This window comes from Aotus nancymaae, unplaced genomic scaffold (assembly GCF_030222135.1).
Source record: "Aotus nancymaae isolate 86718 unplaced genomic scaffold, 86718_ANA_hifiasm-v0.15.2.pri h1tg000020l, whole genome shotgun sequence".
Classification (NCBI taxonomy): domain Eukaryota; kingdom Metazoa; phylum Chordata; class Mammalia; order Primates; family Aotidae; genus Aotus; species Aotus nancymaae.
Genome location: NW_026988432.1, coordinates 65,430,750 through 65,719,107, shown reverse-complemented (window position 1 = coordinate 65,719,107; position 288,358 = coordinate 65,430,750). Strand labels below are relative to the sequence as shown.

General features: G+C 38.5%; 2 protein-coding genes, 1 long non-coding RNA gene and 1 other non-coding gene across 8 annotated transcripts; 1 reads left to right on the top strand and 3 right to left on the bottom strand.

Annotated features, from left to right (window-relative positions):
- Positions 1 to 58,338: 58,338 nt before the first annotated feature.
- Positions 58,339 to 212,878, bottom strand: ANKRD12 (ankyrin repeat domain 12). Of its 5 annotated transcripts, none has more exons than XM_012446798.2 (13): positions 212,737 to 212,878; positions 173,371 to 173,508; positions 159,996 to 160,143; positions 150,955 to 151,023; positions 146,134 to 146,280; positions 143,165 to 143,365; positions 138,068 to 138,210; positions 132,361 to 132,508; positions 80,459 to 85,164; positions 72,689 to 72,787; positions 66,244 to 66,387; positions 62,304 to 62,399; positions 58,339 to 61,124 (listed from the first exon to the last, which is right to left on the bottom strand). In XM_012446798.2, exons 2-13 carry the CDS (start codon positions 173,455 to 173,457, stop codon positions 60,939 to 60,941), a joined length of 6,174 nt encoding a protein of 2,057 aa, XP_012302221.2. In that variant the 5' UTR covers positions 173,458 to 173,508; positions 212,737 to 212,878; the 3' UTR covers positions 58,339 to 60,938. The 5 variants fall into 5 exon arrangements, with proteins under 5 accessions (XP_012302221.2, XP_012302220.2, XP_012302227.2 ...); XM_012446797.2 differs by lacking the exon at positions 212,737 to 212,878 and adding an exon at positions 212,606 to 212,711; XM_012446804.2 differs by lacking the exon at positions 212,737 to 212,878 and adding an exon at positions 212,606 to 212,711 and having other exon boundaries at positions 146,140 to 146,280.
- LOC135276161 (small nucleolar RNA U13) lies at positions 63,867 to 63,967 on the bottom strand. Its single transcript, XR_010343724.1, has one exon. It is a non-coding gene; the product is annotated as a small nucleolar RNA U13 (small nucleolar RNA).
- A 689-nt stretch (positions 212,879 to 213,567) lies between the features above and the next one.
- LOC135276079 (uncharacterized) lies at positions 213,568 to 227,856 on the top strand. The gene is made up of 2 exons (XR_010343648.1): positions 213,568 to 214,042; positions 216,170 to 227,856. It is a non-coding gene; the product is annotated as an uncharacterized LOC135276079 (long non-coding RNA).
- Positions 215,333 to 247,590, bottom strand: NDUFV2 (NADH:ubiquinone oxidoreductase core subunit V2). Its single transcript, XM_012446795.2, has 8 exons — positions 247,483 to 247,590; positions 233,084 to 233,149; positions 231,625 to 231,687; positions 231,425 to 231,541; positions 227,730 to 227,898; positions 225,378 to 225,487; positions 223,434 to 223,510; positions 215,333 to 215,488 (listed from the first exon to the last, which is right to left on the bottom strand). The coding sequence occupies exons 1-8, from the start codon at positions 247,534 to 247,536 to the stop codon at positions 215,395 to 215,397; spliced, it is 750 nt and encodes a 249-aa protein (XP_012302218.1). The 5' UTR covers positions 247,537 to 247,590; the 3' UTR covers positions 215,333 to 215,394.
- Positions 247,591 to 288,358: the final 40,768 nt, after the last annotated feature.

The window sequence follows — 288,358 nt, the reverse complement described above, 5'->3', positions numbered from 1 at the left end:
GGACTGCTGGAGGTCCACTCCAGACCTTGCTTGCCTAGGAATCACCCATGGGGCAGCAGAACAGCAAGAATTGCTGCCTGTTCCTTCCTCTGGTAGCTTCATCCCAGAAGGGTACCTGCCAGATGTCAGCCAGAACTCTCCTGTATGAGGTGTCTCTTAGGATATACGGGGGTCAGGGAGCCACTTGCAGAGGCAGTCTTTTCCTTAACAGAGCTCAAGTGCTGTGCTGGGAGCTCCATTGCTCCCTTCAGAGCTGCAGGGCAGGGACATTTAAGTCTGCTGAAGTGGAACTCACCACTGCCCCTTTTCCCAGGTGCTCTGTCCTGGGAAGGTGGGGCTTTTTTTTATAAGTTCCTGATGGGCTGATGCCTTTTTTCAGAGATGCCCTGCCTAGTAAGAAAGGAGTCTAGTCATAGTCTGCCTGTGGAGGCCTTGCTGAGCTGCCACGGGCTCCACCCAGGCTTTGTGTAAACTTCCCTGTGAATTTGTTTACACAGGCAAGGTTAGAACTGCCTCAGTAGTGGCAGATGCCCCTACCCCCACCGAGCTTGACCATCCCAGGTTGAGCTCAAACTGCTATGCTGGCTGCAAAAATCTTAAGCCAGTGAGTCTCAACTTGCTGGTCTTTGTGGGAGTGGGACCCACCGAGCCAGATCACTTGGCTCCCTGCCTTCAGCCCCCTTTTTTTCCAGAGGAATGAGTGGTTCTGTCTTGCTGGCATTCCAGGTGCTGGCCAAAAGGCTGCCCAGTTTTGTGCTGGAAACCTGGAGTGCTGGTGATGTAGACACTGGTGGGAATCTCCTGGTCTATGGCCTATAAAGGTCCTAGGAAAAGTGCAACATCTGAGCTGGAGTACAGAGTTTCCAGAAAAGTCCCCAATGGCCTCCCTTGGGTAAGAGGGGGAGTTCTCTGGCTCCTTGCACTACCTGGGTGAGGCAACATCCCACTGTGCCTCAGTTTGCCCTCGTTGGGCTACATCCACTGTCTGACCAGTCCCATTGAGATGAACCTGGTACCTCAGTTGGAAATGCAGAGATCACTCACTTTCTGTGTCGCTCTTGCTGGGAACTGCACTCCAGAGCTGTTCCTATTCAGCCATCATGGCAGAAGTTCTCTGTTTTTGTTTTCATTAACTCAGCTAGGAGATAACTTAAAACTTGCCTTTGCAGTTGCCTTTTCTTGATTTGCCAGATAGGATGGCATTAATGAATCAGTGTGTCTCAAAAACTATTCTGTATAACACAGTTTCAAGAGACCTGATTAGATGTTGCTTGAAAAAAGTTAGGAAAAAGAGGGATTGAATAGGTTTCTTTTTAATAGAACTTTTAAGAACCTGTAATTTACTAATTAACCTTTTATTGTAGATCATCTGTGGAGCATTTGCAGGACTAGAGTTCCAGCAACACTGGCCACAAATTATTTTTGGAGGCTTTGCTGGATTCAACTGTAATCTAACAACAAGTATCTTTATGTGTCAGGGTGGAATGTTTGTGTGTCAGATATGTGTATTTATAATTAAAACCAAATATTATCACATAGGCTTTGCATCTGGTGAGGTAACATTGAGACTAGTTAATCTCTGCACTGTACTCCATCTGGAGGACCATTCAAGAAGTCATCATTAGCTGCACATGGTGGTGCAAGCCTGGAGTCCCAGTTACCCAGAGGCTGAGGTGGGAATATCTCTTGAGACCAGGAGTTTAAGGCTGCAGTGAGCTGTGATTGCACCACTGTACTTCAGCTTGGGTGACAGTGCAAGATCTCATCTCTTAAAAAAAACAGACAACTCAAAAAAACTCATTATTGAGCACATATGATGTGCCAGCAACTATACTCAGTAGTGGAGACTCTAGGACAAACCAACCAGGGACAGGACCCCTGAGCAGTCACCATCTGATAAGTAATTGGGAAAGATGAATAATGCCCTTCACCAAGATTCTTCTCTGATCCACAAATTCAGTAATCAATTTATTTGTTCACTGCTCTTAAACTTAAATATTTCTTAGTAGGTAATAAAGATATACCAATTTAAAAACTCTTGACTTTTAACCATTCCTTCGAAAGTACTATAATATTCTTCTTTTCCTTTAAAAAGAAAAATTACAAAAAGAAGAAAAAGGGAAATCTATTCAAAATAAAGTATTCCAGGTATCTGACATTGCTGCATTGCTGTATCATTCATTAATATTAATGAAAAATAAAATGAGTACCTTCCGTGTGTGTACAGGCATTGTTCTAGGGACTGAGGATTTATCATTCAACCAAAATTTCTGTTATGGAACCTACCTTCTAGCAGATCCAAGCCATGATAGATTGTTTAAGAACCTTAGCTCTTTTCTGCTGTGTTGTCAATGGCTTCTAAAATGGAGTCCCTTCCTAATTTGTTCTTCCTGATCCCTGACAGCGATCTTATGCTTCAGTGAGGCTCTAATACCAACCACCACCAACAACAAAATCACACCAAGACACCTAGGTTATTATTCCTAACCTGTTTGCCAGTTTTGATTTGTTAACCCCCTTTGGATTAGGCATTGTTGTCTTTGGTCTTGAGTTTTGTCTGCCTCAGTGTGGAAAGTGTATTTTTGCTCACCAAATTTTTACTCATTAAACTTTACTGGTGCTATGCTTGCTAACTTATTTCAGATAATTAGAGCTTTTGGATGCTCTCTCTGGGACAAACTGTTCCTTTCCCCATCCTTAGGCTTCCATGTTTTAATTTACAAAATTAGATGATTTAAACATAAATCATCTTGAACTCTAGAGCTGGTCCCCTTAGGGAAAAACTGTGACATTCAACACTACTCCCTAGTTATGATGGTAAGGTTATATTGGCAGTTGTTTAACCATTATCCCCTGGTGCCCTCATCCACATCCAGCCAGCCCAAAGGACTATTTCTCATTCCAATAATAATGACAGAGCTAGGAGGGAGGCCATGACTAATAAAGACATATAAGATGTTGTTACTACAGATTCTCTTTTTGATCCATATGAATTATAAATAAATTAACTAAAAGCTATTGAGAAATATTAGCAATTACATTGAAAGAAGAAGGTGGTTTTCAAAAATAAAAAGCATCATTATGTTTTATAAATGTTACTGAAGTATACAGGAAGTAAACAGGTTAGGAATAATTTGATGGGTGTTCCTCCTCCCAATCTCTACTACCTGTCAACTAATTATCTGCTTTCTATCATTGTAATGTTACCTTTTCTAGGATTTCAAGCAATCCACCCACCTTGGTCTCCCAAAGTCCTGGCATGAGTCACCATACCCGGCTGTTTCCTGTTTTCTTTTAGAAGCGTTATTCTTTCAACTCTTACATTATGTCTTGATCCATTTAGGTTATGTCTTGTATGTAGTGTAAGGTAAGGGTAAAGGTTTATATTTTTGTATATGGCTGTTCACTTGTTCCAGGACCACTTACAAAGGCACTATACTTCCCCCCATTAAATTTCCTTGGCACTTGTGTTGAAAATCAATTGCCTTTACATATGTGGATCCATTTCTGCATTTTCTAGTCAGTTCCCCTAATATATATGTCCATATTTATGCCACCACCATGCTCTTGATTACGGTAGCTTTTATAGGAAATTTCAAAATTAGGTAGTATAAATACTCTAACTTATGCTTTTTCAAAAATTTTAGGGTATTCTAGATTATTTGCATTTTCATATAAATTTGAGAATCACCTTGTCAATTTCTACCAAAAAAAAAAAAAAAACCCTGCTGGGATATTGATTTGATTTGTTTACAGACAACTTTCTATATTGATTGGAATTGTACAGACAACTTATGATTAACATATTAACAATATTGAGTCTTTCAATCCATGAGTATAGTATATCTTTCCATTTATTTCAAAATTTCTCTCAGCACTATTTTTCAGGTTTCAGGATATAGAACTTGCACAATTTTCTTGAGTTTTTCTTTCTTTCATATTCCTTTTTATTATTTTAACTTCCAGGGTACGTGTGCAGGATATGCAGGTTTATTACATAGGCAAACATGTGCCATGATGGTTTTCTGCACTGATCAACCCATCACCTAGGTATTTTGCCCAATATGCATTAGCTATTTTTCCTGATGCTCTCCACACCTCTACCCTCTCCCAACAGGCCCCAGTGTGTGTTGTTCCCCTCTCTGTGTCCATGTTCTCATTGTTCAGCTCTCACTTATAAGTGAGAACATGTGGTGTTTGGTTTTCTGTTCCTGTGTTAGTTTGCTGAGGATAATGGCTTCCAGCTTCATCCATGTCCCTACAAAGGACATGATTTTATTCCATTTTATAGTAGAATAGTATTCCATGGTGTATATGTACCACATTTTCTTTATCCAGTCTATCATTGATCAGCATTTGGGTTGATTCCATGTCTTTGCTATTGTGAATAGTGCTGCAGTGAACATACATGTAGATGTTTCTTTATAATAGAATAATTTATATTCCTTTGGTTATATACCCAGTAATGGTATTGCTGGGCCAAATGGTATTTCCAGTTATAAATCTTTGAGGAATCACCACACTGTATCCCACAATGATTGAACTAATTTACATTCCCACCAACAGTGTAAAAGTATTCCTATTCTCTGCAAACTAACCAGCATCAGGTTTTTTTTCACTTTTTAATAATTGCCATTCTGACTGGCATAAGATAGTATCTCATTGTGGTTTTGATTTGCATTTCTCTGATTATAAGTGATGTTGAGCTTTTCTTCATGTTTGTTGGCTGATGGAACAGAATAGAGAACTCAGAAATAAAACCGCATATCTACAACTATTTGAGCTTTGGCAAACCTGACAAAAACAATCAATGGGGAAAGAATTCCCTGTGTAATAAATGGTGCTAGGAGAACTGGCAAGCCATATGAAAAAAACTGAAATTGGACCCCTTCCTTATACCTTATACAAAAATTAACTCAAGATGGATTAAAAACTTAAATATAAAACCCCAAACTATAAAAACCCTGGAAGCAAATTTAGACAACACCATTCAGGACATAGGTATGGGAAAAGATTTTTAGATGAAATTGCAAAAAGCAATTGTAACAAAAGCAAAAATTGACAAATGGGGTTTAATGAAACTAAAGAGCTTCTGAACAGCAAAAGAAACTATGATCTGAGTGAACAGACAACATACAGAATGGGAGAAAATTTTTGCAGTCTATCCATTTGACAAAGGTCTAATATTCAGCATCTACAAAGAACTTAAGCAAACTTGCAAGAAAAAAAAAACATTAAAAAGTGGGCAAAGAACATTAACAGACACTTCTATTTCATTTTCTCGATGCCATTTTCATTTGTAATTTCCAACAGTTCCTTAGTATTATATAGAAATGCAATTGATTTTTGTATATTGACATTTTTGTATGTTGGTTTTTGTATTCTGTGACTCTGCTAAACTCGGTTATTAGTTCTGATAGCTTTTTTGGTGGATTTCTTAGAAATTTTTTTTTAGGTGGAGTCTCATCTGTCACCCAGGCTTAAGTACAGTGGTATGATCTTGGCTCACTGCACCTTCCACCTCCCGGTTCAAGCAATTCTCCTGTGTCAGCCTCCCGAGTAGCTGGGACTACAGGTGTGTGCCACAACACCCAACTAATTTTTGTATTTTTTAAAGTAGAGATGGGGTTCACCACACTGGCCATCGTGGTCTTGAACTCTAGACCTCAGCTGAGCCACTCGCCTCAGCTTCCCAATGTGCTGGGATTACAGGTGTGAGCCACTGTGCCCAGCCAATTTCTTTTTTTTTTTTTTTCTGCCTGATGCCTGCTTTTTCTTCTTATTGACTTATGGAACAAATTAGGACCTCCAGTTCAATGCTGAATATAACTTGTGAGAGCAGACAATCTTGCCTTGTTTCTGATATTACAGAGAAAGCATATAGTGTTTCATTAATAAGTTTGATGTGAGCTGTAGGTTATTTTTGGATGCCTTTCAGCAAGTTGAGGAAGTTCCCTTGTATTTCTAGTTTGCTAAGTGATTTTATCCTGAGTGATTTTTAAATTCTGTCAGGCACTTTCCTTCACTTCTTGTGGCATTTATATTGTTTTGCTTTTTGAGTCTCTTAATATGGTGAATTTACATTGATTTTCAAATGTTAAATAAATATTGCATTACTGGGACAAACTCTTTGTCATGATGTATTATAATTCTAATATATTGCTGGATTTGGTTTGCAAATTTTTGTTAAGAATTTTTGTGACTATGTTCATAAGAAATGTTTTCTCTTTCTTTCTTTCTTTTTCTTTCTTTCTTTCTTTCTTTCTTTCTTTCTTTCTTTCTTTCTTTCTTTCTTTCTTTCTTTCTTTCTTTTTTGAGAGGAAGCTTCAGTCTGTTGCCGAGGCTGGAGTGCAGTGGCGCAATCTCAATTCACTGCAACCTCTGCCTCTTGGGTTCAAGTGATTCTCCTGCCTCAGCCTCCCTAAGAGTAGCTGGGACTACAGGTGCATGCCACCACGCCCAGCTAATTTTTGTATTTTTGGTAGAGACAGGGTTCTCCATGTTGGCCAGGATGGTCTCGATCTCCTGACCTCGTGATCTGCCTGTCTCAGCCTCCCAAAGTGTTGGGATTATAGGCATGAGCCACAGTGCCCAGTCAATAAATGTTTTCTAGTGTTTTGTTGTTGTTGTTTTCCTGGTTTTCAGTATTGAGTTTCTAGCCTCTTAACATGAACTGGAAAGCATTTTTTTAATCTGTATTTTTCTTCTATTTTCTAATTAGTATAGAATTGGTATTGTTTATTCCAAATGTGTTTGTTAGAATTCACTACTTGGGACTGGAGATTTCTTTGTGCAAAGGATTTTAAATGCAAATTCACTTTTTAAAATAGATTCCTGGCTGTTCAGGTTATCCATTTCTTCTTGAGTAATATTTGGTAGATTGTGTCTTTCAAAGAATTTCTCCATTTCACTCAAATTACAGAATTTAGTATAGAATTTATAAAATTCTTCATAATATTATGAGACTTTCAATGACTGTAGGATCTGTAGTGATGTCTACTCTTCTGCTTATGATATTGATCATTTGTATCTTCTCTCCTTTTTTTTTCCCCCGATCACTGGCTGAAGGCACATTAATTTTATTTAACATTTTGAAAGACCCAGGTTTGCTTTCATGGATTTTAGTGACTGGCAATATTTCCTGCTCTGAAATCTAGATTTGTGATATTAATAAAGCTACTGCATCTTTCAGTTCCATTAGCATGTTATATGTTTTTCCATCCTTTTACTTTTTAAAATATAGATTTTTTGGAATAGTTCTATGTTACAGCAAAATTGCATAGAAAGTACAGAGAATTACTATACATGCTTCCCAACACTCGCCCACCACCTTCCCAAATATCAGCATTCTGAACCAGTACATTTATTACTGTCAATGAACCAACATCCACACATTGCTATCACACAAAGTCCATAGTTTACATTAGGGTTTAGTCTTTATATTGTACATTCTATGGGTTTTGACAAATAAATAATGACATATGTCCATTATTATAGTATCAGACACAAGAATTTTACTACCATAAAAATCCCTTGTGCTCTGCCTATGCCTACTCATCCCTCCCTTCCTCTAACCATTGGCAACCACTGATTCTTTTACTTTAGTAGTTTTGCCTTTTTCAGAATATCAGAGATGAAATCACAGAGTATGAAGTGTTTTCAGTTTGACTTCTTTTGTGTTCTAATAGGCATTTAAGGTTCTGCCATGTTTTTTCATGACTCGGTAACTAATTTCTTTTATTTATTTCTTTTTGTTTCTTTGTCTGTTTTTGAGACAGAGTCTTGCTCTATCACCCAGGCTGGAGTGCAGTGGTGCAATCTTGGTTCACTGCAACCTCTGCCTCTCGGGTTCGAGCAATTCTGCTGCCTTAGCCTCCTGAGTAGCTGGAACTACAGGCATGCACCACCACTCCCTGCTATTTTTTTTTGTATTTTTGGTAGAATTGGGATTTCACCATGTTGGCAAGGCTGGTCTCATACTCCTGACCTTGTGAGCCACCACACCTGGTCAATAACGAATTTCTTTTTAGTGTTGAATAACATTCCATAGTCTAGATATACCACAGTTTATTTATCCATTTACTTACTGAAAAGCATATTGGTTGCCTCCAAGTTTTTCTAACCATGAATAAAGCTGTTATAAATATCTATGTCCAGCTTTTTGTGTAGACATAAGTTTTAATTCATTTGGGTAAATACCAAGGAGTATGGTTGCTGGATCATATTATAAGAGGACGTTTAGTTTTGTAAGAAACTGCCCAAGTGTCTTTCAAAGTGGCTGTGCCATATTGCATTCACATCAGCAATGAATGAGAGTTTCTGTTGCTCCACATCATCACCAGCATTTGATGCTGTCAGCATTTTGGATTTTGGCTATTCTAATAGGCATGCAAAGTATCTCCTTATTTTTATCCTTTTAACTTTTCTTTGCATTTTCATTTAAAGTAGGTTTCTTATAGATACCTTATAGTTGGGTCTTGCTTTTTAATCCACTCAATATTTGCCTTTAAATAAAAATGTACATTTAATATGATCATCTATAGGGTTAAGTTTAAATTCAGTCTTCATCCATCTTTCTTTCTTTCGTTCTTTCTTTCCTTCCTCCCTTCCCTCCCTCCCTCCCTCCTTCCCTCCCTCCCTCCCTCCCTCCTTCCTTCCTTCCTTAAAAGCTTTCTTTCTTTATTTCTTTCTTTATTTCTTTCATTCTTTCTTTTTTTTGGAGTCTTGCTCTTTCACCAGGCTGAAGTGAAGTAGCACAATCTTGGCTCACTACAACCTCCGCCTCCTGGGCTCAAGCGATTCTCCAGCCTCAGCCTCCTGAGTAGCTGGGACTACAGGTATGCACCCCCACGCCCAGCTAATTGTTGTATTTTTAGTAGAGATGGGGTTCACCATGTTGGCCAGGATGATATCGATCTCTTGACTTTGTGATCTGCCCACCTTGGCCTCCCAAAGGCTGGGATTACAGTCTTGAGCCACCATGCCTGGCCTGGTGTTTCTTTTCTGTGTGTTCTCTCTGTTCATTCCTTGTCCTCATTTACTGCTTTATTTTAAATAGTTCCATTTATTTTCATTATTGTGTTACTAGCCATACATTTTTTATTTTTCTATAGGTTATAGGGGTACATGTTGTGTTTGGTTACATAAGTAAGTTCTTTAGTGCTGACTTGTGAGATTTTGGTGCACCCATTACCCAAGCAGTATACATTGCACCCTATTTGTAGTCTTTTATCCCTTGCCCCCTTCCTACCCTTTCTCCCATGTCCCCAAAATTCATTGTATCATTCGTACATTTTTGTGTCCTCACAGCTTAGCCCCCACGTATCAGTGAGAACACACTATGTTTTGTTTTCTGTTCCTGAGTTACTTCACTTAGAATAATAGTCTCCAATCTGGATGGGTGTGGTGGCTCATGCCTGTAATTTCAGCACTTAGGGAGGCTGAGGCAAGTGGATCACCTGAAGTCAGGAGTTCTACTCCTGACCAGACTGGCCAACATGGTGAAACCCCATCTCATTAAAAATACAAAAAGTAGCTGGGCATGGTGGCGTATGCCTGTAGTTCCAGCTCCTTGGGAAGATGAGGCAGGAGAACCACTTGAATCAGGAGGCAGAGGTTGCAGTGAGCCAAGTTTGCACCATTGTGCTCTGGCCTGGGCGACAGAGCGAGACTGTCTCACAAAAATAAAAAAAAAAGTCTTCCATACTGCCCAAAGTAATTTACAGATTCAACGCTATCCCCATCAAGCTACCAATGACCTTCCTCACAGAACTGGAAAAAACCATCTTAAACTTCATATGGAACCAAAAGAGAGCCCGCATAGCCAAATCAATTCTAAGCAAAAAGAACAAAGCGGGAGGCATCACACTACTGGACATCAAACTCTACTACAAGGCTACAGTAATCAAAACAGCATGGTACTGGTACCAAAACAGAGATATAGACCAATGGAACAGAACAGAGGCGTCGGAGGTGACACAAGATATCTACAACCACCCGATCTTTGACAAACCTGAAAAAAACAAGCAATGGGGAAAGGATTCCCTGTTCAATAAGTGGTGTTGGGAAAACTGACTAGCCATATGCAGAAAGCAGAGACTCGACCCCTTCCTGACACCTTACACTAAAATTAACTCCAGATGGATTAAAGACTTAAACATAAGACCTAACACCATAAAAACACTAGAAGGAAACCTAGGCAAAACCATTCAGGACATAGGCGTAGGCAAGGACTTTATGACCAAAACACCAAAAGCATTGGCAACAAAAGCCAAAATAGACAAATGGGACCTAATCAAACTCCACAGCTCTGCACGGCAAAAGAAACAGTCAATAGAGTGAATCGGCAACCAACAGAATGGGAAAAAATTTTTGCAGCCTACCCATCTAACAAAGGGCTGATATCCAGAATTTACAACGAGCTAAAAAAGGTTTACAAGAAAAAAACAAACAAGCCCATTCAAAAATGGGTGAAAGATATGAACAGATACTTTACAAAAGAAGACATACATGAGGCCAACAAACATATGAAAAAATGCTCATCATCACTGGTCATTAGAGAAATGCAAATCAAAACTACATTGAGATACCATCTCACGCCAGTTAGAATGGCGATCATTGGCCGGGCGCGGTGGCTCAAGCCTGTAATCCCAGCACTTTGGGAGGCCGAGGCGGGTGGATCACGAGGTCAAGAGATCGAGACCATCCTGGTCAACATAGTGAAACCTCGTCTCTACTAATACAAAAAATTAGCTGGGCATGGTGGCACGTGCCTGTAATCCCAGCTACTCAGGAGGCTGAGGCAGGAGAATTGCCTGAACCCAGGAGGCGGAGGTTGCGGTGAGCCGAGATCGTGCCATTGCACTCCAGCCTGGGTAACGAGCGAAACTCCGTCTCAAAAAAAAAAAAAAAAAAAAAAGAATGGCGATCATTAAAAAATCTGGAGAAAACAAATGCTGGAGAGGATGTGGAGAAATAGGAACACTCTTACACTGTTGGTGGGAGTGTAAATTAGTTCAACCACTGTGGAAAACAGTGTGGCGATTCCTCAAGGACCTAGAAATAGAAATTCCATTCGACCCAGCAATCCCATTACTGGGTATATATCCAAAGGATTGTAAATCGTTCTACTATAAGGACACATGCACACGAATGTTCATTGCAGCACAATTTACAATAGCAAAGACCTGGAACCAACCCAAATGCCCATCGATGATAGACTGGACAGGAAAAATGTGGCACATATACACCATGGAATATTATGCAACCATTAAAAACGAGGAGTTCACGTCCTTTGTAGGGACATGGATGAACCTGGAAACCATCATTCTCAGCAAACTGACACAAGAACACAAAATCAAACACCACATGTTCTCACTCATAGGCGGGTGTTGAACAAGGAGAACACATGGACACAGGGAAGGGAGCACTATACACAGGGGTCTGTTTTGGGGGGACAGCGGGGGGGTGGGGAGTTGGGGAGGGATAGCATGGGGAGAAATGCCAGATATAGGTGAAGGGGAGGGAGGCAGCAAATCACAGTGCCACGTATGCACCTATGTAACAACCTTGCATGTTTTTCACATGTACCCCAAAACCTAAAATGCAATTAAAAAAAAAAAAAAGTCTTCAGTCTCATCCAGGTTACTGAGAATGTGGTTAATTCATTGCTTTTTATGGCTGAGTAGTATTCTATCATATATATATATATATATATACACACACACACATACATACTACATATATATATATGATAGAAAACATCAATCAGCAAGTGGATAAACTGTGGTGTATATATATACACATATATATATGTAGTGTGTATATACGTTGTATATATATAGTGTGTATATATACACAAACTACATATATATATATATATATATGTATATATATACACCACAGTTTCTTTATCCACTTGCTGATTGATGGGGATTTGTGTTGATTCCATGATTTTGCAATTGCAAATTGTGCTGCTATAAACATGTGTGTAAGTATCTTTTTTGTATAATGGCTTCTTTTCCTCTGGGTATATACCAAGTAGTGAGATTGCTGAATCAAATGGTAGTTCTACTTTTAATTCTTTGAGGAATCTCCATACTGTTTTCTATAGTGGTTGTACTAGTTTACAATCTCACTGGCACTGTAGAAGTGTTCCCTGATCACCACATCCATGCCAACATCTACTGTTTTTTGATTTTTTAATTATGGTTATTCTTGCAGGAGTAAGATGGTATCACATTTTGGTTTTGATTTGCATTTCCCAGATGATTAGTAATGTTGAGCATTTTTTTCATATGTTTGTTGGCCATTTGTATATCTTCTGTTCAGAAATGTCTATTCATGTCATTAGTCCACTTTCTGATGGAATTGTTTGGTTTTTTTCTTGTTGATTTGTTTGAATTTGTTGTAGATTCTGGATATTAGCCCTTTGTCAGATGTATAGATTGTGAAAATTTTCTCCCACCCTGGGTTGTCTGCTTACTCTGCTGTCTGTTCCTTTTGCCATGCAAAAACTCTTTAGTTTAATTAAGTCCCAGCTATTTATCTTTGTTTGTAGTGAATTTGCTTTTGAATTCTTTGTCATGAAATCCTTGCCTAAGCCAATGTCTAGAAGGGGTTTTCCAATGTTATCTTCTAGAATTTTAATAGTTTCAGGTCTTAGGTTTAAGTCCTTGATCCATCTTGAGTTGATTTTTGTATAAAGTGAGAGATGAGGATCCAGTTTCGTTCTCCTACATGTGGCTAGCTAATTATCCCAGCATCATTTGTTGAAAAGGGTGTTGTTTCCCCACTTTATGCTTTTGTTTGCTTTGCCAAACGTCAGTTGACTGTGAGTATTTGGATTTATTTATCAGTTCTCTGTTTTTTTTCTATTGGTCTTTGTGCCTATTTTTATACCAGTACCATGCAGTTTTGGTGACTATGGCCTTATAGTATAGTTTGAAATCAGGTAGTATGACGCCTCTAGATTTATTATTTTTGATTAGTCTTGCTTTGGCTATGTGGGCTCTTTTTTGGTTCCGTATGAATTTTAGAATTCTTTTTTTCTAATTTTGTGAAGAATGATGGTGGCATTTTGATGGGAATTGCACTGAATTTATAGATTGCTTTTGGCAGTATGGTCATTTTTACAATATTGATTTTACCTATCCATGAGCATTGGATGTGTTTCCATTTGTTTGTGTCATCTATGATTTCTTTCAGCAGTGTTTTGTAGTTTTCCTTGTGGAGGTCTTTCACCTCCTTGGTTATGTATATTCCTAAGTATTCTGGTATTTTTGAAGCTACTGTAAAAGGGGTTGAGTTCTTGATTTGATTACCCACTTGTTTTCTGTTGGTGTATAGAGGAGCTACCAATTTGTGTACATTAATCTTGTATCCAGAAACTTTACTGAATTCTTTTATCAGTTATAGGAACTTTCTGGAGGAGTATTTAGGGTTTTCAAGGTAAACAATCATATCATCAGCAAACAGTGACAGTTTGACTTCCTCTTTACAGATTTGGATGCCTTTTATTTCTTTCTCTTGCTGACTGCTCTGGCTAGGACTTCCAGTACTATGTTGAAGAGGAGTGGTAAGAGTGGACATCCTTGTCTTGTTCCAGTTCTCAGAGGGAATGCTTTCAACTTTTCCTCATTCAGTACTATGTTGGCTGTCAGTTTGTCATAGATGGCTTAAATTACATTGAGGTATGTCCCTTGTAGGCCTATTTTGCTGAGAGTTTTAATCATAAAGGAATGCTGAATTTTGTTGAATGATTTTCTGCATCTATTGAGATGATTGTGATTTTTGTTTTTAATTCTGTTTATGTGGTGTATCACATTTATTGACTTGCATATGTTAAACCATCCCTACATCCCTCGTATGAAACCCACTTCATCATGGTGGATTATCTTTTTGATATGTTGTTGGATTCAGTTAGCTAGTATTTTCTTACAGATTTTAGCACCTATGTTCATCAGGGATATCAGTTTGTAGTTTTCTTTTTTAGTTATGTCCTTTCCTGGTTTTGGTATTAGGGTGAGGCTGTCTTCATAGAATGAATTAAGGAAGGTTCCCTCTTTCTCTATCTTGTGGAATAGTGTCAAAAGGATCAGTATCAATTTTTCTTTGAATGTCTGGTAGAATTATGTTGTGAGTCTGTCTGGTCCTGGGCTTTTCTTTTGTTGATAATTTTTAAATTACCATTTCAATCTTGCTGCTTATTATTGGTCTGTTGAGGGTATCTAATTTTTCCTCATTTAAGCTAGGAGGGTTGTATTTGTCCAGAAATGTCTCCATCTCTTCTAGGTCTTCTAGTTTATGTTCTTAAAGACGTTCATAGTAGCCTTGAATGATCTTTTGTATTTCTGTGGTGTCAGTTGTAATATCTCTCATTTCATTTATCATTGAGGTTATTTTGATTTTCTCTCTCTTTTCTTGGTTAATCTTGCTAATGGTGTATCAATTTATTTATCTTTTCAAAGAACCAACTTTTTGTTTCATTTATCTTTTGTAATTTGTTTTGTTTTGTTTTGTTTCTATTTCACTTAGTTTTGTTCTGATCTTGGTTACTTCCTTTCTTCTGCTGGGTTTGGGTTTGGTTTGTTCTCTAGTTTGGGTCTGGTTTGTTTCTCTAGTTCCTTGAGGTGTGACTTTAGAATGTCAATTTGTGCTTTTTCAGTCTTTTTGATGCAGGCATTTAGGGCTATGAACTTTCCTCTTAGCACTGCCTTTGCTATATCTGAGAGGTTTTCATAGGTTGTATCACTATTGTCTTTCAGTTTGAAGAATTTTTAAATTTCCATCTTCATTTTGTTTTTGACCCAATGATCATTCAGGAACAGGTTATTTAATTTCCATGTTTTTGCATGTTCTTGAAGGTTCCTTTTGGAGTTGATTTTCAGTTTTATTCTACTGTGGTCTGAGAGAGTGCTTGATAAAATTTCTATTTTCTTAAATTTATTGAGGCTCATTTTGTGGCCTATTACATAGTCTATCTTGGAGAAAGTTCCATGCACTATTGAATAGAATGTGTATTCTGTGGTTGTTGGATGGAATGTTCTATATATATCTGTTAAGTCCATTTGTTCCAAGGTATAGTTTAAGTCCACCGTATCTTTGTTGACTTTCTGTCTTGATGACCTGTCTAGTCGGTGGAATATTGAAGTCTCCCACTATTATTGTGTTGCTATCTCATTTCTTAGGTCTATTAGTAATTGTTTTATAAATTTTGAAGCTCCTGTGTTAGGTGCATATATGTTTAGGATTGTGATATTTTCCTCTTGGACAAGGCCTTTTACCATTATATAATGTCCCTCTTTGTCTTCTTTAACTGCTGTTGCTTTAGAGTTTGTTTTGTCTGATATAATAATAGCTACCTCTGCTCACTTTTGGTGTGCCTTATGTGTTAGGTGAATCTCCTGAAGGCAGTGGATAGTTGGTTGGTAAATTCTTATCCATTCTGCAGTTCTGCATTTTTAAAGTGGGGCATTTAGGCCATTTACATCCAATGTTAGCATTGAGATGTGAGGTACCCCTCCATCTGTCATGCTCTTTGTTGCCTGTATATCTTGTATTTTTTGTGTGTGTGTGTGTGTGTGTGTGTTTTTTTTTTTTTTGCCTTTTAACTTGTATTTTTGTTTTATAGGTCCTGCGAGATTTATCCTTTAAAGAGGTTCTGTTTTGATGTATTTCCAGAATTTGTTTCAAGATTTAGAGCTCCTTTTAGCTATTCTTGTAGGGGTGGCTTGGTGGTGACAAATTCTCTCAGCATTTGTCTGAAAAAGACTGTATCTTTCTGTCATATATGATGCTTAGTTTCACTGGATAAAAAATTATTGGCTGATAATTGTTTTGTTTGAAGAGCTGAAGATAGGGCCCCAATCCCTTCTAGCTTCCAGGGTTTCTGCCGAGAAATCTGCCATTAATCTGATAGGTTTTCCTTTTTAGGTTACCTGGTGCTTTTGTCTCATAGTGCTTAAGATTATTTCCTTTGTCTTTAGATAACCTGATGACAATGTGCCTAGGTGATGATATTCTTTTTTTTTTTTTAATGAAATTTCCAGGTGTTCTTCGTTCTTCTTGTATTTGGATGTCTAGGTCTCTAGCAAGGCCAGGGAAATTTTCTTCGATTATTCCCCCAAATGTGTTTTCCAAACTTTCAGATTTCTTTTCTTCCTCAGGAACTCCAATTATTCTTAGGTTTGGTCATTTAACATAATCCCAGACTTCTTGGAAGCTTTGTTCATATTATTGTATTCTTTTTTTCTTTGTCTTTGTTGGATTGTATTGATTCGAAGACCTTGTCTTTGAGCTCTAAATTTCTTTTTCCTACTTGTTCAAATCTATTGCTGAGATTTTCCAGAGCATTTTGCATTTCTATAAGTGTGTCCAGTGTTTCTGGAAATTTTGATTGCTTTTTCTTTATGCTATCTATTTCCTTGACTGATTCTCCCTTTACTTCTTATGTCATTTTTTGGATTCCCTTGCATTGGGCTTCACCTTTCTCTAGTGTCTCCCTGATTAGCTTAATAACTAACCTAAATTCTTTTTCAGGTAAATCAGGGATTTCTTCTTGGTTTGGACCCATTGCTGGTGAACTAGTGTGATTTTTTGGAGGTGTTAAAGAGCCTTGTTTTACCATACCACCAGAGTTAGTTTTTTGGTTCCTTCTCATTTTAGTAGGCTCTGTCAGAGGGAAGGTCTAGGGCTGAAGTCTGTTGTTCAGATTATTTGTCCCACGGGGTGTTCCCTTGATGTAGTACTCCACCCTCTTTTTTATGGATATGGCTTCCTGAGAGCCAAACTGTAGTGATTGTTATGTCTCTTTGGACCTAGCCACCTGGCAAGTCTACCAGGCTCCAGGCTGGTACTGGGGGTTGTCTGCATAGAGTCCTGGGATGTTAACACAAAGAACGCAAAGACATAAGAATGATACAATGGACTTTGGGGACTTGGGGGTAAGGGTGAGAGGGGAGTGAGGGATAAAAGGCTACAAATAGGATATAGTGTATACTACTTGGGTGTTGGGTGCACCAAAATCTCACAAATCGCCAGTGAAGAACTTACTCATGTAACCAAATACCACATGTACTCCAATAACCTATGGAAAAATAATAATAAAAAAAGTATGGCTAATAACACATAATGAAGATTAATGGAATTATCAAAAATAAGGCAGGAAATAAGAAAAAAAGAATGAAGAACAGAGGGAACACATGGAAAAGAAATACCAAGATAGTGAATTTAAACTTAACCTTATAGATGATCACATGAAATGTAAACTTATCTTTAAAGGCTAAGATTGAGTGGATTAAAAAGCAAGCCCCAACCATATGGTGTCTCTCAGCCATGGATAACAGCACAGTATTTGGGGTGTCTCCCAGGTCCTGCAGGAGCAGTCCACTTCCTTCACAGAGTCTGTGGGTCCTCTTGGGATTCCTGATTTACTGTGGCAGTCATTCTGGAGCTAAAATTTATGATGCAATCTTCCATACGCTGCTTTGCCTGTCTGAGTTGGAGCTGCAATCTAATCCTGCTTCCCATCTACCATGATCCCCAAGGCACTTTTTTCAGAATTCATAATATTTGGCCTCATTCACCTTAACATGCCCAAGTCAATTGGAGGAGTCAGTGGGAGAAGAGACTAGGCCTTTCCAAGTGGCTGATCTCTGTTGCTATCCAGCCACTTTCCCCTGCTCTTCTGGTGAATGAAATTTATTACATCTGACAACTGGCTCTGTAGCTGTGGCGCAAGCAAGCTGTCTCTTTTTTCATCACAACAATACATTTATTTCTTGAGCGACAGCTCTAACATTTATGGTATATATCTTACAACTTACCACAATGTACCTTCAACTAATATCATACTACTTCCTGCATTTTAAAAGGACATATAACAGTACACTTCCTTTTCCCTCTCCTAGACTTTGTACCATTGTTGTCATACATTCTATTTATATACAAATTATAATCCTTACAGTATTTTTTTTGTTGTTGCTGTTTTGGGTATTTCTCATTCCTTTGTGTAGATGCAAATTTTTATCTTTCCTCTTTGGTAAAAATTACCTATTTTGCTTTTTGTTTTGAAAGATATTTTTTGGTAGATACAAATTCTAAATTGATAGTTTTTTCCCCAGACATTATTTCTTGAAATCTTTTTTTGTTACCTCTTCTTTTCCCCTCTTTCTGGGATTCTAATTACATGTATGAGGCCACTTGATATTGTCTTATAGCTTACTGATGCTCTGTTCATTTTCTTCAGTCCTTTATTTGTTTTGCATTTTGGATAATTTTTTATTGCTATGTTTTAAAATCCACTGGTCTTTACTTTTGCAGTTTCTAATCTGTTTATCTCATCCAGTGTATTTTTCATTTCAGATACTGTATTTTTTATTTCTTCAGAAGTTTGATTTGGATTTTATTTTATTATTTTTTTTGGGGGGGAAGACAGAGTCTTGCTCTGTCACCCAGGCTGGAGTGCATGCAGTGTTATCTCAGCTCATTGCAACCTCCACCTCCCGGGTTCAAGCAATTTTCCTGCCTCAGCCTCCTGAGTAGCTGGGATTACAGGCATGTGCCACCACACCCGGCTATTTTTTTGTGTATTTTTAGTAGAGATGGGGTTTCACCATTTTGGTCAGGCTAGTCTCAAACTCCTGACCTCATGATCCACCTGTCTCAGCCTCCCAAAATGCTGGGGTTACAGGCATGAGCCCCCACTCCTGGCTGATTTGGGATTTTAAAAATTTGTCTCTTATTCTTTCCTCATTATGTTCATGCTTTACTTTCTGTACATACACAGAATATTTATAATAGCTCTACTAACAAATTTGTTTGCTTGTCTCTTTTATTTCTAGTTCTGTTTCTATTAATTTTCCTTTGGTCATGGGTCATAATTTCCTGCTTTGCATACCTGATTTTTCCTTTCTTTCTTTCTTTCTTTTTTCTTTTTTTTTTTTTTTTTTGAGGCAGGGTTTCTGTCACCTAGGCTGGGGTGCAGTGATGTAATCATGGCTCACTGTAACCTCAAACTCCTGGACTCATGCAGTCCTCCTTCAGCCTCCTGAGTATCTAGGACTGCACACACTGCTATGCCTGGCTATTTTTTTTATTTATTTTGTAAAGATGAGGTCCTACTTTGTTGTCTAGGCTGTTCTTGAGCTCCCATCCTCAAGAAATTCTCTTGCATCAGCCTCCCAAAGTGTTGGGATTACAGGTGTGAACCACCATGCCTGGCCCCTGATTACTTTTGATTAGAATGCATACTTTGCGAATTTCCCATTATTAGTTGTCAGATTATGTTGTATTTCTTTAACTAGTGGTGAATTTGCTGTTGCCATGCAGTTAAGTTAGTTGGAATCACTTTGATCCTTTGAAACTTACTTTCACTTTTTAGGGTAGATTCAGGGTTGATTTGACCCCACTGCTAATGCAGTACCCTTCTGAGTACTCTATTCAATGCCCTGTATAGTAGGAATCTTTCCTTCCTGCCTGATGGGAACATGGACTGGATTGTTGTGCTACTTCTTCCTGGATGTAAATGGAAGTTTGTGAGCATTACATTTAGTATGTAAACAGAATAAGTCAAATATGCCTCTGTCAAAAGTGAATTATGGCATTAAGTAATTACTGTTGTATAGAGATGACTAATAGGGAAGGGGCTGTGGGCTATAATGCAAAGAAACTCTTGAAGTAAGGGCATTAACAAGTTTCCAATAAAAACTGAAGCCTGGGGTTTTTTGTATGTTTGTTTTGTGTTTTTGAGACAGAGTCTCACTCTATCACCCAGGCTGGGGTGCAATGGCACAATCTCAGCTTACTGCAACCTCCACCTTTCAAGTTCAAGTGATTCTCCTGCCTCAGCCTCCTGAGTAGCTGGGATTACAAATGTGTGCTACCATGCCCATCTGATTTTTATATTTTTAGTAGAGATGGGGTTTCACCATGTTGGCCAAGCTGGTCTTGAACTCCTGACCTCAGATGGCCCACCCACCTTGGCTCTCCCATAGTGCTGGGATTACAGGCATGAGTCTCCACACCCAGATCTGTTTTTTAGAAATTGTTGATTAGGGAAAAATATTGGTACCATCATGTAATGTAGTTCAAAATGGATGGACAGAGGGGACAGTTTGCTTCAGTAATTATTTTTATTCATGATTAGGAGCTTCAAGATTGGAAAGTTAAACTTATCATAATCTACTGGGAATATGTTGTACAGTAAAAGATTGCATAGATAGCGTAAATAATCAACAAACAATACTAAACCCCAGGAATTAGAACACTCATATCCTTAAAAGCATGTCTTTTCTAATTTAAGGCCATCAAAATGATTCCTAGGCAATAATTTTATTCCAGAGTCCAGAGTTTTAGATGTGAACTCTGGCTGATCTTCACTATGTATTACTCCCACAGTGGAGGATTTGGGAAAATCTGTGACTGTGGATCATTCCTTTTGGCTAGGGCAGTTCTGTGAATAATACAGGAATATCAAGTTTCCCATGCAGAACAATCTAATGGCTGTGGGGTTCTGGATAAAATTAGACGCAAAAGCCTATTCTAAAGTGGTCAGTTCAGGCTAGAGTTGTGAAATTTTTGTCACTATTTACTCCTAGGGCTGGATTGAAACTATGTTATCCTCTTCATGAAGCTAGCTGAGGAGACTATTTGAGAAGACTTGCACTATGGTATAAAAGCTTTTCAATACCAGATGTTCATTTTCCTTTTAGGGAAAGGCAGCAAAAGAACGACTGCTGAGACGATAAAACAGTTTTAGCATCAAGAAGTTTATCTCAGTCCTGAATAATGTTCACTAATCTTCTTTTTCTTCTTCTTTTTTTTTTTTTTTTTGTTTTTTGAGACAGGGTCTGGCTCTATCACCCGGGCTAGAGTACAGTAGTATGATATTGGCTTACTGCAGCCTCTGCCTTCTAGGCTCAAGCCATCCTCCCGCCTCAGTTTCCCGAGTAGCTGGGACCACAGGCAGGTGCCACCATGCTTGGCTAATTTTTGTAGAGATGGGGGTCTCAGTTTTTTGCCTAGGCTGGTCTCAAACTCCTGAGCTCAAGTGATCTGCTCACCTCGACCTCCCAAAGTACTGTGATTACAGACATGAGCCACCATGACTGGCCACTAAGCATCTTTTCTTTTTCTATTGAGACAGAGTTTCACTCTGTTGCCCAGGCTGGAGTGGAGTTATGCGATTACGGCTCACAGCAGCCTCAACCTCCTGGACACAAGCAATCCTCCTGCCTCAACCTCCGAAGTAGCTGGAACTACAGGTGCATGCCAGCATGGCTGCTAATTTTTTTTGTAGAGATGAGGTTTCACCATGTTGCCTAGGCTCAAACTCCTGAGCTCAAGTGATCCATCCATGTTGACCTCCTAAAGTGCTGGGATTACAGGTGTAAGCCACCATGCCTGATCACATCTTTTCTTTAGTAATGACATTTTAGGCTGGGCACAGTGGCTCATGCCTGTAATCCCAGTACTTTGGGAAGCCAGGGCAGGAGGATAAATTGAGGCCGGGAGTTCAAGACAAGCCTGGGCAACATATTTGAGACTCCATCTTTACACAAAATTTAAAAATTACCTGGGCATGGTGGCACATACCTATAGTTTTTGCTATTCAGGAGGCTGAGGTGGGAAAATCCCCTGAGCCCAGAAGTTTGAGGTTATACTGAGCTGTGGTCACACCACTGTGATCACTCAACTCTAGGCAACAGAATAAAACCTTGTCTAAAAAAAATTTTTTTAATAAAATATCTAAATGTCCAAGAGAGGACAGATTGAATAAATTATGGTAAATTCATATGATGAATGTTTAAGGAAATCAGTAAGTTATTTTGCCACTGAGGCAAGTGAAAAAAAATCATAGCAATTTTACTTTGTAAAATTTTTTATAAGTATACCTCTGTGTGTGTGTGTGTGTGTGTGTGTGTGTGTGTGTCTGTGTGCGTTTCAGATACTACTAGCTGCCTACCTGACATATATTTCCCACTAGTCCTATACTAACAGAGCCTATTTTTGTGTGAGGTGCCTAGGCTATACATATTCACTTGCCCAGACTGTCTTGCAGCTAAATGCCAAGGAATCCATTTTGTGACCAATGAAACAAAGACAAAGTTGCTGTGTTCGGCTTTTGGGAAAGTTTTAAAAAACAAAATGAATGCAGTGTCAGAGAGTGTAGCAATTATTTTGGGTCCTTGAAGATAGCCAAATACCAATGATGATTACTAGAAAGAAATAGCCTGGGTTTTATGGTTTGTTTGTGTTTGTTTTAGTTTTAAGAACATCTCTGAAGAGATCCATCTCAAAACAAAACAAAACAAACAAGCAAACAAAAAACAAAACTGCCTACAGAAATGAACAAAGAATAAAACGATCTGTAATGTTTACCTTCATAAATATCTGCTGATGACTTTTTTTGTTGTTATCATTTTTTTTTTTTTGAGACAGGGTCTTGCTCTGTCACCCAGGCTGAAGTAAAGTGGCACAATCTTGGCTTACTGCAACCTCCACCTCCTGGGCTCAAGTGATCCTCTCACCTCAGGCCTTCTGAGTAGCTGGGACTATAGGCATATGCCACCACATCTGGATAATTGTTGTTTTTTTATAGACATGGGGTTTCACCATGTTGCCCAGGCTGGTCTCAAACCCCTGAGCTCAAACTATCTGCCTGCCTCAGCCTCCCAAAGTGCTGCAATTATAGGCATGAGCCACTGCACCTAGCCATGCTGATGACTTTTTTAAAAAAACAATTTATTTAATTTTTTCTGTATTTAATAGAAGGAAAAGAATTTAATGTTAAGCTGAAGGAATTACAAAGATTTTGGTAAGTATCCATTGAACATAGGAATTGTAAAAAAAAAAAAGTTTGTTCCTAAAATTTTACTCTAAATTTGAAATGGTAGGAAAATCACATGGCTAGAATTACATATTTTTAAATGACTGTTTTAAAATGAGCATAGATGTAGGCTTCCAGTTAGTAAAAATTGCTCAATGATCTCATAATAATCAGAAAATACCATTGATGTGAGAACAACCTGGTTTTGTAAATTAAGAATATGGAATAAAGGTTAAAAATTACTAGTCTAGGCCAGACACAGTGGTTTACTCTTATATTCCCAGCACTTTGGGAGACTGAGGCAGGCAATTGCTTGAGCTCAGAAGTTTGAAACCAGCCTGGGCAACATGGCAGAACCCCATCTCTACCAAATATACAAAATTAAAAAAAAAAAAAAAGCTACCCTAATTTAAAAATGGTTCTCTAAGATAAATTTAAAGAAATTGTCAATCTTTAAGCATCATATTTCTTAGAAATGTCAACTCTTTTTGGGGGGACAAAAGAAAGTATGCACACTAGAGAAAAGAATTTTTAGTAGTACTATTATACATTAAAAAATAAAAGTATACATGTGTGAATTCAAAGTATCACATTTGTCTTCTCATCTGAATTAATTACTAAAGCAGTAGAGTTTGGCTTTAGTTTGAAAGTCATCATTTCTTACATCCCATCTATTACTTGAAATTGCACCTGCTTTCTCTATATTTGCAACACAACTTTTTTCTGACAGGACATTTTACTTTGCCAGACATGTGCCTAGAGCACAGCCATTGTCTCTTCCAGTTCCTTCCTGGGCTGTGAGTACAATACATACCTGCTATCTTTTGGAAGACATTCTTTTTAAAATTTATTAAAACTTTAAGTTCTGGGGTACATGTGCTGATCATGCAGGTTTGTTACATAGGTATACATGTGCCATGGTGGTGGTTTGCTGCATCCATTACCCCATCATCTATATTAGGTATTTCTCCTAATGCTATCTCTCCCAATCTCCCCACCCACTGCTATTCCTCCCCTAGCACCCCAACCCCTAGGCCTGGTGTGTGATGTTTCCCTCCCTGTGTCTGTGAGTTCTCATTGTTCAACACCCACTTATGAGTGACAAAATGTAGTGTTTCGTTTTCTGTTCTTGTGTCAGTTTGCTGAGAATGATGGTTTCCACCTTCATCCATGTCCCTGCAAAGGACATGAACTCATCCTTTTTTATGGCTGTGTAGTATTCCATGGTATATATGTGCCACATTTTCTTTATCCAGTTTATCATCGATGGGCATTTGGGTTGGTTCCAAGTCTTTACTATTGTGAACAGTGTCACAGTAAACATATGTGTGCATGTGTCTTTGTAATAGAATGATTTGTAATCCTTTGGGTAATATATACCCAGTAATGGGATTGCTGTGTCAAATGGCATTTCTATTTCTAGATCCTTGAGGAATCGCCACACTGTCTTCCACAATGGTTGAATTAATTTATACTCCCACCACCAGTGTAAAAGTGTTCCTATTTCTCCACATCCTCTACCAGCATCTGTTGCCTCCTGATTCTTTTTTTAAATTGTATTTTAGGTTTTGGGGTACATGTGAAGAACATGCAAAATTGTGGCATAGGTACACACGTGGCAGTGTGATTTGCTGCCTTCCTCCCCTTCACATATATCTGGCGTTTCTCCCCATGCTATATCTCCCCACTTCCCCAACCCCTGCTGTCCCTCCCCTATTTTCCCCCAACAGACCCCAGTGTATAGTGCTCCCCTCCCCGTGTCCATGTGTTCTCATTGTTCAACACCCACCTATGATTGAGAACATGCAGTGTTTGATTTTCTGTTCTTGTGTCAGTTTGCTGAGAATGATGGTTTCCAGGTTCATCCATGCCCCTACAAAGGAGGCGAACTCATCGTTTTTGATGGTTGTATAATATTCGATGGAGTATATGTGCCACATTTTTCCTGTCCAGTCTATCATCGATGGGCATTTGGGTTGGTTCCAGGTCTTTGCTATGGTAAACTGTGCTGCAATGAACATTCGTGTGCATGTATCCTTATAGTAGAATGATTTATAATCCTTTGGATATATGCCCAGTAATGGGATTGCTGGGTCAAATGGAATTTCTATTTCTAGGTCCTTGAGGAATCACCACACTGTCTTCCACAATGGTTGAACTAATTTACACTCCCACCAACAGTGTAAAAGTGTTCCTATTTCTCCACATCCTCTCCAGCATCTGTTTTCTCCAGATTTTTTAATGATTGCCATTCTAACTGGTGTGAGATGGTATCTCAATGTAGTTTTGATTTGCATTTCTCTAATGACCAGTGATGATGAGCATTTTTTCATATGTTTGTTGGCCTCGTGTATGTCTTCTTTTGTAAAGTGTCTGTTCATATCCTTTGCCCACTTTTGAATGGGCTTGTTTGTTTTTTTCTTGTAAATCTGTTTTCGTTCTTTGTAAATTCTGGATATTAGACCTTTGTCAGATGGGTAAACTGCAAAAATTTTTTCCCATTCTGTTGGTTGCCGATTCACTCTAATGACCGTTTCTTTTGCTGTGCAGAAGCTGTGGAGTTTGATTAGGTCCCATTTGTCTATTTTGGCTTTTGTTGCCAATGCTTTTGGTGTTTTGGTCATGAAGTCCTTGCCTACGCCTATGTCCTGAATGGTTTTGTCTAGATTTTCTTCTAGGGTTTTTATGGTGTTAGATCTTATGTTTAAATCTTTAATCCATCTGGAGTTAATTTTAGTGTAAGGTGTCAGGAAGGGGTCCAGTTTCTGCTTTCTGCATATGGCTAGTCAGTTTTCCCAACACCACTTATTAAACAGGAAATCCTTTCCCCTTTGCTTGTTTTTGTCAGGTTTGTCAAAGATCGGATGGTTGTAGATATGCTATGCTGCCTCCAAGGCCTCTGTTCTGTTCCATTGGTCTATATCTCTGTTTTGGTACCAGTACCATGCTGTTTTCATTACTGTAGCCTTGTAGTATTGTTTGAAGTCCGGTAGTGTGATGCCTCCCACTTCATTCTTTTTGCTTAGAATTGACTTGGCTATGCGAGCTCTCTTTTGGTTCCATATGAAGTTTAAGATGGTTTTTTCCAGTTCTGTGAAGATGGTCATTGGTGGCTTGATGGGGATAGCGTTGAATCTGTAAATTACTTTGGGCAGTATGGCCGTTTTCACGATATTGATTCTCCCTAACCATGAACATGGAATGTTTCTCCATCTGTTTGTGTCTTCTCTTATTTCATTGAGCAGTGATTTGTAGTTCTCCGTCAAGAGGTCCTTTACGTTCCTTGTTAGTTGTATTCCTAGGTATTTTATTCTCTTTGTAGCAATTGTGAATGGCAGTTCATTTTTGATTTGGCTCTTTTTAAGTCTGTTATTGGTGTATAGGAATGCTTGTGATTTCTGCACATTGATTTTGTATCCTGAGACTTTGCTGAAGTTGCTTATCAGTTTCAGGAGATTTTGGGCTGAGATGATGGAGTCTTGTAGATATACAATCATGTCATCTGCAAATAGAGACATTTTGACTTCCTCCTTTCCTATTTGAATACCCTTTATTTATTTTTCTTGCCTGATTGCTCTGGCTAGAACTTCCAATACTATATTGAATAGGAGTGGTGAGAGAGGGCATCCTTGTCTAGTGCCAGATTTCAAAGGGAATGCTTCCAGTTTTTGCCCATTCAGCATGATATTGGCTGTTGGTTTGTCATAAATCGGTTTTATTATTTTGAGATACGTTCCATCAATACCTAGTTTAATGAGGGTTTTTACCATAAAAGACTGTTGAATTTTGTCAAAGGCCTTCTCTGCATCAATTGAGATAATCATGTGGTTTTTGTCTTTGGTTCTATTTACGTGGTGAATTACGTTTATAGACTTGCGTATGTTGAACCAGCCTTGCATCCCCGGGATGAATCCTACTTGATCATGGTGCATAAGCTTTTTGATGTGCTGTTGCAATCAGCTTGCCAGTATTTTATTGAAGATTTTTGCATCTATGTTCATCATGGATATTGGCCTGTAGTTTTCTTTTCTTGTTGAGTCTCTCCTGGGTTTTGGTATCAGGATGATGTTGGTCTCATAAAATGATTTGGGAAGGATTCCCTCTTTTTGGATTATTTGGAATAGTTTCAGAAGGAATGGTACCAGTTCCTCTTTGTATGTCTGGTAGAATTTGGTTGTGAACCCGTCTGGACCTGGGCTTTTTTTAGGTGGTTGGCTCTTAATTGCTGCCTCGACTTCAGCCCTTGTTATTAGTCTATTCAGGGTTTCAATTTCTTCCTAGTTTAGGCTTGGAAGGAGGCAAGTGTCCAGGAATTTATCCATTTCTTCCAAGTTTCCTAGTTTATGTGCATAGAGTGGTTTGTACTAATCTCTGATGATGGTTTGAATTTCTGTGGAATCTGTGGTGATATCCCCTTTGTCTTTTTTACTGCATTTATTTGGTTATTCTCTCTTTTCTTTTTTATTAATCTGGCTAGTGGTCTGTCTATTTTGTTGATCTTTTCAAAAAACCAGCTCTTGGATTTATTGTTTTTTTGAAGGATTTTTTCTGAATCTATCTCTTTCAGTTCTGCTCTGATCTTAGTTATTTCTTGTCTTCTGCTAGGTTTTGAGTTTTTTTGATCTTGCTCCTCTAGCTCTTTCAATTTTGATGATAGGGTGTCAATTTTAGATCTCTCCTTTCTTTTCATATGGGCACTTATTGCTACATATTTTCATCTAGAAACTGCTTTAAATGTGTCCCAGAGATTCTGGTATTTGTGTCTTCATTCTCATTGGTTTTGAAGAACATCTTTATTTCTGCCATCATTTCATCATTTATCCAGTCAACATTCAAGAACCAATTGTTCAGTTTCCATGAAGCTGTGCGATTCTGAGTTAGTTTGTGAATTCTGAGTTCTAACTTGATTGCACTGTGGTCTGAGAGACTGTTTGTTATGATTTCTGTTCTTTTGCATTTGCTGAGGAGTGATTTACTTCCAATTATGTGGTCAATTTTAGAGTAGGTGTGATGTGGTGCTGAGAAAAATGTATATTCTGTGGATTTAGGGTGGAGAGTTCTGTAAACGTCTATTAGGTTTGTTTGTTCCAGGTCTGAGTTCAAGTCCTAGATATCCTTATTAATTTTCTGTCTTGTTGATCTGTCTAATCTTGACAATGGGGTGTTAAAGTCTCCCACTAGTATTGTGTGGGAGTCTAAGTCTCTTTGTAAGTCATTAAGAACTTGCCTTATGTATCTGGGTTCTCCTGTATTGGGTGCATATATACTTAGGATCGTTAGCTCTTCTTGTTGCATTGATCCTTTTACAATTATGTAATGTCCTTCTTTGTCTCTTTTGATCTTTGTTGCTTTAAAGTCTATTTTGTCAGAGATGAGAATTGCAACTTCTGCTTTTTTTTTTTTTTTGCTCTCCATTTGCTTGGTAAATCTTCCTCCATCCCTTTATTTTGAGCCTTTTTGTATCCTTGCATGTGAGATGGGTTTCCTGGATACAGCACACCAATTAGTTTTGGCTTTTTATCCAATTTGCCAGTCTGTGTCTTTTGATTGGGGTATTTAGTCCATTTACATTTAGTGTTAATATTCTTATGTGTGAATTTGATACTGCCATTTTGATGCTAGCCGGCTGTTTTGCCCATTAGTTGTTGCAGACTCTTCATTGTATTCATGCTCTTTACCATTTGGTATGTTTTTGGAATGGCTGGTACTGGTTGTTTCTTTCTATGTGTAGTGCCTCTTTCAGGAGCTCTTGTAAAGCGGGCCTGGTGGTGATGAAATCTCTGAGTACTTGTTTGTTCTCAAAGGATTTTATTTTTCCTTCACTTATGAAGCATACTTTCGCTGGATATGAAATTCTGGGTTGAAAGTTCTTTTCTTTAAGGATGTTGAATATTGGCCCCCACTCTCTTCTGGCTTGTAGGGTTTCTGCTGAGACATCTGCTGTGAGTCTGATGGGCTTCCCTTTGTGGGTAACCTGACCTTTCTCTCTGGCTGCCCTTAGCATTTTCTCCTTCATTTCAACTCTGGTGAATCTGACGATTATGCGCCTTGGGGTTGTTCTTCTTGAAGAATATGTTTGTGGTGTTCTGTCTATTTCCTGGACTTGAATATTGGCCTGTCTTGATAGGTTGGGGAAGTTTTCCTGGATAATATCCTGAAGAGTATTTTCCAGCTTGGATTCGTTCTCTTCGTCACATTCAGGTACACCTATCAAACGTAGATTAGGTCTTTTCACATAGTCCCATATTTCTTGGAGACTTTGTTTGTTCCTTTTTACCCTTTTTTCTCTAATCTTGCCTTCTTGTTTTATTTCATTGAGTTGATCTTCGACCTCTGATATCTTTTCTTCTGCTTGGTCAATTCGGCTGTTGAAACTCGTGCACGCTTCGCGAAGTTCTCGTATTGTGTTTTTCAGCTCCATCAATTCACTTATATTCCTCTCTTAAGTTGTTTATCCTCATTAGCATTTCATCAAATCTTTTTTTCAAGGTTCTTAGTTTCTTTGCATTGGGTTAGAACATGTTCTTTTAGGTCACGGAAGTTTTTTATTACCCACCTTCTGAAGCCTGATTCTATCATTTCATCACATTCATTCTCCATTCAGCCTTGTTCCCTTGCTGGCGAGGAGTTGTGATCCCTTGTAGGAGGGAGGCATTCTGGTTTTGAGTGTTTTCATCCTTTTTGAACTGATTTCTTCCCATCTTTGTGGATTTATCCACCTGTAGTCTTTGTAGTTGCTGACTTTCAGATTGGGTCTCTGAGTGGATATCCAGTTTGTTGATAATGAAGTTATTTCTGTTTCTTAGTTTTCCTTCTACCAGTCTGGCCCCTCTGCTGAAGGACTGCTGAGGTCCACTCCAGGCCCTGCTTGCCTGGGGATCACCTGCAGCAGTTGCAGAACAGTAAGGGTTGCTACCAGTTTCTTCTTCTGCTATCTGTGTCCCAGAAGGATACCCGCCAGATGTTAGTCTGATCTCTCCTTTATGAGGTGACTCTTTGGATATACGAGAGTCAGGGAGCTGCTTGAGGAGACAGTCTGTCCTTTATAGGACCTCGAGTGCTGAGCTGTGAGCTCTGTTTTTCATTCAGAGCTGCTGGGCAGGTATGTTTAAGTCTGCTACAGCAGAACTCATAAACCCCCTTTTTTTTTCCCCAGGTGTACTATCCCAGGGAGTTAGGGCTTTATTTATTAGTTTCTGTTGTGCTGCTGCCTTTTTTTCAGGGCTGCACTGCTCAGCAAGGAGGCAGCCTAGTCCCTGTTCGCCTGCAGAGGCTTTCTGAGCTGCTGTGGACTCCGCCCAGCTGCCGTGTGAACTTCCCTGCAGTCCTGTTTATATGGGTGTAGTTAGAACTGCCTCAGCAATGGTGGCCCACCTCTGTAATGGCGGACTGTCTCTGTAATGGCAGGTTGCCTTGGCAACGGCAGGCTGCCTCAGCAATGGCAGACTACCTCCATAGTGGTGGAGTGCCTCGGTAATGGCAGACACCCATCCCCCACAGAACTGGACCATCCCGGGTTCAGCTGTGCTTGCTGTAAAACTCAACCCAGAGCGCTTCCAATTGCTGTTTTTGTGTGTGTGTGTGTGTGGGGGGGGGGGGCTGGGACCAGCCAAGCCTGATCACCTGGCTCCCTGCCTCAGAGCCTTTTTTTTTTTTTTTAGTTGAATGGTTGACTCTCTCCCAGGTGTTCCAGTCTCCTGTTGAAAAGGTGCCAGGATCTGTGTGATTTCCTGTGCAGTGACCCACTGCGCCAGCTGAAACCGTGACGCTGAGATTTGTGGCACTTTTTTTGCCCGGAATCTCCTGGCGTGGCTCCCTGTTTCAGTCCCCTTTTTTAATCAGCTGAATGGGCTACTGTGCCTTCCCAGAGCTCCTCTGGCCAGCTAAAATGGCACCCAGACCAGATTATTTTGTACGGAGATCCACCACACTGGGGTGCCAGCAAAACAGCCGTGCTGGTGACCCATGAGACTCCTCTGCCTGGGAATCTCCTGGTCTGTGGGCAATAAAAATCCATCTGGAAATGTGGCATCCACTCACCCTCTGCACTTTCACTGGGAGCTGCAGTCCTGAGCTGCTCCTAATCAGCCATCTTGGATCTTCGCCTCCTGATTTTTTAATGATCGCCATTCTAACTAGCGTGAGATGGTATCTCAACGTGGTTTTGATTTGCATTTCTCTAATGACCAGTGATGATGAGCTTTTTTTCATATGTTTGTTGGCTGCATAAATGTCTTCTTTTGAAAAATGTCTGTTCATAGCCTTTGCCCACTTTTTGATGGAGTTGTTTGTTTTTCTCTTGTAGATTTAAGTTCTCCATAGATTCTCGATATTAGCCCTTTGTCCGATGGGTAGACTGCAAAATTCTTTCCCATTATTTGGTTGCCAGTTCACTCTAATGATAGTTTCTTTTGCTGTGCAGAAGCTCTTAAGTTTAATTAGATCCCATTTGTCTATTCTGGCTTTTGTTGCCATTGCTTTTGGTGTTTGAATCATGAAGTCCTTGCCTATACCTTTGTCCTGAATGGTATTGCCTATGTTTTCTTCTAGGGTTTTTATGGTGTTGGGTCTTATGTTTAAATCTTTAATCCAGATGGAGTTAATTTTTGTATAAGGTGTGAGGAAGGGGTCCAGTTTCAGCTTTCTGTATATGGCTATCGAGTTTTCCCAACACCACTTATTAAACAGGGAATCCTTTCCCCATTTCTTGTTTTTGTCAGATTTGCCAAAGATCAGATGGTTGTAGATGTGTGGCATTACTTCTGAGGCCTCTTGTTCTGTTCCATTGGTCTATAGCTCTGTTTTTGTACCAGTATCATGCTGTTTTGATTAATGTAGCTTTGTAGTATAATTTGATGTCAGGTAGCATGATGCCTCCAGCTTTTTTTTTTTTTTTCTTAGGATTGTCTTGGCTATGCAGGCTCTTTTTTGGTTCCATATGAAGTTTAAGGTGGTTTTTTTCCAATTATGTGAAGAAGGTCAATGGTAGTTTGATGGGGATAGCATTGAATGTATAAATTACTTTGGGCCGTATGGCCATTTTTACAGTATTGATTCTTCCTAACTATGAGCATGGAATGTTTTTCCATCTGTTTGTGTCCTCTCTTATTTCCTTGAGCAGTGGTTTGTAGTTTTCCTTGAAGAGGTCCTTCACATCCCTTGTTAGTTTTATTCCTAGGTATTTTATTCTCTTTGTATCAATTGTGAATGGGAGTTCACTCATGATTTGGCTGTCTGCTTGTCTATTATGGGTGTATAGGAATGCTTGTGATTTTTGCACATTGATGTTGTATCCTGAGACTTTGCTGAAGTTGCTTATCATCTTAAGGAGATTTTGGGCTGAGATGATGGGGTTTTATAAATATACAATCATGTTATCTGCAAACAGGGAAAATTTGATGTCCTCTCTTCCTATTTGAATACCCTTTATTTCTTTCTCTTACCTGATGGTCCTAGCCAGAACTTCCAATACTATGTTGAATAGGAGTGGTAGGAGAAGCTATCCTTGTCTTGTGCCAGTTTTCAAAGGGAATGCTTCCAGTTTTTGCTCATTCAGTATGATATTGGCTGTGAGTTTGTAATAAATAGCTCTTATTATTTTGAGATACGTTCCATCTATACCTAGTTTATTCAGAGTTTTTAGCATGAAGGGCTGTTGAATTTTTTCGAAGGCCTTCTCTGCATCTATTGAGATAGTCATGTGGTTTTTGTTTTGGTTCTGTTTATGTGATGGATTATGTTTATAGATTTGCAGATGTTGAACCAGCCTTGCATCCCTGGGATGAAGCCAACTTGATCCTGATGGATAAGCTTTTTGATGTGCTGCTGGATTCAGTTTGCCAATATTTTATTGAAGCTTTTTGCATCAATATTCATCATAGATATTGGCCTGAAATTTTCTTTTTCAGTTGTGTCTCTTCCAGGTTTTGGCATCAGGATGATATTGGTCTCATAAAATGAGTTAGGGAGGATTCCCTGTTTTTGTATTGTTTGGAATAGTTTTAGAAGGAATGGTACCAGCTCCTCTTTGTACCTCTGGTAGAATCCAGCTGTTAGCCCATCTAGTCCTGTACTTTTTTTGTTGGTAGGCTATTAATTGCTGCTGCAACTTCAGACCTTGTTATTGGTGTATTCAGGGATTCAACTTTTTTCTGGTTTAGTCTTAGGAGGGTGTAAGTGTCCAGGAATTTATCCATTTCTTCTAGATTTACTGGTTTATGTGCATAGAGGTATTTGTAGTAATCTCTGATGATAGTTTGTATTTCTGTGGGATCGGTGGTGATATCCCCTCTATCATTCTTTATTGCATCTATTTGAATCTTCTCTCTTTTTTAAATTAGTCTGGCTAGTGGTCTATCTATTTTGTTGATCTTTTCAAAGAACTAACTCCTGGATTTATTGACTTTTTGAAGGATTTTTTTGTGTCTTTATCTCCTTCAGTTCTGCTTTGATTTTAGTTATTTCTTGCCTAGTGCTAGGTTTTGAATTTGTTTGATCTTGCTCCTCTAGTTCTTTTAATCATGATGTTAGGGTGTCAATTTTATATCTTTCCTCGCTTCTCTCATGTAGGCATTTAGGGCTATAAATTTCCCTCTAGACACTACTTTAAATGTGTCCCCGAGATTCTGGTATGATATGTCTTCATTCTCATTGAAGCACATCTTTATTACTGCCGTCATTTCATTATTTATCTGGTAGTCATTCAGGAGCAGATTGTTTAGTTTCCATGTAGTTGTGTTTTTCTGAGTGAGTTTCTTAATCCTGAGTTCTAATTAGATTGCACTGTGGTCTGAGAGGCTGTTTATTATGATTTCCACTCTTTTGCACTTGCTGAGGAGTGTTTTACTTCCAATTATGTGGTCAATTTTAGAATAAGTGTGATGTGGTGCTGAGAAGTATGTATATTCTGTGGCTTTGGAGTGGAGAGTTCCATAGATGTCTATTAGGTCTGCTTGGTCCAGATCTGAGTTCACATCCTGGATATCCTTGTTAATTTTCTGTCTTGTTGATCTGTCTAGTATTGACAGAGGGGTGTTAAAGTCTCCCACTATTATTGTGTGTGAATCTGAGTCTCTTTGTAGGTCTCTAAGAACTTACTTTATGTATCTGAGTGCTCCTGTATTGGGTGCATATATCTTTAGGATAGTTAGCTCTTCTTGTTACATTAATCCTTTTACCATTATGTAATGCCCTTCTTTGTCTCTTTTGATCTTTGTTGGTTTAAAGTCTGTTTTATCAGAGACTAGAATTGAAACCCCTGCTTTCTTTTGCTCTCCATTTGCTTGGCAAATCTTGCTCCAGCCCTTTATTTTGAGCCTATGTGTGTCTTTGTACATGAGATGGGTTTCACCAGTGGGTCTTGACTTTTTATCCAATTTGCTGGTCTGTGTCTTTTGATTGAGGGCACTTAGCCCATTTACATTTAAGGTTAATATTGTTATTATAAGGTTTAAATGAGAGGCAATGGAGGCCAGTTATTGAAATGAAGAAATTTAATCGGCTCCTGGGTGAGGTTCTGCAGTCTGACAGGGGGGGCCGGAGAAGTCACGCAGACTCCTCTAAGACATGGGGTTTTATAGGGAGTGGAGGCGTTCCAATTGGTTGTGGGAGAGCAGAACGTGGATGTGGCAAGCTGCCATTGGCAGATAGGTGGGATTTCTGGTGAGTGGGCCACCCAGGGGGAGTGGGACCTGGACGGGACAAAATGCTATTGGGCAGGTTCTGGCGGGGCTTCTTTTGAATTTTGGCAGAGTTCTTTGATGGCGAGCTAGGTGCTGAGTGCAGAGCTTGGTGCCAGGCATGGAGTGGTGATGTAGTTTCTAGGCATGGAGCGGGGTGGGTGTGTCTGAGCTCCCAGAGAGGGAGGGGGTGTGTGTCTGAGCTCTTGGCGGGGGGGGGGTGTCCAAGCTCCCGGTGAGGTGACCAGCCTTACATTCCGACCTTTTTGATGTTACAGGATGCCACTCTTTCTGGCTACTTCCTGCTGAATAGGGGCAGAGTGAGGGGGAAGGATCAGTTGGCTGGTGCCTCGGTTGGGAGCTGGACATAGGGGCAAAGCAGCATTTGGTTAACAGCCAATCATCCAATTTCTCACATACAAGCTTGCAGGAACCTGAGAAGAAAAGAGGCTATTAGTAGTAGTAAGCAGATTATGATGATGGGAGTGATGATAGGGATCAACCAGGCAAACATGGGAGATTGCCACCAGCTGAGAGGTGAGACTGATGTATTCTGCTTTTTACAGAGGTCTTCTTGGAGGCAGTGGAGAGTGTTGACGTTCTCTTCTACCAGGCCTGATCCATTGATATAGTAGCAGCACTGTTCCTGGGCTAGTGACATGATTTGTCACTGGAGGAAGGCCAGGGAGGCGGCTGATGCTCCAACGTCCACAAGGAGCTTGTCTTCCAGTTGAGCGACTGAAGTGACACTATACCCTAGGGTGCCACTCCTCAGCCTGGCTGCTGCTAGAGAGGATGCTAGAGAGAGACCAATGACCATTGTGAGGAAGACTGCTCATTTGTTTCGGTGAGCAGAGGGAGGTGTAAGGAGAAATAGGAGCTCAGCTTGCCTGTATACCTCTAACTGCGGTACTAGAATAACAGGTACACAAGGGGAGGGGGGGGAGGCATTTATAACGTTGGTTAGGGTCCCATTACAGTAAAAGTATTCTCTCAGAGGCTCATAAAGGGTAGATCTTACTTTTGCAGTTGTGTTGCAGCTGGAGCTGTTGGTTGTTCCATAGCAGAGAAAGAGCTTTTGGGAGTGTACCTTGAACAGTGGGATACCCATTAGGGTGATGTCAGGCCCCGTGGATGATCATGACAGGTTGAACCCGGTCCGGAGGGGAACCGCGGCTAAGGGGGGTTTGTTAAGGGAGGCACATAAAAAGAAATTAGTGAAGTTTATGGCATCACTACAACCTTTATCATTACCATCTTCAGCATTATCACCTTTACCATCATCATCATTACCATAACCTTCATTATGACCATCACCACTTTCACCATCATCACCATCGCCTCCATTATCACCTAAAACATACTACCATCACCTTCATTATCAACTTCATCATCACCCTCACCATCATTACCATTACCATCACTTTCACCATTATCAGTTTCATTACCTTTTTCACCACCTTCATCATCACCTTCATCACCTTCATCATCACCTTCATCATTACCTTCATCATTATCAACAGTCACCTTTATCTCGAGGAATAGGGGGTTGAGGTGAGGGGTTGAGACCGGGCGTAGGGTTGGTTAGGAGGGGCAGTAGGAGGTGAGTGGGTGATGGGTTTGATTATGGGGGGTCAGTAATTTGGAGAGTGGCCCCCACAGTCTGGAAGATATCTCATCTTAACAGGGGAGCTGGGCATGAGGGTATGATTAGAAAAGAGTGAGAAAAGGGGTGTCCTTCAAAGACACAGGCTAAAGGATGAATTTGATTATGGCAGGAAGTCTTTCCATTAATTCCCATAACTGAAACCTGGGAAGGTATGCTAGGCCTTGAGTAAGAAGGCAATACAGAATAGGTAGCTCCCATATCCACTAAGAAGGAAGTGGACTTACCCACTATCTGTAGCATTACCCTGGGCTTGGAAAGGGTGATGGGGGTCTTTTTTATGGAGAGGCCCAGTTTGGGTAGATTTTGGACTAGGCATCCTAATGGCGACTTGGGGTCTAGGCGGAATTCCTGATTACCCATAGTTTACTAACAAAACTGGTGAATTTACAATAGAGACAGAACCACATATAGGATTGACGGATGAGGGATGGGTGCCTCCCAGATGGGAGACCAGTGTGATGCCTTCCCAGCCACATCCCCAAAGGGATGTTTCAGGGCATCTTGGCTAAAGTGTACCCATACAACCCCTGGGCCTGGTCACTTCAGAACTTTCAGTCCAGAGGTGAATCACCGTTATACCTTACAATGTCCCCGTGGAACCACAGGTTGAGGCCCACACAAGCCCTGTAGCCATCAGGCCATGGGACTACACATAAACTCACTCACTCACTCACGTCGGGGTTAGGAAGAGAAACTGAAGGCACAGCTACTCCATAAAGCAGGAAATGGCCGTTATCTAGAGAGAGAGAGAGAGAGAGAGAGAGAGAGAGATAGAGAGTCAGAAGCGGGAAATGGCCACCATCTTGAAAGAGAGAGAGAGAGAGTTAAGAGATAGGAGCAGAAACAGGAGCCGAGAATACAGCTGAATATGAATTTACTGCTTACTTGTGCCAAGGTTAGGAAGAGAAACTGAAAGTGCAGTTACCCAATTTAACGTGAGTTTATATGCCAAAGGGCGAGTTTGAGATAGACGTTTTGGTGGTGTAAGCCGGGGGTTTGGTTACGCTGTGGGGTAGGGCTTGGGTTTACAACCGGGGCTTCTAATTACCCACACCTCGGTCACTGCTGCGGAGATGGTCGGAAGAGCAGCTCAGCGTCCCAGGCCGTGCTACCAAACACCGGAGGATACGAGAGGGTTCAGGAAGGCGGGGACGTCTCCCTCAGAATCCTGACCCTGACGAGGCTGAGGTCCTGGACCCATGGTGAGAAACGAGATGAGGCCATAATTCCAGACCCACGGTGAAAAACGAGACGAGGCTGGGGTCCCAGACCCATGGTGAGTGAGAGGGTTCAGGAAAGTGGGGATGTCTCCCTCAAAATCCTGACCCTGAGAAACTCCTCACAGGGAGAAGACGAGAGTGTAGGGATGTCTCCTCTAGCTCAGGTCCTTGAGACAAGGCCAGGACCCTGGGCCCACAGCAAGAAACAAGAAGGAATCCCTGACGCTGCAGTGGTTATGAGCAGGGACCCTGAGGCAGGCAGCGGGTGGGGTAGTGGGCAACAGAGCCTTACCTTATGGTGGAACAGCTCTACCTTGTGATGGAACGGCTCCCCGGTCTGGCTTTGAGTGGAGGAGTCAGTTTCCCCCAGGTAGGGTCTTACAACTCCTCCTGGGTTTCAGGACCACTTGTAAGGTTTAAATGAGAGGCAACGGAGGCCAGTTATTGAAATGAAGAAATTTAATCGGCTCCAGGGTGAGGTTCTGTGGTCTGACAGGAGGGGCTGGAGAAGTCGCACGGACTCCTCTCAGACGTGGGGTTTTATAGGGAGTGGAGGCATTCTGATTGGTTGTGGGAGAGCAGGATGTGGACGTGGCAAGCTGCTATTGGCAGGTAGGCAGGATTTCTGGTGAGCAGGCCACCCAGGGGGAGTGGGACCTGGATGGGACAAAATGCTATCAGGCAGGTTCTGGCAGGGCTTCTTTTGAATTTTGGCGGGGTTCTTTCACAGCAAGCTAGGTGCTGAGTGCAGAGCTTGGTGCCAGGCATGGAGTGGTGATGTAGTTTCTAGGCATGGAGCGGGGTGGGTGTGTCTGAGCTCCCAGAGAGGGAGGGGGTGTGTGTCCGAACTCCCAGTGAGGGGGGAGTGTCTGAGCTCCTGGCGAGGGTGGGGGGGTTGTGTCTGAGCTCCCAGTGAAGGAGGGGGTGTGTCTGAGCTCCCGGCGAGGGAGGAGGGCATTGTGTCTGAGCTCCCGGTGAGGCGATCAGCCTTACAGTTATGTATAAATTTGATCCTGCCATTTTGATGCTAGCTGGTGTGTTTTGCCTGTTAGTTGATGCAGTTTCTTCATTATGTCAATGGTCAATATAGTTTGGTATGTTTTTGCAGTGGCTGCTACTGGTTGTTCCTTTCCATGTTTAATGCTTCCTTCAGGAGCTCTTGTAGGGCAGGCCTGGTGGTGACAAAATTTCTCAGCAATTGTTTGCCCATAAAGGATTTTATTTCTCCTTCACTTATGAAGCTTAGTTTGGCTGGATATGAAATTCTGGGTTGAATATTCTTTTCTTTTAGGATGTTGAATATTGTTCCCCACTGTCTTCTGGTTTGTAGGGTTTCTGCCGAGAGACCAGCTGTGAGTCTGATGGGCTTCCCTTTGTTGGTAAGTTGACCTTTCTCTCTGGCTGCCCTTAGCATTTTTTCCTTCATTTCAACCCTGGTAAGTCTGACAGTTATGTGCCTTGGGGTTGCTCTTTTTGAGGAATATCTTTGTGGTGTTCTCTGTATTTCCTGTATTTGAATGTTGACCTGCCTTGTTAGGTTGGGGAAGTTCTCCTGGATAATATCCTGAAGAGTGTTTTCCAAGTTGGTTTCATTCTTCCTGTCACTTTCAGGTGCACCGACTAAATATAAATTTGGTCTTTTCATATAACACCATATTTCTTGGAGGCTTTTCATTTCTTTTCACTCTTTTTTCTCTAATTTTGCCTTCTCATTTTATTTCATTGAGTTGATCTTCAATCTCTGATATCCTTTCTTCCACTTGATCAGTTTGGCTATTGAAACTTGTCTATGCTTCACAAAGTTCTCGTGCTGTGTTTTTCAGCTCCATCATGTTGTTTCTGTTCTTTTCCATGTTCTTCTCATTAGCATTTCATCTAGCCTTTTCCCAAGGTTTTTAGTTTCTTTGCATTGGGTTAGAACATACTCCTTTAGCTTGAAGAAGTTTATTACCCACCTTCTGAAGCCTACTTCTGTCAATTTTCCAGTTTTGTCCCTTGCTGGTGAGGAATTGTGATCCCTTGGAGGAGAAGAGGCATTCTGGTTTTTGGTGATTTCAGCCTTTTTGCGCTGGTTCCTTCCCATCTTTGTGGATTGATCTACCTTTGGTCTTTGAATTTGGTGGTTTTTGGATGGGGTTTCTGAGTGGATGTCCTTTCTGTTGATGTTGAAGCTATTTCTTTCTGTTTGTTAGTTTTTCTTCTAACAGTCCTCTCTGCTGCAGGTCTGCTGGAGTTTGCTGGAGGTCCACCCCGACCCTGCTTGGATGGAATGACCCATGGGGGCTGCAGAACAACTAAGATTGCTTCCTGTTCCTTCCTTTGGTAGCTTTGTCCCAAAAGAGTACCTGCCAGATGTCAGCCGGAGCTCTACTCTATGTGTCTCCCAGTTAGGATACATGGGGGTCAGGGAGCCTTTTGAGGAAGCAGTCTATCCCTTAACGGAGCTCAAGCACTGTGCTGGGGGATCTGTTGCTCCCCTCAAAGTCGCTGGGCAGGGATGTTTAAGCCTGCTGCAGCAGAACCCACAACTGCCCCTTTTCCCAGGTGTTGTCCCAGAAAAGTGGGGGCTTTGTAAGTCCCTGACAGGCTGCTGTCTTTTTTTTCTGAGATTCCCTGCCCAGCAAGAAGTGAATCTGCTTGACAATCTGCCTGCAGAGGCCTTGCTGAGCTGCCATGTGCCCAGCCGCTGTGTAAACTTCCCAGGGGCTTTGTTTAAACAGACAATGTTGAAACCACCTAGGCGAGCCTCAGGAATGGTGGGCCCCCCTACCCTCAACAAGCTCGAACATCCCAGGTCAAGCTTAGACTGCTATGCTGGCTGAAAGAATTTCTGGCCAGTGGATCTTAGCTTGCCAGTCTTTGTCGGGTTGGGACCCACCAAGCCAGCTCACTTGGCCCCCTGGCTTCAGCCCCCTTTTTCAGGGGAAATGAGTGGTTTTGTTTCACTGGTGTTCCAGGTGCCACTCAATTAAAATGGCCACCCAGTTTTGTGCTGGAAACCTGGGGCGCTGGTGTTATAGACATCGGAGGGAATCTCCTGGCCTGCTGGTTGTGTAGACCATGGGAAAAGTGCAATATCTGAGCTAGAGTGTTGGAGTGTCCAGAAAAGTTCCTAACAGCTTCCCTTGGCTGGGAGAGAGAGTTCTCCAGCCCCTTGCACCTCGTGGGTGAAGCTATGCCCCACCCTGCTTTGGCTTGCCCACCTTTGGCTATTCCCACTGTCTAACCAGTCCCAGTTAGATGAATCTGGTAACTCAGTTGGAAGTGCAGAGATCACTCATCTTCTGGTGCACTCTTTCTGGGAACTGCAGACCAGAGCTGTTCCAATTTGGCCACATTGGCGGAAGTTTGGAAGACATCATTCATAGAGTCCCTCCACATTTTTTTTCATTTTTTGCTAGAACACATTCTTAAATTTTGTTTTCTAGGAAGGCTGCATGGATTTATATGCTACCAAGAAATGAGGGGAAGATCTGAAATTTTTTTTATTGCATTTTAGGTTTTGGGGTACATGTGAAAAACATGCAAGATTGTTGCATAGGTGCATACGTGGCAGTGTGATTTGCTGCCTTCCTCCCCTTCACCTATATGTGGCATTTCTCCCCATGCTATCTCTCCCCAACTCCCCACCCCCTGCTGTCCGCCACCACTCACCCCCAACAGATCCCAGTGTATAGTGCTCCCCTCCCTGTGTCCATGTGTTCCCATTGTTCAACACCCGTCTATGAGTGAGAACATGTGATGTTTGATTTTGTGTTCTTGTGTCAGTTTGCTGAGAATGATGGTTTCCAGGTTCATCCATGTCCCTACAAAGGACGTGAACTCATCGTTTTTGATGGCTGCATAATATTCGATGGTGTATATATGCCACATTTTTCCTGTCCAGTCTATCATCGATGGGCATTTGGGTTGGTTCCAGGTCTTTGCTATTGTAAACTGTGCTGCAATGACCATTCGTGTGCATGTGTCCTTATAGTAGAATGATTTATAATCCTTTGGATATATACCCAGTAATGGGATTGCTGGGTCAAATGGAATTTCTATTTCTAGGTCCTTGAGGAATCACCACACTGTCTTCCACAATGGTTGAACTAATTTACACTCCCACTAACAGTGTAAAAGTGTACCTATTTCTCCACATCCTCTCCAGCATCTGTTGTCTCCAAATGATTTGGGAAGGATTCCCTCTTTTTGGATTATTTGGAATAGTTTCAGAAGGAATGGTACCAGTTCCTCTTTGTATGTCTGGTAGAATTCGGCTGTGAACCAATCTGGACCTGGGCTTTTTTTGGGTGGTTGGCTCTTAATTGCTGCCTCAACTTCAGACCTTGTTATTGGTCTATTCAGGGTTTTGACTTCTTCCTGATTTAGGCTTGGGAGGAGGCAACTGTCCAGGAATTTATCCATTTCTTCCAGGTTTTCTAGTTTATGTGCATAGAGTTGTTTGTAATAATCTCTGATGATAGTTTGAATTTCTGTGGAATCTGTGGTGATATTCCCTTTATCATTATTTATTGCATCTATTTTGTTACTCTCTCTTTTCTTTTTTATTAATCTGGCTAGTAGTCTGTCTATTTTGTTGATCTTTTCAAAAAACCAGCTCTTGGATTTATTGATTTTTTGAAGGGTTTTTCGTGTCTCTATCTCCTTAAATTCTGCTTTGATCTTAGTTATTTCTTGTCTTCTGCTAGGTTTTGAGTTTTTTTGATCTTGCTCCTCTAGCTCTTTCAACTTTGACGATAGGGTGTCAATTTTAGATCTCTCCTTTCTTCTCATGTGGGCACTTATTCCTATATATTTTCCTCTAGAGACTGCTTTAAATGTGTCCCAGAGATTCTGGTATGTTGTGTCTTCGTTCTGGTTGGTTTCAAAGAACATCTTTATTTCTGCCTTCATTTCATTGTTTATCCAGTCAACATTCAGGAGAAAGTTGTTCAGTTTCCATGAAGCTATGCGGTTCTGGGTTGGTTTCTGAATTCTGAGTTCTAACTTGATTGCACTGTGGTCTGAGAGACTGTTTGTTATGGTTTCCGTTCTTTTGCATTTGCTGAGGAGTGATTTACTTCCAATTATATGGTCAGTTTTAGAGTAGGTGTGATGTGGTGCTGAGAAGAATGTATATTCTGTGGATTTAGGGTGGAGAGTTCTGTAAATGTCTATTAGGTTTGCTTGGTCCAGGTCTGAGTTCAAGTCCTGGATATCCTTGTTAATTTTCTGTCTCGTTTGTCTGTCTAATATTGACAATGGTGTGTTGAAGTCTCCCACTGTTATTGTGTGGGAGTCTAAGTCTGTTTGTGAGTCTTTAAGAACTTGCCTTATGTATCTGGGTGCTCCTGTATTAGGTGCATATATATTTAGAATCATTAACTCTTCTTGTTGCATTGATCCTTTTACCATTATGTAATGTCCTTCTTTGTCTCTTTTGATCTTTGTTACTTTAAAGTCTATTTTATCAGAGATGAGAATTGCAACTCCTGCTTTTTTTTGTTCTCCATTTGCTTGGTAAATCTTCCTCCATCCCTTTATTTTGAGCCTTTGTGTATCCTTGCATGTGAGATGGGTTTCCTGGATACAGCACACTGATGATGGGTTTTGGCTTTTTATCCAATTTGCCAGTCTGTGTCTTTTGATTGGGGCATTTAGTCCATTTATGTTTAGGGTTAATATTGTTATGTGTGAATTTGATCCTGCCATTTTGATGCTAGCCGGCTGTTTTGCCCATTGGTTGATGCAGATTCTTCATTGTGTTGATGCTCTTTACCATTCGGTGTGTTTTTGGAGTGGCTGGTACTGGTTATTCTTTTCTATGTGTAGTGCCTCTTTCAGGAGCTCTTGTAAAGCAGGTCTGGTGGTGATGAAATCTCTGAGTACTTGCTTGTTCACAAAGGAGTTTATTTTTCCTTCACTTATGAAGCTTAGTTTGGCCGGATATGAAATTCTGGGTTGAAAGTTCTTTTCTTTAAGAATGCTGAATATCGGCACCTACTCTCTTCTGGCTTGTAGGTTTTCTGCTGAGAGATCTGCTGTGAGTCTGATGGGCTTCCCTTTGTGGGTAACCCAAACTTTCTCTCTGGCTGCCCTTAGCATTTTCTCCTTCATTTCAACCCTGGTGAATCTGACGATTATGTGCCTTGGGGTTGCTCTTCTAGAGGAATATCTTTGTGGTGTTCTCTGTATTTCCTGGACTTGAATATTGGCCTGCCTTGCTAGGTTGGGGAAGTTTTCCTGGATAATATCCTGAAGAGTATTTTCCAGCTTGGATGCATTCTCTTCGTCACATTCAGGTATACCTATCAAACGTAGATTAGGTCTTTTCACATAGTCCCATGTTTCTCGTTGACTTTGTTCATTCCTTTTTACCCTGTTTTCTCTAATCTTGCCTTCTCATTTTATTTCATTGAGTTAATCTTCGACCTCTGATACCCTTTCTTCTGCTTGGTCAATTTGGCTGTTGAAACTTGTGCATGCTTCGCGAAGTTCTCGTGTTGTGTTTTTCCGCTCCATCAATTCACTCATATTCCTCTCTAAGTTGTCCATTCTCGTTAGCATTTCGTCAAATCTTTTTGCAAGGTTCTTAGTTTCTTTGCATTGGGTTAGAACATGTTCTTTTAGCTCATGGAAGTTTCCTATTATCCACTTTCTGACGGCTGATTCTGTCATTTCATCACACTCATTCTCCATCCAGTCTTGTTCCTTTGCTGGTGATAAGTTGTGATCCCTTGTAGGAGGAGAGGTGTTCTGGTTTTGGGTGTTTTCATCCTTTTTGCGCTGGTTTCTTCCCATCTTTGTGGATTTATCCACCTGTCGACTTTGTAGTTGTTGACTTTCTGATTTTGGTAAGTTTAAGTCTGCAGCAGCAGAACTCATAAACCCCCCCTTTTTTTCCCCCCAGGTGGTCTGTCCTGGGGAGTTAGGGCTTTATAAGTTTCTGCTGTGCTACTGCCATTTTCCCTGCCCACAAGGAGGCAGCCTAGTCACTCTCAGCCTGCAGAGGCTTCACTGAACTGCTGTGGGCTCTGCCCAGCTGCCATGTGAAGTTCCCTGCAGTCCTGAATATATGGGTGTAGTTAGAACTGCTTCCGCTATATTGGCCCACCTCTGTAGTGATGGACTGTCTCTGTAATGATGGGTTGCCTTGGTGACGGCAGGTTGCCTTGGGAACTGCAGGCTGCCTCCGTAATGGCGGACGCCCCTCCTCCACAGAGCTGGATGATCCTGGGTTCGGTTGTGCTTGCTGTGAAAGTCTCAACCCAGAGCGTTTCCAATTGCTGTTTTTTTGTTTTTGTTTTTGTTTTTGTGGGGGTGGGACCAGCCGGGCCTGGTCACCTGGCTCCCTGCCTCAGAGCCTTTTGTTTTTTAGTTGAACGGTCTGCTCTCTACCAGGTGACCTGGTCGCCTGTTGAATAGGCGCCGGGATCTGTGTGGTTTCCCGTGTGGTGACCCACTGTGCCAGCTGAAACCGCGGCTCTGAGATTCGTGGCGCTTTTTTGCCTGGGAATCTCCTGGCCTAGCTCCCTGCTTCAGCTCCCCTTGCTGGCTAAGAGGGGACACAGTCTTGTTTACTCTGCATCGGGAGCCGCTGCGCCAGCTGAATCTGCATCTCTGAGATTCATAGCGCTTTTTTGCCCAGGAATCTCCTGGCTGGGCTCACTGTTTCAGCTCCCGTTGCTGGCTAAGAGGGGACACAGTTTTGTTTCCTCTGCACTGGGAGCCACTGCGCCGGCTGAAACCGTGGCTCTGAGATTCGTGGGACTTTTTTGCGTGGGAATCTCCTGGCCTGGCTCCCCATTTCAGCTCCCCTTGCTGGCTAAGAGGTGACACAGTCTAGTTTACTCTGCACTGGGAACCCCTGCACCAGGGCGCAGGCCAAACAGCCGCACCAGCCAAAACAGCCACGATGGCGACCCATGGGGCTCCTCCGCCTGTGACTCTCCTGGTCTGTGGGCAGGAAAAATCCGTCTGGAAATGCGGCGTCCACTCACCCTCTGTGCTTTCACTCGGACCTGCAATCCTGAGCTCCTCCTAACCGGCCATCTTGAATCTCTCTCCAGGAATACCTTTCTTGGTGGAGGCTCAGAAGATCTGAATTTTAATGGGAATAAGATTTCAGTTTCACAATGCTGTAAGCAGAATTCTAAAATGGGCTTTTCCTTCGTGTGATCTCATCCTTTTGAACCTGGGCAGGTCCTGTGAAGATGATGAGATATCACTCTGTCATTATAGTAAAGGAAGTTTTGCAGATGTAATTAGTTGATCTTAAGATAGTGAGATTGTCCAGATTGTCTGGTGGGCCTGACCTAATCACAGGAACCTCTCAAATCTGTTTCTAGAAGTCAGAGATTGTGGAAGTCAGAGAATCAATGCATGAGAATGGCCTGAAAATGGAGGAGGCCTTTACGAGCCAAGAGTAATCCTGGCTGACAGCCAGGCAACAGTGCCTTCAGTCCTACAACTGCAAAGGACTGAATTCTGCTAATAAGAACAAGGTTGAAAGTGGAATTTTCCCAGGAGCCTCCAGACCAGGTTCATTCAGCCAGGTGGACTCCTTGATTCCAGTCTCCAGATTCCTGAGAAATTCCAGGGAACAAAGCCATGCTGTACCAGACTTTGGCCTCCAGAACAGGGTTTTTTGTTGTTGTTGTTGTTGTTTGTTTGTTTTTAATTGAAACAGGGTCTCACTCTGTTGCCCAGGCTGGAGTGCAGTGGTGCAATCACAGCTCACTGCAGCCTCAACCTCCTGGGCTCAAGCAATTCTCCTGCCTCAGCCTCCCAAGTAGCTGGGACTATCAGCATACACCACAAAGTCCAGCTAATTTTTGTATTTTTGTAGAGATGGGGTTTTGCCATGTTGCCCAGGCTGTTCTTGAACTTCGGGGCTCAAGCAATCCACCTGCCTTGGCCTCCCAAAATGCTGGGACTATAGGCATGAGCCGCTGCATCAGGCCCAGGGTGTTGTTTTAATCTTCTAAATTTATAGTAATTTGTTATTAATAATTTTTGTTTGTTCATTTTTGTTTAGAGACTTTCTATGCTGCCCAGGCTGGTCTCAAACTTCTGACTTCAAGCAATCCTTCCACCTTGGTCTTCCAAGTAGCTGGAATTACAGGCCCATGCCATTATGCCCAGTTTATTAGTAATTTGATACTGGTGTAGCAGCGATGGAAATCTAATTTTAAAAAAGCCTTTCAGAACTTTGAAGACTTTTTACTGGAGGCCATAGAGCATAGTTATGATAACACACTCTTGGAGCCAGACTGCCTGTGTTTGAATCTAGCTCTGCCACTTTTTAGCTGGGTAATGTGTACTCTTCAGCAAACTATTTAACCCCTCTGTGCCTCTGTTTCTTTGACTGTAAAATGGGTGTGAAAATAATAGTACTCCTATCTCATAGGTTTGTTTTCAGGATAAAATAAATTAATATAATAAAGTGCTTAGAATAGTGCTGATGTATATAACAGCAACCATATACATATAGATATGCTTGCCTTTTTTTTTGAGATGAAGTCTTGCTGTGTCTCCCAGGCTGGAGTGCAGTAGTGCGATCTCGGCTCACTGCAACCTCTGCTTCCCAGGTTCAAGTGATTCTCCTGCCTCAGCCTCCCGAGTAGCTGGGATTACAGACATGCACCACCATGCCCAGTTAATTTTGGTATTTTTAGTAGAGATGGGGTTTCACCATGTTGGCCAGGCTGTCTTGAACTCCCAACCTCAAGTGATCTGACTGCCTCAGCTTTCCAAAGTGCTGAGGTTACAGGTATGAGCCACTGTGGCCTGCTTGCTATCGTTATTCCATTGCCTGTTAGCATCCTGTTTTAGATGAGAAGTCTCTGAGTTGATTTCATTCTCATTCTTTGTAATTTATCTGCTCTTTCTCCCCAGATGCTTTTAGAATTTTCTTTTTAGGGTTTAGAAATGTCTCCAGGATGAGCCTAGCTAGGTATATGTACATTTGCATTATTCCCATTTGCTTTTAAGCCGTGTAGACCTGAACACTCAGATCTTCAGTAAGCTAATAATTATTTTTTCTTTGTCTTTGTTTGTGTGTGTGTGTGTGTGTGTGTGTGTGAGAGAGAGAGAGAGAGAGAGAGAGAGAAAGAGAGAGAGAGAGAAATAGAGAGAGAGAGAGAAAGAGTCTCATTCTGTCACCCAGGCTGTAGTACAATGGTGTGATCACAGCTCACTGTAGCCTCGGCCTCCCAGGCTCAAGTGGTTCTCTTGCCTCAGCCTCCTGAATAGATGGGAATACAGGTGTACACCACCACGCCCAGCAAATTTTTTAAATTGTTTGATAGAGACAGGGTTTTGCCACATTGCTCACTCACTCTGGTCTTGAACTCCTGAGCTCAAGTGATCTACCCACCTCAGCCTCCCAAAGTGCTGAGATTACGGGCATGAGTCACCATGCCTGGCCTTTTGTCTCCTTTAAAAAAAATGATATCCTCCCTTGTTTCTATGCACAGTCTCTGTAATGACTACTCTATTTATAATGGAACTCCTGGTTCACTTATTTATGTTTTCTTAATTTTCCATTTAAAATTTGCATTTCTTTTGGTAGGAGATGGCAAGTGCCTATGAACTCTCGTGGATGTTTTAAACAATACTAATGTAGTTTTTTCTTAAAAAAATAAATCTGAACAAGTTGATTTTAAATTTCAACTGAAGACAATATTTAGGAACAGACATGAGATTTTTAAAAATGGATAGTATTGAGCTGACATAAAAGAATAAAAATGATTTCATGTTAGTACTGAACAAATAGAGTAAATAGAGAGAATCCTAAAACACGTTCATACATATTCAACTTTAATACCATGGTAGAATCAGCATTTCAGATTGGTGAATTTGTGCAAAAAGCAGATGAATTCCCACATATCCTCCTAATCCAGACTGTATAGTGATGGTAGTCTCTTTTCTCTATCCTGACAGAGAGAGCTTTCTAAAAACTCTTGATTTTCAGAGTAAAAATAGAGTAAAATTATAGTATGACCACCCAATGGATTTATTTTGCCCACTGCCCAGATAGAGCCAATTTATCAAGATAGGGGACAGATGGTGCCAATTTATCAAGACAGGGAATTGCAACAGAGAAAGAGTTTAATTCACACAGAGATGGCTGCATGAATTAAATTCTTTAATTTATGGGATACCAGAGTTTTATTATGACTTAAATCAGCCTCTCTGAATTCAGAGGCTAGGGTTTTTCAAGGATAGTTTGGCAGGCAAGGGAATGAGTGCTGCTGACTGGTTGGGGATGCAGTTGCAAGGGTGTGGAAAATGGTTCTCATGTGCTGAGGCTACTTCTGGGTGGGGCCACAGGGCCTGTTGGTAGATCCAGGTGGAGCCATCATTGTCAGGAATGCAAAAACCTGGCCAGGTGTGGTGGCTCACACCTGTAATCACAGTGATTTGGGAGGCTGAGGCAGGTGGATCACCTGAGGTCAGTAGTTTGAGACAAGCCTGGCCAACATGATGAAATCCCATCTCTACTAAAAATACAAAAAATCAGCCTGGCATGGTGGCACATGCCTATAGTCCCAGCTACTCGGGAGGTTGAGGCAGGAGAATCTCCTGATCCTGGGAGGTAGAGGTTGCATGAGCCAAGATCACGCCACTGCACTGCACCACAGCCTGGGCAAGACAGCGAGATTCTGTCTCCAAAAAAAAAAAAAAAAGAAAAAAAAAAGAAAAAAAGAAAAAGAAAAGAAAAGAAAACAAATGCAAAGACCTGAAAAGACATCCCAAAAGGCCAATGTTAAGTTCTAAAATAGTGATGTTATTTGCAGGAGTAATTAGAGAAGTTGTGAATCTTGTGATCTCTATAATAATGGCTGGTCATTTGTGGCTATGCATTAGCAAAATTCAGCCTCCTCTCATTCTCCTAACCTGTGGTCTTCCATTAACTTTACAAAGGCAGTTTAGTTTAGGGGAGGAGCTATTATCATTTAAACTATAAACTAAATGTCTCTCACAGTTAGGCTGGCCCAAGCTCAGGAATGACAAAGGGCAGTTTGGAGGTTAAAAGCAAACTGAGGGTTGATTAGATCAGATCTCTTTCACTGTCTTAATTTTCTTACTGTTACACTTTTTGCAAAGGCAGTTTCAATACAGTAAAAGTCTCTATGATGTTTCCCTTCTCTTCTAAGTGCCAGCTCTGTTCTGCACCTCAAGGATCCTTGCCTGAATGTCACCTTGTTTGAATGTCACCTTGCTTGAATGCCATCTGCAAGAATGACACCCTCCATGAATGCCTTCAGTGAATGACACCTTGTCTGAATGTCACCTTGCATGAACATCCCCTTGCATGAATATTATCTTCCATGAATTACACCTGTGAATGACACTTTGCATCAATGTTGCTTTGCATGAATGACACCTTCCGTGAATGTTGCTTTGCATGGATATCGTCTTGCATGAATGCCCCAATTCTGTCCATACTCTTCAAAACAGCGGCCTCTTGGCCACCACTTGGGTGTTCACAACTGCCGAGAAATCCACCCTCAGAGGACAGATTCAGAGGAAGGAACCATATGGATCCTGAAAGTAGCCTCAGGGTTAATTGGGTAGGGAATTAGAGTCCAGGAAACTTGTAGCATGGTCAAGAAAGAGGCTGGGGGAATGAGTGCAGAGTCAGTGAGCATGTTCTGCCCAATCCTGTGAGGACCTCTAAAGCACGAAGTCTAGGGCAGTGGCCCTTCCTGGTTGGGGCTAAGGCAGTTCTGCCCAATCAGTTCAATTTGCTCCAAACAGACTCTATTTACACCTACTGTCATGATTTTTTTTTTGAGATGGAGTCTTGATCTGTAGCCAGGCTGGAGTGCAGTGGCACGATCTCAGCTCACTGCAACCTTCACCTCCTGGGTTCAAGCAATTCCCCTGCCTCAGCCTCCCAAGTAGCTGGGACTACAGGCTCATGCCACCATGACCAACTAATTTTTTTGTATTTTAGTAGAGATGGGGTTTCACCATGTTGGCCAGGATGGTCTCCATCTCCTGACCTCATGATCCACCTGACTCACCCTCCCAAAGTGCTGGGATTACAGGTGTAAGCCACTGTGCCGGGCCGATGTGCTTTTTAATAGAGCTTCCTTTCACTCATTAAAAATGCCCCAGTTTGAATGTCAAATTCTGTAGTCCCTCTACATGTAGACTTCAGTTCTATAAGGGCAGGGGCCACACCTATTTGGTGCCTATCATAACACCTGGCACATTGTAAGGGCTAAAAAAAACTGCTGAATGAACAGTTTATCTTTCATCCATATTGTTGACAGAGTCAAACTCTGTAAAATATTTGAAGAGATTTATTCTGAGCCAAATATAAGTGATCGATGGCCTGTGACACAAACCTCAAGAGATCCTGAGACATGTGCCCAAGGTGGTTGGCCTACAGTTTGGTTTTAAATATTTTGGGGAGACATCAATCAATACATGGAAGATGTATGGTCTGGAATGAAAGGACAATTCAATGCAAGGGCTTCAAGTCATAGGTTGAAGATTTTCTGACTGGCAATTGGTTGAAAGAGTGAAGTTATTGTCTAAAGACCTAGAATCAATAGAGGGGAATGTCTGGGTTAAGATAAGGGGTTGTGGAAACCAACTTCCCATTATGCAGAGGAAGCCTCCAGTAGCAGGGTGCAGACAGAATAGAGTAAATGTGTCTTTTTTTTTTTTGAGATGGAGTCTCGCTCTGTCACCAGGCTGGAATGCAGTGGCACAATCTGAGCTCACTGCAATCTCCGCCTCCCAGGTTCAAGTCATTCTCCTGCCTCAGCCTCCCAAGTAACTGGTATTACAGGTGTGTGCCCCCACAACCCAGCTGATTTTTGTATTTTTAGTAGAGACAGGGTTTCACCATGTTGGCCAGGATGGTCTCAATCTCCTGACATTGTGATCTGCCAACCTCCCAAAGTGCTGGGATTACAATCGTGAGCCACTGTGCTGGCCTTTTTTTTTTTGAGATGGAGTTTTACTCTTGCTGCCCAGCTGGAGTGCAATGGCGCAATCTCAGCTCATTGCAACCTCCACCTCCTGAGTTCAAGCAATTCTCCTGCCTCAATCTCCTGAGTAGCTGGGATTACAGGCATGTGCTTCCACACCTGGCTAATTTTTTTGTATTTTTAGTAGAGACGGGGTTTCACCATGTTGGCCAGGCTGATCTCAAACTCCTGACCTCAGGTGATCCACTCACCTCGGCCTCCCAAAGTGCTGAGATTATAAGTGTGAGCCACTGCACCCAGCCTATAAATGTGTCTTATCAAGAGCTGATTCTCTTTCAGATCAGGAAAAAGGCCTGGAAAAGGAAGTGGATTCTCTTCAGAACGTAGATTTTCCCCACAAGAGACAGCCTTGCAAGACTACTTCAAGACATGGCAAAGAAACATAATTTGGGGTAAACACTTCAATTTCTTTCAGGGCCCATGATCTGTCATGTAATGCTATACTAAAGTCAGGCTGGAAATTGGTATCTTATTGTTACAAAGAGTCTTCTTTGGCAGTCTTAAGACCTGTTTTAATGTTAACGCTGGCCAGCTGGGCCTGAATTCTAAAAGGGAGGAGGGTGTAGTAATTGGTGTCTGACTCCCTCTTCCCACCATGGCCTAAACTAGTTTTTCAGGTTATCTTTGGAAAGTCCTTGGCCAAGAAGAGGGGTCCATTCAGATGGTTGGGAGGCTTGGATTTTTATTTTTGATTTACAATATGAGGTTGTATTTGAATTTGTCATGAAATAGGGATCTAGGCTGGGCACGGTGGCTCACGCCTGTAATCCCAGCACTCTGGGAGGCTGAGGCGGGTGGATCACCTGAGGTCGGGAGTTCAAGACCAGCCTGAACAACATGGTGAAACCCCATCTTTAAAAAAAAAAAAAAAAAAAAAAAGAAATAGTGATCTATCGTTTTATGTCCTCCAACTGACCCAATGCCATATATAATCATTGTCTGTTACACACCAATCAGAAATACTGCCTATATATCATGGTACAAAAGTTCAATATATATGGATCTGTTTCAGGATTCCCCCAATTTGATCTATTTGTTCTGCTCTAATATCATATTTTTTTGTTTAGCTCATTAGAGAATGTATATTTAAACCATTATTTATATTACCTGTTTATATAACACATCTGTAGAATATTTTTCTTACCAGAAGTGTTGTTCCAGACGGAAGTTTTGTCAACAGGGGTGTGGTGGCACATGACTGTAAACCTAACTACTCAGGAGGCTGAGGCAGGAGAATCTCTTGAATCTGGAAGGCAAAGGGTGCAGTGAGCCAAGATCGCACCACTACACTCCAGCCTGGGCAGCAGAGAGTGACTTGGTCTCAAAGAAAAAACAAAAAACAAAAAACTGTAATCCCAGAATTTTGGGAGGCCGAGGCGGGTGGGTCACTTGAGGCCAGGAGTCTAAGACCATCCTGGCCAACATGGTGAAAACTTGGCTCTACTAAAAAAAAACAAAACAAAAAATTAGCTGGGTGTGGTGGCAGGCGCCTGTAATCCCAGCTACTCAGGAGGCTGAGGCAGGATAATCGTTTGAATCCGGGAGGCAGGGGTTGCAGTGAGCTGAGATCACACCATTCCACTCCAGCCTGGGCCACAGGGCGAGACTCCATCTCAAAAAAAAAAAAGTTGCTTTCCTTTTATCACACCTGGCTTCTAGTGTTTGGCCTCTGCATGGTGTTTAGCCATACTCCAGCAGGTTGCAGTTATGCACACTTGGCTCCTTCACAGACATATACTTGAAGATAAATGAAGCAAGCATGTCACTTTAGGGAAAACAATGGCAAGTATTGCCAATGAGAAAGCCTGCGCTTTCAAGTGAAAACTAGAATTTTGGAAAGCTTGTATATGTCACCTAGAGTTTAACAGCTTCCCACTACTTAAACGATTTTTCTGATGAGATCACTCGTGATACAAATGTGAATTTTTTTTGATATTGTATAATGAAAGGTATCAGGATTTGGAAGATCTGTATACTTCAGTGAAATACTATTTTCCAAATGATGAAGGCATGATGGTACAAAACAATGCATTGGCAAAAGATCCATTCAAAGTACAAGACAGTCCAATGAATTTTAATGTAACAGAATTAGGAAAAGTTCATAAAAGCTCATGGATATGGTTTCACATTCCACAAGTCAACTAACCTTTTAGAAACTGCTTGTCATGTTTTGATGTGGAACTAAAGAATAATGCTCATAATTACCTAAAAATCTATTAAAACATTTCTCTTTTCCTATTACATATTTGTGATGTCATATTTTCTTTAACAACCAAAAAGCAAAAACCAAAACAGATCCTGACACACTGAGTGTGGAAGTAGAAATGAAATTCCAGCAATCTCCTCCCCTTAGGCTAGATATTAAGAACATTTGCCAAAATATAAAATAATGTACTTTCCTGATTTTTAGTTTTGGAAATATATTTATAAAAATAAACACAAAATGGGTTTGCTGATTAATATTCTTTAAAATTGTTTTAATCTTTAACATAGTAACTATCAAGATATCTCACAGAGACAAAAGCTCTCAAAGTACTTTAGGAGTCCAGAGGGTATTATGACCAAAATGTTTGAGAACTGGTGACCTAAGTACATGCTGTGTAAATCCTCCAGTGATATGGACCCTGACACACCCCATGGAGTCCTAAGTGTGTGCTGGTTGATTTCATGTATAGATGTATGTGAAGCAGCAGGAGGGCTGGAAACTTGCCCACATCTGGTTTAGACAATTCATCTCCTTCCTAAAGTTTACTTATGATACTGGGCTTTTTTGTGATAATACTGTGTAAGAATGACTTAAAGACTTGTTCTCCAATCCAGACAATATGGAAAAGGTGCCAAAACATAATAGGTTAATTCAGGAGGGGGTTTTGAAAACTTCTTGTAGTAAAATACAAATGGCTTTAAAATGATTAGAGGTGGTGCTCCTAAGAGACCTACAGGTATTGTGTACCCATGTGGCCTCATGATTGCTAGTTATTAAAGAGAAAAGATTGGTTTTTGGGGTGACTATTAAGACATCCACTAAATACTCTGGGACAATCGTATCCATGTAAAGGCAATGTTAAAAGGTGAGGAAACTAGTCGCTAAGAAGAAATGTAAAGGCAAGCCACACGTGGGATAAAAACATTCATGACAATTGTACCTGACAAAGGACTTTCATGATTTTAAAGGATTCCTACAAATGAATAATTAGACAATCCAATTAAAAATATGCAAAATAGGACATTTCACAAAATAAGATGTATAAATGGCCAATAAGCATATGAAAAGGTATTCTCAATCTCTTTAATTACCAGAGAAATAGAAATTAAAACCACAAGATACCACTACACATCTAGGAGAATGGCTGAAATTGAAGACTGACAGTACCAAATATTGATGGGGATTCAGAGTAACTGGGCCTCATACTGGTTGCTGGTAGGGCTATAAAATGATGATACAACTGCTATTGAAAACTGTCAAGTTTCTTTTTTTCCTTTTTTTTTTTTTCTGAGACGGAGTCTCGCTCTGTTGCCCAGGCTGGAGTGCAGTGCAGTGGCATGATCTTGGTTCACTGCAACCTCTGCCTCCCAGGTTCAAGTGATTCTCGTGCCTAAGCCTCCAAAGTAGCTGGGATTATAGTTGCACACCACTACACCCAGCTAATTTTTGTATTGTAGAGACAGTGTTTCTCCATGTTGATCAGGCTGGTCTTGAACCCCTGACCTCCAGTGATCTGCCTGCCTCAGCCTCCCTAAGTGCTAGGATTATAGGCATAAGCCACTGCTCCTGGTTAAGAACTGTCATTTTCTAATAAAGTGAAACATGCACTTACTCTATAACCTAGTATTTGTACACCATGGTATGTACCAAAGAGAAATGAAAAAATATGTCCACAAAATAAGCTTGCATATTCACAGGTTTATTAACAATAGTCCCAAACTGGAAACAATCCAAATACCAACAAGAGAATAAATAAACAAATTTGTACAATCTACTACTACTCAATAAGTTATGACTCATTACTGATAGGTGCAACATGGATGAATTTCAAAACCTTTTGTTGAGAGGAACAAGGCAGACACAAGAGAGTATGTATGATTCTATTTCTATGAAGTTCAAGGCTAGGTACAACTAATATATGGTGATAGGAAATCAGCACAGTGGCTGCCTCATGGGTAGTGACTAAAGAGATGCATAAGTGAACTTTCTAGGGTAGTGGAAATGTTTTACAATATCTTAATTTAGGTGATGGTAATGTGAGTGTTCACTTTTGTCAGGATTTATCAAACTGCCTAGAATTAAGATCTGGGTAATTTTATTGAATATAGACTATAACAAACAATGGAAAAAGAAACAAAGTTACTGATAAATATTAAGCTGAGTGATGGGTGCATAGGCGGTGCCTTTTAAACTTTTAAACACATGCTACATACGATACACTGTTTTAAAAAGGTGAGAAAAAAACATGGCTACCTAAGAGCTTTATATCTAGTACTAGTCAGATATGTGGATATGGAATGCAATTTTTAAAAAATGCATTTAAAAGCTCATCAACAGAATTAACAAACATACTTTATGTATTTGTTCAGTTCTCTTGAGTAACTAATAGACCTAATAAAACTGAATCCCCATGCAAAGACTGCATTCATCTTTAGGTTAAAAATTTTAGGCTGGGTGCAGTGGCTCATGCCTGTAATCCCAGCACTTTGGGAGGCCAAGGTGGGAGGATCACTTGAGCCCAGGAGTTTGAGATCAGCATGAGCAGTGTGGCAAAACCCCATCTCTACAAAATACAAAAAAATTAGCTGGGTGTGGTGCATGCTTGTAGTCCCAGCTACCTGGGAGGCTAAGATGGGAGGATCAACTGAGCCCAGGAGTCCAGGCCACAGTGAGCTATGATTGCGCCACTGCACTCCACCCTAGACAACAGAGTAAGACCATGTCTGAGAAAAAAAAAAATTATATATTATTATTTTTAGATGGAGTCTCTCTCTGTTGCCCAAGCTGGAGTGCAATGGCATGATCTCGGCTCATTGCAACGTCTGCCTCCCAGGTTTAAGCAATTCTCCTGCCTCAACCTCCCAAATAGCTAGGACTGCAAGTGGGCATCATCATGCCCGGCTAATTTTTGTATTTTTAGTAGAGAAAGGGTTTCACCATATTGGCCTATTTTCTTTTATGAAGATACCGTCCATGTACAAAAAACTGTATTATTTGCAGTCATTATATAGCATTTAACCACTGGAAAAACCCGGTTTTTAAAAATTGTACTTTTTGCTGTTTTTATGTTAACACATTTTTAAAAGCCATTTTGACTAATCGAATTAATTTGCCTCAGTTTCTTCTATGAATTCTGATTTTACTGACTGGAGATACTTTGGGTGACTATTTCTGTGGAAGCTTAAAAGAAAACTTCATTTTAGGTAAAAGATGACCCCCAAGAAGTCACTTAAAGAATGAATTACAGGCCGGGCGCGTTGGCTCACGCTTGTAATCCCAGCACTTTGGGAGGCCGAGGCGGGCTGATCGCGAGGTCAAGAGATGGAGACCATCCTTACCAAACACCATCTCTACTAAAAATACAAAAATTAGCTGGGTGTGGTGGCATGAGCCTGTAGTCCCAGCTACTTGGGAGGCTGAGGCAGAAGAATTGCTTGAACCCAGGAGGCGGAGGTTGTGGTGAGCCAAGATCACGCCACTGCACTCCAGCCTGGCGACAGAGCAAGGCTGACTCCGTCTCAAAAAAAAAAAAAAAAAAAAAAAAAAGAACGAATTACAAGGGCCGGGTGTGGTGGCTCACATCTGTAATCCCAGCACTTTGGAAGGCCAAGGCAGGAGGATCACCAGGTCAGGAGTTTGAGACCAGCCTGGCCAACGTAGTGAAACCCCATCTCTATGAAAAATTAAAAAATTAGCTGGGCATGGTGGTATGTATCTGTAGTCTCAGCTACTTGGGAGGCTGAGGCAGGAGAATGGCTTGAACCTGGGAGGCGGAGGTTGTGGTGAGCCGAGATGGTGCCACTGCATTCCAGCTTGGGCAACAGAGAGAGACTCTGCCTCAAAAAAAAAAAAAAAAAAAAAAAAAAAAGAGCGAGAGAATGAATTACAAGGTATCTTAACCACTAAACTTCATGCAAGCTTTTCCATTGCTATCTCTTGTAAGAATAATTTTGCCCTAAATACTTAAAAATAATTTTTAAAAATGTGAAAATGCTTCCTTTAAACTGAGTTTTACAGTCAATTTCTTCTACATAAAAATTTGGGTTTTTAAGATACCAGAGACAACAAAAAATACTGCTTTTTGGAAAAGTATGTATTTAGCTCTGCATTCAATTTCTAGAATAACTGTCTTATTGTTAAGTCTCATTCAAATTAGCTTCATGGAGTCTTTGAGATGTTTCCAATTATGAAGTTGGCAGCGTGTCTAATACAGGCAATCCTGTTTTATTGTGCTTTGTTTTATTGTGCTTTGTACATATTGCAGTTTTTTACAAATTGAAGGTTTGTGGCAACCCTGCATCAAGCAAGTTTATTGGTGCTCTTTTTCCAATAGCATGTGCTGATTTCATTACCATTTTTTAGCAATGAAATATTTTTAAACTTATGTACATATATTTCGACATAATGCTATTGCATAACAGACTATAGTATAACCCTTTTATATGCACTGTGAAACCAAAAAATTCCTCTTGACTTGTTTTACTGTGGTATTTGCTTTACTGAGATGGTCTAGAACCTAAAATGTCTGAGGTATGCCTAAAAATTCACTTGTGAGACTTCTCATTACTAAATAGATTTGAACTTGAAAGGTTAATTCTTGAAAGGCTGTTTCTTTTCCCAGGATGAATATTTCTGCAATTTTGCTAGCTGCCCAAGTAAAATTAAGTAAAAAACATTTAGCACACGTTTCACTCTTATTTTTTTCTATAAAAATATAACTCTTTATTAAATAACATGCACAAATATCAACTAGTCATTTATTAAACAGATATTTAGAACAAATTTTAAAGAAATACAAATCCTTAGGTACAATTTAGAATCTTGTTCATGATATTTGAATAATTTAAAAAGAATCACTGATTAAACGAATCATCCTTTATTTTTCTTTCTGAATCCAAAACCTTTTCAGGCATATACTCCATTCCAACTTTTTTCCTAGCATTTCAGAGCTTCAGGATATCTTTAATACCAAAAGCCCTTAACTACTTATTTGAGTATATATTTCCAATGAGAAGGCATTAACATTTCTTTTAAGCTATCATTAGCTTTGAGTCTCTTTACAAAGGAAATTTGTAGAAGCATAATCATGGCAGAGAGGCTCCAGCTTTTTGAGGTACTACTGAAGAGCGTGAGAACTGTGGTTAAGACTAAAAAGCTGGATGACTAAAATTCGCCAGATTCCTGCTTGCTGGCTTTTCTCTTCTGAAGCTTGTTCTGTTTGGCCCAACTATTTCCCAGCAACCATCAGAACAAAATGCTCTATAAACTTAACCCTCTCTGATTTTCTATAACTTCAAAGCTCAATTATTTGGTTTTTGATTTTTACAATTTGCCACACTAACCCATCAAATTTCCTTTTTAGGCTAAAGTATAAACAAACTTTGCAGTAAGTTTTCATATTTAAAAAGTATTGCTTTTATAAATTAGCTTTTAATGTTCCCAGGCTTAATAAACTTAACTTCAACAGAACCAGTGCTTCAAAATCTACCCTGCCTTTCTGGCCCCATTTATCCAATAAAAAAGGCCAAAATCTCTCACCTAAATTTCTAAAGAAAACTAAATCCAACCTTTATAATAAAGTCCTTGCACTATGTATTTTTTTTTACATGTGCTGCTTTATTGCGCATGCCAAGTACAGTAAGAATTAAAATATGAATTGACGTAAAAATTCAAAAATCCCTAAGCTTAATATGTACCTTTGCACTCAAAAACATTTACATTCTCTCCTACTAGCTGGAATTTCCAGCTTGTCCTAGATCACTTCATTCCTCACATATTTGCTCACTTTGCTCTATGGGAATAGAAAACATTCAGTATCATAATTCAAGAAAGTATTGTGGAAAGTTTCACAAATTTTACCTCATATACTTATGATAAGTTGTGCACTAACCTAATTTTCTTTTCAAAAATGTCTAACAAGTTCAGCAGCAGATTTCAGACCTGAAATATTCCTGAATATTTAATTTACATCATGTTATAGGAGAAACTGGATTTTTTTCCTAAGTATATTGCTAATTTATTATAAAACAGCATACCAAGTTTTATTTCAATTATAAAATTTTGCAAATTATGTCTTGTATCTTGACATAAGGAAAAAAATACAACATATTAACCTGTTTTTCATAAACATTTCAGAGATTGACTGGAATATTCCTATATTTCTTTTACTTATTTTGACTACCAAATATCTTTTTTTGATTTGCATACTCAGTTTTTATTTTAAAAGTGCAAAGGCTATTAAGCTTAAAACATTAAGCAATGTAAAAAAGTTTTACAATGATTTAACATGACCAATAAAATTTATTAAACATATTTACATATATTCACAGATTCTTTCATAGTTGAATATTAAAATAGACATTTACAATTTCAGAATTTTCATTCAAAGGCATTTTTTTTTTCCTGGGGAAATAGGCTATACTGTGAGATGAAAAAAGAGCTAAGTCTTTTTGTATGACTAAGTCTAAACACAGCAAGTCACAGGTCTACTAGAGGAAACTAGTATGAAGCGCCTTACACTGTTGCAGGCATCAATTATGGAGAGAGTTAAATTATAGGAAGCATGCAATACAACTAAGCCACAATCTTTGCAGTTATGGTGATGAAAACAAGCTAACTGAAACACATGCATGCCGTATTTAAAAGTTTTCTACCTGTACACACTACTACTACACTCCATACAAACCACAACTTTGGTCCAATGAAACAGGAGACAAAACGGTTTTACAGTTATTTCTTTGTACATGTTTTGACTACCAATCCCTTTGTATACAGTTCGACCATTAATTACAAGATTTACATCTGCACAATATGTATAAAATAAGTTATTAAAAAGGAAGACAATATTAAAACTTTTCAAAAAGAAAACTGTACAATAATTTACAGATATAATAAACTGAAGAAATTTTGTGCCAAGTTTTTCTCCCACATTAGAAACTATTTGGTAGGAATTGACCCTTTTAGTTTATTGATGTATTTTTATTAAAACCTGAAAGAGATTTGAATACTAGTGGTTATCTCATTACTCAAGAGTGCTAACAACTTCCAGCGCTGTTAGCAGATTCTCAACTTTTTAAATATCTACCAGTCTGCCAACATGCTGTAATGCAATAGTTACCTTTTCCAATATAAATAATAGTTTTCTATTAGAAACTGTGTTTGGATCTAAGATCCAAAATAATTCTCATTTTTTATAAAATGACAGTGTTTACTACATAACCAACTATAATTGAACTTTACTAACAATTGTAAAGGCATGAGTATTTTTGTCAAAAGGCAGTATTCCACAGTATAACGCTTAAGCATCACCCATTTAGGATAATAACATCAGGAAGTACTGACTGCTATATAGGAGTCAATTCAAAGTCGTCATTAACATCAACAAGGGGAACATAAAACTCCTGGATTTCATAAATGCTGATAGATTTATAGGTGGCAGGATCAAGTTCCTGGAGTTTGAGCTGCCATTCTAATCTCTGGACAGCATTTAAAGCCGCAGCTTCATGTTGCTGCCTCATTAAAAGACACGTCTATTTAAAAGAAGAGAAGAGTTACTTGATTATTCTGTTAACTTTGCTTTGTTTAAAAATTCTCATCCAGTTTCTTTAGGGACTAAGATGGACATATCAGGAGCATAAAAAGCATTTGAATTACAAACCCATTTCTTTTCTTTTCTTTTTTGAGACACAGTCTTGCTGTCTCCCAGGCTGGAGTGCAGTGGCGAGATCTGGGCTCACTGCAATCTCTGCCTCCTGGGTTCAAGCAATTCTCTTGCTTCAGCCTCCCAAGCAGCTAAGACATGTGCTACCACACCTGGCTAAGTTTTTAATTTTTGGTAGAGATGGGGCTTCACCATGTTGGCCAGGCTGGTCTCAAACTCCTAACCTCAGGTGATCTGCCTATCTCGGCCTCCCAAAGTGCTGGGATTACAGTCATGAACCACCACACCAGCCTACGAGTCCACTTCTGTTTTACCCTGTTTGTACACACATACTATTTCTGGGTCTGCAACTTCATTTTCATCTTATACAGCAAGGGTCCCCAACCCCCAGACTGGTACTGCTCCATGACCTGTTAGGAACTGGGCCACACCTCAGGAGCATTACCATCTCACCTCAGCCTCCTGTTAGATCAACTGCGGCATTAGATTCTCCTAAGAGCTCAAACCCTATTGTGAATTGCCCATGCAAGGGATCTAGGTTGCATGCTCCTTATGAGAATCTAATGCCTGATGAAGTGGAGGTTTCATCCCAAAACCATCCTCCCACACTCACCCATGGAAAAACTGTCTTAAACAAAACTGGTCCCTGGTGCCAAAAAGGTTGGGACTGCTGTTACAGATTTTAATTTGAAAATATTATTTCAAAATCTCAAATCAAATGATTTGCTTTATAGATTATTTGAGAATTATATTCCTTTTCTTACCACTCTCCTATTCTTTCATATGTTCAAGCTATAACCTGACAGGTATACTGGATAATAAGCATGAAGACCTATACTGGAAACTGCATTTTCTGTGGCAGTTTCCTCTTTCATACTATATTAGTCCTTAAAATGAACTTGTGGTCTTTATCTTTCCAATTGTGGCCTAGTGTGAGGATTCATGACTAACCATTCTTTCCCCTCCTAATTATTTCTCCCCAATACAGCTGTAAAGATTTTTTTAAAGGAGGAAGCATTCATTTAAACTGACCTCTAAACATACGTACCTTCAATTTGTCAAATTTATCATCCACATCTTGTAACCAAGACATGAATTGTCTTGCATTAAAGCGATCCCTCACAGAAGTTTTACTGTCATCAGACTAAAAGAGAAAAGTTGAATATTATAAAATACAATAAACCACTTTAATATATGTGATTATAATATTTTTATGGTATATGCCCCTTAGTAATGATGAAAATATATTTTGAAAAATATATAAATGGAATACTATTGAAGTTTGGTAAAACTTTTATTTTCATATTGTGCAGGCAGATTGGTTATTAGAATTCTTGGGATGGTAGGTTTAGTTAAATAGATTCCTATTGTTCTATATCAAAGATGTTCCTCAAAAAGGTATGTTATATTGAGTACTGTGCCTGTGACATTATTACTGTATAATCAATGACACACAATTTTAATGTTAAAGTTTACTATCTGTAGGGACAAAAAGTATCCAGGTGGGAGAGAGCTGCTTTTGAGGCCAACATTTCTTCCAGGACCAATCTCTAGGGTGCTCATGAAGAAATTCTTTATCAACACTTAAGAATACCAGTTTTGAGGCCAGGTGTGGTGGCTCATGCCTGTAATCCCAGCACTTTGGGAGGCTGAGGCAGGCAGATCACCTGAGGTCAGGAGTTTGAGACTAGCCTGACCAACATAGAGAAACCCCGTCTCTACTAAAAATACAACAAATTAGCTGGGTGTGGTGGCACATGCCTGCAATTCCAGCTACTCAGGAGGCTGAGGCAGGAGAATTGCTTGAACCCAGGAGGCGGAGGTTGCGGTGAGTCAAGATTGTGCCATTGCACTCCAGCTTGGGCAACAAGAGTGAAACTCCATTTCAAAAAAAAAAAGAACACCAGTTTTGGAATTAACATAGGCTATATTCAAATTTCAGCTCTGTACCTTACTATGTAATCTTGAACTAATTATACAGTCTCAGTCTTATACTCTGTAAAATGTGGTAATAGTGCCTCTTCAGCTTGTTTTGAGAAAGAAAAGTGTCTATAAAGCCCTCACCATAATGCTTAGGCACACAGGAAGCACTCAATGCAGCACTCACTCCCTCTAATTACTACCACTACCAGTGCATCAAAGTGACATCCAGGTAGCAGGTAGCTCTCACACTCACACTACTCACATTTTTAGCAGCTATAATTTCTTCCTTGGGCCCCAAGTTAGATGTTTTGACTATTTAACATTTTATTGTTGACTTTTAAATATTACAAGTTTATTTATTTTTCTTTATCACATTTCAGGTGCTCACATAAGTTTATTTTGAAAAGGAAGAAGTAACAGTAAGAGAGTAGACTAATGGACGATCTAAGCCCTACCCAAAGAAAAGTAAACTTTTTTTTCCCTTTAGTTCTTTCAAAGGCTACTCCCATAGGAAATATGCTTGCTACTTGAGACCTTGTACTCTAAAGCCAGCTGTAAAAGGGTGGATAACAGTTCCATATTTAAGTAAGTCACCAAAAATGCAGAAGTGTTTTTAGGATAAGTTTCTCTATGTCAAGAGAATACGCCTCACATTTTGGTATCTCATCAAGCTGAATTTCTTCCCCCATGTCAGACAGGTAATGTGTGCTCACTGCAACAAGGTTTGAGAGAGGCCTGTCTCAAACAGTGTCAAAACTCAATCATCAGGCTTATGATCCACAAAAGGATCTTATCAAGCTTAATTTAATCTAAAGTCAGGTAGTCTGGATCACTAAGAAAATCTGGGGCAGGGTAAAATGAATTATTCAAGTTATCAAAATCCCTTTACAATTGAAAATTTATACTTTTCTAGGAAAATGCATTTATTTTTGAAATTCTCTTTTTAATCTATATGAGACTGGGCTTTCCTCAACTCTGCTGTATTTGATTACCAATATGTTTTCATCTATTTTAAATGTTATCAGAAATTTCTTAATGTTTTTGTCTAATAGTTTCCCACCTCAATTTCCAGCTCTGCTATGAATTTTTTATTTTTAATTAATTATTTTTAAGAGACAGAATGTTGCTCTGTCATCCAGGCTGGAGTGCAGTAGCACAATCATACCTCACTGCAGGCCGGAACTCCTTGGCTTAATTGATCCTCCCACCTTAGCCTCCTGGAGTAGCTAGGGCTACAGGGATACATCACCATGCCAGGCTTTTTACTTTTGCCATTTCTTTGTTTTTGAGATGGAGTCTTACCCTGTTGCCCAGGCAGAGTACAGTGGCACAATCTGGCTCACTGCAACCTCCACCTCCTGGGTTCAAATGATTCTCCTGCCTCAGCCTCCTGAGAAGCTGGGATTAAAGGTGCCTGCCACCATGCCCTGCTAATTTTGTATTTTTAGTAGAGATGGGGTTTCTCCATGTTGGGCAGGCTGGTCTTGAACTCCTGACCTCAAGATCCACCTGCCTTGGCCTCCCAAAGTGCTGGGATTACAGGTGTGAGCAACCTCACCCGGCCGTCTTTTGTCATTTCAATGAGTTTTGGGAGAAAAAAGAAATCAACAGGTGTGTATGTTTACTCAACCATTCTGAACTAGAAATCTCCAAGAGACTTTTCCTTGTAACTTGATTATAAACCTCAATTTATATTGCTCTAAAACTCATTACTCTCTAACTGTTCAAAACTTAAAAAGACTTCGAGATACCACAGTGTCTAGTCCAGCCTATAACAACATGGTTAAACTGTTAATTGCAGTTATTAAAAATCATCCATTCTTCCCTTTAAACATCTTTAAGTATAAAAGTTCTAGAAAGTCCCTCAGTGGACTCTTTGGTGCCTATTTCCTTAGTCACACAGTTCTTTCTGAAGAGATCCAATGTTAATAGCATCCTCAGATATCTCTGAACACTTTCATTTGAAAAACAGTTATTGCTTTAAGGTTGTTTTTTTTTTTGAGACAGGGTCTCAATCTGTTGACCAGGCTCGAGTGTAGTGGTGCAATCACAGCTCACTACAGCCTTGACCTCCCAGGCTCAAGAGATCCTCCTACCTCAGCCTCCCTCGTGGCTGGGACTACAGGTGTGCCCCACCATACCCAGTTAATTTTTGTATTTTTTTGGTAGAAATAGGGTTTCACCAAGTTTCCTAGGCTGGTCTTGAACTCCTGAGCTCAAGCGATTGCCCACTTTGGCCTCCCAAAGTGCCGCGATTACAGGCATGAGGCACCATGCCCATCTGGTGCCTTAAGTTTGAAACCTAATGATCTAGTTCAATCTTGATTTTTTTATAGATGAAAAAAAAATAAAGCTCAGAAGAGTCTAAAAATATTTTTCTGTGATAGACCCTATTATCCTTTGCATTACTAGCTAATTTCCTTTAAAACAGCATTTCCTAGTCTGTTTTCAGGTGGTAATCCTTCCCTGTTTATTTTTAAATTTTTAATCATTAAATTCTTTCTTTCCTAACCAATGAATTCATTCTGGTTTATGAGCCATTAGAAAAGTCTGAAAACTAATATGGCTGGTCTGAGTTCATGTAATTTATATGTGGCAGTAAATTTTATTGAAGATATTTCTTCAGTCTTTCACAATTCATGTATTCCACCAACATTCATGGTCAAACTAAGAGCCTCGCTCTGTTTTTAGGACTGTCACAACCTAGAGGTACCATCCAGCTGCACTATTTTTCAGTGTACAATAGCTTTCTAGCTGCCTGGAGGTCAGAACTAAAGGTATAAACATTCACTTTAGAAACAAATGACACATACCTGTATGGGCACTATCCTAAACACACAGGTGTTTTGTGATCATCTGCTTTTATAATAAAAACCTAATGTTTAGAGTGCTTTAGAAAATTGAGGACCAGCTGATCTGGAAGTACTCTGGTTTAAGAGTTATTTTTCTTCTTTGACCTTTAATGACTGATGAATTCAAGTTCCTTCTATGGAAACAGATCCTAAAAATAGCCAAGTTGCATTTTTTGAGAGCATTCTTTCTAAATGTATCAACAAACATTTTACCTGAGAGTCCAATGGTACATTGTATACTTCAGCATCCAGCAAAACAGTACAAGCACTAAATGGCAGTGTTTGATTTGCCAGTGTTCTTGCAGCTCTGTAATGAACTCGCAGAACTTCTTGTTCATTGGATACAATGAGTTTTTCCTAGTTGAATAAAGAATTAAAAAAACATAAATTCAACAATTTTTTTTTAAGAACAATCTCACTCTCTCACCTAGGCTGTAGTGCAGTGGTGTGATCACAGCTCACTGCAGCCTTGACCTCCTGGGCTAAAGCGATCTTCCCACCTTAGCCTCCTGAGTCGCTGGACTATAGATGTGTGCCACCAGGCCCTGCTAATTAAAAAAAAAAATATATATATATATATAAAAATTCTCACTATGTTGCCCAGACTGGTTTCAAAATCCTGGGCTCAAGTGATTCTCCCACCTCACCCTCTCAAAATTCTGAGATTATAGGCATGACCACTGTGCCTGGCCTCTTCTCACTCTGTCACCCAGGATGGTTTGCAGACATGATCACTGTAATCTTGAAATCCTGGGCTCAAGCAATCTTTCCACCTCAGCCTCCTGAGTATCTAGTACTATAGGTGCGGACCACCACACTTGGCTAATTATAAAATTTTTGTAGAAACGGGGATCTCACTATGTTGCCCAGGCTGGTCACCATCTCCTGGGCTCAAGGGATCCTCCTTTCTTGGCCTCCCAAAGTGCTGGGATTACAGGTGTGAGCCACACACCTCGCCAGCATATTTTAAGTGATTTTATCTTATTCAAAAACAATTTATTAGGCCAGGTGTAGTGGCAAAACCCCATCTCTACAACAAACAAACAAATTAATTAGTTAAAGAACCCAAATTTCAGAGTAGTCTTTTCTTCACGGTAGGCTTGAGAAATTTGAGAACTCCCAGTATTCCAAAAGTAGAAATACATCCTCTCTCTCGAAAACTGGCAGTTTCTCTATTTTAAAATTATTTTGTAAAGCATGGTGGCATAAAATAGTGACTTTTAGTGTATTTACAAGATGGTCCACCATCACCAGAACATTTCCATCACTCCAAAAACAAACCTGCTGTCCATTAGCAGATTCCTTATTCCCCGCACCCTCTTCCTCTATTCTCCTAGTAACCACTAATCTAACTTTTGTCTCTATGAATTAGCTATCTTGAACATTTAATATAAATGGAATCGTACACTATGCAATATGTGGTCTTTTGTGATTGGCTTCTTTCACTTGGCATAATGATTTCATGGTTCATGTTGTAGCATGCATCAGTACTTATTCCATTTTATGGCTGAATAATATTCCACTGCATGAATATATACCACATTGTATTCATCAGCTGATAGCCATTTGGGCTTGAAGGGTAGCAGAAAATCCTGCCCCAAAATATGCCACTTTGGCATAAGGATTATTCTGAGCTAAAAGCAGTTTGAAGTCTGCAGGCTCAAGAGTCTTCTGACCTCCCCTTTTCTACCTGAAAGCCAGAGATAAAACTCCCATGGGAAAGATGCTCTCCTGAAATCAGGAGGAAAGAAACATTCTTATGACCAGAGACAGGGAGTCAAGGCCAAGAGAATTCTGTACAAACAGACCTTGTTAAAGTAACTTTCACCTTCCTTTAGCCTCCCAGTAGATTTTACTTTTCCAGAGCTGCCTTTCCTTCTTCAACCTAGCATAAAATCACTTAGGTTTTGCCACTTCTTTGGTTCCCATGTGACATAAATCTTACAGTAAATAAATCTGCACATTTTTCTCCTGTTAATCTGTCTATGTCAGATGAAGTAAGATAAAAGTCATTTAAAATATGCTGGCCAGGCATGGTGGCTTTCACCTGTAATCTCAATGCTTTGGGAGGCTGAGGTGACCTTAAGGTCCATCTGGAGACCTTAAGATGGTAGAAGTAACTTTTGCCTCCCCTACAGGCTATTTACATTTTGGGATAATATTTTAAAAATGCTGCTATAAACGTTCACACTCAGGTTTTTGTTTGGATGCATGTTTTCATTTCTCTTCAGTAAATAAGTAGGAGTGGAACTGCTGGGTCATCTGGTGACTCTGTTTAACTTGTTGAGGAACCACCAAACTGTGTTCCACAGTAGCTGTATCATTTCACATTCCTATCAGCAATGGAAGAGTGCTAATTTCTTCAGAACCTTGCCAGTATTTATTATATCTGTCTTTTTGATAATAGCCATTCTACTGGGTCTGAAGTGGTATCCCCTGTGTTGGCAGCTTTTTTATAATGAATTTTTTTTTTTTTAACTTTTTTGAGACAGAGTTTTGCTCTTGTTGCTCAGGCTGGAGTGCAATGGTGCAATCTTGACTCCCAGGTTCAATAGATTCTCCTGCCTCAGCCTCCCGAGTAGCTGGGATTACAGGCATGCGCCACCATACCTGGCTAATTTTGTATTTTTAGCAGAGGCAGGGTTTCTCCATGTTGGTCAGGCTGGTCTCAAACTCCCAACCTCAGGTGATCTGCCCTCCTCAGCCAAAGTGCTGGGATTACAGGTGTGAGTCAACGTACTTGGCCTATAAATGAGTATTTTTATAGAAAAAACATACTGTACACTGACATAAACTACTTGTAAACCTCTGACATCACAATAAAATCCTTCCTTAATGTATTAAGTGGGGCCCAAAACTACTTATGTAATATGCAGTCATTCTACCACAAGGTTAATAAAATGATCTAGGCAATCTGCGTTTAGCAGACTGAGAATTCCTGGGGTCCAGCTGCAGATCCCAACCCATCCTAATCTTGGCTACAGACTTGTGCCATCTGGTCCTAACTATATTCTTTTATCTAAATATCAGTGGGGATAACCCTGGGACCTGTGGCTAGCTAGAACTTCACAGAGAGGTAAAATGACTCCAGGAACTCACAAGTTTCATAACATATATCATTTTATTGGCCCTGCCTAGAAGGCTGGGCTGGGAGAATACAAAGAATGTGCCTAGCCTTCTCCTCCTCACCATGTTTCCCATTCCGTTCTCAACTCCCAGGAACTTTGGTCTTCTCCTCATGGAGAATACAGGCCACATTACATCCAAATATGTATTATTGCAAATTTTAATTAAATTCATGAAAAAAAAACCCACAAAGAAACGTGGTCCCAATTAACTTCTTTTTTTTTTTTTTTGAGACAAGAGTTTCACTCTTGTTGCCCAGATTGGAGTGTAATGGCACAATCTCAGTTCACCGCAACCTCCGCCTCCCGGATTCAAGCGATTCTCTGGCCTCAGCCTCCCAAATAGGTGGGATTATAGGCAAGCACCACCATGCCCAGCCAATTTTGTATTTTCAGTAGAGACGGGTTTTCTCCACATTGGTCAGGCTGGTCTCGAACTCCTGATCTCAGGTGATCCACCCGCCTCGGCCTCCCAAAGTGCTGGGATTACAGGAGTGAGCCACTGTGCTCAGTCCTAACTTCTTAATTCTTATGTGACAAACAATATTCAAAGAGGTAGGCTTGCCGGGCGCGGTGGCTCACGCCTGTAATCCTAGCACTTTGGGAGGCCGAGGCGGGTGGATCACAAAGTCAAGAGATCGAGACCATCCTGGTCAACGTGGTGAAACCCCGTCTCTACTAAAAATACAAAAAATTAGCCGGGCATGGTGGCGCGCGCCTGTAGTCCCAGCTACTCAGGAGGCTGAGGTAGGAGAATTGCCTGAACCCAGGAGGCGGAGGTTGGGGTGAGCCCAGATCGCGCCATTGCACTCCAGCCTGGGTAACAAGAGCGAAACTCCGTCTCAAAAACAAACAAACAAACAAAAAAAACAAAACAAAAAAAAAACAAAGAGGTAGGCCTAACACTTATGATTTATTAAGTACAATTTAAAGTACAACTTGAAGTAATACATATCCAAAAACTTAATGTGAAAGAAAAAATAGCTAGAAGTATCTTTCTAAAACGTTGGTTGTAGTCCTGTAGAGATTAAGAGCAATAACCAAAAATCCCTCAAAAGCAAACACCATGTAAGAAATACATTTTCTTTTTTCTTTTTGAGATGGAGTCTCAACTCTGTTGTTCAGGCTGGAATGCGATGGCGTGATCTCAGCTCACTCCAACCTCCACCTGCCCAGTTCAAGTGATTCTCTTGCCTCAGCCTCTCCAGTAGCTGGGATTACAGATGCCCGCCACCACACCTAACTAAGTTTTGTATTTTTAGAAGAGATGCAGTTTCACCATGTTGGGCAGGCTGGTCTCGAACTCCTGACCTCAGGCAATCCACCTGCCTCGGCCTCCCAAAGTGCTGGAATAACAGGCAAGAGCCACTGCACCCAGCTGAGAAATACATTTTCTAAAGTCTCTCTCCTAAAATAATTGAGATGTCATTTTATTATAAATGTTGCTTAACTGACAATCTAAATAGTACACTTTCTATCAGCATTCTTAATTTTGTGTTTTTAAACCCCCTGAGCAGAGCCTCTCAAACAGTGTCTTCTAAGGATAGGTTATGGGTGTGCCAATGTCTTGCTTCCTCTTAGTTTCTGGGGTGGTAGAGTAGGGCACTGGGAAGTTCTGAGGAAAGGTGCCAGGGACTCTGGCTGTAAACTTTGTTTGTTCATTTAGTATAGTGTTCAAATATTACAATTTTCTGTGGGGAAAATGACCCTTGAACATCGTAGTTCTTAACTTGAGGTCCTTACACCCTCAAGAAGCCTGAGGATAGAATGAGGATACAGTAGTCTGTGAACCTGGATAGGAAAAAACTTATGTCTTTATTTTCACTAACCTCCAACTAGCATTTCTTTCAATCATGAACATGTCCACAAACCACAGTAGAATCAGAAGTATCTGCAGCTTTGTCATTCATAGAAATCACAAATATTTCCAATTTATTATGTATTATAGTTGTAATGATATCCCCTCAAATTTTTATACTAATTTCTTCTTCAAAATTCCAGCAGTGGCTGGCCACGATGGCTCATGCCTATAATCCCAGCACTTTGGGAGGCTAAGGCAGGAGGACCGCTTAAGCGAGGGAGTCCCAGTGTGTTGGGACTCCATCTCTACAAAAAATTTTTTTAAAAATTAGCTGGGTGTGGTGGTACATGCTTGTAGTCCCAGCTGTTTGGGAAGCTGAGGCAAAAGTATGGTTTAAGCTTAGAAGGTTGAGGCTGCGGTGAGCTGTGATGATCACACCACTGCCAGCCTGGGTGACAGAGTGAGACTGTCTCAAAAAAACAGAACAAAACAAAATCCCTGCAGTTATGAGATCTGCTGCTATGTGACAACTAACTGCAGTTCTGAGTAGAGATACTTGTATGACACAGCTGGCCAAGATCAAGCAATTCTGCAGCTAGTAGTTAGTGAGTCACCACGAGGTCAAGTTGTTTGTTCTCATAACAGTTAGACATTTAAAGTTACCCTTGAGTATTCTGCAATTCTAAATTATTTATTGGTTAAATAAATGGAAGATGATATCATTCTATTATCTGTTAAAGTTCTACAAATTACACAATTCAAATAAGAATTCTTAACTGTAAGGTGGCAAGGATTTCTGTAACCTGGACAGGTACACAGATGAATATATATGTTGAAGGTGGCTTCAAATGTCTGATAGTTGAAATAGCTATTGATGTGTATTATATTACCTAACTTCTTCTTGCTAAGAAGTTGCTCATTGTCAATGGGTAATGCAGTGTTTTAAATTCTGTATTGTGCTTCTTTATTTCTTGCTTCTCTTTGTAATCCTATGAATTTTTTTTATTTAAAAACATTCTGAGAAGAGATTTCAAATTTCCTAGACTGTTACAGAAGCCCACAGTAGGAAAAAAGTTAAGAATCTGTGTCAGGAAAATCAATCATGTATGAATCAAAGAAATTACATATAAATTTTGTTTACATATGAGTGTGTATATATTTCTGTGAAGAAGGATCATAGCTTACATCACATTTTCGGAGGCCTTCAACCCTCCCCAAAGATTAAGAACATGTTATATTTTTGTAAATCCAAGCAAAATGACTTATAATTTCTATAAATAGCTAGAATAGGTTTTTCTTCCTGTAATTTCATGCCAAGAATAACTAATGGAAGACAGATACTAAGGCAGACCTATGCAGACAAATAAGCATATCCTTTTTAAGTATTTTGCCCTTTAGCCCTAAAATAGCTGGTACCAAGCAATGATTCCAAAACTTGAAAATCCTAATGTTCCACTAGGTATTTACTGCTATAGCTCTACAAATTCAACAAATAATAAGTTATTAGACACTTATATATTAAAAATATACTCAACATGAATTATAATATGGGAGCAGCTATCCTAAAATAGGCTTAAAATTTTTCCATTTAATTAAGCCCAAGATAAAATCAAATCACTTCCCAAAATGGTTCTAGATTTTTTAAATCCACTAATAAAGAATTACAGACCATTTTAATTTATTGCTAAACCCAGTTATATTTAGCATAAGTGTAAATTTAAACATCTCTTACCCTTTCAATACTGTGTTGCAAACGTAGTTTCATCCTTACAACTTCCTGTTGCCGAAAAAGTTCTTTAAGTGGATCTGACAGTGAAGGTGGTGGTGTAATCTAATTAAAAAAATATATAGTTTAAAATAGTTTTATTTGCAAGAATGGGTTATTCTTTTAAAATGAAACCCCCTCCTAGAACTATGGTAACCAGTTCAGATGTAAAAAGAAAAAAAAAATTAAACCCTTTTAGTGCATAAAAAATCAAATTCTGATGTCTTGTGAATTAAATAATACAGCACCAAATATACAACTGGTTACTCTTGTTTGAAACACTGAACACAGTTAAGATGTTTTGATTCTGAGGCCACAACAAATTTCAGGCAAATTAGGACTATGGAAGATATTCTAGGGAGACATGCTTTAGATCATCAGTAAGTGACAGCTCATAGACAAGGAGGGGAGGAGGGAGGAGCCACTAAACCAGAAAAGCTGGTATAAACATGGAGGAAACATTCCTAAAGATTAAAGCAGTTCAACTGTACCTGTATAGTGAGGTCTGTCTGCAGATGCAATAAATATCAAACACTAAAGTCCTGGGTGTTACATTTCTTTTATAAAAGTAGATGGTCTAATAAATTTGTTTTTCAAACTTCTTTATTACATGTGATATCCCACCTGACGTTGTCTATCCACACTCCAAAAAGCTTCTGGTTCATCTCTAATTTGATACTATAGTGGACTGTGCTTTCTGGTAGATGCTGGAGGTTAAGGAAGCTGATTCAATCTATGCATGTAACTCCACTGTTAAAATAAGAAACACTGGCTGGGTGCAGTGGCTCACGCCTGTAATCCCAGCACTCTGGGAGGTCAGGGTGGGCAGATCACAAGGTCAGGAGTTCCAGACCATCCTGGCCAATATGGTAAAACCCTGCCTCTACTAAAAATATAAAAATTAGCCAGGAATGGTGGCTGGTGCTTGTAGTCAGTCCCAGCTATTCAGGAGGCTGACTCAGTATAATTGCTTGAACCCAGGAGGCAGAAGTTGCAGTGAGCTGAGATGGGGCCAATGCACTCCAGCCTGGGTGACAGAGTGAGACTCCATCTCAAAAAAAAAAAAAAAAAAAAAAAAAGAGACATCTTGGCCAGGCATGGTGGCTCTCGCCTGTAATCCCAGCACTTTGGGAGGCCAAAGCAGGATTGCTTGAGACCAGGAGTTTAAGACTAGCCTGGGCAACAGATTGAGACCCAATCTCTACAAAAAATTTAAAAATGATCTGGATGTGATGGTGTCCACCTGTAGCCTCAGTTACTCAGGAGGCTGAGATAGGATTGCTTGAGTCCAGGAGTTTGAGGCTGCAGATTATGACTGAACCACTGCACTCCAGCCTGGGCAACACAGTGAGGCAGTCTCTTAAGTTAAAAACAAAAATTAAAAAAAAAAAAAAAGACATCCAAGAGATGGCAATAACCATCTGTGACACCTAAATACTTTTTCTACCCCTTGGAGAATTTGTATTTCCCCCCGCAAAGTAAGATATCTTAGTATGTTTTGGCAAGTTGTAACTCTTCTGGTTTAACAGTCAATTCCATATGAAAGTGGGTCAATCAGGTATTTTCCACTTCTTGATGTAGTGCCACAGCAATCATGTAACACCATATATGAAAAGCTCTTGCCAAAATCACACCTGGCTCTACAAAGACTCGATAATCTTTGTATTATCGAGTACAGGTATTATGAGAGACTGAAAACATGTTAACTACCACCACAAGGACTCAATCAGTTGAATCACAATGTTGAAAATTCTACAGGACAAATAACTTATTGGGGCTTATCATTTCTCAGGCCTGTAATTGCAGTAATTCATTTGTTTGATTTCTGTGTCCTGTGAACTGCTTTAAATTTAGCATGAGTTGTAGGTAGATTGGTGGTTTTAGTTTTGGAAAATCATAGCGGCTTCTAGTTATTTCAAGGAATATAGAGAAAGAATATCTACTATCTGACACTGATGTGCCAGAGAAACTTCCTCAAGAGGGTAAATACCTGACCTGCATCTTAAAGGAAGAGGAGCCAGAGTTAAAGAGTTAGTGAAATAAGTCATGTGGGAAGAAAGGCAAAGGAGGGAGATAATTCCCTAGACAGGATAGCATGCAAAAACAAAGAATATCTGCAGACTATAGGTTGGTGCAAAAGTAACTGCGGTTTTGCCATTACTCTGTCATCCTTATTTCACACCATTTTGTCAAATTTGATGTTCTAAAAACTTAAGACCACAGAAGACATGAGCAGGGTCAAAGTAATGCAGGCTGCAGTCTACTCTGTAAACGTGCTTTTCTTAAAGTATGTTCCACAGAAGATTGGGCCCACAATTTCTCTTACAATTCTTTACAATCTTACAATTCTGTAAAGATTTACAGAAATGGTTCCAATAACAAATTTGGAAAACATTGTATACTTGTATAAACGCACCCACTTAGAAAACTCTCAATACATCAAAGCTTCTGATAAGTCCTGCAGTGAACCTATTTATTTTTAGATTAATAGTGTTTCCCAATCTTACTTGACCATGAAAGCCTCCCCACCTCACACAGGAGGTATTTAAATAACATGCTGTGGAAGAGGTATTACATAGGACACATTAGGGTTAAGTAATGGAGAACCATGAAAGGTCTGACAGCTTGCTGCCATGTGTGAACGGATACTATGGGGACAAGATTGTAGGCTAGGAATTGAGGAAGCAGATTACTGTTGTGTTAGTGTGAGATGGAGGAAGGAGTGAAGGAAATGGGTTTGAAAAATACTGGTGACTGGCTCAATAAACGTAAACAAGAGGACACACCTGCGGAGGACTGAGGCTTAGAGTGAGAACTGAAGGGTGGTAAGAGACACCACAGGAGGGGACAGGAGAGGAGAAAGAGAAGCAGGTTACTGGGTAACTTCAGCTCAGTGCTGACTTGAGTTTCTGAAGCTTATGAACATTCAGGTGGAGCTATGCAGTTACATAAAAGAAACCAAGGAGAGAGATCTGCTCAGGATATTTAAATGTGGGAATCATTAGTATATATCACATATAGGAGAGAGAGAAAATCACCAAAGAGATATGGAGGCTTTCTCAGGCAACTTTCCCTCTGGTGTTTTCCTCTCCATCTTTAAGTAAATAATGCTTGGAGATTTTGTCTTTCAGTATCTGGGTCCCAGGAGTCTTGACAATACTCACTCCCTTGATAGCTTCCCATGGATACACTTTTTTTATCACCCACTCTTGGGAGCCTTCCAAGATTTCTGTAGTGTGTAATCAGTGGCCACAGCAGATACTTGGTTGTAACAAATCTTGTTTCCTCCCTGTTCATTTGATTTTTGGGATGTGACCTGCAGCTTTACTCCCCTTGATTTCCTCTGGAAAAATGGCAGCACCATGGTTAAATTATGATTAAAGTACTAGAAGGATAAACCAACTGACTCTGGGAATGTTTTACCACATTTTTTTTTTTGTAGACATCTTGTTGGTCTTGAACCCCGGCCTCAAGTGGTCTTTCCACCTTGGCCTCCTAAAGTGCTGGGATTACAGTTATTAAGTCATCAGGCCTGGCCCCCATTTTACAATTTCTAATGGGTTCTATAACTGGATAACATAAATGTGAGGAAAGATTACTTTCATAAAATGGCAATTAGTTGGCTGGTAGGGAACAAATGGATAAAGCCATATTGGAAAGTAAGAAAAAGAATGTCGTGCCCACAAGATTTTTGTTATGCTGGTCTTTATTATTTTTCAAACTGAATTTTGAACAAATGAGTTTAGGTCCAGTAAACTTACACACACAGTATTTTATGTACAAACTCTGGAGTTCACATATTAGCTTGAGTTAAGTATGAACCTTAAAGTGATTTGCAGCTGTATAAAATATTGGTAACCACCTTAAATCTATATAGTGTTTTAAAGTTTTAATGGGCTTTGGCATATTCTATTTCAACCTACTTTGAGGTAGGGTAGACATTTATTTTTGTTTTACAGATGTGAAAACTAAGGATCAGAGATGGGAAATAAATAATTCAGTATCACACAGTGGGTCGGTAGCAAAATCCAGACTTGCAGTCATATATGCTAATTGGAAACCTACAGTGCTTTCTATTATATTGTGCTGTGTTTCACTACTTCAGTAATTCTCATTAAAAAATAAAAATAACTTCCCAATACATTCAGGAATACTTCTCACCTCTGTTTATAGTCCCTTTTAGAACAGTATTTGATACGATTTCTTTCTTTTTTTTTTTTGAGACAGAGTCTTGCTCTGTCACCCAGGCTGGAGTGCAATGGTGCGATCTCAGCTCACTGCAACCTCTGCCTCCTGGGTTCAAGTGATTCTCCTGTCTCAGCCTCCCGAGTAGCTGGGATTACAGATGCCCGCCACCACACCTAATTTTTGTATTTTTAGTAGAGATGGGGTTTCACCTTGTTGGTCAGGATGGTCTCAAACTCTTGACCTTTGATGATCCACCCACCTCGGCCTCCTAAAGTGCTGGGATTACAGGCATGAGCCACTGTGCCTGGCCACACTAAACTTCTAATATAACCAGACATATTCTGAGAATTGTTTCAAGGAAGTCAAACTTGAATTACATCACCTTTGCAAGAGTAAGAAAAGGTGACATACAAAATATACACATTTATGTATAATACATACACAGATTACATGTGTGTGTGTATATATACACACACAATAAATGTATATAGATGTAGTCAATAGACTAAGGCACCAACCTAGTATGGTTCATCTAAAATGATTTTTACTGAAATAGTTTGTACAAAGTTCTAACTTAAATTTGTTCTTTATAGTTATACCTCTATTTCAAGCCTATGTCACTACATATTATTTCAGGTAAAATTTCTTACTCTTTAAGGGAAAATAAAGTCGGGGAATGAAATAAGAAAGTTACTAGCTTTATATTTTTTTACTCATTAACAGATTATTTTGCTGAAAGAATCAGTAACAAATTTATTTACAACCCCCGACCTTTTTTTTTGAGATGGAGTTTTGCTCTTGTTGCCCAGGTTCAAGAGATTCTACCACCTCAGCCTCCTGAGTAGCTGGGATTACAGGTAATGCACTACCACACTCTGCTAATTTTGTATTTTTAGTAGAGACAGGTTTCTCCACATTGGCCAGGCTGGTCTCGAACTCCCGACCTCAGATGATCCACCTGCCTCGGCCTCCTAATGTGCTGGGATTACAGGAATGAGCACGACGCCCATCCTGCAATCCCTTATTTTTAATTTACTACTACTACCATCTAAATCTCAATCTTTTTAAGATTCAAAAGGCACTAGCATCAGGTGTTCTGTGGATATGGGACTAAAAACCATCCTTCTTCTAACTTTTTGATCTTTTTTGAACTGGGCTTTGAAAGAAGGAATGTCTGTCAAACAGCACAGAATAGTCAGAGAACTCCAAGTATAGCCAATAAGTACACATTAGAGGAGTAACTGGAGCCAAGCTTAGAACAGTATGAGAAGGATCTTGTATACAAGGAATAGGAAGGTTAGCCTAAAGAAAACTGGGAGTCCCTGAAGATGTTTAGCCCAGTGGTCACAAAATCAGATCTGTGCTTTATAATGAACCCAGACAGAAAGAAGGCAAGATTGAGGGGAGAGATCAGATGAGGACTAGAAACTTATGGCAGCAATTCAGAATGTCTATTTTGTTCATCTCTGATATCTAGTTACTAGCACAATGCTTAGCATCTAGTTATGACTTGCACGTACATTAAGATGAGTATTTGAATATGCAATATTTACATATCTGAATGATAGTCTAAGGAACTAACAAAGTCCTTGCATGGAGGGGAAAGGAAGTAAGATGAATGAACATGACTTAGTGACTGGTTTTAAGTGAGGCAGAGAAGAGATCAAGGTTGAATCTTGGGTTCCCAGTTGGGAAAATTAGATAGCAGACAATGACAGTAATCAAAGTAAAAAAGGCAAAAAACACTTTTGAGGTAAGATAATCACTTAGCTTTAGACATGATTTTAAGGATCTTGTTGGACATTAAGGTGTCCAGAAGCAGCTAGGAACGTGGTTATGGAGGTCAGGTCAGTAGTGTATTCAGGGCTAAAGATAAATTTGGGACTCAATCTATACGTGTATTACAGGTCACAGGCAGAGGCAGACATGTACATGATTAACTATACTATATTCTTGATGAAACCCACCAATAAGCCTCTTGCACACAATCTCAGCATCTGTTTCCTGGGGAACCCGATCTATAACAAGGTGTCAGAAGGGTATTTAATTTAGGTAGTGATGCCCGGAAAGCACCGATATTTGGTTTTGGAGGTCAGAAATGATACAACCAGGTAAGAATTTTAGGGAACTACTTGACACTTGGAAGACTACTGAAACCACAGATATATAGATAATTTCCACATTTAAAAAAGACATAAGCAAAAAGTGAACATCATATTAAAAGGGTGAGTAGGCCAGGTGTGGTGGCTCATGCCTGGAATCCCACAGCTTTGGGAGGCCAGGGTGGGAGGATCATTTGAGCCCAGGAGTTTGAGACCAGCCTGGTCAACAGAGTGAGACCTTATCTCTACAAACAAACAAAAAACAAAGCACTAGCAGGGTATGGTGGTGTGTGCCTGTAGTCCCAGCCACTCAGGAGACTGAGATGAGAGGATTGCTTGAGCCCAGGAGTTTGAAGTTATAGTGAGCTATAAAAAAGAAAATAGCAAAATAAAAATAAAGGGTGGGTGTAGAGAAAATGAGTCACTAAAAAATACAGAAAAAGGGCTGAGTGTGGTAGCTCATGCCTGTAATCCCAACACTTTGGGAGGCTGAGGCAGAAGGATCGCTTGGGGCCAGGACTTCAAGACCAGCCTATGCAATATAGTGTGACTTTGTCTCTCCAAAAAAAAAAAAAGAAAAGAAAAAAAGAAAAATAAAATTAAATAAAGATTAGTCAGTGAGGCAAAGGAACCAGAAGAGAGCACCAACATGCAAGAATAGGGAGGGAAGAATTTTATGAAGTGATCACAGTGCCAAATTTGACATATCAAAGAGAAAAATGAGTCCAATGAATCTGGCAATTATGGACTCAATGGTGACCTCTTCCAGTGCAAAATGGTGAAGGAATTAATAGGAAATGAGACAGAGAAATCATGCAGAGATTACACTTGGACAGAGTAAGCTTGATAAACTCACACAGTCACGGGAGAACTTTTTTCTCACCAGGATAGAGGTGACCCAACTACATTCAGAGTGCGTAAAGGTCAATGGAGAGGGAAAAATGAAAAAAATAAAAAATACTAGCAAGAACAGTGTTTGAATAGAGGACGGTTCCAGAGAAGACTGGAAAGAATGGGCTTAAAAGCATATGTGGAGGCATTAACCTTCCAAGAAATAAAAACATGCCTTCTTTGAAGCAAAAAGAAAAGCAGGAAAGAAAAAGAAAATACTGTAGACTTGTGCTGTCCAGTAAGTAGCCACCAGCCACAAAGGGTTACTTAGTACTCACTAAAATGTGGCTTGTCTGAATTGAGATGTGCTGTAAGCATACCAGATTTCACACTTAGTCTAAAAAACCTAAAATATCTCATTAATACTTGTTCTAAATTGATTACATGTTGAAATAGTATTTTGGATATATTAGGTTAAGCATTTATTAAAACAAATTTTACCTGCTTCTACTTTGAAAAGCGTGGCTACTAGAAAACTTCAAATTATGTATGTGGCTAGCATTATACTTCTATTGGACAGCGTTGCAGGTGTATAGTAAGTGATGACATTACTTACTGTGGGAATACAAATCTTGCTTAAGGGGTTTCCATCCAGGAGATATGATCCATTAAATGTTACATATTCATCATAATACTGAGGTGCTTGAGGAATCACACTACACAATAATTTGCGTTTTTCTTCAATTTTTTTCCTTATGTGCAAGTATTCAAAATACGGATTTGCTCTCTCTGAACTGTATGGCTGAATCTCATCTAGTTTCAGAGAATCTACAATGGCTGCCAGAGATTGCTGAGTTTTCTCTTTTGCCTGTAGTAAAGAGGGACTCACTTGCACAGGCTGAGGTACACGTGACACTTTCCTTTTCCGTGGATGGTGAATTTGAGGATCATCATCTTCTGTTAATCTTATTCTTCCTCTAGGAGATGAGGATTCACTGTCTTTTTCTGATAATAGTGTACAGCTAGCAAGAATCGGTTTGTTTTGATTTGCTATTGTATTTGCTTTGTTTCTAGTCATTCTTTGAGGGATTTGGTTTTCAGTTTTATCATCTTCAGAATTTTCTTCTAATTCTACTTTAACTAACTGACCATATTTATGCATTTCTGGTTGAGCTGACTGTTGTGAATGGTTTTCCAGACTTGATAAAATGCTTTGTTGAGATTCTTCATCTTCTATGGAAAGCAAACACTTTTCACTTTCAGGACAATGTTTTGGATTATCTTGTTCATTTAGGTTTCCTTTTGGCATCCCTGCATTCATTTCACATAAATCAGAATCACACCTATTCAAATGAGTTAAAACCAAACTCTCTACTTTGTTTTCCTTTTCATGTGAAATAACCTGAATATCAACTGTGCTGTTCTCAACTTCATGGCCACTGGAAGACTTATAAGTTAGTTTGCTAAATGCATAATGTGTATTTAGCTGGGTAGAGGCATCACTTCCGTTAAAGTCCTTTTCTGATGGTAACACAGGCAAAGTATAAGCCTTCTCAAAGTTTGGTGATGCTTCCCGAATAGTGCTGTCAGAGTATACTGGGACAAAGGCATCTGTTTTTTGAACATCTCCTAGGACGAAAGTATTTTCTGTATCTTTTGTAGATTCATTATCAGTATCTAAAACAGAACTAATAATCTGAACTGCATTTTTTTGTTGTAAAATACCCGGTTCTTGATTGGCAACATATGACAAAGACATATGTTTAGAAATCGATTCAGCATCTGAAAGTGATTGGCTGGGGAAAGAGCAAAGTTGCTGTGAAGGCATAAAGGATGCTGGATCCTGAGCGCAAGAGTTCCCTGGCAGTTCAGTCTGGTGAAGGGATAAAAAATCAGCATTTTCTTTCAATATTTTGTTTTCAGAATTAGAAAAACTCACAAGAGAGGAATCTTGATCAGGTATGTTAGAATGTGGGCAGATAAAGTCTCTGGTGCTTAATGTCTCTAGTCTATCAGGCATCTCCCATGATTTATTTTGGATTACACCAACCTGACTAGACGGCTCTAAATGCACCGGACTGTCCATTACAGTGCCTACTGCAGCAGTATTCTTGATGATATTTCTATCAGTCGAAACACATTTGCTGCTTGAAGCTCCAGTTGGAGAGGCTGCAAGACTGGAATGGATGTTAGACACATCTGAAAGGTCTCTTTCAGGCACATTTGAGAACACCTCAGGTTTGGGAGAAGGACTAGTATCTCTTGGCACAGTTAATAAGCTACCTTGATTGCTTTCTTCTGATATTGTCTGGAATTGTTTTGTATGTTCACAAATGGCAGACGGCATGCTACATCTTCGAACCTCTACAGTAGGTCTCCCCTCACTTACAATTAGTTTAACATCTTCTACAGAAGATGACCTAAGATGGGATGTTGGAAGTCTGTTTGCATATGGTGGCTTAATCCGCTCTGGCAAGTCAGCCAGGCTGTCCAATTCCCTTTCATGAAGGGCAGGCGATTTGGCAATTGACAAAAAAGGTGACTGGGAAAAGGACATTTGGGATTCTGAACTCTCTAACATAAAGTCAGAGTCATACTCAACTGGAGGCCTTGGGGTTGTCACTGTAGTATGGCAGGAATCTTCTGAACTAGCAACAGAAATCATGGATACAGATCTGGAGCTGAGACCTGACTTTTCATTTTCTGATCTAGGAGACCTGTTTAAGCTATTATCAGAAACAAAAGATGACTTCCCTAAAGTCATTACATTTTTGGTGTCAACAGATTGTGATCTGTTACTCACAGCATCTTTAAGTTGTTTCTCCTTGGTATAAGCATCACTCAATTCTGAACTCTTTGACCTAGTAAGTTCTTTAATTTTGGATTCAGTTGGTGTATGCTTTGTTTTTTCTTTATCTTTTATTTTAAGTTCTAAACTGTTACGATTTTTCAACCGTTCCTTTTCTTTTTGCTTAATTTTTTCCTTATGTTTTTTGTGCCACTGTTCTATTTCTAGGTCTTTAAGACTTAGCATTCGTTCAAAACTTGTCTGCATTAAATCATCATTCACTAACCTCTTTTCTTTAGGCCGGGTATCTTTTGATGCTGGTGATGACTTAGGTTTAGGCTTATCTGCTTCAGATTTTAGTTTGAGCAAGCTATTTAGTTGAATTTTATCTTTATGTTTGTCTCGTTCTTTGTATCTATCTATATCTTTATCTTTTTTATCTTTTTCTTTTCCATCTGGAGTTTTCAAAGGTTCATCTTTTGTTTTTTCTTTAAGGGATAAGGGTTTTTCATGTTGTGCTTTATTACCATCTACTATACTTGATTTTTTCTCTTCCTGTACATGTTTGGAGTTAGCTATATTTATACTTTCTTTATCTCTAGATTTTTCCTTTTTATCTAGTTCCCTGTCTTTTTCTTTACTTTTGCCTTTTTCTGATTTAGTATACTCACTATTATCCGATTGTTTATTTTTTTTCTCCAAGTGCTTTTCTTTGCTTTCTGCTAGATGCCTCTCTTTTTCAGGCTTTTCTTTGTCATGTTTCCTATCCATCTTTTCTCTACTTTTCTCTCTGTCATCAGTTTTTTTAACAGCAGCAGTATTTTTGCTCTTCTCACCTTCTTTATGGCATTTTTCTGTGTGATGCAAATATAGCTTGTCCTTTTCTCTTACTTTATCGACACATTCACTAAGATCTAACTTGTCTTTTTCTGACTTATGCTCATGTTTTATCTTCTTTTCAAAGTTTTTTCTTTCCTTCTCAATGTCCTTTTCTTTAGTTTGAAATCGCTTCTCAGATTTTTCTTTACTTTCCTTTATATGCTTTTCTTGTTTTTCAATGTCTATTTCCTTTTCCACTGAATGAAGCCCGATAGATTCCTCAATGGCACTCATACCCAAAGAAATAAATTCTGAGTCTTTATCTGTGGGTATGTTCTCTCTCTCTTCTTTTAAATCTTTTATTTTTTCCTCCCTAAAAGATTTCTCACTTTCCTTTTTAATCTTGTCTCGTTCCTCTTTAAAGTTTCTCTCTTTTGAGACATGCTTTTCCTTGGTTTTCTCATCTTTGATGTTTTTTTCCAATTTTGATTTTTTTTCTAATGTTAGGGATTCATGTTCCATATTTAAAAACAGATCTTCAGTTTCATCACTTTTAAAAAAATTTTCTTTCCAAAATTCTCTATCAAATTCCACACTCCTCTGCAGTTCTTTGGCACTATCCTTATTTTTGTATTTTTCCTTTTCAACTTCTACTTCTTTTTTATGCTTTTCTTTTTCCCTCTCTTTATGTTTCAATTTATGTTTTTTTAATGTTTTACCCTCTTTATCCGTTTTTTTCGGTGTGCAATCTGAATTTTCAAACGTTGGACTATGATCTTCATCCTTTATTTTGGCATTTGATTTTTCACCAAATTCTAAATGGAAATCTTTCTGATGTTTGCTTTTATCCTTATGCTTACAAGATTTTACACTTGAACTTTCTGGCAAGAATTCAGATTCTGTATTATCATACCAAACAAGATCAGGCTGTAACGACATTTCAGAACTTCCTGGTGATAAACATGTTTTAGTATATTCTTGTTTTAGTGGTGTTGACTGTTTTTCACTTAATCCACAACAATGTTTGGGAGATTTACCAGTGGAAATATGAAATAAATGTAATGAAGTATCATCTTTTGGGCTAAAAGATTTCCTAAAGTTCCCCTCCTCTCTGGTCTTTTCTGAGCAATCTAGTCCAGTATTTACTGTCAAGTTTGTTATTCTGGTATTTTCTTTTCCTTCCTTTTCTTGCTTTAGCTCTTGGTTCTCTTTATTTTTATTCTGGTTCTTCAATTTTCTTTTAACTTTGCCTTTCTGTTTGTGTTCACCTGTAACTACATATTCCTTTTTGGTTTGTGTATCAGAATTTGATGTTTCAGGGATGACAGAAACTGTAGTAGAAATCTTTTTATTCTGAAGAGCTTCTTCATCAGAACTTTCAGTACTTGAATATAAAACCCTAGATGGCTTTTGTTTTTTATTTTTAAATGATTTAGGATAGAAGGCTTTCTCCTGTTTTGCAAATAAACTAGTTTTTTCTGCTTCGGGTTCATTTTCTTTTCGTTGTTCTTTCCTAAGAATATGCCTATCATCAATCATCTTATTAATTTCTTCATCATCGTCATCTTTGAACTCATACTCATCAAGGGCAGATGGAAGAGGTGTTTTACTGGGAAGGATTTGTTTACTTTCACAGATGAGAGAGTCTTTCTCTGTTTCAGAGTCAATATTTTCATCAACACTAGAAGGATTTACAGATTGAGCCTCTTCAGAATCTAGAATAAAAAAAGAAAATGTGGTGTTGGTCAAAACACAACTGTCAGAAAAGTAGTTTTTTTTTTTCTGAGAGAAAATTCTAGCTTATACAATAAACATTTCAAACAATTCATAATCACTACATATTTATATGGAAATAATGCAACAGCAATGTGTAAAAACTGCTAGTGTTGTAAAACAGCTTTTCTATAAAATATGCTCTACGGTGAGGCTCCTTTTGACACTTCTAAAAGCACAGAGTATGTTAAAATCACAATATGTAGTATAAAAATATAGTTCTGCAATCAATACAGGAGCACGTATCTCTTTGATATACTGATTTCCTTTCTTTTGGGTGTACACCCAGCAGTGGGGTTGCTGAATCATATGGTAGCTCTATTTGTAGTTTTTTGAGGAAACTCCAAACTGTTTGTTTACAATCCCACCAACGGTGTACAAGGGTTCCTCTTTCTCCACATTTATGCCAGCATTCATTATTGCCTATCTTTTGGATAAAAGTCATTTCAAATGGGATGAGAGGAAATTAGTATATTGAAGAGAGAACTTGCACTCCCATGTTTATTGCAGCACTATTCACAATAGCCAAGATGTGGAATCAACCTAAGTGTCTATCAATAGATAAAAAGATAAAGAAAATCTGGTTCATATACACAGAATATTATTCAGCCATAGAAAAGAATGGAATTCTATCATTTGCCACAACATGGATGGAGGTGGAGAACAGTACTTTAAATGAAAAAAGCCAGGAACACTAAGACAAATACAGCATGTTCTCACCTGCATGGGGAAGCTAAAATTAAACTCATGGAAGCAGAAGAGTGATAGCTATCAAAGACTGGGAAGGATTGTGGAAAGGGGAAGATAAGAGAGAGTTAATGGGTACACAAATACAATTAGATAGGATAAATAAGATGTAGTGTTCAGTAGCACAATAGGGCAACTATAGTTAATTATTTATTTCCTATTTCCCCGTAAGTAAAAAAGAGAGGAATTAGAATGTCCCTAACACAAATAAATGATAAATGCTGGAGGTAAACCAATTACCCTGGTTTGATCTTTTCACACTGTATACTTACAGCAAAGTATCACATGTACCCCACAAATTATGTACAACTATTATGTATCCATAATTGTTAAAAACTTAAAAATAATTGCAGTTACCAAAAATATATATATTTATATATATATATACATTTATATATATAATAACCCAGGGGTCTTAAGGGGAAACATTAGCTGGTAAAATGTTCTGTAAAGGTGATGGGGGGATGGAGGCAGCAAACCACATTGCCATGTATGTACCTATGCAACAATCCTGCATGATCTGCATGTGTACCTCAGAACCTAAAGTACAATAAAAAATATATATACATATTTAAAAAAATAAAAAAAGGTTCTGTACATTCTGTACACACGTACTTTTTTTGGAGAGATAATATTTAACTTGAATAAGATTCTTTAATCGAAAACTGACTTAAAAACACTAACTTAAAGGGTTTAATTATGTAGACATCACAAACTGTTTTATGTATTTCAGAATATTTTTTGTATTTTTAGTAGAAATGGGATTTCACCAAATTGCCTAGGCTGGTCTTGAACACCTGAGCTCAAGTGATCCACCTGCCTTGGCCTTCCAAAGTACTGGGAATACAGGCATGAAGTACTGTGCCCAGCACCCAGCCCCGTAAATTCTATTAAGGGAGTTAAATATAAACTGAGAGCTAAACTGGTTTGTCATTTGTGTTTCTGATTCATCAATTTGAAGCAATGCATTCCAATTCAGATATATCTTTTTTTAAAAGATTTCTATGTTTTACAAAGAAAAGAATGTAAATTCTGAAGTAAATAAGTTACCCTGACACTAATGTCCATGATGAAAGCCTGGAAATTTCTACAGGTGAATGACTCTCACCTGGCTCTGGATCTGGAGTCACACACGCCCATCAGGCTCATCTCTCTGCACACTGGTTTCTCAACGCCATCTGCAAAGATCCTGTGCTGCTCAACCAGAGGCTGGCCAGCCTGTGGGCCTCAGCAAAGACCACTACACCTCCATGATGCCATTTCACTTGCATACCACTTCCCTTTCTTTGCCTGAGCAGTCCCCAATTTTTAAATTTATTTTAATCACTCAAGAACATAGATCAACCTGGTCCTGGACTCTAGTGGGGCAGTAACTCTTCAAAAAATGTTTGTTCTGCCTTTCTTAGTAGATGACTGCTGTGGTGAGAAAAATCATCTGAAATCTGCAAATCCTTAAGTTCCCTTAAGTAAAAAATGGCCATGTTTATTATTATACTAGTTATTTTCCATATTTTAAAGTCTCTGCCATCTATATAACTAAACTTAAGCTTGTATTTAATAAAACTTTTTTTTGAGACAGTCTCGCTTTGTCACCAGGCTAGAGTGCAGTGGTGTAATCTCAGCTTACTGCAGCCTCTACCTCCCAGGTTCAAGCGATTCCGCCTCAGCTTCCCGAAGAGCTGGGACTATAGGCATGTGCCACTACCCCCGAACAATTTTTGTATTTTTAGTAGAGATGGGTTTCACCATGTTGGCCATTATGGTCTTAATCTCTTGACCTCGTGATCCACCTGCCTCAGCCTCCCAAAGTGCTGGGATTACAGGCATAAGCCACTATGCCCAGACTAATAAAACATTTTATACAATTATTTCTGACCAAAAAAGGCTCTTTAAAAATTTCTAATGTTGATCATCTCAATTTATTCTCAACAATTTTATTTGGGAAACTAGGAATGAAAATGAGAAACAGGTTAAGCAACTGTTAAAACATTTTATTACAATCTGTATTAAGGCATTTTTTTCTTTTGAGATGGAGTGCAGTAGTGCAATCTTGGCTCACTGCAACATCTGCCTCCTGGGTTCAAGCAATTCTCCCTTTAGTCTCAGCTGGGATTACAAGCGCCTGCCACCATGCCCAGCTAATTTTTATATTTTTAGTAGAGACGGGGTTTCTCCATGTTGGTCAGGCTGGTCTCCAACTCCCGACCTCAGGTGATCCACCTGCCTCGGCCTCCCAAAATGCTGGGATTACAGGCATGAGCCACCGTGCCTGGCTGGCATTTTTCTTCTCCATAAAAAAAAGTAAGTTCCATTTTGTTATTTAAATGCATCTAAATGCATTAGAAAGTTCTTGTACGTCTCAAGGCTACTTCAGATATTTCCAACTAAGACTGTAACATTTAAAGAATGGAGAAAATGTTATTTGAATTTTCTATTATCCTTAGGCTTAACTGTTCACCTGACCCATCAATTTCTATCTTTTCTTGTAGGTATACTAATGTAACAGCAACCAAATGAAGCAGATGTGGCCAATGCAGGGCGATAACAGTATATACTATAAATCTCTCCCTCAAAATCTCCTAAAAAAATAATAGGCAGAGGGGTGATGACACATGGTATCTATTCTCATGTTGACATTTGACAAAGTAATGACATTTCACATGCCTAATGAGAAAGAGATGGTTTAAAAACATTTGAATTGTATTAATAATTATGCATTTTTATAAAATATAATTATTACTGTCACATATATTTCAGGAGTAGGTGATGATTCAAAACTAAATATACCGTAACTTTAAACTTAAAAAAAACTTATAGTCAAGTCCCAGTCTTTACTTCCAATCTTTCCTCTGAAATTCAACTGACTAACCTGGATATTCCTGGACTCCTTTCAACTACCTCAAAAACAAAACTGAAAACATTCAATTCATTACTTTTCCTTCCACAACTGCTTACTCTTACTGCCTAAAGCCAGTACTCCTCACCTCTGTGGCAGACCAACCAATCAAGCTATTCAAATTTAAAACTCTCAGAGTCATTTCAAATTCTCTCAATTCCTCAACTTCCAAATTCAACTGTTCAGAGTTTTGATTTCTGGACTCTCTTGCTTTTGTTTTTTTTTTTTTTTTTTGAGAGGCAGGGTCTTGCTCTGTTGCCCAGGCTGGAATGCAGTGGTGCAATCATAGCTCACTGCAGCCTCCCACCTGGACTCAAATTATCTTCCCACCTCAGCCTCCCCAGTAGCTAGAACTACAGGTGCCTACCACCATACCTGACTAGTTTTTTTGTAGAGATGGGGACTCACTATGTTGCCCAGGCTGGTCTTGAACTCCTGGCCTCAAGCAATCCTCCCACCTTGGCCTCCCAAAGTGCTGGGATTACAGGTGTGAGCCACTGTGCCCAGCCTGGACTCTCTCTTAAGTCTATTTTCTCTCTATTCCCACTATTACTATCTCAGCTCAGGGTCTCATCATTCATTGGCTAGATCAGTAATCACTTAAACCACAATGTGACCAGTACTACCTATCATTTCTTATTCTCACCTGAGGGCTCCCCACTGTAGGGTAACATAAAAACTCCAATGACGATAAAGAACTCTCAAAATCTGGACCACCATCTTCACTATTACCACCATTTTTTTTAGGCCAGTCAAGTGAAGGAGTGTGAGTGGAGTAGCAACAAAGACATCTGTAACTAGTTGTAATCAATTACTTATAAATATCACTGCACTCAGAACAGCCACTACTACTACTTATTAAGCCCTATTATTTGCTGAGCAAATAATATTTGGTCTTTACAACAGCTATTATTATCCTCATTTAAGAGACAAATAGAGCCACTAAGTAGTTTTTCCAGGGTCACCTACTAAGGGATGCAGCCCAGGGTATTTCTGATTTCAGTGAGTTCTACCATGACTTCCCTTTCACTGCTTCTTGCTAAACATTAGCCATATTAGTGTAGTATGTCCTCTTCCCCAAACTTGCATGCATATTTATGTGGATTCTAATCAGTTTCTCTTTATTATTTCCCAACTGTTTAACTAGATATTTCAGATTAATGGTCAGGGAGAGGAGCAGTCAGGAATTTATACATGTTAGTACAAGTGCAATGATGTTTAGAACTAACTGATCACAACCAGTTACAGATTTATTCTTTTTCTACTCCCACTGCTTATTTGACTAGCCTTGTTAAAAAATGTATACACAGGAAGGGATTAGAGTAGTAATCTGTTGTGGGAAGGAAGATGGGAAGTAGACTTGAGAGTGTATTTGCATTGGAATTTACTTAGATTATAAGTTTATTTGAAGTGGTTTGGAAGGAGGTAAAGTTAACCTACTAATCACTCCTTGGGAACATCACTGGTTTAGAATCATTTCAAAAGGTGTGCACTTTTATCCTTGTCATACTGATCACTGGGACATAAGAAGTCAAATACTGTCTGTTTCCCAGAAATGGCAAGGGAGAAAGAAAAAGCTATCTGCTCCACAATACCCCAATGCATTATATGTATTCTAGGTAAGCGCTTAAACACACACAATTTAGCTTTCTGTAAACTTATAAAAGTAGCACTTTATTAAGAGCACTATCTATAGGAATCAGGGAATGAGAAACTTATATATGTTATATATGTAGGGTGAAGGATGACAGGGGTGAGAGTGTGGTTACTGAGGGGAAAAAAGGCCCATTTATGGAATTGGGAGGTCTTCTGGAGAGAAGGTAACATCACTATGGTAGCTGTAATCTTTTGCTTTTGTTTTCCACATTATTCAAAAAGTTACTTCAAATATAAGCCTGTGATCTATACAGAGGGACTTTCATAAGGCCTAACACATAGTAGGTGCCTAATGTTAAATGTACAATGAGTTTTAGAACTGTACTAAAACATCAAGAAATTAAGTAGGGGTGCTTATGGTGGGATAAGAGAGAAGTATAGAAAGAGATGCAAACAACAAATACAAATTTATTCACTATTTAATTTTGTGTAGTATCCAGGTGGCAACTACTGTCTGGATAATTCACTGCTCATGTTTCCTCTAAACTCAGCAATGGTGCCAAACATCTCATCCATGTGCCATGACTTGCCATAGTAACTACCATGCGGAACACTGATTTGCTTCACATATCATCCTTAGCTCTCATATAAAAGTTTCCACACATGCACTGACTTGTCTGTCTTCCTACACTGAGCTCCTGGCTTTCTCAGCTGTTGAACATTTTTGCCAAACAAAATTTCTTATTTTATATATAGCACCATGTTTATATAGTGGTGTTTGTATAATTATTTGAATATGTATTTTATGAATATTAAAAAAAACTGCAGACACCAGTAATAACACAATTAAGATAAATAAGGAAACAATTGGGTAAAATAAGTCTTTGCCAGGCATGGTGGCTCACGCATGTAATTCCAGCACTTTGGGAGGCAGAGGCAGGAGGATCTCCTGGGATCAGAAGTTCAAGACCAGCCTAACCTGACCATCATGGTGAAACCCCATCTCTACTAAAAATACAAAAATTAGCCAGGCATGGTGGAGGGACCTATAATCCCAGCTACTCGGGAAGCTGAGGCAGGAGAATCACTTGAACCCAGGAGGCAGAGGTTGCAGTGAGCCAAGATGACACCACTGCACTCCAGTTTGGGCAACATAGCAAGACTGTCTCAAAAAAAAAAAAAAAAAAGTAAATCTTTCGCGTTCTTCAGAAGCTCACTGAAAGACTATTGAATTGTGAAGCAAAGGAAAATTAAAGAACTTACATGAAATACTTCACTTAGAGGGAGAGAGATATTGCAACAAAGAAAGTCACTAAGTCTATCAACATTTTGAGGAACAGCAATGAAAAATAAGGTTTTAGGTCAGGGGAGTGATCCAAGATGGCTGATCACTAGCAGCTCGGGATTGTAGCTCCCAGAGAAAGCGCACAGAACGAGAGGACACCACACTTTCAGTCGAATTTTTGTTACCCATGGACTGGAACATTTGCAGTGGAGGAGCCCCACGGATCGTCAGGGCGACCCTTGTGGCCGGCGTCGCAGTTTCGCCGGCGCCCCGACGCGGCGGTTCTTAGTACAGAGTAAATGGGACTGGGTCTCCTTTTAATCGACGTTTGGAGCTCTGGGAAGGCAGAGTCGCCCATTTACCTGATTGAAGAAGGAACTCAAGAGGGAAGCCAGACCGGAGATTCCCAGGCAGAAAAGCACCACGAATCTTAATGCAGCTGTTTTGGCCGAAGCAGTGGGTTGCTCAGATTTTGGCACTGGGAATCAACAAGTTGTATGTCCACTCAGAGACCTAATTTGAAAGCAGGAAACTACAAAGATGACAAGTGGATGAACTTACAATGATGGGAAGAAACCAGCGTAAAAAGGCTGAGAATACCCAAGATCAGAATGCCTCTCCTTCTACAGGTGATCATAGTTCTTCATCAACAAGAGAACAAGGCCTGATGTAGAACCAGTGCATTCCAATAACAGATTTAGGCTTCAGAAAGTGGATAATAAGGAACTTTAGTGAGCTAAAAGAACATGTTCTAGCCCAATATAAAGAAACTAAGAACTTTGAAAAAAGGTTTGACAAAATGCTAATGAGAATTAACAACTTAGAGAGGAATATAAGTGAATTAATGGAACTAAAGAACACAATATGAGAACTTTGCAAAGTATGCACAGGTTTTAACAGTCAAATTGATCAAGCGGAAGAAAGGATATCAGAGGTCGAAGACCAACTTAATGAAATGAAACGAGAAGACAAGATTAGAGAAGAAAGAGTAAAAAGGAATGAGCAAAGTCTCCAAGAAATATGGGGCTATGTGAAAAGACCTAATTTACGATTGATAGGTATACCTGAATGTCATGAAGAGAATGAATCCAAGTTGGAAAACATTCTTCAGGATATTATTCAGGAAAACTTTCCTAATCTAGTAAGGCAGGATAATACTCAACTCCAGCTAATCCAGAGAACACCACAAAGATATTCCTCAAGTAGAGCAACTCCAAGACACATAATCGCTAGATTCACTAGGGTTGAAATAAAGGAGAAAATTCTAAGGGTAGCTAGAGAGAAAGGTCACGTTACCCATAAAGGGAAGCCTATCAGACTCACAGCAGACCTCTCAGCAGAAACCCTACAAATTATAAGAGAGTGGGGGTCAATATTCAATATCCTCAAAGAAAAGAATTTTCAACCCAGAATCTCATATCCCGCCAAACTAAGCTTCATAAGCAAAGGAAAAAAAATTTTTCGTGAACAAGCAAGCACTCAGAGATTTCATCACCACCAGGCCTGCTTTACAAGAGCTTCTGAAAGAAGCACTACAAACAGAAAGGAACAACTTTATAAACAACTGATAAAGTATCAGTCATCCCAAAAACTTACCAAAATGTAAAGAGTATCTCTATAATGAAGAATCTACATCAACTAATGGGCAAAATAGCCAGCTAGCATTAAGTGTCAATATTGAACTCACAAATATTAATATTAATTCTAAATTTAAATGGATTAAATGCCCCAATCAAAGACACAGACAGGTAAATTGAATAAAGAGTCAAAACCCATCGGTAAGCTGTATCCAGATCTATTTCACAAGCAACGACATACAAAGACTCAAAGGGATGGAGGAAGATTCACCAATCAAATGGAGAGCAAAAAAAAAAAAACGGAGTTGTAACTTTTGTCTCTCACAAAATAGACTTTAATAGTAACAAAGACTAAAAGAAACAAAGAAGGACATTACATAATGGTAAAAGGATCAATGCAACAACAGGAGTTAATAATTATAAATATATATGCACCCAATACAGGAGCACCCAGATACATAAGACAAGTTCTTAATGACTTATAAAGAGACCTGGACTCCCACACAATAACAGCGGGAGATTTTGACACCACATTGTTAATATCCGACGGATCAATGACATAGAAAATTAATAGGGACATCTATGGTTTGAACTTAGACCTGGAATAAGTAAATTTAGTGAACAGTTATAGAATTCTCCACCCCAGGTCCACAGAACATACATTTTTCTCAGTATCATATTACACCTATTTTGAAAATGACTACATAATTGGAAGTAAATCACTCTTCAGCATTTGCATAGCATTTCCCAGACTTAAATGAAATATTGGTTGGCTGCTTGTTTGTTATTTTCTTCCCTTATTCCTTCCTGTCTCCATTGTTAAGCACAATTATCGGCATAAATACCTATTTTTAGATTACATTTCAGCCCGGGCAATAGAGCAAGAATCCTGTTCTCTCTCCCCATTTTTCTTTCTCTTTCTCTCATTAAAAAAAAAAAAAAAAAAAAAGGTTTTAGGTCAGGAGCGGTGGCTCATGCCTGTAATTCCAGCATTTTGGGAGGCCGAGGCAGGTGGACCACCTGAGGTCAGGAGTTTGAGACCAGCCTGGCCAACATGATGAAACCCCGTATCTACTAAAAATACAAAATTAGTTGGACATGGTAGCGCGTACCTGTAGTCACAGCTACCCGGGAGGCTGAGGCAGTAGAATCGCTGGAACTCAGGTGGTGGAGGTTGCAGTGAGCCAAGATCGCACCACTGCACTCCAGCCTGGGTGACAGCACAAGACTCTGTCTCAAACAAAATAAAAAGAAAAATAAGGTTTTAAAATTATGGGCAAAATGATTATGTAAATGACTGCAGTAACTGTACAACAAGTTTATGTTAATACTGAGTACTAGAAATGTTTCAAAAAAAAGTCCAATGTTCATCTCAGTCTTGACAAAAATTAAGAAAACTGATCAGAACCATTGAAGTTAACATTATGATCTCCTGTTAAACTCCAGCAAATTCCCCACAAGCAAGCTCTTCTTTCAACATCGTAATCACTATAGGTAAACTGCAAAAATTGGAAACTAAGATAAGAAAACACTTGAAAAAATGTGCTTTAAAAGAAACTATGGGCTGGGTGCAGTGGCTCATGCCTGTAATCCCAGCACTTTGTGAGGCTGAGGCGGTGGATCACCTTAGGTCAGGAGATCGAGACCAGCCTGGCCAATGTGGTAAAACCCTGTCTGTACTAAAAATGCAAAAATTAGACAGGTGAGGTGGCAGGTGCCTGTAATCCCAGATATTCAGGAGGCAGAGGCAGGAGAAATGCTTGAACCCCGGAAGTGGAGGCTGCAGTGAGCTGAGACTCTGCCATTGCACTTGTCTGGGCAACAAGAGCAAAACTCTGCCTCGGGAAAAAAAAAAAAAAAAAAAAAAGAAAGAAAGAAAAAAACAACAAACCATACAGATGCAATACTCAAAATCCAGACCCTGAGAAAATTTATCTGGGAAATTTATCAGGTTATTTCAACAGAAAACTGCAAGAACATAAGAAAGAAAGGAAGGGGAATATCTATAGATTAAAAGATACTCAGACATAACCAATTACAATACATGAACTTTATCTGGATTCTGATTTCAAAAAAGTTTTTTAAAACACATGATTTTATAAGGCAATTAGAACAGTAATTGGGTATTTTAAAATAATAAAATTAGCCAAGATATAATGATATTGTAGTACACCTACTCACAGTAAAAAGCAGCCCTATAATTAAAAAAAATTTTGTTTTAGACAGGGTCTCCCTCTGTTGCCCAGGCTAGAGTGTAGTGGCACGATTACAGCTCACTGTAAGCTTGAGCCCCTGGGCTCATGAGATCCTCCTGCCTCAGCCTCTCAAGTAGCTAGGACTACAGATGGCACACCACACCCAGGCCATTTTTTTTTTTTTTGGTAGAGATGGGGTTTGCTGTTGCCCAGGTTAGTCTCAAACTCGTGGCCTCAAGTGATCCTTCTGCCTCTGCCTCCTAAAGTGTTGGGATTGCAGGCATGAGCCCAAGGATTTAAAATTAGTTAATAGTAGGCTCTATGGCAAAAAACCAACCAAACAAGAATTATTTATTTCATTTTCAGCACCCTTTTTGCCCAATAGAAAGTGTTACATTCAAGCATAATGAAGAATTGTCTTGGTACACTTCAAAATAGGTGTAATTAAATCAAATAAAGTTACATAAAATTCATACTTCAGTTACATGTTAACAGCAGGATCATCTGACTCTGAACTTTGTATACTCAGCAACGATCAGTGCGGTGTAGTGCAAAATCACACGGTTCTGGCATTAGTTTAGGTTTGAATCTCTGCTCTGAGATGTAAAAGGTCAGTAATCTAGTATTAGTAATTAATGCTCACAGGACTGTTGTAAGGATTTAACTAATTTATGTGAAATGTCTGGCATACCTGGTACATATACCATGCATATGATAAATAGTAACTCATCGCTTACAAAAAAAAGAAGAATGTATCATGTAAATTAAAAACTTTTAAGTAAAGTACTTTTGACATCAAATACTGCCAAATTCAGTAAGGCACATAGGTCAATTTTAGAAGGCCAAAGTCTAATCCCTTACTTGATTAACACTGTACTACAAGATTGAAGACAAGATTCAAGCTCACTCCAGGCCCTTATTTCACTTATTAGAGGGCTACAATCGGAAGTATGTGGTCCTTTAGAATAATAGCAATGGAAACCTTCAGTCTTTCAAATAAACAATGGAAATATGTAGATATAAACTTTTCATGGGCGGGGAAGGAGAGGTGCAGGGAGGTGTGAAAGGAAAGAAGAAAGAGTAAATCAAGAAACTTATTTTCTTATATCTAATTTTTAATGTATTAGTGTTTGATGGAATTTTTACTTTTATTATAAAAGTACTAGTCATAATTGACAGTCACTTGTGTAAAACATTTTCTAGTACTTCTTAAAAGGGAAAGGAAATGGAGTGGAGATAGCAAATAGGGGAGGGACACAGTAATAAAAACTTTGTTGCATTTGCTAACTGCAATTTAATGCCAGTATATGATTAATTTTAAAAGTTTCTACAGCTAAGTAGAGACCTTTTCACTGAAAGTAAGCCTTGGTAAAAGGTTAAAATGAATACTTATGCAAGTCTATAAACTGTCTCATTCATCTATGTCCATCTTACATGTCCAGAATACTACTATGTAAATAATATATCTGTCATGACAATTAAGCTAGTAAATGGCAGAGCTACATCTTCAAACCCAAATTTCTCTGACTCCAAAATTGGTACAACCATCATGCTATGTTACTTCTTAGTATATGAAAGACACCTACTATAGGTAAGACAACTGTATAAACATCCAATAAAATGATACCATATTTTGCGGCCTTCCCATAAGCATCTGAATAAATATCTTCTACCTTTATTTCATGATTGATTATACTGACAAAACAACCCTGCATAAAAATCTAGTCTCTAGAACAAAGTATTATTTTAAATGAGATCTGTTATTAATTTACATAAGTATTTGAATTTTAAATTAAGAAAACAAAACGCTATTAAACATATTCACCTGAGATTAAAATTGAATTTCATATATGAATTTGGCATTTGTTTATTCTTTACTTGATTTTGATATATTCACATCTCAGACATAAGTATCTTGATTTACATACAAACTATTAATATAGTTTAATAAAGAAAAAAGTCATGCCTTGAATCTTAAACAATTATAAACTAGTGATTATAAATTGGTCTTATTTTTTTGAGACAGGATCTAGCTCTGTTGCTCCAGCTGGAGCGCGGTGGTGTGATCATAGCTTACTGAAGCCTCAACCTCCTGGGCTCAAGCGATCCTCCCACCTCAACTCCCTAAGTAGCTGGGACTACAGGTGTGCACCACCATTCTTGGCCATATTTTTTTTTGTAGATATGGAGTTTTGCCATGTTGCCTACGCTCGTCTCAAGCTCCTGGGTTCAAGTAATCTGCCCTCTTTGTCCTCTCAAAGTGCTGGGATTCCAGATGTGAGCCACCACGTCTAACCACGTATTAACAGCAGAATTACTACTAAGAAAAATTATCTTTACATTGGGAATGGTGTTTGTTTATATGGTCTTTTCATTCAGATGGGCTAAGTACATAAAAAAAGTCCTAAGCTGTATTTTAGTGATCTTTATTTTATTTTAAAATAACCTTTATTGTACTTCTGTTATAAAACTTTATGCTAGAAAGCCAGAGAGAAATAGGTAAAAGAATAAAAAGTTACCTATAAAATAATCCCACCACCCAGAAGAAACATTTTTAATAGCTTATTTTAAAGCATTACACTTGATTTTATTTGAATTTAATTAATTTGGAAATAATAAAGAGAACTTTTAAAACTTAGGCTTGTCCTCTTGGCCCTTTTAAATTCCCTGACCTACTACTGTCATTTCAAAAATTATGCTTATACTTCATGAGAAGTCCAAAATCATGCTATTATTTTAGACTGCATCGTATTTACCCTGGAGTTTTTGTCTTTTTTCTTGTTCATCAGTACAAAATGCCATCATATCATCAACAGCATGACACAATAAACTCTCAATCAAATTCACACAATACGAATACTAGGAACTACTCTTTTCTTGATAACAGACTTCAAAAAGTTCTCTGAAATTTTATTCTAAAATATGCCAATTGCTTGTGGCTGTCATTCTGGAATTTCTTTTTTAATTCAAATCTTGAGTTAGAACTGGGCATGGTAGCAGGCATCTATAGTCCCAGCTACTTAGGAGGCTTTGACAGAAGGATCCCTTCAGCCCATCAGTTCAAGAATAGCCTGGGCAATACAGCAAGATCTCAAAAAAAAAAAAATTATCAGTCTCCATATATTTTAGTCTTATATTTTGTATCACTAAAAAGCAATATATTTGAATAATTTTCCAGAAAAGGAATAGAAAGTGTATCCAAGGACGTTTTTCTTTAGCCTTTTTACCAGACTGATGGTTGGAAGGTGACAGAATTCTAGGTTTAAAATAATTCCCTTTGATGTAAAAGTAATTGTTAAGAGTCTTTCTCTGGGCGGAGGGATCCAAGATGGCCGACAAGGAGCAACTCAGGATTGCAGCTCCCAGCAAAAGCACGGAGGCTGCTGCAGGTGATCCCCAGGCAAGCAGGGCCTGGAGTGGACCTCAGCAGTCCTACAGCAGAGGGGCCTGACTGGTAGAAAGAAAACTAAGAAACAGAAAGAAATAACTTCATCATCAACAAACTAGACGTCCACTCAGAGACCCAATCTGAAAGTCAACAACTACAAAGACGACAGGTGGATAAATCCACAAGGATAGGAAGAAACCAGTGCAAAAAGGATGAAAACACCCGAAACCAGAATGCTTCTCCTCCTACAACGGATCACAACTCCTCACCGGCAAGGGAACAAGGCTGGATGGAGAATGAGTGTGATGAATTGACAGAATCAGGCTTCAAAAGGTGGGTAATAAGAAATTTCTGTGAGCTAAAAGAACATGTTCTAACCCAATGCAAAGAAACTAAGAACCTTGAAAAAAGATTTGGCGAAATGCTAACGAGGATAAACAACTTAAGAGAGGAATATAAGTGAATTGATGGAGCTGAAAAACGCAACACGAGAACTTCGTGAAGCATTCACAAGTTTCAACAGCCGAATTGACCAAGCAGAAGAAAGGATATCAGAGGTCGAAGATGAACTCAACGAAATAAAACGAGAAGGCAAGATTAGAGAAAAAAGGGTAAAAAGGAATCAACAGTCTCCAAGAAATATGGGACTACGTGAAAAGACCTAATCTATGTTTGATAGGTGTACCTGAATGTGACGGAGAGAATCAATCCAAGCTGGAAAATACTCTTCAGGATATTATCCAGGAAAACTTGCCCAACCTAGCAAGGCAGGCCAATATTCAAGTCCAGGAAATACAGAGAACACCACAAAGATATTCTTCAAGAAGAGCAACCCCAAGGCACATAATTGTCAGATTCACCAGGGTTGAATTTAAGGAGAAAATGCTAAGGGCAGCCAGAGAGAAAGGTCAGGTTACCCATAAAGGGAAACCCATCAGACTTACAGCAGATCTCTCAGCAGAAGAGAGTGGGGCCAATATCCAACATCCTTAAAGAAAAGAACTTTCAACCCAGAATTTCAAATTCAGCCAAACTAAGCTACATAAGTGAAGGAAAATTAAAATCCTTTAAGAACAAGCAAGTACTCAGAGATTTCATCACCACCAGGCCTGCTTTACAAGAGCTCCTGAAAGAGGCACTACACACATAAAGGAACAACCAGTAACAGCCACTCCAAAAACATACCAAATGGTAAAGAGCATCAGCACAATGAAGAAACTGCATCAACTAACAGGCAAAACAGCCAGCTAGCATCAAAATGGCAGGATCAAATTCAAATGTAATAATATTAACCCTAAATGTAAATGGGCTAAATGCCCCAATCAAAAGACACAGATGGCAAATTGGATAAAAAGCCAAAACCCATCAGTGTGCTGTATCCAGGAAACCCATCTCACATGCAAGAATACACAAAGGCTCAAAATAAAGGGATGGAGGAAGATTGACCAAGCAAATGGAGAGCAAAAAAAAAAAAAAAGCAGAAGTTGCAATTCTCATCTCTGACAAAATAGACTTTAAAGCAACAAAGATCAAAAGAGACAAAGAAGGACATTACATAATGGTAAAAGGATCAATGCAACAAGAAGAGCTAACCATCCTAAATATATATGCACCCAATACAGGAGCACCCAGATACATAAAGCAAGTTCTTAATGACTTACAAAGAGACTTAGACTCCCACACAATAATAGTGGGAGACTTTAACACCCCATTGTCAGTATCAGACAGAACAGCAAGACTGAAAATTAACAATGATATCCAGGACTTGAACTCAGACCTAGACCAAGTAAACCTAATAGACATTTACAGAACTCTCCACCCCAAATCCACAGAATATACATTCTTCTCAGCACCACATCACATCTACTCTAAAACTGACCACATAATTAGAAGTAAATCACTCCTCAGCAAATGCAAAAGAATGGAAATCATAACAGTCTCTCTGACCACAGTGCAATCAAGTTACTCAGAATTAAGAAACTAACTCAGAACTGCACAGCTTCATGGAAACTGAACAACTGGCTCTTGAATGTTGACTGGATAAACAATGAAATGAAGGCAGGAATAAAGATGTTCTTCGAAACCAAAGAGAACGAAGACACAACATACCAGAATCTCTGGGACACATTTAAAACAGTGTCTAGAGAAAAATATATAGCAATAAATGCCCACATGAGAAGCAAGGAAAGATCTAAAATCGACAGCCTCTCATCAAAATTGAAAGAGCTAGAGGAGCAAGATCAAAAAAACTCAAAACCTAGCAGAAGACAAGAAATAACTAAGATCAGAGCAGAACTGAAGGAGATAGAGACGCAAAAAACCCTTCAAAAGACCAGTAAATCCAGGAGCTGGTTTTTCGAAAAGATCAACAAAACAGACAGACCACTAGCCAGATTAATAAAAAAGAAAAGAGAGAATAATAAAATAGATGCAATAAAAAATGATAAAGGGGATATCACCACAGATTCCACAGAAATACAAATCATCATTAGAGATTTTTATAAACAACTCTATGCACATAAACTAGGAAACCTGGAAGAAATGGATAAATTCTTGGACACTTGCCTCCTCCCAAGCCTAAACCAGGAAGAAGCTGAAACCCTGAATAGGCCAATAACAAGGTCTGAAGTTGAGGCAGCAATTAAGAGCCAACCACCCAAAAAAAGCCCAGGTCCACATAGGTTCAAAGCCGAATTCGACCAGACATACAAAGAGGAGCTAGCACCATTCCTTCTGAAACTATTCCAAATAATCCAAAAAGAGGGAATCCTTCCCAAATCATTTTATGAGACCAACATCATCCTGATACCAAAACCCAGGAGAGACTCAACAAGAAAAGAAAACTTCAGGCCAATATACATGATGAACATAGATGCAAAAATCTTCAATAAAATACTGGCAAACTGATTCCAACAGCACATCAAAAAGCTTACCCACCATGATCAAGTAGGCTTCATCCCGGGGATGCAAGGCTGGTTCAACATACACAAGTCTACAAATGTAATTCACCACATGAAGAGAACCAAAGACAAAAACCACATGATTATCTCAATAGATGCAGAGAAAGCCTTTGACAAATTTCAACAGCCCTTTATGCTAAAAATCCTCAATAAACTAGGTATTGACGGAATGTATCTCAAAATAATAAAAGTTATTTATGACAAACCAGCAGCCAATATCACACTGAATGGGCAAAAACTGGAAGCATTCCCTTTGAAAACTGGCACTAGACAAGGATGCCCTCTCTCACCACTCCTACTCAATATAGTACTGGAAGTTCTAGCCAGAGCAATCAGGCAAGAAAAAGAAATAAAGCGTATTCAAATAGGAAAGGAGGAAGTCAAAATGTCTCCATTTGCAGACGCCATGATTGTATATCTAGAAGACCCCATTGTCTCAGCCCAAAATCTCCTGAAACTGATAAGCAACTTCAGCAAAGTCTCAGGATACAAAATCAATGTGCAAAAATCACAAGCATTCCTACACACCAATAACAGACTTAAAGAGAGCCAAATCAAGAATGAACTGCCATTCACAATTGCTACAAAGAGAATAAAATACCTGGGAATAGAATGAACAAAGGATGTAAAGGACCTCTTCGAGGAGAACTACAAACCACTGCTTAACGAAATAAGAGAGGACACAAACAGATGGAGAACCATTCCATGTTCATGATTAGGAAGAATCAGTATCGTGAAAATGGCCATACTGCTCAAAGTAATTTACAGATTCAACGCTATCCCCATCAAGCTACCAATGACCTTCTTCACAGAACTGGAAAAAACCACCTTAAACATCATATGGAACCAAAACAGAGCCTGCATAGCCAAGTCAATTCTAAGCAAAAAAAAAAAAAAAAAAAAACAAAGCAGGAGGCATCACACTACCAGACTTCTAACTATAGTACAAGGCTACAGTAATCAAAATAGCATGGTACTGGTACCACAACAAGAGATATAGACCAATGGAACAGAACAGAGGCCTCAGAGGCAACACCACACATCTACAACCATTCGATCTTTGACAAACCTGACAAAAACAAGCAATGGGGAAAGGAGTCCCTGTTTAATAAATGGTGTTGGGAAACTGGCTAGCCATGTGCAGAAAGCAGAAACTGGACCCCTTCCTGACAGCTTACATTAAAATTAACTCCAGATGGATTAAAGACTTAAACATAAGACCTAACACCATAAAAACCATAGAAGAAAATCTGGGCAAAACCATTCAGGACATAGGCGTAGGGAAGGACTTCATGACCAAAACACCAAAAGCATTGGACAACAAAAGCCAAAATAAACATATGGGACCTAATCAAACTCCACAGCTTCTGCACAGCAAAAGAAAAGTCATTACAGTGAATCGGCAACCAACAGAATGGGAAAAAATTTTTGCAATCTACCTATCTGACAAAGGGCTGATATCCAAAATCTACGAAGAACTAAAACAGATTTAGAAGAAAAAAAAAAAGCCCGTTCAAAAGTGGGCAAAGGATATGAACAGACACTTTACAAAAGAAGACATACATGAGGCCAACAAACATATGAAAAAATGCTCATCATCACTGGTCATTAGAGAAATGCAAATCAAAACTACATTGAGATACCACCTCATGCCAATTAAAATGGCAATCATTAAAATATCTGGAGAGAACAAATGCTGGAGAGGATGTAGAGAATTAGGAACACTTCTACACTGTTGGTGGGAGTGTAAATTAGTTTAACCATTGTGGAATACAGTGTGGCGATTCCTCAAGGACCTAGAAATAGAAATTCCATTTGACCCAGCGATCCCATTACTCGGTATATATACAAAGGATTATAAACTGTTCTACTATAAGGACACATGCACACAATGTTCATTGCAGCACAGTTTACAATAGCAAAGACCTGGAACCAACCCAAATGCCCATCAATGATAGACTGGATAGGGAAAATGTGGCACATATACACTATGGAATACTATGCAGCCATCAAAAACGACGAGTTCGTGTCCTTTGTAGGGACATGGATGAAGCTGGAAACCATCATTCTTAGCAAACTGACACAAGAACAGAAAATCAAACACCACATGTTCTCACTCATAGGTGGGTGTTGAACAATGAGAACACATGGACACAGGGAGGGGAGCATCACACACTGGGGTCTGCAGGGGGGAAACAGAGGAGGGACAGCGGGGGTGGGGAGTTGGGGAGAAATGCCAGATATAGGTGATAGGGAGGAAGGCAGCACATCACACTGCCATGTGTATACCTATGCAACAATCTTGCATGTTCTTCACATGTATCCCAAAAACTAAAATGCAATAAAAAAATTAAAAAAAAAGTATTTCTCTTTGTTTCCCTCCTCCCCTCCTCCTCTGTCTTTTTCATTCATTCCTTCATTTTTGAGATGGAGTTTCGCTCTTGTTGCCCAGACTTGAGTGCAGTGAGTGGTGTGATCTTGGTTCACTGCAACCTCCACTTCCCTGGTTCAAGCAATTCTCCTGCCTCAGCCTCCTGAGTAGCTGAGATAACAGGCGCACACTACCATGCCCAGCTAACTTTTTTTTTTTTTTTTTTGTATTTTCAGTAAAGACGGGTTTCACTATGTTTGTCAGGCTGGTCTCAAACTCCTGACCTCAGGTGATCTACCTGCCTCAGTCTTCCAAAGTGCGAGATTACAGGGGTGAGCCACCATGCCCAGCCAAGACACTTTCTTCAATTTAAAAAAGTATTTTCGGGAGCGGGCGGGCGGTCCGCCGTGAGGCGAGCCACCGCCCGTCCCAGCCCCTTGCCTCTCGGCGCCCCCTCGATGCTCTTAGCTGAGTGTCCCGCATGCAGAAAGCAGAAACTCGACCCCTTCCTGACACCTTACACTAAAATTGACTCCAGATGGATTAAAGACTTAAACATAAGACGTAACACCATAAAAACACTAGAAGGAAATCTAGGCAAAACCATTCAGGACATAGGCGTAGGCAAGGACTTTATGACCAAAACACCAAAAGCATTGGCAACAAAAGCCAAAATAGACAAATGGGACCTAATCAAACTCCACAGCTTCTGCACGGCAAAAGAAACAGTCAATAGAGTGAATCGGCAACCAACAGAATGGGAAAAAATTTTTGCAGCCTACCCGTCTGACAAAGGGCTGATATCCAGAATTTACAACGAGCTAAAAAAGATTTACAAGAAGAAAACAAACAAGCCCATTCAAAAATGGGCGAAGGATATGAACAGATACTTTACAAAAGAAGAGATACATGAGGCCAACAAACATATGAAAAAATGCTCATCATCACTGGTCATTAGAGAAATGCAAATCAAAACTACATTGAGATACCATCTCACGCCAGTTAGAATGGCGATCATTAAAAAATCTGGAGAAAACAGATGCTGGAGAGGATGTGGAGAAATAGGAACACTTTTACACTGTTGGTGGGAGTGTAAATTAGTTCAACCACTGTGGAAAACAGTGTGGCAATTCCTCAAGGACCTAGAAATAGAAATTCCATTTGACCCAGCAATCCCATTACTGGGCATATATCCAAAGGATTATAAATCGTTCTACTGTAAGGACACATGCACACGAATGTTCATTGCAGCACAGTTTACAATAACAAAGACCTGGAACCAGCCCAAATGCCCATCGATGATAGACTGGACAGGAAAAATGTGGCACATATACACCATGGAATATTATGCAGCCATTAAAAACGAGGAGTTCACATCCTTCGTAGGGACATGGATGAACCTGGAAAACATCATTCTCAGCAAACTGACACAAGAACACACAATCAAACACCACATGTTCTCACTCATAGATGGGTGTTGAACAAAGAGAACACATGGACACAGGGAGGGGAGCACTATACACGGGGGTCTGTTGTGGGGGAGGGGGAGACAGTGGGGGGGGTGGGGAGTTGGGGAGGGATAGCATGGGGAGAAATGCCAGATATAGGTGAAGGGGAGGGAGGCAGCAAATCATACTGCCACGTATGCACCTATGCAACAACCTTGAATGTTTTTCACATGTACCCCAAAACCTAAAATGCAATAAAAAAAAAAAAATTAAAAAAAAAAAGAATAAAAGAAAAAAAAAAAGAAAAAAAAGTATTTTCTTCCTAACATTTGCATTTTATAAGATAAATAATGTATGTTTTGTCCATTTTTAAAAATAATTTTCCTCATACTTTCAACATCTGTTCTACCTGCTTCATATGTTATCAAATTAGATCTTCGATAATGTCTAGTCTATTCTTTAGTCCTTGATAGAATATTTACTTTAGCAATCTTATATATCTTGAATTCCCAGGACTTTCTGGTCTCTGATTACACTTTTTCACAGCAGCTTTCTATCGTTGGTGGATCCACTGCCCTACGTAACCTCTGAGGATACTGGGAATTTACCCTTCTGCTTCCTATGATATTTATGTTTGAGGATCAACTGTTCTGTTTCTTCATGCTGGTCCTTCTTATCTATCATTTGCTTGATTTTCCTCAAATTTCTGGATTTCTTTTCATATTGATACAGAAAAAAATCTCATTTTTTCAGTGGTTTTGTAAAGAGTCTCCTCTGAGAGGCCTGTTAGTAGTGATCTCAGCTGAGCCTATTCCCTGAACAAGCTGACTCTGAATTTCAGAGATTCTCTGGGGTATGATTGGAAAGTACTGGTACCTGCAGCAGGACTCTGTCACCTACTGAGTGGTTCCTTTGTTACACAAACAGCTCACGAATTAAAACTAATGTATTTAAGAATTATGTAAATGTAACCGTTATATATGTTGCCTAGCTAAACAAGAAAAAATGCACCAGCACTTTGGGAAACAAGACTTTACAGTTTTCACATCCCCAAACTGATTGAGCAAGGTAGCTTAGAGACACAAAAATAAAATATGAGGTAATTTTAAATAGTCTCTTCTAAATTTCCATATCTAAATCTCAAATTTTCTAAAGGTTATGAATTTTAATTTTACTTTAAAAAAACAAAAGTAGTCATACACATCTGTTCAGAGGTAAATATGCCAGATAAGAACTTATTTTCACTGTATTACTATAGTTGTACATATTGGTAACAGAATTACAGTTAAGACTTCAAGGGTGAGGTAGGTGAGGAAGATAATATAATCAATAGCTGAAAATAAGTCAAAAAGCAAAATCTACATAAAAAATAAAGTACCACAGCACTCTATGTATTCCCCTCAATCATATAACTTTCTACTAAATTGTTAGTAACAGAATCAGATTCTATAAATAATAAAGAATTTTTCCTTTGAAAGACTTGTATCACTACAAAAATTTTGATGTCACTAAAGGAAACTGACAAAATTACCCAGTCTCAGCTATTTCATCATAAATATATACATTACATGGAGGTCCTTTAAACTCATGGCTAGATAAAACATTTTTCTTCAGACAGGATGAGACAGCTGAAGTGGAACTCATTTTTTTTGTATGCATATATAATATTTTAAGCCAAAGGTCATTTTTTAGTGTTCTGCCCAAATGTACCCTTTATGGGGAGAGTTTTAGTCTTAAATATTCAGCAATATCTCACTACTATAATTATGTGACAGACTCACTTTAAGTTGCAAGGCACTGGCAGAAATTCAGTTTCTAAGGCAAATCATCAAGCTAGTATTTTAAACAAAAAAACTATTAGCCTTGGTATTTGCAAAAAATGTATTTTGTTGGGCAAATACACTTGAAATTTGTCTACTGTATTTACACAAACTTCAAAGAAAGATATTTAATAGTCTATGTACCATAAAGTTTAAAGAGTTAACATTAATTTGCAGCCACCCAGGAAACACTGGAGCTGCAAGCACAATTTGCCAATTATTTTTTCTGATATATATATATATATATATATATATGTATATATATATGCATGCACAAATCAAAGATATTTTTTCTGCAAGCACAATTTGCCAATTATTTTTTCTGATATATATATATATGTGTATATATATATATATATATGTGTATATATATATATATATGTGTATATATATATATATATATGCATGCATGCACAAATCAAAGATATTTTGACTTATAGACACTGCTAAAAGTGATTTCTTACATTAATTTAGGTTTTGCAATTTTGTTCCTTTGTTCCTCTACATAACATTGACATCTATTTTTCTTTTTTAAGAATTATTCTACCTGGAATTTAAAACTCTGAGGCTTTGGAGCTAGGCTGATATAATTAACCTACATTTGTATGTGTTCTGTTTGCTTAAGACAGAGGTAGAAGCAAGTTGGTGATATTTACATTTCAAGAGTTTAAAAAACTAAGACTCAGAAATCTGTATGGAAAACACACCACATATGCTACAAAGCAGAGGAGGAAACGTAAAACTGCAAAACACTTTTTAGTGTTCACTAAACCAAAGAATATCTCATTGCCTATCATGCAGTATGCTCAGCCCTCCGCACATAATAGACACCTAAGTGCCTAATTTTTCTAAGCACTCATACCACAGGGATATGTGACAAAGGTGCTGAACACCAAGCAGGATGCTTGCTGCTATTCAACAACCTCAGAAATAAGCTTAATCACGGAGTTTGCTAATAGTCCTAGTTAAACAAAACAAGATTCTTGGGTTACCAATGGATTGTGATTTTTTTGTATTAGGTCTGAACTCTTATTATCTAACAAATACACTGGAAGCTACTACGACATCATTTAGAAAGAACAAAAATTAAATACTATTTACATTTTAGCTACATGTTAAATGAAATAATCTTTTATTCTAGGTATACTAATATGCAAACTACTCTATAAAATGCTCTATCGCCGGGCATGGTGGCTCACACCTGTAATCCCAGCACTCTGCGAGGCCGAGGCAGGTGGATCACCTGAGGTCGGGAATTCAAGACCAGCCTGACCAACATGGTGAAACCCTCTCTTTAAAAAAAAAAAAAAAAGCTCTATTAAGTCTAGTTTTCCAATGATCAAATTTGTTGATACATATTTGGACACACTAAAAACACAATGTAACCTCTTCTTGTAATCGTTATGCTTCTAGGTTAAAAAGTTTACTTTAAAACTTCCTAAGCTGACACTTCTTCCTACTTATAGTTAACTGTTAATATCACATAATCCATTTGATAAAAAATTCTGATAAATATTTGATATTCTGATATTTGATAATTTTTAAAATTTTTTAAAATAAATTCTGATTTTTGATAAATACTTTTTTTTGCTCTCTTGATTTATTAACTATAAGAACTCCATGTAAGCATGTACCAATAGTCATATTTTCATAGTTCCTGAAATATAAAACTGAGGAAATAAGTTGTACAAATTATAACAAAATATTTATAAATGTACAATTTACTGCTGTAACACTGAGAAAATTAGGCTTCAAAGTCCTGGTCATTTTATGACACAGAAATGCACTCAGTAAACCAGTGGGTAACAACCTATTACTCTAATTTCAAGTCTCCTAATCTGTCTTCAGTAAACTCTAAAAGCAGCTTGTCTATTAATGGAGCATTTTCTTGGTTGAGTTGAACTATGCAAGTGAGGAATGTTTATAGCAGCCGCTTTATAAACAAAGCCAGTTTATCGACAAGGTAAGGCAGAAAATGGTGAAGAGCTCTTCTGATAATGACTGGCATTTTAAACTCTGTTCATTAGACACTCTAAGTAATAAAACCAGTATATGGCAAAGTTGTTAACAAAATCTCCACTTTGGCAATTAATAAGTGTCAGAAAGTATGGGAGGGGGTGTTATGTGACACAAGTTCCCTATTTCTCCATTTCCATGATTATGATTTATGAGCAAGATCTGGTTCTCTGAATATGACTGAGTTCTTGCATGGTAGCAAGAAGCAATCATTTGTAGAAAATACTATTGCTGGACAGAATTTCTATACAGGAGGGTAACCTGGAATTAGACTAAGGGAAAAAGGCAGAAGTTAGGAGAAAAAAGACTAAAGAATTATGCAAATGTAAAAGTGCCAAACATTTATACACAAATAAGCTGTATTAACCAGGACATGTATTCCTGCAACAATATCATAAATGTCTGATACAAAAGACATAAAACTGCTACTCAAAGTGTGGTCCATGAACATATTCTGACCTGCAAATTATTTATTACTGACCCATAATAAAATAAGGAGCTGGTACCAAACATGGAAATCAATTACATCACTAAGCACACTGCTTATTTTAGTGGACATTTTTTTCCATAATATTTCTTCCTTTCTGATGAAGGAAGCAGTGCACTAATTGACATTCTGGCACAAGCTCCTTATCTTGAGGGCTGGTAACAAATGTTAATGGAAAGGCTACTCTAAGTAGCACTGGAATAAAGCACAACGACTAATGGAATAAACCACATGTAGAATGCTACATACATGACACCCTTTTATTTACTCCAAATTTATTAAGTTCTGAAATTCATAATCTTGGTTATTCTTCAACTCTGCAACATTTAAAGTGTTTCTGTCACATAGATGATGTGCTGTATTAGGTAATGCTATCAGGCTTCATATATACAAACATCTATAGGCAGTTATATGTTTATGTACTAGTATGTTCTGAATGTAGATTGAAGTTTGGTACACTTAAATCTAACAAGGACCTCATGTAAATTACATAATAAATTTTGGGTATTTTCATCAGTCTTTTTCAGCAACTCCAAAATCTTTATGTGATACTTACTGATGATTTTTGTACCATTCCTTGAGGGACTTTGATCAAGCAATAATTCAGGCACATTCACCATGTGGAAAATAAATGTTCTGAAAAATCAATACATAGCTGATGAACACATGAATCAATCATGATAAGTGAAAAGTAAAAAGGTTCTAGAAGATGTGTTCTGTACTAATTAAACATGTAAGTTCAAATAAAATATCTTTCCTCCTCCATGAGAAAATTTGTTGCAGCACTTCTTTCTAAAAGCAAGTTTATAACAAAAGATGCTTTTCACAGCTACACGTTTCAGAGAATGAAAAGAATTTGTAGCTGATTTTGAGATTTTTAATGTCCAAAGGACAGCCAAATATGTAATATTTAAAATAGCATAATAGAGTTAACATATCATATTTTTAAAAATCTTTTCTTTCCTTTTTTTTTTTTTTTTTTTTTTTTTGAGACAGAGTCTCACGCTGTCCCAGAGGCTGGACTGCAGTGGCACGATCTCGGCTCACTGCAACCTCCACCTCCCCGGTTCAACCAATACCCCTGCCTCAGCCTCCTGAGTAGCTGGGATTACAGGTACATACCACCACCATGCCCGGCTAATTTTCTTTGTATTTTTTTTTTTTATCAGAGAAACAAAAAGGGGGAGAGAAAACAGGATTCTTGCTCTATTGCCCAGGGGCTGGAATGCAATCTAAAAATAGGTATTAAAAACCTCTTTTATGCCGATAATTGTGCTTAACAACGGAGACAGGAATAAGGGAAGAAAATAACAAATAAGCAGCCAACCAATATTTCATTTAAGTCTGGGAAATGCTATGCAAATGCTGAAGAGTGATTTACTTCCAATTATGTAGTCACTTTCAAAATAGGTGTAATATGATACTGAGAAAAATGTATGTTCTGTGGAGCTGGGGTGGAGAATTCTATAACTGTTCACTAAATTTACTTATTCCAGGTCTAAGTTCAAATCATAGATGTCCCTATTAATTTTCTATGTCGTTGATCCGTCGGATATTAACAATGTGGTGTCAAAATCTCCCGCTGTTATTGTGTGGGGATCCAGGTCTCTTTATAAGTTATTAAGAACTTGTCTTATGTATCTGGGTGCTCCTGTATTGGGTGCATATATATTTATAATTATTAACTCCTGTTGTTGCATTGATCCTTTTACCATTATGTAATGTCCTTCTTTGTTTCTTTTAGTCTTTGTTACTACTAAAGACTATTTTGTGAGAGACGAAAGTTATAACTCCGTTTTTTTTTTTTTGCTCTCCATTTGATTGGTGAATCTTCCTCCATCCCTTTGAGTCTTTGTATGTCGTTGCTTGTGAAATAGATCTGGATACAGCTTACCGATGGGTTTTGACTTTTTATTCAATTTACCTGTCTGTGTCTTTGATTGGGGCATTTAATCCATTTAAATTTAGAATTAATATTAATATTTGTGAGTTCAATATTGACACTTAATGCTAGCTGGCTATTTTGCCCATTAGTTGATGTAGATTCTTCATTATAGAGATACTCTTTACATTTTGGTAAGTTTTTGGGATGACTGATACTTTATCAGTTGTTTATAAAGTTGTTCCTTTCTGTTTGTAGTGCTTCTTTCAGAAGCTCTTGTAAAGCAGGCCTGGTGGTGATGAAATCTCTGAGTGCTTGCTTGTTCACGAAAAATTTTTTTTCCTTTGCTTATGAAGCTTAGTTTGGCGGGATATGAGATTCTGGGTTGAAAATTCTTTTCTTTGAGGATATTGAATATTGACCCCCACTCTCTTATAATTTGTAGGGTTTCTGCTGAGAGGTCTGCTGTGAGTCTGATAGGCTTCCCTTTATGGGTAACGTGACCTTTCTCTCTAGCTACCCTTAGAATTTTCTCCTTTATTTCAACCCTAGTGAATCTAGCGATTATGTGTCTTGGAGTTGCTCTACTTGAGGAATATCTTTGTGGTGTTCTCTGGATTAGCTGGAGTTGAGTATTATCCTGCCTTACTAGATTAGGAAAGTTTTCCTGAATAATATCCTGAAGAATGTTTTCCAACTTGGATTCATTCTCTTCATGACATTCAGGTATACCTATCAATCGTAAATTAGGTCTTTTCACATAGCCCCATATTTCTTGGAGACTTTGCTCATTCCTTTTTACTCTTTCTTTCTAATCTTGTCTTCTCGTTTCATTTCATTAAGTTGGTCTTCGACCTCTGATATCCTTTCTTCCGCTTGATCAATTTGACTGTTAAAACCTGTGCATACTTTGCAAAGTTCTCATATTGTGTTCTTTAGTTCCATTAATTCACTTATATTCCTCTCTAAGTTGTTAATTCTCGTTAGCATTTTGTCAAACCTTTTTTCAAAGTTCTTAGTTTCTTTATATTGGGCTAGAACATGTTCTTTTAGCTCACTAAAGTTCCTTATTATCCACTTTCTGAAGCCTAAATCTGTTATTGGAATGCACTGGTTCTACATCAGGCCTTGTTCTCTTGTTGATGAAGAACTATGATCACCTGTAGAAGGAGAGGCATTCTGATCTTGGGTATTCTCAGCCTTTTTACGCTGGTTTCTTCCCATCATTGTAAGTTCATCCACCTGTCGTCTTTGTAATTGCCTACTTTCAAATTAGGTCTCTGAGTGGATGTCCAACTTGTTGACTCCCAGTGCCAAAATCTGAGCAACCCACTGCTTCGGCCAAAACAGCGGCATTAAGATTTGTGGTGCTTTTTTTGCCTGGAAATCTCCGGTCTGGCTTCCCTCTTGAGTTCCTTCTTCAATCAGGTAAATGGGCGACTCTGCCTCCCCAGAACTCCAAATGTCCATCAAAAGGGGACCCAGTCCCGTTTACTCTGCACTAAGAACCACTGCGCCGCAACGCTGGCCACAAGAGTCACCCTGGCGACCCGTGGGGCTCCTCTGCTGGGAATCTTCCAGTCCGTGGGCAACAAAAATTCATCTGAAAGTGTGGCGTCCTCTTGTTCTGCGCGCTTTCTCTGGGAGCTACAATCCCGAGCTGCTAGTGATCAGCCATCTTGGATCTCTCTCCCTGTATTTTTATTTAAGATGAGGTTTCACCATGTTGGCCAGACTGGTCTCGAACTACTGATCTCAGGCAATCCGCCTACCACAGCCTCCCAAAGTGCTGGTACTACAGGCCACGGACATGGCCTTTCTTTCCTTTTTTTTTTTTTTTTGAGACAGGGTCTCACTTTCTTATCCAGGCTGGCATATAGTGGTACAAACACAGCTCACAGCAGCCTCGACCTCACAGGCCCAAGTGATCCTCCTATCTCAGCCCTGTCCCGAATAGCTGGGACTCCAGGTGCATGCCATCATGCCAAGCTAATTTTTGTATTTTCTGTAGACATGGGGTTTCACCATGTTGCCCAGGATAGACATGAACTCCTGGACTCAGTGATTCACCCACCTTGGACTCCCAAAGTGCTAGGATTACAGGCAGGAGCCGCTGCATCCAGCCTTAAAATGTTACTTTCTTACTTTCTCACAGAAGTTAATGCAATTTCAGCTATTATAATCTTGATTCCAGTTTAGATTGAATGAAAACATTCAAAGACTCTCAACTTTTAACCGATAGATGGACTTACAAATATTTTGAAAGCTGAAATTCACAGGGGTTACTGAATTATGTTTTCTCCATTTTCTTCATCAGTTGTATCCTCAGTACCTAAGCAATGCCTAACCCATGAGTGCTCAAAAATAGCAGTTGAATAACTGAAAGGAAGGAAGGAGAGGATTTTAGGATGGCTCTCATGTGTATGACTTATATGTACAAATGAATGTTGTTACGTTAAGATAAATAAAACAAGAGGAGTGTAATGGTGGGGGTATGCTGATTTTTGAGATTTCGCTGAGGAAATCCAAGTGGAAATATTCAGAGGGCAGTCTGAGATAGAGGTATTTGAAAATCCTCATTATATAAATGGTAGCAAGTATGGGTGAAATTTATTTGAGACAGTATGCAGCATGAGAAGAGGGTTCAGAAAGTAAAAATCTTAGGAAAACCAACACAGGGGTGTTTATGGAAAGGAAATGGGGAAGCTATGAAGACAAGAATCTAGGAGGAAACTGAGAAGGAACAGTCTGGGGAGCTGGATGAAAGCCAAGGAGAACTTTGTCCCAGAAACAAAGACAAGATGATTTTAGAAATTATGGTCAATAATGTCAAATTCTATGGAGAATTTCAAAGGATAAGGAATGAAATATGACTAAGGGATCTGGCAGTGACAGCATGTTCAATCTTAATAAAACTAGGTTCCATGGAGGAGGGTCAGTCTCCAATGTACCTTTAGAAACTTAGTTGTAAAGGGAAGGGCATAAATGATTAAATAAACAGGGATGCAGGGCAGGAGAAGATTTTGTTAAGTGTTGTAAATTTATGTGTAAAAAAATTATCAATGATTGTGTCCAACTGTACTTCAACCTTTCCATCCACCCAAATCATCATTCCTCTGCCATGAGCTCCCTAAGACATGTCTCCTTAGTGGCCTGGTGTATATCCTTCCAGATTTTGCTCCATGCTAATAAAAGTTTACACAAACATATGTACATATAGATTTTAAAAACACTGTTCATTTTACAAAAATGAGATGTAACTATTCATCTTGATTTCTCTAACTCAACAATATCTTATAAAAATGTCTTCAAGTAACCCTCCAACTCCAAGCAAGGCATTGACTGACATGCTTTTTCATGGCTGTCCAATAGTTTATGGTGTGGCTATACATTGATTTAATCAACCAATCCCCTAGTGATGGCTATATTTTTTTGCCCCTAAAAAGAATGCTAAATAAACATAGGATATTCCCACAAGTTTGACTGCTAGATCATGAAGCACAAGAATTTTAAATTAACACTTTTGTGATAAATTTTGTATTTACACAAAAGTGAACAGAATGTTTGTCTCAGCTCCACTGACCATCAATCTTTGACCAATTCACACCTCCATTCACCCCATCCCTGTATCATTTTGAAGATCTCCTTCCTATTCTACCATTTCCTTGATAGATATTTGTATGTATTTCTAGGGCTTTTGAGTTTTGTTAGCTGTTGCTAGATTGTTTTCAGAAAGATGGTAAAATTTGCATAACCCTCCCTTTTTACCCCTTTATTAGGTAACCACTTTATAAGTTGTTGGTTTATTCTCCCACTATTTTTTTTAAATGTAAGAAATATATGTATTTATATGCTTTTAAGATCTTTAAATGTTTGCAATTATTCTTTTATCCTGACAGGTGAGTAATATCTTGGCCGGGTACAGGATTCTTACATTGCACTTCTTTTCTCTCAGTAGTCTATCTTCCACTATTGTGTATCAGAAGTCCAATGTCAACCTGACAGTATTTCTTTGCCCATAACTTGTCATTTCAGAGCTAAAGAATTTGGCCACCCTCATCTACGCCCAGGAGGTGATTTACAGAATCAACTAGCCCTCAGAACGTCTGAAGCCCCTCACCTCTACCCATGCCCCTCACCCTCACTCCCGAGGTGATTTTATGGGTATAAAAGGTCTTGACACCCTCCTTTCGGGGCCATGGGTTGGAGAGATGTGAGTCCTCCGTGGCCGCCGGCAATAAAGACCCTGCAATTTGGCATTAAAAAAAAAAAAAGAATTTGGCCAATGTATGTCAAGGGGTATGTATGTGTGATTTCATCAATCAAACTGAAGCTCATTCAACTTCAAAACTGTTAGGCTTTTTTCAACTCAGAAAAAACTTCTATCATTTGCATAAATATTGCCTATCTTACATTTGTTTCTTTTTCTCCTTTTTAAGTTCCTATATCATTCACATGTTATCTCTGTTAGGTCTCCTGGACCTATTATTCCCTAAGTCTTTTCCCTTTTCTTTCAAGATTCTCTTTGTATTTTCACTCTGAGTTGTGAAGATGATCTTATTTGATTTTTTCAGTCTAATAATTGAAGTCTCCAATTGAATAATTTAAGTCTCCACAGTAACCATCTCCCACTTCATAAACTGAATTTTTAGTTCAGAAAAGCATTTTAATGCTGTACTTTAATTTCTTAAGGGCCCATTTTTGTTGCTGTTGAAGCTGTTTCCTCTAATAGTTTTATTTAGGTAGATTAGCATTCTGTTTGTTCAAATTGATCATTCTCTTCCTTTTCTAGGCAATCTTGGAGGGTTGTTAGTTCCCTTATTTTTACTGTTAGTTAGCCCATTTTTGTTGCTGTTGAAGCTGTTTCCTCTAATAGTTTTATTTAGGTAGATTAACATTCTGTTTGTTCAAATTGATCATTCTCTTCCTTTTCTAGGCAATCTTGGAGGGTTGTTAGTTCCCTTATTTTTACTGGACAGTGAAAAGTTTAAAATGGATACTAAAAACAAAGTTGCCACCTTCACAGTTTTTTCTATAGTTTTAGCTGCATTCATTATTTCCTTCAAATATTGATGTCAATCCTTTACCATTGTTATATTTTTCTTCTTCATTCCCCACTTTCCCTGTCTCCTATTTCTATAGTTAGTTCCACTTTTGGATGGGTGATAGTTTAGTGGAAGCCCTGACTGTTTCCTAAGTTACACACAAGAACCATCACTACTGCTGTTCCCTTCCCAAAAGCATAGAAAACATATCAGGCTTTTCCCTTAACATATAATCTTAAGAATTTCTTAGTACTTAAAAAAAAATTCCTCAATATCTGGATATTATGCCATTTATCTCACCTGAGTTTTCTATGAAATTTTCCCAAAGAATAAATCACCTATTAAACACATATTTTTCAGTCTTGCCCATTAAGTCTGATGTGCCTTTTAAATCATTATTATTATTTTCTACATGGTCTTCTTGTTTCTTTTCCACACCAAGTATCTGTTGAAGAACCAAAGCTGTTTAGCTTTCTCAAAATCTGGAATTTGCTTACTGCATACTCCTAGTGTAGTTCAATTTGCTCCACTGAACTTTGCATTTCCTGTAAATTGGTAGCTGAATCCTGAGGATGAAAACACTAAGGTTTGATCCCTTTGACAAGACCACAGTAGGAATACAGTATATTCTGTCATCGTGTGTGCAAGAATATAGTATATTCTTTTTCTTTCTCTTTAGTGTTAGCAATTGTTGATATTCAATGCTTAGATATATTAACTACTGAAAAATACTATTTTTTTCTCTTTTTTTGCTGGATTATTATAAAGATACTTCTCCTTACCTATTATGAAATTTTCCAGTGACAGAGTTCATGTAATGAAGGCAAGACAAATGATTTTGTCTTCAAATTCCATTTTTGTTTTGTTAACAGGCAGGATCTTTCTCTGTTGCCCAAGCTGGCCTCAAGGGATCCTCCCACCTCAGCCTCTTAAGTAACTGAGACTTTAGGTATGCATAATTATGTCTAGCTATTGGCCTATTTTTTAAGATGACAAACTGGTTCTCTATCACCCTCTAACAACAATGAATTAATTTTTTAACTTGTCATAAAGAATTAAGCAAGATAGCAGACTAGAGACATCAGACGCCCAACCTCACCAGAATGAGCCAAAATTACAAACAGGTAATCATACATTGAATAGGCTATCTAGGTAGTAAACACTGAAGTTAAACAGAGAACTCAAAGGAAACACCTGAGGCAGAGAAGGGGCAGAAACCAAGCAGTCTACTTGTCTGAGATCTGCAGCCGCGAGGGGTTCAACATTGGGGCAGGTGAAAGGGTAAGTGAGAACTGTGGTAGCCTATAACCTCATCACAAACTGCTACAATCTGAACCACAGGAGAGCTCCTCTACCCACACCAACCCTGACACCAGTGTGGGTAGTGATTTGGAGACCCTGCAAAAGCACTGCACCAGACAGGAAACTTGCACTGGGTCATTACCCCCTCTCCCTGCCTCTGATATCTAAGTGGCTACAACTGGGCACCACCGCAAGAGCCCAGCTGCCTTGGGACTTCATCCTGCCCTGGATCCATAGCCCCCATATCTCCACATCCTAAGAGCTTCCACTGACATTCTCCCAGTCTCCACCCAGAAGGCTATAGTGGCACAGTGCTAGCTGGACCCAAAACTGCTATGGGGTTTCCAGCACTCTAACTCAACAGAGTACTCTTCAGGGAAAGGATGATGCAGTGTACCAAAAAGGCAGCCTGTGGGACAAAGGAAACTAAAGCACAGGCTTTCTAGAGACCAGAACTCCCTGTATAGAGCTGTGAAAAGTGACCCCACCACCAGCAGCGGCACAAACTCTGTGCTCAGCCTTGTTGAGAGTGAAACCCCCCTCTCACTGGTGGAGCAGCTTCTGTGCCTGGGCTCACATGTAGAGTGGAATCCTTTCTCCCCCTCCAAATACCGCTGCAGACACAGCTGCTGCTGCTACCACTGGAAGCTGGGGTGAGCGAAACAGAGGGCTGCATGTCTAGGTCTGTGAGTGGTGACTGTGCCCCTACTGGGTGCATGGCCTTTGTGCTGGGTCTTGTGTACGAAGGATGGACTCCTTCTCCACTCTGTGTGGCTCTGCTGCTGAAGAGAGTGAGAGAGCCTGAAAGTTGTGTCTGGGGCCGTGTGGTGACCTTGCACCACAGCCACTGCCAGGATGCACTAGTTAGAATCCAGGGGGGATTATCCCACCACTGGCACTGCCCATACCACACTGGCTACCCAAGGACCTGAGAACCTGCTCACCTGCCCAGCCCACTATGCCGCTACTGGCATCTAAGCAAGCTACCTGGACGTCCAAGAATTGACCCACCTGGTCCTGCTAACATCAGTGCCAGAATATGCTGGGCTAGGACTCAGAATCAGGTGTGCTCAGCCCACCACTGCCACCACTGTGGCCGAAGACTGGCCAACCTGGCACGTCTGTCCCCAGCAAAACTTCACCATAAGCTCCACTGACAAGTGCACCCTAAACCACCAAGGAAATCAGTTACCAATGACATTGTTTATAGCCAAAGAAATCATAGAGATTATACTATACTACCACACACACCCAGAATCAAAGCCAAAAGGCCCTATCCAACTAACACCATTGATATATCTTCGGCAAGAAGCTCTCCCCTATGAAAGCAAATTCAAAAAACTGGAAGAAGTGACTATTACACCAGATGCATAGGTATCAATATAAGGAGACAAGAAATATGAAAAAGAAAGGAAATATGACACCCCCACAAAACACAGTAATTCCAAGCAACAGATCCCAACCAAAAAGAAATAAAAGAAATTCAAGAAAAATTCAAGGGGAAAAAATTCACAACTATGATACAAGGAATCTCAGTGAGATATAAGAGAATCCCAGAAACAATACAAAGAAATTAGAAAAACCATTCAAGATAAGTATGAGAAATTTATCAGAGAGATATCATAAAAAGGAACCAAACAAAAATTCTGGAACTGAAGAATTCCTTGAATGAAATACAAAATACACTAAAAAACTTGAACAACAGACTAGGTCAAGCAGAAGAAACAATCTCAGAACTTGAAAACAGGTCTTGGCCAAACACAGTGGCTCACGTCTGTAATCCCAGCACTTTGGGAGGCAGAGGCGGGTGGATCACTTGAGGCCAGAAGTTTGAGACCAGCCTGGCTAACATGGTAAAACCCCTGTCTCTACTAAAAATGCAAAAACAAAAAAACAGAAAAAAAACCCAGGTGTGGTGGTGCACACCAGTAACCCCAGCTACTCGGGAGGCTGAGGCACAAGAATTGCTTGGACCTGGGAGGTGGAGGCTGCAGTGAGCCAAGAGCACACCACTGCACCCCAGCCTTGGCAACAGAGCCAGACACCGTCTCAAACAAACAAACAAAATCCCAAAAAACAAAACAAAACAAAACAAAACAAGAAAACCCACAACCAGGTATTTTGAAACAACCCAGGTAAAATAAAAAAAGAAAGAATAAATTCTTTGTGATATATGGGATACTACCAAATATACGAATTACTGGTATCCCCAAAGGTGAGGAGAGAACAAAAGGAATAAAAAATCCCTATTTATCAAAAGAGCAGATGAAAACTTCCCAGGTCTAGCAAGAGATTCAGATATCCAGATACAGGAGGCCCAGTGATCTCCAATGCAAAAAGGTCTCCACAGCACATTACAGTCCAACTGTCTAAAGTCAATAACAAAGAAAAAATTCTAAAAACACTGAGACAAAAGCTTCCAGTCACATATAGAGGGGCCCCCCCACAACACCATCAGACTACCAGTGGACATCTCAGCAGAAACCTTATAGGCCAGGAAATAAAAGAAAATTATAATAAAAGTACTGAAAGAAAGAAAATGTCATCCAGCAAAATTATCCTTTATAAACAAAGGAGAAATAAAATCTTTCCCAGACAAGCAAATACTGAAAATCCATCAACACTAGACCAGCCTTACAAGAAATGCTCAAGGGAGTCCTAAACCTGGCAGTGAAAGGACAACAGTTACTTCCATGAAAACACCTGAAAATGTAAAACTCACTGTTAAAGCAAATATACATGAGGAAGAGAAAATAATCAAATGGTAGTACCACAGAAAATCAGCAAACAATGACAATCAAGAGAAAAAGGAACAAATAATAATATACAAAATAACCTGAAAACAACAATACAACAGAAGCAAAACTGTACATACCAGTAACACTGAATGTAAATGGGTTAAATTCTCCACTTAATAGATACAGACTGGCGGAATGGATAAAAAAACATGATCTAACTATATGCTGCCTATAAAAAATGTATTTTACCTGTGAGGACACATATAGACTGAAAATAAGGGGATAGAAAAAGATATTCCATGCAAATAGAAACCAAAAGCAAGCAAGAGTAGCTACAATTATATCAAATAAAATATCTTTAAGTCAAAAAGTTTAAAAAAAGACAAAGAAGGTAATCATATAAAGAGATCATTACAGCAAGAGAATATAACAATTCAAAACAATATATGCACCCAACACTGCAGTACCCTGATTTATAAAGCAAATACTCCTAGATACAAAGAAAGATTCCAACACAACAGTAGTGGGGGACTTCCACACACTACTCTCAGCATTAGACAGATCATCTAGATAGAAAATAAAGAAACACTGGACTTATACTGGACTTCAGACCAAAGGACCTAACAGACACTTTTGGAACATTTTATCCAACAACTGCAGAATACACATTCTTCTCATCAGCACATGGAACATGTGACTGACCACATTAGGCCACAAAACAAGTCTCAACAATTTTTTTTTTTTTTTGAGATGGAGTCTCGCGCTCTGTTGCCCAGGCTGGAGTGCAATGGGGAGATCTCGGCTCACTGCAACCTCCGCCTCCCGGGTTCAAACGATTCTCCTGCCTCAGTCTCCTGAGTAGCTGGGATTACAGGTGTGTGCCACCAAGCCTGGCTAAGTTTTTGCATTTTTAGTAGAGAGCGTTGCACTGTGTTAGCTATGATGGTCTCGATCTCCTGACCTCATGATCCACTAACCTTGGCCTCCCAAGGTGCTGGGATTATAGGCATGAGCCACCACATCTGGCCTCAACACATTTTTAAAACTTGAAATCACACTAAGTACCTTCTCAGACCATAATAGAATAAAACTAGAAATCAATACCAAAAGGAACTCTGAACACTATACATACACACAAAAATTAAACAACATGCTCATGAATAACCACTAGGTCAATGAAGAAATTAAGATGGAAATAAAAAAAAATTCTTGAAACAAATGAAAGTGGAGGCCAGGTGTAGTGGCTCATGCCTGTAATCCCAGCACTTTGGGAAGCCAAAGTGAGCAGATCACTTGAGGTCAGGAATTCAAAATCAGTCTGGCCAACATGGTGAAACCCCATCTCTACTAAAAAAGTATAAAAATTAGCCAGGCATGGTGGCATGCATCTGTAGTCCCAGCTACTTGGGAGGCTGAGGCAGAAGAAACTCTTGAGCCTGGGAGGCAGAGGTTGCAGTAGCCGAGATCGTGCCAGTGCACTCCAGCCTGGGTGACAGAGCTAGACTGTGTGTGTGTGTGGGGGGGGAAAGTTAAGAAAGAAGAAACACAACATACCAAAACGTGGGGATACAGCAAAAGCAATGCTAAAAAAGAGGTTTACAGCAATAAACACATCAAATAAACAAATATTTCAAATAAACACTAGTGATACACACACACCTCAAGGTACTAAAAAAGCAAAAACAAACTAAATCTCAAGTTAGTAGAAGAAATAATAAAGATCATAGCAGAACTAAATAAAATACAAAGACTTAAAAAAACAATAACAACAACCACAAATGCAAAGGATCTATGGAATGAAAAGTCAGTTCTTTGAAAAGATAAACTGCTAACTAACCAACAAGAGAGGAGAGCCAAACAAAATCAGAAATAAAAAAGGAGACATTACAACTGATACCACAGAAATACCAAAAATCACCAGAGACTAATATGAACTATATGCAACAAACTGAAAAACCTAGAGGAAACGGATATAGTCCTGGAAATATAAAACCTACCAAAATCAAACCAGAAAGCAATAGAAAATCTGAACAGACCAATTCAGTAATAAAATGTCTCCTAACAAAGAAAAGCTGAGGACCAGATGGACTCACTGAAGAATCCTACCAAAGAATTGCTACAAAGAAGTACAAAGAACTACAAATTAGTACAAAGAAGAACTAACAACAATCTCCCTGCAACTATTCCAAAATATTGAAGAGAAGATGATTATCCCCAACTCATTCTACAAAGCCAGCATCACCCTGATTCCAAAACCAAACAAGGTTACAACAAAAAAAGAAAACTATAGGCCAACATCACTGATGAACAGATGTTAACAATCCTCAACAAAATACTAGCAAACTGAATCCAATGGCACATCGAAAAGATAATAAATGATCAAATGGGATTTATACCAGGGATGCAAGGATGGTTCAAAATATGCAAGTCAATAAACATCATATATCATATAAAAAGGAAGAACAAAAACCATATGCTCATCTCAACAGAAGGAGAAAATACATTTGACTAAATTCAACACACTTTCATGATAAAAACTCTCAACAAACTGGACTATACCTGAAGAGATAATAAAGGCATATATGAAAAAAAGGGACTATACCTGAAAATAATAAAGGCATATATGACAAACTCACAGCTAACATCATACTGAATGGGAAAAAGTTGAAAGCCTTTCCTCTAAGAACTAGAACAAGACAAGGATGACCACTTTTGCCACTCCTATTCATAGCATTTAATAAAGTACAGGAAGTGCTAGCCAGAGCAATCAGGCAAGTAAAAGAAATAAAAGGTATCCTAGTTGGAAAAGAGGAAGTCAAACTGTCCCTCATTGTACATGACATCATCTTATACCTAGAAAAACCAAAAGACTCCAATGGAACACTCTCAGAACTGATAATTAAATTCAGTAACATTGAAGGATACAAAGTCAAAATTCAAAAATCAGTAGCATTTTTATATACCAATAATGAAACAGCTGAAAAAAAAAATCAAGAAGGCAATCTTGGCCAGCACAGTGGCTCATGCCTATAATCTTAGCACTTTGGGAGGCCAAGGGGGGTGGATCACAAGGTCAGGAGTTTGAGACCAGCCTGGCCAACATGGTGAAACCCTGTCTCTACCAAAAATACAAAAATTAGCCAGGCATGGTGGTGGCCTGTAATTCCAGCTACATGGGAGGCTGAGGCAGGAGAATTGCTTGAACCTGGGAGGTGGAGGTTGCAGTGAGCCAAGATCACACCACTATACTCTAGCCTGGGCGACAGAGCAAAACTCCATCTCAAAAAAAGAAAAGAAGGCAGTGACAATCTCACTTAAAATAGCTATAAAAAACACAAACACCTAGGAATAACTTTAACCAAGGAGGTAAAAGATCTCTACAAGGAAAACTACAAAATGTTGATGAAAGAAACTGAAGCAGGCACAAACAAATGTAAAAACCTCCCAAGCTAAGGGATCAGAAGAATACATTTCATTGCAGTGACCAAGCTGCCCAAGGCAGTCTACCGACTCAATGTAATCCCTATCAAATATCAATGTCATTTTTCACAGAAATAGAAAGAACAATCCAAAGTCACGTAGGGAACAACAACAACAAAAAGCCCGAATAGCCAAAGCAATCTTGAGCAAATAGAACAAAGCTGGAGGCATCACTTCAAAATATATTAGACTGAGAGAACACAGTATTGGTATAATATTTGACACAGACCAATAAAACAGAATAGATAACCCAGAAATAAATCTGCACATTTACAACCAAATGATCTTTGACAAAGCCACCAAGAACATACATTGAGGAAAGCACACCCTCTTCAATAAATGGTGCTGGGAAAACTGAATAACTATATGCAGAAGAATGAAACTGGATCCCTATTTCTCACCACATACAAGACAACCCAAGATAAATTAAAGACTTAAATGTGAAACTTGAAACTATAAAGCTACTAGAAGAAAGCACATGGAAAACTCTTCAGGACATTGATCTAGGCAAAAATTTTAGAGCGAAGACCTCAAATGCACAGGAAACAAAAACAAATGTAGACAAATGGGGCTATCAAACTAAAAAGCTTCTCCATAGCAAAATGAATCAAGAGAGTGAAGAGACCCTCTTGAATGGGAGAAAATATTTGCAAATTATTCATCTGACAGGGAACTAATATCCAGAATACAAAAGAAATTCAAGTACCTCAATAATAAAGAAAACCCCAAATAATCCCATTAAAATGGGCAAAGGACTTGAAGACATTTCTCAAAAAAGATACACAAATGGCCAGTATGTATTTCTTGACATCACTAATCATCAGGGAAACACAGATCAAAATCACAATGGGATATCATCTCACCCCAGTTAGAATGGCCATTATCACAAAGACGAAAAGTTACTTGTGAGTATGTGGTGAAAAGGGAACCTCTTTTACACTGTTAGTGGGAATGTAAATTAGTACAATTGCTATGGAAAAGTTTGGAGATTTCTCAGAAAACTAAAAATAGAATACAATCCAGCAATCCCACTACTACCTATCCAAAAGAAAGGAAATCAGTACATCAAAGGGATACCTGCACTTACATGTTTATCAGAGCACTGTTCCCAAGAGCAAAAATATGCAATTAACCTAAATGCCCATCAATGGATGAATGGATAAAGAAAATGTGGTGCATATATATGCTAGAGTACTATTCAGCCATACAAAGGAATAAAATGTCATTTTGGATGGAATTAGATTATGTTAAGTGAAATAAATCAGGCACAGAAAGACAAACACAGCATGTTCGCACTCATATATGGAAGCTAAGAAATTTGATCTCATGGACATAGGGACTAGAATGGCAGGTACCAGAGAGTGGGAGGCAGATTTTTGGGTGGGGGAGAGGAAAAGAGGTGGATGTGGATACAAACATAAGGTTAGATGAAATAAGTTCTAATGTTTGATGGCAGACTAAGGTGACTTATACTTAGCAACAATATTATGTATATTTGAAAGTAACTAGAAGAGATGACTTGAAATGATACCAAGACATAAAAATGGTAACACTTAAGGTGATGGATACTCCAATTACCCTCACCTGATCATTAAACATTCCTTGCATGTAATGAGCTCACATGCACCCCATAAATATGCAAATTATTACATAGCAATAAAAGGGGAAAATCATCATTATAAATTCATGGATTTCAACATATTTGATGGGTTTCAAACCATGGCAATTTATACTGTTCTTGAAGCTCACATTGTCCCATCTTTGGCCAATACAAAACTACTCCGAATTGTCTCCTAACACCTTTCAATAAGACCTTGTATTAGTCTTTGATAGCTTCCCTGAAATCTGGAATTTTAAGATATTCCAAGCTCAGATATTTCCTGCCCCAGACCTGGAATCATCTTCTAAGAAATCCTGGTTTTCTTTTTGTAGAAAACATTTTAAGATCATAACCTGGGAAGTAGGAATGATTACTGCTATTTTAGTCATTCCTTTTAGGTATCTGTATATATATTTAATTTTATTCACAATTTCAAGCTCACAAAAAGTTAGAAAAACCAAAAATACTAAACACTATGTATCTGTAACCCAGATTTATCCAGTTAATGTTTTACCTCCTTGCTTTATAACTTGTTTTCTTTCTCTATATATGTGTATATATTACATATATTTTTCTGAAGTATGAGTGCAAATTAAATGCATCATGGCCCTATAACCATATACACTTTAGTATTTCCTAAGACACAGGAATATTCTCTTCTGTCATCACAGTACAGTTGTCAACTTCATATATTTACACTGGTATGACGCCAGCCTACTGTCCATATTCCTTGTTAAATTATCTAATAATGTCCTTTATAATCATTTTTCCCCTCCAGTATAGGATCCAGTCCAGGAGCAGGTGAGAGAGGAGGCCCTTATTTCTCAGCCTTGCACCCTCCTGATACAAGGGAGGAAAAGAGACATAAAATACCAAGAAGTTGAAATCATCAGTCAGGTGACTTGCTGATGCCACTGACCAGGCCATAATGAGGCCCAGGGGCTAGGAAGATAACTTCCTTTTCGGTTCCCAGTGCCTATGCTATCTATAAACCTTGAAAATGTTGCAAAGGATGTTAATCCCTACCGGCCAGAGCCTAGCACTGAGTAACATACTCCACATTTACATGATCCAGACCCCTTCCTGGGGTCAATCCAGGAAATAGCTCTGTCAACCAGTGATTTACTGCCTTTGTCCAGCTCCTGAAAGCCTTCCCCACCTTGGTCCCTCCTGCACACGTGGAATATGAATAAGCAAATCAGTGAAGCCAAAGACTGTGAGCTCAGAGCCCTAACCAATGGACAATGACACAGATTCGCCTCAGTTTCCCTAGTAGAGTTGTTAGCCCATAAAAAGGGAAAGGAACTGCTCGGGGAGCTTGGTTCTTGGAATGTAAGTCTGCCGAGGCTCCACAGCCAATTAAAGGTCACTTCCTTCCTCACTCCAGTGTCTGAGTGGCTTTGTTGTTTGTCCTGCTACACAGGTATTGCCTTTAATTACCATCTCTGCAGATAATCTGGCATATTTCTACCGCCTTTATTGTTCTCTTATGATACTGCCATTTCTTAATCTTTCATGACATAAAACTTTTTATAAAAAAGGAGCATTTCTCATGATGATACATTCTCAGCTGTAATACTACAAAACTGATGTTATATCCCTCTAAGGTAGCATATCTGGAGGCAGATACGGGCATATCTCCTTCCTTTTATGATACAAATACAGATCACACAGTCTAGGTGTTGCTAGATTTCTCTACTATATAATCACTGATTTTTCCTCCACTCACCCTTTCTGATGTGACAAGACTACATAAAAATCCAGCTTCTCAGTAAACCCCCCCACCCCAAGTTTATGTCATTAGTTATAATGTCTAATCATGTTTACCATAATGGGTGTAAAATGATCAGTGAAAGGGGCAGGAATTGTCCAGGAAGGGGCATCAAGGAACTTTTCAGGAGTGACGGATGCTTTTTTTTTGAGATGGAGCTTTGCTCTTGTTGCCCAGGCTGCAGTGTAATAGTGTGATCTCAGCTTACTGCAACTTCTGCCTCCGAGGTTCAAATGATTCTCCCGCCTCAGCCTCCCGAGTACCTGGGACTACAGGCATATGCCACACGCCTGGCTAATTTTTTGTATTTTTAGTAGAGATGGGGTTTCACCATGTTGCCCAGGCTGGTCTCCTGACCTCAGGTGATCCACCTACCTCAGCCTCCCAAAGTGCTGGGATTACAGGTATGAGCCACCGTGCCCAGCCTTGGAAATATTGTATTTTGATGGTGTTGGATTACACAGGTGGAGGAAGTTCAAAAACTCATATATATGTAATACTTAAGAACTGTATCACAACCATAAGTATTGCAAAAAGATTTAAACTCTAGTTAATGAAATGCATGCTGAAGTACTTAGGAATGTCATCAACTTACCATAAAATGTATCAAAAAATAAGATGGATTGATGGATAGATATGTGATAGTGTAATAAAGGAATAGAGCAAAAGGTTAACAACTGTTAAATGTAGTTAGCGGGTACAGGTTGTTGACTATACAGTTCTTTGAGCTTTGTTACATGTTTGAATATTTTCATAATAAAGTATGAGGATTTTTAAAAAGTACTGTAAGTGGTTATGTTATAAAAAGCACAAATTGTAAATTATAATGAGAGACAAATTTTCCCATGGTAGCATGATATTTGGATTTTGAAAGTACTGTATATCTAAGGCTGTAGATAGAGAAGTTAAGATAGAAAAATCATGTGGCTAAAAGGTGGTTCTGGTGATGATGAAAGCCACCATCTGTGATGTCTTTGCTGATGTCAAAGTATGTAAACAGTTTTTACAAAATCATTTCAGGACAGAGTAGGGGGAAAAATTAGTATTTCTACATTAATATATATCCTATCTCAAATGTATATTTGAATTAATACCTTTTTTTTTTTTGATCTAGTCTGGCTCTGTCACCCAGGCTGGAGTGTAGTGGCACAATCTCAGCTCCTTGCACCCTCTGCCTCCTGGGCTCATGCCATTCTCCCACCTCAGCCTCCCAAGTAGCTGGCAGTACAGATGCACGCCACCATGCCTAATTTTTGTAGAGATGGGGTTTCACCATGTTGCCCAGGCTGGTCTTGAACTCTTGGGCTCAAGTGATCTATCTGCCTCGACTTCCCCAAAGTGCTAGGATTACAGGCATAAGCCATCCTGCCCAGTCAAATTAATACTTTAGACAGATGACTATTTTTTATCCCTATACTGTTTATTTATTCAAATAGTTCACAAGCCTTTTGTCTTTTTAAAATCTTTATTTCCAATGTTGTCTCTTTTAATTATTGAAGAGGTGTTCTGTTTTTTGTTGGAGGCAGGATCTTGCTATAATGCCCAGGCTAGTCTCAAACTCCTGGGCTCAGCTCCTGGAGTAGCTGGAATTACAGGAACATGCCACCATGCCCAGCACACAAGACTCTTTAATTTTTTATTTCTTACTGGAGGAAAATGTAGATTATCTTATCTTTTGGTATATACAGTATATAGAAGATACTTAACTATATCATTAGAAAAATTTACAAACACAATGGCTACACAAGATACATAAAGTTTAAAGATTATTTCTCTGCCGATTTTGGGGCATTTAAGTCATTCTAAATTTTTAGTAATATAAGCACTAATATGTTAACAGCTTTACACACACATAGTCAGCACTTCTGATTAGTATCATTTGGAATTTTTCACTTATTAACAAATTGTTTTCCAGAAAACACTCTCAATAACAGTGTATGATGCCAGCTTCTATACAAGCTCACTAACATCCGAATACTATTTTTAAAAAATCTTTACCAATTTTATAGGGCAGTTTTTAATCAAGCACTTCTGTATGTAAAGTACTGTGGTAAACTGAAGACTGTTCTGCAGTTTTCTAGTTGTAGTCCTCCCTTCTCAAAGTATCAGGATTTTGCAGGCTTAAAAAAAAGCAGCAGCTGTTTATACTTTTATACCATTAGACCTTTTTAACAGTATGGCAATCTAAGTGTGCCTGTACCTACCTCTCTCTCTGTTTTCCGATCTTCCTCCTTTCATATCTCTCTTTCTGTGTCTCTGTCTGCTGTTTATCATTTTTGAATTTTTTTTGTAAGATCTATATATAGTATTCTGTTAAAGTCTGAAAAGAAAAACTTTATACTTTTGTGGTTCTATGCACATTTTCTTACTCATCAGTGATGTTTATAAATTTCCACTCATTTTTATTTAATTAGATTTGCTAGATGTCTATTTAGTTAATCTTGTCAGAAAAGCAACCTCTGGTTTCATTCTGCTATATTGTCTAGAAATATTAGGACATGTGTTTCCTTATATACTTAGAAAATTTGTTTTCCAGTCATTTAATTGGGCTCCTATCTCTTCGGATCTGCTTTTACTTCCTCTTCTTAAGTTCATTTATTTTCATTCTTACTGATTTTAATGAAGAAAACTATGAACTTTTACTGAACACACAGAACAACTCTGGTCTCATCACACAGGTACTAATGGTTATGTACACATTGCCTATAACTGAGACATTCTACTTAATAAGAAATTGCATGTGCTCAAAAAACAAAGTTTCCAACTAGTATTATGTTTCTGGTCAATTTTATCTTGCATTTCTAACAACTTTTGCTTTATGTATTTTCACAGTGTTATCTGGTGCTTAAGAAGGCAATACACTTTTCTTATTATTTTTTTCTACAACAAAAGCTACATTCAATTAAGAGGACAATACACTTTTATTTTTGCTTTGTATTATATGCTTTTATTATCACAAAATTGTCTTTTGTCATGCACTATCTCCTGACTTTCTTCTTTGTCTAATGTCAATATGAAATTTTTTCTTCAAAAGCATTTTTTAACTTTTTTTTAACAATCACAAAAAAAACGGTTATCATATAATCTTCCCTATTTGTAACATGAGTTTACTATATATATATATTTCTGAGATGGAATCTCACTCTGTTGCCCAGGCTGGAGTTCAGTGGCATGATCTCAGTTCACTGCAACCTTCACCTCCCAGGTTCAAGCAATTCTCCTGCCTCAGCTTCCTGAGTAGCTGGGATTAAAGACACATGTGCCACCAAACCTGGCTAACTTTCATATTTTTAGGAGAGATGGGGTTTCACCATGTTGGCCAGGTGGTCTTGAACTCCCAGCCTCAAGTGATCTGCCCACCTTGGCTCCCAAAGTGCTGGGATTATAGGCATGAGTCACCACACCCAGCCCTGAGTTTATTATGCTTTTATCATCACCTCTCAAATGTTGATGTTAGTTTTAAGTTGGTATTTAAATTTCAGATATTTAAATTTTTTCATGTTTCCCTTTTCAAGTATGGTCTGATATTTACATTCTAAATTGAATATTAAGTATTTACCACAGTTATTTAAATATCTTGTTTGTAATCAGTGTTCACTGACAAAACTTTTATTTCATGACTTCATTTTTTTGTTCATAATTTGGCATCATTTCTTAATCAGTGGGAGTACATTTACAATTTTTGTTCAACAAGTAAAATGTTATATTCAGAAAGTGTGTTCTTTCAATTGCCTTTCCTTGTGAAAGACAATTTAGCTTTATTACATGAAAGTAGAGGGCCTCAAAACTATAAATGATCTATTGCTTTCTGGCAATGGCTGAGATTAAATGAGTAAAGTATGGTTTTTATTCCCTCATGTGTAATATAATATAAAAGTAACATTAGTTAATTGCTTACAGGAATTGTCTAAGATTTTGTGAGGAAATGGCCATTTGTAAGACTGATAAAATTATTTTTCATTGAATTTTTCCTGAAATATGGTACATCCCTTCCACATAAAGAAGACTTTCTTCAACACAGGAAAGGTTTTTCCTGTTATCTTTAAAAAAAAAAAGGTGTGTTTAAAAAAAAAAAGAGAAATTGTCCTTCCCTGCAACAACGACCAGAGTTCAACCATTTAAATCACAAAAGTAAAATCATAGAGATGACTCGTTAATACCAGGACACCAAGTGTTTGGTTAGTAGCTCTGTAATTTATAATAGAACGAAAAAAAGTCAGAGTAGCAGTGGTGATAGCTACGCATGGGGAGAGGTTCTGCAGCAGGCTTAAAAGTAATAAAGGAACAGTTCAACAATTTATAGAAAACATAAATGGGGCAATGTCATTATAACTCCATTTATACAGGGTATATGTAAAAAAAAAAAAACCCTAAGTTACCGACTTCATCATTCTTAGTTAGCTAAGCATTATTCTAGTAACAGCTAGCCAGCATTATTCTAAGATATTCAAACATTTTATATATTATAAATGAATCCAGAATGTTCTATCAAATATCATGTCAAATAGTTGAATGTAGGTTATCTGAAACAAACCTGTGTAACTTTCATCATCATCAGATAAAGGCACCTCTCTTTTTAGTAGCAACTCCAATTCCTGTGTTTCTGCTACATCCACTGGACGCTCCCCATGTTTATTAGCTTGAAATGGATTTCCACCATGACGAAGTAACAGCTTTACTATCTGCAACAAAAAAAGCAGGCAGGCTTGGTCCCTTCACAGATTGTATCACTGCACCCACTCTCTTGATAATAAATACTTATAGAATCCTTCTCAGTGTTAATCTCGTTTACTCTGTATCCATTCCTCAGCATCTACTCTAAACCGTTATTCTCTTCAAGATCCAATTTCACTGACACTACCCTATCTAATGACCTTAACTTCTACAAATATATTTCCTCCTTAAAAATTAGTACTTAATCTCATCATTTTTCATCCTGTTTCATCATAAAGTCTACAAGTATTTATTGAGAACCTATAATAACTACAGTTATTATAGGTTCTGCTAATAAACCAATGCATAACAAGTTCCCCGGCCTCTTGGAATATATATCCTAGAAAAAGTTTCAAAGAAGTATTTCCCTTCTCCTTTAGGCTAATATCCCTGTCAATGCTCTTAATCTTATTTCCCATAGCCTTAGGGAAACTCTATTACCCACTCCTTTAGGAATTTTAAGTGTCATGAATTTTGAAGCTTAAACTTCAAGACCCATCACTTTCATGGGTCCCTTACAGGAGGATGCTGTATCTAATTTTGTACTCATCATTTTGAAAGGTCTGCTCTCCCTCTCTAACAAATTACATAGTCTTCAAGTTCCATATAACCAGAATCTGCCCTGTTCATTATCATTATTTGTTTTTTCTTCATATCCTCTTCATTTCATAGTTTTTTTTTTTCTTTTGGAGACAGAGTTTCAATCTTGTTGCCCAGGCTGGAGTGCAACAGCGTGATCTCAGCTCACCACAACCTCCGCCTCCTGGGTTCAAGCAATTCTGCTGCCTCAGCCTCCTGAGTAGCTGGGATTACAGGCATGCGCCACCACACCTGGCTGATTTTTTGTATTTTTAGTAGAGATGGGGTTTCTCCACTTTGGTTAGGCTGGTCTCGAACTCCCGACCTGAGGTAATCTGCCCATCTCAGCCTCCCAAAGTGCTGGGATTACAGGTGTGAGCCACCGTGCCCAGCCTTCCTTTCATAGTTTTAACCTCTTTTTGACTGGCTCCTTTCTAGAAGCCAATCTTTCTACAGTTCATATTTCTTGCACCTTAAAAAAATGGCATTAAATAAATGAAACATGGACAAAACAAGGAACTTTTCTGAAACCTGTATCTTCCTCCCCTAGCTAACCTTTCTTCTTCACTGTGAATCTCCTGAAAAGACATTTGCCCTTGTAGCTGTGACTTACTGGCCTTTCATTCTTTCACCTACCACTCTGCTACCATTGATCTTATGAAATGGCTCTTTTAAGACCTGAAAAGATCTAAACCAATGATGGTTTCCCTATGACTCTGCCCTTAATATACTTTCTTATATTCTAATATATATCATCTCTTTGGAGAACTTACCCACTCTAATGTGATGACAATTATGTGATCTATCCATTCATTCTCTTGGCTGCTTTCTCTCCCAGCCCTCTTGAGCTCCAAATGCACATTCAAATACTCACTAGATACATCCAACTGATTGTATTCATATTTTAATACAAAAGCATAAAACCAACAGGACTCAAATGGAGCTCACTAAACTTGTACTATTATCTTTTATCTATTTCCATTCTCAAAAACTGGCAACAAAATCTACCCAGTCACTAAAGCCTTGAAGCCAGTACTTGAAAGTCATAATCAATTCTTCTTTTTCATTCATACTCTACATCAAAGAAGTAGTCAGGTGTTATTGACTCTGCCTCCTTACCATCTCATCTAGTTTTGATATTTTGTGTATTTCTATTAACACTGGTTACGTTCTATTATACATAAACCTATACTACAATTCATTAACCCAATTCCCACCTTGGGCTATAAGTTTCATATAGAATCAAGTCTTTATTCATCTCTGTATTCCGAGCACATAACTATGGTGTTTTCTGATACTTAGAAAATACAACACACCTTAAAAAATATTTAAATGATTAACAAGAAACAGATGAATATTAACTGCATTTACCATTAAAGGAACAATTTAAAACAAGATGCCAAAATCAGAAATCTGTAACAAATTATTTAAGAATAATGATTCACAATAAATTTAATAAAGAAAATATTTTTTCTAGATTACTGAGGAAAATTTGAAATGTAATAATGTATAAGGAAAACAAATTACTCATGATACCAACTGTTAACTGCTTAATTTTTTTTTATCAAATTACACATCCTTATGATTTTAAAAGATCAACTAGCTTTCCAAGTCTGATGAAGAACAATTGCCCCCAGTCATCTACCAGGGTGAGAGAGGTGCAATTACTGGACTGTGAAAGATTTCGGAGATGATGCGAGGGCTAAAAAACCTTTGATCTAATATTTGTTTCCAGTCATATCTTAAGAAGCACTTCCAGAGGTCATTGGTGTTCTCAATTCGTAAGCTTTTTTCTTTCTAGGATTCTGTGTTGTAATGGCTTTGGTTTCAATTTTCTTGTCTCTTTTAAATCAGAGGTGGGCAAATTATGACCCATGGAACAATCTGGTCTAACAGCTAAGAATAGTTTTTATATTTTTAAAGGACTGTTGAAGGAGAAGAGAACAGGAGAGGAAGGAGGTGGGAAGAGGGAGGAGGTGGGAAGAGGCAGAGGTGGGAGCTTGTGGCCTCCAAAGCTTAAAATATTTACTATTTGGCCTTTCATTGAAAAAAACTGTCAAATCCTATTCTATGTCAGTAACTGCTAATTTCTCCAATTTCCATCTTCCAAAATATTTGTTTCTTCTGTCCTTTGCCCTTGTGGGTTTATGTCCTTTGAAACTTCCCCTTATAGTCATTTTAGGGATTTGAGAAAGTAACTGAAATAAAAATCTTCTAGTCATTATAAATAATACAGCAGTGGATATCTTTACGAGTTGAAATGTTTCCAATTTTAGGCTTATTTCCTTAGACTAGAGCCCTAGAATGAGAAAACAGAATAAAGAATTTTGATATTGCTGAAAGCTTTCTATTTCCATCAGGAATACATCAATACTTATTATATGACTATGATGAGTCAGGTATAGTTGGTTAATTCACATGTTACAAACACCCTAAGTTAAATAATCAACATTTTACAGATCACTCTCAAGTGCAAATAATTGTTCTTAAAGTTGCTTAAAACATAACAGTCAACAAATCAGAAGTAGGTAAAAATGACAAAAAAATGATAGGTATCTAAAATAGAACTAGAAACGCTAGTATTTAAAATGTGTATTATGGTGAGGTGTGGTGGCTCACACATGTAATCCCAACACTTTGGGAGCCTGAGGCAGGACGATGGCTAGAGCTCATGAGTTCAAGACTAGCCTGAACAACACAAGGTCTCCACAAAAAAATTTAAAAAGTAGCCTAGCATGGTAGTGCATGCCTGTAGTCCAGCTACTGAGGAAGCTGAAGCAAGAGGATCGGTTTAGCCCAGGCAGTAAGCTGTGATTATACCACTATACTCTACTGTGGGTGACACAGCAAGATGCTGTCTCAAAAAAAATAAGTGTATTATGAATTACTATACATTTGCAAAGAAGAAGTCAAAAATTAGGTTCTTAGTAAGCTATGTTAATCCTCTTTAAATAATTTAGACCTGGCTCCAGAACTGTTATATTTATGCTTTTCCCATCTTAGAAATGCTTTACGGATGGTTGAAGTTGTCATGACTATTACTGAGAGAAAGAACTCTAATTATTTGGGAGGGGCTCAGAATATATATTATGGATACAGAGAAATGAATTTTTGGTGGCTCTCATTCCTCCTCCTAAGGCACAAGTAAAAGGAACAAGGAGAAAAGAGCTCTTGAATTGTGACTCCTACCATCCTAGGCATGTTGGTATGAAGAAAAGCAAAGGTCCCTTGAAGATAGCATGCCAGTCTCCCTCTGGAAAGAGACTAGAAATAGTATGAGTCCTCATAAGTGCATGAGCTCAAAAAGTCAGGTTCTGGAAATATTCTGCAGCTATGTACATATTTAAAAACTTGTGTGCAGCTGGGCCACAGTGGTTCACACCTGTAATCCCAGCACTTTGAGAGCCTAAGGCAGGTGGATCATGAGGTCAGGAGTTTGAGACCAGCCTGATCAACATGGTGAAACCCCAGCTCTACTAAAACACAAAAATCAGCCAGGTGTGGTGGCGCATGCGCCTGTAATCCCAGCTACTCAGGAGGCTGAAGCAGGAGAATCGCTTGAACCTGGGAGGTGGTGGTTGCAGTTAGCCAAGATCACACCACTGCACTCCAGCCTGGGCGACAGAGCGAGACTGTCTCAAAATAAAAAAAATTAAAAAAAAAAAAAAAGAAAACAAAAACTTGTGTTCACAGAAACCATGTCTTAGTCACAGGCATAATTCTTTAAAATTATACTTAGAAATCAGGAAACCTTTATTATCATATTCAAAGGAAAATTATCCATTGCTGGTAAACTATCATAATACTTTTTTTAAAGGGTAAGATTTAACATATCAAAGCCAGAAAATAAGTCAGTTTCCGATAAATTCAGAGGAAAGGGCAATTTACCCTCCATGTGGTCAGGCCTGATGGATTTAAGTTTTTGTTATTCTGCCTATCCTCAGTCAGTTATCCATTCATCTACCTATCCATCTATCTACACATGCATCCATGTCGGGTTTATTGAGCATTTCTAGGTGATAAGCAGTTTCAGAGTTAGTAACAGAAAACTACACAAAATGCCAGTATGCATGGTAGTATTTGCAGTCTAGTGCAGGAAACATGACACTAGACAAGAATATCAGTAAAAAATAATGTAGTAAATACTGTGATATAAGATTTGTACAAATAGCCAAAGGAGCACAGAGGAAAGAATTGACCATGGGTAAGCAAGAATCAGTTTAGAAAAATTATTTATAGGCTACATTTTTCTTCATTCAAAGTAAGATTTCTTTACTAATATGAAAAAAATACCTTACAAAAATGTAATTGAGAAAAATAGCATTTTTAATTTCTGAATTTTAGGTGCATTTGACTGCACTCATAAAGTCAGCTTTTTTAATTCGCTATTTCTAGAACATCTTAAATTTCAATGTGCATTTATTGTAGTGTCCTTTTTTCCTTTAAAATATCCATTTTTAATAGATATTATTTATCATATAATTTAAAGATGAGGAAATGGAGGTTCAGAGGAGGGAAGTAACCCATTCAAGATTACACAGCTAGCCAGAACTACACTTGTATCTATCTTTACTCCAAATTCTATTTTTGTCTCAACTAAAGTGAAATGCCTTTCAAAAGATAGGCAATGCAATATTGTACAATTTTTACTATACATAAAGACTGCTTTAACACATCCAATTGGCTTATAAAAAAAGGCCTTGAAATAAAAATATAGCCAAACTAATCAACCGTCAAATTAAATGGGTTTTATGAAAATAAAATGCTAAATCTGAATATGAACTAAAAGTTGGAAAGTAGAAAAAAGGGAAAACAAAATATAGATGAGTTGATCAAGCAATGAGTGGAATATGACACAAGATCATATGACTAAGAAATGAATGAAATTACTTGGGGTTTAATTTATATTTTGAAAATGTGTACTATTGATTTTTTTCTATCATACTTACATCTCTGTGCCCACTACTAGCAGAATCATGGAGTGGAGTGTCATCATCTAATCCTTGTGTGTTAACATCTGCTCCAGCTGCTATAAGTATCTTAGCAACATCATAATATCCAACATTGCAAGCTTCATGCAGTGGTGTCCAACCTAAAGTTAGATTATTAATTTAACATGATTCACTTGCACTAATTCAAAATATATGCTTTTCATATACATACCTATGTGTGACATATCAATTCTAAAACTGCACACAGTGCAAAAGAAAAAAGGAGTGAAGACGCAGCTACTAAAAACAAACACCTAAGAACAATACCAATTTACTGAAGGTTCATTCAAAATATTCCTGTTGACCCTTGAACAAGGTGAAGGTTAGGGGTGTTAACCCCATGCAGTCAAAAATCCACATATAACTTTTGACTCCTCAAAACTTAACTATTAATAGCCTACTATTAACTGGAAGCCTTACCAGTAACATGAACAGTTGACTAACACATATTTTGTATATGTATTATATACTCTACTCTTATAATAAAGCAAGCTAGAGAACAATTATTTAACAAAATCATAAGAAAAATATTATTCATTAAGTAGGAGTGGACTGTCAAAAAGGTCATCTTCATCATCTTCACGTTGAGTAGGCCAAGGAGGAGGCAGAAGAGGGGTTGGTCTTGCTGTCTCAGGGGTGGCAGAGGGAGAAGAGGTAAAAGTAAAATGGGAGAAGCAGGCACACTTGGTGTAACTTTACAAAAATACACTGTAATTTGTGTCTTTTTTGCTTTTTCATTTCTCTAAAAATGTTTTAATACAGTACCACCATCCTCCTTCTGATGTTTGCTCTAGTTTTAGTGCCTGGATCATAACAGGGTTCATATATTAAAAAAAAAAAGTCAAAGTAGCCTTAAATTATTGGAACCCTCTAAGGTCAATCTGTTTTCCAGCATGGCTTCTTCTAAGTCTTCTTCCTCATCACCTGAAACTGTTTTTGAAGCACTCAGCTCCATCAAGTAATCTATTAATACCTCTGATGTGGTATCTACTAGCTCTTCAATTTCTCTAATATCAAGATTTTGAAACTTTTCACCCCCCACCTTTTTTGCCATATCCACAATCTCTTTCATGATTTCCCTGACTGGTTCTGTGGAAAATCCTGTGAAGTCATACACAACATATGGACAGTGTTCTCCAGGAGACAGCTTTCATAGCTTTTTAACAACGATGGCATCTTCAACGGTGTCTTCTTTCCAGACTTTCATGACGTCCTATCGGAGTTATCTTCTATAGCATTGACAATCCTTTCCCCGGAGTACATGTGTAAGGAGGCTTAAAGTTCCTTATGATCCTTTAATTAGAAACTGGTTTAGAAATAGTGTGTTTGTACAGCACTTCAATGCCTTTGGTGTTGAATTCACAGGGTTCTGAGTGGCCAGAAGACACTAAAAGACAGCCTCCTTCCTGGCAAAGTACTTCCTGACTTCAGGAAGAAATAGATGACATCAATTCGGAAAAGAGTTCTCACTGACCAGGCCTTCTTGTTATACAACCAAAAGACTAGCAGCTGGATTTATCTTTTCCTTTTGAGGTTCAGGGGGCAGTCCTGATCATAAACCCAATTGTATTTACATAAAGCAGTGAAGTTAGCCAATCCCTTCCAGCCCTAAATCTTGGTGCTTGCTTCTCTTCCTTACTAATAAATGTCCTTTGTGGATTTTTCTTTTTCCCAGGGGTACTTCTGTTCACATTAAAAAACTGTTCAGGCAGATATCCTTTCTTCTCACTGATTTTCTTAATAGTATCTGGGAATTCATCTGCTGCCTATCAGTGGGCAGAAGTTGCTTCTCCTGTTATCTTGACATTTTTAAAGCCAAATCTTGTTCTAAAATTATTAAACCATCCTTTGCTGCCATTAAATTCCCCAGCTTTAGATCTTTCACCTTCCTTAAAACTGTTGTATAATAACCTCATGTTTTCTTCAATCATATTAGAGTCCATATGTATGTTTTTTTTATAGCAATCCTGCATCCACATAAAAGCTGCATGAGATAAAAGAATGTTTTGCAAAAAAGTGCAAGGTTTTCAAACCCATTAGCATAGCTGCAGCAATGGCTTTACATATTTCCTTTTCTTTTTTCCAGTGGTCCTTATGCTGGATTCACTTATCTTGAAATGGCAGGAAACCACAGCTACAGACCTTAATTTATAGACATTATCAAGCAAATCAATTTTTTCTTTTAATGTTGTAACTTTTCTGTTTCTTAGGAGCACTTCCAGTATCAATAGTAGCACTTAAAATGGGTCCCCTGGTGTTATTCAAAGCTTACAGTATTCTACTAAACACGATGAAAAACAGGCAAGAATCACACATTTCACTGTGGCACACAACTTACTGGAGAGATGAACTGCTTATGGGAGATAATTTGTGTCAGTCACATGGTGTTTTAAGCAAATACTCCCAATATCTGAGCTCACCACAATGGCAACAGGAGGTAGCTATGCAATTATTACAGGAGTAAAATATGTACTACAGTAAATTTTATGCAGTTAGTTAAGATTTAATACTGCATCTTTACATTTATTTACATTTCTCCTGACTCTGAATGGTGCCATGTATAGCCTATGTTTGTATACATATATTGTAACTTTTTAGAACAGATTTGTGTACATTTTATGGGAGTAAGTGATAGAATAGATTAGCATCTAGGTATCTTTTATGCACTCATGATATATTTAATTTTTTCCTATTTTTTCAATATTTCTAATCTATGCAGTTCATCTATGAGTTTTTCCAAATTGTTCTGAATCTCAAAAAAAAAAAAAAGTCCAAAATATTTACTGAAAAAATCCACATATAAGAGGACCTACACAGTTCAAGGGTCAACGGTATTTACACTGTGCTAAATTATTACACAAAAGTATTAAATACTTAAGCTTTCCAATAAATATAAGTTTGATATAATTAATAATCATTTAAACTATGAAAAAGAATTTTAAAGGGCAAAATATTAATAAGCTTGATTAGTGTCTTTCAGTAAACAAAAATCCTGATGCTTAGGGCTTTATTCTGTTGATACAATATTTTCTGGACTTAATACTTATTTTATCTAAAATAGACTTATCTTAATTACTTTTGTAATAAAAAAAGTTACATGTTCACAAAAGAAATATTAGATAACTTAAAAATACAAAGATAATAAACACAGTCCATAATCTCACCACCCAGATATAACTTGAAGAATCCAACATAGTATCTACTAGCTGTCTCTCCCACATATTTATAAAACTTAGATAACAACCTGCTTCCTCTACTTACTAAAGAGAAAATAATTCCCTATGTCATTATGATTCTCTACAACATAGTATTGTACTAATATACCATAATTTACTTCAACAAGCTCCTATTACTAAGGATACAGATTGCTAGTTTTTAATTAGAAACAATGCTGTAACAAGTATCCTTACAACTAAGTCTTCAGGCGCATCCATGATTAACTATTTAAAATAAATCCTTGGAAGTGAAATTGTCACATGAAAGAAATATTTTTTAGGTTTCTGATAAATGATGTCAAGTTTTCCTCTAGAACAAATGCAATGCATTTTAAGTCTCATTCTTTAAAGTAGATACGGTGTATCGCACCTTTTCCCCACTCGTACCAAATAAAGACACAAATTCCAGGTATATTATAATAGGGCTACATGTAAAAACAAAACAAAAATATAATTTGAAAAACACAAAATACAGGAATAGTTTTATGATATAGAGAAAGAGAAGGCCTTCTTAAATAAAATACCAAACCAAGAACCCATAACGTTCAATTGATATGATACATAAAAGATGAAAATGTTAGTACAATAAGCACTGTAATGAATATTTATTCAACATAAGCCACAGACTGTGAAACTATTTACACATTTGATAGAGAAAATCTAGACTAAATAAAGGCTATTGTAGGTTAAAAACAGTACTAAACCAAAAGAAAATAAGCAAAGGAGTGGATCCAGCAATTCATAAAATACACATAAGTCTATAATAAACATAAGAAGAAATGTTTACCATCACTACTAATCACGAAAATCCAAATTAAGATTATTTTTTCATTTGTCAGATTGTTAATAATTAAAAGTTGATAACATCCAGTTTTAGTGAAGATATGAGGAATATGGCTCTTTTATATACTTTTGATGGTAGTATGAATTGATACAGAATTGGGGGGGGCAATTCCATTATTTCAGAAATTTAAAATATATATCCCTGTTAATTTAGCAATTTCACTTCTACTGAAATACTTTCATAAACATATACAAAGATGTTTATGGGTATTTACTACAGTGTTGCCTATGGAACGCTATACTAGAAAATATTACGCAACTATTAAAAATTAGTGAAGTAGGCATACCTATATTTACTGATAGAAATATCTGTAAGATATTAAGGCAGGCTGCAAAACTACAGATTGGTACAGATGGAATAATTTCATTTTAAAAAGCCTGTAAGTAAATATTTACTTTATACATATATAATAAAAAATGAACTGAAACAGTAACCTCCAAAGTGTTAACAATAGTTCTATGGAACAGAAAGAATCTGTGTGGGAGTGAGGGTAGGGTTGTGTAGTATGTGAAATTAAAGATAACTTCTGTACTGTTCTCTACATACTTTTATTGTTTGAATTATTTACCAAATAGCTACTGGTATGCTATTTGAATCCTGAAAATGAAAGTAACAACACCACACTCTTACAGTCCTCATGGTTCAAGTTAACAAATGTTTTTAAAGTGCTTATGAACAAATTAACTACTTTGAAACATTATATAACTTAATTTCATCTAGGACAAAACCTAACTTGGATAAAGAACTATATATAAGTAATATGTGAACTAAAGTATAAGTTTAGTATGTAAAAATATGAGTAATTATTGACATGTAATTCTAGCAGAGATCAGGGCTTTTATTAAAAGTACACTCTCCAAAAGTTCTGTAACAAAGAATATTTTTAGAACTCTTTCATTTCAGCAACAAAAGGGATAAAAGAATGTGGATTAAAGTGTAACCAGCATCTGTTTAAATTTTAGTGTCTGATAGTAGGTCTTGAATTACTAGTCTTACCTGCAAAATCTTTCACATTCACATTTGCTCCTAAACTTATTAATTCTTTAACTTGTTTCACATCTCCTCGAATAGCGGCCATGTGTAAGGGAGTTTCACCACGTTCATTTCTTTTATTAACTTTATCTTTCTGACGAGATGAAGAACTGGGAGTTTTCTTTTGGGCAGGTGTTGTTTGTGATGGATGACTTGGTGTGGAATCTGCAAGAAACAAGAAAGTTAGCACAAGTTCTAGGCTAAATATTTTCCTGGAACACAAGGAATACCTTCTCAATCTAACAACCTAAACCTTAATTTGAATGATGTTAATGACCCAAATACACAGAGGAGATCTTCCCTTAGGGTTATCAAATATTATGAGCCAATTAAAAAAAGTGTTAACTCATAAAATTGGTTTAAAATGATAAAGTATCAAATATGTACTCTAAAATGTTTGCTTAATGAATAATGTGATAAACTACAAAATATTTTTCCTAGGTATGTTACGCTATTATTCTAAGACCTAGAGGAAGTGAAATTGAAGCTGTAGTCCACACCTCCAACTCAGACAAAGCACTGCAGTTCTAGTCTTATACTATCTGCAAATCAAGGTCATAACGATTTTACTATGAAAATGAAAGTGAAGAGCTACAAAAAATAAGGGCAGTCTGGAGAAGGGCCTTTAAAAACTGTGCTTTGCCTTGATTCCCTTATTTTGATATTTGTTCTATTTTCTGTATTTAAAAAAATGAGGAAGTTAAATTAGATGATGTCAAAGGTCTCCTCTCCAATTTCAAAACTACAAAGTTTTTTTGAATCCTTAATTAAGAATTCAAGACATATATACACTGTTTACTCTGAAGATTTACAACTATTGAAAAGAAACTGCTCTAAGAGAAAAGAAATCTGTGAAAATTAACTTTTTACCAGTCTTAAAACCTAACATGATTAGAGCTCTAAGGCAATACCATCCTTTCCTTAAAAAAAAAAAAAAAAAAAAAACTTTAAGGTTTACCTTTTGGATTTTTTTTTTTTTTTTTTTTTTTTTTTGAGACAGAGTCTTGTTCTGTCACCCAGGCTGGTGTACAGCAGCCCTATCTTGGCTCTCTGCAAACTCTGTCTCCTGGGTTCAAGAAATTCCCCCACCTCAGCCTCCTGAGTGTCTAAGATTACAGGCGCGTGCCAGCATGCCTGGCTAATTTTTGTATTTTTTAGTAGAGACAGGGTTTCAACATGTTGGCCAGGCTGGTCTCAAACTCCCTGCCTCAAGTAATCTGCCTGCCTTGGCCTCCCAAAGTACTTGGATTACAGGCGTGAGCCACCATACCCACCCCTAACTTTTGGATTTTAAAGTACATCATCTCAGTAACAGTTTCCTACGGAAGTTTTTTCTAGAAACTTACACTCCCTAAGAGAAGGGCCTTATCTATCCTATTCATCACTGCTTAGATTTCTTAGCACATGGTATTCAATAAATATTTCTTGAATTAGTAAATTTTAATATAATCCTTAGTCAAATTATTTGTCAAGAGAATTTGCTTGCTGAATTTCTTAAAATCTGAAGACTTATCTAATGGATAAAACAACCATAAACTCCAAGTATATCTACATGATGGCAAACAGCTTGATACTTGAAAAGCTTTCCATTCTAATTCTATACATATTAATACAGACAGTTGACTAAGAATCACCCTTAAAAGGACCAATTGCAGAATAGTATCATAGTATACTCCTATTTATACTAAAAAAAAAAACAAAAAAACAAAAACCCAAACAAAAGAGATGTATTTCTATATTTACACCTAGAAAAGCCCCAGAAATATAGATAAGAAACTGTTAATAGTGGCCAACCCTTGAAGGGAGGTCACTGGAGATGAAAGATATTTATTTTTTGTCTGTCATATTAAACTTTTATTTTAAGAAGGACAAAGGTTCATGTTATTTTAAAAAATCAGTTTTAAAAAATGTTTTTCCATTTAACTATTAAATCAGATTCAAAGTCAAAACTTCACAGAAACTGTCAAAGTTTTTACATGGTAAAATATCTTTAATTTGGCCACAGACAGTCCCAAGTTGAAGGTGGAAAAGGTAGGAGTAACCACAACATACTCTATTAAAAAGCAGGAAGCCCTAAAATGTTTTTTTAGCAGTGACAGATATTAGATACAATCATGCTTTGAAATTACGATACTTAGAAACTCTTAGGAATTTAACTATGTTGTCCCATTTTTTTTTTAAAAGAGGCAATACAGGAGAAAACTCACTGAAAAAATTATCTTTTTCAATGCATTTCAACATGGTCTATTATGTAACCCAGTGTCTTATAAAATTCCTTTGAATTCAGGGCCAAAAGAAATTTTCTCCAGACAAAAGTGATTTACTTTTCCTGAATCAGTCAATAACAACTATGTAACTCAAAATTTTTCTTTTGTACTTTTAGCTGCAAGCATGCATAGGTAAGTTCAATGTGACTAGTAATAACCACCTCAGGCCAGTTGTCTGGATTTTATCTACCATTTTAGCAACCTTTCATAAATTAGCACATTTTTTGGTTTGTCCCCTTATTGTTTTTGTCCTGCTAGTAAGTCATCATCAATTATTTTTGAAGCACACAGCACATATATAAACACACAGCACATATATAAACACACATACATGCGGCACAACACCTTAATTGGAAGTGTGACATGAAATATAAGATAAACATACTGCTGACATTTTTCCTTATGAAAGAATTTAGATCTTAATAAAATATAGATTATGTACAGTGTAAAGAGTCTATTCTTGTATAGCTTCTACTTTAGCAGAGGATACAAATGATAAACTGTCACACAAACAAAATCACAAAATTACCACTAACTTACCAGTAATTCTGATTAAATTCAGGAAATAACAAAAATTAAAAGTAGTTAAAATAATTGTTAAGACAAGGCTACAGTTGCCTGAGGAAAACCAAGGATACACATTAACTCAATGATGGTAGGTATCACCTGGACTGTTGTCTCTTGCCGTCATCTGCATAAGAAGTGCCATCTGTTTTCGCTCAGAGAGTGGATAACCAAAAAGAATGCTGACTGGTGTGGATTTCTTATTTCCAGCTTCTTTTTTTGTTTTCTTCTTTTCTGGACCTTCTTTCTCTGGAATTATTAATAAATATGTAAGAATTTGAAACAAATCCAAGTATTAAAAAGCAAATGTAAGATGATTTGATAGATGCTATACATACATATGAGAAACGTGTACGATAATATGAACTAGTAATAGCCAGACAAAAGCACAATGGTTTTTATATTACATAAACAATTTTCTTCCTGATGGCTTTGAAAACAATATATTCTTAATTCTATTGTTTCCAGAAATTTAGTAATACTTGGAAATTTATTACCAGTAAAATTTTAGCTTAATGAGTTGTTTTAGTAAAATTTAATTCCTTGATAACACTGCAGACATTCCTTAGTATTACATCTCTGAAACCTCTTTTATTCGCTATATTTGTAATTGCTGATAAGCCTAAATAGCAACGCTCCTTCAAATTACTTAATTTCAGCAATGATTTATATAATCTTCCAACAAGGTAAATATTTAGGACAAGTCTCATCACACAGAATAACTATTGAAAAAAATTACCAAATCATTTTATTCCAGTCATAGGACAGCTGAACATGAAATGACATTAATCAAAGTTAAGAATGAGCAAATTATAGATTCTGTGTGGCTATGGGTTAACAGATCTTGCAAAGATCCAAAAATTTTCAAGGACCTTTTCAAAGAGATCTGATCCATCATAAAGTTAGCTCTCAGACTGAACTATCTGGGAAACTCATTAGCAACACAGCCTGCATTCCCCATTAAGGGTCAGAAAATTCAGACTGAACTGAATTTTGTAAGTAAGAGATACAGATGTTTGTCTTTTCTGTAAGACTTCTTTGTGAGTTAATGCAGGTGCTCTGTGCAACGAAATGCAGAGGTCTGGCTATTACCTGTCTGGGCATCTATTTCTTGGGAAACCCTACACGAATATCTGGAATTTATTGATCCAGGTTTGAGGGTACCTGCAATGAGGAGCTGCAAACATAAATAATATTTAAAAATAACAAAAATGGGAGAAGGGAAGGCTTAGTTGTCAAAACAGCGTCTTTTTTCAAGCAGATAAGAACAGCAGCTAAAATACTCTAAAAGATAAGCATGTATTAATCTAGCAAGTGTAAAGAAACTAAATAAAACCTGATATTAGCAGGCAAAAGAAATTAAAGTAATAATTCTTCCAGTGTGCCACTTAATTAGGATAAACTGTCACCTTTACAGCTGAGAAAAATCAGAGGTCCTAATATTTAAACTCTGCTGCCCACAAATCTTTCAAAAATTAAGTATTTCCTAAAAAGTCCATTTTCTTGAATATTTGATTTTGCATAAAAACAAAATTTCAAGACATTTAAATCAATTGTATTTTTTCCAGTATAATCTTTTGTTTTCATATTTCTTATTTCATTATCATTAATGATCCAATTTAGTATAAATCCAATCTCAGCACAGTTATTCTCCTAACTTACGCTATCTTATAAAGCCCTAAACAGGTCTTTGAAGAAGCCAATTTTTTCCTGAAGCATATATGAAGTCTTTCTCTTAATTTTCTGTGTTTCTTGGTTATCTGGTATTTATTAAGGAACCACAACTGTTGTTGTTTTAATGGTTTTCTATTTGAATAACAAATCTTTATAATGAATGTATTTCTCTTCTAAAATTAATGTTTAACATTATCAAATTTTATAGAAAAGATGTTTCAAAGATAAGAAATAAAATCTAGTAATCAGAGGAAACAAAAAATACTTAGCATCTCTCAAAATATTGTCTAAATATTGGGGAAATTTTTGCATTTTTGTTTGCAAAACAATTACCTTTTTTGTTTTGACTGCATTTTAACATAAGGTTTTTTAAAAGCCACTCTAACGTGATAAAGTAATACATACCCAGGCAACAGTAAAAAGATACTTATAAATGCATCATTAGAATTCCATGGAGCCAAATATTCAAAGATGTAATTATTTTAGAAAGAAATAAACAAATTGAATATGAATCAGATGCTAGCATCCAATATAAACTCTATTTTCTTTGAGGTGCTATAGTCATGTCTGAATTTATATTCTTCATGAGATAGGAAAGTAAGTAAATAGCAGCTGGTATAAGGCAGCTAGGATAGAGACAACCATGCCGTTTGTCAAAACTGTGTTAGACTAGTATGTCCCAAAGTATGCGTTTTCAAGTTTAAAGCAGTCAACAAGACTATCTGGGATTTGTCCTGTAAATAATTTGCTTCCTCTGACCCATCATAAGTAAAAAATAATAATATACTATACATTTCATAAAGAGTTAGCTACCTCTCCGGTCAGGAAGGTGATTAAATAATACTTAAAAAAAACAGCTACTTCTCAAGATTCAGTACCTAAAAAATGTACTTATTTGCCCTGAAAATTGACAAGAACTTTGAAGTCTAAATGTAGATATACTGACAAATGTGCTCAGTTAGCACAGTCAAATATAAACTTAAGATCCATTCAGACAGCCTAGAGATTTTTAAGAAAATATACAAGGGACTGGCCGGGCGTGGTGGCTCATGCCTTGTAATGTCAATACTTTGGAAGGCCGAGGCAGGCGGATCACAAGGTCGAGACATCAAGACCATTCTGGCCAACATGGTAAAACCCTATCTCTATTAAAAATACAAAAATTAGCTGGGTGTGGTGGCGCAAGACTATAGTCCCAGCTACTCAGGAGGCTGGAAGTGGAAGTAGAACTACTTCAATCCAGGAGGCAGAGGTTGTAATGAGATGAGATCATGCCACTGCACTCCAGCCTGGTGTCTGCCTCAAAAAAAAAAAAAAAAAAAAAAAAAAAAAAATTCCAAGAGATTCATTTAAGACTATTCAAAACAAACAGAGAAATGGACTTTTCAACACTCCAACATTCTTTCAAAGGTTAGACATCTTCAGATTTACAAAGATGTTCCAGTTTTATAATGCTGAAAATTATGCTTTCTTTTCAGGTCTTGTTAGAATAAATAGAAAGCTCAACATTGTCACATCCCAAATTAAGTATAAAGTACTTATTAAGGAGAAGAGACAAAATTGTTTTTCTTAGGGAACTTGGTTCATAAACCTATTAGTGTCTCAAAAATTAAAGAATACAACATCTTCTTACAAAGCAGTCACTATAAGAAACAATCGAGTCACAACTCAAATATAGATTAACATAATTAAATCAATCATGTTTGCAATGTACAGACTTCAATTCTGAAAAAAAAAACCTGCCATTACTCTCTGCTTCTAAAATACCTACATGAGCATCTCTAATTAAATGTCTGCATCTTTTGATTTTCAGCAATGATACTCAGATTATGGATGGCTTCATACACATACAGCTCTTTGAGGGGCACTCTAGTGCTTAGAAGTCACCTTTTAAAAAAGCATGCCTAGGCAGATTATGAGGTCAGGAGTTTGAGACCAGTCCAGCCAACATAGTGAAACCATGTCTCTACCAAAAAAAAAAAAAAAAAAAACAAAAAATTAGCCAGGTGTGGTGGTGTGAGCCTGTAATCCCAGCTACTTGGGAGGCTGAGGCAGGAGAATTGCATGAACCTGGAAGACGGAGGTCGTAGTGAGCCAAGATCGCGCCATTGCACTCCAGCCCGGGCAATGGTGCCAGACTCCATCTCAAAAAAAAAACAAAACAGAAGAGAAGAGACGAGACAAGAAGAGAAGAGACGAGAAGAGATGAGAAGAGAGCAGAGCAGAGCATGCGTAATCCACAGCAACTAACTGGAAATATGCCCTGCCCCCCCCTCAATTTTGGTAACCGGCACTATATCAGCTCAGTTAAAACTTCCAGGATAATTTTAAGAATAATTATTTGGTTCTTCCACTGCCCCACCTAACCCCACAAATGAATAAAATAAGTAAAAAGTATATTAAAAGCAGGTTCACTTTAGTTTTTATAGCTAAATGTCATATGCTGAAAACTAGACACTTAGACACCCGGGGGCCAAACAATATTCACACTTTTACTTAAGTTCAGAGATAACAATGTTAGCCGATTTTTAAAAAGACAATCAAAAAACATTTAACTAGCTTTCATATACTAGAGAACACACTTATTTTTTAAGAGGACACAGTACTTGTATATTCTCTTGTATTCTATCTGGAGCAATGTAACATATAACAACAGGTGCCACAGCTTAATAGAGAGGTTGCAATACAGTTAGTTGTAACAGCATTTCTCTAGGTGACCTGGTATTTTAATTCACTTACAGTTGAATTTAACCTAAGCAACAAAGTCAATAAAGACTAATGAGTTCGACAGAAAAATAATTTTATTAAATGTGTTTTTTAAAAAACATCACATGACTGAAGGGTAAGATGACACTGTCTATTGAAATCTGTATACTTGGTAAACCCTGTGATGGGTATACACAAAATGCTTGGGTATCTTCCCACAGGAGTCACTGCACTATGCGACACCAGGGGTTGACTTTCACATTGTTTTCTACATGAACGGTGTTCTCCACATTGTGTTGTAAAAAATTGGAATAGAGGTATATGGCGGTTCTGCTACAAGGTTCACACATAGCTTGTGTTGGATATGATACACTGAGTACCTTGGAACAAAAATGGGAAAATGTGGTGTCACCAATGTAGTTCATTTATTTAACCAAAGGTATCTATATACTGGCTTGAAAATAAGTTACTTGTAATACAATAATTAATTATAAATGTGACAGAAACCACTGGCTAAATAGGAGCACCTGATAATCTAATTACCTGAGTATGTCCTGTAAGAAGATATAAGTCTCTCCCCCCAATTTTCACTTGTATGTCCTGGATCTGAATCTACAGAATGAGAAGAGACAGGAGAAGAGAAAAAAGCACACGGAGGGAAATGCAGAATTCAACAAACCAACATTTTTCAAAAGACTACGAATTAGTTAATAAGATATCATTGTTTTTCCAAAAGATTATTTTTAAAGTAAAGCCAAAAGTATATTTAAAACACAGGTTTGGTCAACACCTAATATTTCAAATTCTTCAATAAAAATATCTTAAAGTTGGGAAATTCAACCATGCAGTTTCAGTAACAGGTATTACTGATGTTATGTATTAAAATATACTATCTCTTTTGAGGCTATATATTTTTTCAATCTCTGAATAACAGTAAAAGAGGCAGTACTCTACCATTAGTTTTCTGTTTAGAACTTGTCTTGAAAACCTGAATCAAGCTTTTCGTTCTATGAGTGACAAAACTACTCTGGAGACAGTAAAACACGGTGGACTGCACTATCATCCTAGACCACAGGCCTTTCTACAAATTGTATACACTTCAAATGATATACATTGCTACATTACTACAGTGCTTACTACTGAAGACCACCTAGAAAGAAAGTAACGTAAATCAAAACAAAGTTTATCAGTTAAGAATATGGAATTCTGGCTGGGTGCAGTGGCTTAAGCCTGTAATCCCAGCACTCTGGGAGGACGAGGCGGGTGGATTACCTGAGGTCAGGAGTTCAAGATCAGCCTGGCCAACATGGTGAAACCCAGTCTCTACTGAAAATACAAAAATTAGCCAGGTGTGGTGGTGCATGCCTGTAATCCCAGCTACTCAGGAGGCTGAGGCAGGAGAATCACTTGAACCCAGGAGGTGAAGGTTGTGGTGAGCTGAGATCGTGCCACTGCACTCCAGCCTGGGTGACAGAGTGAGACTCTATCTCAAAAAAAAAAACAAAAAAGAATACGGAATTCTGCCTAACAATTCATGACAGAGAAATATGAATATGGAGAACTGACCTTGGCAATATGGCCAGAGCAGATATTTTTACTTATTAATGTATTTTGATTTATAATTGCCATTTCAACTCACAATATTACTGTGACATTCATATCCTCAATTGACAAACTTTTTGCCAGATCACTGTTACACAGTATTCATGATTTCAATTAGGTATAAATAACCAAGTGTTCAAAAAAAAAAAAAAAATCTTAGAGAACAAGTAACCCTTAAACATAGTATTTGAAAATTGTACAGTAAGCCGAAAAGTTTAGTGATGAGGTTTACTCAACTGAAAGAAGAATCATCAATAACATTTAGACCAACTCTAAAGTAAATGGGCTGAATGGTAAGACTTTCAATGAACACATATTTCAAAATGGAATACATTAAGTTAGCAACTACAAAAATTTCATGAAAAATAATATTTGACATTTAAAGACAAGCAAAAAATTTTAAATAACATCCATAGATTGCAAAGCAAACCAGCAACCATTAAATTGTGCCAACTGGATTAAATGAATTATTGAAAGCAGGTATTATTTTAATAGATTAAAGCACAGTGAATAAACTAACCTTTCAATTATATTCATTAATGTAGTTTAACAGCTCAACCAAATCTTCCTTCGGATGTAAGCAACCACTCTGACCCCACACGCTCTTTGGCTTTTACTCAAATAAGTAGTTTATACTGTGGGCATCTGAATAGTCTATAAAGCTTTAACTCAGGAACTGGAAAATTAAAGCTTTTATTAACATATACCAGTCCCCTTCCTCAACTACTTCCTTTTATGCTGTACTGAGACAAGGCTGTATGAGATTACCACTGTTCATGAGATTCATGTAAAACACTGAGTGCTAAGCAGAGCCATTCTCTCCCACATATGTTCTTTGTAGTGAGGTAAAACAAGTGATACCTGTGTTTTAAAACCAATCTTTTTAAGTTAATATTTTACTTGGCTTGCAAGAGAATCAGAGAAAAATATCAAAAAATAATTTTACAAGTCTGTACTGTATGTCTGAAACTTTCATAATGAAATATCAGGAATGGAGCAGAGGCAAATCTATTAAGAATAACTGCCATGAAAAAAATCACCAAAGGTGGTTATTGTTATTAAGCAAAGCACTGATTTTATCTATTTTAATATAGTTCCCAGAAAAATTGTATCTTTCTGTTTTCTTTTTAAAAGAAGCTCCTCTCTCCAAATTTGATTGAGTCACACTAAATACGGTAAACCCTTAAATGGCATCTAAAGTCTTAAGAAAATAGAACTAAGGCTGGCTGGTGGAGATTTAGTTAATAAAATTTCAACATATTCTACAATTGCCACCATAGACTTTGAGAACACACAATACAGTGTTCTCTGAATTTTCTCATAACACATTATCTTTTAAAAATGCCAAAAAAGGCCAGATGCAGTGGTTCATGCCTGTAATCTCAACAGTTTAGGAGGCTGAGGTGGGAGCATCAATTGAGGTCAAGAGTTTGAGACCAGCTTGGCCAACATGGTGAAACTCCATCTCTACTAAAAATACAAAAATTAGCTGGGTGTGGTGGTGCATGCCTGTAATCTCAGCTACTCAGGAGGTTGAGACAGAGAACTGCTTGAAGCTGGGAGGCAGAGGTTGCAGTGAGCCAAGACTGTACCACTGCACTCCAGTCTGGGTAAAAGAGTGACATTTTCTATCTAAAAAAAAAAAAAAAAAAAAAAGCTAAAAAAAATTAGTAAACTATTTGCTTACCAATAACGCTAAGAGGAAACAATTATTCAAAGAAAAAAGGTGACACTCAATCTTTCTGATTAAACATGCAAACTAAAGTGACAAAGGACTACTACTGGTTTATCTCTATAGAACATAAGATTTCTCAACCTAAAGAAAAACATGTCCCCCAAAGCTATTTGAGGTTAAAGAACATTCATATACTGCTGAAGGCTATTGGAGAAACATGAAGAATCATAAAAATATTTAACCCTTTTAACACTGCAATTCTACTCCTGGGAATGAATAAAGAAATAATTCAAGGTATGACAAAAATCACAATCTACAAAGATGCTCCTGATAGCATTATTCATAACAAAATAATTGTAAATTTAGTTTGATGGCCAAGAAGAGACTCTCACATGTAGCTTCAAGATAGCTGTTTAACATTTTGACATTAAGAGACTCTGGCTTTTCCTTGGACACCATAACACTAGGAAAGAAATTAAGTATGATTTTGTGACTAATAATGCAGGAATAAAGTTCACTTAAGTAGAAACTTTAATAATTACTAAAGATAACAAAAGTTATCAGTTACTGATTACACTTTACATATGATGGCATATATTATAAGATACCTATACAATATTCATTATCCTCTTCTTACCAGGAATATCTCAATTTTGATCAGAGTAACAATATGCCTGGCCAAAAGTATTTGATTTTTCAGACTCCCCTGCAACTAGAATAGCCTAACCAATCAGATGCAGAAACAAAAAGGTCACATCTCACTGGAAAAGAGACACTTTTGTTTTTAGTCTTTTTCCTCCTACTTTCTATCCAGGAAAAAGCAATAATCTTGTGATTATAAGGAAAAATGCTTAAGGACAAAGCCCATGTATGAGCTAAGGGTGGCAGAACATTAAGATCACAAGAGACCAGTTCCTGATGGCATTATTGAACTGCTATACTAACCCTCTACTACCTATGCTGGGCCTTCTTATTGCATTAAATTATAAAATTCCTATGTATTTAAACCGGTGTTAGTTTTGGTTATATTTAGTTTTAAAGCTAAAGTCACATGCTATGTCACTTGAAGGTCACCAATTCTTTGAAATTGATACTATTATATGTACTTTTACAGATAAGGAAGCTGGGACTTACAAAGAAATCAAATACTGAGCCAGTCCTGGTAGGGGACTGAGGGATAACACTAGTCAGATTCCAAAATGTTCAATAACTAACAATGCCATGATTTACCACTGTTACAGCTATAAAATTTATCCTGTCACAATTCTAGAGTAGGAGAGAATGAAAAAAAAAAAAGATAAAAATTAATGATAAAGCAAACTGATAAAGGTTTAAGAAAGGTCTAGATAAGCAGCTGCTTTTTGCTTCCATAGGTTCAATGGGACATTGTATATATTGGCTTAATATTCCACAGGACATAATTTATGGGAATTCTTTGACAGAGTAAGACAATAATTTAGTGATTTGTTGAAGTAAATTAATTAAGAATGCATATAGTACTATGATAGATCTACAAGGACCCACTGGCCTGATTTCAAATTAAGTTGTAATTCATTCCTCCTCAATTTTTTTCTGTCTAGCCAAGCACTTACTTTTCTAGAAAGTTTCTTTTAAAAACAAATTAGTAAGTATTAAATAATCGAGAATTTAGAAAGTTTAAGAAACACTATGGTATTTCTCAAAATGAAGACTAAGAACCTCTCATTCAGCAGGTAGCATTATTGCTAATTTCGGGTGCCAGTGACCGTTCCTTGGATAATATTATGAATACCTCTTTGTATTAAAAAGTAGTGACTTTATAAAAGTAACATATGTCCTTTATTTCAAGAATTCAAGCCATACAAAAAGGACCAAGAAGAAAGTAATAAATATCCCACATCCAAGAAATAAAGTGTTAACCTCTGGCAAGCACCATCCCCAGCATCCCTCTGAATTTAACAAAAGGAACTAGCAGAGACAGTAATACATTTATGTCAGAACAAGAAAATAACATACATATGAAGTTTTGAAATAAAAGCCTTAAAGATTAATTTTATTTTAATCCAACATAAAAAAAACTAAAGGCATTGTTTCTTTATAAAAGATACTGTATACTATAAAATAGAAACAAAAATATAAAAGAATTTTAAATACAGGAACATTAAAAAGTTTATGTAATCATTTTAAGAAACTCTATACTTCAGTTTGGATAATATCAATTAATCCCTTGCTTACAAGAGATAAGATGATATGCTTTCTCCTTATTCTCTACTTCTTATTCTATTATTTCCTCAAGTCAAGGTTTCTAACATTTATGTTTTGTTCTGTACCCAAAACACATCTAAAAGGTTTAGTTCCTAAATTAGTGAAAAAAGTCTTATATTTAGACAGTCTTAATCTTTCCATATGTGTGTTAATATACATCCCATATGCATGTTAATCTACATGTGTGCACATATATAATAAATGTAAATATACAAATTACAATTAATGCAAACAGCACATACTATTTTATAATCTAACTTTTTACTTCCAATATCATGATCATCTTTCCATATTATGTATGCTCCTACAGCTGGAGTATAGTGGCATGATCACAGCTCACTGCATCATCGACCCACCAGGCCAAGCAATACCATGTGTCAGCATCCTGAGTAGTTGGGATTACAGGTGCACTCCACCAAGACTGGCTAATTTTTAAATTTTTTTGTAGATACAGGGTCTCACTCTATTGGCCAGGCTGGTCTCAAACTCCTGGCCTCAAGTGATCTACCTGCCAAAGTGCTGGGATTACAGGAGTGAGCCACCATGCCCAGCCTTACTACATTACTTTTAAGAGCAAAAAAATCATATTTCCTCATTGAATTTATCATAATTTCACAAATCCTGTATAAATCAATAAAATTTTCCTGATTTTTTTGCTATTATAAAGAAAGCTGAGATAAACATCCTTAGAGATAAATGTTTGCTCTCATTGATAATTATTTATTAGAGGTCAGGCATGGTGGCTCACTCCTGTAATCCCTGCACTTCAGCAGGCTGAGGCAGGTGGATCACTTGAGGTCAGGAGTTAACAGCCTGGCCAATATGGCGAAATTACGTCTCTACTAAAAATATAAAAATTAGCCAGGTGTTGTGGCAGAAGCCTGTAATAACAGCTACTCAGGAGGCTAAGGCAGGAGAACCGCTTGAACCTACGAGGCAGAGGTTGCAGTAAGCCGAGATGGCAGCAATGCTCTCCAGCCTGGGTGACAAGAGTGAGATCTGTCTCAAAATAATAATAATTAGAATAAATGCCAAAAGAAAAAAATTAGCCAAACGTTAAGAAATGATTTTTTATATACATTGTCCTATTTACCTTGAACGAAGTATTTCTATAATTTAGACCCACTAAAGCAAATTCCTATATCCAACCCATAACCACTGGGTGATTCAGACCAAAAACAATTTTGTGATTCATCATAAATTGTATTTCTTTGATTACTATTGATGTATTTTTTCATGTATTTCTCTGCCAACTACAATTGTTGTTCTCAACTACCTGCTTGTATTTTTTGGTCCATTTTCCCATTTTTGAGGTTTTTTTCCACACCTGAGATCTTTAAATACATATATTAAGGGTTTTGATATATGCTATAAATATTTCTCCCTTCTGTATCTGTCTTCACAGTTTCAGGTAATAGTTTAAAATATAGCATACTACATAAAAATGGTCAATGTCAAATATAAAGTCTAATGCTATATTTATCTTTCATACGGGAAATATCACAATGGTACTGAATCCTATTTATTTTTAAAAATTATATAAAGATATTTGAATTGTAAATAACACCTTTTCTATATATACTAATGCTTCCTTATCACTTAATGTTTTCAAACATTAAGGAAGTTCTCCTTAATGTTTTCATTGTGTGTGATACGTAAAACCAAATACTTCATCTATTACTTAATAAAATTTATAAAGTCTACCAAAAATATAAATACATTTGACGTTGAACAACCTGATTTTGAACTGCATAGATCCACTTACATAGGAATTTTCTTCTGCCTCTCTGCATTCCTGAGACAGCAAGATCAACTCCTTCTCTTCCTCAGTCTACTCAATGTGAAGACGATGAGGATGAAGACCTTTATAATGATCCACTTCCATTTAATGAACAGTAAATATATTTTCTCTTCTTTATGATTTTCTTAAGTAACATTGTTTTTCTCTAGCTATTTTAAAGGGTAGAGTATATAATAACATACATCATCTCAGGTAAGGCTTAGTAAAGAAAAAACAGGCCAGGCCTGTAGTCATAGCACTTTGGGAGGCCAAGGTAGGCGGATCACTTGAGGTCAGGAGTTCAAAACCAGCCTGGCCAACATGGTAAAACCCCGTCTCTACTAAAAATACAAAATAATTAGCCAGGCGTGGTGGCAGGTGCCTGTAACACCAGCTACTCAGAAGGCTGAAGCAGGAGAATCTCCTGAACCCAGGAGGAGGCTGCAATAAGCTGCAGTAAGCCACTGCACTCCAGCCTGGACGACAGAGCAAGACTCTGTCTCAAAAAAAAAAAAAAGGAAAAAAAAAACAAAACATTAACACACAAAAGATGTGTTACTTGACTGTTTATGTTATTGGTAAGGCTTTGGTCAACAGCAGGCTATTAGTAGTTAAGTACTTGGAGAGTCAAAAGATACACGATTTGTGTGTGTGGGGGAAGAAAGGGGTTGGCACCCTAATCTCCACACTTTTCAAGGGTCAATTGTGTTTCAAATCCATCAAAATTTTGTTTGGTGACAACATGTAACTTTTCAAATGGAAGAATAAGTGTTATAAAACAGTCTTACAGAGTGTTGCAATATCCCAACAAGTTCAACAGTAGAAAAAATGTAATGGGGAAATATGTATATAACTCAATTTTAGAAATATGAATTAGATTATATTTATTCAATGCTGAAATTTTGTGTCTTCCTAAGTAACATTTTCTCCTTAATTTTATTCTAAATAAAAGAAAAATAATCAATCTGATCTAATGACAAAAGCTTTCATGGAAAGATTATCATCTTGAAACTTTATTCCTTAAAAACATTAATATTCTTTTAATTTATCAAAATCCCCTTTTCAAACAACTATCAGAAATTTTGCAAAACAAAACGCGAGTAATGTAAGTAATTTTAAAATGACTAGCAAAGAAACTTTTAACAAGACTATGTGAGAAGAGTTAGATCTTAAATAGCTATCCAAAGGCACATAAGTACCTTCTTCTCAGCTAAGTGACTTAGTAATAGCTTGAGAATATCACTTAGGATGCTTCAGGGGAAGAAAAAAAAAAGATTCTGAATCTCTCAAAGAAACCAGTGTAGCTTAAAATGAAAAAGCGTATGATTTCCTAATCACTACAAGAAAGAGCAATCTTCAAAGTTTAAAAATGTCATGGGTGTTTAAGAACAATTTCTAATTCACACAACAGTGACGGCAAAATACACAAAAGGAGACCTGGCTATGAAAAGTGTATATGACACAATTTTCTAAAGCTATGTTAGTACAGGCTGTTTCAAAAATCTTTATGAGTATTTTCAGTTTCCAGAGTCAAGATCACTTCTGAACTGACAATTAAAATGACTAGAAAGATATAAGCAGAATATAATCTATGTATGTAAACTCAGAATGGAATACTTTCTCTGGATGAAGCTAAGACATTTTTAAGAACAGTTCATTATTAGTATTTCCTGCAATTACTAAAACTACAGTAAATACATATATTCGAGTTTATATCAGTTTCAAAAATTGGTTAGTTCACGGCTAAAACACAACCTAGTAATTTATTAGATAGCAATAATAAGAATCTCATCTGTTATGAATAATTGGAACTGGCTGATCACAAGTATCAATTTCTGGTATGTAAGAGTTTTGGGAAACAAATGAAAAGCACTTGGGCAGTTAGAGGTGGTGGAAGTGGGGGAGAGGGGAGAGAGAGAGAGTTTTACATGTTTCTAATTCATTTCTGAATCTAAACTCAACAACTTTTTCTCAAATCTACATATCCTAATGCTTTCTTATCACTGAGTAAATTTTATTCATTTGAATGCTCCCCCCAAAATTAGTTTCTTGATGAAGAAATTGATAATAAACATTAATAAGGAATAAAGAAAATTGTTTTTAATCTGGTTAGAAATCACACTTGGCATGATAGGTGAATTTCTGCCTCAAAATGATAAATCTGAAATAGTGAAATACAAATATTTCTCTATAAATGGGTGTCAAGAGGAGTGGTATATGAGAGACAAAAATCACAGTTAAAAAATGAATAAGATTTCACCAGAGAACAGCAAATTATTCTACCTGTATCTGAATCTCGTTCTTCATTTCTTGATGGGCTAATGGTAAAAGGAAGTTTACGTTTCATGGATGATTTCTCTTTCATCTCCTTGCTCACATCATTTCGGTCAATTTTTGGAGTTTTGCTGTAGGATGCAATCTTGTCTTTACTCTATTAAAAAGTCAAATAGAGTAAAGTTATATCAATATTAGCTAAGCAATACAGTATAGACACCCCTAAGGAAAATTTCAAACATACACAAAAACAGAGATGGTACTGCGTATCACTGTATTCAATATACTCAAGACCCAGCTTCAACAAGTACATTTTTTCTAACCTGTTTCATATTTCCCTACTCTTATTTAATAACATTATTTATATTTATTTTTTGATATTTTATGTTCAGGGGTACATGTGTAGGTTTGTTATACGAGTAAACTGCATGTCACTGGGGTTTGGTGTAAAGATTATTTCATTACCCAGGTTAATAAGCATAGTACCCGATAGGCAGTTTTTTGATCCTCTCCCTCCTCCCACCCTCCACCCTCAAGTAAATTCCAGTGACTGCTATTTCCTTTATGCCCATGTGTACTCAATGTTTAGCTCCCACTTATAAATGAGATCATGTGGTATTTGGTTTTCTATTCCTGCATTAGTTCGCTTAGGATTATGGCCTCCAGCTCCAACCATGTTGCAGTATAAAAAAACATGATCTCATTCTTTTTAATGGCTGCATAGTGCTCCATGGTGTATATGTATCACATGTTCTTTATCCAGTCTACTGTTGATGCACATTTAGGTTAATTCCATGTATTTGCTACTGTGAGTGGTGCTGCAATAAACATATACACGTATGTGTCTTTGTGGTAGGACAATTTATATTCCTTTAGGTAAACAAAAATGAGATTTCTAGGTTGAATGGTACTTTTAATAACAATTTTAAAACAAACTATCTTGAATAGGACCATTATATCTAGATGTAGCACCAATGAATATGTAAATTTTAAAAAGCAAATTGTGAATTGAATAAAATTGATGGTATTTTATTTAAAAAATAAAACTGGCTGGGCATGTGCCTCATGCCTGTAATCCCAGCACTTTGGGAGGCCGAAGTGGGTGGATCACCTGAGGTCAGGAGTTCGAGACCAGCCTGGCCAATATGGTGAAAACCTGTCTCTACGAAAAATAGAAAAAACTAGCCAGACATGGTGGCAGGTGCCTGTAGTCCCAGCTACTCAGGAAGTTGAGGCAGGAGAATCGCTTGAACCCGGGAGGCAAAGGTTGCAGTGAGCCGAGATCCTGCCATTGCACTCCAGCCTGGGCAACAAGAACATTAACTCTGTGTCTCAATCAATCAATCTGTAAAACTGTCTATAACAGTAATTCTCAAATGGCTTCTGGACTAGAGCTAACAGCATCACCTGGAAACTTAATAGAAATACAAAATCTCAGGCTTCATCTCAGACCTACTGAATCAGAATCTCTGGGACTAGGGCCTAATGATCTGTTTTAATAGTCCCTCCATGCGATTTTGATGCATACTAAAGTCTGAGAATCACTATTCTTTATCAATAAATAAGAAAATATGTAAGGATTACAGGAACCAAAGAATAATCTATCTAGGCCAGTAGATTACAATCCTATTTCTTAGATCAGAAAACCAGAAATGGCTTCATAATTCAATTTAGAAAAAGAATGATATACCAAATAAAAATACCGTGTACTCACCCAGTCAGGTGAAGTAACCCATGGATATTATAAAGCTCACGCCTATAAACCAAACATCCAAATTGATATGGCACATCTAAAACTGGAGTATGACAACTCCTTTGTGAGAAATATGCTTCATACTGAGAACTAAGCCATGCTGCCTTAGCAGGAGATCTTAAAAAAACATTCTCCAAGATATGATAATAAGTGGTGTTTATCGTGATTGTAGAAATTCTCAAAAGCAAATGAAAAGTAGATTCAGAACACAAAACATACCAGTTTTCAACCCAACATGAAAAATAAAGGAGGGATGAGGAAGAAAACGGGGCATAACAAATTAATGTTGGGTTTTTTTTTTAAAGTAGCAATAAAACCAAAAGATGACTCTAAAAGAGCAAATGAATAAACAAACCTTTGATGAATATAATAATGAAAATCAGAGAAAAGATAAAAAAATAAAGACTGAGATTGAGCCTGAATACAAGTATAGAGAAAATATTAAAAAGTTATGAAAGAATGTTGTTGGCTGGGCATGGTGGCTCATACCTGTAATCCCAGCACTTTGGGAGGCTGAGGTGGGCAGATTACTTCAGCCCAGGAGTTTGAGACCAGTCTGGGCCACATAGGGAGACCCTGTCTCCATAAAAAATTTAAAAATTAGCCAGGCATGGTGGCATGCACCTGTGTCCCCAGCTACTTGGGAGGCTGAGGCAGGAGGATTGTTTTAGCTGGGAGGATTGAGGCTATAGTGAGCCATATTCTCGCCACTGTGCTCCAGGCTGGATGACAGAGCGAGACCCTGTATTCCAAAAACAAAAAAAATTGCTGTATTCAATTTTATATGATTCAATTTTTATACTATTAAAAAACTTATAGCCTGGAAAAATGGATAATTTTCTTGGAATATATGCATTACTAAAAACTGGTTCATGACAGGATGACAGGAAAGGAAAATCAGAATAGACCAATTACCACAGAAAACAATAAACCAGGCTAGGTGCAGTGGCTCATGTCTGTAATCCCAATGCCCTGGGAGGCTGAGGCAGAAGGATCCCTTGAGGGCAGGAGTTTAAAACCAGGCTGGGCAACGTCGTGAGATCTCATCGCCATAAAAAAAATTTTTAAACTAGCTGGGCACAGTGGTGCACACCTGGAGTCCCAACTACTGTGGAGGCTGAGGCAGAGAAGGCTACAGTGAGACCTATAATCACACCACTGTACTCCAGGCTGGGTGACAGAGCAAGATCCTGTGTCTAAAAATAAAGAAGGGAAAAAAAAGATAAATCCATAGCAAAATGTATGTTTAAAATGGCACTTACTCCAGAAAATATTACAAGAGTTTTAACCGAAAAAAAAAAAAAAAAAAAATTCAAGGAACGGGTATTTCCCATTTCATATATATACCAGAGCACAGAAAGATTAGAAGTTACCCAATTCATTTTAAAAGTCTAAAATGAAACGGACACCAAAAAAAGCACAAGATACAAAATTACAGATAAAAATCCACTTATGAACATAAAGGCAAAAATCCTAAAGACTATCAAGCCAAATTCAGTGTCTTAGATTATAATCAAGCAGGGCTCATCCAGACAATGCAAGGATTGTTCACTGATAGAAAATCTCTTAATTCATTTTATCAAAAGATTAAAGAAAACCATACGATGGCAAGAAGAAGGTGGCAAGAATAATATCAATAAATTCTATATTCATTCTTGATCAATTTCTAAGCTTTCAAGTAAAATTCTTGAGCTATATTTCACTTCTGTCAATGAAATGGAGCTTCAAGACAAGTGTTTTGCTTATAAGGTTGTTTTAAAATGTAGGTTCTATCATATAGTGAGACCAACAGATCAGGATATTACTGCTATGGAAAAGATTGTTACTCATAGTTCCAAGGGGTGGGAGGCATGCCATGCCACATCATGCCACTCCAGACCACATGGGGAAGCACCAGGGTGGTTGGTGAAGAGGTAAAAGAAAGGTGAAACCTGAGCATGAGCCTTTACTGTAATTTCCACAGGAAAGAAAGTGTGAAGCAGAATAAGCAGGCTTGGGATTAGCTACCTTGAATAATTTCAGTGGGCTCTGGGGTATAGGAGCTATTTCTCCAATTGTCTGGTACCTGGTTCTAGGGTGATTAGGACAGACAGCTATTGGCCCAGAGTGTGAGAGCCCAACAAAGTTGGGAGTTTGGATGTGGGGTCTAGATAGGTTGGTCTGCGAGTGAAAGGTTTGCTCACAAGTGAGTTTATTATCTTTAGAAACTGGCTTGCCTTGGGAGGTACAGTCTCTCTATGGTCAGCAAGGCCCCAAAAGTCAATGCATCAGAAATACAGAAAATAAAAAGACACAGCTAATACACAGGAACCAACAAAACTCCAGTAACTTGCCTTAGAAAATGAATCATCGTTATGTATAAAAGATTTAAGAAAAACTTGAAAATCCCTTCTCTCCTGCAGCTATATAAGATAGAGTTCTGTGCCACAAAATGAGTTAAAAGAAACCAAAGTGATATCATATTGAAAGAAAACAGCAGGAGAATATATGAAACATGTTCTTCTGTGCAATATAGTAATTAGTGTGACTATTCATAACTGCTAACTACCTGTTATATCCTCTATAGAACTGTCCTTCAAGGTGTATTTGAACAAAGTGTTTCTGTGAGATTCTTAACACTTAACCTTCAAAAGAAATATTTTTGATAGTCTTGAAATTTCTGTGTTACCAAAGAGCAGAAATACTTCAAGGGAGGATCATTAACACAGCCTAGGTTCATAACTCTGTAAGGTTTATTATCTTTTTTTTTTTAGCACTTTTTTTTTATTGCATTTTAGGTTTTGGGGTACATGTGAAGAACATGCAAGATTGCTGCACAGGTACACACGTGGCAGTGTGATTTGCTGCCTTCCTCCTCCCCTTCACCTATATTTGGCATTTCTCCCAGTGCTATCTCTCCCCAACTCCCTACCCACCGCTGTCCCTCCCATTTCTCCCCAAGAGACCCCAGTGTGTAGGGCTCCCCTCCCTGTGTCCTTGTGTTCTCATTGTTCAACACCCGCCTATAAGTGAGAACATGTGGTGTTTGATTTTCTGTTCTTGTGTCAGTTTGCTGAGAATGATGGTTTCCAGGTTCATCTATGTCCCTTCAAAGGACATGAACTCATCGTTTTTGATGGCTGCATAATATTCCATGATGTATATATGCCATTTTCCCTGTCCAGTCTATCACTGATGGGCATTTGGGTTGGTTCCAGGTCTTTGTTATTGTAAACTGTGCTGCAATGAACATTCATGTGCATGTGTCCTTATAGTAGAATGATTTATAATCCTTTGGATATATACCCAGTAATGGGATTGCTGGGTCAAATGGAATTTCTATTTCTAGGTCCTTGAGGAATCGCCACACTGTCTTCCACAACGGTTGAACTAATTTACACTCTCAACAACAATGTAAAAGTGTTCCTATTTCTCCACATCCTCTCCAGCATCTGTTGTCTCCAGATTTTTTAATGATCGCCATTCTAACTGGCGTGAGATGGTATCTCAATGTAGTTTTGATTTGCATTTCTCTAATGACCAGTGATGGTGAGCATTTTTTCATGTTTGTTGGCCTCATGTATGTCTTCTTTTCTAAGTGTCTGTTCATATCCTTCGCCCACTTTTGAATGGGCTTGTTTATTATCTTAAAATATGTTTAGAGTCTTTTTAACATTATTTGCTCAATAACTGGTAACAGCCATCACACATAACAATAAAAGCACCAATGTTAAGAATTATCTTCTATTAATTCTGCTATTAAACAATGTATTGATAGCCTTTGTCATCTCGGTAAGATTTAAAAAAAATGGTAAAAATGTATCTGGAAAACAAGTATATACGTACACATTTGCATATATATAACAGAAAACTCTGGAATAGCATCAAGGCATACCTCGGAGATGTGGCAGATTCAGTTACAGACTACCATGATAAAGCAATTATAAGGCGAGTCACACAAATTTTTTGGTTTCCCAGTAGATACAAAAATGTTTACACTATAGTCTATTAAGTGTGCGATACCATTATCCCTAATACACACACACACTTTAATTTTAAAATACTAAAATATGCTAAAGACTGCATGAGCCATCAGTAAGTTGTAATCTTTTTGCTGGTGGAGGATCTTGCCTCTCAGGTTGATGGCTGCTGACTAATCAGGATGGTGGTTCTTGACGGTTGGGGTGGCTGTTACAATTTCTTAAGACAACAATCAAGTTTGCTACATGAATCAACTTTCTCTCACAAAAGATCTGTTGTAGCATGCAATGCTGTTGATAGCATTTTACCCACAGATTTTCTTTCCAAATTTGAGTCAATCTTCTGTAACTCAGTTGCTGTTTTATCAATTAAGTTTATGTAATATACTAAATCCTTTATTGTCACTTCACCAATGTTCATAGCATCTTCACCAGTAGATTCCATCTTAAGAAATTAATTTATTTGCTCATCCATAAGAAAGATGAACTATTTTTTCTCTTCTGCCAATGAAATGGAGCTTCAAAGACAAGTGTTTTGCATATAAAGTTGTTTTAAAAGTAGGTTTCAAGTTTGATCATGAGATTTCAGCAATTCAGTCACATCATCAGGCTCAACATGATTCTTGTTCTCTTGCTTTTTCCATCCCATCTACGGTTAGTTCCTCCACTAAAGTCTTGAACCCCTCAAAGTCATCCATGAGTGTTAGAATCAACTTCTTCCAAACTCCTGTTAATATTGGTATTTTGACCTCTTCTCATGAATCACAAATATTTTTAATGGCATCTAAAATAGTGAATCCTTTCAAGATGGTTTTCAATTTACTCTGCCCAAATCCATCAGAGGAATCACTCTCTATGGCAGCTAGTCTTAGAAGGCATATTTCTTTAATAAGATTTGTTTAAAAAGTTAAAATTACTCCTTGACCTATGGGCTGCGGAATGGATTGTATGTCCGCAGGCATAAAAACATCATTCTCTATGTATGTCTCTGTCAGAGCTCTTAGGTAACAGCTTATTGACATATCAATGAGCAGTAATATTCTGAAAGTAATCCTTTTTTCTTAGTAGCTCTCAAGAGTAAGCTTAAGTTATTCAGGAAACCATGCTGTAAACAGATGTGCTGTCATCAAGCATTGTTTTTCCATTTACAGACAGACTAGATTTCACCTAATTCTTACGGGTATTGGCATTTTTGCAATGGAAAATGCACTGGCTTTAACTTAATAGTAATCAGCTGCATTTGTCCCTAACAAGACAGTCAGCCTGTCCTTTGAAGCCACGGATTAACTTCTCCTCTCTAGCTTTCAAAGTTGTAGATGGTACCTTTTTCCAATAGGAAGCCATTTCATCTATACTGAAACCTGTAGTTCAGTTTAGCCATCTTCATCGAAGATCATAGCTAGATCTTCTTGATAACTTGCTGCAGCTTCCACATTAGCACTTGGTGCTTCACCCTGCACTTTTATGTTATGAAGACAGCTTCTTTCCTGAGACCTCATGAGTCAACTTAATGCTAGCTTCAGACTTTTCTTCTGCAGCTTCCTCACCTCTCTCAGGCTTCACAGAATTTAAGAGAGGGCCTTGCTCTGGATTGAACTTTGATTTAAGGGAATACTGTAGATAGTCTGATCTTCTATCCAGACCACTCAAACTTCCTCCATATCAGCAATAAGACTGTTTTGCTTTCTTACGGTATGTTCACTTTAACAACACTTTTAATGTCCATCAAGAACTTTTCCTTAGCATTCCTATCTTGGTTAACTGGCACAAGAGGCCTAGCTTTTGATGTGTCTCAGCTTTTGACATACCTTCCTCACTAAGCTTAATCATTTCGAGCTTTTGACTTAAAATGAGAGACATTCCACCTTTCCTTTCACTTGAATACTTAGATACCATTGAAACACAACAATTTCAAAACTGTTGTTTTAGGGAATAGGGAAGCCCAAGGAAGAGCAGAGTTGGGGAAAGAGCCAGTAAGTGGAGCAGTAGAACACATCCAACATTAAGTTTGCCATCTTCTCTGTATACAGTTTATGGCACCCACAAAACAATTTACAATAGTAACAAAGATCACTAGTCATCATAATGAAAAAGTTGGAAATTGAGAATTACCAAGATATGACACAGACACAAGTGAGTACATGCGGTTGGAAAAATGTTGCCAATAAATTTGCTCAACACAGGGTTGCCACTAACCTTCAATTTGTAAAATGCACAATTATCTGCAAAGCACAACAAAGTGAAGTGCAATAAAATAAAGTATGCTTGTAAACCAAAATGTTAATAGCTATCTGTAGATGGTGGCAGTACATTTGTGTTGGGACATAATTATCCATGTCTCTCTTGCATTTTTGCAACCTTGCAAGCAGAGACACTAATTTCCTTTGTCCTGGACTACCTTTTCATGGGTACTTGTAGGTTAAACAGCCTTGAAACACAGAGATAATGTCTCCCTCTAAAGCAAAGAATGTATCTGTCCACTGACCAGTGTAATAATGTCTGCAGAATAGGGAAAAGGTCAGGCAGACTTACTGCCCATCATTAAAAGATTTAGGGTTCCTACCTTGTAATAGAACCCACTGCATATGCAGTTGTCACCTGTCCATCACTGCATCGCCTTTGTGAGAAGTGAGGCTCAGGGAACAGGCACAAACACTGATACTCTGGCTACTGCTATTGTTGAGTAGCAAATATACCTTTATCACTAACCTAGGAATCATGTCTTCTGCCAGCATTCATGAAACTAATTAGCTTACAAGTAGGGTAAAATCTCAGAACTTTCACAGTTGTTGACAAGGTAACTGGTAATTTCTATTATCATTCTTATATGTGTTTTCTGATTTTTAACAACAAACATGTATTAAATTACTTGGATAATAAAAGAAAAAATTCTCAGTCACTTGGAGAGAAAATAATGTCTGAACTACACTGATGATGAAAAGGATATGACAGAACTATTCAGATGGTTAAAATGATTAATATCCCCCCTCATACTTTATGAATTTAACCAGGTTTTAGATTATCTTAACAGATTTTATAAAATATTCTGCTTTGCAAATTATAAATACTGGTTTATAGCTAAAAGAGTAGCAGAGAAATTTCTAAACTAAACTAGAATCAATGGGAGGAAAAGACCACAGAAGAGCAGTTAAAGGTGTGAACATTCTTGACAAAAATCCTATTAGATTTTATATAAAAATTAATGTGCTATAAGTTATGCTCTACTTAAATAAATTTAAGGAGTGAAATTTTGGTTTAGGGTATCTTATTAATTTAGGACCTCATAACAGCAATATTCTGTCATAATTAAACTGTAAATATGGTCTCTATTTACATAAAAGAACTTTAAAAAAAAATTAGAAATGAATATAGAGAGACAGGGTCCTGCTCTGTTGCCTAGGCTGGAATGCAGTGGCACAATCATAGCTCATTGTAGTTTCTACTTCAGCCTCCACAGTAGCTAGGAATACAGTTGTGTGCCACCACACCCAGCTAATATATATATATTTTTTTTTTGGTAGAGATGTGGGTCTTGCACAGGCGGCTGGTACTGAACTCCTGGCCTCGAGCAATTCTCCCACCTCGGTCTCCCAAAGCACTGGGATTACAGGCATGAGAAACCATGCCCAACCTCATTTTTAAACATCTTATAGGGGAAAAACAACTTAGTAGAACACAGAAGCTGGCTTCAATGCCACTCACTATGAAAAGCCAATCGAAGAAATACGCATTGTAAATACATAACCCAACTTCTTCACTTTGTTTTAAAAAGGAGCAGCAACATGGTCTATACCCAGCATCTTTGGAATAAAATTACAGCCCTTCCTCTCTTAAGGTAAAATAAGGGGTTAAATATCCTTATCCAAACTAGTGATCTTGAGAAAAATATAGTACAGTTAAACAGAGACTGAGAAGAAATACATCCCTTTATGTAAGCCAACAATTTTGGTAACTAGAGGAATGTAATAGTTTGTATTTATTCTTGTCATTTATTTTATAAATCCAATGATTAACAAGTATTCTTAACCTACCTAAAGAATGTTTTAAATAGAAATATGTTAGTGAAGTGTTTGGTTTCTGCTATTGTTGCTACACTTCTAAGAAATCACACTTTTAGGAGGGCAATGTTCAGGTACTACTTAATTTAATGACAACTTTTAAAAGATACATGAAAAGTATATAGCAACAATTGAAGTTTCAGTAAGTTTAGCCTTATAAATTCAAATCCAAAAAGTGGCATCAAACAATCCAGATGAACTTTCACAAATGTAACCTTTACTATACTTAAGCAGAAATAAAAGTTCTAATGCTTTCTTCAAATCTAACAGTGTATTCTGTCCCCACATCTCCACTGAACTCCACAAGATCATCTAAAATGTTTCAATGGTCTCACCTTATTAACTTCTCTGTGGCATTTAGCAATGCAGATTCTCTCCTTCCTTAGCCATTCTCTGTGGAACCTCCTTTGGTTCTCTCTGTCCTCCTCTTTCCTTGTCTTTTTGCTTCTCCTAAATTTGAATTCCTCAGAGTATATCCTCCTCCATTCTTACACCACTTTATACACTTTGTACACTTTTCCACACTTACTTTCTAAAAATCCTCATATATTTATTTCCAATCTAGACTTGTTTTGAGCTCTTAAACTAGTATCTGCCTACTAAACATTTCTACTTGGATGTTCCTAGAGCCAACTCAATTCAGCAAGTACAAAGCAAACTTACTCAAAACAACCTGTTCCTTCTCTTGAATTTCCTTTAGGGAAATGGCCCAATCATTAACCTAGTAATGGAAACAAACTCAGAGTAGTCCCAGACTATTTTTTCTCCAGACACAAGTTTAATTCATTCAACAGCTTTTTGATCTGCCAACCTCTCTACATCCCAAAAGCCACTGCCCATGCTGCCTCCTACTTAAATTTTATTAAATAGCACTCTGGTCTCTTCTATGACCCTTCCCTTCCAACTCAATGACTACAGAATAAGTTCTAGGATCCTTCACAAGGTTATAATGAACTGCTCACTGTCTAATGTTTACAGACTCACCTCCTATCCTCCATAGGCTTCATCCCAACTAGTTTGTTTTTTATTTCCTGTTTCTTTTGCTTATACTACCCTTTACTTTCACTTTCCTTCTGGTCAAATGCATACTCATCCTTCAGTACCCAGATTAAGTGCCTGTTCTACAGTTAGGCTATCCCTGAACCTGTTAAGCAGTATTCTCTCCTTTTTTTCTCCCATCACTATACACTCAGTAGTTTCATTAATGAACTTATTACACTGGCACAGCGGTTCTCAAATTATGGTCCTTGAGATCACCTGAGGGCATCTGCAAGGTCAGTATGTCAGTATGTTCATATTAACATTAAGATGTTATTTTTCTCTTTCTCTCTCATTCTCTCAAGAGTATATATTGGGGTGAAACTTCTAAAACTGATTGTGGTTGTGACTGTACAACTCTGTAAACATACTAAAAACAAATGAGTTGTATATTTTAAATGTATGGTATGTCAATTATATCTCAATAAAGCTACTTATTAAAATCGGCCAGGGTGTGGTGGCTCACAGTTATAATCTCAGCACTGTGGGAGGCTGAGGCAGATGGATCACCTGAGGCCAGGAGTTTGGGACTAGCCTGGGAAACATGATGAAATCCTATCTCTGGGCATAGTGGTGTGTACCTGTGGTCCCAGCTACTCAGGAGGCTGAAGTGGGAGGACTGCTTGAGCCTGAGAGGTCAAGGCTGCAGTGAGCTGAGACTGCACTCCAGCCTGGGCAACAGACTGAAACCCTGTCTCAAAAACAAAAAGGTAATATCAAGATATTCCTATCTAGATCAAAAAAAAGTTGACAGAATTCATGGCAGAAGACTAGCCTTATAGTAAATACTAAGGAAAATTCTTATACCAGAGAGTAACTGGAATCCATAGGAAAAAATTAAGAATACCAAAATCAGTAAATTTGTGGGGAAATCCAAAACTACATAAACATAGATTTCTCTTATTTCTTTAAAAGATAAGATTTTGTATCAAAGAATTATAACATTCTTTTGTTTGGTTAGTAACATATGTAGATGTAATCAATGTTATATAAATAAAACAAAGGAAGAAAATGGAGCTATATTGAAGCAAAGCTGCTATATTTTACTGGAATTGTGTCAGTATCAACCTGTAGTAGACTGTGATCAATTAGGATGTGTATTACAATCTCTAGAATCAACATCTAAAATAATAAACACAGTTTAAAAAATCAAAGAAATTAAAATAGTACACTAAAAAATATTTAAAACAAAAAATGGCAACATAAAAGAGGTAACAAAAATGACATGAAATATATACTAAAGAACAAAATAGTATATAAAAATTATCATCAGATATAAGTCATATCAACTATTATGTTAAATGTGAGTAGACTAAATACCATAATCAAGAAGAGTTTGCCAATGCAATCAGGGGGAAAAAGGGGGGGATAAAGATTATCAAGCAAAAAAAGAAATATCTAGACTAGAAAAGAAGTAATCTTTATTCAGAGATAATATGGTTCTATATGTAGAAAGTAAGTCCTAAGGAATTACAAATTGTTAGAACTAATGATTAAGATCACAGGATACAAGATAACTATATCAAAAATCAAATATATTTCTGTACTAGCAATAAAAAACCCAAAATGAAATTATCCATAATAGCACTGAGAGAATAAAATACTTACAAATAATTTAACAATAGAATGCAAGACCTATACACCGAAAACTACAAAACACTGCTGAGACAAACTTAAGAAGATCTAAGTAAATGAAGAGACATTCCATGTTCATGGATTGGAAGACAGTATTAAAATGACAATACAACTCAACGTGATCTACAGATTCAATGAACAAATTCGATAAAATTCCTTCGAAATCACAGCAGGTATTTTTGTAGAAACTGACAAGCTGATCCCAAAATTTATGTGAAAACATGAAGGACTCAAAACAGTTTTGAAAAGAATACAGTTTGAAAACTTATACTTCTTGATTTTGAAAGCAGATATGAGGTTGCCTGGAGGGTTTAGGGTTATAGTGGAGACTGACTACAAATGGGCAACAAAGATCTTTCCACAATGATGGAAATGTTCCAAAACCTTATTGTGATGATAGCTGCACAACTTTGTTGGCTAAAAATGTCTGGAAAAACCTCAGACATCTTTCCATAAGAAAATGGCTTTAAAAAGACCTAAAAGAAAAAAGTAAACAGAAGGAAAAAATTCAAAGACAATGTATAAAACCAGAGATAAGGAGAGACTAGGGATAGTGAGACCAGTTAGGAGACAACTGCAGAAGTCCAAACTAAGGTTCTAAGGGTCTAAACTAAGTAGGAATGAAAAAGGATAGACATAAAAAGACAGAATCACAGGTCACTGACAATGACTAATAATAAAAATTTTTCCCTCTCTCAATGATTTCTTAATTGCACAATCTTAGTAATTGTGTTTTACTTAGTAGTTGTGTGTTCACCTTAGGGAATGAAAAACAATCACTTTTGCAGGAATCCAATTTATTTCTAAAGGGCATACATGAATAGTTGGATTTATTTGACCTCCATATTGGTTTTTGTCTTATAAGAAATTACTAAAAATTCTTAACTGGGAGTCTTTTTCCCAGTTCAAAGAGTCAACAAATCTTTAGTATAATCATATACCTTTCTTCCATATGGTTTCTCTACCATATTGCTGTCACTGTCAGAATTTTCACTCTGAACTGGTTTTGTGAACCCAGATTTGGGCATTTTATAGCTCTTCAGCTAGCTTCTTCTTTTATCAGTCTTCTCATCCTGGATCTGTAAAGAATGGATATATAAGGGTTATTTGAATGCATATACAAAAGAACCTACTTAAAGTTTATGCACTACAATTAGTCCAATTTGTTTTCTCTCTGTCTCTATAACTTATTTTCGGTCAGGCGTGGTGGCTCACGCCTGTAATCCCAGCACTTTGGGAGGCCGAGGTGGGCGGATCACAAGGTCAAGAGATCGAGACCATCTAGCCAACATGGTGAAACCCCGTCTCTACTTAAAATACAAAAATCAGCTGGGCATGCTGGCACGTGCCTGTAGTCCCAGCTACTCGGGAGGCTGAGGCAGAAGAATCGCTTGAACCTGGGAGGCGGAGGTTGCAGTGAATCGAGATTGTGCCATTGCACTCCAGCCTGGTGACAGAGCCAGACTCCGTCTCCAAAAAAAAAAAAGACAACTTATTTTCTCAGAGAGTCTATCCTAAGCTAAAGTAAGTTTTCACCTTATTTTTCGTGGTTGTCTTAGTCAAGTCCACTCAGCTTGTCACCGAAAAGAAAAGAGAATTACTTTTATAAATTTCTTCCCATATTCTCTAGACAAGTAACGTCTCCAGCTTTCTGAGTATCCAAAAGCAGTGAAGTGGAAGCAGTGACAAAGTGTTTCTCTTTTCAGCATGAATCCATAATGGGAGCTGCTAATAGATGCCCTGGTAGTTTTGTGTTGGTTTAGAAGTCATTTCTAAAGACCCAACCAAGAACATGCTATGTCTGATCACTAATTTTACAACATCTAATTCCCTACATTAAATCCTTCCCATTTAAAATCCCTAGGTAGTTTTTCTTTCACTGAACATCCTCAGCCATTTAGTCACTTTATCAACCTATTCATTAATATACTTCTATTGTACATAATCACCACTGTATACATTATTTTATTTCCAATTTGTTCAGCCTTCTCTTTCCTATTTTATAAGCTTAATAGGTCAAAGATTCTCCCAGGAGCTTATGATTATGACAAGTTTATGCCTGAACGATCCAAAAAAATTCCAAGGGGCTTTACATATTAAAGAGGAACCTATGAGGCTACACTTACGTTGCTGTCTGATGATCTATTACCTATACGTAGCAATTTAAAATTAATTAAAATGAAATTAAACTAGCCACTGCACTATACGGCACAAGTATACATTTATGTAATCACAGAAAGGTCTACTGCATAGCACTGGGCTAACCTGAGACTGCTGGCCAAGGGAAGTATTACTTGGGCTACAGCAACAAGCAGAATGACTGACAAAATTACTCTGAGCTCTTTTTGCTGTAAATCTCCTACAGATGAATATCATAGATGTAAGTTAGCTGTCATTCTAGTATCTATGTGAATTATTAAAACTCAGACACCTTGAGTAGAGTATTAGTAAAATCTGCTGTCCTGTTGGTGCTTTAAAATTTCTTTGGTTTTGATAGAAAAAACAAAACAAAACAAAAATCCCTTAAATAAACTGAGCTAATCTGTAAATTATCAAAGCCATATTAATCTGGAAATAGTTAAATTAGAATGCATATCTTACAACACAAAAAACTACCAAAGAAAAACAGTTCAAATCTTTCATTTTATAGAGAAGGAACCAAACTTGAAGAAATTAAGAAACTTCTGACATTACACTCAAAAGGCAGAACTTACCTTAGGGCCATTCAACTGTTTCAACTATTAACATATAAACAATCATGTAAATATAGCACTGTCCACCAAGCTAGCCACTGGTGAAGCTTATGGAGTTAAAGTCATGAGTCACATAAAAACAAAAAGATTGGCTCAAAAGCAAAACTGAGCAATATAACACATATAAACATCAGTCTAAGTGAGACTATGAAGATAAAACAATGTCTCCTTTGTAGATGAAGTAAAGCAAGTTTTTAATGAACTAAAGGAGTGTCATGAATATTATTTGAGAAAATTCTACGGTGAAATAATATATTAAAATAGATTCTATGTAAAGAAAAGCTTATATTATTTTTCAATAATTATTTAGAAAAATGTCAACAGTAACAATAAAAATCAGAATTGGAGTCCAAAAATATTCCTTCAATCCACAAATATTAAGCATTTAATATGGAGTTAGCTTCTGGGTCCAAGATGTATACTGTAATCCCTAGAGCAACCACTACATAATAACTATACAAAAAGTAATACAAATCACACTAGGTAAGTTAAAATGCAATGTTTAAAAATGTACAAATAGTCCAATAGAAGTCAGGAAAAGAAAAACTGAGCAACTAAGTTATAAAATGATATAGACCTAATCCCAAATATTAATAATTACATAAAACACAAATGGCCTAAACACATCAAAAGACAGAGAATGCCAGAACGACGGGAAAAAAACAACAAGAAGTTCATTCCAAATATAATAATAGGTAGGTTAAAGTAAAAGAATGGAAAAAGAACCCAGGGAAGCACTTGAGTTTCCAAGTGCTTGGGAAGAAAGCAAGCTTGAGTGGCTATGTTAACATGGACTTCAGAATGAAGAGGGACATTATATACGACATGATGATAAAGGAGTCAATTCACTAAGACAACATATCAATCCCACATGTGCATGCAACCAACAACAGAGCTTCAAAATACATGAAACAAAAACTACCAACAGATGGACAAAATAGATTAATTCATAACTACAGCTGGAGCCTTCAACTATTATACTTTTTATTGACAGAACATTAGCAAGGATTATATAAGAACTGAAAAAAGCCATTAATCAGTTGGTTCTAATTGATGTTTACAAAAATATCTGCTCAATAACAGAATACCGTCTCTTTTCAAGGGCACACAGAATATTCCCCCCACCGGAAGGTAGGCCACATTCTGTGTCATAAAACAAACTTTAACAAATTTAAAATAATTAAAACTATACAAAGTTTGCTCATAGACAATAAAGAAGTAAAGCCAAGCCAGGTATGGCAGCTCACACCTGCAATCCCAGCACTTTGGGAGGCCAAGTGGGCAGATAGCTTGAACCCAAAAGTTGAAGACCAGCTTGAGGACAACATGGCAAAACTCCACCTCTACTAAAAATACAAAAATTAACTGGGCATGGTGGTCTATGCAGATGGTCCCAGCTTCTCAAGAGACTAAGGTGGGAGGATTGCTAGAGCCCAGGAGGTCGAGGCTGCAGTGAGCCATGATCAGGCCACTGCACTCCAGCCTGGGTGACAGAATGAGGCCCTGGCCCTGCCCCCATCCTCAAAAAAAATCAATATATGTCATTTACTGTATTAACTCAAACCACAAAAATGTATTACCAACTCAACAGATAAGAGAAAATGTGTTGGTAACATTCAATACCCATTAATAATAAACAACTCTCAGCAAACCAGAATTAGAAGGGACCTTGAATGCTAAGATCAACAATTAGGCAAGATACTCATTTTCACCATTCCTATCCAACATTGTACTTACTAGTGGTCCTATGTAGTTCAATAAGGCAAGAAAAAAAAGACATACGGCTTGGAAAGAAGTAGTAAAACAGGCTTATTTCCAGATACCATGATCATCTATGTGGACAAGCAAAGGTATCTACAAAGAAGCTATTAGAACTAATACATATGTATAGATAGGAAGGACATAGAATACATGGTCAAAATATAAAAATTCATTTCTACATACTAGCAATAAGCAATTGGAAATTGAAATTAAAAATACAACCTACAACAGAATCAGAAATACTAAATTATTAGAGATAAAATATATGTAAGAATATATGGTGAATACGTGAAAATTTTTTCTACATACTAGCAATAAGCAATTAGAAATTAAAATTTAAAATGCAACCTACAATAGCATCAAAAACACTAAATTCTCAGGGATAAATACAACAAAATGTGTATATAAGACTGTACAATGACAAATACAAAATGCTTCTGAAACAAGTGTGAAAAGACCTAAATATGTAGAGAGATATGCCATGCTCATGAATCAGAAGACTCAATGTCATTAAAATGTCAGTCTCTCCAAATTGTTCTATAAATTCAAGGGAATCCTAGTCAAAATCCCGGTTTTTTTTGTTTGTTTGTTTGTTTGTTTGTTTTTTGAAACTGACAAATTGTTCCTATGATGTATATGAAAATGTAAAGAACCTAGAAAAGTCCAAATAATGTTGAGAAAAAAATAAACCAGTAGATTCACATTACCTGACTTTCATAGTTACTAACAAAGATACAGTAAGCAAGATAGTGTTTACTAATGTAAAGATTGACTTACAGATTAATGAAACAGAACGAAAAGTCCAGAAACAGATCTACACATATGCATCCAACAGATTTTCAACGAATCTGTCAATGTAATTCATTGGAGAAAGGATATATTCCTTTCAGTAAATGGTCTTGGAACAACGGTATATCCAAATGCAAAACAAAACAAAAAAAATCCCTTGACCCTTACCTCACTTCACAGAGAAAAATCACCTCAAAATGCATCATAAATCTAAATTTATAAGCTAAAACTACACAACTTCTAGCAGAAAACAGAGTATTTTAGTGGCCTTGGATTAAACAAAGATTTCTTAAATAAGCAATGAAAAGCAAAAATTATAAAAGCAAAAAAATGGATAAATTAGATGTCACAAAAACTTCTGCTCTTTAAATGACCCTGTTAATGTGTTAAGAAAATGAAAAGCCAGCCATACTGGGAGAAAATACTTGCAAATCATATCTTTATAAAGGACTTATATCTAGATTATATAACTCAAAAGGACTTATATCCAGATTATATAACTCTAAAGGACTTATATAACTCTAAAGAACATATATAAATAATTCTTATGAATCAATAAGATAAACTCAATTTTAAAGTGAGTAGAAGATTTTAACAGTTCAGCAAAGAACATATTATGAATTGCAAATAAGCACAGGAAAAGATGTCCAAGCTCATTAGTCACCAGGAAAATTAATAATGAGATGTTCTCATTCATACGTGAGAGCTAAAAATGTTGATCTCATGAAGGTAGATGGAATGACAGCTAACAGAGGCTAGAAAGGGTATGTGTGGAGGGTAGGGGATGAAGAAAGGTTGGTTAACGGGTACAAACATAGATAGAAGAAGTAAGTTCTAATGTTTGACAGCATAGTAGAGTGACTATAATTAACAATATGTTATATATTTCAAAATAGCTAGTGAAACCTGAAATGTTCCTAAAGCAGAAATAACAAATGCTCAGTGATGAATATCCTAAATTATCTGATTTGATCATTACATGTTCTACGCATGCAATGAAACATCAGATGTATCCCATAAATACGTACAAATATTATGTGTCAATTAAACTTTCAAAATTTTAAAATAGTGAGATGTCATCCACCAGAATGGTTAAAATAAAGACTAAGAAGATCAAACATTGGTGAGAAACTGGAACTCTCATATGTGGCTGGGGGTGAGAGGGAACGGGCAAAGATGCATAGTCGTACAGCCACTTTCTAAATGAAAATACTCAGTGGTAACTTCATGTGGCTAAGAGTTCTTCGTATTCCTCCATTCTTTGTGTAACAGTCTTGGTGGCTATTAGACTGCCTGCACTTCAATTTCTGTGCCCTAAGGGCTGCACAGAGGTATTAATGCTTGTTCAGGGCTACTTTCCTGTTTAAGCCAACCAGCTGCAAGCTCTACTGTAGACTCTGTTATCCAACAGCTAAATGATGCAGTTTACAGATTCTATTTTGCCTTCAAAGATGTTTTCTCCCTTAAAACGTGTTTTTGTTCCTTACAGACCAGAGTCTACATATTTATCAAACAGTGACTTCCAGAATTAACTTTCTCTAAATGTATGCTATTAGACAGTTTTCCACTCTAATTTACAGCAGTAAAATGTATATTCTTCTAAAACAAAATAACCCAGTATTCTCTTGGTGTTTTTTTAAATGGCATTACTACTTGGGATCATTGAAGGGATACTAAAAATATATTGTTTAATATCACTGCTATTTCTAAATAATTTTGTTTATAATGAAGGCAAAACATTCTGTTTGCTATTCTGAGGTACCAAGATATAGGTACATCAAAAACTCTAGTGTAAACTAAACGTTTGGGTGAGAAGATGTACATATGCCTTTTTTTCCCCTTAAGTATAAGCACCTTAAGAACCGAGTTTGGGCTGGATCAGTGGCTCACACCTGTAACCCAAGCATTTTGAGAGGCTGAGGAGGATAGATTGCTTGAGCTCAGGAGTTTGAGACCAGTCTGGGCAAAATCCTGTCTCTACAAAAATTAAAAAGTTAGCTGGCTATGGTGATGTGTGCCTCTAAGCCCAGCTACTGGGGAGGCTGAGGTGGGAGGACTGCTTGAGCCTGGGAGGCGGAGGTTGCAGTAAGCTGAGATTGCACCACTGCACTCTGGCCTGGGCAGCAGAGTTACTACAACCTGGGTGACAGAGCCAGCCCCAGTCTTAAAAAAAAAAAAAGAACGCTGTTTGTTTCTTTTCTCAGTCAAAATTATAAACAAAACTAAAACTTTCTATCATACAGATATTTGCCCAACAGAAACGTTCACCTATTGGTGTGGAGTGTGACCTATCTTTGCCTTAAACTAATGTCATTGTCTTAGCAATGTCACTAAACTAATGCTAAGTTATAATAACAAGACCAGCAGAATCAAAAAACACAACTCAAGACAATGGCAATGATACACAGATAAACATCCTTCTTGAAAGCTGAGGTAACTGCAATGCAGCTAGTCTTGTTTGACAGACTTCTTAGTACAACAGTTCTTTTTTTGTTTATGAATTGCTCTTCATCTGAGGCTAGCAATTTGGAGAAAATTTTATCTTTGCAGAGAGTATAAAATCACCTATAGGATGAGGCTGAACTTTGTCAAAAAGAGGTTTTGGCTGGGTGTGATGGCTCACACTTGTTAATTCTGGCACCTTGGGAAGCCAAGGCAGGCAGATTGCCCGAGTTCAGGAGTTCAAGACAGTACGGGCATGATGGTGAAACCCCATCTCTACTAATGGGGCATGGTGGCACATGCGTGTAGTCCCAGCTACTCAGGAGGGTAAGGCTCGAGAACTGCTTGAACCAGCAAGACAGAGGTTGCAGTGAGCCAAGATAGTGTCACTGCACTCCAGCCTGGGTGACAGAGCAAGATTGTCTCAAAAAAAAAAAAAAAAGGAAAGAGGAGCCTTTGAAAAGCTGATCAAGTGATCAAACAGGAAAGAAGCCTTGAGACCATTTCTCTGGAGAAAAACTACCAAACATTGACAAAAGGAGGGAGAATGGGGAGGCAGGGAATCCAAGAACAGAGAAAGACAACTCAGACTATTTGCAAACTGAGAGAAAAAAACACCTCTAGTTACCAGTGTGGCCTAGAGGACTATGGAGAACAGAAATAGAATTTGCAAATCTGTATGCTACAGACATGAAGACTGCACATGTATGATACAAGGGAATATCTACAGAAGTGTTCCATTAAGAACAACAGAGTCTATTTTGAGATCACTTTACAGTCCTGCAGCACTTAGTGCGTTCTAAGCCCTCAGAATCAATGCTTTAAATATGTTGGTCATATAAAAAATTAGCCGGGCACGGTGGCACACACCTGTAATCCCAGCTACTCTGGAGGCTGAGGCAGAAGAATTGCTTGAACCTGGGTGAAGGTTGCAGTGAGTCGAGACTGCACCACTGCACTCCTGCCTAGGCAACAGAGCAAGACTCCGTCTCGGAGGAAAAAAAAAATTAAATGCTTTCATCTCTTTGCTCTAGTCACTATCTTCCAACTTAAGTTTGACCTGAAAATTCTTCATAGCAGTTTCACAAAGCACTGGGATTATTCCTCAGCTTCCACCTGTAAGACAAGGAAGAGGCAGGAAGGGCCAAGATGGCAGAATAGAAACAGCTGCAGTCTGTGACCCTCACAGAGAAGAATGAAAATAGCAAGTGAATTCAGCACCTTCAACTGAAATGTCCAGGTTCTCACACTGGGACTTAGTAGGAGGATGTCATGATTCATGGACAACAAAAAAAGCAAGGTGGGGCAACGGCTCACCCAGGAGCATTGAGGAGCCAAAGGAAACCCCACCCCCAGCCAAGGGAAGCTGTGAGTGATTGTGTAACCCCACCCAGGAAACCACACTTCTCCTACGGATCTCTGCAACCCGTGGATCAAGAGATCCCCTTGTGAACCCAGGCCACCAGGGCCTTAGGTTCAATATACAGAGCTGTGTGGAGTCTTGGCAGAGCAGTTGCTCAGGCTTACACAGAAACCCAGGAGTTTTACAGACTCCAACCTTGGGAATCCCAGCAAGGTGGGAGATCATCTGTACACTCCCCTAAGAAGGGGCTGAATCCTGGGAACCAGTGTTGTTCTGCGGGCCTCATTCCCATGGCACCTCAACACATTGGCTTGGAATTCTAGCCAACCAGTGCAACAGGCTAGAGACTGCCTGAAATGGATGAGTTCCCAGGAGGAGGGGCAGCTGCCATTTCTGCAGTTCATTCGACTCAGCTGTTCTAGCCTGCTCCCAAGAATCCAGGCGGTCCTGATGATGAGTTCCTCACAAGGCAGCACAGTTGCTGTGCCACATCATGGCCAGACTGCTTTTTTAAATGGGACCCCAATCCATCCCTCCTCACTGGGTGGGACCTCCCTGCGGGAATTTCAACTCTAGCCAGTGTCATATGAACTCTGATCTCTTCCTGGGACGAAGCCCCCAGTGGGAGAGGAGCGGCCAATGTCTCTGATTCAGCTGACTCAGCCTTCCTAGCTGGCTGGCTCTGGAGAGTCCAGGCAGTCTGTGCAAGGAAGGGTTACCCCCGACACAGCACACCTTATCTACCAAAAAGCAGCCAGATTGCTTCTTTAAGCAGGTCCCTGATCCTGTCCCTCCTGACTGGATGAGACTACCCAACAGGGATCACCAGACATCTCCTACAGGAGCATCCAGGCTGGCAACAGGTCAGTACTCTCCCCAGGGATGGCGCTCCAAGAGGAAGGAGCAGTCTGCTATCTTTGCTGTTTCACAGCCTTCACAGGTGATATACATACAGGTAAGGGAAAAACCAAGGCAACTAGGGTCTGGAGCAATCCCCCAGCAAACTGCAGCAGCCCTATGGAAAAGTGGCCTGACTGTTCAAAGAAAAGCAATAGAAAACAGCAGCAGCATCAACAAAAAAGACACCATGAAAACCCCATTTAAAGATCAGCAACCTCAAAAATCGAAGGTAGATAAGCCCACAACAATGAGAAATAATCAACACAAAAAAATGCTGGAAACTCAAGAAGCCAGAGTGCCTCTTCTCCAAATATCCAAAACGCCTCTCCAGCAAGCGCACAGAACTGGGCTAAGGTTGAGATGGCTGAACTGATAGAAGTAGGGTTCAGAAGGTGGGTGATAATGAACTCTGCTGAGCTACAGGAGCATGTTGTAACCCAATGCAAAGAAGCTAAGAATTGTGATAAAACAGAGGAACTTCTAAACAGAAGAGCCAGTTTAGAGAGGTGCATAACTGACCTGAAGGAGCTGAGAAACACATGAGAAATTCACAATGCAACCACAAGTATCAACAGCAGAATAGACCAAGCAGAGGAAAGAATCTCAGAGCCTGAAGACTATCTTTTTGAAATAGGCAGACAATAGAGAAAAAAGAATGAAAAGCAATGAACAAAACCTCTGAGAAATATGGGACTATGTAAAAAGACCATACCTAAAACCAATTGGGGTACCTGAAAGAGATGAGGAGAATATAATCAAATTGGAAAACATACTTCAGGATATTATCCAGGAGAACTTCCTCAACATTCAAATTCAGGAAATCCAGAGAACCCCAGTAAGAAGATCAATCCCAGACACATAATCATCAGATTCTCCCAAGGTTGAAACAAAAGATAAAATGTTAAGGGCAGCCAGAGAGAAAGGCCAGGTCACCTACAAAGGGAAACCCATCAGACTAACAGTGGACCTCTCAGTGGAAAAGCTACTGGTCAGAAAAGATTGGGGACCAGTATTCAACATTCTTTCATTTGTGAGATGGCATTTCACTTTTCATGCCCAGGCTGAAGTGCAACGGTACAACCCTGGCTCACTGCAACCTCCACCTCCTGGGTTCAAGTGATTCTGTTGCCTCAGCCTCCCAAGTAGCTGGGATTACATGCGTGCCACCATGCCTGGTTAATTTTCCTATTTTTAGTAGAGATGGGGTTTTGCCATGTTGTTCAGGCTGGTCTCGACTCCTGACCTCAGTTGATCCACCCACCTTGGCCTCCCAAAGTGCTGGAATTACAGGCGTGAGCCACCGCGCCCAGCCTCAACATTCTTAAAGAACTTCCAACCCAGAATTGTATATCCAGCCAAACTAAGCTTCATAAAGGAGAAATAAGATTCTTTTTAGATAAGCAAATGCTGAGAGTATTCATCACTGCCTTGCAAGAGCTCCTGAAGGAAGCACTAAATATGGAAAGGAAAAACTTTCCTTTCCACAGCCTGCTACTACAAAACACACTGAAGTACATGGAACAGTGACACTATGATGCAACCACATAAACAAGTCTGCAAAATAACCAACATCATGATGACAGGATCAAATTCACTAATAACAATATTCACCTTAAATGTAAATGGGCTGAATGTCCTAATTAAAAGACACAGAATGCCAAAATGTATAAAGAATCAAGACCCATCAGTATGCTGGCTTCAAGAGACCACTGAAGTGCAAAGATACACATAGGCTCAAAATAAAGGGATGATGAAAAACTTACCAAGCAAATGGAAAACAGAAAAAAGCAGGGGTCGCAATCCTAGTTTCTGACAAAACAGACTTTAAAACAACAAAGATCAAAAAAGACAAAGAAAGGCATTACATAATAAAGAGTTCAATTCAACAAGAAGAGCTAACTATCCTAAATACATATGCACCCAATAAATGAGCACCCAGATTCATAAAGCAAGTTCTTAGAGACCTACAAAGAGACTTAGAGTCATACATAATAATAGTGGCAGACTTTAACACCCCATTGACAATATTAGACAGATCACAGAGATAGAAAATTAACAAAGATACTCAGGACCTAAACTCAACTCTGGATTAAGCAGACCTGATATCTCTACAGAACTCTCCACCCAAAAATAAGAGATTATGTATTCTTCTCATCACCACATGGCACTTACTCTAAAATTGATCACATAATTAGAAGTATTAATAAAACACTCATCTTCAGCAAATGCAAAAGAACTGAAATTACAACAAACTCTCTAAGAACACAGCACAATCAAAGTAGAACTCAAGACTAAGAAATTCACTCAAAACCATACAACTACATGTAAATGAAACAAGCTGCTCCTGAATGACTCCTGGGAAAATAATAAAATTAAGGCAGAAATCAATAAGTTCTTGGAAACTAATGAGAACAAAGAGACAACATACCATAATCTCTGGGATGCAGCTAAAACAGTGTTAAGAAGGAAATTTATAGTACTAAATGCCCACATCAAAAAGCTAGGAAGATATCAAATTAACAACCTAACATCACAATTAAAAGAACTAGAGAACCAAGAGCAAATAAACACCAAAGCTATCAGAAGACAAGATGTAACCAAGATCAGAGCTGAACTGAAGGAGACAGAGACACAGAAAAATCCTTTAAAAAAAACCCAAGAAATCCAGGAGTTAGTTTTATGAAAAATATTACTAAAACAGACTGCTAGCTAGACTCAGAAAGAAGAAAAGAGAGAAGAATCAAATAGACATAATCAGAAACAGTCAACGGGGATATCACCAATGACTCTACAGAAACACAACCATCAGAGAATACTATAAACATCTCTATGCACATAGACTCTATGCACAAAGATAATCTAGAAGAAACAGTTAAATTCCTGGACACATACACCCTCCCAAGACTGAACCAGGAAGAAACTGAATGCCTGAATAGACCAATAATGAGTTCTGAAATTGTGGCAATAATAAATAGCCTACCAATCAAAAAAAGCCCAGGACCAGACAAACTTACAGCTGAATTCTATTAGAGGTACAAAGGGCCGGTACCATTTCTACTGAAACTATTCCAAAAAATTGAAAAGGAGAGACTCCTCCCTAACTCATTTTATGAGGCCAACATCAACCTGATACCAAAACCTGGCAGAGACACAACAAAAACAAAACTTCAGGCCAACATCCCTGAAGTACATTGATGCAAAAATCCTCAATAAAATACTGGTAAACCAAATCCAGTAGCACATCGAAAAGCTTATTCACCATGATCTAGTTGGCTTCATCCCTGGGATGCAAGGTTGGTTCAACATACACAAATCAATAAATGTAACTCATCACATAAACAGAACTAAAGATAAAAATCACATGATTATCTCAACAGATGCAGAAAAGGCCGTCATAAAATTCAATATTCCTTCATGTTAAAAACTGTCAATAAACTAGGTATTGAAGGAACATATCTCAAAATAATAAGAGCCATATATGACAAACCCACAGCTGATATCATACTAAATGGGCAAAAGTTAGAAGCATTCTCCTTGAAAACTGGCACAGGACAAGGATCCCTCTCTCTCACCATTTCTATTCAACACAGTATTGGAAGTTCTGGCCAGGGCAATCAGGCAACAGAAATAAATAAAGTGTATTCAAATAGGAAGAGAGGAAGTCAAATTATCTTTGTTTGCAGAAGACATGATCCTATATCTAGAAAATCACATTGTCTGTGCCCCAAAACTTCTTAAGTTGATAAGTAACTTCAGCAAAGTCTCAGGATATAAAATCAATGTGAAAAAAATCACTAGCATTCCTATACAGCAACAACAGGCAAACAGAGGGCAAATCATGAATGAACTCCCATTCACAATTGCTACAAAGAGAATAAAATATCTAGGAATACAGCTAACAAGGGAAGTAAAGGACATCTTCAAGGAGAAGTACAAATCACTGGTCAAGGAAATAAGACAGGACACAAACAAATCGAAAAACATTTCATTCTCATAGATAGGAAGAATCAATATTGTGAAAATGGCTATACTGCCCAAAGTAATTTATAGATTCAATGGAATTTCCATTAAACTACCATTGACATTCTTCACATAATTAGAAAAAACTACTTTAAAATTCATACGGAACCAAAAAAGAGCCTGTATAGCCAAGAAAATCCTAAGGAAAATGAACAAAAGTGGGAATCATGTTACCCAACTTCAAACTATACTACAAGGCTACAATAACCAAAACATTATGGTACTGATACAAAAACAGACACATAGACCAATTGAACAAAATAGAGAACTCAAAAACAAGAAGGCACACACACAATCATCTGATCTTTGAGAAACCTGACAAAAGCAAGAAATGGGGAAAGGATTCCCTATTTAATAAATGGTGCTGGGAGAGCTGGCTAGCCATATGCAAAAAACTTGAAACTGGACCCCTTCCTTACAACTTATACAACAATTAAGATGGATTAAAGGCTTAAATGTAAAACCCAAAACTATAAAAATCCTAGAAGAAAATCTAGGCAATATCATCCCAAACATAGGCACAGGCAAAGAGTTCATGATGAAAATGCCAAAAGCAACTGCAACAAAAGCAAAAATTGACAAATGGGATTCTAATTAAACTAAAGAGATTCTGTACAGCAAACAGCAAAAGAAACTATCGTCAGAGTGAACAGGCAACCTAGAGAATGGGAGAAAATTTTCGCAATCTGTCCATTTTGACAAAGGTTTAATATCTGGAGTCTATAAGGAACTTAAATTGACAAGAAGAAAAAAACCACCCCCATTAAAAAGTGGGCAAAGGACATGAACAGACATTTTTCAAAAGACAACATTCACGTGGCCAAAACATGAAAAAAGTTCAACATCACTGATTATTAAAGAAATGCAAATCAAAACCACAATGGGATACCATCTCATACCAGTCAGAATGGTGATTACTAAAAAGTCCAGAAACAGATGCTGGCAAGGTTGTAGAGAAAAATAAATGTTTTTACACTGTCAGTGGGAGTGTAAATTAGTTCACCTATTGTGGAAGACAGTGTGATGAGTCCTCAAAGATCTAGAGGCAGAAATGCCATTTGACCCAGCAATCTCATTACTAGGTATACACCCAAAGGAAAAGAAATCATTCTATTATAAAGATACATGCATGTGCATGTTCACTGCAGCACTATTCACAATAGCAAAGATGTGAAATCAACCTCAATGCCCATCAACAATAGACTGCATAAAGAAAATGTGGTAAATATACACCATAGAATACTATGCGGCCATAAAAAGGAAAGCAATCATGTCCTTTGCAGAGACACGGATGGAGCTGGAAACTGTTATACTCAGCAAACTAACACAGCAACAGAAAACCAAACACCACATGTTCTCACTTGGGTGAGCCCAACAATGAGAATGCATGGATATATGGGGGGTGGGGAACACACACTGAGGCCCTTAGGAGGGAGAGGCTGCTGGAGGGAGAGCATCAGGAAGTATAGCTAATGAATGCGAGGCTTAATATCAAGGTGATGGGTTGATCTGTGCAGCAAACCAACATGGCACACGTTTACCTAAATAACAAATCTGCACATCCTGCACATGTACCCCATAACTTAAAAGTTGAAGGAAAAAAAATTAGCTGGGTGTGGTTGCATGCCTCTGTAGTTGCAGTTACTCGCGAGGCTGAAGCAGGAAGATGGCTTGCTGTGAGCTATGATTGAGTCACTGCACTCCAGCCCGAGCAACAAAGTGAGACCTTGTCTCTAAAAAAGAAATTGTAAATAAATATTTAAATGTTCTCACTACAACAAAATATGTAAGTATGAGAGGTAATGAATGTGTTAATTAGCTTGGTATAATCATTCCATATGTATAAATATATCAACACACCACATAGTATCCCATAACTATATATAATTATTTTTCAATTAAAAACAGAAATCGAAAAAAAAAAAAAAAAAAAAAGAACAAAAATGGATCAAAGTTAAAGTCTGTCTACAAATCTTTCCCAACTAAGTTTTCAGAGATACTTAGCCTTACCATGGCTACATACTGGGCAATCAGTACCCATTCTTTAAAAGCTCATTTTTACTAAGGTATCGAAGGTCATGGAGAAGTATAGCTTTCTTCTGACTGAACTAAGGTAAACAGACTTTTTTAAAAAAAATTTAAGGAAACACACACGCTAAGGCCAAGGCGAGAAGATCACTTGAGCCCAGGAGTTCAAAACTAGCCTAAGCAACACAGTAAGACCTCATCTCTACAAAAACAAAAAATAAAAACTAGGAGAAAACAAGGAGAACAAAATACACCAAAACTGAGTGATGAATGAATACTGACTACAGATTAAATTTATCTGAAATCTAAACATGTATGCAACAAGCTAACAGTTTATAAGACGATTTTTTTCTCATTTCAACCCTAAGGTGACTCTTAGAGAAAATCAGATTGTGTTGGCATTGCTTTTAGCTATGATGAGGTACTCCTTGATTCCTATAACTGCTTCTAGAACATTACAATTTACTCTCAAATTTAATAAGCTGTACATTTTTAGGCTCAAAACACTTGATAACATAAACTTGCCTGGTTACCAGAAGCAAGTAGAATACTTTTTTTAAAAGATACAGATCCCTCGCTTCATTTTCAGAGGTACTGAATTGGAGTATCTGAGAGTAGTGACAAAACACTTTTTAGAAAGCTCCATCAGTGCTTGCCAGGGGACTGAGAAACCATGGAGTGACTGCTTAATTGTTACAAGGGTTTCTCTTGGGTGATGAAAGTGTTTTGGAATCAGGCAGTGGCAACAGTTGCACAACATTGTGAATATACTAAAAAAAAAACAAAAACCCACTGGATTGTATACTTAAAATAGTTTAGGCTGGGCACAGGTGGCTCATGCCTATAATCCCAGCACTCTGGAAGGCCGAGGTAGGAGGATCATTTGAGGCCAGGAGTTTGAGACCAGCCTGAGCAACACAGTGAGACCTATCTCTAAAAAATAGTTTTTTAATTAGCCAGGTGTGGTGGCACAGTCTGTGGTCCCAGCTACTCAGGAGGCTGAAGCGGGAGGATCACCTGGGCTCAGGTAGCAGGTTGCAGTGAGCTGTGATCATGCCTCAGCCTCCCAAGTAGCTGGGACCAAAGACTCATGCCACCATGCCCAGCTAATATTTTGTATTTTTGGTAGAGATGAGATTTCACCATGGTGCCCAAGCTGGTCTCAAACTTCTGAGCTCAAATGATGTGCCCAAAGTGCTGGGATTACAAGCATGAGCCATTGGGCAAAACTACAAAAATATTTTAAAATGAGCTGGGTGTGGTGGTGCACATCTGTAGTCCCAGCTATTTGGGAGGCTGAGGTAGGAAGATCACTTAAGCCCAGGAGTTTGAGGCTGCAGTAAGCTATGATCGTGCCACTGTACCCTAGCCTAGCTGACAGAGCAAGACTCTGTCTCAAATAATTTTTTAAAAAATCTGAAACTACTATACATGTATAGAGGAAATGAACAATTAAATATTAACAAATGGATGGTAAATGGAAGCCAAATTTCTCACTGTTGGGAGTGGGAGGTTACAGATACACAAGACAGGAGAAGGCTAGAATGTGGTAATGGATTACAGCTGGAAATATGAATATAAACTCATGTTCAGTTTAATACAGATACAAATAATTACATATAGAATTATAAGTATGCATATAAAGTTAGTAATATACACATATATTTCCTTCCTATGTCAGCTGGAGAGAACCCACAAGCAGCAACACCCCAGTAGCAAGAAGCACATCTAAAATGCAGAACTTGGTTATTAACCTTTATCAGTAAAAGGAGAAATGGCCGATCCTAGGCCAGGGCAGGAGACAAAAGATGAGGCTGGAGAATCTTGCACTCCCAGAAAGTAAGTAACTACTTAAAATGTATACATAAATTATAGTTATATGTCAAAGGTATACAGATGCAAACTGAAAGGGGTCCCAACAGACAATGTCAGAAAAAACTGAGAAACAGAATATAGTAGTATTGGATTACAACCCAAGGTATCAACATCTGTAAGTCCACACTGATTAGTAAATGGAATAATTGAGAGAGAATAAATCTTTCATGAAGAACTGAAGATAGTTTATGTAGACATCTCCTCTCAAGGAGGAAGAACATGTAAGTATGGGCTGGGCAGAGTGACTTTTTTCCAAAGAATACAACATGGAAAGAGGAGAAAAAAATAGTTACTGCATTGTGGAGAAATCTGACAAATACTGTGATCAAGGTTAATGCTAATAGTGCTAAGTCATGTTGATAGTATGTACCCTTGATAAGATGTAATAAAAATGATATTTTACCTCTGTGATCCTCCTCTTCAAAGCCATAACCCCAGCTTAATCGTGAGAAAAACTTAAGACAAATTCTAACAGTGGAGCATCCTACACATACCTCACCATACTCCTTAACACTTGTCAAGTTCATCAAGAACAAGAAAAGTCTCAGGAACTGTCATGCCAAGAGAAAGCTAAGGAGACATAACTAAATGTAATGTGGTATCCTAGATGGGATCTTGGAACAGAAAGAGGACATTCAGTAAAAACTAGGGAAATCTAAATAAACTATGAACTTTAGTTAACAATTAAGTATTAATATTGTTTTATTTGTGACAAATGTACCATGCTAATGTAAGATGTTAATAACCATTGTTATTATGTAACACCATTTTAAGTCTAGAAGCAACTGGTATAAAGGTATACAGGAAACCTCTGTACTATCTTCATAGTTTTTCTGTAAATCTAAAACCACTCTACCAAAGTAGAAAATTTATTTTTAAGTTCCTCCGGTAACTGTGATGGTTTGGAAGCCATTAAGCAACAACTCCATCCTTTCCAGAGCAAGCATCTACATTTCTCTAGTTACTTTACCTCTTACTGACTTTTTGTCACTCACAGCCTTTATCTCTACCTCAAATCCTGCCCCCATCCTGATTTCATGTCTGTATCTCACCTCAGTCTGGACATTTAGGTTCTTTGACTTCTCATGTTCAAAAACCTTTTCTACTCTACTTAAGCCATTCCTTTATTTTTGTTTTTCAGACTGAGTTAATATCATTGGTCATTTTTCTGCTGTGGCAATCATTTTCCTATTTATTTATAAAAGAGGAAAACCTATACTGTCATTTTTGTTGCATGTTTTTTTAAATTGTGATTAAATATTTATAACATACTGAGGAAGGAGAATTGCCTGAACTTGGGAGGCGGAGGTTGCAGTGAGCTGAGATTGTGCCACTGCACTCCAGCCTGGACAGAGCTAGACTCCATCTCAAAAAAAAAAAAAAAAAAAAAAAATGTATACACACACACACATAAAATTTACCATTTTAACCATATTTAAATACAGATGGTTCTCAACGTACAATGGTTCAACTAAAATTTGGACTTTATAAATGGTGTGAAAGTGATATGTATTCACTAGAAACCATACTTTGATTTTTGAATTTTTTTTTTTTTTTTTTTTTTGAGACGGAGTTTCGCTCTTGTTACCCAGACTGGAGTGCAATGGCGCGATCTCGGCTCACCGCAATCTCCGCCTCCTGGGTTCAGGCAATTCTCCTGCCTCAGTTTCCTGAGTAGCTGGGATTACAGGCATGCGCCACCATGCCCAGCTAATTTTTTGTAGTTTTAGTAGAGACGGGGTTTCACCATGTTGACCAGGATGGTCTCGATCTCTTGACCTCGTGATCCACCCGCCTCGGCCTCCCAAAGTGCTGGGATTACAGATTTTTGAATTTTTATCTTTTCCTAGGCTAGTGGTATGTGGTATTATATCTTGTGATGCCGGGCAGCTCCCAGACAGCCACATGACCACAGGGGTAAACAACCACGAGATGATCAACACTTCATTATAAAACAGACTTTGTGTTAGATGATTTTGTTCAACTGTAGGCTACCATAAGTATGCTGAGTACATTTAGAGAGGCTAGTCTAAGCTATGATGTTCAGTAGATTAGCTGTATTCAATGCATTTTTGACTTTTTCAACTATTGTTTAGTTGGAATGTAACATCACTGTAAGTCTAGAAGCGTTGTTTAGAGTTCTGTGGCACTGAGTAACATCCACACTATTAGGCAATCATCACTACATCTACCTTCAGAACTTTTCTTCCGTAACTGAAACCCATTTAACAATAACAACTCGTTTCCCACTTTTCCCAGCTCCTGGTAATCACCATCCTACTTTCTATCTCTATGAATGTGACTACTCTAGGTACTTCGTGCAAGTGCAATCGTATGACATTTGTCCTTTTGTGTGACTAGGTTATTTCACTTAGCATACTAACTTCAAAGTTCTGACACATGCTGTGGCATGTGTCACAATTCTTTTTCAATGCTCTCTACAGAGCCAATACTTTCCTTTTTAAAGCTCAAATATTCCATTTATGTATATACCACATTTTGCTCATCTATTCTTCTATCAGTGGACATTGGGCTGTTTCTACCTTCTGGCTATTGTGAATGTGGCTATAAACATGGTTAAGCAATGCAAATACATTTTTGATGAATTTGCTTTTAGATGTAAAGCTTCTCTAGGCCAAGATCAGAATACATTCAATCTTATTTCTTTTATCTACTTTTTTTTTTGGAGATGGAGTCTTGCTCTGTCACCCAGGCTGGAGTGCAATGGCGCGATCTTGGCTCACTGCAACCTCCTCCTCCCGGGTTCAAGTGATTCTCCTGCCTCAGCCTCCCGAGTAGCTGGGATTACAGACATGTGCCACCATGCCTGGCTAAATTTGTATTTTTAGTAGAGATGGGGTTTCTCCATGTTGGTCAGGCTGATCTTAAACTCCTGACCTCAGGTGATCCGTCCACCTCAGCCTCCCAAAGTGCTGGGATTACAGGTGTGAGCCACCGTGCCCGGCCAATACTGTACTGTTTTTATTGTACAGCTTTCTAAGACTAATTTTACTCCCTCCTCACCATTTTTCTTTTTCAAAATTACCTTAACTTTCATCAAATGAGTTTCAGAATTAATTCTGATAACGTGAAAATGTTGGTATCTGGAACAAAAAAATATACAAATTAAACCATAAAAGTATTAGGGGGAAAAAAATCCTTAAACAGAGAAAGCCTTTCCAAAATATGATACAAAATTCAAAAGTCTTTTTTTCTTTTTTGCCCCAGGCTGGAGTGCAGTGGTGTGATCTCGGCTCACTACAACCTCCACCTCCCAGGTTCACGAGATTCTCCTGCCTTCTTCTCTTAGCCTCCCAAGTAGCTGGAATTACAAGCAGGCATCACCATGCCCAGCTAATTTTTGTATTTTGGTAGAGACGGGGTTTCACCATGTTGGCCAGACTGGTCTTGAACTCCTGGCCTCAAGTGATCCGCCCACCTCGGCCTCCCAAAATGCTGGGATTCCAACATGCCCAGCCCTAAAAGCCATTTTTTAGAAGTCCTAAATAAAAATTTAAAATTTCTACAACGTAAATATCATAAACAGAAATCAGAAGACAAGTGAAAATATTTGCAACACCTATGAAAAAGAACAATTCAAGAGGTACAACAAATCAGTGAAAAACAGACAACAAACTTATTACCAAAAAAAAAAAATCAGAAGACATGAAGAGGCAAGTCAAAGAACAAAAAACACAAGAGTTAAGTAAACATACAGAAGTCTGCAAACTCATTCACAGTTTTGAAACTATAAAAAAATGACATGACTTCTCACTTAAAAGTCCGTCCAAGATTAAGACTGTTGACAAGGATTTGGGAAAACCAGCATTATCATCCATTGCTGATGGGGTAAAAACAGGGATACTGTCTTTGGAAAGGTATTTGTCAGAAACCACAACAATTTAAACACGTAGCCTTCTGTCATAGTAATTCTACTTCTGGGAATTTATCCTACAGGTGTACTTACACAAATACGTAAAATTAATATAAAAAGACATTCAAGAAGTGTTACTAGTATGCCCAAAACACTGGAGGAGAAATCTACATATCCATTCATACCTGGTTAAACAAATTATGGTGCATTTTTATGGTGAAAATTATCTTCAAGCATTTATCCTTTGTGTTACAAAGAACCTAATTATATTCTTTTAGTTATTTTAAAAGTTATAATTAAATTATTTTTTACTATAGTCACTCTGCTGTGACAGCAAATACTAGGTCTTATTGATTCTTTCTACTTTTTGTACCCATTAACCCTCTCCACTTATCCAAAAATCAGCTTTCTCATTTATTTATTTTTTACCTCTTCTTTTCTGAATAACTTGTAAATGTTAGGAGTGCCTCAGCATTTGAGGCTAGGCCTCTTTTATTCACCAACCAATACTACCTAAATGGGTGATCTAATTCAGTCTCATGGCTTTAAATACCACTAATATGCCACTGATTTTCAAATCTGTATTTCTGGTCCTAGACCTTCTCTAAAACTCCAGATCTGTATACATAAATATCCACTTGACATCTTCACATGGATATCTTACAGGCATAACCAAACCGAAAAGGACTACAGAGAACTCTTGATTTTCTGTCAGTCTTCTCTACTCGAATAAATGCCACCAACATCCATCCACCACTTAAGCCAGAAATTCAGAAATGCTGATTCCATCTCTAAAATATACCACAAATAAAATTCATGTCTTCCCACTTCACTTGCTACCATCCTAATCCAAGCCACCATCATCTCTTGAATAGACTATTGCAAACCCTTTCCAAATGATCTCCCTGCTTACGTTCTTGCCACTGCCTCCACCTTATATACACCCCATTCTATAGGCAGCAGCCAAAGTGGTTTTTCTTTTTTTATAAGAGACTAGTTACACTATGTTGCCCAGGCTCCCTCAAGCTCCTGGGCTCAAGCAATCCACCCACCTCAGTTGCCCAAGCAGCTGGGAGTACAGGCATGTGCCTCTGCATATGACTTGGAGTAATCATTCAATCGTTTATGGAGACAGGGTCTCATTCTGTAGCCCAGACTGGAGTGCAGTGGCACAATCATGGCTCACTGCAGTCTTGACCTCAAGTGATTGATCCTCCCACTTGAGCCTCCCAAGTAGCCGAGACTACAGGCACATGTCACCACATCTGGCTAATTTTTGCATTTTTTTTTTTCTGTAGAGACAGGGTTTTGCCATGTTGCCCAGACTGGTCTTGAATTCCTGGGCTCAAGTCATCCTCCCACCTCAGCCTCCCCAAGTGCTGGGGGATTACGGGCGTGAATCACTGTGCCCAGACACAGAGTAATCTTTTAAAACTAAAAATAAATAAATAAATAAAATAAATAAAATAAAAATCAAATTATCTCACTGCCTTGCTTAAACGTTTTATTGTTTTCCCATTCAAACTAAACTATATATACAAAGCGGAATTAATGGAAAAGACATATGAAGTTTTTTTGAAACATTTAAAATCCTTAGAGCTAGAAGATTGATAACATGCAGAACTAAGTAGTCACAAAGAAGAACCAATACAGAGTATGAACATACATGGGTTGAAATAAAGAACTCTTCAGATTAGGCACGTAATAGATAAGCCAAAGAATAAATTAGTGAGCTACAAGATCAAGTAGAGAGGACAGTCCCAGAAGACATCGGGAAAGATTTAAAGTTAAGAGATACAGAGAAGTTAGAAGTAACAAAAATACATATAACAGAATTCCCATAAAGAGAAGAAAATGGAGAAAAAAAATATTTGAAACAATAACCAGTAATTTCCCCCAAATAAGAAAAGGTGAAAGAACTCAGATTAAAGTGTCTGGAATACATCCTGGGAGAAAATGGAGAAAAAAAAATATTTGAAACAATAACCAATAATTTCCCCCAAATGAGACAAAGTAAAAGAACTCAGATTACAGTGTCTGAAATACATCCTGGGTTACACAGCAAGCTCCTAACAAAATCAAATATTTGGTAAATGAGTGAGTAAACATGAATCCAAGAGCCAAACCAGGAAAATGAACTATACTCAGACACATGATAATAAAACTGAAAAACACAAAATATTTCAAAATGTTCTAGAGAGGCAAAGAAATCAAATTGACATCAGAGCTTCCCCAAAGTAACATCAGAGATAAGAAAACAATGTAATAATATTCTCAAAATGTTAAAGGTTAAGTATTTCAAACCAAAATCATTACTAAGTTATTGGTGATAGTAAGCTATCAGCTGTATGTGAGGGTTAACTAAAAATATTTTCAGTTATAAAAAGGCTTTAGAAGGTTTACATATAGACACACTGTTTAAATAAAATCTGCTTTTGAGTAGGTACCCAAATAATATAAATAAATCTATGGGTTGGGCACAGTGGATCACGCCTGTAATTCCAACACTTTGGAAGGCTGAGGTAGGAGGACTGCTTGTCAGGAGTTGACCAGCCTGGGCAACATAGTGAGACCCCTGTCTTTACAAAAAAATTTTTTTGAAAAGAAATATATGAGGACATTATGTAATATATCGAAGTAAGAGTGCGTTTATAATCTACTAAGTCTATTTTATACAAAAAGAGTAAGGACAAATGTGTAAAAGAATACCCCTATCAACATGGCCCCTGGGATAGGGTAAGGGTTGAGGAGAGGGAAGAAGCCCACAGGAAAGTGAGAAAGCACTGAAAGAACTTATCTGGTTTAGAGAGAAAATATACATTAAAATTAAAAAGCTGTAGAAAATGAATAGAAACATGAGGTCTCAATAAATCAAATGGATGCCTTTGAAAACAAACATTCAATCTATGTGACAGAAGGCAGAAAAAAAATTTAAGTGTGGTAAACAGAATGTAAATAATTTGCAATATATGTGTTAGTACAATAAATGAAACTCACTAATCAAGAGTCTGTAAGAGCACATAAACAGAATCTAGCAAGATACTTCAAAAAAAAAAAAAAAGACCACAAAAAAAGACCAAAAGCGGTGAAAATAAAAAGACAGGAAGAAGATATACCTGGAAATATAAACCCAGGCTAGTAGATGGCTTTTTGTTTTTAAGGCCCTATTTATGAATAATTGAGAGTCCTCCTGGTCTGGGCTTTTACTCAAGGAGCCCAGTCTCAGTTTCCTGCCATTCCTGGGCCTGTGGATTCCACAAGTACATTAAAGCTCACACACTAAAGGTATTTTTTCATTTTTCCTGTAGGACAGAGCTTCAACTTCTGTTCTCTGTTATGACTGTGTTTTTTCATTTCAGGCACCTGTAGATTCCCTTTTCTTTAAATGTTTTATTTTTACCTAGCATTTTCATATATTTGAGAAAGAAGGGGGCATCTACAGTCTACCATTTTGTCCAGGAGTCCCTAAAACATGTACTTTAGGTTAAATACAACTGAGAGCAAAGTACAAATTACTTATTTTTTTCTTTTTTTTTTTTTAAATATTGAGACAGGGTCTTGCTTTGTTGCCCAGGCTAGCCACAAACTCCTGGCCTCAAGCAATTCTCCTGCCTCGGCCTCTCAAAAGTGCTGGGATGACAGGCATGAACCACTGCAACTGGCCTAAATTACTTAATTCCATCATCTATACTACAAAATGATAAAGTTCAATAAAAAGGCTATGAGAAGTAACTGAAATTCTATCTTAGCATAGACCCTGGTGCATATAAAATATTCAAACTTACCACTCACTTTGTATTCTACCTAGAGAAAGTAAAGCGAGAACTCTGAGTATGGCTAATTCCTAACTTTATTTCAGTTCCCGCTTCCAAGCTGCTTTCAGGGCAAAAAATGCTTTCTTCGAAATTGATTTGAGAAAAAAAGACAACTAATAAAGGACCAAATCACAGTAACGATTTTCTTTTTTTCAGAATAAAACAGGTTTAATATAAAAAATGAAGAATCAGAGTGTCATCTGTCTTCTCAATAGCAGTATCTAAATCTAAAAGAGCAGTGCTTTCAAAATTCACAGGAAAAGAGACTTCTATGCCTTGCACAGTAACAATTTTCAATGGTACTTAAGGGTTGTTCAGTTAGGAAAGTACTCAGGAGGCTGAGGCAGGAGAATTGCCTGAACCCAGGAGGTGGAGGTTGTGGTGAGCCGAGATCACGCCATTGCACTCCAGCCTGGGTAACAAGAGCGAAACTCCGACTTGGGAAAAAAAAAAAAAAAGAAAGTAACCATCATCACTTTTTATGTAGTTTGATCTGGGAGCTTGAGGTAAAAGATTCTATTGTGAAATCAAAGACTTTTTGGTTGACCTTCATCAGTGCTCAATATTTCTGCTTCCTCTTCTTGAAAGTAAAATTAGATTAGATGAGGTTTAAGATCCTCTCCTTCCAAAATTCTGATTCCTGAATAAGAGGTTTAGAACAATTTTACTCTAAATTCTAATATTTCTCTATGAATGCAAAAATACCTTAAATTATTAGATGTACTTACTGCTGTTTTCCTCACATGCAAAGAATAAACCATTAGACATAAACACTAAGTAATTCCTACTTAAACCAAGCAAGCAGCTTAATTCCTTCACATTTTAAAACTGGTTTTGAAAAAAATATTGAAAAAAGCCTCAAAATAAATAGTCATGCTTCTGAGATATTAACTGGACTTCCCTCCCTGCCTTAATTATTTAAGCCATTCAAGTGAAAATTCAGTCTTTAAAAAGGGAACATGCTCTCTTTATCGTATTTTCCTACAGTAAGAAATGGTTGATTTTCACCACAATGTTTTCTGGCAGTTATTCCATAACATTTTTCCGCAAGAATCTAATGGCTGCATTCCAGATCAAGAAATTAGCATTTTTTTAAATCACAAAATTTAACCAACAGCATGCAAAAGATGAAGAAAAAAGTACAGGCATCTACAATCTTTTACAATAAGCTGTCCAACGATGTCCGTAAAACAATGTTCTTAAAAGTTCTTGAAGCATTTTTAAGGTCTATTTTATAGAGTTCTCTAAAATTTTAACTTTAGAATGGACACGTATTGCTTTTATCGCAAATAATTTTTTGAAAATAATAACATAGGTCCATTTCTACTTGGTTTGCTCTGGAGACCTACAGCATTCTGGGTAAAACTCAAGAGGAAATAATACATGAGACAGCAGGTAACACAGTGTTTCAGACAGCGGAAGAGAAAAAGAGATAAAAGGTATTTACATGTTTTACATTTATTCCCTAACCAGAATAGGGAAAGAAGCAAAAGATTTAGGACATAAACTCAATCCAGTAAAGAGAGGCTTCTTTTGGTTGGTGCTGCTAAATGTTACACCTTTCAGGAATCTGAGCATGAGAGAGAATTCAGAAGACTATGCAAAATAAATACATTACAGGCCAGGCTCGGTGGTTCATGCCTGAAATTCCAGCACTTTGGGAGGCCGAGTAGGGTGGATCACCTGAGGTCAGGAGTTTGAGACCAGCCTGGCCAACATGGTGAAACTCTGTCTCTACCAAAAATACAAAAATTAGCCGGGCGTGGCAGTGCATGCCTGTAGTCCCAGATACTCGGGAGGCTGAAGCAGGAGAATTGCTTGAACCCAGGAAGCAAAAGTTGCAGTGGGCCCAGAGAGCGCCTTTATACTTCAGCCTGGGTGACAGAGTGAGACTCTGTCTATGAAAAAAAAAAAATTACAAATAGTCAATTTGCTTTAGCTATATGTGTATTATTACTTTCAAAATTCCACAAAGGTAAACCTACAGGAAAGAGTTCCATTTAGATAGTCCAATTGCCTGAAATATTAACAACCAATACTAATCCTAGCCAAATTTAGGCAAAATATATTAGAAGGAAATTAGGAAAGTAGAAAAGAAGACTTGGGTTCTAGTTGTAACTTGAAATTTCTAGTAAACTCTCTGGCTTTCAGTTTCCTCATTTTAAAATGATATCCATTCCAATTCTAAACTACCATTCTTTATCTCCCCCAACCATCACTTTCCTTAATGTAGACATCATGAAAAGTATGTTCAATAAGCACTAGTCCTAATGAACTAATTATCCTTAAAACGTCAACAAAAATGAATTAAGTCTGTGATGTTAACTTATTTAACTGTGGGTATTTCCTTTAGCTATCATATCCCAGTTTGCTCATGCAGTTAGTCTATCACTTAACATTTAGTAAACACCTATATGTCACATAATGGAACAAAGATGAACATAACACAATCCTAGCCTGAAGGGAACTGACAGTTTTTAACAGGAAAAAGACAACGTAATCATCATGCAGAATAATAAATGTAAGCAAGCACCCAACTTGGGTGCATTTGTACAGAGGTAGGGGTAGGGAATTTCAAGAAGAGGAAACATTAAAATAGAGTTCTGAGGATGATTCTGAGGCAGGTAGATATAAACATATGCACAGGCGTGCACACATGGCCACACACAAAAGCAGACCACAATGAAGGAATGGCAAAAAACTGAAGCAGAACAGGATAGAAAATGAGGTTGAACAAAGTAGGAAGGGATCTCATCATGAAGTCCCTTGTCATTGGGTAGTCTGTTCTCTGTGGTAACAAAATTTTAAGGCTTCTAAAAAAGTAGTGACATAATTCCAGTAGTGTGTTCAGAAACCTGCCCTTGGTCAAACTCTGAAAGATGGACTTAAGAGGAATTAGATAAGACACAAGGAGACCACTTAAAGCATAATGACCAGATTGTGGCTGGCGGCAAGGAGAGGGGCGCAGGGGTGGTGGTGGAAGAGTAAACAACAAGAAGAAGGCTAGAATGAAACCTAACATTCTGGCTCCACCAATAAATAAGAAGTAAAATTGCTTTGGAAATAATTTAAATAAGCAATTAGCATTTATCTGTTGTATTTATCTTCTAATAGTAATATAGAAATAAATATCTCAAATCTTTAAAAAATTCTCATTACTTCATTAGATAATATTTACAAAAGACATTAAAGAGATGGTTTTTGACAATGTAAAACACCTGATTATAAAGGATCACATTCTAACAATACATTTAGAGTTTGTAAATAAATATGGGCAGTTATATTTACAATTATACATACACATACGTATGTGTGTGTGTGTATTTATATATTTCCCCCTCTCCAGAATTGTTAAGGAAGGCATATAAAGTATTCATCTGCAATTGAGAGGGTTGGCATAGATGAATTCTAAGGGTCTGAGATTTTTTAAATGAGTTGCTGAGTTTTCTGACCTCCTGGCCCTAACAAGTTCTAGATTGTTGCAACTTCCATAAACCAGTAGAGGGCTGCAACAGCTCAAGATAAAATGGTTAGGCTGCTTTACTTGCATTTCTGGCACTGGGAGCAGAAAATACTATCAATGCTGAAAAGTGGAAATCTAATAGCCACTGTATTCACTTCACTGTTAACAGAGAAAAAGCTTACAGGTTCTAAAACAATTCTAAAATCCTTAAAACTAGAAACACCCATAATTTAAAATTCTGCCATCTCATTTCTCTTCTAGCAAAATGATGAACTGTTTGAAGGCAAAGTAAAATTTCACAGAGTAACTACAGGGGAGGGGTGGGGGGAGTCAATCAAAATGAGTTGGCAATTCACCACTTCCTTTTAGACCTAATGTTCCACACAGCTGCTACCAACCAGACTAATCTTCCTAAAATGATTATTTTGTTTGGTTCCTCTCAAATCTACTTTATCTGTTTTGTTCTGCATAGGGTGAAGTGTGGATGTCTGGCTTTCACTAGATTTCTAGGTACATTTCTACCTCATGCAGAAATCTTATTTTCAGCTCCTCTAGTCACACTGCTCTCACTGCTATACACAATGTGCAACAGAGTTAAGATGGAAGAGGTCGGGCTTCACTGAATAGGTCACATTTGAGATGAACCATTTAGAAATAAAAGGATTTAAATAGGTCTAGAGAAAAGGGAAATTTCATCAGGCTATTTTTTTGTACCTGTTAAATTATCTAAAATATTCTAAATAATTTTTTTTTGTATTTTATTTTTTGCCCCCTCTGTGGCCCCCTCCAAAGGATAGGCTATTGCAGCCAATCTTCATGACATATCATAACAATTATAAATAAGGCTGGTACTATTCTAAGTATTACTCACAGCTTAATCCCCAACAGTGCCCTATCTCACTTTTACTGCTTTCTCTAAAAATGATAGACACATATTTTAGCCTTAAATGAAAGGTCTTTTAATTACTTATAGACATCATTTTAACAGTGGTATGTTAGATAAATGATATTGGGATAAGTCATTAAGAAACCAGAATAGTTTACACTACACCGCTTCTGCAATATAAGCCCGAGATCCTAAAAACTATGCCCCAATTCTTGATGCAGTTATGGGGAGCTGAAATCAGTACAAGACAGCAATACAAGTAATAAAGTATTTCTAACTTACATACAACATCATTTTCACCCTGATCCAACAATATGTTGGGTGATAACACTGCTTTAATTACAGATTAAAATTGTCACTTCATGACTTTATACCAGGACTCAATTGTTTGGGCATTTTAGTCTTGATCTGCTATCTTTTTCTTTATCCTGCTTACTCTCCAACATAAAGCTACCTCCTATAATATATACTAGATTCCAGAACAATTGTATATTCCAGGGCATTCAAAGGAAAACACACTTTAAACTGGTTTAATGTAGTAGTAAATACCACTGGTAGCTCTTCTGACCAAAGCCATTTAGAAGAATGCTGATGAGAAGAACCAGAACAGAGTAATTTCACTGTATTCTAATAGCTGTAGAAAGTAACATGAAAACTCCAACATCAATCCAACAGAATAAGTGTGTATTTGGTAGGCTTTTAAATTTTTTTTTTTTTTATGGAGATGGAGTCTCACTATGTTGACCAGGCTACTTTCAAACTCCTGGCCTCAAGCAATCCTCTCACCTCGGCCTCCCACAGTGATTGGATTACAGGTGTGTGCCACTGTGCCCAGTAAAACTCCTTTTTTTGTAGATGGAGTCTCACTATTTTTGCCCAGGCTGGGCTCAAACTCATGTTCCTCCCACCTCAACCTCCCGGGGTAGCTGGGATTACAGGCATGTGCCCCTGTGCCAGGCTTGGTTTTATTTTTAAAATACAACACTTTCTGACATATAACCACACAAATATTTTTGAATCAGGGAAAAAAAGGCAAATGTCACTGATGGTACAAATGTAAGCAGTTTTACTAAAGGAATTATACTATAAAAAATAACACCTAAAAAAGAAATTAAGGACTCTTTAAGAATCTAAGCGTTCTACAGCAAAAACTGAACCTACATTTCCAAGTCAGTGATTCTCAGCCTTTTTGAAGAGATCTATTTCAGTGCCTAAAACACAAAGGTCCTTTTCCCTGAACTCATATTCACCAAAAAATCTATAATAAGACTTCAAAATATACACAGAACCTCTTCCTAATTATTCTTTTTGGTTTTAGGTAATTCTCTCTTCTTGCTAGATTTTAAGTTGCCCATAAACACAGAATGCCTTCTTCAGATATGTGCTTACAACTGGGGCCTAAAACCTTAAAAACCTTTCTAAATAGTTACTTCCTATTTAAAGTCTATACAACTTCTAGAATTACTCTCTAAGAAAACGTGTATTACATCATTTCCCATCTTGGAAATTTATTTAAATTAAGCCCCTCATCCTAGTAATTGTGGCTGTTCTCAACTGCTACCCATCTTTTCTCTTTTAGTCCCACTTCATCCTCTATGCCAGTCAGACCATCCTCTTGATACTGGCACTGAGGTGATTCTCATTCATTCAATAAATATATGCTAACCATTTACACTGTGATAGAATAAAGAACAAGACAGAATGATTCATGTCTTTATAGGGCTTACCATGTTCCTTTCCACATCAACTAGAAAGCAATTTGGATGATTAAGGAATACTACTATCCTCCTATGCGATATGTCTGTATTTTGTTCCCTGAATGTGAAGTCTTAAAAAGACACAGACTATAATATTGCCTTCACTTGTATCTTCCCTAATGCCTGCCTCAACAATGCTAAAGGTAGTGCTGTACCTAGAGACATTCCTTTAAAAACTGTCAACTATGTAGGTGTTTAAAACTTCACTACATCCAGATCCTGGCATGATGACATGTGCCTTAATCCCGGCTACATGAGAGACTGGGACAGGAGAATTCTTGAGCCCAGGAGTTTGAGGCTGTAGTGAGCTATGACGGCACCACTGCACTCCAGCCTGGGCAACAGAGCAAGAACTCATATTTAAAAATATAACTAACAAAAACTTCATTATATCTACGATACTTCTTCATTGGGGTAAAACTGGAAAATTCAGAAATAAAAGAATAAAAATTCCAAACACTTTCAAATTCAAGAACCCATTACATTTTCAGACTGAATACTTCAAGATTTTTTACTTTTTACTCCTTGTAAAAATCCATAATCATAATATAAATTACTTATTTTCCCCCCTAAAGTTTCTAAATTTATCTTTTTTTTTCTTTTAATATCATCTTTGAAGGTGCAGTTTTGAAAGGAAGCAATACAGTCACCATCACTTACTAGACAGGTGTAACTTTAAATGATTTAACTTGAACTTTAGCTGCAAAATAGGAATCAGATAATCCTCATATGGAGAACCTATGATCAACTATGGAGTATTTGTAATTATACCTCTACCAGTCTATTAGCACTTCATAATGAATATGACTCAAGTGTGAGACTACATGTTTCCCCCATGGTCAAAAGATTCTGTTTTCTGCTACTCCCACCCTAACATCTGAGTTTACAAAAGCTATAGGCAGGGGAAATTCTTAGAGTAGGAGTGTGAATGGAATAATAAAAGAGCATAAAGAGTACTCACCCCAAAAAGGCAGTGGTACTTTGTAACATATAGAAGAGTAATAACCACAAATATATGAAGATTATGCATATGGAGGTTGGAGAATTAATAACCTTTTTATTATAGTTTTTAAATAATAGCAGACAATAACTGTATGCTATAAAACCCTAACAAAAATGTTAAAATATTATTTGTGTAAATTATGGATTGCTACTCCTAGAAGTTTTGAGTAAGAAAAAAGAGAGAAAAATGGCCAAAGGATATATGTGTCAAGTCACAGTAGAGAAAATGCAAATTACTATTTCCTCATGCATTAGCTAATGTAAAATGAAAGTGGTAATATAATTTTTAAGTTTAATAACACAAATATAGGTATATAAGTATCTATGTAAGTATAGATTAATTTTGACTGGGGTTTTCAAAGAAAGAGTGCTAGTGCCTGAAGGAAGAAGAGGAGCCTCAAAGGTAGAAAATGAATAAAGTAAAGGGAAGAATGAGTAAGCCAATTTGCTGTCAACCATTCTTGCTTACTTTCAATATGATGAGGACAAACAGAAACACAGTAAACAGATTTTTTTTGGTTGTTGTTGTTTGGCCATACTGAACTGTAGCTTAAAGAGAATGCTCAGCTGGGTGCAGTGGCTCACGCCTGTAATCCCAGAACTTTGGAAGGCCGAGGTGGGCAAATCATGAGGTCAGGAGTTCCAGGCCAGCCGGGTCAACACAGTGAATCCCCACCTCTACTAAAAATACAAAAAATTAGCCAGATGTGGTGGCAGGCGCCTATAATCCCAGCTACTCAGGAGGCTGAGGCAGAATCATTCAAACCCAGGAGGCGGAGGTTGCAGTGAGCCGAGATCGTGTCACTGCACTCCAGCCCAGACAACAGTGTGAGACTCCGTCTCAAAAAAAAAAAAAAAAAGAAAAGATAATCCTCTTCACTCTTGAAAGGTTTCTACACATTCTGGAAGGTAAGCATAATTTCTGAAGGCTGAATAACCACTACTGGATGATCACCTCAACTATAAATATATTAGTGAACTGGACTGATCTTAATCAAGAAAAAATTTCTCAAAGTAACAGACTTACAGTTATGTAACATAAATTTCAACTCAGTTCTGGAATAAAAAAGATTGAGTTAGAGATAGTCTAGTGACAATTTTTTGAAGTGTCTTCTTAACTATTTAAAATATCTGCACTCACATATAACATATATGAAAGTATCTAATAGTATCTAGCATACAGAAGCTCAATAGAAGTTCTTTTTCTTGATCACCAAGTAACTTCCTGTTAGTGAGAAACTCTGGTCGAAAGGATTTATTTTAACTCAGAGGTTCCAAGACTAACATGGAACACTGGAATGCAAGCCAAGGCTTTATTCCTAGTTACAATATTCTTGTGCAAATTATGGTTGGAAATTTATTATGGAATTTTCTTTCTTTCTTTTTTTTTTTTTTTGAGATGGAGTCTCGCTCTGTTGCCCAGGCTGGAGTGCAGTGAAACAATCTCGGCTCACTGCAACCTCCACCTCCTGGGTTCAAGCAATTCTCTGCCTCAGCCTCCCAAGAGTAGCTGGGATTACAGGTGCCCGTCATCATGCCTGGCTAATTTTTGTATTTTTAGTAAAGATGGGGTTTCACCATCTTGGCCAGGCTGATCTTGAACTCCTGACCTCAGGTGATTCACCAGCCTCAGCCTCCCAAAGTGCTGGGATTACAGGCGTGAGCCATCAGGCCCGGCCGAAATTTTTTCTTATCTGATTGTCTCTATCATCATTAACCATTACCACTAATTTTTATTTATTTATTTGTTTGTTTTGAGACAGTATCACTCTGTCTCCCAGGCTGGAGTGCAGCGGCTCGCAACCTCCGCCTTCTGGGTTCAAGCAATACTCCTGCCTCAGCCTCCTGAGTAGCTGGAATTACAGGCATGTACCACCACACCCAGCTAATTTTTTGTATTTTTTAGTAGAGGTGGGGTTTCCTCACGTTAGTCAGGCTGGTCTCAAACTCTTGACCTCAAGTGATCTGCCCGCCTCAGCCTCCCAAAGAGCTGGGATTACAGGTGTGAGGCACTGGGCCTGGCCCATTACTAATTATTAAAGCTGTATAAGGACTTCTGTTTCAGAAGAGGTAAACAGAGTAGAAAGTTCTGTACAATATGAATTTGATGGGAGAAAAATAAAAGTGCATGTCTCTCCTTTCTCTTCCTTTATGTTTGCTAATGTTTCTCTTTCATGAGTGAATTTCAAAGGAATCTAACATAACTCCAGATAATTTTAACCTGGATTCAATCCATGGCTCAGTATCATCAGATTACCCGAGAATCCTTGTTTTAGCCTCATTGAGTTGTAAGATTCAAAAGAGAATCGGATGTAAAAAGTACTGTGTGAATTACAAAGCACTGTAATTTTTAAGGCACTATTTTTCCTTTATCTTTAGTCAATATAGCTATTCCTAAGTAGAAGAAAGAGCAACACATGATTTTTGTTCTCAATTAGAAGTCAGAATGCTGACAAAATTCCTATGTAGGAGGAACAATCTGAAATCTGAGAAGCTATAGAGCTCTACTATAACTCTTTGCTATCATTACAAGAAGAGACTATATAGCTAGGCAAGGTGGCTAAAACCCATAATCCCAGCTACTAGGGAAGCTGAAGCAGAAGGACTGAGGTCAGGAGTTAGAGACTGAGACCAGTCTGAGCAACATAGTAAGATCTTGGCTGTAAGACAAAACAAAACAAAAACAAACAAAAAAACCCATTATTTATTTTAAAAGGTTAACAATTTGCCAATCTCTTTATGCATATTATTAGAGATTATTAATCTTCTATTGTCAAAATAAGATAGTTAGCAGAAATCAAAATGTACTTATCGCTAACATTTGTGTTATTTTTCCCAGTTATGGCCTGAATACACACTGATAACCTGAAAGGTAAACTATTACATATGTTGAAATAAATTTAGCCCCCAATAAACAGATGTTAAGGAACTGACCAAAGATGACACAACTTTTAAATTTTTGTAATTTTTTTAAAGCCAAAGAAAAAGAAATGACTTCTACCCTGTAACCTGTGGCTTCATAATCTATCTCCTTTAAGTTGCAAGCATCTCCATGTTAAAACTTAATTTTCTAAGGACTTATGTTTGAATTTAAGTTTCTTAGAATTTTGGAGGCTTGCACTAATCAGAAAACCAAGTCTTGGATACTATTTTCTAACCTGGACAAACTCAGCAAATTTTCTATTGCAAGATCTATTCCCTTATGAAAGTCCTAAATGAGTTTCGTTATCTTTTTTCTTCAGTCACTGTGATAAAAGTACATCTCTTCAGAAGAATGCGATGAATAGCAAGGTGGAATCTGTTAGGATAGTCTCATATTATACGAACAACTATAGACCTTTTTGTAGCTGGTAAGAATAATGTGCTCTGACAACTAATATAAAAACACCACCAGCACCACAGCAACAAGCATATAAGCATCTCATAAAAGGGCTTACTGGTCTATGTTCTATGATTCCCATAAGGAACTTTTCCTTTTTGATCACCCCAAAGAAGGTAAAAGTCACCCAAACATTTTTGATGAAATCTGAAATTTAAGAAACACTGCCTTAAAACTCTTCAAAAACCAACTAAACATTCTTAGAGGGAGAGCGGAGAAATGGTTAAGAAATAGGACAATGAAATCTGTTATTTAGTGTATAATATTTATACATCACATAATTGTTCATAGCCTCAGTTTCCTCTCTGTTTTACAAGGTTATTATGAAAATTACCCGAAATGTTTCACTTAAAACACAGAGACTTGCATATTCTAAGTGTTGAGGAAATATTATCTATGATTATTAGTACCTTTATTTTCAAGACTATAAAAACTCTGATAATCTATGTAATACATAATACAGTATTGATGTTGGTTTCCAGGATTATCAATTTAAAGCACTAAAAGGTTTTCAAACTTAACAGCAAAAGCAAACAAAAACTGCTTTAACATTTCTAAATATTAGATATACCAGATGACCTTAACATGAACTACCAAAGCTGAGTTTTTAAAGGAAATTATCTCCTGCTTTTGCATATCTGGAAACTAGCAAGAGACAAATGAACATTGCTACTAAGATTACTTTCACTATTACTTTTAAAAAGCCACTGTCTGTTACAGAAACAGATTATGAATGCATGAATATATATGAAAGTATTTTCAAAGATAAAGAAACTTCATATTCTTCAGGGAAAGTCAGACTAACAACTCCAATATTTAAAATGTTCATAAGCGGCTTAACTACAGTTAGAACAAAGTGGGGATCAGAAAATGTATCTACAGAAGTTATAATCTGTAAAACAGTAGAAGATGAAAACAATAAAGCTAGGGCTACGGAAAAACCCAGGGATCTAAACACCTTGTTACACTTTAAGAATTGTATTTTCTTTAAAAATAACATACCACAGTGTATAGAAGTTTACAAGTATACAATGTGCTTCCTAAAGTATTCTCATTTAAATGTTCCACACATCACCACTAAATTATGCAGGAAAATTACTTTTGCAGTTTAAGAAGGCCCCGTTTTTTTTTGTTTTTTTTTTTTTTTTAAGTTGCAGCTGATAGAAGGCAGGTTCTTAAAGTTAATGTGGTATGTCAAAATCCACTGTTAGAAGTGATAAATCAAGAATTTAAACTCAGGCCTTTTCACTTATATTTCAATATTATTTCCACAACTCCATAAGGCTTCTTTTAAAGAAAGAGGCAAATTAGCATCTTCACGAAAGAAACCTTTCAGCCAAACCACAGACTGTTTTTAACTAGCTGCAGACTAGCTTTAAGTCTTTTCATCTTAGCAGGCCTTTATTTTCTCATCTGTAAAATAAAGGAAATGAGTAAGAAACTCAGAGGTCCCTTCCAGTCCCAAGGATAAATCTCAATACTGTACCCTTTACAAGGCACATGCATTTTACAAATACGTATTGTTAGCAACAAATTCCAAGTCAGAAAGCAGTATCAACAGCTCTTAAGCAACCTACTGCAATTACTAGACAAATTCTTCATGCCCATCTGACACGTTACTTTAATATGATTAAGTCTATATACAGAGAGCAGTAGAAACCTCTTATTAACTATGATGGAAATGACTAACGCCACTAATCATCCTCTTTTTGGACTGAAATAACGCTCTTAAAACATAAAATGTATTTAAAGAAAACCTTACGTGTCAGCTAATAGCAAGAAATCAAACATGTTTACAATCACTCAATGTTTTTTTAAGAATAAAAATCTCTTCTCCAACAAAGTGTTGTCCAAATATCCTAATATTTTTCCAATCTACTTCAAAAGAGTATCAGTAACGTTTTCCAACTTCTACAGGGAAAAAGTAATATTGACATCTTGATAAAAACATCTTCCTTTTAAATTCATCCTACCAGCTGGACACTACTCCGCAAATAAAATTCAAGCTTTTTTACCCCTTGGGTATTAATCAGTATGAGTCTGTACAAGGTATTTTCAGCTAAATTCTTTCCTCGTCTGAATATTTTTGTTCTCTTTACTCCTCCTCAAATATTCTTCATGGAATACACACGCAGAGAGTTCCACTTTCCCAGTTCTCCATAGTTCATAAAGCTATTCCAATAACGAATTTTTAACAACTACTATGAAAACTATGAGATTAAGAACATTAAAAGTATCACATAAGTAAACTTAACACTCGTTTTCCTTCCATTTTAACATCGCATCTATCTCTAAAATAAAACACATAACTTGAGTTAAGCTTGACCTTAGTCAAGATGCCTGTAGAGCTTCAGAAATTTATTCAGTGCCTGTATCAAATATGAAAGATCCTTAAGTAGTAAAACCTTTCTCCCCTTGTCTATAATCTCCCGGGAAAACATTTCAAATCTTTAAATGTTTTTGCTTTTAACCCAAATTAAAGATTTTCCTCAACAAGATTAGTTAATATAACGACTTCATGTTACACAGTGGACACTATCTCATTTTGCTTTTAAGCCACTTGGCACCAATAGAGCATATGTTCTGCCAGTTCTGAGCTAATCCCCAGGAAAGGCTTTGTGTAACGATTGATGAAACTCAGATCAGTGCCCAAGATTTTTAACGGCCTACTTGAGCATATGTTTTTGTTTGTTTGTTTGTTTGTTTGTTTGAGACGGAGCTCTTGTTGCCCAGGCCAGACCGCCGCCCGTGTTCAAGCGATTCTACTGCCTCAGCCTCTCAAGTAGCTGGGATTACAGACATGTGCCACCACGCCTGGCTTTTTGTATTTTTAGTAGAGATGGGGTTTCATTATGTTAGTCAGACTGGTCTCTAACTCCTGACCTCAGGTTATCCACCCACCTCGGCCTCCCAAAGTGCTGGGATTATAGGCATGAGCCACCGCGCCTGGCCGAGCGTATGTTTTTAATAAACAGTTAATTTATGTTAAAACAACTATTTCACTAGTTAGCCTTCCAATTTCATAAACGAAAATGAAATACATGACTGAAAATGAAGGTTCATTTCAACTTTAGGATTACAGATAATTCCAAACATTACATACACATCACTGGATCTCCAACACACTTCACCTTAGTTCGCAGTTTAGCCACGGGTGTCCAGTGGAAATTACAATCTTGGTAACTACTCTGCTTTAAACGTTTCCTAAGGTTTCAACGAGTGCAACAGTAACTTCCTACCCTAGACAGTGTCTTACTGTTATTACTAAAACAGCTGTCAGCTAAGCTTCGGATATCTCTTTGTACAACCGTTTATTCAACGCTTTGCGATCTGTAAGGATGCGTCATTCCACATCACTCCTCAAAACGAGATCTAAGAACCTGACGAGCTCCACGGGTCTTGAAGCAACACAAGTGGACACTTGAAAAACAATGAAGGAAACTGCCTGCCTGATGCGGCAAGGTTAGATTACGCCAGCATTTAAGACAGAACTGTAGAGCGGCTGCTCCTTCCCCGAACACTACTAAACCAGTAGTATTTTGCTTTCAACCACCTATCCAAGGATCTGGGTGCCTCTGACGCTCCCTGCCCGAGGTGCCGTGGCAGAGTCCCCGGCGTCGGCGCACGCTCGGCGGGTGGCGGCGGGAACGCGCGGCGGGCCGGGCGCGCCCCCGCCCCCGCGGGTCCGACCGCGACACGCCAGCGGCGCCCTCTCGGCCGCGCACACTCACACTCGCACGCACACGCTCCTCCGGCCCCGCCATGTTCCGGGAGGCGGCGGCAGGCGAGCCCCAACAGCCCCGGTGTGGGGCACCCGCGTCGAGGCCAGCTCACGGCCGTCCGCCCGGCCCCCGCCCCGCCCCGCGCGGCGCCTCCGCCCAGCTGGCTACTGCCACCTGCGCCGCGGCCCCTCGGGACGCCCCAGGAGGGGCGGCGGCGGCGGCGGGCGGGGCCCCGGCGGACACGGCGGACCCGCGCCGGGGGGCACTAACGGCCTGTCACTGTCAGGCGCGCCGGGGCTCGGGCCAGGCCGGGTGGGCGGCGCGGGCGGGCAGGGCGCGTCTCCTACCTTGCTCTGAGGAGGGGGAATAGGAGCAGCGCAGAACTGAGGGGGTCTCCTCCCAGGCGCCAGGGAAAGGCTCGAAACCGCGCCCCTCCTTCCTCCTTTCCTGTCGCCACGCCCCCCTCACCCGCACGGACCCGAGACAAGGCCGGCGCAGGAGGCTTCACCCCCGGAACGAGTGCCTCGGCGTGGCCGTCGCTGTCGTTGTCTTCGTCGCCGCTGCAGCCGCCTGTAACGCCGCCGGAGCCGGGCTTGAAAACATCTCCGGTCTCGGTCCGTCTCTCACCACAGCCTCCTCGCTCCCAGGACAGCGCCAGCCCGCGATTGGCTGCGGCGCGAGCACGTGACACCCGCGGACACGTGACTCCCGCGGGCACGGGACGGGCGGCGTGACCGCCCCGCCCCCCCGACGCCCGCCCCTCCTGCTGCTCCGCGAGCCGCAGGGCGAGGGAGCGGGACGTACCAAGCAGCAGGCGGCGGAGGGGTGCGGGCCGGAACTCCGCCCTACGTGCTGGTTTGTCTCCACGCCCTACCCGGGTTAGTGTCACCGCCTCCCCTCCTCAGACACCATCCGACAAAGGAGGGGGAATCAAAGACTGGGTGAAGACGCTGGGCAGACGCCGCAGACGCTGCCCGGCAAGCGGGCTCTGCAGTAGCATTTGTGGCGACCGTGGCAGTGGCTGTGACTGGAAACTTCTGGAAATGGCGGCGGCGATCAAGACCCCACATAGGGTATTCACCTGTTACTTTTGCACAGGGCAGGTGGACAAGCGTGGTCCAACTCAGACAAAACGATGCTGCGACTTCAGCTCGAGAACTAGGTGAAGTTTCCCCGTTGAGCCGGCAGCGGCCGCCTGGCCCAGCGCTGGGCCGAAGCCGCACCTGTGCCCAGAGCCCGCGGCCCCCCTGCGCCAGGTGGAGCCCTGGGCCCCGCCCCGAAAGCTGGTAGCGTGCTCTTGCCCCGGGACTACGGGATCTAGAGCGCGTCCCTTCCCAGGCACGTCTTCCAGTGGGCTTTGTAAAGAGGAATTCGGTTTACTTTCACACACGTAGTGTTGGGGGTTTGAGAGGGAGCCGCTCAGGTACTGGGAAGGGTGCCTAAGGAAAACCGACCGTTGCAGCGTGGCAGTAGCGTGTACTCACTCCCTTCTGGGCGCGTGTTATTTACCAGAGGTTAATCTGCAACAATTTTGTAAATGCCTCAATTTAACCAGCGAAGGTGTTACGTACTCGGCGGGAAGCCGTTTTCTTCCGTTAAACTGCAGCATCCGTTTATGACTTAGTACATGCAGTTACAAGTTTATGTTAGACTGTCCTTTACAGTTACAAGTTTATGTTAGACTGTCCTTAAACGTCTTGATGACTGAGGGTTCAAATGTGATCACAGCAAATGAAGTGACATTCAGACTTGACAAGGACGGCCAGGTCCCGTCAAATTATTATGTAAGTATCAACCTGCATTGAAGATCAGTTTTTCCTTTCATAGGTTCCTGATTTCCCCCACCTAAAAATCATTAGGGTCAACAAGACTAGAAAGAGAGCCCCTTATGGATATTGGTGGAATAGTGTTACATTTATTTGGTTATTTATGATGTGAAATACAAAGAAAAAAATAGTCGCCTATGAAAAAGTCAAGAGAGCTCTAGGATAGAAGGAAGACATTTTCATTGTTACTTATTTGTGCCACTTGGAAAATTACTGTTTACCTTCTCTCAATTAAAAAAAAAATTCTTAAAGATATACTTAAAAACAATCATTATAGTCGAGCGTGGTCGCTCACGCCTGTAATCCCAGCAATTTGAGAGGCTGGCAGATGACTTGAGCCCAGGAGTTTGAGACCAGCCAGGGCAACATAGTAAGACCCTGTCTCTAAAAAATATATAAAAATTAACCAGGCTGGTGGCACCTGCCTGTACTCCCAGCTATTCAGGAGGCTGAGGCCAGAATATTGCAGTGGGCCTTGATCACACCACTGCACTCCAGCCTGGAGACAGAGCCTGTCTCAAAAAAAATAAAAATAAAAAGCATAATTACTAGTGAATAATCTGTCTCAAGTACAAGTGACATTGAGAAATAAAGCATTTATTAGATTAATATATATAAACTTATTCATGCACTAAAGCTGGCTAATCCCATTTGCAAAACTAATGTACCACAGCTAGTTTCTTAATACACAAAAGGTTTTATCCTTTTTTCTAAGTTGTAGTATTCATACCACTGAAGAGTTCGTAATCATACTTCCAATCCCTTCACCCAATTATTTTTTGTATGCTTGCCGTGTCAGAATAGCCAAGGATAATATCAAAAGTGTTGGGACCTTTCTTTTTTAAAAACGGTAATGCTTCTAGAGACAACTACCATATCTTCCTTAAACCTACAGTTTGACAACTATGTGTTGTAAATAGAATAATGTTTATAGGGGGCTCTGACAAAGTTTATAGAAAAATCATGTTAACTTAAAACTTGGCTGTAGCTAAAGATGGGAAAGCAAAACATTTGAAATTTGACTGAATTTTTACTTCACGGTAACCTGATACTGATAAAAGTGATCTGGAAGTTGGAAATGGGTGACACTAGAGTAACTATTAACTAGATTATGTAATAATGTCTTCACAGTTAGCCATAGACTTTAAAATGGTGCTCTGTTATTATGATATAATATTTAGAGCTGCAAGTTGCCAAGGTTACCACCAGGATGTACACAAAGCAGAATAAACAAATAATAAAAAAAAGTTTATGTAGATTGGAAGTTCATATTTTATTTCTGTAGTGACATATTTACAGTTCAATGTAAGTTAAAGGCCTGCTTGTACACCAAAGCCAGGTCCCTTGGGTGGTTCAGTCAAAGAAGTAAGCCCTCCAGCTGGCTCACAAGAGAAGCGTCCACTCCTGAAATGAAAAACAAGTAATATTAAACTATTAATGATTAACATTTGCAAATTTTTACTTAAAAAAATTATGATTGTTACCTCACAAGAGCCTAGTTAAGTAACTATTTTCACCCCAAGTATTAGCATGAATTATTTAATTCAAACATTTAAACTGATGCAAGATTTTCTCTTTCTAAAGTTAAATATGGAAAAACATCAGAATTCACCATAAATATAAAAAATACAAAGTAGCACTAATAGTTCCTATTTACTGAGCAGTATGCATACATTGGCTCTTTAATCTTTACAATGCCACAAGACAAGTGATACTGGCTTTATTTTACTGATATAGAAACCAAATTTGGGAGATTCAACATCTATCCAAGAATCAAAGCAAAGAACTAGCAAAAATAACCCAACACCAGAGGACATTTTTAAAAACCATGTTTTAATAAACTAGAGCACTGTATTTCTTTTTATAGTTAAATTGTATTTAGATTGAGATCCACAGTCACAGTGAATAGAAGGAATACACACACTTATACACTGTATTTGGAAATAGACACTGGATTCCTTGAGGAAATAAGAAGATTTGGGACAATGTCCCTTAGAAGCGGTGAAGTCAAAATCAGTTTGTATTTATGTATTATAAAGACTATATTAGTAGTAGTAATTTTCTGATAAAAAGTTTCCAAACCAGGATGGTCACAGCAGCCACAAAAGGAAGCAAACAAGAACAAGTCCTGACAGAGCAATTTATGAAGACATCCAGCACAGAGGTAGAAGAACCTGTCTGTCTGTCAACCCCACACACGGTTTCCCAGGTAATTGCTCACCTCTGCCCTGTCTGACCTGTTTCTAGAGCCCAGCTCAGCACTTACCCATAACATTTCACCCCTCCACCGCTATTCCGTGGCTTTGCTAATTTACCTGTTCCTGCCACAGATTTACCTAAAGAACTTGTTCAGTTTGTATCTTTTCAACCCCCTCTGGCTATGCCCTTCACATTGTGTCATCAATCCTTTAAGTCTGTTCTTTAGCACCCTAGGAAATCATTTTTTGTTGGAGACAGTAAAATGACACCACATAATCATTTGTAAGATCTTTCAAGATATCACAGCATAAAATAAGAGTTACTAAGTAATGAACAACGTCTACAAAGTCAGAAAATAGTTAATATATTTGGATTATAGGTCTTGTTCACTACAAAAACAGATCAAAAGCAGTCACTGTGTATTGTCAGAGCCTGAAACTAATGTAGGGTAAGCAGGAAAATGATACTTTTAAAAAAACACAACAATATTACACTTTGCAATTTTTAAATTTTATTTATTGCTTTTGAGACAGGGTCCCACTTTGTCACCCAGGCTGGAATGCAGTGGCGTGATAATGACTCACTACAGTCTCAACCTCCTAGGCTCAGGTCATCCCCTCACCTCAGCCTCCCGAGTAGCTGGGACTACAGGTGTGCACCACTATGCCTAGCTAATTTTTGTATTTTTTTGTAGAGACAAGACCTCACCATGTTGCCCAGGCTGGTCTTGAATTTGTGGGCTCAAACAATCTGCCCACCTCAGCCTCCCAAAGTGCTGGGATTACAGGCGAGCCATGTGTCCGGCCTGCAATTTTTTATGTTATCTAGTGATAGGCACCACTGCTGCTCTTTAAATGCCAATGAAATTAATTTGGAGAAACTTTCTTCACCTTTACTACGTTTTTTATGGTTTAAGCTCAGCTATCCCTTGCATCAGATTTCTTTTCTGCCTAAAACTTCTCTCTTGATCAAATGTTAGAATAGAATATGATTTGAAAGCTTCATTTTATATGTCTACTGAAAGCTGAGCATTTAGTATCTTAAAGCCTCCTACCAGTCTGGATAGATATGGGTCTTTTAAAATTAATAAGCTCCTTAATATTGACACTCTTTTATCAACACAAAGATCAATTTAGGAAGATTATAAAAACTGAAGTTTCTAGAACAATAAATGGGATAATCATAAATACTTCCTGAGTTCTTCACAGGATTATAGAATTTTATATATGGAAGTAATTTAAAAAATAATCTGGTCTAGGCAGGGCACGGTGGCTCACGCCTGTTGTCCCAGCACTGTGGGAGGCGGAGGCAGGCAGATCACGAGGTCATGAGTTCGAGACCAGCCTGACCAACATGATGAAATCCTCTCTCTACTAAAAATAAAAACAGTAACCGGGCGTGGTGGTGGGCGCCTGTAATCCCAGCTACTCAGGATGCTGAAGCAGGAGAATCACTTGAACCCAGGAGGCAGAAGTTGCAGTGAGCCGAAACAGCATGAGCAACAGAGCGAAACTCAGTCTCAAATCATCATCATCATCATCATCATCATCATCATCATCATCTGGGAGTTTCCTAAAGTTTGTTCCATGAAATTACAATCCCATGACATTGTATGTCTAGCTGTAAATCTCCTTCACACAGTGTACTTTAAAATACTACAAATGCTGTAAAATCCTCCAGTAAAGCCTATAATTTTGTTTAATCTACTAAAAATGTAACCCCTGCCTTTCATCTGTAAATATGCCTCAGAACACTCAAGAGGCAGTGAGCCAGCCCTATTCACTCACCTGAAAGCCACAATTTACACTAGTGTTTTTCACTTGTGAACTAAAAATGATTTTCCTGATACCTCATGCTTAAAGTGCCATCTAATAATTTACCTTGTCTTCACTGGTTTTTCAGTCATTCTAACACTATACGTATGCGTACCATTTTAATTCATTTGCATTCTAGAAAACTTGGCCTTTCCGTAAACTTTCACAGCTTAAAGTACTTTATATAGACAACTTACTTTATGAAAGTTTAGTGCTTATCTTTTTACTATTGCTGAGATATATCTACCACTGTCCCTACTTTTAGTATAAAACCAAAAGTGATGCTATTGTCTAGAGTCATCTATCAACAACTGCATTGGAACTGTAGCCTAGCTATATATTTTTTACATCTCAGGTATTACCTGCACCCCACAGAATTATGCAAAATTTAAGATGTCTTTATAAACTAAATATGAAGAATTAAAATTGGATTTAAAATAAGTTATAAACTTATCCATACTAAAAAATTGCTACCTATTAATAACCTGAAAACAAGCTTAGAATTTTTCAGTGCTTTAAATTCATTGAAAATAAGAACAATCTCAGCACAAAAATATTTAGTAATGTCAAGATTAAGAGAGTACAGCTGACCCCTGAATAACATGAGTTTGAACTGCATGGGTTCTTTTACTAATTTTGGCCAGGTTAGACCTGGCAGTCGTACTCAGGAATCAGTTACTATTGAACCAATTGAATTCTTATACATGGATTTTCTTCAGCCTCTGCCACCTCTGATACAGCAACCCCTCCTCTTTCTCAGCCCGTACAACATGAAAATGATGATGAAGACTTATATTATGATCCACTTCCACTTAATAGAGTAAATGTATTTTCATGATTTTAACAACATTTTATTTTCTCTAGATTATTTTGTAGTAAGAATACAGTCAGGATATAATATGCACAACATACAAAATACGTGAAACTGACTTTGTTATTCATAAGGCCTCTGGACAACAGTAGGCTATCAGTAAAGTTTTGGAGGAGTCAAAAGTTACACACACATCTTCAACTGCATGAGCAATCAGTGTCCCTAATGCCCATGGTATTCTAGAGTCAACTGTATTATCTTACCACTGCTTTAATATTTTCAGTGGTCATTTACCAATGATGATGATAAAGCAGTTTTGAACCACATATCTTACATCAATATTTTACTAATTTTGGCCAGGGCAGAGCTGGTGGTTGTACTCAGGAATCAGTTACTTTCGAACCAGTTTAATTCTCTCGGTTTTTCATCACGGAGACGATTAATTAGTACCTCTTCAAAGAGCAGAGATATTTATTATTAAAATACCAATAAAAAAAGATTTAGACAGCTTTGGTTAAAGAGTAACTATAACTGTATTATGGTTATTGCTATACCAGTCTCTGTCATTATCCTATATATTCAAGATACTAACTTGAGGAAGTAAAGTGAAAAGTTCTTGTTTTCATATGCTGACAAGACATTCCAGTACTGCCATGTCCAAATACAAGCTTTATATAATACAACATTGGCAGATGCTTGCAATTATTAAAACCTAAGTAGACTTCTGTCTGCTTTTTAAATAAGAGGTAGGAAGTAAAAAATAAAAATAAATTCAGGCACTAATAATGGTGAAGTCTTTGGCTCAAATCCAGAACACTGTCAAGAAAAATCTCTGTAAAACTATTCACAATTACTGATAAGGAACATCCCTATTATTATCAGATGTAAAAAATGCTTAATTGAGTACTTAGGTCCTGCTTAATGTTAAAATACAATGTTAAAGGGCCGGGCGCAGTGGCTCATGCCTGTAATCCCAGCACTTTGGGAAGCCGAGGTGGGTGGATCACGAGGTCAAGAGATCGAGACCATCCTGGTCAACATAGTGAAACGCCATCTCTACTAAAAATACAAAAAATTAGCTGGGCATGGTGGCACGTGCCTGTAATCCCAGCTACTCAGTAGGTTGAGGCAGGAGAACTGCCTGAACCCAGGAGGCAGAGGTTGCAGTGAGCCGAGATCGCGCCATTGCACTCCAGCCTGGGTACCAAGAGCAAAACTCAGTCTCAAAAAAAAAAAAAGAAAAGAAAAAAAAATACAATGTTATTCCTAATGAATCTGCAAGGAAATAAAATAAATACAATGTTATAGCACCTCATATTACAAATAACCGATTTTAATTTCACCCCAATAATGTAGTCCAGATTTATAATTTTAAATACTTCCTTTAATAACTGATAAATCCCCAATTTGCATTTCCAGCCCTAACCTAGTCCCTGTATTCCAGGTTCATATCTACCTGTCAGCATCATACCATGAATGTCTAACAGGCATCTCAACCTTACTATGTCTAAAATAAAATTGACACTTCTTCCCCAAACTTGCCCTACCATAAATCTCAATTTTAGGTAGAGGAACCTTGGAGACGCTCAAGCCAAAAAGCTGGAAATCACTCATAAATCCTCAGTCTCACACATCCACTAAATTCTCATCTCCACATAGCAACTATGACAGTATTTTTTAAGACTGCTCATATCATTCCCTACTGAAAACATTGCAACAACAGTTTTTATTATATTTAACATTCAGCCCAGATTACTTATCTGGGCCCTTATCTCCTCTGACCCCTTCCACTGTATTCTTTTTTCATCACCTCACTGCAATCATACTGTTTCCTTACTTTTGTTCCAGGACCTTTATACATCCTCTTTCCCCTCCCTGGAATATTGTTCCTTCAACTTTTTACATGGTTCCCTCTGGCTCTGCATTCAGGTCATGGCTCAAATGTTACCACCTCCAAGAGGCCTCTCCTTACTAAATTTACTCCTAATCTAGCCCCTAACCCTGCTTTATTTTATTGTGTAGCCTTTTATATTACACTAGTCATCTGTCTCCAACACTAGAAGATATATGAGAACGTTATCTTATTTATAATTGTATGCACAACCTAAAATAATGCCTGGCACACAGCAGGCACTCAAAAAATGTTTGTGAAAAAAAATGAATGTTAAGTACGTAACGTAATGTGATATAACAAAGCAGACAAACCAACTATCTGTGTGGCAGGAGAGTAATACTGGATTAATGTTGTGAACCACAGATCCCACAGTTCACAAGAAGCAAAGCAAAAGATTCTAAACACCAGAGTGGCCAGGCGTGGTGGCTCAAGCCTGTAATCCCAGCATTCTGGGAGGCAAAGGTAGGGGGATCACTTGAGGTCAGGAGTTCGAGACCAGCCTGGCCAACATGGTGAAACCCCGTCTCTACTAAAAATATAAAAATAAGCTGGGCGTGGAAGCTTGTGCCTGTAGTCCTAGCTGATCAAGAGGCTGAGGCAGGAGAATCGCTTGAACTTGGGAGACAGAAGTTGCAGTGAGCCAAGGTCCCACCACTGCACTCTAGTCTGGGTGACAGATCAAGACTCCATCTCAAAAAAAAAAAAAAAAAAAAAAACCAACATCAAAGTTATGACTACAGAATTTAAAACATCAGAAGAGAGGAACCATCTAAAGAACCCAAGTGGATTTCACAAGGAAATCTGCACTTGAGGTATTTTTTTTGAGATGGAGTTTTACTCTTATTGCCCAGGCTGGAATGCAATCTCGGCTCACCGCAATCTCTGCCTCCTGGGTTCAAGTAGTTTTCCTGCCTCAGCCTCCTAAGTAGCCAGGATTACAGGCATGCACCACCACGTGTGGTTAATTTTGTATTTACCGACGACCTCAGGTGATCCGCCTGCCTTGGCCTCCCAAAGTGCTGGAATTACAGGCATGAGCCACCATGCCCAGCCTGAGATATTTTTTTAAAGTACCCAAAAGGTGAAAGAAATGGTGGGTTGAAATACAAACATAAGAATAGCATGAATTTATTTTAAAATACCCAACTCCTAAAAAGCAGCTGAAGCTTGTGGAAAATACTATGATATTTGTACTTTTTGGGGGGATAGTTGTCTATTTAAAGCAAGAATAAGTAAGGGATAGGAGCACTAGCTAAGATATTGTAATGTCAGATGACTAACAAAAAGTTTCACTGCAGTTGCCTCCATAAAGGGGAATGATTTTTCACCAGGGAAATGATTTACCTCCTAAAAGAGAAGGTATGCCCAAGAAAGTGAGGAATTAGGAAGAAAATGCCAAAATTCTTTAAGCAAATTCAATTCTATAGGCTGAGGGTGTTGAAGACAGTATATGTTTCTTAGAAAATAAACATGGTCAAAAACTAATGGTCAACAGGGGCCAGCCAGCATTTACTAAACTTAAGTTATCCTGAATTGACCTCATTTTCCCATTAAGTAGGGTATTATTAGTACTTCTAGAGAGCAAACTATAGATCCACTCATACCCTTTTAGTAATTCTACTTCGAGGAATTGTTATTTATAACAAAGCTTAAGAAAAATATTTTAAAACAGGAATAAGAACACATCATGCTGTTTTAAAACATTAGAATACCGTATGGACATTAAAACTTCCAAATGTGCTGAGAGAAGAAAAAATTTATATATATAAACACAAAAAATTTGAGGGATTATGACTTAAACCATGAAAACATTTGCTAGTATTAAGAGAGAATTTTGAGTGATTGGACACATACATATGGAATAAGGGTTTGTTTAAAAGACCAAGTTCATAATTGAAAGAAAAGTAATTAATATAACATAAGTATGGGATGGGAGCAACCTGGATAAACAAACAGTGAACAGAAAAATATGTTAATTGCGTAATGTCTCTGAAGTGAGAGTTGATATAATTAGGCTGAATTATTACAAGTATAATGTCTGGAACAAAGGAGGCAGTCCCACAATGCTCTGTGCTCCTCGGTATGTATCTCAAAAAAATACCATGATTAGTTTAAGCATCACATTAAAGTCACTAGCCAATTAGAAAACCCACAGAGGAGGGAGACCAAAGCTATGTCATGTGAGAAAAACAATGAAATGATTGTGGATATTCAATCTGAGAAATAGATAAGGGGAAGACAAGATAGCTACTTCAAGTAACTGAAGAGCTGTCATTTGGAAGAGGTACTAAAATTGTGTTGATTAAAAGGGCAGAATTGGATTTTTAGGTAGAAATTAGAGGGAGATAGTCTTTGACTCAATCTTCTATCTGTATGAACTTTTAAATAATGGAATCTCTATTTGTATTAAAATTTCCTTCTCTATAAATATTCAGATAGGTATCAGATGATTATCAGATAGGGTTTTAGGAAAAAAATATTCTTGCTCTAGATGAGATTCATATAGATAATACTATCCAAAGCTCCTACAAATTCCTATGAATTTAGGGTATACAATTTTTAAAATTAAGTTTACGTGAAAGATTAATTTAGGTGAGTCACTAAAACTTATTATATATAAATAAAGCATACCTTGGCCCAGGTTTTGGGATTTTGCCAGCCTTGAGCTCATCAATAATTTCTTCAATATCCTTAGGTGTCAAATCCTCCTAGAAAAAAAAATTATAATAGTCATATGAAATTACTTTCTTTTATGTCCATATATTTATATACATACTTAAAGAGACAAGGTCTTACTATGTTGCCCAGGCTGGTCTCCAAATTCTGGGCTTATGCAATCCTCTTGCCTCAGCCTCCCAAAGGGCTGGGATTACAGGCATGAGCCACCGTGCCTGACCCGAAATTACTTTCTACTGCTGAAATCTGTAAATCCCTAATGCCAATTATTTTATTGTCTGTCTCGGTTCACAGGATAGTTACCAAGGCATCAACAATTGATTAACTCCTATATATAGTACATACTGCTAAAAATAATATGCAACAAAAGCTATAGCTGAAGAGGCAATACAGATTATTACTTTGAATTGAAACGTATTTGCATTTGCGTTCTGGCTCCATTACTTACTAGCTAGTTATCTTGGACAAGTTACTCAGCCTCCCCAAGTCTGTTTATTTGTAAACCTAATTCAGCATGTTTTTGAGGATTAATGAGAAAATATATAAAGTAGAACAGTGCCAAGGTACATACTAAATAAATGCCATATTCTTGAAGAAACAGTAAGACAGTAAGGTACAAAGTAGCTGTAGTAACTTGTTAAGTAGATGCCTGATATCTGTCCCTAAAGATCTCATTACTGCTAACTGAAAGAATATCTTTCTTAGACAAATCCATCCACAGCCTACTATATTTAGACTTACAATGCTTTACAAAAAGCCTTGACTGTCTAATTCCTATTTAAATCAAGAAATAAGTACCCAGAGGCCAAAGTCTCAATGAAAACCAAAGGAAACAAGTGGAACACCAAGCAAACTTGGCTTCAGGATTTCAAAGCTTAGAGGGGCAAGGGGCAAGGGGCAAGGGACCCAGCCAGCCCCACAGAGGCTAACAAGAGATCATCTAAGCCACACAAAGGTCCCAAAAAGCTTTACCCTCAATGTAAGGTAAACTGTCCCTCAAAGAAAACTGTTAGTCTGGAACCTTTCACACTGGAGGAACAGAGGCCTAGGGTATAAGGAGAGGGTGTTTTGGGGGCCAGCAGTACTGTCAGGAACAAGAGAGAAACAAAGCAAATCCCTTCTTAAAGAAAATCTACCTCAAGTACAGTCCCTCCAAAATTTCCATAAACAAATTTCTAAGAAATATGAGCTAACAAGGTATCTTGAATGAAAAACGGTGATATAATTAGGGTAGCAAGTGATTTTTAAAGAAATATGGAAAACTATACATATATATGGATAGTAAGAACATTTTTAAAAACTTACAAAGAAATCAAAGTTAAAAACTTAAAAAAATAGAGACAGAAATAATAAAAAAAAAAAAAAAAAAAAAGACTGCAAAACTTGTGAGATCCAGCTGTAGTACTTAGAGGTATGATACCATCTCTATAAAAATTTTTTTAAAAAGCCATGTAACATATTAGTACAGCTGCATACATAAATAGACACAATTTATAATAATGGTTATCTCTGGGTATAATAGGAAGAGAAGAAGATTTGGGATAGAGTGTTTCACCTGTGTCTGCAGCTTATTTCTACAAATAACGATGATCACGATGATGATAGTATCTAAAGTAAAATGTGGCAAAATATTACTCTCAGTTAAGTCTTGGTAGTTGCTACACGAGGATTATTTTCTGTATTTATATGCAAATTATTAAATTTTTCATAATTTAAGTTTTTAAATTTGTCATTTGAAGTTAAATGCAAAAATGTTTAAAGAATTTTTTTAAACCTAGATATTTATGGTAACCATTTCTTCTAAATGCACAATTCAGACACCAACATCTAAGGACACAAAATTAAATATTTTAAATATGACATCATACAACTTTAATTTTTATTACATGAAATACTCACATAGTAGTTGTCATTTATTTGAACCATTGGTGCATTCACACAGGCCCCTAAACATTCCACTTCTATAAGAGTGAAAAGTTTGTCAGGTGTAGTCTCCCCAACCTTTATTCCTAAAAATATAAATAAACACTATAAGGACCAGGTTATATTTTAATAGTGATTTGGTTTTTAAAAAACCACACACACAATTTTTACAGAGGTACAGTAAAAGTTTAAGAGTATTAAGTGTTTTTAAAAAGGAAAAAAATCTTAAGTCAGGTACAGTGACTCATCCCTATAATCTCAGCAGTTCGGGAGGCCATGGTGGGAGGATGGCTTGAGCCCAGGAGTTTGAGACCTGTCTGGGCAACATAGGGAAATCCCAGTGCTACAAAAAAATAAAAAATTAGCTGGGTGTGGTGGTACACGTCTGCAGTCCCAGGTACTCAAGAAGCTGAGGCACAGGATTGCTTGAGCCTAGGAGGTCAAGGCTGCAGTGAGTCATGATTGTGCTACTGCACTCCAGCCTAGGTGACAGAGCAAGACTGTCTCAAAAAAAAAAAAAAAAAAAAAGAAAAAGAAAAAGAAAAGAAAGAAAAAAACTCTTAATGTAATATTAACATTCAAGGAATTTTTTAGTGGACTTGTTCCTTTAAAAGCAATCAAATTTCAGGGGATTCATCACCAGTATTTATTGTTATACAGCAGTGCATCAGGCTGTATTATTTTCCATTTTGATTGTAATAATTAAACTACTAAAATCACAGTCACATTCTCAGATTTGGCAAAGACTCAGAAAACTCCTAATGTCAAAGATTATTAAGGATGTGAAGAAAATGGGTAGTCTCATACATTTAAGGAAGGCATCTGGGAAAAATATGGTAACGTCTGACCCTTCAATTCTACTTATTGTAAACAATCTCAGTATACAACAGGGTAAGTATGGAAAGATGTATGTACATCAAAGCAACTGCAGAGTAACTTGTTTATAACAGAAAAATAAGGCAGGCCAAGCATGGTGGCTCACACCTGTGATCCTAGCACTTGGTAGGCCAATGTGAGAGGACTGCTTGAAGCCAGGATTTTACAACCAGCCTGGGCAACATAGCAAGACCCATCTGTAAAAAAACAAACAAACAAACAAAACAATTAGCTAGGCTTGGCAGCATGCACACATAGCCCCAGTTACTTGGGAGGGTTAGGTAACGGATCACTTGAGCTCAGGAATTGGAGGCTGCGGTGAGCCATGACTGAGCCACTGTGTAACAGCCTGGTGACAAAGTGAGACATCAACTCAAAAAACAAAAGAAAAAAAAATGAGGCAGACACAGATATTGTGCTGTAGAAATGCAGCCAAAATAAAGTCTAAAAAGCAAGCGCACATACAGTATTTATATATTTAATAATTAAAATGATACAAAATCTACAATTAATATAGCCAATTGTTATCAGGATTTATACCTTGATGGTGTTGGGGGTGGGAGGTTTGAGCCAACTTCAGCTGTTTTATTTTTTTATTTTTATTTTTTTGAGACACAGTCTCGCTCTGTTGCCCAAGATGGAGTTTAGTGGCGGGATCTCATCTCACTGCAGCCTCCCCCCTCAGGTTCAAGGGATTCTTCTGCCTCAGCCTCCCAAATAGCTGGGACTACAGGCGTGCGCCACCACACCCGACTAATTTTTTTGCATTTTTAGTAGAGACAGGGTTTCACCATATTGGCCAGGCTGGTCTTGAACTCCCGACCTTGTGGTCCACCCGATTTGGCCTCTCAAAGTGCTGGGATTAAAGGTGTGAGCCACCACACCCAGCCTAGCTTTCTGTTTTACATGCAAGTACTTTATATGTACTTGCATATATGTAGTTTGGAAGTGTAGCAATGGCAGTTTTGTATTGGAAAAATGCCTGTTTACTTTTAAAATGCTAATTTACTTTTAAAATGCTACTAGAATAATATCTGTTTCACATTTCCCTTCCCAATGCTCATATCTTATTTGTTCCATGACTTCTTTGGAAGAATATAAGGACAATAATGGTCACTTTTTAATATATCGCATGCTGTCATAGCATAAGTGAAACGTAATTTTCTAAGTGAAACAATCTTCTAAACAACAAAAATTTTATAAGTTCTGGAAGCTTTTCAAACATACTGATTAAAAAAGAAAAGATTAAAAACTCAGCTTTAACACTGAGAACTTAGGAAGAAAATCAAATAGGAAGAAATAAAGGTGGGAAAACACAGCAACACAAAATATTACTGGCAAAGTACAGATCCAATAAGATGACAGAAGTTGGAAATTTTACTTAGAAATGTACAAATCTAGAGAGACGATTCTATTTCTAAATCAGTGTTACAAATACCATGTATTCCCTACCAAGCTTTTTCTGAATGGCCTCCAGTATGCTGTCAGAGTTTCGAAGCATGCAGGGTGTAGTAGTGCAGACCTGAATGTGATACTTTCCAACTGGCTTTCGATTATACATTGTATAAAAAGTTGCTACTTCATATACTCTCATTGGAGGTACCTGTAAAACTTCTGCAACCTAAAGTATTAGGACATTTAAAAATAAAATAATTACAGTGTTAGTAATAGAGCTTTAATTATGTTATACAAAGTATAATTTCAATGTTTCAATCTGGTAAAAACAGAAAAGGTCTTCAAGAGCAGAAAACATATGTCTTGGATAACTGGGAGATATAAACTCTTCAATTTTTACAGACAACGTGCATATACTTAAACCACGCAGAGCCCAAAAGTTAACGGAGTTACAGCACTTCCTCCTTCTACCCTACTCTCACCTCCTTCTACCCTATTTCTCTCAATCTTTAAGTCTTTCACTATTAAGAATTTCTACTTTCATCATTTCAACTCACATTTTTTTTTTTTTTCGCTCTTGTTACCCAGGCTGGAGTGCAATGCGCGATCTCGGCTCACCGCAACCTCCACCTCCTGGGTTCAAGCAATTCTCCTGCCTCAGCCTCCTGAGTAGCTGGGATTACAGGCACGCGCCACCATGCCCAGCTAATTTTTTGTATTTTTAGTAGAGATGGGGTTTCACCATGTTGACCAGGATGGTCTTGATCTCTTGACCTCGTGATCCACCCACCTCGGCCTCCCAAAGTGCTGGGATTACAGACGTGAGCCACCGCGCCTGGCCTCAACTCACATTTTTTAATCTGTCTAAATGACAAAAAATTGACAGCCAAACCCCAATAAAGGAAGCAATTAGGTTGTTTAAACCCTCACCAATTTTTTCAAAAAAGCCTACATACAAATGGTACAGCACTTATCTAAGTAAACTCTAAATTTTATATCTCTACATATATGCATACACATGCATACTCACACAATCACACACTCCTCTCCCAGAATAATCCAACACACTACTTCTATTTCATATCACAATACTCTTTTGAAAGTTGGATCACATAGTCTAGCACTTCCTAAGCCTTCACATCAAGACATTAATAGAAAATAATTGTTTTGGCATTCTGGTGTTCAGGACTAAGGGGATCACTAACTCAGCATGCCTTTCTTAGGACAAGTCTGTTAGGGAAAACAAGGCTTTCTAGCTGTTTGCCAGGGCTGGTCCTTGTCTATCGTGACTTATAATTCTGGCTACAACTTTCTAGGTGACCTAAAAAGTTATCATTAAGACTTACTATCTGGCATTCTTAAAAATTATACATATATCCATGTGCTGATACAAAAGAAGAGCTGGCATTTCAGATGACAAGTATGTTGAACTTTTTCATATCAGGAATTCTAAAGGAAATGTATTCTCAAAAGACATCTAATCATGGCTCACTTGTGACAGATAAAGTAACTGTGCTATTTCATTCAGCAGTTCCAAATCAAGGATATATCCCTGAATCTGGGGAGCTCTCTATCAAAATACCCATGCTGAAACCCTACCAAAGGAATAATTTAATAAATCTGGAATGAGGCCCTGTCTAATTTGAAAAGGCTCCTCCCTAGAATTCTGCTGCACATCTCCCTACACCTTAGTGATGGTTGAAGAAATAATTATTAAGCTTCTGGATATTTTCTGTTGTAAGGCTAGGTGTTTCATGGGTTGGGAGAGGGGCAGTAACATTAAAATAAAAATACCAATTGTGAAGTGCAAAGAATTTGAGTCTATTTCCTATACTCTACACAAATCCAATCCTAAATATAATAGGATAATATATAAATCCCACACAAATCCAACCCTAAATATAATAGGACAATATATAAATACATATCTTTGAGACAGGATCTCACCATCTTGACCAGGCTGGTCTTAATCCCGAGTTCAGGCAATCCTCCCACATCAGCTTCTCAGGTACCTAGGACTACAGGCATGCACCACCATGCCTGTCTTATTTTTTTTTTTTTTTTTTTTTTTTTGAGACGGAGTTTCGCTCTTGATACCCAGGCTGGAGTGCAATGGCGCGATCTCGGCTCACCGCAACCTCCGCCTCCTGGGTTCAGGCAATTCTCCTGCCTCAGCCTCCTGAGTAGCTGGGATTACAGGCACGCGCCACCGTGCCCAGCTAATTTTTTGTATTAGTAGAGACGGGGTTTCACCATGTCGACCAGGATGGTCTCGATCTCTTGACCTCGTGATCCACCCGCCTCGGCCTCCCAAAGTGCTGGGATTACAGGCTTGAGCCACCGCGCCCGGCCGCCTGTCTTATTTTTTAAATCTTTTTACATTCAGTTTCTTATTTATTTTTATTTTGCTCTGCTAATGTGCCACTCAGCAAGATTTCCAACAGGCTTACCATTATTAAAAACATGATTTTTGCACAATAATAAAATTATAATTAGAAATATATACCTAAATCATTATAAAGTTGGCTATTTTAATTTAAAAAACAATGTTAAGTAACTTCCAAAGAAATATATAATTTATTGAAAACATAACCAACTATGTTTACTCAGGATAGTAACTCACTAAACTTGCTTTAAAATATTTTTCATAGTAAAAAAAATACCAAGGATCCACACAGAGTACTATATAAAGCAAATAAGATATCAATAAACTAAAATTTGTATTTAGGATTCTATTAGATAAATTGAGAATATTCCTAGTCTCCAAGAAAGATGATAGTCTAGCCTGACAGTTAAAACCAAATAAAATTTAGAAAGTAGCATGAATGAGGTAAAACAAAATCTCTATTAGTCGGTCAGGTAGAAAATGCACTGATTTAGAAATGAATTCGGTCCTAGCACCATCGCTTAGAAATTATAACGTAATAACTGGAAGAGACCTATGTAGTTCAAAACCTTCATCCCCAATGAGGAAGTTCAGAGAAAAATCAGATATCTTAGTTCTAAGTCAAAAATACTTTCCATTATATAACATGGCTTAATAGTTATATGATTCTCATCAGAATCAAATAGTACATGGTTTTTGTACAGCACTTTATAAATTATATGCTATAATACATCATCACACAAATGTAGTTATATTAATGGGGTACGAATAAACTTGAAATTTGGATTACTGCTGAAAACTATTAGAAAAAATAAATCAATATACATATGAATAGAGAAACTTCATATAAAATGGGTCATCCATAGCATCTAAAGGTTGATTCCAAAGTAGCGTAATCAAATTGTATAAATATCACATATTATACAGATTTTTGTTACAGCCTATAGCCAAAATTGTAAAATATTAAAAAGATTAATACTAGTAGTGAGCAGATTTTTTTTCTGTAATTCTAGTGTTTAAATATTACATTAATTTTCAGAATATCTTGACACTAAGTTATCCATATTTGGAATTTTTTATCTTCCCTATGACCATTCCTTCAATAGGGAAAAAAAAAATACCCACACACACCCTCTTTCACCATAATGCCTTCCTTATTTCCTGTAAGGACAGAAATCTCTACTTCACCTCTGTGCATTAAGGTAACCAACAAAAACACAAAGACAATTCAAAGAAACATACAAATAGCTAAAGGGCTCCAAAATCCTAGATTCTGACACGAGATAATCAGAGTAATTTCGATAAAAGGAAATTATTATACACAATCTGTTATCTTTTGTAACTACGGCAAAAATGAATCCAGTACCTTGTTCATAGCAGAGATGGGCAACCACCCATTCTGCCTTTGGGCTAAATCCAGGACTGGAAGAACAGCTGCTGCTTTATGGCCTTCTGGATAGTTTTTTACAATTGCCTCTATCCTCTATATAAAAGAAAAAACACCATTTTATACATCACAAAATACTACATATTTTGTAAACAATTATAATGTTAATTTAGCTATACCTTATAGTTTTCTGTTGTGAAATCAAATGGAGTATCAGGGTTATTCTCTGGAGTATCTCTGTGCTATACAACAAAAAAAGTTTTTCAGAATTATCCAAATTCTCTCAAGTGTGAATAACACTGTACATTACTAAACTATTATTTATTGTTTAATCTCAATATGATATATACCACTTTAATTCCAACATGATATATACCTCTCTATTCTTCCATCAAAAAGAACAACTAAACACATTTGATGAGCATGATTACCAAAGTTAGCAGAATTTAAAATTTTACAAAGGCCCATTTAAAGAGTAAGAGAAGTATCTTTAGCACCAAAAAACACCCCAAACAACAACAAAAGGTGTTATCCAGCTTCATTAGAGAATAAGATCTTCTGATAGAATTACCAAAACATTATCAGTTATTGGAAGCCTTTATCAAATTAAGACACAAAATTTTAAATGTGAACATATGTATATTTTCCCAAAAGAGAGGGTATCATATCATCAAAGGGAACTGGGATCCAAAAAGGTTAAGACCCATTACTTTAGGGAGGGTACAAAAGGACCCTCTCAAAAAACAAGAGAGAAAAAAAAGCACTATCTCTTTCCCACATTTTCCATAGTAGCCACAGCAAGAAGCTTTATTTCTTCTTAAAAGAGCAGAAGCAGGCCCTCTTCAAAAACTGACAAGAAATAGCACGTCAACAGGAAATCAAATGAGTCACACTGAGATTAACACGATCAATTAATGTTATGTATGTGTGGTGAACACAGAAATGAAGCTCTTGATATGTTAACTCTCAAGAGTTCTGCTTTTTAAGGACATAAACCAAAAGAGAGAAAACAAAAACTCTGGACAATAATGTCAAATATGTGGCCAATTTGATGCTTGATATGTAGCAGGAAGCTACTTCTTACACCACCAACTCTAAATCGTCATACAAGTCCATTGCCTTTACACTAGATTAATCCCTGAAAACTGCACCTTGTCAGAAAAGGGAGATATAATATCTTATCCTTTTCAAATTGTGTAACTGATCTGGGGAGTTCATAGACTTCAATCTATAAACTCTGGAAACTAAAAATATAAAAACCAGCTGCTAATCTAGTTACTACAGTACTAAAATCCAGGAGTTTCAAACTATTGTCATTTTGGGATTCCCCAAGTTACAACCTCCCAACCCTCGGTGAGCCAACATGACTGAGAACCCAAAGTGTGATGATAATCAGGTTAGGGCTCACACAGTAATTTCACTGGGAATAAATTCTTATTCCCAGAGTTTTCCTGGTACTAATTTAAACTCAAGAGGTTCAACTGGAACCACACCTTTTGAAATGTAGTAAATTCAATTAAATTTCTACAATGACTATCACATACCAAAGACAATGGTATTTAAGATATTTTGGATTTCTACAATGGATTTACCCAAACTTTCAAGTCTTTTTCCAAAGAAATCTAAGTAACTGCTTACCACAAATAAAGCTCCTCCAGCTCCATTCTGCATAGCTGTTTTATGCAAGTTCCTTACATGTCTTCCCTAAAATTTAAAATTTTAAGAAAGTTTAGTAAATCACAGCCTTAAGAAATTTTTCATGAAGAAATACTTTAGGATTCATAATTTAAAACAATGGAATCAACTTATAAAAGATCTTAAGAGTTATGGTATACTACCCTACACATCTCTGTTTCAGAAGAGGTATTTTACAAATGGAGATAAAAGGCAAGATTCACCTGCCTAACATCACACACAAGTCAACAGGAGAACCAGGACCACAACCAGATCTGCTGAGTTATATACCTTCCTGCCACGCTCTGCTAGAGTGCATTTGGAGAATTAATATACTATTAACTTACTTTCACTTTTGTCTGAATCAAGTTGGATGCCAGCTTTCACTTAGTGTGAACCTTCATAAACATGTTTTCATTCTATACAAATAAGTCATATACACTGTACAAATGAGTCAACAGTATCCTCCTTTTCAATCCTTTACTAACTTAATTCTGAAACTCCAGCCATAAAAAGTAGTTTCAGAAAGCTATTTATGATGACTGACAATGTTCAGTTGCTTTGGAAGGAATGTTATTCTCTCAGCTGCATTTAATTTTTCTTTGCCCTCTTGCTCCTACCCTCCACTCCTACCCTGTCCCCCACCCCCAAGTATTTCAACTACTGTTCTGGATTCCTCCAATATCTGAGTTCTGCTAACTGCAAATGACAGAACACTGGCTTAAACCAAGCATGGGATTGGCAAAGAGTTGAACAATTCAAAGGCAAATTTAAGAGAAGAAAGTAAACAGAGTAATATAACACAACGGTATATTTAACTTTTCTCTAGGTCCAAATATTTCAGCTGAAGATATACTGATAAGTAAGTTAACATGGAACAACTGCTTTAATTAACAAGAAAAGACCAAGATACAGGATGTGAGACACACACAAGTACAAAAGATAGGAGTGATAAATATCAATTTCAGGATAATTGGGAGGGAGGGAAGCAGTCAGAGGTACACAAGGGGGCCTCAATTGTACTGGTTTTGTTTTGAAAAATTAACTAAAACTAAAATTCAGAAGACAGTCACTGTCAGCTCAGATTTTTTTAAATCAAATAATTGTTGAGTAACATCAGTGAGTTACTTAACTAAATCCTGACAAAAAAGATTGTATATTTATAATAAAGAAGGATTAATTTTAAGAGTAGGGGAAGTATTCAATCTTCTCTTTTCTTAACTTCTGAACACTAACATTTTCTGTTTGTTGGCTTTTTATCCATTCTTTGCAGGTTGCCCTCAGGGCTCAGTTCACACTCCTATCTTCTTTTCTCTATAAAGCCTTTGCCTCTGAGAACTCATCCATTAACTCTACGCTGATGAATCTTCAATCTTATACACATTTGGTGACAAAAGGCTAATAGCCTGAAGAGATCATAAAAGCATTTTTAAAAATGAAAAAAAGAATAAAGATCACGAATAAAAATTTCACAGAATTCAAACTGCTTACTAGTAACTAAAAACATGCAATTTAAAATAACATTACTAGCTATCAAACTACCAAATATCTTTTTTCTTTTAAGGTAACATTCCATTCTGTTGAGCAGAGAGAGAAACAAGCACATATAAAAATTCATATAGCCTTTTAGAAGGCAAATTACCATGATATATGGAGAGCATAAATAAGTGTCCATTTTTTAACTTAGTAATTCTAACCTAGATATTTTTCCTAGAGTCCAAAATGAGGATAAAGCTCTACATGAAAACATGTTGTTCCTATCATGTTTATTGCAGCAAAAACACAAACAACCTAAAAGCCCAATCTGAGCAGGTTTTAATACTGGTAATTCTAACACTAAAATATTACATAGCTAACAAAAGTTTTTCAGAAAAATAATCACATAGAAAAAAGCATTTGTGTCACAATCACAACTGGAATCTATCAGCATTAAACAAAAAAGCGAAAATGCATAAATTACTATCCCAATTATTAAATATACATACTGATTAAAAGAATAGAAGGCCATAAGTGATTAAAAGTGCTTATCTCTTACTATGATGTTAATGAAATAAGGGATTCTTATTTTATATTATCTTATATTTTTCTCTATTTTCCAGATTTCCTATTAGCATGGATTAATTGGCAAAAAAAAAAAAAAAAAAAAAAAAAAAATCCTACTTATAACATTCATCAGGTGTAAGGAAAACTTGTCGTCTCTATTATAAAACCTATTTCTCCTTCAAACCTCCTTGTATATTAAATTAAATACCACCAAATCTCTAAATTAAAATAGCTTCCATTTTGGATTAATATTTGATCCTGTTCTCATTAATCCAGGATGTGTCATGTACTTTTATTTAAAATAAAAATGTAGAAATAATCTTGAAAATTATTCTTTAGGCCTATGTTGCGACATATTAGAAAATCTGTTCTGTGGCATTCTCTTGCTGATCTGTAAACTCTGGATATGCACATGAGTTTACAGACATATTTCTAAAAAGTTTTAAAGTCCAAATCATTGCAGACAGACTACTGATTGAAAAGGGTCAGATAAAGCAGCTAAATTCTAGGAAAAAAAGACATTCAGATTTTTTGTAGTTGTTATTGAAGACTTAGGTTTAGATTACCACTCTGCCACATACTAATCTTAATAACGTCTGACCTTGCCCAACTCAATTTTTTTAAGCCTCAATTTCTTTATCTATAAAACACGGATATCTTCTTATTGGATTATTTTGATATTTAAGTAAAGTTCCTCTGAAAGTACTATATAACCTGTAAAGCATTATTACTTGCTTAACTGACACAAGGATAAAACATTTAATAACTAAAAAAAGATCCAAACAACTGTACTTTAAAAACTACATCTATTTTTTAAAATTGTGCTGTCAGTTGACTTTATCTAAGAGTTACTATCAAACACAACATACTGCCAATATTCTTGCATTTGCACATATTTATTTTTTATTTATATCCACATATATTTGGCTTATAATTTTTCTGGTGAAATTATAATGTATTTGATGGTTAAAAAAAAACCATTCTGTAATCCCAGCACTTTGGGAGGCCGAGGTGGGTGGATCACGAGGTCAAGAGATCGAGACCATCCTGGTCAACGTGGTGAAACCCCGTCTCTACTAAAAATACAAAAAATTAGCTGGGCATAGTGGCGCGTGCCTGTAATCCCAGCTACTCAGGAGGCTGAGGCAGGAGAACTGCCTGAACCCAGGAGGCAGAGCTTGCGGTGAGCCGAGATCGCGCCATTGCACTCCAGCCTGGGTAACAAAAGCGAAACTCCATCTCAAAAAAAAAAAAAAAACCATTTACTTCTCCACTGAAATTAACTTACAAATTTCTATTTTAGTTAAAGAAAGTGGGGAAGGAGGAAGAAATAGCGGGATAGAAAGAGTTCCAGGGACTTAGGTTTGTGCACATTTTGAGAGCAGAGGCACCGACCAGCTTTTGTTTCAGACCACCTTTTCAATAATTTTTGTAGAGAGTATCTTCTCCAGGGACAAAAGTCGAGTGAGTTTTCTTGCAGACAGGGTTTCCCAAGCTCAAGGTCCCTTAGCTGTGATGCACAGGATTCACCTGGGCTGTTCCATGTCACTACCATGAGATATGAATGTCAAAGGCAACTAACCTGAAGTTCATGCTGCCTACTGACCCAGGATGCTACCTACTGACCCAGGATGCTGCCTCCTGCCAGCATCCATGAAACTGAAGCAGGTTAACTTGTTAGCTTACAAACTGGGTAATATTTCAGACCTGTCAGAGTTCTTAACAAGAAAGCCTATACAATATAGAAATGTGCCAGTTTCCATGTTTTACTGCTTTTTCTATCAAAATATCTCAACAGAGACATCATAAAAGAAACCAGTAACAGCTGCTGTCTCTAAGGAGAGGAACCAAGGATCTGGAACCAAGAACCCTATGAAGTACATGGTGTTATTATTCTGTGTTTACAAATGAGGAAAACAGGCTCTGAAGCTGAGCTTTTAACTGTCTTATTATATTGTCTCTCCATACATAGAGTATTTATGGAATATTAGATAACAATGATACATCCCCCTTTCAGAGGTGTTAGAATGTGGAAAATTAGAACGTGGGATGTATCATGGGTTAACATATAATATATGATATATGCAACATTTATTTTTTACCATAATACATATCCTTGTGTCCCTACTCTGTACTGTTAATGTATATTTACTATAAAATATAGTCTTGCTTCCTGTTTGAATTTTTTGCCATTGTATGTAATACATTTAAACTTTTAAAAACAAAAGAAGGGCCAGGTGCAGTGGCTCATGCCTTTAATCTCAGCACTTTGGGAGGCCAAGGCAAGTGTATCACTTGAGGTCAGGAGTTCAAGACCAGCCTGGCCAACATGGTGAAACTGCATCTCTACCAAAAAATACAAAAATTAGCCGAGTGTAGTGGCGCACACCTGTCCCAGCTACTCAGGAGGCTGAGGTGAGAGAATCGCCTGAACCTGTCTGGTGAAGGTTGCAGTGAGCTGAGATGGTGCCACTGCACTCCAGTCTGGGTGACAGAGACCCTATCTGAAAACAAAAACAAACAATAAAACCCAGTGAAGTCTTTAGTTATTTACCTGTCTCACTATCACCACTATTTCAGACATTATTTCATGTCTGTGCATTACTATAAGTCTTCTAGCTGATCCCTTTGTCAATCCAAAACATCCTGTCTAATGTCACCAATCTAAAAAATACCATCCTTCTGATGTTGAGTATGGTGTGTAAGACAACCAACACCAAACACGTTCTAGTATAAGAAGTGTCAATTCATCATTTCTAAAAAACACATTTTCAACATTCTAACACCTCTGAAAGTGGGATATATCACTGTTATCCACTGTATTCCATAAATACCCTATGTATGGAGAGACAATACAGCAAAATGGCTAAAAGCTCAGCTCCAGAGCCTGTTTCCTCATTTGTAAAAACAGAAAAATAATAGCACATACTTCATAGGGTTCTTGAGAGCATTAAAAGACATACTTCAGGCCAGGCACAGTGGCTCACGCCTGTAATTCCATCACTTTAGGAGGCTGAGGCAGACGCATCACCTGAGGCCAGGAGTTCAAGACCAACCTGGACAACATGATGAAACCCCATCTCTACTAAAAATATCAGAATTAGCTGGGCATAGTTGTGCATGCCTGTAATCCCAGCTACCTGGGAGGCTAGCTCATGCCACAGTACTCCAGCCTGGGCAACAGAGCAAGGCTCTGTCTCAAAAAAAAAAAAATGTAAAGTGTTTAATATTCTGCCTGGCAGATAGGAAGTACTATATTACTGTTAGCTATCATGAGCTATTATTATTAGAAGTACTACATGTCAGGCATTAAGCTTTTTACACATTATTTAATTCTTACAACTTCCCTGCAAGGTGGGCATTATTTCCAGAAATTTAAGCAGGTTATGAAAACGTCTCAAGGTTAGGTCACATCACTAATTATTGGCAGAAGTTATGTTAGATCCTAGGGCCACATGACTATGAAGACCATGTATTAGCCGCCCAACTATTTGATGACATCAAAGCTTTAGAAGAACACAGTAGTAGGTCTAAGAAACCAAGGGGTTTAAGGAAGAAAATCAGGCATCCATATACAGTGAGACAGATGAAAAAATGAAAAGTCCTGCCTCCTTGGTTTACAATGCTCCTGTTAAGAAAGAAAGATGCAAGTTAGTTAATCTTTTTTTAAATCCTTGCCACCCTTCTATTCCTGAAAAAAAAAAAAAAAAAAAAAAAAAAAAACCTGAATGTATACATACTAATGTAACATTTGACCAACTTAATTTTAAAGTCTGATGTCATCTCTTCAAAGTTGGATAAGAAGGGCTGAGATAATGTTTATAAAATAAAAGAAGCTGGCCAGGCACAGTGGCTCACACCTGTAATCCCAAAACTTTGGAAGGCCAAGCCTGGTAGATCACTTGAACCTAGGAGTTTAAAATCAACCTGCGCAACATGGTGAAATCTCTGCTTCTACAAAAAATACAAAAATTAGCTAGGCATGGTGGTACATGCCTATAGTCCCAGCTACTTGAGAGTTTGAAGTGGGAGCATCACTTGAGCCCAAGAGGTTGAGGTTGCAGTGAGCCATGATCATGCCACTGCACCCAAGCGTGGGTGACAGAGTGAGACCCTGTATCAAAAAATTAATAAGTAAACAAACAATAAAGAAGCAAACTAAATAGTGAAGATAAACTGATAAATCTTAGCCCTCAGTTTTTTCAACTGGCACAAATTGTTACTCATCCCTATCAAATTACAGGTGGCCTGAAAATGGCTTTGAACATTGTTTTTTGGTGTGTTTAAAGAATATCACCTATTTTACATTCATTGTAAAGTCTATGTCAGATACTTTCAATAAAGGAATAAAATACTAAAAGTTCAAATTAACATCTTTATACTACTCACTGGACCATTTGAAATGTTTCACTTTGAAATAAAGAGGCATTCCAGGGCTAGGCTTAGAACTGAAAAAAACTACTTAGCTCAGCTGGAATGATTCAAAGAATAAGATGAGATCCCATCCATCCCCTACTTTGACTAAGTCTAGTCTTTTCCCTAGAATCTAGTTTCTCATTAGACTCTGAAATGTCTACACCTCAAAAAATTCCAATTGAGTCCAACTGAAAATCCAAGTAACTTCCTTTTTAAAGAAAAGCATGCAACCAAGTGACTATTTTAAATAAACAAGATCATAACCTAATATATAGCTCAAAATTAACAGTGGGTTTGAATTCTAGCTGCTTATTTTTTTCAGTGTTTCAGAAGAAACAGAGATGATTTAAGCAGGCAAAAATAGTGGCTGCCTTTTCGTTGGATTCAAGTAACCTTGAATACCTTTGTGTTAAGCTCTTCTACATACCTTTTTTCATCAATTCCTAAAAAAATCTGTAGTTAGTCATCATTTCCATTTTACATTTAGAAAAACTCAGGCTCAAAGACAGTAACTTAGCCAGCCACAGTCGCTCACGCCTATAATCCCAGCACTTTGGGAGGCTGAGGTGGGTGGATCACTTGAAGTTGGGGTTTGAGACCAGCCTGACCAACATGGAGAAACCCCATCTCTACTAAAAACACAAAATTAGCCAGGCGTGGTGGCAGCGGCTACTTGGGAGTCTGTAATTGCGGCTACTTGGGAGGCTGAGACAGGAGAATTGCTTGAAGCCAGGAGGTGGAGATTGTGGTGAGCCAAGATTGCACCATTGCACTCCAGCCTGGGCAACAAGAGCGAAACTCCATCTAAAAAAAAAAAAGGACAATAACTTGCCCCATATCGCACAATTAGTGACAGAGCTGGATTCTGAGCCTAGGCTCTTTGAATCTAAGGACCCTGTGCTCTTTTTACCAGCCTTTCCCTTTTACTGTAATTGGCAATATCAATAGCTCAAAATGACAAAAATTGAAGTTTTATATTCTCCCCAAGAAAAGGACTCCCTAATGGTCTTTTCATGGGCTCTACTCTTCTTCTGAATTTCTTCGGTTGTTCAAACAATACTACCATCCAACTAAGCTCACCTTTTAGTTCTATCAGACATCTGGACATTAAAAGGACCCATCCAACCAGGAGAACGTAATAACAGACTAGGAAGCTGTAAGACAAAACTGACAAAATCAGTAATCTACTTAGTCAAAAAGAAAAGACTAAGGTCAGGCAATTCAAAACCCCCTCTTTCTCCTTTATTAGCAGCCAACTAAGGAAAGGAATATACCTTTTAGATGATCCCTAATATTTACAGATTAAATCCACCAAAATGTGTATTTGCTTGTTCAAGAGTCACAGGGCACATGTGAAACATCTCCGGTGAGTCCAAAGTGGTCTGAGGTCTCTCCATGCTTTCCTCTCACTGTTCACAATACCTGCTGACTTGTTACCTACAGCCTCCCCCATTGCTAGCTCAAGCAAAAAACGTGAAACCTCCTCAAAAAGTCAGGGTCTGTAATACATTCATTCAGAGTAGGTATTTTTACATTTTAAAAAAATCCTTGAGGCCGGACACAGTGGCTCACGCCTGTAATCCCAGCACTTTGGGAGGCCGAGACAGGTGGATCACCTGAGGTCAGGAGTTTGAGATCAGCCTGGCAAACATGGTAAAACCCTGTCTCTACTAAAAATACAAAAATTAGCCAGACACAGTGGCACGTGCCTGTTATCCCAGCTACTTGGGAGGCTAAGAAGGAGAATCACTCGAACCTGGGAGGCAGACGTTTCAGTGAGCCAAGATCACACCACTGAACTCCAGCCTAGGCGACAGAGTGAGACTCTCTCAAATAAAAAAAAAAAAATCCTTGAAAAAACAACATTAACGAAGTTGATGCTGGGTTAATAGTTGTGAAATCTATTTCAAGGATAATTATAAATACAAATGCTTACTCTATGTCAGATTCCATGCTATAAACTTTACAAATCTACACTGTAATTCATTTATTTTTCTCAACAAGCCTACCAAATAGATATTATTATCTTGTTTTACAGGTGAGAAAAATTAAGGCTCAAAGAAGAGGGAAAAACTTTCCCTAGATTACACAGCTAAATAAATGAAATGCCACATATACATTTTCCTGACTTCAGTACATGCCTTAATCACGAAAATTTAAGTTTTGCTGTATTTTCAAATAGACATAGGAGGACTTTTACAAACATCCTCCAAATAAAGTTCCATCAGTAATTTAACTAAAAATGTTAATTCAGGTTAAAGAAATTTAAGTAATTTTTCCCATACTACGAGAGAATTAACAAATGTAATTTGGCTAAATTTTATATTATAGAAAAGCTACAGGTATTACGGGCACTGTGCATTACAGATTAAGGTAACAATATTAATGATTCCAGCCATCTTGACTATAAATTAAACATTCTTTACTTATCTAAAATCCAATATGGATATAAGCAACAACCAACTGTTCCAAAAACAAAAATAATTTGTAGAAATGAAAAGCCAAGTCCAGTGGACCTGGGTTGTCTCATCTCATGCACTTCACTGTTCTTGTATATGTAGCTAGCTATACCTACAACATTATCTCAACTTACACCTTCCACTCATCCATCATGACCAAAGTTAACCTCCTTTACTTACCCCTTTAAAGCCCTAGCTAAACCTCCATCTCTTTTCCCTAAGCAAAATGAAATCATTTCCCTAGTCTGCTTACGCTGGCACACTTTTTTTTTTGAGATGGAGTCTGGAGTGCAGTGGTGCAATCTTGGCTCACTGCAACCTTCGCCTCCCAAGTTCAAGCCATTCTCTTGCCTCAGCCTCCCAAGTAGCTGGGACTACAGGCGTGCACCATCACACCCAGCTAATTTTTTTTATTCTTAGTAGAGACAGGGTTTCACCATGTTGGCCTGGATGGTCTCAATCTCTTGACCTTGTGATCCACCCGACTCGGCCTCCCAAAGTGCTAGGATTACAGGTGTGAGCCGCTGTGCCTGGCCAGCACACCTTTTATTATTACAGTGCCTATTAAATCTTCACCATACATAGTGACTTCCCTTAGCAACTTTGATTGTTTGAGCAACTTCAGAAAGATAGATTAACAAAACAGAACTTGCAAACAAACCCAGCCCTTATGACTGTCTGATCTTGGGCATTTATTTGTCCAGCAATCTTCATATATCTCGCATATAAATATGGGAACACCTAGTAAAATATCCCACACATAAAGCTACCTTCCTCCTAAGCAAAATGTATGTAAACTGTCTTTAATGTTTTGTTAAATACAAGACATTTCCTACAACTGATTTATAACATCCTTCCTGAACTGATTCAAAAACTAGTGACAAGGTTTCCCACTAGAAAATCAGAATGACTTTCAACAGGTTATGCAGCATGGTCAATGGACCTATAATTTATTACTCAATGTACTGAGTACTAAGGTACTACACAGTGCCCAAAGAGAAGGGAAATTCAACTATTTATAACTTTGAAACGGAAATTGAGCTCACATCTCTAATAAAAAGATCCAGATCTGCAGTTTGCAACAGTGGCCTACTGAACCTGACTGAATAAAGTTTGCTCATTCTCTCTCTCCTTAGACTGCTAATTTATGGCTGTGGCAGGGAGAATAATGGTCTCCCAAACATACTCACATCCTAATCCTGGAAACCTGTGAATATTGGTTTACACAACAAGGAAGAATTAAGGCTGCTAATCAGCCGACCTTAAAATAGGGAGATTATCCTGGATTATCTAGGTGGGCCCAATGTCATCAATCACAGGGCTCTTACAAAGTGGAAGAGGAAAGAGAGTCAAAGAAGGATATGTGATGAATGCCAGAAATAAGAGTCAGAATGATGCGACGTAAAAACTAGACCTGCCTTTGCTGGCTCTGAAGATGAAAGAAAGGGCCAAGAGCAGTTTCTAGGAGCTGGAAAGGCCAAGAAAATAGATTCACCTGTAGAGCCTCCAAAAAGGAATGAAGCTCGGCCTACACTTTCATTTTAGTCCACTGAGACCTGTGTCACTTTTAACCTACAGAACTGTAAGATAAAAAAATGTGGTGTTTTATGCCAGAAAGTTTGTGGAAATTTGTTACAGCAGGAATATAAAACTAAATATTTTGGGGTGTTTTTCCTACATTAACTTTTTTAGAGTCCTTTGAGCCAAAATGGAGATACACTGGGACATTACAAAATCAAGTTTAAGAATCTCTAATGGAATGCGGAAAATATTTCATTCTACAGAACTTAAAAATTTAGAAGGAAAAGTGCCACCATACAAGATGGTGCACAGTCTACAAAACTTAAAATTTGGAAGGAAAAGTGCCATCATACAAGATGGCATACTTCTACTATGGCTAAGCAGACACTGTCAGGCCAAACCACTGAATAATAACTATAAACTCTGAACAAAATATTTTTTAAAAAACAAAAGCTTTCTGAAGGCACTGGGGAACAACCAAAACAGGCAGAAACAGAAGGGGAGTCTACATTCATAAGAAACTAATGGGGTTTTGATTTTTGTTTACATCTTCTAGCCTGAAGGGAGGCCTCAGTGAGAGTTTGGAACAACAGACATGGTAAAGTGGGAAATCCCAGAAAAGGAAGAGCCACAAAGGGGGAGGGAGCCCTACATTCTGTATATAAATTCTATGGAAATCTCTGGCTGAACCCTAAACCATGTATGTACATGCTGCAGACTCCAAGGAGCCTAGCTAAAAGAAGTGAACCAATATTTGATCTGCTGCCCACAAGGGATATGGATAGCAACAACAAAACACACTATTTGGAGGAAGGATCTAGAACCTCTAAAACATATCATTCACAAAATTCAGCATACAATCCAAAATTGTTCAACATATGGGAAACAAACAAAAAAGGCAAACACATTTTCAAGAAAAAAGAATCAACTAAGATTACCAGACAAAAATTTCAGGACAGCTATAACCATGCTTAAAGACATAAAGGAAAATATCCTCAATGAATGAAAAAATACACAATACAGATTGTACCGGACCTACAATGGCTTGTCTTGAAATTTCCCAACTTTACAATTGCGTGAAAGTGATGACTATTCAGTATGTTCTTCGATTAAGTCCAGATAACCCCACTGAAAATGGAAATTTACAACACTTTTTCAATTTACAATGGGTTTATCAGGATGTAATCTCATTGTAAGTTAAGGAGCATCTGTAATTGAAAATGCCACCACAACCCCTCTCACCTATGAAACTACAGTAGCAGCTTGGGAATGAGGCAGTGATTAAGTTCTAAAGTGGTATCAACATTACAGAAAACCATGGGCAATTACTGAAGAAGAGAATAGACTTATTCTGATTATCTATTACTCCATAATTTATAATTTTTAGTCAATAATTACAATCACCTGTGAGGTATTTATCCCACTTTACAGAAAAGAAAAATGAGGCTCAAAGAGATTAAGATGGCTCAAGGTCACACAAACTAGTACTTAATTCTGGCCATATTTTAAGCAATGATGAACTGAAAAGCCTCTTCAAGAGAATGGCAGGTAACAAAGCAGAAATTAGAATAGGCAATTTCTTTGAAAGTATAAATAATCTTTAAAGGTTTCTCATTTAGGAAAGGAACTTCCTTAGGTAGACTGTTCTCATACTTTTCTTGATACTTGCTAGGTTTATGTGAAATCCCACTACCTGTGAAAGGTTAGAAGGGCCTGATTATATAAGTAATGGAATATCCTCACAATGGAACGCTATTAGCATTAAAACGACAGTATAGAAATATCTACTCACAAGGAAAGCTAATCAAAATATATTATAAAAAAGCAGGCTACCAAACAGTATAAATATATTCCAATTTTTTTGTAAAAAAAAAAAAAGTCATCTGTAAGGTCTGGTAAGTGTAGACATCAAAATGTTTCCAGGCTGACAAGACAATGGATGATTTTTATTTTTTGAGCATATTCTATTTGCTAGTCTCAATATTGTTTTTCCTACAACGTATTATGTGTGTAATAAAAAAACTTACTCATCAACTCAACAAATATTTATTGGGTACATACTGTTTATCAGGTACTATTTGTTTACAGAAGTGGGGAGAGGGAGTTGCAGAAACATTAAACTTGATTAAAATGGTCCTCACTACTCAAGTTGTTCTTTTCAGTTAAAACTGCTTTTCAATTTATACTTCTAGCACCTTTGCCTCAAAAACAAAAGAAACAAAATCTACAAGTACTCTTACTTCTATTCTTTCTGGATGTCTGATCCTTATCATCTTTCACCTAGCATTCTGCAAGAGCCTCTTATTTACTTAGTCTCCCTGTTTCTGGGTCCATATCAAACCCATTCCACCCTCAGTCCCATCCAGTGACCCACCCAAAACGGAAACCAGACCATATTTCTCTACTCCTCTAAAACCTTTCACTGACTTCTGACTGCCTCTAAGATAAAGTCAAATTTTTTAGTATGGCATGCAAGGAGCTCCAGTGTCCAGGCCCTGTCTCTCCCTTATTTCATTTGGGAACACACCTTACCTCCAACAGTAAAGGTGGCTTGTCACACATACCAATCTTTTTCTTGCCAAGAAGGGTTTTAAGTTGTCCTTTCTCACCTAGAATACCCTCTGACTTCATGCCCAATCTGTTAGTATTACCTTCAGGAAAAATCTTACGCACCTTGAAACCACATTGGATGACCCAATTCATATCTCTAACACTACTTTTACATTGTCTCATATTTATCTTAAAGTTCCTCTTACACGAGACTATCAATTCCAAAAGAACGGGAACTGTCTAAGTCTTTTCCTTATCTGTAATATGAGGAAAAAGTAATACCAACCTCAAAAAGAGATGTGGAATGTAGATATTTAACTCAGTGCTTGGCATACAGAAAACAGTTATCAAATGACTATCATTTATCCAAACTGCTACCTGGAGCTCAGCAGTGCATGACCTACAGTAAGACTTCAAGTTTATTGAAAGACTGAATTCTGCAGAAGGGTATATTCGCATTTTACAAATGAAGAAAAGGAGAAAGATTAACAAAAGCCACAAAAGGCAGTTAAATTACCATTCAAACTCGAGTCTAACTCTAAAGCCGTGAATTCATTCTCAACCAATATACACTATCTCCCTTTTTTGCTGAGAACTGACCTAACCTATTGTACTCCTAGAAAACGAACAAAACTAAGGCTTCTTTCCAGTATTATTTGTGTAACAGGCCCTGTTGTTATCATCGACATTTCTGGAATCTGCATTTTTAGATGAACGTAAAGGAGTGTTTCAACTTCTCTGCAATTCAATTTCCCTGCCTGCCATGTACTCGGATCTCAAAAAGACCACTTAACCTCTAAAATCCTGTGGTTCTTTAACTGGGTGCAATTATTTGCGACGCCGTTCTTTCAGAGTCAGTTTGATACGATATATTTACCCAGCATTTCCGATATGCAAAGTACAACTGCAGTAAATGAAACACTGGTCACCCTTTTCCAGCCCTAAGGAAGTTCTCCGTAAGCCTTCACCAAGTAAGCCAGGGCACTCCAGCATGCTGCAATCTGACAGCATCAAGGTCACTAGGCTTGAAATGTGAGATGCCTCCTTCGGGACAGCGAAAGAGCAAAAAAAAAAAAAAAAAAAAAAAGAAGAAGAAAAGAAAAGAAAAAAAAATCACCATGCAGCCCCTCCTTTCTATCCTCCTTAACCAAACTAGGAGTACACTTCCCAGTCTGGCAACCCTCCCTCAGTGTTCCTCACTCTTACGGTGGGGCTGCAGCGGCCTCCCTGAGAAGAGAGCGAAGGCCATAGTTTCTCTGCCGCCGCCTGCAGGCCCGTGCAGAACCCAGGGCTCTCCTGCGCCCAAAACTAAGGGAGGCACAGAGGACAAGAGAAGGGCGGCGGCAGCGCTAGGCTCAACTCGAGCCTCCTTACCCAGCGGGCGGTGAGGACAGCGGCCCGGGCCCGGAGCGCTGCGGAGAAGAACATGGCGGACCACACTGTCACCTTTCCCCGACCGCGCCAAGCGAGAATCCCGAGCGAGCCCGGGACGCACAACGTGCGCGCTTCCGAGTCCAGGCCTAGGAGTTCAGGGCGGCACGCCGCTCCTTACGCCTAGGGGCGGTGGCCTACGAGAGGGAGCAAGGGCGCGCGGGGTCTGCTGGGGGCCAGTGGGCGGAGACTTTCCGGGAGCGGGGCGGGGACCAACCCGCGCTCTAAAAGGGCGGTTTCCCACGGGCTGCTGCAGAGGTCTTGGCCTTGAAAGGGAGAGTCCGCGAGTGGCACTGTGGGCTCCAGGGTAACGAAGCGCCCGCCTGGATTTATAGGCTTATGGAGAGCCTTGTGAGGATTAGCCACCTACTCTTGTATTGTTGGTTAAAAATAAAGTCAGGTTACAACCCACTATAAATCTTATTCTACATATCATGGAATTCAAGACACAGTGGGCTGCTATCCAGTGTACTAGCCATAGACACCAAATGTCTTGGTTCCCATTTTTTTGCATTAGAGATATGTGTGACATATTTAGGGGTGAAATGGTATGATGTCTGGAATTTGCTTGAGAATAGTGAGGAGTGGAAGGTGAAAAATGAAGCAAATTGGCCTAAGTATGGCTATAGAAGCTGCATGGTCGTTATTTACTATTCTTGGTACTTTTGTACATATTAGATATTTCCCTAATGAAGCTGAAAAAAAAAGTCACTTCCTTCTTGACGGTTGTTTGGTTCTCTCTGGAAATTCCAACAAGTATTTATTCAGTAACAGCTCTAATGTTCACAGTACTATTTCCTGGTGTGGAGAGTGTACCAGGCACTAACTACCTCTTGATTTTTCACGTCACTGCCTTCTTTTCTGGAGTGTCACGTCCTGTACCCATCCCCTTCCTTTTGCCCATTTACTTTGCTATAATAAACTTGTGAATACTTTCTGGAACATTCACAGCAGCACAGGGATTTTAAAAATTTATCCCTCATTAGTTTAAAAACTCAAAAATATTCCATTGCAACCCCTATGAATCATATTTCACAAATAATAGAATTCAAGACACGGAGTACTGCTGCCCAGTAAGCTAGAAATAGACACCAAATGCCTTGGTTCCCGTTCCTTTGCTTTATATTTTATGTTACTTTGCCTATACTAAATCAGCTTCAGTATTTCCCTTTAAAAGGGAAAGACAGTCTGGCCCTTAATGTAAATGTATGTTGTTATAAAGTTACCTAAATACATATATATCTAACACAATTGTGCACATAATAGTTCTTATTGTTCTTATACAACTAAAACCAAAACATGTCACAAATACTTGATGGATGATACTGACATGATATGGATTATTTTTGAATCTGTAATGCATGCTTTTACTGAATTTTATTAGGGCCTTCTCTGACTCCCAATCCAGATATATCCTTAAGATACCGTCCAAAAATATGCCTGCTTGCACTTTCACTACTACATTTACCTCCAGATTCTTATAACCTCCATGGGTGAAGAAACCTGCCCTTCCCATAGTTCAGCAACTTGCACTATACCTGGCAAATGGAAGGCATTCAATAAATATTTGTTGGTTGAATGAAAATCTTGCTCATAGTGCAAATATTCTGCCTACCTAAAAGATCGACATTATGCACATTTCTATTTGTCTTAGGTCAAAATTATGCTTGTTTCTATGTGTATCGGTGAGAGTGCTTTTTGCTACAAGTAACAGGAGATCTAACAAGTAGATTAAATGATATTGGGTTCATTGTCTCACATGAAAATCTAGAGGTAGAGTAGTTCCAAGGTTCATTAATTCAACCTTGCCCAAGGATGTCCTCCAAATCTTTAGTGCCTTCTACCTTTTTACTCCAACATACTCAGCCATGACTCCTATTATGGACACAAGATGGCTGCAGCAGTTCCAAGTATCATATGCAGATGACATCATTCCAAGGAAGAAAAAGAACTCTTATCTCTAAAGTGTCCCAGATGTTCCTCCAGCAGACTTCTTGTCTCATTGGCTTACAAGACATGATGGTTAAGCAGGCAGGCTCTAGAATCAGACTATGGGGGTTCAGATGCTGCTTTCTAGCTGCATGACTTTAGGCAAGTTAGTCTCTTTGGGCTTCGGTTTAATAATGATACCTTCCTCATGTCTTTATTATGAGAATGTGAAAGGAAAATAAATTTCGGGGCCCCCAAATCACTAAGCCGAAGGAAAAGACAAGCCGGGAACTATGTCAGGTAACACTACCTCCCTGTCTTTTTTCCTAAATAAGATAGTTACAAAGATTAAAAGCTACATACCTCCTCACAGTTTGACCTAAAGGAAATACGGAGGACAAAGACAGAGCTCAATGTCATCCCTTTGAGGCTCACCTTAGACAAATGCATATCTGGTTGCTTTCTCTGCCCTATTGTTCATGTAAAAATGTAAATTCACTGAGCCGGACTAAATTTTGTATTCAGTGGAGGGCTGATTAAGGGCTCAAAATAATGCAACCTTTTGTCTCTTATCTACTTATGACTTGGAAGCCCGGCCTCAAGCTGTCCCACCTTACTGGAGTGAACCAATGTACATCTTACACATATTGATTGATGTTTCATGTCTCCCCAAAATGTGTAAAAGCAAGATGTACCCCAACCACCTTGGACACATGTCGGTAGGACCTCCTGAGGCTGTGTCATTGGTGCGTCCTTAACCTTGGCAAAATAAACTTTCTAAATTGATTGACAACTATCTCAGATACCTTTTGGTTTACAAGAATGAAATTGAAGTGGCATCACTATCTGGGGTAAATATCCAGGTTTCATCATCTCCCGCAAAGAGGATTAAGGACACAGACACATGTGGGTGGGTTAAGGAGTGGAAAGTTGAATAGGCAGAAGAAAGCAGAAAGGAGAGCAGCTCCTTGTGAGACATCTGAAAGAAGGGGCAAGGGCGGACCACAGCAGATTTTATAAACAGGCTTGAGGAGGCATTGTCTGATTTATGTAGGGCTCACAGATTGGCTTGAGCAAGTGTGATGTTTACATAGTGCTTGGAAAGCTGGTCATTCCACCCTAGTCTTATTATGCAAATGGACTTTTCACTTGGCCCTCTAGTCAGCTCCTTACCGTACAGGTGGCTGGCAAAATGACAAGATGGGGCCACCACTTTGAACGTGCTTCATCCCAGATAGTATATTCCTATGGGCACAACTGCTGGAATTCACCTGTGCAAGCTTCTAGTTTGCTTGTCTATGTCTGCAGCTCGATTTTACTGGCTGCTGTTTCTTAGAAAAGAAAATGATTGGGGGCTGCCTTTTATTAAAAGAAAAATCTTACTGAGGACTCCCATACCCTCACTATCTGCCTAAGCAATTTCTTCTTAACTCCTGTATCGAAATGAGTTGATACCTTTTAAAGTTCTTTGAAAAGTACCTAGCACAGAGTAAATGCTTACTAAGAGTTAGCCTTCATCATCATTATCACCATCATCAGAACAGGACATTACAATGTTATGATGATTAAGCCACTAACTAGAAAGGAGAATGGAAGTGCTAGTTTGGGGCCCATTGGCTCCTGAACGAAATAACTCTCCCAGCAAGGAAGGGGCTGAAGAAGTAAATTTAGGTAGGCAACTAATGGGGTCATCCACACTAGACCAGCCTCTTTTTGAGTTCGTGACCTATAGAGAAAGTATATATCCCATTGGTGCCTGACACTAATCAAGGACTTACCAGGTGCCCCCAATTTCTGTTACCTAAAAGCAGAACCAAAAAGTGCACAGCGTAATGTTTAAAACATTGAGGATCAGACAGGCGTGGTGGCTCACGCCTGTAATCCCAGCACTTTGGAAGGCCAAGACAGGTGAATCACGAAGCCAGGAGATCGAGACCATCCTGGCCAACATGGTGAAACCCTTTCTCTACTAAAATACAAAAAATTAGCCAGGTATGGTGGTGCATGCCTGTAGTCCCAGCTACTCAGGAGGCTGAGGCAGGGGAATTGCTTGAACCCGGGTGGTGGAGGTTGCAGTGAGCCAAGATTGCCCCACTGCACTCCAGCTTGGGGACAGAGCAAGACTCCATCTTAAAAAAAAAAACCTTAAAAATCAGTGCTAAGGGAGTGTCTAACCTGTTAACACCTCTTGAAGATGATACAGAAAGTAAGATGCTTTTAGTTCAATTCAATATTAGTTCAATTCACCGCCAGTAAATGTGGCACCACTCTGTTCACCAAGTCAAAGGACTTGTTAATGTCCAGCATGATTTTGGCTTATCCTAAGCCCAGATAGTTATCAAGTGAGAATGTCAGGATGAATATCTTTTTTTTTTTTTTTTGAGGCAGAGTCTCACTCTGTTGCCCAGGCTGGAGTGCAGTGGCGTGATCTTGGCTCATGGCAACTTCTGCTTCCCGGGTTCAAGAGATTCTCCTGCCTCAGCCTCCTGAGTAGCTGGAATTACAGTCATGTGCCACCATGCCCAGCTAATTTTTGGTATTTTAGCAGAGACACGGTTTCACCATGCTGGCCAGGTTGGTCTCGAACTTCTGACCTTGTATCCACCAGCCTCAGCCTCCCAAAGTGCTGGGATTACAGGCGTGAGCCACCACATCTGGCCCAGGAGGAATATCTTTTACACCTAGTAATGTAAGTTAATTTTTGGAGCCACTCCACTTATGAAAGTAACCTCATGTGTAATCAGCTATTCTCAGAGTCCTTAGGATAGAATTGTGGGGACTGTTTGGAAAATTCTTCTTCTTCCTCCCACTCTCAAAGTCATTATTTCTCGGCACAGACCAACATGGACATTGATGATTTCAAGTTACTGACCCAACCCTACAGGCTCGATTGAAATTGGCTTGAATATGTAATGAACCTGTAATGAACATTATGGCTGCCTGGTTTGATATATTCCATTATTCTAAGTTGGCGCTAGTATCATAAACCCAGGGAAATTGGTCCTAACTATAGTGGCCAAGCCTTTAAGTAAAGAATGCGAGGGTGTTAGGGGTGGGGAATGAGGGACTGGAGGCTGGGAGTGCTAGAATAAAGTCTAAAGGGATGACCAAAAGTGGAAAATTTGACTCTCCCATTCCTGTGATTTCTTTGCCATTTAAACCATCATACATAGGCACTATCAAGGAGGTGGTATAATGAAAACCATGAGCTTTGTAATTGGATTTGAATTCTGACCTCCTCAGTCACTTTTGTGAAGCTTTGGTTCTCAGTTTCTGAAAGTATAATTAGAACATTAAATCATTCAGTTTATGGAAAATGATGAACGTGCTGCCTGGCTCACAGGAGGGGTTCAGAAAAGCTTTTGGTGTGTGTTTTTTTGTTTGTTTGTTTTTGTTTTTTTTCCTTTCAGTATCTAACAAGGTGGTCCACTCCATGTATGAACACTTCAGTCAGGTATTCTAAATTATTATTATCTCCTAAGTCATATCCTACTTATTAAAGCAGCCACAGGCAGATTGTGCACTCTAGTTCTCAGCATGCCCTCACATAACAATACTGACCTGTCTGCCTCTCTGGGTTTTCTAATGAAAAATTTGAGCTGCAGTCCCAGTCCTGCTTTGTGGGAAGAACAAAGAACCAGTTGATATAAAGTCAAAACTCAATGGAAGGGAAAAATCAGATAAGGTTACTGCTGGGAGAAAGAAACAGAAAGGGAGAGAGAGGGAGAGAGAGAAAGAGGAATACACGTTTCCAGCAGGAAATTGGAGCATGCAAAGAAGGATCTGGTCATGGTGGTAAACGGAAATGTTAGACCCATTTCACACTGAGGTGAGGAGGGATGTGAGGTTAGTGAGTGAGTCTGCATGATCTTTCCAGATTCTTCTCAAGTTATTCTTGCATATGCGAGACCAAAAGGGAAAATGAAAATCAAAACAGCCAGTAACTTTTAACTACATAGACTTCAAAAACAGACTTTTTAAAAATGATATAAGCAGAATGTCACCTAAGCCATCATCAGATTCACATCACTTGTTACTTCCCCAACATGGGACTCATCCTAGCAGCTTCTGTGGCTGAAGTGAAATTTTCTGTCAGAATTTGATCCATGCTTCCCTAGCAAGTAGTCAAAGTAATTAAACAACAATTAATGGAATTCTTGCCTAATAGACTGGCAAATTGCTGATCACTGTTGTTTGTAATGTGTGGAGCTACGTACTCTTCATTCATCAGTGATGGTAAGAGTGTGATAAGATCAGCCTCTGGCTGGAGAGGGTAACTTGGTAATATGTATTCCATTTTTTAATATAAATTTATCCTAAGGAAATAAGTGAAAAAGTATACAAAAATGTTCATCACAGTGTTATTCGTAATACTGAAAACATGGGAGCTATATAAATGACATCAATAGAGGATTTATTAAATAACACTATAGCCAGGCTGGGCACAGTGGCTCACATCTGTAATCCCAGAACTTTGGGAGGCCAAGGCAGGCGGATCACAAGGTCAGGAGATGGAGAACATCCTGGCCAACATGGTGAAACCTGTCTTTATTAAAAACACACAAAAAAATTAGCTGGGTATGGTGGCATGTGCCTGTAATCCCAGCTACTCGGGAGACTGAGGCACTAGAATCGCTTGAACCCAGGAGGCATAGGTTGCAGTGAGCCAAGACTGTGCCACTGCACTCCAGCCTGGGCAACAGAGCAAGACTCTGTCTCAGGAAAAACAAAAACAAAAACAAAAAAACAGCACAGCGATACAATGGGATATTGCTCTGCAGATTTAAAAATAATAATGATCAATATTTATTGTAAAGGAATGATGCCCGTAATGTGTTACAGTTTAATAAAAATATTACAAAACATGTATAACATTACTACATTTTCTGTCTATGCATAGAAAAAAATATGGAAACATAAAATGTTAATGAGAGTTCTAAGTGATGGGATTAAAAGTAATTTTCATTTTTAACTTTATGCTTTCTGTATTGCCTGATTTTATTTCAAGTAACACATTCTATTTTATGGTAAGAAAAAATAAAGCTATGTTCATTTTGAGAAATAGTCTAATAAAGGAAAAATAAAAGTGAAAAAGTTAATCATTCTCTTTTATACTCATTTCTTTTTAATGGATGTAAACCTCTTTAGAGTATACTTCTTTTGACTGCTATTGTTTATTTAGGTTTTAATATAGGGTATTGAGGAGTGTGGGCTGGGAAGAGGGAAATGGGACAGTTCATAGGTTCTTTGGGCGATTTTCATTGTAGGCAGAAGTAATAGCTCTGGACTCCCTCCCACAGGCTGCTCCTTAAAATCCCTGTAAATATTTGAATTTATGTCTTCCTTGACCAATTACAAAAATATTTATATAAAATTTATTTAAATAGTCAATTTTCTTGCACATTAAAATTTTCCTTGACTAAGAAAAATCATATTGCATCTCAGTGGTTCATTTGCTGCATATGCTTGTGTGGCAAGATGTAAATAGTCTAAATGGTATAATTAATGAAAGAGTGGCCGGAGCAAGATGAAAGTGGTCAGAAAGGACTTTCATGTATTCAATTACTATGCAAATATATTTTCAGCTCCTATTATATGCCAGACACTAGGGCACTGGAGATACAAAGGCAAAAGACATAGCTCTTCCTGGGAAGACCTTACATGCTGGCAGGGAAAAGATTCTAATATGAGTATATGAGCAAGACGAATTGGGAACTTAGAGGAAGGAGTGCCAAAGTCTTATTGGGGGTGTCAGATGTCACAGGGTATGTGATGCTTGAAGGCTACGCAGGAATTTGTCATAAACAGAGTTTCTTGGAGGTACGTTTTCACCTGAAAGAAATGAAAGATAAACATTGCTAGAGAGCAGCTAGAAGATCAGAAGGTCAAGGTGGCACATAACAAACCTCCTTAATGGATTCTGCTAATGAAGGTTAAAGGAGATGTTGTTCCCCTTCTTCCTCTGGGGCCCACTTCCTGCCAGGCAGTTTCAGCGCATAGTAACAGAGGCACATGATGTTGGTGCCGAGGTTTTCATCGTCCTTTGTGGATGGTTTTGGCAGGACCTTGCACACTGTGTGTGTTAATTGGTGTATGCTAATGTCAAGATGACATTTGACAGAACTTTTAAGCCAAATAAGAAAGGGCTTTGCTATCAGGGCAGTGGAAGGTATGATTCTGAGATAGCCTGACTTGATGGGCCCTGGTATCAACATTTTAGAGCAGGAAAGACTAGAAAACATCTGGTCCAATCTCCTTATTTTACAGATTAAAAAATAAAAAGGTACTGAGAATGCCAAGATCTTAGCAACCACCTCCTTCATGAATAAATTATTGAGTGTGATAATTTTGTGTAGTGGTGCTCTAGTACATCTCTATAAACCTTAATGAGAAGATTCATTTTGTTCATCTGGCTGGCAGAGAAGTCTTGCTTAGTTTCCTAGCTCTAGCTCATGTGTTTCTTATGTTTATATAGTCAAAGGTCAAAAGCTGACTAAGAACAGATGAGCTCTTTCCTTTTGCATCATTTTTCGACTTTTCAAAGGGCTTAAAATAAACTATCATTTTCCACTATTTACTTAAGGGATTTATTTTTCAGTATCCATGGTTCTTGGAAACACCCCTCCACCCCCAACTCCGTTGTACTTATAAAGTACACAATCTGATTCTTACTCATCTATCAACATCTAAGGAATGCTAGTATTAATATGTATGGTTTAGGTCACCCAAAACGGAATAAGAATGTTGAATTGGCTGGCAATGTTTGTGGCTTTCCACAAATATCTTACTTGTATAGAATCAGGAAATAACTCCTCCAAGATAGAGGAAATGATAGACCAATTTATCAAAGGAAAGAGAGTCTGCCCTTACTTTCTCAGGAATCATACCTACAAAAGGGTGTGAAAGGCTGGCTTCTAAGATAACCATAGCAGGCCAGTTTGACTTTGTGTAAGCATATGACGCAGGGGAATGGAAAGTGGTAGGGTTAGCATCACTTAGTAAACATGTATAGTGATTACAGAAATTCCAAGTTCAACTAAAGGCCTCCAGCAACATGTGTCATGGTGTATCTAAATAAGAAGAGTCACGAAAAGCAATATGAAACTATCTATTAAAAATATTGGCCAGGCATGGTGACTTGTGCCTATAATCCCAGTATTTTGGGAGGCTGAAGTTGGAGGATCACTTAAGGCCAGGAATTTGAGATCAGCCTGGGCAACACAGTAAGATTCCATCTCTACAAAAAAAAATTTAGCCAGGCATGATGCCATATGCCTGCAGTCCCAGCTACTCAGGAGGCTGAGGCAGGAGGATCGCTTGAGTCCAGGAATTTGAGGCTGCAGTGAGCTGTGATCCTGCCATTGCTCTCTAGCTTGGGCAACAGAATGCAAGCCTGTGTCAAAAAAAAAAAAAAAAAAAAAAATCTATTTACTCCAACTGAAGCTTAATCGGGTTATGCAAGTAGGCTTTCTTTGTGAATATTGATTTTGCCTAAAAATAAGAGAAGAGTTTAGAAAAGCTTTGCCATTTTTATGGAATTTCGCAGTGAAACAGGACCTATATGTATTGAAAGAAAGCTGGAAAGGAAATAGGGAAGGAGTAAAAAAAGAAAGAGAGGTGGGGAGGAGGAGAAGGAAAAAGAGAGGGAGAGAGGAAAAGAAGGAAGAAGAGAAAGAATGATTGAGGGTAAGTTTGTTTATTAGTTATGAAACCAAGGAGTAATTTCTCTTAATAAATGAACTTCCTTTTCTAAACAGCATTTCATCCAAGGCAAATGCTAAAACAATGGACACATTCTTAAACCCACTGCAGTCCCAGACTTCTAAGAGCTTACAAAATTTTATAGCTCTCCTTGTGTAGAGAGGACAAATTTACACAAATTTTCACAGGAATTTCCTCTTCTGCTGAACTTCAACTCTGAATCTCTGTGGACACTACTACCCAGAGCCTATGCAGTTTCTAAATCCCTGCTTGTTGACCTCACTAGATAAACCTAGATTCTACATTCTGTTTGCCCAAAGTTTGGGCTCTAAAGGCTCATCTAACTGTTATGGCAAGTGCAGATTTTACTGGATACAGTTTCTATTTGTCCACATTATAGGTTTTCTCAGATTCTCATTTTGAAAAGTATTATTGGAAAATGAAGATAGGCAGGGCCAACATGGAGAAGCCTTGTTGACATTCATTTAACCAAGTATTCCTGCTATAGGAAATTTCCCCTTTTTATGACCACTTTCTAAATTTCATAATATTTTGTTAAATATGTACCCTGGGACATGAGATGTTCTAAGAAGGATAGATTTTGTCATTCACTAGGGCATTCCTCAATCCCTTTAATGTTTTCCAAGTTTCTTTTATGTGTCAGGGAAGGGTACACTAAGTGTTGAAGATGTCAAGATATTGGATATAGTCTTGCCTTCATAGAGCTCACAGCCTAGTTATTAGTATATGACTGAGTTCATGGTGGACTTGTTCACTAAAGAGTATGAAATTTGTAACCCAAAACTCTCTCATTTATGGTCGGTTCCTCTGAAATCTGGTATTTATGTTGCTGTAGAGCAATCTTTCAACTTGTTTTGTTGTCTTGGGACTAATAAGCTTTCAAAAATAACAAGTTTTATTGAGCACCTCCTATAGCCAGGTGGTAAGACCATGTGATAGGCAGCCTTATAAGATGGCCACCAATGATCCCCACTTCCTTGTGCTCATGGCCTTGTGTAAGAAACCCCCTTCTCTTGAGTGCTGGCTGGACCTAGTGACTTGCTTCTAACCTATAAGATATGGCAAAGGGGATGGGATGTCACTCCCTTATTAGGTCAGAAAAGATTGTGACTTCTTTTTTTTTTTTTTTTTTTGGGGACAGAATATTGCTCTGTTGCCCAGGCTGGAGTGCAGTGGCACAATCTAGGCTCACTGCAACCTCCACCTCCCACGTTCAAGCAATTCTACTGCCTTAGCCTCCTGAGTAGCTGGGATTACAGGTGTGTGCTACCACACTCAGCTAATTTTTGTATTTTTAGTAGAGACAGGGTTGTACCATGTTGGTCAGGCTGGTCTTGAACTCCTGACCTCGTGATTCACCCGCCTCAGCCTCCCAAAGTGCTGGGATTACAGGTGTGAGCCACCACGCCTGTCCAGAAAAGATGGTGACTTTTTTCTTGATTGCTTTTTTGGCTTGCACATTTTGGTGAAGCAGAATTCCTATTGGAGAAGCACATCTGGCTAGAAACTGAGCCCTTCAGCTCACCAGTCCATAATGATCTGAATCCTGCCAACTACCATGTGAGCTTGGAAAGAGATTCTTCCCCAGTCTGGCCTTCTGATGAGACCAAATCTTTGGCCAATATCTTGATTACAGCCTTGTGAAATGCTGAGAAAAGGACCCAGTTAAGCTGTGCCCAGATTCCTCACTCACAGAAACAAAAGTAGTACATGTATCTTGTTTTAAGATGTTAAGTATTGGGATAACTTGGTATCCAACAACAGATAATTAATAAAAAATTATTCCTGTTCTTGAGGAGTTGACAGTAGAGCTGGAGTAAGGCAGAACACTAACTACAGCACAATGTTAAAAGTGGTGCCATCTTCAAAGATTCCAAAGGTTGCTAATTCTGTGCAATTTAGCATTTTAACTCTAGTTTCAAGCCATGTTGATTTCTGTTTTTACATTCCAAATGGAAAGACATGAGCAACTCTCTCTCTCTAGCTGTTACCCCATATTCCACCTCAAAAGAATAATGATAAATATTGTAATGTCCAACAAGACTACATGTTCCTTGAAAGTAGGAAAAGGATCAGGTATGGTGGCTCACACTTGTATGTAATCCCAACATTTTGGGGAGGCCGAGGCAGTAGGATTGCTTAAGCCCAGGAGTTCAAGACCAGCCTGGGAAACACAGCAAGACCTTGTCTCTGCAAAAAAAAAAAAAAAAAAAAAAAATACAAAAATTGGCTGGGCATTGTGGCACACCTGTAGTCCCAGCTACTCAGAGGTTGAGGTGGGAGGATCGCTTGAGCCCAGGGATGTTGAGGTTTCAGTGAGCCAAGATCATGCCACTGCACTCGAGCCTACGTGAGATCGTTTCTTGAAAAAAAAAAAAAAAGAAAGTAAGAAGAGTATTTTATACTTAGTGCTCTTTCATAGTACCTAGTTCATGCCCTTTTATATTGAGGGAAGGCTCACTAAATAGTAAATGATGAACTATATTCTCAGAGTTAGTTAAAGAGCAAAAAAACACAGGAAAGGCGTCTGCGAATTCTGGATGTACCTGGACATAGGTTTTGGCAGGGAGCTTGCCTGAGCAGTGTTATATAGGAGTCTGATGCACAATTCATGAGCCAAGCATAAGAAATGGAATAATTCTACAGGTAATAATTTTGTGATACTGTCTTACTCCAGAAGTTTTCCAGAATTTACCGCAGCAGCTTTAGTGCTGCTTTTCCTGATTTTTATTGATTGTAACTGATGCTGCTATGCTATGCCTGTAAGCCCTGGGTACTCAACATCACCATATATCACAGGGCAACCAACTGCAAGCACCCACAATTTTCCACCTGGGGGCTTCAGCCTGAAGTGCAGGTGCAGCCCTCAGCCAAAGACCCTGGCAATGGGAGGGAAAAACCTCTGGCTTCCTTGCCTTTTTTGTGTGGCAGGACTCTGAGATGTGCTCTATGCTGTCATTCATAGTTCTCTAGTGGCACTGAACTCCATGTACTCACATGGGTAATTCATTAACACTTTCTTGGATCACCCCTAAAATAAACTACTGGGACTCAAATCCTTGTCTCAAAATTGGATTCTGGGGAAATCCAACTTATGAACAGAGAGACATAGATAGGAGGCTTGGCTGGGCATGGTGGCTCATGCCTGTAATCCCAACACTTTGTGAGGCTGAGGCTGGAGGATCTCTTGAGCTCAGGAGTTCAAGACCGGCCTGGGCGTGATGACCTCATCTCTACAAAAATTACAAAAATTAGCTGTGTGTGGCGGCATGCACCTATAGCCCAGCTACTTGGGGGGCTTAGGCAGGAGAATCACTTGAGCCTGAGAGGTCATGACTACAGTGGGCCATGTTTGAGCCACTGCACTCTAGCCAGGGTGAGAGAGCAAAACCCTGTCTCAAAACAAAACAAAAACAAAAAACAAAAAAGAAAGAGCTAGATTTAACTTGGTGAAGTGGGATTCAGTGGAGAAGGCTGGGAGGGGCAGGACTTATAAGTTGACTTGCTTACTGGGTGGGGTGACAACTGGAGCCAAAGGCTGGTAGCTTATGGGAGCAGCTGTGGAAGGGATCTGGTCTGAAGGAGTCTGGGAATATATTAGACAGGAGAGCACCAGGCTGGCAAATCCTGGTTAGATTTGGATATCCAGGCAGCCAGGCAGTGATGGGAAATGTTGTCAGCAGGAAGCCAGGCTCTGGTTTCAGTTAGGGTCAGAGGAGGCTTTCCATTCTCCGAGGATGAGCTGCGGGGACAGAGCTGCACCTCAGTGCTTAGGGAGACTTTGGTGCTGAACATGAAACAACACATGCAAAAGAAATGCAAAGAAGCTAAATCCAAGACCAGGCATAAAGACTGATGAGAGAGCGGCACGGGCTTTGGAATCCGAGAATCTTTGGTTTGAATCCAGCTTTCTATCTTTCTAGAAGGGTGACTTGGGACATATTGATTAGTCTTTCCAAGCTCAGTGTCCTCATCAGGATAATGGGGATAGTGGTTCCTCCCTCACAGGGTTGTGGTAGAATTTTGGTGATGTAAATATGAAAGAGAGCACGAGGTCAGTGTATCATTTCTATGTCTGAGTAAGCAAGGACAGCTCTGAGAGACCACATTTTCCATTGGAATCAGAACTTGCTTTGAATACAGAAAGAAGATAATGATGTTCTCAGAAACATGATTGATCAAAGAGTCCTATCATATCCTTTCTTACGTTACTTTCTCATACCAGCTAACCGCTTTTGCTGAAGATGATGCTTTTCAGGCAGAAGGCAGAGGAAGCTGCATGACTCAGTTGTCATCATCAGGGATGTTAAGCAGGCTGGGCCATCATAAGAGCCATGGAGGGTATGTGTGTGTACATGCATGTGTTTCAGAGAGGTGGGGTGCAGGGGGTAGGATGGGGAGGTCGTCAAGGTGTCGGGTCATGTTTTTCCTCCTAGGGATTTAGCATTACATCCAGGGTAATGAGAAGAGAGGTTCAAATAATTCCTGCCTAAGGTTTGATGGATCCTAGAGATGGGACAAAGTCAAGAGTGAGCATGAAAAACAGATTGCTCAGCAATTGGAAGAGAAAGGCAGGAGAAGCTGTGGAGTAAGAAGGGTCTAAAGCCAGATTTCAGTGCTAAGGCACTAAACATGCCAAGATCCATGCAACTCGGGCAATAATGACCTCCTGGGTCAGAGTAATATTCACAATGCCGAACTCCTAATAAGGCTCAGGTGCTAACAAGTTAAGATGGATGCTGGCCACTATGTCAGTGTTTTCAGCCCTGGATCCAGAGGTCTGCCAGATAGCACCGGGAATGCATATCTATTGATGCCCCAGGTAGTAATTACTACATAGAATCCCCTGAATGTTCTGTTTACAGGACTCTGACATATGAGGCTAACTTTATATTAGGCCTGTTAGAAAAGAGAGAAGGTTACAATAAACATAGGAGCTTTCTGGGAAATGTGGCTATTTAATCACAACACTTGCATCAAACGTCCTTAAACTGACCTAGAAATCTAGGGGAGAAAATTCTCAAGCTGTACGTTTCTCAAAACAAACAAACAACAAACAAATCTGCTTTCCTTATCTTTGGGTTGACATAATTTTTTAACATGATGTAGACTTCCCAATAATTTTTGGAATACTGACAAATAAAATAGTGGCTAACAACTGTAAATCAACATAAAGCTCGATTTCCTTCAGCGAAGCTGGAGGAAGGCTTGTCATTCCAAAAGCCCCTCTTCTGTCAGGCAAGGTCCAGTGAAGTCCCTAGGAAGTGACTATGGTCTTGTTTTGGCCTCTCAACCTTCTAAACCTTCCCAGCTCTTGAATGGCAAAACCCAAAAACTATGGGTCACCTTTACTGCTGCAACTGGCTCCAGCTATAACCACCAAAACCAAGCCTGAGAGGGGCCTAGTAACCGTGGGGAAGTGCAAGCGTTTACTTTTAAGCAAACAACTTTTTTTTTCTGGTTTAATCAAAAAGCCTTTTACAAGATTTGGTTTTAAACTATATGCAAATATTGTAATCTCTGAAGAATTTAGGAAAGATTTATTTTTTTCTATTTCCAGTCTCTTAACAGACACAGCCTTGCGTAAACCAAAGTTGATTCTAAGAGCACACAAATCAGCAAACACATTTTAGTGCATAAATTCGACTGTGGAGTTTCTGTTTGTACCTTAGTTTTCTAGTTTCTGTTTAAAAAAGAATAAAAAGCAGAGTTAGGTGCAGTTTTCAGTAGACAGCCTCCACTGTGTGAACCAAGTCAGATTTCAATTCTTCATCCAAATATACTAATTGACGTTGTGAGATGCTTTCTGATGTAGATCCCCAATCCAAGGGCCACCAGGTGAGAGAGAAGCAGAGATAATAGAAAAACCTTCAAAATTTCTTTTTAGAAAACATTCCCTTTTGGCCAGGTACAGTGGCTCACACCAGTAATCCCAGCACTTTGGGAGGCTGAGGTGGGAGGATCACTTGAGCCCAGGAGTTCAAGACCAGCCTGGGCAACATAGTGAGACCCTGTCTCTACAAAAAAAAAAAAAAGAAAGAAAGAAAGAAAGAAAGAAAGAAAGAAAGAAAGAAAGAAAAATAAATTAGCCAGCTACAGTGGTGCATGCTGTGGTCCCAGCTATTTGGGAGGCTGGGGCAGGAGGATTGCTTGAGCCTGGGAGGTGGAGGTTGCAGTGAGCTGTGATCATGCAACTGCATTCTAGCCTGGATGACAGAGGGAGGCCCTGTCTTAAGGAAGAAAGAGAGAAAGAGAGAGAGAAAGAGGAAGTGAGAAAAAAGGAGAGACAGAGAGAGGGAGGGAAGGGAAAGGAAAGGAAGAGAAGGGAAGGGAAACAGAGAGAGAGAAAGATCAGCCATGTGCGGTGGCTTATGCCTGTAATCATAGCACTTTGGGAGACCGAGGTGGGTGGATCACCAGACGTCAGGAGTTTGAGACCAGCCTGGCCAACATGGTGAAACCTAGTTTCTACTAAAAATCCAAAAATTTAGTTGGGCATGGTGGTGGACGCTTGTAGTTCCAGCTACTCAGGAGGCTGAGGCAGGAGAATTGCTTGAACCCAGGAGGCGGAAGATGCAGTGAGCCGAGATCTCACCACTGCACTCCAGCCTGGGCAACAAGAGTGAGACTCTGTCTCAAAAAAAAAAAAAAAAAGAAAGAAAGAAAGAAAAAAGAGGAAGGAAGGAAGAAAGGGAGGAAGGGAGGGAGGGACGGAGGAAGAGAAAGAAAGAGAACACTTCCTTTCTGCATAACACATGTGTTGTTCATGCTGAGAGATGCTGTGTGCTTTGTATGTTTCTTTAAAGAAGTTATCTTTTGGAAAGTGCTATGGCTTGAAGTGTCCCCTCCAAAATTCATCTTTTATTTTATTTTATTTTATTGTATTTTGAGATGGAGTCTTGCTCTGTCACCCAGACTGGAGTGCACTGGCGTGATCTCAGTTCACTGCCACCCCCACCTCCTGGGTTCAAGCGATTCTCCTGTCTCAGCTTCCCAAGTAGCTGGGATTACAGGTGTGTGCCACCACGTCTGGCTAATTTTTGTATTTTTAGTAGAGACGGCATTTTGCCATGTTGGTCAGGCTGGTCTCGAACTCCTGACCTCAGGTGATGCGCCTGCCTCAGCCTCCCAAAATGCTGGGATTACAGGCATAAGCCACCATGCCTGGCCCAAAATTCATCTTGAAACATAATTTGGATTGTGGTGGTATTAAGATTCAGGGCTTTTGGGAGGTGAAATGTGATTAAGTCATGAGGGCTTCCCCATCAAGAATGGATTTGTGCCTTATAAAAGGGCTGGAGGGAAGTGGCTTAGGCCCTTTTGCCTCCTGTTCATACTGTCATGTGAGGATGCAGTGTTTGTCCCCTCTGCCCTTTGACCACCTACCGAGCTGCAGAGCTCCAGGGCTGCAGGAGAAGGATCTCCAGGGCCTGTGGGTGGCACGATTTTGGCTCACTGCAACCTCTGCCTCCCAGGTTCAAGTGATTCTCCTGCCTCAGCCTCCCAAGTAACTGGGACTACAGGCATGCGCCACCAAGCCCAGCCAATTTTTGTAGTCTTAGTAGAGATGGGGTTTCACTAAGTTGGCCAGGATGTTGGTCTCTATCTCTTGACCTCATGATCCACCCGCCTCAGCCTCCCAAAGTGCTGGGGGTTACAGGGGTGAGCCACCGCGCCTGGCAGGAATAGCTGGTTCTTTGGTGGTTTGGGGAAGTATGAGAACTAAGAACTGTAAACTTATGAAACTGAGGCACAAGTTCTTTTATTTATTGATTGAGTTTTTGAGATAGGGTCTTACTCTCTCACCCAGGCTGGAGTGCAGTGGCATGATCGCGGCTCACTGCAACCTCTGCCTCCTGGGTTCAAGCAATTCTTGTGCCTCAGCCTTCTGAGTAACTGAGATTCCAGGCGTGCGCCACCATGCCCGGCTCATTTTTTGTATTTTTAGTAGAGACAGGGTTTCACTCTTTTGGACAGGCTAGTCTTGAACTCCTGAACTCAAATGACCCCCCTGCCTCGGCCTCCCATAGTGCTGGAATTACAGACGTGAACCACCTCTCCTGGCCACAAGTTCTTTTAGTATCATATCTCGCATGCCAGGTTCATCTCACTAAATGGTTTCAAATTATGACCATTAGTATTTCCTCTTACAAATAATTTATCTTTAATTTTGTCATAGAAGTATGCAAGGAAAAACAACCAATTCTTAGAAAATCATGATATAACTTACTTTGCTAGAATGTGAAATGGGGAATACCTGAATTACTCTAATTTGGAGGTTCTATGGAAGGAAGTCATTTATTGTATGTTACCATCATTGAGAAACAGATGATTATCTTTCTCCTGCACATGAATACCATCTTTCAGGATGTTAATACTTGCCATTCTTCTTGAACTTCATAGTTAAATTCTTCCATGGGTACATTAAAATACATTTGATCTGTGAATTTAAAAAAATTATCAGTACCACACACAGACTATATTTATCAGCCTTTAAGACCAGCTACTCGGGAGGCTGAGGCAGGAGAATTGCTTGAACCCAGGAGGCGGAGGTTGCGGTGAGCTGAGATCGCGCCATTGCACTCCAGCCTGGGTAACGAGAGCGAAACTCTGTCTCAAAAAAAAAAAAAAAAAAAAAGATGAGAGTCCTTTTGTTTTCTGCCCCTAGGTCCATTTTGATGTCAATAGAACACTGATAAGGTAATTCAGTTTTTATGTAGACATCCTACAATACATATGGTATGGGTTTTTGCAAATATTTTCAGTCATTACTCATTTCTGTTCCAAGGTAGTTTAAAATGCTTTAAATGATTATTCACTATAGAGTTCAGTTATAAATTGTGGTACTGAATGAAGATATTTGAAAGAACGATATAAGGATTAAGTCCTTCACCTCAAATATAGCAACAGGGAGAGGCTAAAAAATAAGATACATCTCTTATAATTTTGCCTTGCCCAGTTCTGTGTCTTCTCCTTTTGACACAATCTAAAACCAAATTGTCAGGAAAAGGAAACAACTACAGAAAAGCACAGCTGGTGTGTTACTGGGACTGAATTCACAGCACCGGTGACTCATGAATTTGTGTAAACACGGGTGGGTCTGAAGGACTTCTTTTCAAGGCATGTGCAAGTTAGCCAGGCACTGACCGACTCTGAATTCTCCTTGACCACTTGCTACCTGAATATTCAAGGCCCACTTGCTGCTCAGTCCAAAATAACTCAGGCTGCTAAACTGTTCGACTGCCTTAACATGGTAAGTTTGGAAAGTTGTTTTCCTCGAGAACACTCCCAAGGAGAAGAGAAAATACTGCTCATATGTGTTTCTTAAACAACTTCAAGAGGTTTTTAGCAGGCAAAAATTTTCCATTGTGTGGGGTTTTTTTTTGGTGCCATCTGAGAGATACTGTGGTTTTCAGCTGGCTTGGTGCTGTTACTACGGTCGCTTTACCTGACCTCTTTCTTTAAACAGGCATAAGACAAGGCTGAGCTCATACTTTCAGGAAAGCCACTCTGCCACCTAAGCAGAACTAACACTGTTAGAGGAGCATACAAATTGTAATTTAAAAAAAATCCATAGGCCAGCAGTTTCTTTTAACCACAGTGGCTTTTTCTCCCTCCTGCACATTCTGCTGATGTAGCAGCATTGGTGTGCATGGCAAAGCTTTAGCTTTCTACTCTAATTTGCTGTTCCTCTGATGAGAATTGTGCATTTGAGGATGCTTTGTTTTGTGTGTGTTAAGTGTTGCACATCCAGCTGGATTTTAAGTTTCTGAAGACATGGACCCCCCTCTTCCATTTTATCCATCTCTTCTATAGGACCCAATATGGTATTCTATTGTAGGTGTTCAATTATTGTATGTTGAATGAATGTATGATTGAATCAATGAGTTACTGAATAGATATTTCCAGTCTCCCATTTTGTAAACTCAACAGTGCAAACTAAATGGGATTCATTAAAACAATGAGTAAGAATAAAAACTAAAGATGAGATAAATATAAGAAATATATTTGTATATTATAATCAGTTTAATGAGAATAAGAAACAGACAGACTAAGGCAGGAGCTAAAGAGTTCACCAATTTCACTGTGAAGGTGGTTTACATGTGTAGATGAGTGAATCTATGCAGTGGAGTACATATATATATATATATAAGTGTGTGTGTGTGTGTGTGTGTGTGTGGGTGTATACATTTAATATGTATCATAGATTTAAATACATATGAATTTATGTGCCAGCCTGGGCAACATGTCTCTACAAAAAGTACAAATTAGCAAGTTGTGGTGACATGTGTCTGTGGTCCCAGCTACTTGGGAGGCTGAGGTGGGAGCATTGCTTGAACCCAGGAGGTAGTGGTTGCAGTGAGTCAAGATTGCACCACTGCACTCTAGCCTGGGTGACAGAGTGAGACCCTGTCTCAAAAATAAATGAATAAAGTAAATAAATAAATATGTATTCATGTGATTATCTATATATGTTATATACATATCAATGATGTATGATGCATGATATATGATGTATGTATATGCATATATATTATATATGTGTATATATATGTTTGTATATGTGTGTGTGTGTATATATATATATTTATATACTTTAAAGAATTTATACTGAAGTTCCTCTTAGCTATTTTTGTTTGGAAAAATGCCTTGATTAGCCACTTGTGGGTGGAAAGTAAGATCCTGGGGCCATTGGATGGAAGAATATAAGAAAATAAAGTTATAACTAAACCACTCCACATTTAAACATCAACAGGAATTTGTCAGTGGGAGTAGAACAGTCAAGAAAAGAGAGGGGGCCGGGCATGGTGGCTCAGGCCTGTAATCCCAGCAATTTGGGAGGCCGAGGCAGGCAGATCACTTGAGGTCAGGAGTTAGAAACCAGCCTAGCTAACATGGTGAAACCCAGTCTCTATTAAAAACGTAAAAAAAATTAGCCTGGCATGGTGGCACATGCCTATAATCCCAGCTACTCAGGAGGCTGAAGCAGGAGAATCGCTTGAACCCAGGAAACAGAGGTTGCGGTGAGCCTAGCTCGCACCACTGCACTCCAGCCTGGGCAAAGAGGGAAACTCCGTCTCAAATAAAAAAAAATAAGAGAGGAGAGGGGAGAGATTAAAGATACAGAGATGGGATTGTACAAGGCTTTGCCTTAGGAAAATGATTTGGGAGAAATAAAAGAAAAGAGGTTGAGTTCCAGGACGAGATTGTCCCAGCACAGCAAAAGATAACAGCAGAAGTAGAAACCAAGTGAGGCGTGCATTCAGCAAGAGCAGGATTGTGGAACCGGAAGTGAACACATGTCTGCAAAACCTCAGGAATTAACATAAACCCAGGGAGATCATTAGACTTCTCACAGAGCTTGGGAAGAAGGCTCAAGCAAATTTTAATTAAATCTTAAAAGGTACTCTTACTTCAATTTATGTCTCAGAGTTCCTTAAATCCAGATTTAGGGCAAGTAATTTGGAAACCCTCTCTTCATTCCAACTGATAAGTTTCTAATACTATCTTCTTAAAGCCCACGTTACAAAACGGAGCAAAACAAAACAAACAAAAGCAATAAAATGAACAAACAAAACTCACCTCCTCTTTCAGGAGTTGTTAGCGACATGTATTTGACCTGAGAAGACAAGCAACCACAGTCCCGATTCCCATGCCAATTCTGAGCAGGCCCAGCATTCCACACAGAATGTCCCTGATTCAAACTGATGCCCAACAGGCCTCTCCTCAGTAGTGTGGCCAGGTTAGGGCACCAAAGGGGTAAACTGTGACAATGTGGCAGGTTGGTAAAAATGTTCATAACCTGGTATTGAAATCTTTTCACTTTTTCTTTGGGGCTATTTTAGTTAATATATGAAAATGCCAGGGTAATTGTTACACTTCTATGATGCAGATGGTTATTGTTCCTGTTTTACAAGTAAGAGAACTGCAACATAAGCTTGCTTAGCATGCCCAGAGCAGGATTGTGAGTGAGGAATTATGATTTCCCAGGCTGGGCTTGGTTCACTGGACACCATTGTCCTCTACAAAGGGTTTATTGTGAAACATTTACAAAAGCACTTTTAGGAGGAGTTCAATGTCTATTTCTATCCTGGTGAAAATGTGGGTGAATCTGTATGAGTGGTGGTAGAGTCCCCTTGCAGAAGGGAGAAGGGAATGAACACTGACTGTGTTCTTACCATGAGCCTAGCACCAGAGCTCTTTCCTTATGTACTCCGCACTTTCTGAAAGATAAAGCAGCAGTGACAAACTCTGGGGCGATGTAATATTCTATAACTTAATAGGATGAGTGCAAGATATGCATTTGTCAAAAGCATCAGGCAGGGTGCAATAGCTTACACCTGAAATCCTAGCAATTTAGTAGGCGGAGGTGGGAGGATCATTACAGCCCAGGAGTTTGAGACCAGCCTGGACAACATTGGGAGAATTAGTTTCTACAAAAAATAAAAAAATTAGCTGGGCGTGGTAGCATGTGCCTGTGGTCCCAGCTACTTGGGATACTGAGGCAGGAGGATCACTTGAGTCTGGGAGGTTGAGGTTGCAGTGAACCATGATTGCACCACTATGCCGGGGTGACAGAATGAGACTCTGACTATAAAAAGAAGAAAGAAAGAAAGAAAGGAAGGAAGGAAGGAAGGGCATCAAATGGCACACTTAAGATTTGTGCAGTTTGGTCTTTTTAAATTTTACCCTAAAGGAAAAAGAACCATCAACTGGGGACAGTGGCAGTGCCTGTAGTCCCAGCTACTGAGCTGGAGACAGGAGCCTGAGACAGGAGGATTTCTTGGGGAATAGTTCAAGTCCAGCCTGGGCAACATAGTGAGACCTCCACCTCCTAAAAGAAAAAGAAAAAAAACCATAAACAGATATTGAACTCTAGTTAATTATATGGATGCTGAAGTATTTCATTGTGAAATGTTTTTATGTCTAAAAATTACTTTGAAATGCATCCCAAAAGTAAGATGGATTGATGGACGGTTAGATGGATAGAAACGTGATCAAGCAGGTATAATGAAATGTTGCTTGTAGAATCCAGGTGATAGACGCTTGGGTGCTTATTGTGTAACACATTCAACTTTTATGTTTGAAAATTTTCATAATTAAATATTAGGGAAATAGGCCGGGTATGGTGGCTCACGCCTGTAATCCCAACACTTTGGGAGGCCAAGGCTGATGGATTGTCTGAGGTCAGGAGTTTGAGACCAGCCTGACCAACATGGTGAAACCCCGTCTCTACTAAAAAAAAAAAAAAAAAAAAAAAAAAAATATATATATATATATATATATATATATATATATATATATATATATATAAAACAGCTGGGTGTGGTGGCGCATGCCTGTAATCCCAGATCCTCAGGAGGCCAAGGCAGGGGAATTGCTCGAATCCGGGAGACAGAGGTTGCAGTGAGCTGAGATTGCGCCACTGCACTCCAGCCTAAGGGACAGAGGGAGACTCTGTCTCAAAATAAATTAAGTAAGTAAATAAATAAATGTTAGGAAAATAAAAGTGGTACTGACAGTTCCTACTTATCTGGCTGCTACAGAATGGGGATAAAAGGTCCTCTTGAAAATAAACCAGCTACTCACAGTTGAAATTTCTATGAAAGCGTCTTTTCCTTTCTCATGTGCATTGCTCTCCTCTTTGAACTGCTGTTGAGTGCTTTGCATGCTTTACTCACGGGTTGTGGTCCCAGCTGTATTGGGCACTGCTGGCCACTTCCTCCTTATGGAACTTTCTCTTCTTCTTGACTTGTTAGACACCACACTCTCCTGGTTCTTCTCCTACCTCTCCAGTAGGTCCTACTCTAGCTCTTTAACTGCTTCCTTCTCCTTTGCAGTGGTACCATCATGGCTCACTGCAGCCTCAACCTCCCTTGGTTCAGGTGATCCTTCCACATCAGCCTCCCCAGTAGCTGGGGCTACAGGTGTGTGCCACCATGTCTGGTTGATTTTTTTATTTTTAGTAGAAATGAGGTTTCACCATTGCCCAGGCTAATCTCTAACTCCTGGGCTCACGCGATCCTCCCTCCATGGCTCCCAAAGTGCTGGGATTACCGGCATGAGCCATGGTGCCAGCATCCTTTACTTATTTTTAAGAGTAGAAGTTTCTCTGGGCTTGGTTCTGGATCTTCCTTTCTTTTCATCATACTCTTTATTCCGAGATAGTCTCATCAGTTTTCATGAATTTCAGTATCATCTCCCAAAGCGATCAGCTCCAGCGTAAGGCTCTTTTTTCTTTTTTCTTTTTTGAGATGGAGTGTCACTGTGTCACCCAGGCTGGAGTGCAGTGGCGGGATCTCGGCTCACTGCAATGTCCGCCTCCCAGGTTCAAGTGATTCTCCTGCCTTAGCCTCCTTAGTAGCTGGGACTACAGGTGCACACCACCACACCCAGCTAATTTTTTTTTTTTTTTGTATTTTTAGTGGAGACGAGGTTTCACTATGTTGGCCAGGATGGTCTCTTATCTCCTGACCTCGAGATCCACCCACCTTGGCCTCCCAAAGTGCTGGGATTACACGCGTGAGCCGCTGCACCTGGTCCGTAAGGCTCTCTTTTCGACAACACTCTACAATCCAAGTGCCTCCCTGACCTCTCCACTTGAATGTCTCCTAGGCGACTTGCCACTAATAAGCCCACATCTCAGCTCCGGCTGATGTCACCTCCCCAATCACCAAAGCTGTTCCCCTCCTGTTGTTCATCTTCATGAATGACAAACCCACGCACTCTTTATCAAGCCAGACCTTGGAGGCATGTCCTTCTCCCTCACTCCCCTCATGTCATCCAACACCAAGTCTGGATTTTCCCTTTCCTGTCACCTCCTCAGCCACTGCCCTAGTGCTGTCACCACCTGTCCCTGGACAGGGACAGGTGCCTCTGTCAGAGGCCTCTGCGTTGACTTCCCACCCAGACTCCCACTCCATTCTAACCCAACCGAAATTGCCAATGCCATCTTTTAAAAACATAGGTCTGATCAAGTCTCTTCTCTACTTATAACTCAGCAATGGCTTGCCACTGATCTTAGGATAAAACACAGAGTACTTAAGATGGGACAGCAAGGCCTCTCTTGCCTGATCTCTGGCCGCATACCCCTTTGCATCGTCTGCTCTGTCCACACGAGCTTTCTTTCAATTCTTCCAACAATTCTTCTCTTTAGCTACTTCAAAAATATTATAAAATAAGTAAGACTTCTAAGTTAATATAAATAAATTTTATGAACAAGCATCACCTGTGGGGATTTTAATCTTTCATACATGTGGTTATTCAAAAGAATACGATCACATTGCAAATCATATATTTTTGTTTATGATACATTTCTAACTTATCAGCTATTAGTTCTTTCAGGGAAAATGGCTTGCCAATGTGTACTTGAGAAGGCCATTCTTTTCAATTGAACAATAAGAACCAAAATGTTCCTCAAATATGTCCAGTGATTTTACAATTTGCAGAGCAACTAAGAAATATAGAAATTGGGCCAGGCATGGTGGCTCACACCTGTAATCTCAGCACATTGGGAGGGTGAGGTGGGTGGATCACCTGAGGTCAGGAGTTCAAGACCAGCCTGGCCAACATGGTGAAACCTCGACTCTACTAAAAATACAAAAATTAGTCAGGTGTGGTGGTGCACACCTGTAATCCCAGCTACACAGGAGGCTGAGGCAGGAGAATTGCTTGAACCTGGGAGGCGGAGGCTGCAGTGAGCTGAGATTGTGCCCCTGCATTCCAGCTGGGGCAACAAGAATGAAGCTTCATTTCAAAAAAAAGAAAAGAAAAGAAAGAAAAAAAAAAGAAAAGAAATTATTAGCAATGGGAATGATAGGTGGACCTCAGTATTTTTAAGCTGTTAGGTGATAGGAGCAAGAGATGAAACCTTCATAGCATATGCTTACCTTGTATATCATTAATAAATACAGACCGCACTACACTTCTGCCTTTATCCAACAACAGTTCATCTACATTGCCACAAGGAAATAGCCAGGATATTACTAATTTTAAATGCCAGCTTGTCAGCAAGAATGAAGCTGAAATACAAGGAGGTCCCAAGAAAGGGCAGAAACATGCCAGCAGTATTGAGTAAACTTTCAGGCTGAATCCATGTGAATTACTGGGGAGTCCTGGATTTCGAAATTCTTTTGCAGCTCACACCACCCACGTGTCAGTAAATGAGGCTTGAGCTACTCCTGTTCTATACTGCCATCTAGTGGATAATACCTGCGTTCCTTCGTGCATTTACTTCGGAGAGACTTGCCCTAGTTAGCAAACCAGCTGATGAATATTATTTGAGACACAGATGAACTAATCTTTAAGTTTGTTTCCTTTGGACTTTGTCTGGTTACTGAAGCGAATGTGGCATTTCATCATCTTCTATCAGCCTGTAGGAAAAAATAAGCAGCATTTATAAATGGAATCTCTTCCTCTTTTCAAGAATTAAAAATGCATAAGGGTGGTAATATTTCCACTGAGTAGCCATCAATAATTAACTTTTAAAATTTCTCTTCTTATCCTTCTCTGTCTGTCTTTTCTATCTACTTTTCAAGTCTTCAATTGAACCTTTAACTACTCTACTCTGTCATTTCAGGCAGAAAACAAAAAAACAGTTTCCATTGTTGTAGAAACAACATATTAGTTGATACTGTTATAAATATAGCAGGTCATTATCAGCATTAAAAAAAGAAAAGATCTATTTATTTATTTTTTTGAGATGGAGTCTAGCTCTGTTACCCAGGCTGGAGTGCAGTGGTGCGATCTCGGCCCTCCGCCCCTTGGGTTCAAGTGATTCTCCTGTCTCAGCCTCCCGAGTAGCTGGGACTACAAGCATGCACCACCATACCCGGCTAATTTTTGTATTTTTAGTAGAGAAGGGGTTTCAGCATGTTGGCCAGGCTGATCTCACTCTCCTTGTGATCTGCCCTCCTAGGCCTCCCAAAGTGCTGGGATTACAGGCGTGAGCAACTGCGCCCAGGTTAATTTTTGTATTTTCAGTAGAAACAGGGTTTCACCATGTTAAACAGGCTGGTCTCAAACTCTTGACCTCAGGTGATCCGCCTTCCTTGGCCTCCCAAAGTACGGAGATTATAGGTGTGAGCCACCGTGCCTGGCCAGATCTATTCAAAATATTTTGAACAACCTCTTTACTGTTTTCCACTGTATGATCCCACTTACCTGCGATACGTAAAATAGTCAAACTCATGGAAGCAATGAGTAGAATGGTGATTGCTACTGGGGAAGGCTGGGGGAGGGGGAATGGGGAGTTGTTCAAGTGGATACGATTTCAGTTATTCGAGATGAATAAGTTCTAGAGATCTGCTGTACAACATTGTGCCTATAGTTTACAACACTGTATTGTACACTTAACCTGTGAAGAGGGTGGAGCTCATGTTATGTTTTTACCATGATTTTTTGAAAAAAAGATAATTAAGGGAGACTATGAACAAAAATAAAAAAAGAGAAAGATTAGACTAGAATCTAAAATATCAGAAGGGGCCAGGTATGGTGGCTCAAGCCTGCAATCCCAGCACTTTGGGAGGCTGAGGTGGGTGGATAACTTGAAGTCAGGAGCGATCAGACCAGCCTGGCCAATAGGTGAAATCTTGTCTCTACTAAAAATACAAAAATTAACTGGCCTTGGTAGTGCATGTCTGTAATCCCAGCTACTATGGAGGCTGAGGTGGGAGGATCACTTGAACCCAGGAGGTGGAGATTGCAGTGAGCCAAGATTGCACCACTGCACTCCAGCCTCAGCGACAGAGTGAGACTCTGTCTCGAAAATGAATAAAATAAAATAAAATAAAATGTCAGAGTGCTTCTCACACGTAGAGTAAGTATTGCTCTGTGAAGCTTCTGTTGCACATGTGTGTATTTGTGTGTACTAGGGCATGATGTAAAGGGCTTTTCTTTCTTTCTTTTTTTTTCCTTTTTTTTGAGATGTTGCCCAGGCTGGATGCAGTGGCACTCTCTCAGCTCACTGCAGCTTCCACCTCCTGGGTTCGGGTGATTCTCCTGACTCAGCCTCCTGAGTAGCTGGGACTACAGGTGCCTACCACCATGACTGGCTAATTTTTGCATTTTTAGTAGAGATGGTTTCGATATGTTGGCCAGGCTGGTCTCGAACTCCTGACCTCAGGTGGTCCACCCGCTTCGGCCTCCCAAAACGTTGGGATTATAGGCGTGAGCCACTGCACCTGGCCAGTTTCTATATATTTCTTTCTTTTTTTTTTTCCGAGATGGAATTTCACTCTTGTTGCCCAGGCTGGAGTGCAATGGTACGATCTCAGCTCACTGCAGCTTCCATCTCCTGGGTTCAAGTGATCAATGGTATGATCTCGGCTGCCTCAGTTTCCCAAGTAGCTGGGATTACAGGCATGCAGCACCATGCCTGGCTAATTTTGTATTTTTAGTGGAGACGGGGCTTCTCCACGTTGGTCAGGCTGGTCTTGAACTCCTGACCTCAGGTGATCCACCCACCTTGGCCTCCCAAAGTGCTGGGATTACAGGCGTGAGCCACCATGCCCTGCCATATTTCTTTAAAAGGCTGTTAAAATGCCAAAGTACATGGAATGGAATTTGAGGGACATAAAGGGAAACTCTATGCTTGCCAGTCCAGTTTATTCTTTTCTCTTTGATGCTGGGGTAACATATGACTGATCTCTGGAAGTTCCATCATGATGACGCAAAGCCATTCAAGCAAGACAACCCTAGTTTTGAACTTTGATGCAGAAACTTGCTAGCTGAGCCTTAGCATCCTGATCTGAAAATGAGAAACAATAGGTGATGTGCCCACCTCATGGTAGGTGCTCAACGTAAGTAGCTATTAGAAATAGCACGAGTTGCCAGAGGCCATGGCTTATGCCTGTAATCCCAGCACTTTGGGAAGCTGAGGTGGGAGAATCACTTGAGCCCAGGAGTTTGACACCAACCTGCACAACATAGCGAGACCCTGTCTCTACAGAAAAATAAAAACAAATTAGTCAGGCACAGGGGCTCATGCCTGTAGTCCCAGCTACTCAAGAGGCTGAGGTGGGAGGTCAAGGCTGCGGTAACTGATGATCGCACCACTGCACTTTGGCCTGTTCACAGAGTGAGATCCTGTCTCAAAAAAGAAATAGCTTAAATCACTAACTCATGGACACCATTTAGATAGTTGCAGGAGACTTCATTGCCCTAGATTTCTTTATCTTAGAATTGTAAATATCCCTAAACAATTTAAAGCCTACAGCTGAGCCTGAACCCCAACGACGCCTTTTTTCTTCTTCAGGGCAGTCTGGAGAGACCCTTAACTCTATTATTTTACTCTGTTTACAACTATGTTTTTTATTACCAATCTCAGTGGAACTGCTTTCCTTCCTCGTGCAGTGCCTTATATATTTTACAGATCACACGGGTCACTGGTAGATCTCCTTCACGAAGCAGGGCGCCCTCTTGCTGCCCAAATGTCAGGACAGTGTTCTGTGTGAGCGGCTGGGCCCGGAGAGGAGTGAGGGTCTTCCCTTTAGCGTGATCTCTCTCCTCTGTCATCTGTCTCTGCTTCCTCCTTCCTTCTCCGACCTGCTGCAGTTTATCCCAGAGAAAGTGGAACTGACAAACCATTGCTAAAAATACTCCCAGCTTGCTTCCTCAAGGGAGTGTCCCGTGAGGAAATGCGACAATGAGGGCTACACAAACACCAGAGGCTGTTTTTATGTTATGGATCCAGTGACTTTAGGGGCAGGGACTTGGTGAGGCAGTGGTGGCCTGCCTCTTACTAACTGTGTGACCTCAGGCAAATCGTTAAAATTTTCAAAGCCTGAGTTAACTCATTTGTAGACTAGAAAATAAACCAACCATTCACAGGGTTCTTTAAGAAAGCATATCCTTCGCCCACTTTTTGATAGAGTTGTTTGTTTTTTTCTTGTAAGTTTGTTTGAGTTCTTTGTAGATTCTGGATATTAGCCCTTTGTCAGATGGATAGATTGCAAAATTTTTCTCCCATTCTGTAGGTTGCCTGTTCACTCTGATGATAGTTGCTTTTGCTGTGCAGAAGCTCTTTAATTAGGTCTCATTTGTCAATTTTGGCTTGTGTTGCCATTGCTTTTGGTGTTTTAGTCATGAAGTCTTTGCCCATGCCTATGTCCTGAATGGTATTGCCTAGGTTTTCTTCTAGGGTTTTTATGGTTTTAGGTCTTACATTTTAAGTCTTTAATCCATCTTGAGTTAATTTTTATATAAGATGTAAGGAAAGGGTCCAGTTTCAGTTTTCTGCACATGGCTAGACAATATTCCCAACAGCATTTGTTAAACAGAAAATCCTTTCCTTATCGATTGTTTTTGTCAAGTTTGTCAAAGATTAGATGGTTGTAGATGTGTGGTGTTATTTCTGAAGCCTCTATTCTGTTCTATGGGTCTACATATCTGTTTTGGTACCAGTACCATGCTGTTTTGGTTACTATAGCTTTGTAGTATAGTTTGAAGTCAGATAGCATGATGCCTCTAGTTTTGTTCTTTAGGCTTAGGATTGTCTTGGCTATACGGGCTCTTTTTTTGGTTCCATATGAAATTTAAAGTAGTTTTTTTCTAATTCTGTGAAGAATGTCAATGGTAGCTTGGTGGGGATAGCATTGAATCTATAAATTACTTTGGGCAGTAGGGTTGTTTTCACAGTATTGTTTCTTCCTATCCATGAGCCTGGAAATGTTTTTCCATTTGTTTGTGTCCTCTCTTATTTCCTTGAGCCATGGTTTGTAGTGCTCCTTGAAGAGGTCCTTCACATCCCTTGTGAGTTATGAACAGATACATCTCAAAAGAAGACATTTATGTGGGCAACAAACATATGGAAAAAAACCTCATCACCACTGGTCATTAGAGAAACACAAATTAAAGCCACAATGAGATAGCATCTCATGCCAGTTAGAACAGTGATCATTAAAAAGTCAGGAAACAACAGATGCTGGAGAGGATGTGGAGAAACAGGAATGATTTTACACTGTTGCTGGGAGTGTAAATTAGTTATACCATTGTGGAAGACAGTGTGGTGATTCCTCAAGGATCTAGAACCAGAAATACCATTTGACCCAGCAATCCCATGACTGGGTATACACCCAAAGGATAATAAATCATTCTACTATAAAGACACATGCACACGTATGTTTATTGCAGCACTGTTCACAATAGCAAAGACTTGTAACCAACCCAAATGTCTATCAGTGACAGACTGGATAAAGAAAATATGGCACATACACACCATGGAATACTATGCAGCCATAAAAAGGATGAGTTCATGTTCTTTGCAGGGACATGGATGAAGCTAAAAATCATCATTCTCAGCAAACTGACACAAGAACAGAAAACCAAACACTGCATGTTCTCACTCATAAGTGGGAGTTGAACAATGAGAACACACGGACACAGGGAGGGGAACATCACACACCAGGATCTGTCAGGGGGTATGGGGCTAGGGGAGCAATAGCATTAGGAGAAATACCTAATGTAGATGATGAGTTGATGGGTGCAGCAAACCACCATTGCATATATATACCTATGTAACAAACCTGCACGTTCTGCACAAGAATCTCAGAACTTAAAAAAAAAAAAGCACACAAAGAGAGACCTTAAAAACATCCTAGCCATTATAAGTGACCCATAAATACCAATGGTTGAGTTAAAAAAAAATTTAAATTATTTTATTTTATTTTTTAGAGAAGGTCTTGCTCTGTCCCTCAGGCTAGCGTGCTGTGTAGTGATTATAGCTCACTGCAGCCTCAAACTCCTGCCTCAAGCCATCCTCCCGCCTTGGTCTCACAAAGCACTAAGATCATAGGTGCAAGCCACCATGCCAGTCCCAGTGGTTGTTATAGTCATATCTCCTTAGATTTTTTTGCCTTCAAAGGACTAGATAAGTTGTCCTCAAGTTAAAGTTAAAAAGTTAAAGTTGGCCACATGTGGTGGCTCACACCTGTAATCCCAGCACTTTGGGAGACCGAGGTGGGTAGATCTCCTGAGGTCAGGAGTTTGGGACCAGCCTGGTCAACATGGAGAAACCCCATTTCTACCAAAAATACAAAAATCAGCCAGGCGTGGTGGCACACGCTACTCGGGATGCTGAGTCAGGAGATTCGCTTGAACCAGGGAGGCGGAGGTTGCAGTGAGCTGAGATAGTGCCACTTTATTCCAGCCTGGGCAACAAGAGCTAAAATCTATCTCAAAACAAAACAAAACAAAACAAAAAAAGTTAAAGTTAATCTGAAGTTATAGTTAAAATTTTATGCCCTTTAACACCCTTGAACTCAAAATGTTAAAGTTTCCCTTAAGTTATAGTTAAAATTTTATGTCCTTTAACACATGTGAGTTGTGGGGAAAATGGATGAAAAGCAAGAAATTTGGGGCAGAGGAGCCTTCTTGGTACATACTCTCTCATATTACATCATGTAAACTGCAATGACACTGCACTGTATTGGGCGAATTTTCATACTTGAAATTTGGCTTCACATTGGCCAGTGTATTGATGAACTCCATGATGGTCTATTATTCCATTTTAAGTTAACAGTGTTTTCAAACCACAGAGATGTTGCCCAGGCTGGATGCAGTGACTGTTATACTGTCTGCTCATCTGCTGGAAATCACTTTCTCCCATAGTTTATGTCCTTCTGAGTCATAGAAGGCAGGCAGAGCTCAGGTGCAAAAGGCATTGATGGTGTAGGTGTGGGAGGAGGAGGGACATAGACTGGAGGAAAAGGGCGAGGCGTGGGGAGAGAGTGGGGTGCTGAAGAGGCACTTTCTTGCAGTGTGTTTTTAGGGGAAATGTTTCATTAAAGGCTGCTGTGCCTACCACTCATAATGGATGAGATGATTTTAGGTGGTAAACACTTGAACATATAAAATATCAGGCCTCAAAATGAAAAAAGATAAAAATAAACTAAAATAAATTAAAAAAAAGAAATAAAATGTCAGGCCAGTCGTGGTGGCTCACACCTATAATCCCAGCACTTTGGGAGGCTGAGGCGGGTGGATCGCTTGAACTCAGGAGTTTGAGACCAGTCTGGGCAACGAGGCAAAACCATGAGAACAGATTGGGATTGGGCCCAGTTTCTGACAGAATGGTTCAGGATTGGAGGGTATGTGGCACAAGCATCCTTAGGAGTAATCTTGCCTAATTAATGAGCTCTTTGCCCAGGTAAGCAAACCACCTGCCCAAATAAATTGATTTGCAGGAATTTTCTGAAGTAAATAGCCAAGTTATATATTGGCTTACAATCTTATTTTCCTGGGTGAGTGTTTCCTGGAGCAAAAATTTGTATCATAGTGATATGGATGGATTCAGTTCTCATAATTATTTGTTTAGCTAATGTGTATTTGAAAATATACAACTGGGCCAGGTGTGGTGGCTCACCCCTGTAATCCCAGCACTTTGGGAGGCTGAGATAGGCAGTTCACCTGAGGTCGGGAGTTCAAGACCAGCCTGGCCAACATGGGGAAACCCCATCTCTACTAAAAATATAAAAATTAGCCAGGTGTGGTTGTGCATGCTTGTAATCCCAGCTACTCAGGAGGCTGAGGCAGGAGAATCACTTGAACCCAGGAGGCGGAAGTTGCAGTGAGCTGAGATTGAGCCATTGCACTCAAGCCTGGGTAACAGAATGAGACTCTGCCTCAAAAAAAAAAAAAAAAAAAAAAATATATATATATATATATATATAACTAGTGACATTTTAAACTGGACAATTCAAATAAAATAAAAAACAAAAAAAAAAAAAGAAAAAAGGTAAATATATAACTAGCACATCCAACCACTGATCTTGAAGGTAATATTATTTAGGACAACACTGAAGAATATTGGGTTTAACGTTTAAAACTAAGTTGATTTAAAGAAAAATATATGAAATAATTAATAATACAGATGATACTTATCTATGACAAAAATTGTAACCACCATAAATGAGAGACTGAAGGTGAAAAGTACTGCTCAGCACTGTCAGAATGCCCCGTTAGGGTCTAGGCTAGAGGACAGCCCTAGCACAGAGGAAGGCATGTAACCCACAGGTTAATCATCGGAAGGAACCAGGGGAAAAGAGTGGGGTTGCAGAGCTGGTCACCTGATCTGGGAGGGACATAAACACACACTGGGTTTGGTATCATTTCTGTTGTGCAAATGAACTGAGAATTAGAAAAGTCCCCCTGGCTGGAAACTGAGTTCGTGGTGGATCTACTTAGGTCTAAAGCTTTCAAATAGGAAGTAACAGCTGGTGTTAGAAGACCCCATGCAAGGCAGTTGGGTTCCCCAAGAGAGGCACCTGCCATCGCAGTCACCAGGCCCCTCTGAGAACAGGCCAGGTGCTAACTGAACAGCATAGTGAAAGGGACTGAGATTCATTTAAGGTCAAGCCAGCCAGTATGGCTTAGTGAGGAATATTTTGGACAAACTGAGAAGGCAAAGGCAAGGGCAGCTTCTAGTTTTCTAGGAGTCTGAGCTATAGAAACTTTTAGGGTGGAGCTGGTATAGGGAAAAGGTCACATCCAATCAATGCAGGCCAAGGTTAGCTTGAATCCAAGGAGAGGAATCTTTGGGACCAGACAGGGAAGGGCCTTTCTGAGGTACAAAGCCCAGCAACCAAGGCAGAATCCTGAGCATCTGCTGTTCTCAGATGGCTGCTGAGACCAAATAAAGCTTGGTCCTGGGTCAGGGGCTGATGGAGTAGAAAGGAAGTAAGCATGCACGCAGGTTCCGAAAGTTGCTGAGACTCTTGTTACTGGGAATAACCCAGGGACCTAAACCTTAGATAGCTTTAAAAGCATTCTATTCAAGCCACGCTGGGTGGGGCTCATCCTACAGTATAACCTAGAGAACCCAGAAAGAAGACATATTCTACAAGTAACCCTAGGCCAGGTGCCATGGCTCCCGCTCATAATCCCAACACTTAGGAACACTGAGGCGGGAGGGTTGCTTGAGCCCAGGAGTTCAAGGCTGCAGTGAGTCAGTGAGCTTGGGCGACAGAGTGAGACCTTGTCTCAAAATGACAACAACAACAACAACAACAACGGCAACAGCAAGAAAGTAATCCTAGCCCTAGTGCCTTTCCTCCAAGACCAAATATTGTTGATATTCTACAGTCCAAGATTCTAGTGATTCTTGTAATAGCTGCAGTGTTACTCACTGCCTTGCTAACTCCTTGTTAGCATCCCCGACCAGGGTTGCGTGTTGCACGGTGGCTGGAGTGTGGCTCCAGGGTCAGACTATTTAGGTACACATGAATGTTCCATCATTCAGTACTCAGGGGACCTCAGACAAGTCACTTGCCCTCTCTGAGCCTGAGATTTTTGCATTTGTACCTACTTCATGGAGGTAATGTGAAGTGGGAGTGATGGAATTTATGTAGAATGCTCAGCATATGGCAAGCACTTCATAAATACTAGCTGTTAACTCTTGTTTTCATAAAGCCTTAAGGGAATTTTTGATTTGGGAGTTTTGCTTCCCCTTGACCTGGAGGAAGAGAAAGGAAGGCCAATGAGTGAGTGACAACAGTGCAGAGGCACCTAGGCAAAGCTCTGAGGCCTTTGAGAAAAGACACTACTTGGCTTGGGGGATTAAGTACATGTGTGACCTAAATTCCCCTGTCAAAGCAACAAAAACAAAATCTCCAAACTATGAAAAACCACAGACTTCTAGAAATAGAAGACAAAAGGAGGAAGGAGGAGCAGGAGGAAGATACCAAGGGGAAAATGACGTGAAAAGCTGATTTCGTAGCCCTGGGCATATAGCAAAAGCCTCCATGGTGATGACTTCTTTGAAAAAATGTTGCTTAAAGAAAAGGCAGGCACCAGAAAGAGCAGAAAACAACTGGGTGAATGAAAGAATGTCATGCCGAGGAGAGGTATGTGGAAATGCAGTGATATTCCATAAAAAGCTATAGTTTTTTTTTTTTTGAGGAGTTTTACTCTTGTTGCCCAGGTTGGAGTGCAATGGCACGATCTCAGCTTGCTGCAACCTCTGCCTCCCAGGTTCAAATGATTCTCCCATCTCTACCTCCTGAGTAGCTGGGATTATAGGCATGCATCACCACACCTGGCTCATTTTGTATTTTTGGTAGAGACAGGGTTTTACCATGTTGGTCAGGCTGGTCTCGAACTCCTGACCTCAGGTGAACTGCCCACCTTGGTCTCCCAAAGTGCTGGGATTAGAGGCATGAGCCACCACTCCAGCCTGAAAAGCTATAGATTTTTAATAGCTATATATGTGCATATAATTATAATTTTGTGAAACATGTATCTACATTCATAATAATTAGAAGAAAATTTAGAATAATTAAAATAATTGTTGGGTAAATATTTAAAGACACTTAATCATATAAAAAGTATAAAACAGCCTGTAATCCCAGCACTTTGGGAGGCTGAAACAGGTGGATCACTTGAGCTCAGGAGTTTGATACCTGCCTGGGCAACATGGTGAAACCCCATCTCTAGAAAAAATACAAAATACAAAAAATTAGCCAGTCATGGTGGTGCATGCCTGTGATCCCAGCTAGTCGGGAAGCTGAGGTAGGAGGATTGCTTGAGCCCACAAGGTTGAGGCTGCAGTGAGCTATGATTGTGCCACTATACTCCAGCCTGGGCAAGAGAACAAGATCCTGTCAAAAACAAAAAACAAACAAACAAAAAACACAACTGAAAAACAAAACCAACAAAACAAAAAACCCAAAACTATGTTCCCATAGGAACATTGTTTTTGTTGACTCCCAGGCTATTGCTTTTGTAAAAATTTTATTATTTAAAAAATTTATTTATTTTGGAACAATTCTCCTGTCTCAGCCTCTCAAGTAGCTGGGATTACAGGCACCTGCCATTATGCCTGGCTAATTTTTGTATTTTTAGTAAAGATGGGGTTTTACCATGTTGGCCAGGCTGGTCTTGAACTCCCGACCTCAGGTGAGTTGTGTCAGTTATTGCCTTCCTAGGCAAAAGCAAAATGGCTTCCTTATTTCTTTATTTGCATCTAGTTCTCCTTTGTGATCCTGTAATGCCCTATACTTTTCAAACTCACCTTGGACTCCCAAAGTGTTGGGATTACAGGCGTGAGCCATGGCACCTGGCCTCAACCTATTACTTTTGATAAGAAAATGTTTCATCATTTTGCTTTCGCCTAGGAAGGCAATGACTGACACAAATTAAAACAAAAGCACCAGAACTCCCAGGTCAGATAGGATGCTGGGTATGCCAAACTGGAGCATGCAGAATGTCAGAGGACTTCTCTGAGGGCCCCTATTTTTTCTTCCTTCTTTCTTTTTCTTTTTTTTTTGAGATGGAGTTTTGCTCTTGTTGCCCAGGCTGGAGTGCAATGGCGCGATCTCAGCTCACTGCAACCTTCACTTTCCAGGTTCAAAGGATTCTCCTGCCTCAGTATCCCAAGTAGCTGGGATTACAGGCATGTGCCACCACGCCTGGCTAATTTTGTATTTTTAGTAGAGATGGGGTTTCACTATGTTGGCCAGGCTGGTCTCGAATGCCTGACCTGAGGTGATCCACCCGCCTCAGCCTCTCAAAGTGTTGGGATTGCAGGCATGAGCCACCGCGCATGGCTTTCTTATTTCTTTATTCACATCTGGTTCTCCTTTGTGACCCTGTAATGCCCTATACTTTTCAAAATACAGCAGTTACCCACTGTATTATAAGTACCTGTTGATTTGTCTCTCTCTCTCCCCCTTGAACTGTAAATGAAAAAAGTAGATGATGAATATGAGTTGAATTAATGAATTCAACAATTTATTGGATGCCTAGTGTATGACAGACAACTTTTAGGCATTGAGGCTCCGAGCACAATGGCAAATAGAATCCCTGACTTCAGCAGTTTTTATTGTAGTCAGAGGAACAGATCATAACAAGGAAATAAACATCTGTACTACCTCAGATAGTAATAAGTGCTATGGATAAAAATAACACAGAGGGCTGGCGCAGTGGCTCACCACTGTAATCCCAGCACTTTGGTAGGCCTAGGTGAGAAGATTGCTTGAGGTCAGGAGTTCATGACCAGCCTGGGCAACATGGTGAAACCCCATCTCTACTAAAAATACAAAAGTTAGTGAGGTGTGGTGGTGGGTGCCTGAAATCTCAGCTACTCAGGAGACTGAGGTGGGAGAATCACTTGAACCCAGGAGGTGGAGTTGCAGTAAGCCAAGATCGCATCACTGCACTCTAGCCTGAGTGACAGAGTGAGACTCTATCTCAAAACAAACAAACAAGAAGAGGAATGGGAAGTGCTGGGGTAGGGGAACCCTGAAGGAGCAGTAGGAGTAAGCTCCATGGACAGCTGGTGAAGGGGCACAGGGGCGGAGGAAGTACTGTGCAAATGCCAAGGGCCAGGGACAAGCATGGTGTGTTCCAGGTATGGGGGGTAGGGGGTGGGGAGGCCGTGAGAGGGCAATAGTCAGATATCAGATATCAGATCAAAGAGATATAGGAGCTTGCAAGTCACTACAAGAAGTTAGCTTTCTTCTTCTCCTCTTCCTCTTTTTCTTCCTCCTCCTCCTCCTTCTTTCTTTGGCTAAAGCCATCCTCCACTCAGCCTTTCGAGTAGCTGGGACTACAAGTGTTCACCACCACACCTGCTGGCCTTCTATTCTGAACAAGTTAGGAGTCAATGGGAGGTTTTGAGCAGGAAGTGATATGATGTGGCTTTCCATTTTTAAAGGACCCCGTGGCTACTGAATTGAGAATCATGTGAGAAAGCAAAGACCAAAGCAGCAAAACAGTTTGGAGGCTATTGCGACAATCCAGGCAAGAAACGATGGTGACTTCACCATGGAGTAAGGGAGCCACTCAGGCTCTGGATAGCCTGGAAGGTCGAGCAAGCTATGAAACGGGAGAGAAAAAGAGGAGTCAAGCCTGATTCCAAGGCTGCTGCTGGCAGGAGTGCCTGGAAGGATGGCAGTTACCTTCTCTATGGAGGGGAAGCTATGGGAGAAGACAGTGTGGTGTGTGAAGTCCAGAGGTTTGGTTTTGGACATATTAGGTTTCAGTTGCTTAGTAGACATATCTTTCTTTTTTATGTTGAATTCTCCATCCAATTTTGAGGGTAGACAGGGTTTCTTTTTCAGTATTACAATCTAACAGGAACTGAGAACTTAAATAATAGACCAGTAGGAACTGAAACAGTAGAAGGGTTGGGGAAGAGGGTTTTGAGTGTTTTTGTTTAAATATAAGGAGACAAATTTACAACCCACAATCCATTTTCCTTAAGCAACTAATAGTACTTTTCATGCAGTCTTTAACAGCCAGCCCAGGGCCACTAGAACTCAGTGTTGTACCCCCTTGGGTTAGGGTAATTCTGAAGGAAAGATCAGAATTATGAAAAGTATGTGGGCCCTACTGGGGAAGGCAGCCCACCATGGACCCTGAAGATCCCTGCCTGTTCTTGCTGAGTGTGCTGGATTTTTTTTTTTTTTTTTGAGACAGAATCTCACTCATTCTGTTGCTCAGGCTGGAGTGCAGTGGTTCAATCTTGACTCACTGCAACCTCTGCCTCCCAGGTTCAAGTGATTCTCCTGCCTTAGCCTCCCGAGTAGCTAGGATTACAGGTGTCCACCACCATGCCCAACTAATTTTTGTATTTTTAGTAGAGACAGGGTTTTACCATGTTGGCCAGGCTAGTCTTGAAATCCTGACCTCAGGTGATCTGCCTGGCCTCCCAAAGTGCTGGGATTACAGGCATCAGCCACCACGTCCGGCCAAGTGTGCTGGATTTAAGACTGATCTGTCTCCTGATACAAAATGGTTTCTCTGGTTAGTCACATTGGCAATTAAGCAGGTCAAAGTGGAGAAAGACTGGCTCATTTGCTGCTTGCTCAAGGGCTGGGCCCTTAGTCCTGGGTTCCTCTCCTGTAATGCGAGCCACTACATGCGAAGGTATCGTCTGGGACTATCATGTCATGCCTATGCTGTGTATGAGGAAGGGAGCTAGTGCAAATTTGCTCATGTTGTTTGCTGTGCTGTTAGTAATAAAGTCCTTTGTCTCTGACCCAAAAGTCTTGTGTCTTCTGCCAGCAACAATGAAACAGTTAACAGTATGAGTTGGAGAACGTTCCAGAGCTTTTACAGTTCTTGGCAGGCCTTCATCTCTCTCAAAGGAGTCTAAAGCCCCATCTGGGATTAAGGGGTAGCTTGGGGTGAAATGTAATGGGGATCTGGCCAGATGCCTGAGGTCCAGCTAAGAAGGAATCCATTTCCTCCTGGGGACTTTGGTACTGGATGAAATATTTGGGGATGGGAGCAAAATGAAGGAAACAGATTATATGGAGTTTAAGGGATTAGGCTAATTTCCAATTTGTTGGTACTCCTTGATTCAACATATCGTGGTAAACAGGAGTCCTTTTTATAATCCCTTAAGCTTGAGTAGAAGATGGGGACAGGTGGAAACTGCATTTGCAGAGTAAAGGTAGCAGATAATGACTGCTGAAACAAAAGAAATCCAAGTCTACTTTTGCCTAGGAGGAGATAGCTGGCCAGCCCCCCCTCCCCCCGCCACACACACACAAGAAAGAAAGAGCAGGACCTGAATTTTTACAAAGAAAATCAATTTACCATTTCCTTTTAAGAAATTTAAGACTGGCTAGGCCATTGGTGTGGTGACCCTCCTCATTCACATTAATTACTATCAAGTCCACCTCCCTTCTCTGTGACAGCGATACCCAGTTAGAGATCAGCCATCAGACGCCTATGGAAGTGCTGGGGGAAGTACAAAGGCCTAGAAAAGTTTATTGATTGTCTGTGGGAACACCAGAAGGAGGTATCATTTCAGTAAGCATCAACTTTTAAAAATGGAAAGTACTAATTTAGAAACGTGCTAAATACCCGAAGAACTGCAAATTTGTTATTATTATTGTTTCACTTTGTCACCTAGGCTAGAGTACAGTGGTGCAATCTCAGCTCACTGAAACTTCTGTCTCCTAGGTTTGAGGAATTCTCCTGCCTCAGCCTCCCGAGTAGCTTTGATCACAGGCATGCACCACTATACCCAGCTAATTTTTGTATTTTTAGTAGAGACAGGGTTTCACTGTCTTGGTCAAGCTGGTCTTGAACTCCTGAGCTCAAACAATCTGCTCGCCTGGGCCTCCCAAAGTGCTGGGATTACAGGTGTGAGCCACCACACCTGGCCCCAAATTTATTATTTATACTATATGCAGTGTAATCCCCTTCTGTTGGAGCCCAT

Coding starts and splice junctions, on each gene's coding strand:
- ANKRD12 (XM_012446798.2), bottom strand. CDS start 173,457: ATGCCCAAATCTGGGTTCACAAAACCAGTTCAGAGTGAAAATTCTGAC. Junction 143,366..146,133: donor GGCAAGAGACAACAGTCCAG/GTGATACCTACC, acceptor TGTTTCTTGCAG/ATTCCACACCAAGTCATCCA. Junction 132,509..138,067: donor CTAGTAGTGGGCACAGAGAT/GTAAGTATGATA, acceptor TTTTTGTTGCAG/ATAGTAAAGCTGTTACTTCG.
- NDUFV2 (XM_012446795.2), bottom strand. CDS start 247,536: ATGTTCTTCTCCGCAGCGCTCCGGGCCCGGGCCGCTGTCCTCACCGCC. Junction 225,488..227,729: donor GGCCATTCAGAAAAAGCTTG/GTAGGGAATACA, acceptor TTATATTTTTAG/GAATAAAGGTTGGGGAGACT. Junction 223,511..225,377: donor AAATAAATGACAACTACTAT/GTGAGTATTTCA, acceptor TTTTTTTTCTAG/GAGGATTTGACACCTAAGGA.